We start from the raw sequence: 288358 nt of genomic DNA on the forward strand, positions 1-288358 counted from the left end.
TTGTCAAGATTTATTTTTGAAGTTAATCTGTCGTCATAAAATAGACCAAGAAGTGGTCCTTTTAATATTTATGGCAAGAATTTGTGTACATTTTTAAAATTAAGCTTGAGGATAATTGTAAAATTACAGGGAGTTATGAGAAATAATGCAGAGAGATTCTATGTGTCCTTTGCGAGTTTACCTCCATGGTAGCATCTTGTAAAACTATATAATATGACAATCAGGATATTGATATGAACACTATAAAGACACAGAACAATTCCCTCAGTAAAATAATGCACTGTGTTGTTTTTCTATGCCCACACCACATCCTTTCTAACCCTTACCTTCATTCCTGACTTCTGAATTACACTAATTTGTTCTTTATTTCTATAATTTCATCTTTTAAAAATGTTATATAAATGGAATAATAAAATATGTAGTTGCCTTTTTTGTTCTTTAAGAGAAGGAAAGAGAGATGGGGGGTGGGCAGGGGCGAGGGCTCCACACCCAGGGAGGAGCCCAACACAGGGCTCTATCTTACAACCTTGAGATCATGACCTGAGCTAAAATCAAGAATCAGATGCCTAACCCGCTGAGCCACCCTGGCACCCGTGTAGTTGGCTTTTTCAATCAGCATGATTCTGTGGAGACTTATCCAGGTTTTTACAGCTGTTAATAGTTATTTCTTTTTATTACTGGGTAATGCCCTGTGGTGTAGATGTACTGCAGTTTATTCAGCCATTCACCCACAGAAGAACATTAGATAGTTTTTACTTTGGAGCTGTTACGAATAAAGCCATTGTGAATATTTGTGTGTAGGATTTCTGTGAACACAATATTTTCCTTTCTCTAGGGTTGAGCATCTAGGAGGGCAATTTCCACGTCATATAGTTTGCCCTTTCTCCTTTTTGTTTTTATTGAGATAGAATTTGCATAACATAAAATTAACCATGTTAAAATGTACAGTTCAGTAGCATCAGTGCGTTCACAATATTATGCAAACACTATCTAGTTCCAAAACATGTCATCACCCTCAAAGGAGACCTCATACCTATTAAACAATTACTCTTCACCTCTCCTTACCACAAGTACGAACAAACACTAGTCTACTTTCTGTCCCTATGAGTTTAACCATTTTCGGTATTTTATATGCAAGGAATCATGTCATATGTGATTTTTTGTGTGTCTGGCTCCTTTTACTTAGCATAATATTTTTGAGGTTCATCCATACCATAATACATATCAGTACTTCACCCTTTTAGGGCTAAATAATTTCATTGTACAGATATACTACATATTATTTGTACATCGATTTGATGATGTATTTTTTGCTACTGTGATTAGTGCTACTACTAATATTTGTGCACATATATTAGTTTAAATACCTGTTCTTGTTGTATTTCAAGAGTGGAATTGCTGAATCATATGGAAGTTCTGTTTTGAGTTTGTTGAGGAACAACCAAATTGAGACAGCATCTGTGAGGGTCTGTGGTGAGGGAAAATTTATATTTACTCCTTAGGTACACTTTTGATGGGTCCTAATCCAAGATAAGGATTTTTAATAGAGCTCATCCATAACTTATAAGTCCCTAGATTTCAATTTCTGATGCTTTTAGCCTCAAAAGCTGCCAAAAGTGTTAATCAGCTTCTTAGATTCTATTAGTCTGTTCACATTTCAGCTGATTCCTACTGAACCTGCAAAAAGCTCCCAGGGAAACAAGAGTTCCTATGGCCTGAATAATCCAGAAGGTCTCCAACCTCCCCCAGATCCTGGTCCAGCAAATTTCGCTATCCTATTAATTAAACAATAATTTGAAGCAGAATTTTAAAATATTTTACCTGATTTTTTGCTATTTTAAGTAAGATACTCTATGCAAATAATTAGCCTGCCATTAATGAAAGTGAAATATATAGATACACTATTATTTCATTATTTAATTGTTGTAAGCAATGGAGATTTATTCCAAATGAGTGCAAACATCAATTATCTACTATCTGCTCTGAAAGGAAGACTTTTCTATTACACTGTTTCAAGACATTCCCCTGTGCAAAATAAATCATTCATCCCTTCCTTTGAGGTTTATACTATGCCAGTAACACTTTCCAAACAGTTATCTGCCTCTCTCAGATATCATTTAGCCAAGGACTTATATTTCCTCATAATCAATTAACAAAGATGTCTTTCTTGTTCTTTTGGGAACTCTTGAAATTTTTTCCAACATAGTTTTGAACATGTGATTCTCAGAAGTGAAATAATGCTTTCTGCATTCAATACAGAAGCCTAAATGGGTTGAGTATTAGGGACATGAGGGCGTTTTACAATAATGGAACTCTTCAACATCTTGGTTTTGTTGATGGTTACACAGCTGTGTGTTTGTCAAAACTCACAGAACCTTACAACAAAAAAGGTGTATTTTACTGTGTATAAATTGCAAAAAGTGAACAAAAATATAATTTGAAGGGGAAAAGGAGCCCATGGAATGTTCTTTTGGAGAAAATACAGGCATAGATTGGCATCCATACTAGCTGTACTCATAGTTAATTCATAGCAAAGTTCAAGGAATATGTTTTATGTCACATATGTTGTCCTGGAAGACTCATTCAATGCCCCCTAAGACAATCATCCTGACTTTCTAAATCTGCTCTGTATTGTTCAATCTGCATTATTCAATCAATATGTAATTGTGTAAATTTAAATTCATTAAAATTAAATTAGAATTTTAGTTTCTCAGTTACACTAGCCACATTTCAGGTGCTTAATAGGCAAAATACAATAAACTCTAACATACTGGATGGTACAGATACAGAATATTGCTATTATCATTGGTGCAGTTCTATTAGCTGTGTTCTAGATAGTTACCTAATTATCCTTACGAGATAACCCAAAGAATTGTATTTTTCCAGCCTTCAACTATTGGAAATGCTTATTTGAAGTACATATACTATATCAAATATGCTATAAATTTGATACTAAATGTGTGGTTTTTTTTTAAGCAATGTGTTATAAGCCAAGCATTAGCTATAATTCAAGATATTAATGTGTTCCTTAAAAAGTTTAAGATAATATGATGACAGTTAGGTATATACAAATACATGTGCACAGCTCAAGGTAGTTTTCAATGCGAAAAATGTAATCAAGCAAGACACAAACCTGGTATCATAAGGATACAGAAGTCTAGGGTTTTTCATCATAAGAATATAGATGAATCAGTTTTTAGGTCAAACAAGTAGGGGCATTATGCAAGAACTTTGAGCCATAGAGAATGTATGCAATTTCATAAGTAGATTAAATTGAATCCATAAAAAAATATGAAATGTTATAGAGTAAAAAATTCTGGGTAAAGATTCAGCTCAGGTGTCACAGTGTTTTAGCACCGCCTTCAGCCCAGGGCCTGGTCCTGGAGTCCCGGGATCGAGTCTCACGATGGGGCTCCCTGCACGGAGCCTGCTGCATGCTCCCTCTGCCTGTGTCTCTGCCTCTCTCTCTCTCTCTCTCATTCTCTCTCTCTTTCTCTGTGTGTCTCTCATGAATAAATAAATAAAATCTTTAAAAAAATCTGGGTAGATAGGAGATGTGGAGACTCAGGAAATTGTGTACTTTTCAGATTGACTAATACATTGATCTAATCAAAACCATAGATTCCAAATAGGGGAAAAGTAAGATAACAGTAGAAAGATAGATATAATTATATTTGTGAGTCTTTGATAACCAAATAAGTTCTTTCATGTAATATAATCAGTTTGCAAGAGTGTTTAAATGGTGTTAGTGTGCTAAAAATCTTTAAGCAAGAGTGTTTAAATGGTGTTAGTGTGCTAAAAATAAGAATACAATAGCCTGAATGTGGTATGTTAAGGTGGAGTGTAGATATAGAGTGAGTATTACAAAATTGGGACTGGGGCGATGAGGCACAAAACTAATGGCCTGGCAAAAGGCATGGAATGTCATGGATAATTGAAGAGACAGCAAAAACAATTTCACATATGTTTTGTGCCTCCAAAGGACGTAAAAAGGAAGGATGTGTTTAGTAGTGAATGAATATTCATCTTAAATAGACAAATGCTCAAATGAGGAAATAAGTATTATTATAAATGATATTGATCTTTGTGATTTATTGCACCTACATTTCCATCTATAATGGAAAAAGTTTTAAAATTCTTAATTGAAAGTAGAAGAAAATTAGATCCCACATAATAATGAGTAATATTTATAAATCAAACGTTTTAGACTTACCTGTGTTTTTAGTTCATTATCATAGGTAAACCTTTAGGTGAGATCAATTGCTATTTGCTACTCAATTTTTTAAAGATAAGGACATTTAGATTCAGATAGGATCGATTATTTTTAAAAATATAGCAACCAAATATCAGAGTTTATTGGAAATAGGTTTGGTGTCTAATCTGAAGTTCTATGCTGCTGCATTTTTATGCTTCCCATAACATCCCATAAGATCACTTTAGATCTTTCAGATTATTCTGACCCCATATAGGTTTCTTTACTGAATACAGAAAATATTATTTCACTTCTGATCATCATATATTCAAATATATGTTGGAAAAAAATTAAGAGTTTATTAGAGGACATTAAAAGATTATTTATTTATAAAAATGATGTATAGTTTTGTAAGTTAGAATAAGAGATTTAGAAAATTAAGTACAATGAACAAACTAATGCAATTTATTATTTATGAGAAAGGATCTGACATATGTTTTCTAATAAGAAGAAGTGCTCTGTAAACTATGATTTATGATGGAAAAGAAATGTGATTGAGGTGATCAATTCTAAAACTATTGGAGAGACCAAGGGAGAACTGGTTTTAGAGTTGGAAATGCTCAAAAATAGGAATATCAAAATAGCAAAAATGGATTGCAGGTAATAGTTTGGTAAAGACCAGATTGAAATGTACTTGCTGATAGGTTGGAAGTAGGAGTGAAAAAACAAAACAAAACACAGTGAAATCAAAGGCAATGCAATGCCTTTAATTGAAATATATGTGCAAATATAATTATATTACATTATAAATACAATTTTAATATTATATATCTGTTATATGCTATATTTTATTATAAAATATTTAAACATTTTTTACAAAATTATTAAAAAATAATAACATTTACCATAGTTTTTGACATGTGACATTGAGTTATTTCCAATTGTGTCACTAAATTTTCATAAATGAAATGTTTCAGTTGATTATACCAATGGATGTTATAGTTTGGGACCCAGAAAAATATCTTTTTCCATAAATTCCAACTCATTAATAAAATACTAATTGTTCTTTAGGATCAACAAGAGTGAAATTCTCTTTAACATCTCCCATTTGCATCTACTGTCACACATGTATTAGTATCTTTAAACAGTTTGTCTTTTCTAATTCTTCAGTTCAGACAATGTAAATCAACTCGTATTGTTTTCTAGAATTCACCTTGATTTTTGATGTTCTTATTAGGTGAGGAAACTAGCAACATTAAATTTATTCTCATGCTTTGCCTAATGTATGTTTACCGCACATTTTTATAGATATCAAAATTTATAATTCCTTAAAACTTTGTCTATATGTAGTGATTAATTTATGTTTAATGGTCCAAAGTTTTAAGCAAGTATATCAAAAATAATTTTAGTAGCAGCAAAATATTTTAAGTGGATATGTTTCCTCTATTTCTGAAAAACTATATATTTGTCTTTATGAAAAGATTCTGTGATATAAAAATTCAGCCAATATCAGCAGTTTTATGAAACTGAGGATAAAAAAAATAAACATTCTACTTCTTATTAAAAATATCTGTTCATTAAAGAAACATTAAAATATGATTTTATATTTTCTTTTACCTCAAAAATCTCTTTTGCTTATGTAGGCAGTGTTGGATTAAATTACTCTAAATATGCACAAACATTCACAGCTTTTCTATCTGTGCTTTTGGATAATGAATATGAAAACTTACTCTCTAAACTGCAAAGTGCTATTTAAATGTAAGATCTTATTATAAAAATGTCATTTTACAAGTGACAAGGAAGCTGCTGTGTGTATTTACTCACAGATAAATATTACAGTTTTCTTTTTTTTTTCCTTTCAGATCATGGTATTAACCTGGATTATCAATTTTTCAGCTTAACTGCAAGGAGTTTATTAAGTAAATTAGTAAATTTTGTATTACTGTTATATGGATGTCATGTGACCTAGTTATTTAAATGTGCTTGGCTCTGTTCTATCCCAGATTTAAAGAAGTTCAATAGATTAATGCTTTTTAAAGCTAATTAACATTTTCTACTTATTTTCTCTATATTTTCATTAAGAAGCTTAAACTAAGGGATAACATTTTTATTTCTTTTCCTCTCTCTTTCTTCTTTGGTATTTCCTGAATTTTTCATTAGAGATACTTTAACAATCACTCAAGTAGGGATGCCTGGGGGACTCAGCTGTTGGGCGCCTGCCTTCCCCTCGGGTAACGGTCCCAGAATTCTGGGATCGAATCCTGGAGCCCGCTTCTCCCTCTGCCTGTGCCTCTGCCTCTCTCTCAGTCTGTATCTCTCATGAATAAATAAATACATCTTTAAAAAAAAGTAATTACTTAAGTAGTGGAATGCCACTGTTTGCACTATCATTATTTGATACAGCCAAAATCAACTTAGATATGAATATGCAGAAATAAAAAGTACAAATGAAAGTTTCTCAATATGGCATTTTCAATGTATTATGCAGAAACCTGATTAAACATATTCTAAAATCTATATATTTTATAAACATCTATAATTAAATACCAACGTTGACATCTATAATAAAAAATGTAAATACACATGTAATTCAACCTATTCAAGACAATCTGAACTCATTAATCCATAACTGTTCAATGAATTTCTATATTGCAGGCACTGCTCTGAGTAGTAGAGATAGAGGAAAGAAGGACTAATGCCAGCCTTTTAGAAGTTCACCCACTGTGGAGGACTCATATATATAGAAGACATATACTCACACTATAAAGGAACATAGACTGAAAAATCTCACCAACGAGTCACATATGAGGTCTCTTCCTAGAGGAAGGAATGCCTAAGTTAATTGCTGAAGTCTGAACTGGGACTTCATCAGGAGAAGAGTTAGCAGAGGAAAATTCTAGCCAGGAGAAAGAGTGTTTTCTAATACTATTGACCAGTGGCCAAAGGGTAGTAGGAAAACACAAGGTGTTCCAAACGTCTGGAGTGTATGTTACAAGGGAAAGAGCCATGAAATAAGGCTGTAAGTTATAAGAAGTGAGGTTAGGCAGGCTGTGGTAAAGCATCTGGGTTTGACCCTGGGTGAATGGAAGACAATGGAGATCTTTATAAGATGGGCATACATGCTCAGATGAGTGTGAACAATGCAATCTAGGTTTCTGAATTAGGGGTCAAGAAGATCAAGTGTGAGGCATCCTTAATCTTATAAGATATGGTGGCCTTGACTTGAGTAATGATGTGAGATAAGAAGCAATCCAAATAGATATTTGGCAAAGAGCAATATTGATAAGACCAGGAAGACTTCATTGGCTAAGAAGTAAGTGTTATTTTAATAAATATGGTGCCAGGAAGTTTGCTAATGAGGATTTCCCTTTTAACACTTTGAGCTATGTAATCTTATAGAAATATGTAGTTTTCAATCTGTAAAGGAATAAAGTAGGTTTTTTTCATCATGTATAAGCTCATATTTACAGAATTTACAGATGTGCACTATCTCCACTTTCCTGAGAAAATTTCTTTATTATTTACCACAAAATAATCTTCATCTTTGTAAACTATTGTGGAAATCAAGAAAACACTCATGTATTTTAAAAAAATTTATGAGCATTCTGGGCAGCCCCAGTGGCTCAGCAGTTTAGTGCCGCCTTTGGCCCAGGGTGGGATCCTGGAGACCCGGGATCGAGTCCCATGTCGGGCTCCCTGCATGAAGCCTGCTTCTCCCTCTGCCTGTGTCTCTGCCTCTCTCTCTCTCTCTATGTCTCTCATGCATAAATACATAAAGTCTTTAAAAAATAATTTATGAGCATTCTAAGTTCATGTACATATTTTGACCTTATTTTAATGATATAATCATGTTAAAAAAAAGAATGTTTATAGACTTCTTTGAAATCATTTCCTAAAGTCCACCTTTACCACAATCACATGCCTCTTTTTTATAATGGATTTTGTTGGTATAAATAGACAAGCGAAGATTGAGCTCCAGTCAGTGATAATAAACTAACCATACTTTGTATGGCCAATTTTTGTTACTAAGCAAAATGAATGAGGTATTATTTTATTCTTGCTTAAGACTGAAAGCTTTTAGATTACATGTATATATTAGTGAACCATTATAGTCTGAAAAATTATTGGCTATTCTTTTAAAAGAGGCTACAACATTGACTACATTTTATTAACTGTCTTTTTTTTAAAGAAATGAATCATGCATCACCAGTACTATTTTTAAGAGAGTTCTATCTAACTCTGTGCTTAAATGAAAAATAAGTCTCAAGTTAATTGCAGTAACCTATCACTTTCTTTTGCAGAATCCAACATAAGTCCTACAGGGTCATTCGACATTCATGCAGATAAGTATTTTCTGTGCACTTTACATACCAAATTAATTAGCAAGGGGGAAGAGTTAAGTTAGAAAAAATCCACCCCTACCTCCAAGCTTTCCTCTATACCTGACCCTCCACATCCTTCTGTGTGGCATTTTAACCTCGTGATTTCTCTGCAATCATATTTTACATTCCTGTGACATAAGTATAATCTTTGAATTTGGAAAATATCTTACCTAAAAATTATGTCACACAATTCAAAAACAAACCTACAATTTCCATTTATTAGAAAGTATTAGAGAATATGTCTTTATTGTTTTTTAGCCTTGTGTTGTCATAGGTATATCACCAAAGCAGGTATAAGGAGTTTGCATTTGGGGTCATTAGGTAATAAAAATTATGTAAATATTAGTTGTAAGATGATTGAATTGTTGAAATAAAAGAATTTCTAAAAAAAAAGAATTTATATGTAAAATTATTCTTTTTCTAGTGACTTGGTGATTGGTTCAGCCATCGACTTCTCATACATCACTAAAGAAAGATTGAACTCAGTTGTGTATATTTATTTGAATTTGGACAATCATTTATTAAAAAAAAACAAAAAACAAAAAACAGCCTCTGTAAAAGACCTGGTCCCTAACTCATGAGTTTTCTCTAATGAGAAAAGAAGTCAGGTAAGTAAACAAGCAGGCCCTTGACAATTCATTAAATAGTTGTACTTTCTCATTTAGTGCCAGTGGTAGCAACATTCTCCAGGAATAATGAAAATTGGAGCAAAAATATTTGCAATTTGGGGCAGCTGGTCACTAGGACTATTTTCAATACTAAGACAGATGCTGTCCTATTACTTCCTCACTTTCTCAACTACATGATTTACTCTCATGGTATGCTCAATGCACCATTCTGACTGAAAATAGGAAGCTATTGACCAGTAGCAAGATCATCCATATTTTGCAGAAATGAGATCCCATTAGCCTGAACAGAGTAGTAGTGCAATGCTAAATGTGTTGTAGAGTTCATTGGTGTCTTCAACCTCAGAAATTGAGGCTTATTTACAGCATGGAAAGAAGTGTCATTATCTGTTCTCATGTACTGATAATTCCATGTTTGTGAGGGGAGTGAACCATGAAACTGTATCATCTTTTTCAAGATTGCCAGAAATGTTTCCCCCACTGACAACTGCTGTGTCCTTTGGACAAGAACATTCAAGACAACTTCAGTGTCCTGACTATAATCTGTGTACAACTAATATCCAAAATAAAGTAGATGGCCATTCTGGCAGACTGTGATTTGATGGCTGTTGTGTGACCCAGAACATTATCACAGACCATTCCATGACACTGCCAAATCTTTAGGCAAATGAGAAGTTCACGGACATGGCTTCTGTGTACCAATTCCAAACATATTTTTTGAAGAGCTGTTCTTTCATTTTTAAAATGTTTCCAAAGCACTTTTATGTCTGTAATGTGCAGAGGCAAACGCTGGATGGACTACAGAGGTATAGCCTGGGTTACACTGAGATGAGGTTACCTCCTGTGAATAAATAGTGAGATCCTCCACTATTTCTGGTGTGAAAATCATTGGAGCTACAGTAATAGTGAGGGTAAACCTTTTTGTCCACCTTATCAGTCTGGAAAAAGTTTTTGAAGGGAAAAGTGGCACTCAAAGTGCTGAAGAAACACTGTTTCAACTTTCTTCCATGACTCTGAAACGTTTTCATCTTCCACTGATTCCCAAATTGAATCCTATTATGTGATAGACAATGAAAATCCTTCCCCTTATATACTCCATATAGAGGATATTGACAGTACTGTATATAGTGGGGGAAATATGTGTGCATATGCAAACACACATACAATAAAGATATAACTATAGTGTATAATCACTTCAAAGGGAAACTATATGTGTGGGAAATATCAGAAAGGGAGACAGAATGTAAAGACTGCTAACTCTGGGAAACGAACTAGGGGTGGTAGAAGGGGAGGAGGGCGGGGGGTGGGCGTGAATGGGTGACGGGCACTGGGGGTTATTCTGTATGTTGGTAAATTGAACACCAATAAAAAATAAATTTTTAAAAAAAGGAACTTAAAAAACAAAACAAAACAAAGGGAAACTATAGATAGAACAAAAAGAAGAAAAAAACATGGATGGAATATGTTTTGTGGATGGTCTCCCAGGGAAGGGATATTTACTCTGATCTCAACAAGGTAAGTCAGGTGAGATCTAGGCTATTTGTATAAAAACACTGGGGTAGGGGCGCCTGGGCAGCTTAGTCAGTTGAACATCTAACTCTTGATTTTGGCTCGAATCTTGATCTCAGGGTCGTGGGATGGAAACCCCAGTTGGGCTCTGCCCTCAGTGGAGAGTCTGCTTGGATTCTCCCTCTCCCTCTGCCCCTCTCCCCACTCATATGGACAGGTGCACTCTCTCTAAAATAAATAAATAAATGTTAAAAAAAAACCCACTGGGGTAGCTAATAACTTGGTAGGTATAAATAATTCAAAGACTGCTGTAGTAAGAAGGAAAAAAATATATAAATACATGTAAAATAGAGAAAAAAAGTGGTTAGAAAAAAAGGAAGAGTTAGAGAAAATAATTAATCCCTTAGGCAAGGCACTATAGGCCATGATAAAGAATGGTTAGAATTATTTCATCCTAAGAAATTGCAGAGCCATTGTATAGTCTGGTTAGAATTGCATATATATGTGTATATATATATATGCATATATATATATATGTTCGTATATTCATATATCTGCATGTGCATGTAAATGCTTACATAAAACATTGCTATATGGAGCCTATATTGGAGAGACATGAAATTGGGGGTATTAGTCTGCCAGGGACACTATAACAAAATACCACAGACTGGGTGACTGAAAAAAACCAGAAATTTATTTTCTCACAGTTCTGGGTGCTGAAGTACAAAATCAAGTAAGTTCATAACTCTTGATGCAGGGTTGGTTTCTCTTGTGGCCTCTCCTAAGCTTGCAGACAGCTGCCTTTTTCCTTTGCCCTCCCGTGGCCTTTTCCTTTGTGTGAATGCATTCCTGATGTCTCTTCCTTTTCTTATAAGAGTATCAGTGCCATTGGCTTACAGCTCCTACCCTTATAATCTCACTTAACCTTAAATACCTACTTAATGGCCCTGTCTCCGAGTACAGTCACATTGGGAGTTAGCCCTTTCACATATGAATTTTTGGGAAGGTACGATTCAGTCCATCACAGGAGAGAAGGGAGACCAATCACAAGGCTTTTAGAAAATCCCAAATAGTGCTGGAATTAGATGTTGTCAGTAAAATGGAGAGAAGGAAGTAAGGAAGTAAACCTAAGATACATGTTGGAGATGGATTGGGCAAGCTAATGGTAGGTGATGCCTCCATCGTCTGTACTCTGATTGGAGTCATAGGTAGATGAAGGCAAAAATTATTGCTATGAATCAGACTAGAACAGAAGAATTCTGAGACTAAGGAAGGAGATACAAGTTCATTTGAGAGATATTCAGTGATACTCTGATTATGAATTGCCCAGTGAAGAACTTCTAGAAAACAATATATCTAAACAGATTTTCATGTATGAAGTGAAATTTATGTAAGGATTTAGAAGGAATGAAAGCCTAGGGAATAAGTTCATTTCATGAACTGAGAATAGCATTTGTAATGGCTCTTCAATGACAAGAACTTTGAAGAGATTTACAGGGCAGTGAATCAGGGACAAATCTTGTTAGGTCTAATTCACCTTATGAGAGAAATTGGCTTAATTGTAAACTCAGAGATAGAGGTTCTTTGGGAATTTGCCTAAGATGTGTAACTACAAGAAGAAATATAAGAAACAGTTGACTTGGTACTTCCAAATACCCCTCTTTATAAGTAATATACTTTCATTTGGATAGGACCAAAACAAACAAACAAACAAACAAAACCACTTAAATGATTGTCAAACATATAATCCAGACAGTAAATGATATACAGTAAAACTTTTAGTATTGTTTCCAGGGTTTGGGGTAGAATTTATCATATTGAATTTCCTTTCTGTACAAAGAGCTGGATTATGCATAATACCAATATTACGTATACTTGATTTAGTCAGAGTACCTTGATTTTTCAGACTCTGTGTCAAAGATTAATTACTGAGACCATCATCAAAGCCCAAATGACAACTTATACATTTGTAACAACTTAGTATTGTTATAACCAAAAATGATACTGTATTATTAAATAATGCATTTTCACTTATATTAACCTAGCCCTCCTCTATTCATTTCTAAATGTGTGATAATCGGCTTTGGAAGTTAAATCAGGCTTTCTTATACAAGCAATGGTTGAATTAGTTGCTAACAATAGTGCACTTAATCAGAGCCACATTTTGGGAGTACAACAATGCAAATCTCAATTGTAACTAGAATATTTAGACAGGGAACAAAGGGAAAAAGTTAACATTGAGCATTATTACAGGTAACTGTGAACTTCATCACTTCAGATAACAACAATAACACATTTAAAAATTAAGCTGGTTTTCTTAAAAATCTCAACCACGAATTATATTATCCTTGACAATATAATAAGCAGTTTTGCTCTTTAACTAAATAGACCCTCTGAGAAGAAAAGAAGTTAGGGAGCTGTTGAATTAGAAATGATAAAAAAAAAAAAAACCAAAGGGTGAGATCAAGTACCATTATACTCTAATGGAAGATGCGTAACTATGCATCACTTTTCTTCAAAAAAAGGTCTTCAAAAAAAAATAATGTTGGAAATGTTAGGCGAGATTTGGTTATGGTCTCCCATTTCCATCCACAGGTTTCCCTCATATATTTTTATCTTTTCTCTTTATTATTTTGAATAAGGGTAAGCTTACTTCTTTTCCAATGAAGTATTTGGCTTTGTCAAATAAATAGCATAGCTGCTAGCTTGTAAAGAAAAATAATTTGATCCAACTAAATGTGAATTTGTTTATCATGTATTTTTGTTCAATTTAGCACAGTTTAATACTTATGAGCACCAAATGTCAGTTACAGTAAAAGCACTCAAGTTTAGATGTTATTTGATAAGGCTCTAGCATTGCACTTGAATAGTAAAATAAAATAACTGTTACAAATAACCAAGCATGTGCATCAAAAATCAATGGTCAGATAATATTGTCTGATTAAGAAGCCATCAAGGGTTTATTGAAATTTGAGATGAAAGTAAGTTTTTGTAGACACAGTGAACCACATTTGGAAGAAGAAAAATTTTATATCAGAGGTTATATAAACTAAGAAAAAGACCTTTAAGAGCAATAGACAGCTAACTAAAAAGAGTGTTCACCTCACAGTCATATATATTCCTCTACTTACTTACACTTAAAAAAAAAGAGAGATCTCAATTTAACAATACGAAAAATAGCTTATAATCATACAACCTTAGATCTGGAAGTTTCCTTCACTTAGATATCAATTAGTATCAGCTGCCTTCCAAAATAGGGATTCATCCACTTTTATTTTTGACAATTACTTCTTCAATTACTATTAATAAGAAAAAACACCTTGAATATGAGAGGGCACTGCAATAGAATGTCTTACATTTATTTTCTTCCTCCCAAATTAAGTATGCATCTTCTGAATTAGTCTCACTAGTAATAGTAGGCACGATCCTGGTAATCTTATCTACTGTAGTTCTAGAAATGCATGTGACCAAAATGTGGACAATAAGACATAAAGAGATACATGTTTTAAATACCTAGCCCCAATTACTAACTGTTCATGAGAAGGAAGTTTAGAATGAAGTAGAATGGACCAAAGAAAAATTAAAAATAAATAAAATTAAAAAGCAGAGTTGCAAAAACCAAAATTGGATCTTTGAAGACATAAGTGGGTAACTCTATCCCAATTTATGTCTATATGGGCAGTTATGTGAGTGAATACATTTGCTTACAGTGTAAGACAATTTGAGTTGAATTCTGTTTCAGTAACTGCAGCAGAAAAAAATGTCAAATTATAAGGAAAGCATTCTCCATTTTGATGAGTCTTCTTTATGTGCTTGCCAGAGTGATTTTCCTCTGAATAGTGGCACCTATAACCAATTATAATATATAAGAAGTGGTGATATTATGCTAGAACATGGGGATTATTTTTGTCACTTGATTAGGAAACAAACATTAGTGGGCAAGACACAGAAATGTGACTTCTAGATCCCCAACAGGGAAGGATATGCTGTCCACTGCAGGGAGTGTGGTCAGCAGGCACCTTAAGCGATCAGTGCTGTTTCAGCGATCAGAGCCATTTCATCCAATGTAACACCCTTCCCAAGATGGCCTAAACCTGTTGACTGACCAACATGGGCTTGTCATTTCAGTCTAACAGAGTGTCTGACAGGTTATATTTGCTTGAGTATGCCACACTGGATTTCCTGAAGTTTTTGTTGGGCTTTTGTCACAGTTAAATTTCTATCTCAGATCAGAATATCTGTCAACTGTACAAATCAAATAATTATTGAATAAGATGAAAATAGTGGTAAAGTTAAAAATCAGATATGGCAGGAATTTTTTTTTCCATTTAATTGAAGGGAGGCATCCTCTGATTAAGGATGGATATTTCAAAAGAGAGAATGTGGCATGAAATTAAAAGACTATTCAGAGCTTATACCATTGAATAATGCCATTAGCTAAAATTTTCCAAAACAGTTAAGAGAATAGAATTTTCTAGTAGATAAATATAAGGCATACAAAGTAGATAGGTTACAATTAGATAGGTTAATAATCTACAATTAGATAGGTTATGGTCATACTTTGAGCATTTAAGCTGACTCTTCAACTAAATTATTCAAAACTGGGGAAAATAAGTACATTTTTCAAATATACCAACAAGGAAATTCATAAATAAATTGCTAGTAATGATCCTCAAAAAGTGAACTTGGAAGTTATAAACTTCAGTAGTAAAAAAAGGCAAGGATGAATGGTCAAAGAAATGGGTATAATTGTGAGTACAAACTCACACTATTATCAAAGAACAATATCTAATTCACAGGATTAAAGTAATAGTTCAAAATAGAGCTATAATAGTTCAATAAATAGCAATAGGGTCATGTGAAGTGTAAATAATGTGTGAAGTGATTAGAAGTAGAATTATCTAGTGTCATATTGTTCAGAGAAATGGAAGCAACATTCATTAGTTGGGGAAGTTTTATGGTAAGCATACATGAAAAATTTCAAGGCATCCACTAAAAGAATAAAACTACTAAAATGTTACTTTAAAAAAAAATTTACCCATTTATTCATGAGAGATACACAGAGAGAGGCAGAGACACAGGCAGAGGGAGAAGCAGGCTCCACGCAGGGAACCCAATGCGGGACTCGATCCTGGGTCTCCAGGATCACGCCCGGGCCAAAGGCAGGTGCCAAACTGCTGAGCCACCCAGGGATCCCCTAAAATATGTTACAGCAGCAGAAAAATATATTGAAAAAGAAAAAAAATCAAAAAGGATTTTAAATACTATGGAAAAGGGATGCCTGAGTGACTCAGTGGTTGAGTCTGCCTTCAGCTCAGGGCGTGATCCCAGCCGGGATGGAGTCCCATATCGGGCTCCTTGCATGGAGCATGCTTCTCCTCTCTCTGTGTCTCTCATGAATAAGTAAATAAAATCTTAAAAAACAAAACAAAACAAACAAACAAACAAAAACTATGGAAAATATAAAGTAGAGATACTATGTTAAAAACAAGTGAAAATATTGCAATAATTAAAATAAATTTCCAGTTAACGGAGTTTGTCAGATTGGACTGAAACTGTATCTACATACTGTTTGTAGAAGAAAAAAAAATTAAAATTAAACAGGATACAAAGAAAAAGAATAAGATCAGGAAAATACCAAGCATGGGCAGCCAGGGTGGCTCAGAGGTTTAGCGCTGCCTTCAGCCCAGGGAGTGACCCTGGAGACCCGGGATCGAGTCCCACATGGGGCTCCCTGCACGGAGCCTGCTCCTCCTTCTGCCTGTGTCTCTGCCTCGATCTCTCTCTCTCTCTCTCTCTCTGTGTGTGTCTCATGAATAAATAAATAAAATCTTAAAAAAAAAAAAAGGAAAATACAAAGTAAAAGAAAAATGGGGCAGCTATGTTAATATCAGACAAAAAATGAGTCTTACCGGTAATAACCAACAACTTTAAACTTGACACACCTTCTAAATCAGTCTTAAAATATGTAAAACCAGTCCACATCATTCTATAAGGATGAAGCAGATCTCTCCCAATTATGAATAGCTCAAGAAGAAAAATTGTAGGACTAATATATGACATTTGAACAATTTAAGTGACCAGTTTAATACACAAATGCATAAATACATACTTTTCTCAAGTATACATGGATCTTTTATAAAAAAAATGGATATACATAAGGCCATAAAACAGTTTCCAATGAATTCTTAGGATTGGATGGAAATTATTGTTTCCAATTAAGTAGTAAGGAAAATAATACCAGAATACCTCAAAAAGATGCTAAGAACAGAAATAAATGCCCCTCTCCACAAAAGAGTCAAAAAACAATGTGGTGAAGATGGCTGCCCAGATATATTGAGAAAGCTAGTAGCCTCGTGGCTGCTGAGCCAATTCTGGAACTGCCCTGATTTTGTCCTTCTTATATAAGATCATAAAGGCCTTTCTTATTTTACAATCTTTGTAGGTAATTAGATTTTCAGCTGTAAATAACCTGTCTACATTGTCTACCTATAAGCCATTATTTGATAATACATAATCTCAAATATTGACAACATTGAGGAGAAAGGGCATTTTCTTTCATACTGATTGGCACATATATTTATACAGACATTCAGAGAAACAAGCTAGATAATTAAAATATGAAGTTAAGTATCCTTATATATATTTATTTATACTTGTGTAAAGTATATTTACTGTCATTGTCTATTCCTGGTTGTCATAAGGAAAATATTTTCCTAAATTCTTTTTTACTCTATACCCTATTCTGCCTCAGAAAAATGAGCAAACAAACCCAGTTGGTGAATTAAGGAAGAAAAACTAGGCACATAGAGTTCGGCACCTTCCTTTTTCCTCTCTTGGGTTCCAGGCAGTCCTGTGGGCTTAGAATTCTCTTCTACTTGTCTATCACATCAGTTTTACAAGGGAAGACCAGGGATGGCAGATGGTTTACAGTTTTGAATAGGAAGTTAAATTTAGCAAGTGTTCAGATCTTTTGTTTGAGCAAAGAATTATTCAAAGAAAATATAAGTTATGGAATTTGGGGCTGTGAATTTTAAGCAGAGTGTGAAACACTTGGCATGACGAGGGTGAGCAGGTTTATACCCTGATGATGGTTTAAAAATGAACATTAACAACGTTTTGAATTTGGTGACTTGCTGTGTCTTCTGTTGTGTAGCAGGACTGCCTTTATAGTTTTTGGCTATTATGGCAAAGACCTGTGTGATGCTGATAGATAATTATTCATGGATCTCTTGCTTGTCTGCACATCTTTTGACACTGTTTGTTCCAGACAAGTTGTTCAAAGAAGTATATATAACATCAAATAACCTTCGAATGGAAAAATAGTTTCTCCCTTCAGGAGAGGGCAGGTTCATTTGTTTTTCAGAATACTAAAGACAATGCCTCCCTCTGGGGTAAAAATGGAGCACATTTACTACTAGTCTGCTCATAAGATTGAGGATACTCTAAACTTGGGGTTCCTCAGCTGTGACACAAATCTACTTTGTGTGCAGCACCCACCAGGGCCACTTCTCATATTCTCATGGGTGAGGAAGCAATGTAAACATGAAGCTTATACTGTACATGCTATAAGTAATAAAGTCTTTGTCTCTGACCCAGGAAATTTATTTTTTCTGCCAGCTTCTTTGAAAGTGGCAGGTTAATTTGCAGGTCAGGTAAAATCTTAGACCCTTCTCACTTCTTGAGGAAAAAGGTATTAAGTCTTAGGTCATATGCTATTTTGATATGATGATTGCTGTTGACATTTTGGTGTTTATTTTTACAACTTAAAACAAAATTTAATAGGAAAGCCACACTTTAACAAAGCCCTATGGGTTTCAGCAAGAGAAAGTCCTCAGAAAGTTCTTTAAAAAGGTCATGGGCCTCCAAAAGCGTAAGGCCCTCAAGAAAAGAAGGAACCACACAGGACTCTAGGCTGCAGGAAAAAGGCAGGGGCTTTAGGTTGCAAGTGGCTGTAGATTGCAGTTTGCGTCTGGTTGACTTTTGCTACACAGAATTCCTGGCCTGATTTGCAAATGAGGCTGGGACAGGATTAAAAATCTTCAGCGTCTGGTGAGGAAAACCAATGCTCTTTATAATCTTCAAGGCAGCTGAACTCCATTGGAGCTATGGAGCTCTAATGAAGTTCTAACTTTAAAATCATTATTCTTAGACATATAGACAGTGATAAATCTGCTGTTCCAAATTCTCCTTAAAAGCCTTTGTATATAAAGAGAAAATTCTGAGGTGCTGCCCTTGAATTTGTGTATTTTGTACCAGTTGACTCTCTATTTGTTCATTATAAGACCTATAAACATAGCTTTAGATTTCTGAGAAGCAAATGATGAATTTACCCAGAGAAGGGGGGATATATTTTATTATTCAACATGTACAAAACTAGAAGACCTATTGTTTAGGGAAAATGATCATCTTCTTAGGTTGAAGGAAATGGACACCACCAGGGAGCCCAAAAGTTTTTCTAAACTTTGCTATTCAAAGTGTGATTCACAAACCAGCAGCATTGGCATCAACCAGTATGGATCTTATACCTTAATACATTTCTCATACTCCAATCCATGAATTGGAACTTGCATGTTCTGAGAACTTTGGGTGATTTTCTTTGTGTGGAAGTTTAAAAATGATAGCCTTAAGTGACCTAAAGATTGTCCCAGGGGAATTAGGCATGCTCTGGAAATTAAAGATAAACCAAAGAGATATGGGAAAAAAAATGCTTCTTTTTATCAGCACAAGAGCACTGGAAGCCTGGAAAATAAAAATGAAGGAAAACAGGCTGCTTAAGCTAGGAGAAAAAGAAGTTTCCAAAGGAGAAAGCCTGAGCTCTCAAATGGCAGAGTCTGCAAATAAAAGGGGGGGGGGAGGATGGAATCTTAAAAAATAAAAACAAAAACCAGAGTAATTGATATAAAGAGGAAAAAGAAATGTTCCTGCTTGAATGAAAAGAGATTGTTATCCTCACTAGGTCAGAAACACTGACTGGGGCTCACAGAAATACAGCAGAAGACAAAAATCAGTTCTCAGATTGAAAACTGGAAGGGCATTCTCAGGGAGGTCCCAGCCCCAGAAAACTATGAAGTAAAGGCTTTTTCAAACTACAGATGGAGAATGCAAAATAAGACACAGAAGCATTTCTATAAAACTTGGGCCGTTTTGAGTGGACTAGATCAGAGATATACTGTAAAATATTTACAGAATTACTAGGAGAATTTCATGATGACAATTTTTGCTTTGTGAATCCCCATGATTGAGAGTCCTTGAGGCAATACAAGAAACAGGTGGAATTTGTAGGGGTGCCTCCTACCTACTTTAGGTTTTCAGCTAGGACTCATTAAGTAAAAGATGGATTAACAAGAGGAAAGAAATTTTATTAATGTGGAAGAAACCTAAAATAAAGAATGTTCAAAACGGTGGCTTAGAACTGCAACTTATACAGCATCTGCAATAAAGACCAATGAGTTTTAGAAATGACAGGACAAAAGAAAGGAGTTTCAGGCTTCAAGGGCCACAGGCTGTGGGAATGCAAATATGTGGAAGGGACCTAATAGAGTGAAATCTGTTTGCAGGTTCCTCTGGTACCATCTCTGGGCTGATAGGAGTCTGTCTCCAGTATATGAAGAATTTATATCCTGCCTTTAGGCAGAAAAGGGGAAGACAGAGCTTTTCCTGCATTTGCTGCTTCTTAATTGCTTCCTACACAAAATAATTTTTATGTCAAAGAGGCATATTTTGGGATGTCATATTCTTGTTTCTTTGAAATTAAAGCTCTAAGAGAAGACAAAAGATAAAAGATGTTAAGAAGGAACCAAATGGAGCAATAATGGATGGAGACTAGGCTGCAGTTATTCTACTGAGAGAACACCTCATAGGGTATCTCCTGGATAGAATGTAGACTTTTGTTGACTAGCACGTGATTTTAGTAGATATAGAGGTCATTAATTATAAAATGTTATTTGAATTGTGGAAGACCCCACAATTAAAAACCTAAAATATTAGCAAAATATCTGAGATGGAAGGCATATATAAATTGGAAAGATTTTGATTCCAATAAAATGTACTAATATTACATTGGATAGGAGAGAAAAGAATAAAAAATGCAAGTGATTTAGACTGTTATAATTTCAGCTAAACCTTCCAACAGGAAAATAAAAACATTAGAAGCATATTCCAGTACAGAAAAATTCCCACCGAGGAAGAATATATAGCATTAAAGAAACACTATCAAAGTTCTACAGGATTCCAAAGGAAAGACAGTGTGATAAGAAGCATATGGCAGATGCACCAATAGTGACTATAGTTCTGAAACCCCTCGTGGATACATTTCCAGCTGAAACAAATGGAGAATTGAGAGGAACTTGCCTAGGAGAAGGGATTGATAGGCTTAAGCTGCCATTATGGCACAGGATGGCGAGGTCTGCTCACCAGAGATAGTAAAGGCCGTGGTGCCTACAGAGACTACCTCCATATAGTGTTATCCTGCCAGAAATGTGAGACTCCAAGGGAATTGTAAATTGGGAGTTTGAATATGCTCAATGAGAAAGAAAGGCTTGTCAAATAAGATATGGTGACTGAGACTGTCACCATTGCAAATATCTAAACTTTGCCAGAAGGCAGGAATATCTCAAACGCTGTTCTACGAGAGGGAACATTTGCATAATGGAATTTCCTTCCAGATATCCTAAACATAGTGGCATAATTTACCTCTTTCTGTAAGATTTTTCCTAATCCAGTCTATATTCACAAACCATGGGCTCTGGACACCTGGCATAAATTGACTGCTACATTGGCAAAGCTGAGACCCAGATGTTCCCCCTACGCCCCTTCACTCAGACACCATTGAGTTTGTGCTATGGTCTGGCAGGACTGAGTCTGGGCTTCTGAAAACAGAGTTTTGCCACGTTTAAGTGCTCTAAGCACCCAAGATTTGACATGTTTTCTACATTTATTGGAAGAGGTACCAGTGCTGAAATGTTTCATATCTTGCTAACTCTGGATTTTTTTAAAAAGTGAGGCATATCAGAGACTTGCCTAATATTTCTGAAGGAATTAACCCATGCTAGTTACTCATTTAGATGTTGATTCTTATAGTTTTAAATACCCTCTATATATCAGTAACTCTCTAATTTTTATCTTAAACCCTGGCATTTATACAAACATCAGACTTCGGTATTATAATACCTACTCAAACTCAACATGATAACCCATAGAAATCTCAAGCTTAACATATTTGAAACCAAACTTCTGATTTTATCATACTCATTGTTCCCACAACCTTCCTCATCTCAGTAAATTGTTATTTCAGTCCAAAACAAACTCGGGCCAAAACAAAACAAAACAACAAAACAGCAGCAACAACAAAAAACAAAAATGTGATGTCATGTTTCATCCTTGCTTACTTTTTCCCTTACCCTACATGTTCTATGTTTGTAAATACTCCTGGCCTTGCTGTCAAAAGTTACACAGAATTTGTCTATAACTCAACCTGAATTGTTGTAATAATTTTCCAACAAACATCCCTGATTCTGTCCTTGAGGCTCTAAAATCTATTTTCAAGACAAAAAGCAGAAGAATCTTTAAAAAAAAAAAAAGTAAATCATATTATGTCATATCTCTGCTTCAAAATTTTAAAACCTTCTGAATATAGGAATGAACTTGGAGATTTACACATTGTATATATGTGTAAATGGATGTATGCGTATGTATGTATAAATCCCAGACACACGACCTTATAGGATCGATTCCTCCCCTCACAGCCTCATTTATCTGATTTTGTTTCCTATTTCCCTCCTTATTCATTCTATTCCAGCTGTATTGGCTTTATTACTCTTGCTCCAACAATCCACACACTCACTTGCTTCCAAGACTTTCTTCCCTTTGCCTAGAATATCCTCCTTCCTTGTAAATACAGCTTTTTTCTCTTCCTTGCCTCCCTCGGTGTTATTGTCCTCAGAGTCCTTCTCACCATGCTCTCCTGATCTCTCCGTGCCACTTAGTGCATCATTACTCTGATATACCCTGTATTTCATTTGTTAATGTTTTTAATTTCTTCCCACTCTTGAATAACTATGAAGAGAGAGAGTTTTGTTGTTGCTGATGCTGTTGTTTTAACTCAAAGTATCAATTGTACACAATTTTGTGTTTTTTTCTTTATGAAGTAATTGTTCGTTTTTTTGCACATTTTTATTAGATTTTTTATTATCAAATACTTTATGTATTTTGAATGTAAGTCATTCATCAGAACATGTATATGAATATTGATAATGTTGTCTTTGAAACTACTGCTTGCCTACTCATTTTCTTAGCAATATTATTCGAAAAGCAAGATTTAAAAATGATTATTTTGTGGTCAGATTAGTCTTTCTTTTTCTTTTATAGATATCATAATCATTCTTTTAATGATTAATAAATCATTGCCTATTCTAAAGTTGCAAAATTATTCTCCCTCAATTTCTTTCAAAAGCATTATATTTTAGCTTTTGTGTTTAGGATTGTTATATATTGCAAATTAATTATTTTGTACCATGGGAGGTATGGATTGACTTTCATTTTTTTCACCTTATGGACAATTTTTCTATTTTTTTAATTGTTTTTAATAGACTTTCTTTTTTTCCACAGATTTACTTTGGCAATTTTTTTGAAAACTAAATCACTATATAAATATATTTCTGGACTCTCATCAGTTCTATTTTGTTGATTTCTTTGGCTATCCTTGGATTTATACCATAGTCTCTTAATTAATGTAGCTTTATAGTTGTCTTTTGAATATGGTAGTGTTGTTACTAAATTTCTCTTTTTCAAACTGATTCTACTATTTAAATTTGATTTTTCATTCATTTGAATTTTTAAATTAACTTATTTTTACAAAAGGGAAATTGGCTAAGACTTTCATTAAAATTGTATTACATTTATAAAACAACTTGCAGAGAATTGGCATCTTAAACCATTGAGTTTTTCATTCCATAAACATAGTATGCATCTCTATTTATGTGTGTTTTCTATAATATCTCAAGATGATTTGTAGCTGTCAAATGTTTAGCTTTTGCTTACTCTGTGTCACCTGTTTTTCAGTGCATGAAAACAGTATTTCATGCATTTTTCCAATTAAGAGACCTCATCTAGTACTAGTGATTCCATGATGTGTGAAATCAGATACCTCTCTTTCCAGATTTTCAAGTTAAATTTGGCCTTTCATCCACTTTTCTTTGTTTCATTTATATCTATACTTATTGTACCTGTCAGGCTCCACCTTCTTATCTTTCATGTATTACTTAATATATTAGATACAAACCTTGTTCACATCTCAGTTTTTTTTATAGCATACCCTATGTAAAATTAGTGCCCAGCTTCAAAACAGTGCCATTGATAATTTGCTAGTACTCTTATGAAGTTTACAGAACTAGCAGAAATTTGAGTCAAAGCCCTGAGACTTAAATGGACTTCAAATCCCATATGCCATAAACAAGTCTCATAAAAAAATTACACACTATGGAGCTCAGGATCTAATCCCACAGAGCTTCAAGCACCTTGATACAACTATAGTACTATTTTCGGACATGTTATAGCTTCCTATTTTCTAAAGTCACAAACACAATTTGAAGTTGATTTGCATTTAATCCACAGATAAATATTTGATATATATTTGTTGAGTTAATTAATATATATTTTCTCAATATAAATTATTAATTGAATGAAAACTCTACAATTACCAAATTTCTTCTAATATTGTAAATGAAAACCACTAAATATAGTGATTTACTTGTCATTTTAACATTATTTCCTATAAATTATCAAAATGAAGTATCAATCAGTAAGTTTCACAAGTATTGACATTTTTCTTCTAAGAAGATAAAAATACTTTCAAAATGTCTATATCAGTTGCACCTACAGATCTTCCTTTTCTCTTCATCAATAGGACTCACTAAATCAATGTGACAAGGGATAGATTTGTGCATAATTGGCTTTATCTTGAATAGTTTTCTATCAACTTAATTCTATGTACAGCAACCCAAACAGTAAATTCTATGCTATATTCATGACTCCTTCCTCTGAGCATAACCCTGAAGTTGCCATAGCAACAATTTAGTAGATCATAAAATGTATAGAAGGATCAAGATAGAGTCTGAAAAATTCAGGCAACACGTGTTGCCTCCCCTATTTCTTGAAATCTTGCTAAATTCTAGCTGTATACCAGTTTGTATCAATTGGAACAGATTATTCAAACAACATAAAGTGATTGCTTCTCATTTGGAAAATATTATAATATTGAATTGATAGGGACATTGTTTATATTTGTCAAAAGTTGAAAATATAAAGGTCTTTATTATAAATTTAGAGCAACAGCAATGAAAGCAATGAGCAACACAACAAAATTTATCTTAACTTTTTTTTTTAAGATTTTGTTTATTTATTCATGAGAGACACAGAGAGAAAGAGAGGCAGAAGGAGAAGCAGGCTCTATGCAGGGAGCCAGATGCGAGACTCATTCCCGGGACACCAGATTACGCCTGGGCCAAAGGCAGGCGCCAAACCGCTGAGCCACCCAGGGATCCCTGAATTTATCTTAACTTTTAAAGAATTTTACTGTTACCTGAAAAATCCAAGAACCTAAATACTAGCTGAGAGAGAAATTTTAAAAGAAATTCAGGGCTTTTTTACAACAAAATAAAGGCCACTAAATGGAAACAACTCATCTTAAAAAATGGCATAGAAAAGAGTCATCTGAGTGGCTCAGTCAGTTGAACATCCGACTCTTGGTTTTGGCTCTGGTCATGATCTCAGGATCCTGGGATCAAGGTTTGTATGGGGCTCTGTGCTCAGTGGGAAATCTGATTCTCTTTCTCTCTGTTCCTGTCCCTCAGTCCCTCCCCCTGCTCTCTTTCTAAAATAAATAAAATCTTTTTCAAAATGGTGCTGAGAAAAATTACTGGTATAACAAATTTCAGGAACCAGATATGTTCAGATAATGTCTGACCTTCAGGAATGATGCTGCCTTTTCTTGGTCAAGAGACAATCACTTAAGTGGGACTTATGGGCAATAGAAAATGAAATATTCATTTTCTTGACTTCTTTAGTGGCATTAGAAAAATGTCAGGAAATATGGGATCATGAACAATTAAATAGGGGAGAATTAACATTAGATCTTTTAAAAAATGTAACACATGTCTATCTCTCTCTCTTTTTCTTTTTCTTTTTCTTTTCTTTTCTTTTTTTTCTATCTCTTTCTTGCTTCCTTGCTCTCTCATACTTGTTTCTGACTCAATTCTCTTGTTCTTCTTTTATATTTTTTCTAATGCTTGACAAATATCCAAGCAGGGATAAAAAATTAATTTCCATACCAGTGTCCCTTAACTGTGAATCGATGGTGCTAAGTCTCTGGTCATTTGAATTTTGTTATGCTATTTATTCTATGATTGTCTCTTTGCATGTAAATTCATGTTTTGGATGCTGCTCTGAAATTTGTATTTTTAGTATTCTGCATTTGAAAACCTATTTGTTTCTCATATTTATGTCTAGGTCCTGGTTTTATATACATATGTATATGAGTATATATTTACATTGGAATATATTCATACAAGCATTTAGCACTGAAAAACTTAGAGTACATTTTTGCCTGTCAAATTTGATTTTATTTTCATTGAATCGTGGAAGTTGTCACCATTATATTTGGTGCCACCTTGAGAGAGTAACCAAAGATTTCTGGACTATAGGGGTTAGAGACTCCATACAAATCCAAACAAATCTCTACCCCATGTTTAATATTTAAAGCTGTCAGCACAGAGGTTCTTAACTTATCTTTGGATCACTAAGGTGTCCATGGAAAGTCTTCATTTTGAATGAACCCTTCGAAATCTAATATTTTTTTTCTGAAGAAAATGTTTCATCAGATTTGCAAAAGCCTATGCCAAAATATCTAAGATTCACTATTATAGTCATGTCTTCCACTATGTCTTCTGAATCAATTACTGAGCTCTTTAGAAATAATTTTAAATTATTCTTGTCATAAGAAAAATGTCTAAATATTGTTAAATGCTGCTGCAACTTTTGCAGGGTCTCTGTTTATGATAATTTGTCCCATTTTCTCAGCTAAAAGGCAAAAAACGGGTCCATCTGACCAAATTACATGTGAGCTAGAACTTGGAGCAGATTTAATTCACTGCCATCGACAAGAGTAGAGATGAAGACAGACCAAGAGTAGAATGCATAGCTGGCTATATCTAGAATCATAGAATGTTTGAAAAACTAAGAAACAGGGGATCCCTAGGTGGCTCAGTGATTCAGCACCTGCCTTTCACCCAGGGTATGATCCTGGAGTCACGGGATCGAGTCCCACATCAGGCTCCCTGTATGGAGCCTGCTTCTCCCTCTGCCTGTGTCTCTGTCTCTGTCTCTCTCTCTCTCTGTGTGTCTCTCATGAATAAATAAATAAAATCTAAAAAAAGAAAAGAAAAAAAAAACTAAGAAACTAAATTTGAAAGCTTATCCATGTCTGGTTTTAAGTGTAAATACAAAAGGTATATAACTGAAACCACAAAATTTTGTAGAATATCAATTCTAGAATATGATATGGTTGTGAAGCTGGTGGACTCAATTATCAAAAGTGATTAAACTGTAAGGGACAGGAAAATAAGGGAGTGAGGAATGAGAAGAGCACTCCTGAAGAGAGTCCTCAATTACAGAAAAGTTTTTTTTCTTAATCTCGTTAATCTTGTCCTTATGGCTTAATATAGGACTGTGTCAATAGCACTCAAATAGCAGGTGAAAAAAACTACTTTTTAACAATAGTTGGAACACAATATAGTAATAGGATATTCAACAGAGAGTTGAAATGGAAAGGTAGTTGGGGGGGGCAGAGAAATATAAATAAATCTTGAGAAAAGGACCTAATGAGAATTGGCAGAGGCTCTCTAGCCCGCATAGGAAAAGTTATTTTTTTAAAAACTGAGAGCAGGACAGTTGTGAATTCTCAGGGGGAAAAAATGCATTCCCTTTGCTTGGCAGGATTAGAAGGATTATTTGATGCAAAGCCACAAGTTGAGAGCTGGCTAAGGAGCCCGTGATGACTTCATGGCCCATAAATTCTCAGAAGGCAGCAACTACAGGAGATCACAGTACAAGCACTAGGCCAGCAGGTGGGTGTCAGTGGAAAGATAGCTGGTCTTCCCGGAAGTAATGGAGAGGATTTTCAGCCCATTTCTAAGATCCATTGCCTGCTGTGTGGGCAGGAAAAGTAGAGGGGCTATGTGCTGATGAAAAACTGTCCAGTACCAGCCTTAGAAAAGCCCAGAGTCAGTCTAGTTACTGGAATACTGAACAGTAAGGAATTTTCAAATCTGAATTAAAAGCAGCACATACCTCAAAGTTCCACAGGTGAGTGAAAGAAGGAGGCATTGCAAATACTGTGATGGCTCCCAAAACTACTGTATCTTTTCATGCAGGTATAGTTAGTGTCTACTCTGGGTGAAAAATGGTGTTTTACAGCTTATTAAGTTTTTTTTTTCCAGTTTTATTGAGAAATAATTGACATACATCACTGTAAGTTTAAGGCATACAGCACAGTGGTTTGATTTACATATATTGTGAAATGAGTACCACAATAGTTTCAGGCCAACATCCATCATCTCTTATAGATATAATAAAATAAAAGAAAGAAGAAAAAAGGAAAAAAATTCTTCTTGTGATGAGATCTCTCAGGATTTATACTCCTAACAACTTTCCTGTCTATCATACAGCAGTGTTAGTTAGTGTCCTCGTGTTGCACATTTCATCCCTAGTACGTATTTATCGTACTGTAAGTTTGCACCTTTGACTATGTTCCTCCACACTCACCCATTTATTAATTATTAATTTTTAATAAAAATTTGTAGTGCCTTGGTATCCTATATTTCAAATATGACAATATTCACTGTGAAAGAAACTGTCATGCAGCAACATTTCAGTTTGAATTTCCTAAAGAAACTCATGAAATAGAATTTAAAGTCTTTCTTAAGAGATATACCCTTCTATAGTGTATAGTTTAAATATTCATTCAATTGGAAATGGAGATTTAGAGGAATGACACTATGACACTATAGTATTCCATTTTGGTCTGCAATCTTGTGAAAAGCTAAGATTTAAGTTTCTGCACTGAGGAATAAAAATAAAATAAAATAAAATAAAATAAAATAAGATAAGATAAGATAAAATTAAAATAAAATAAAATAAAATAAAATAAAATAAAATAAAATAAAATAAAATAAAATAAAATAAGACTGGGTATAGTTTGAAGCAATGTAAGATGAGAAGGGATATCCCTGACTCTACTGCAGGTGTAGTATTGCTAGTATAGGAGTAACTTAATCTATAAGTTTATCCATGTATAAACTTAGTCACAAATGCAAAAGGTGTATAACTGAAACCTCAGAACTTGATGGAAGGGCATCAGTTATAGAACATGAGATAATTGTGTAACTGAATTTGGCAGATATATATGGACACAGGAAGCTGGAAGAAGAAAATTCCAAAATTACAGAGCAAAATGATTCTGCTTACTTTCTGCCACACATCTAAGTAGCAGTTGAAGTTTCCTAAAAACTTTCATCCTAGAAAAGTCATTCTGATATTATGACTTCTAAATAAAGAACTACAACACGGGAATCCCTGGGTGGCGCAGCGGTTTGGCGCCTGCCTTTGGCCCGGGGCGCAATCCTGGAGACCCGGGATCGAATCCCATGTCAGGCTCCCGGTGCATGGAGCCTGCTTCTCCCTCTGCCTGTGTCTCTGCCTCTTTCTCTCTCTCTCTGTGACTATCATAAATAAATAAAAATTAAAAAAATTAAAAAAAATTTAAAAAAGAACTACAACAGATTTAGAAATTGAGTTTCTCAGTTTCAGGACTGTTGACATTTTGGCCAAGATTATTCTTTGTTGTAGAGTCTTCGTGCATTGTAGGATGTTTAGCAGCATTCCTGACTACTATGCACTAGATGCTCATAGTTCCTTCTCCTCCAGTTGTTAGAAACTTTCTCTGCAGAACAAAAATGTCCCTACTTAAGAAGCACTGCTTTAGGCAAGAGACATTTGACAATGTCTGCAGAATTTTGGTTTTTCTAGTTGGGGTTTGGGAGTGTGTGCTACAAATATCTGGTTAATATAGACCAAGGGTGCTACTACACATCCTATAATGCACAGACCAACCCCCTAAAGAAAGAATTATCCAGGTCAGAATGTCAATAGTGCTGAGGTTGAGAAACTCTACTTTAGAGTAATCAAATTAAAATCTATTTTATTGGGAATGAGTCTCTGTGAGCAGACCCATTTTTTTTTAAATATAAAACAAACAAGCATAATTTGAGATCTAGAGGACTGAAATGCTAAGGAATCAAAGTTAGATCCTAGAATTATCATCACAACAAAACCAACCCCTGAGAACATCAAACATAAAAAAAACAAGTATTAGAAGATCAAAGTATCTGAGATAATACTGAGTTTTTCTGAGGTCCCATCTTAATTAAACAAGACACACAAAACTTTTCAATAAGATGAATGAGAAGATTTGATTAGATTTCCCAACAAGTATAAAGCAACCAAGGTGCGATCAATATTAGCTCTCATAGTCTTAGCGAACAGCTATAGGAAATGTAGAGGGAGAAAATGTGAAAATGCAAATTATTTTTAAAAACTTGGAATGGAAGGGTGTAGCTTCCTCCTCATCAGTCTCGATGGCTCCAGAGTGTGTCTCTCGTACACTGTTCATTGTTAACAAAGGACATTACAGAGGATAAGTTTCCAGAAATGGAAATTCTACCGAATGGTAAATGATTATTTTCCTTCCCACATAGAATGCCCTGTGAAACCTCTGGCTCTTGCACAAGTTACTTTAAAATTCCAGATGTTCTGTTGACTGTTACCAGATAGCACAGTCTTCTCCAACACAATGTAGGGGCTTCCTGTCTCACATGCTCTGCCGTTAGAGAAGCACATGCCACGAGAACTGTTCCTTCATTTCTTAGCCATGCTCACAATTGTCAAAATCATCTCTTAAAATAAACAATTTATAGTACTAGGACCTTGTATCGTATAATTTTAAGTCATTAATAAATTTTCTACCCATGTGCTAGCCATAGAAAGCATTTTAACCAAACAGCCAGACTAGGGCTATAAGAATCAAAAAATTCTAAACATTTGGCAAAAAACATTTCATATTACCATGCAAACCAGAAGGGCAAAGCACTAAAGAAGGTGTGAAATCAAAAGGAATACAAGTAGCTGATCTTCGACTCTGAAGCTTTGGTCGGTGACCTGATGAAAGCCACTGATTTTTATACATGATGTTGTAAGATCACTTCTGAGGAAATCAGATGACCAGAGTTTTTAACCCAACCTTCTGATATCCTGTACCTACATGTCTCAAGCATATTAATTACCTTGTCTGAATCTCAGTTCTCAGATCTGTATAACAATGATATCAAAACATGCCTCGTCTACTCACAGCTATTGTTAATGAAATCCTTAAGGTATATACCCTTTAGAAACTATCAAGTAGAGTGAAATATTTGGAACATATTCACTTTCAACCTAGGAGGAACACAAAGTATCTTTTTAAAAATGTTATTCAACATTTTACTAATGTTTTAAATTAATATATATATACATAAAACATGTAGTATGTAAAATCTAAATAGCCAAACACCTTCTGAGTTTTCTTGAGGTCTTTCTTAATTTACTTAAGCAAAGACCACACAATAATTTTTAACAAATAATGTATATAGAGAAGATTAGATTGAATTTCCAATCCCTATAAAACAAGTATTAGTATCCATGCTTATTGAAAAATAAGACACAAAGTCATTATTTCTAGATTATACATTTGCAGGCCTATATAACCACAGGCAAAAAAAACAAAACAAAACAAAACAAAACAAAACAAAAAACCCACAATGGAAGTTCAATACAAAATAACACAGACACACTCACAAAAACAGCAGCTTACTACTCTAAAAAGAAATCGACCAGAAATTATAATAAAAATTTATTCTGTTAACTATAACGAAATATTTTGTAAAAGAAAGATATTTTAAAATACTAGGGATAAATTTTTAGGAAATTTCAGCCCAGATGATGGGTCAGATTAATTAAATGTATAAATAGGCTACCATAATATGTTCCTGGATGTAACATAATTGAAATATCAATTTACATGCTCCCTTTTTCTGTTAAAATTTGACAGGCTATTTTTGTATGAAGAAAATATTTCACTTTTTGTCAAACACCATTTTGGACTCTGGTGACCTCAAATTGTGGGATGGTTTCACCTACATTTTTTCGAGAGTCCAAGATTAGCTTATATTATCATTTATCTTCATGTGGTATTCAAAATAGAATTCTTTATGTAACATCTAATATTTTAAAAAATTCAGCTTTTGTATACGGAACCCATTGGAAGGGATTGCAAGGGATTGCAATTTACATTTTGTCTAAATCAAATTTCACTTGCAACTCTATCCTTCAACCAATTCTATACTATCTTCACTTTACCCACTGTTTCCATGTATATTGCCTTGTATCCAAAACTAATAGATGCTGATGGATTGATTTCATAATCCCATGAAAACAGTCTACTAATATGCCGGCTTGATCATCAGCTATAATATAGTCCTAAAGTTAGTCTTACAAAGGAAAGTTGCCCACTGACTACAACCAACCTAGCCCTAAATAAATAGAAGTGAGCAGGGCAAAGCTAATGTTACTAAAGATTTGCTATTGGTCAGAAACTAATGCAAGGTCTCAAAGGATCCCAGAGTCTCAAATCACGATATAGGTCCCATATTCTAGAAGTTTAAGAAACAGAAAAGTGTTAAATGGAATATGTATGACTTTACAAAAAAAAAAAAAAACAAAACAAAACAAAAAAAAACACAAGAGAACAACTGCATAATTGTAGGCAGTCTCTTTTCATAGTCTCTGAATGCATCTCCTTAAAAGGTTTTATTTATACAAATGGATTCATAATACAAAAGAGCTTAAAATACTGTAGAGGTCAAATAATCCATCTCTTTATTTGAAATGAGACGTAGCTAGTTCCAAATCAAGGGTTAAGCATATTTTCTTCTAAGTTTGTCTATGGTATTCTTTTCTATTCTGTCATCCTTTGTCTTTTTTGGCAATATGTTAATCGATCCCTTTTTACAAAGCTTATGACTGAAAACTATGTTGAAAAGAGTTTAATTGATAGTACCACAGGTAAGTTCAAGGATAATGTTTTATGAAATGGCAACCATGATTTTATGTGATTTGAATCTCTAAGGATTCTTACCACTTTCCTAAAGCTGCTTTTTCTCTTCACACCCGTCCACTTATTAAAGCAGATTTTATGGACAACCATGTTGGGTGTTGCAGTTTCCTTCTCTTCTCCCTGACTTTGATGTGCTTATTTTACATAATGCAATCTTGTGCCACGTGTAAGTACATGAAAAGCAAATTTTAAAATAAATGTAAATAAATTTCCTTACAGAACCAAGGAGATTCTTTGTAGAAAAACAACCTGCTTTCTTCTGAGTAAAAGTAGGCAGAAATGAATAGAGTTCGTGTTAACAGAGGGAGAGGCAATGACCCTCAGTCACAGCTGGGCAGGAGGGCAATGGAGAAAAGAGGAACTTGTCACTCGGACAAATTAGTTACTAAACTCCAAGTCTCCTGTTTTCCATGTGACAGGCGATAAGAAACTCCAACTAGATAATGGCCAGGCATTATGACACACACAAAGAGCAGAATAATTTATAAGGGGAGAACCCCTGGCCCAATAGAGCAGTTTGAAAGACTCCAGTGTGAAAAACATCAAATGATTCAAATTTTTAGTCAATCTGAAATAAAATAAAGCCTAAGAATATTGGGGCAGGAGTAATGATCTCATGTTCAAAAATCCACAGAGTGTACATTATAATCCTTTGTATTAAAACTATTTGCCAAGAGCCAAAGAAGAGCAGTCACAATCGGATAAAGCAGCAGTTTATCTAATAGGTTGTAGCCTCTGGGTAAAGAATTGGTGCCCCAAAAATAGCCTGGGAAATATTATCTTTGGCAGAAGCTTAAAATAATTGAAAATTGGAGAGCCTTACTGATTTTAGATTTTCTTTTCTAAGAAAAGAGTAATGTGGAAGGTGGGAAATTACTCATAATTTGGTTTGGGGTTCTAGGAATGTTATGATCATGGTTTATAATGGACAGCTTTGGGCTGGGGGGGTGCATAATCCTACTCCCCTGGCATTCACATTCTTGTATACTACTCCTTTTTAGTTTGGATAGGATCTGTGAACTACTCCTAATCAATAAAACTCAGCAAAGGTAATAAAAACTCAAAATATAAATCCTAATGCCACAGTTTATAAGATTTCGTTTTGGAAGGCTCTTTCTTTGAAGAGGCCATGTTGTGAGAGAGCTGTGTAGAGATCCTCATGGCAAGAACATATGGGTGGTCTCCATAAACAGAATGGCCTGGTAGCCAGCAAGCAGCGAGGGTCTTCAGTCAGATAGCCACAAGAAAATGAATTCTGCTAACGAGCTCAGCGAATGTGGTGTAGTAGATTCATTGCTAGTAGAGTTTCTAGGTAACTGAGCCCTTGTCAACATCTTGATTCCGACCTCGCCTAGGACCCAATTAAGCCACGTCCAGAGTGCTGACTCAGTCAAACTATGAGGTAATAGGTGCAAGATGCTCAACTCGTGGTAATTTGTCACATAGCATAAAATACTAATTAAAGAACAGTGGCAAAAAAGGACAATGTATATCTGCAAAATGGGAATTATACACTGAACTGCATCAAGCTTTTCCTTATCATGTAATACTGCAAAACACTCCTGTAAGATAAATTATTTCTCATTTTATAAATGAGAATTTTTTTCATTTTGCAAATAAGAATACATTTTTCATTTTATGCACAGAGATATTAATAAACCTATCTACTATATCTAACATAGACAAAGAAAAAAGCCACATCATATTTATCTCGTCTGTGTGCCAGATTCTGGTTCTTCTCCAACATGGACCTTTGTAACTGGAAAGTCTGTCCCTCATCTCCTGTACTGGCTGATATTTGTGTATCCTCAAGGCTCAGTTCAAGAATCATCTGTGGCAAGAAGCCTTCTCTGGATTCCCTTAGTCTGGGTTAGGTACATCTCCTATTTTATTTTGTATTCATTTATTTATTTATTCATTATTTTAACCAATGTCAGGTCAAGCATGAATTATCTGCCTTATATCTTTAGTATGATAATAGTGAATAAAACATGCAAGGTTCTTGATTTAATGAAATTTCTATTCTAATGTGGTATATAGAAGGTAATATATAAATAAAATAAGTTAACCTTTAGAAATCATGCACACTATGCAAAAAAAATTGGAATAAAAATGATTGATAGAAATTGACCATGTGGCTGTTTCATTTTAAGCAGTTAGGGAAGATTTAAATGAGGTGACCTTTAGTTTTGCTCTGAATGACAAAAGGGGTCATCCATGTGAATTTCGGAAGAGAAGTCCACACAGCAGAGGCTGCCTATGCAAAGGCCCTAGGCTGAGGAGTTGAAGAATTTGTAAGAAGGTCAGCATTGTTGGATCACAGAGGTTGAACAGAAAGGTGGTAGTAAAAGAAATTGGAGAGTAAGATAGTAACAACATCCTCAAGGACTTTTGAACCGGTGCTCACATACTTGAATGCTGCCAAAATGTCACGCACACTAAGAGGAATGTGCAGGAGATTGCCAAACTTGACAAGAAAACACTCAGTGGAGTCACAGAAGTGAAAGACAATTTGAGTGGACTGAGGAATGATAAGGAGATGCACACTATTATTGTCAACATTGCTCTTATTAGATATTCTATGAAAAAAAGGAGAAAGATATGGCAGACAGGATTCTGGGCTAAGATCACACGTATACTGATGGCGATAATGGAGTAAAGGGTGACAAAAAATGATACGTATGATGCAGCAGGGAGAGGACATATGGCAGTAGGAAGGCTCTGGAGGAGAACAGAAGGAATGAAAGCCAAGTGCAAGAGGGGTGATCACTGACAAAAAATTAGATTGGGAGGGTGGAAACTGAGCGGACGATATTGGCCTTGCATTTACCTCAGTCCTCATGTTTATCACTTTATTGTTAATTTTGGTTTTATTTTTTATTGTAAGCATCAAAAGTTAAGCTTTATGAGAATAGAATTTACTTTGTCTACTAATTCACAAAGCCTAATACAATGTGTAGCACATTGTAGTAGCTTGATTTTTAAATAAATGAATAAATCTAGAAACTTGTTCTTTTCACTGGGATAAATAGACTCTGAAAAAGTACGATGGAACTTTGAACCCTGCTCACTGCTTGTTTGTTTCATTTAATCTTCTTTATTTTGTTTTTATTGAAAAGAAATAAGACTATTGGGAGAAAAAAAATGACTTGCAGAATTATCACAAATAAATTATTCTGAGTTTTGTTATTTCCACATAGAAAGCAGTGGGGAAAAAAACAGAACAAAACAAAACAGAAATATGCTACTTTTCTATTATGTTATTAAAAATTCTTTGATTTACTCTAAGATTGCCTTTTCTATGACTTCTCTAAACTGAACATAATGAAAAAAAATAAAATAAAATAAACTGAACATAATGCTTTCAGATAACATATGTCATTTGTTTTTCATTACACACAGAAGGAGCTCGTGCAATAATTTTTATCACCTATTGTTATATGAATGCATTTGAAAGCCCCAGGTATGTGTGTGTGTGTGTGTGTGTGTATGTGTGTGTATAATCCTAGGGCATATATCTACACACACACACATAGACCGCTATGTCTATGGGACCGCTGGCCATATATGTATATATATATAGTAAATGGTATATATATAAATATACATATATATATTTATACATATACATATATGATATATCTATATATCCCAAGAGATAAACTGCTGAACAGAATTTCTGTTAATGAATTTAATTCTATTTCTACTAGACCCATGATCTAATTTGCATGTGTGTCTATATGTCCATTTATTTCTTTGTATGTAGGTAAGATAAAGAGGGAGTCAAGTCATAGGTTTTTAAATGTTGGAGATTACTTCTTAGTTACTATAAAATATGCGTACATGGCTATAATGTATTTTAATCAGTATACTCTAAAAGTCAATATATTGGCAATATATTTTTAAATTTTGTATTTAAATTTCAGTTAGTTAGCATACAGTGCAAGATTAGTTTCAGGTGTACAGCATAGTGATTCAAAACTTCCATACATCACTTGGTGCTCGTCATGGTAAGTGCCCTCTTAATCCTTATCACCAATTTGATCCATTCTCCCCCACCACCTCTCTTCTGGTAACCATCAGTTTGTTCTCCATAGTTAAGAGTCCGTTTCTTGCTTTGCTTGTCTCTTTTATTTTTCCTTTGCTTGTTTGTTTCTTAAATTCCACATATGAATGAAATCAGATGATATTTGTCTCTGACTTTTTTACTTAGCATAATACACTCTAGCTCCATCCGTGTTGTTGCAAACGGCAAGATTGCATTCTTTTTTATGTCTGAATAATATTCTATTATACACACACGCACATATACACACACACATATACACATATATACACACTTGGACTATTTTCATAATTTGGCTATTATAGCTAATGCTGCTATAAACATCGGGGTGCATGTATCCCTTTGAATTAGTATTTTTGTATTATTTGGGCAAACTTTGGGTAAATACCTAGTAGTGCATTTGCTGGATCCAAGGGCATTTTTATTCAATGTTTATAGGTTGTTAAATTTCTATCCCAAAATTATTTAGAAACTTCTCAATAACTTCTCAAGTTGTGTTGAACTTAATTTCTACTCTCTAACTTAGTTTCTTTAATCTCCTATTCTTATATAACATTATGAAACAAGGCAGACAACAACTTATGACAATGATGAAAATATTCAAGATTCAATATTAAGAAAAGTTTAGAGGGGTTTTGTGAGTGAATTTTTTCTATTTTTTAAAAGCAATCATGTTCTCCTCCCACTAGCAGACTCCTCTCACTCCAACTTCTCCATTCCTTGATTTGAGCAACCTCCAGTCTTTCTTTTTCTTTTTTATTTGGTTTTACTTAAGTTCAATTTCCCAACATACAGTATAACACCCAGTGCTCATCCCATCAAGCGACCTCTATTCTTATTAATAGATTTTATACATTATTAGGAAGGTGGAATCCATGTGACAGAAACGTTTTTACCTTATAATAAGAAATTATATGCCTATATATATCCATATTTCTTTTTCCATCCTGTTAACATTCAATGCTGTGCTTCTAATATCAAAATCCATTTCTTTAAGCCATGACTGAGTAACTGCTACTCATCAAGTCCTTAATCTATAAAAATCTATGAAACTGGTAAAAAAAAATACATGTGAAATTACTGTTTTCAAACACTGAGTAACATAGATTCTGCAGAAATATCATCACCAAAGTAAGGGAAAAGCATAAAAAAAGCAAGATTATACTGGATTTCTGCTCAAAATCATTCCAGATGACAGCACTGGGATGCAGGGTATACGCAGACAGATGAGCTGTGTGGGTAGAGATCAAAGTTCTGAAGCAACTAAAATTTCTGGACAGAATTTAAGGAAGGAGGAAGCTATGAAGAGAAGATTCTAGAGTTTACATGGACTCTTTGTAAGTCAGTAACTGATAATAAAGTTAAACCAAGCAAGACTCCAAAAAGCCTGGCAGAAAAAGTATAGAAGAACTCTATCAGAACAGAGATTCCAGAAGTTGCATAGAAGACATAGGTTTTCTAATTAGGCAGAGTGTACAGACCTCATTAAACAACAGAGAAACTCAGCTGACACACCAGAAAAACTTAAAAAAAAAAAAAGAAGAGTAGGGCTAACCTAGACAAACAGTAGATGCAAGTCTACATCTGCCCTTATAAACCTTAAAACATGCCTCAAGAAGGTCAATCTGAGCTAACATTAAAAACTGCCAGGAAAACAAAACCGAAAACCAAAAACAACAAAGCCTTTCTAAGGCAGGATAACAAATGTCCAGAGTAGAATACATGATCATCAGCATTTAACTTTAAATCACTAAGTTTTAGAAGAAGGAAAATATACAAGGGAATTTATTATTATTTTTTTTAATAAAGGAGCCTGTGGAAACTGATTCAAGATGTTTAAGATTTGTGATGAACAGATATGGATGGTTAGGTAGCGATTTTAAAAATGCTTAAAGATATGACATGAAATGTGCTTAATGAAACGAAAAGAAATCATAGCAAATATTAAAGCTATAAAAATAGAAAATTTAGTACTCAAAATGCAATATCTGATATGAAAATATGCTGAAAAGGATCATGATCATATGGGATAAGGCAGATGAAAGGATCACTGAACTCGAATGCAATCTGAAGAAGACAGAATTTTAAAAATTTTGACCCCAGTATCATTACTGTACAGTGTTATATTAGTTTCAGGTGTATAATATTCAACAATACTATGCATTATTCAGTGTTTATCACAATAAGTGTATTCAATCCCCTTCACCTATTTCACTCATCCTTCCACCAACCTCCCTTCTGGTAACTGTCAGTTTGTTCTCTGTAGTAGAGTCTGTTTTTTGGTTTGTCTCTCTTTTTTAATTCATTTGCTTTATTTCTTAAATTCCACATATGAGTGAAATCATATGGTATTTATTTGTCTTTCTCGGACTAACTTATTTCACTTAGCATTTTACTGTCTAGATCCATCCATGTTGTTGCAAATGGCAAGATTTCATTATTCTTTATGGCTGAGAAATATTCCACTTTATATGTACCACCTCTTCTTTATCCATTCATCTATCTATGGATACTTGGTCTACTTGCATATTTTGGGTATTGTAAATAATTCTGCAATAAACATAAGGGTACATATATCTTTTAAATAGTGTTTCATATTCTTTGGGTAAAAGCCCAGTTCCAGAATTACTAGATCATTTTTGATAATTCTATTTTTTTAAATTTTTTTTGAGATCCTTCAAACTGTTTTCTATAGTGGGTGTGCTAATTTGCATTCTCACCAACAGTACATGAGGGTTCCTTTTTCTCCACATCCTGACGTACACTTGTTGTTTCTTGTGTGTGGGTTTTTTTTTTCTTTTTTTCTTTTTTTTTTTTAGCCTTTCTGATAGGTAGGAGGTGATATCTCATTGTAGTTTTGATTTGCATTTCATTGATGATCATGGTGATGATGAACATCTTTTCAGGTGTCTGCTGGCCAACCATATGCCTTTGGAGAAATGCCTGTTCATGTCTTCTGCTCATTTTTTCAATTGGATAATTTATAGTTTAGTGTTCAGTTGTATGAGTTTGTCATACATTTTGGATACTAACCCTTTACTGGATATGTGATTTGCAAATATCTTCTCCCACTCAGTAGGTGGTCTTTCAGTTTTGTTGATTATTTCTTTTGCTGTGCAGAAACTTTATTTTCATATAGTTCCAATAGTTTATTTTTGCTATTGTTTCCCTTGATTTAGGAAACATATCTAGAAAAGGGTTGCTATGGCTGATTTCAGAGCAATTACTACCTGTGTTCTTTTCCAGGGTTTTTGTGGTTTCAGGTAACATTCTTATTTCCTTAATCCATTTCGAGTTTAATTTTGTGGATGTGAAAGAAACTGGTCCAGTTTCATCTTTTGCATAGAGCTGTCCAGTTTTGCCAACATCATTTGTTGAAGAGATTGTCTTTTCCCCATTGCATATAATTGCTTACTTTGTCAAAGATTAATTGACCATATAACTGTCAGTTTATTTAGGGGTCTTTATTCTTTCATTGATATATGTGTCTATTTTTGTGCCAGGACCATACTGTTTTAATTGCTACAGATTGGCTTGTCGTGGACTTTTGTTTGTTGGGAGATTTTTTATTACTGATTTCATTGCATTACTGGTAATTTGTCTGTTCAAATTTTCTATTTCTTCCTAGTCAGTTTGGGATATTAATATGTCTCTAGAAATTTATTCATTTTTCAAGATTGTTCAGTTTTTTGGTATATATTTTTTATAATATTTTCTTATAACCCTTTGTATTTCTGTGGTGTGTGTCAGTTATTTCTCCTCTTTCATTTCTGATTTTGAATTCTCTCTCTCTCTTGCGCCCTCTCTCTTATATCATTTCTTTAATAAATTTGGCTACAGGTTTATCAATTTTGTTGATCTTTTTAAAGACCAACTCCTGGTTTCATTAGTTTATTCCACTGTGTTTTTGTTCTTGTTTCTCTTTTATTTGTCTTCTAATCTTTGTTATTTCTTTTCTTCTACTGGTTTTGGAGTTTGTTCTTTATCTGGCTCTTTTAGGTGTAAGATTAGTTTGTTTATTTGATATTTCTTGCTTCTGAGGTAGATCTGTGCTGCATCCCAACAATTTTGAACCATTGTGTTTTCTTTTTTATTTTTCTCTATGTATTTTTTTAATTTCCTCTTTGATTTCCTTTTTTTTAAGAATTTATTTATTTATTCATGAGAGACACAGAGAGAGAGTCAGAGACGCAGGCAGAGGGAGAAGCAGGCTCCATGCACGGAGCCCGATGTGGGACTCGATCCTAGATCCCCAGGATCACGCCCTGGACTGAAGGCGGCGCTAAACTGCTGCGCCACCCGGACTGCCCCTCCTCTTGATTTCTTGGTTGATTCATTCATTGTTTAGTAGCATGTAATTTAATCTTCTTTTATTTGAAGAACTTAGAAAATTTTAAAAATTAAAAATAGTTTCAATGAGTAATGAAGCAATATCAAATAGTCTAGCACACTTGCATATGGAGTTACAAGGAGAGAGGCATGAGGACTGGACAGAAAGAAAAAAATGAATAAAATTATCTCTAAAAGACCAAATATTTTAAAATTTGTTGAAATATAAAATTTAAAGATCCAGGAAGCTCAGTAAACCTTAAGTAGGACTAACACAAGATACCACAATGAGGCACAAAGTAGTTATACTACTGAAATAATGAAATGTTGATAATGAAAACAAAGGAAGATCTTGAAAGTAGTTAATGGAGAGAAATTACAATAATATGACTAACAGTTGACTTCTACTGCAAAGAAGGCCAGAAGGCAATGGAATAATATATTGAAAAGCCTAAGAGAAAAATGTAAAGCTATCAATACAAAATGCTACATCCAGAAAATATACACAAATATATTTCTACTTTTAAAATGTAAAACATAGATATAGATATATAGATATAGATACAGATATAGATAAAGCTGAAAGGATGCTTTATGACAAAATCTGCTTCTATAATTAATGCTAAGGAAGTTCTTCAGTCTGAAGGAATTAATAACAAATGGAAAATAGTATCTAAAGAAAGAAATAAATGACAAAAGCAATGGTAGATATACAGGTGAATATATAAAATATTTCTTTTAAAATACAGATGATAATATAAGACAAATACTTCTGCAGTATATCATCATATTTGCTATTAGCACAAAGGTCAAGAGAGTTAAATTGAAATATAAAGTTTAATTTTTTAGTATTTTACATGAAATGGAAAACATTATCTCTAAAATAATGCAAAATACATAGTTAAATATCTAAATAGAATAATTAATATAAAACAATAAAGAAGTAAAAAATCTAAAAAAAAAATGGGAAAAGAACAGATTTAAACATCAGTTACTCAAAATTGATAAAAATAGGACATTTCTAATCAAATGATAAAGTAAGCACAATCATGTTGAAATTGTACTAAATGGGGGATCCCTGGGTGGCTCAGCGGTTTAGCACCTGCCTTCGGCCGGCCCGGGACATGATCCTGAGGTCCCTGCATGGGTGCAGGGATATTAATATTAAGAGGGGACCACTGAGCCACCCGGGCTTCCCAATAAACAATTTCTTTGAAAAAAAAAAAAAAAACAGCTTACTAAAACATACACAGAAAATTGTAGTACATTTTAATAGCCCTTCATTTTTAAATAATTAAATTAATAATTTAAAATTTTATCAAAAAGGAAAATTCAAGAACTAGACGATTTTGCTGGGTAACTGTGAATTGTATCATACATTTAAATAGAAAATATCAAAATTCTTACACAAAACTGATGGGAACATGTCCCAACTTCTTTTATGAGACCAGCATACCTCTGACACCAACAACTGACAAGGATATTATAAGAAAGTCGTAGTGTTCCCTCGTAATTAGACACAGCTAACTTTTTAGAACATCTTAATCAATTATAGAACTATATTTTGAGGACAATACATCATAATAACTGAGGCTTACCTCAGAAGTTCAATATTAGTTTAACATTTAAAAAATCAATATAGCTTATCATGTTAACAGTATAGAGCAGGACAATATTTGGATCATCCTGATAGATAAATAGAAAGCATTTGTAAAAGGACCTTCAAAATTGCCCCCAGTTAGGTAAAAGGGTTTTGGGTATTTGTACCTTCACATAGAACACTCATTAGAAGTAGTTTGCTTCAGGGAAAGGATATGATTTTAAATAAAGTTCCTGACAGAGCTTATAACCAACAGTTTCAGCGGATGCTGGAATTAAGGCCTGAGGGAGCATCTGGGTGTCTCAGCAGAGTATCCGTTATAATCTTCTACTTGCACTGCAGAGATTCACTTGCTTAGCATAAGTTCTAGGAGCAGCTGGTCTTGAGGCCACAACTAATATTTATTCTATCCTCCCTCTATTACCCATTCTAGACTCCCTTTACCCTTAGCTAATACATTTGTTGGGACAGAGGTTTCCCTGGTGGAGTTCCTCACAGATTTGTCCTTAAGAGGTCCAAATCCCTGGACATCATACTTTGATCAGAATTTGGGGGATCCCTGAGTGGCTCAACGGTTTAGCGCCGCCTTCAGCCCAGGGTGTGATCCTGGAGACCGGGGATCAAGCCCCACATCGGGCTCCCTGCGTGGAGCCTGCTTCTCCCTCTGCCTGTGTCTCTGCCCCTCTGTCTCTCTGTGTCTCTCATGAATAAATAAATAAAATCTTAAAAAAAAAAAAAAGAAAGAAAGAAAGAAAGAAAGATGATGCTGCACTTAACCATTACCATCAAATCTGGGAAAGTAATACAATGATATTTTAGTGATATTTTCAATTAAATTACCTGGATGGCAAATATATTCCTTTCTTAACCTCACTGTATGCAACAGATCTACTTCCTTTACATGAACAGGATCATTTACATCTGCCAGAATGGTCACCTCTTTACTGCTTGACCCTTGGCAGGCGGAGCCCATTAAGTCCAGGCAGAAAGTTTCCTTTAAAAGGTCAGTAGAATTCTTGTTTCTCTTGATGGAAGCATATTCTATCTAAGAATTAGGACACATCAACCCACCGAGCTCAGATGTGTGAGAATAGAAAGCAAAGAAAAACTCCAAGTAGGTCACTGGGAGCCGTGACAAACAGAACCACTTTTCTTTCCATCCCTTAGCTTCTGGCTCCAAATATTTAATGTAATGCAGCATGATATAATAGTTGTTGATTTAAGGCTGTGCAATAAATGCTTGCAGGGCACGGTTTCTTAGCTAGCATCTCCGCTGCATCCTCAAGTTTCTTCCGTTGCTCTGTTAGGAATGCAGCTTTTGTCTTGTGCTGGATGTGATAGGATCCCAGGCTTGTGTCCATTATCACACCTCCTTTTCTACTAATTTGGTTTATTGGTCCAATGCAAAATGTGGAATTTTATGTCTACGTATTGAAAGCTATATACCTAAAGAAGGCTGGGGGGTCTGGAGTGTCAGGGTCTATATGCATCTGCTTATTGGACAAATCCATTTCATTGTCTAAAAAGCAATTCAAAATTAAAGTTTAAAAGTAAAAGGGACAAACTTTGATTTCATTAGTTATTCCAATCCAAACCTAGGTGTCTGCTAGTTTTCTAATTGTCAGCAAATGTCATTACTCTCCAGCATGATGTTCATACCAGAAATCTTAGAGTCATAGTTGGTAACTCCCTTTGTCCTCATTCTATATCCAGCTCATAATCAAAGACCATCACCTTTATCTGTTGCCCTTATTTTTAGGCCCCATATTTCTTTTTCTTTTTTAATACAAGGCCAGACAGATGATTCAAACGATTATCTTTTTTTATTTTTTAAAAGATTATTTATTTATGAGAGAGAGAGGCGGAGACACAGGTAGAGGGAGAAGCAGGCTCCATGCAGGGATCCCAATATGGGACTCAGTCCCAGGTCTCCAGGATCACGCCCTGAGCTGAAGACAGCGCTAAACTGCTGAGCCACCCGGGATGCTCCCCATATTTCTATTCTAGACAGTGGCAATACTCTCCTCGCTGGTCTTTTGATTCTATCCTTGCCTCCTCATCCTTTTCCTCTACTTGGCAGTGCAAGTAACCTTTTTGTATCATAAATCAGATCATATCATTCCCACCTTTAACATGAAATAATGGCTTTTCATAACTATGCATAAATTACCAACTCCTTATTTGGTGCACTAAATTCATCATGATGTGTTATCTCCTTCATCTGGTCTCCCTCATACTATTGCTGTATGTTTCCAATCTAGCTGCTTTTTTTCATTGCCTCAAACACATCAGGTCCTTTCACATATCAGGACCTCCTGCCATAATTTTTCCCTTTTCTGTCCAATCCTTCTATAATTCTCTGTATGGCTGGTCCCTGTCTTTCTTCAAACCTTAGCTGGTTAAGCTAATTCAGAGAATTCCTCCCTGCCCACTTTTCCTGGGCAATACCCACATCTGAACCTGTCACCATATATGACTGCACTGTGATAATTCATGTGGTTTGCCATGCTATACTTTTTAGTTCCTATGGTCTCTCTACTCTAACAGACTTGGAGTTTTATGCAAACTTGGACTATAACTGCTAAGTTGTTTATGTGTGTGTGTTTGTTTTTATCAGGATTTCCCCAAAACACAGAAGACTTTTATTGTATATTTTATAAAAATTTCTTAAACATCACTTTAATAAATGTCATCAAAAATAAATCATAGAAAGACTTTGCCCTCGTAGAAATGTCTACATTAAACATGCCATCCATCCTGAAGACAAGCACATATGCTTTTTTGTAAAATTCATTTTTAGACATATGAGCGGTATCCTACCAGTGAAAGTTTCTATACTCTGTCAGTTTAGGGCCAGAGTGTAGCCATCAAAAGTGACGTAAAGATTTAACAAAATCAACATTTCAAGCATGACACACTTAGCATTTTAGCAACTGAAACCTTGACATCCTTATCTGACAGTACGTCATAGAAAGACTGTAAGAGGACTTCTGTTATCTAGGATTCTCAGAAGAGAGCATCATTCATGCCAACTTCAATCAGAAGGGGAGCAAATGAAATTACTTACATGATGCTTTACTCTTTTCTTTATAATTTTCAGAAATTTAAGTATTTTACAGTGAAATACATAATATTTTGACAAACTAGCCATCCTGTTGTTAATTAATGTTCTACTGTATCCTTACACTTTTTATTGACCGAGGCCATATATTTCCTTGAACGCCTTTGGTGTATCTTCCTTTTCAGCCATTTATTTAACCTTATACTCAAGCACAGTCATATGTAACTATGTTTAAGCCAAACTCAAAGGTATTCATATATTATTTTTGTTCATTCGACTTTGACTCAGTTCCATTTATTCTTTCTATGCTATGAGAATGTCTCACCCAGGATCATTTATAATATTTCTTTTTTTAAAAAAAAGATATTATTTATTTACTCATGAGAGACACAGAGAGAGAGAGGCAGAGACACAGGCAGAGGGAGAAGCAGGCTCCATGCAGGGGGCCCGACGTGGGACTCGATCCCGAGTCTCTGGGATCACAACCTGGGTGGAAGGTGATGCCAAACTGCTGAGCCACCCAAGCTGCCCCATTTATAATAGTTCCTAAGAGATCCACTCATGCTCTTCTCTGTGGGTCTGCATTAACTACCTTTTATTACTTCTTATTCATAGATTTGGGCTATTTGAAAATTTCCCAATTACTATCATTTGGTTCTTTACACAACTGATTTTTGTGGAGTACCTACTATATTCCAATTACCATTCTAGACATTGAGGTTATTTTAGCTAAAGAGAACAGATACAAATCCCACATTTAAGAAGTATTGTAGTAAGAGAACACGGACACTAAAACATAATAAGTGAAACAACAACTTCTATTTAAACAAACAAAGAGAGAAAAGAACAGGTAAAATGAATTGTGGGGGCACCTGGCTGACTCAGTTGGTGGATCATGCAACTCTTGTTCTTGGGGTTCTGAGTTCGAGCCCCACATGGGGTATAGAGATTACTTAAATAAATAAAAACTTAAAAAAAAAAGTATTGTTAGTGTCAGGGTAGTGAGGAAGGGGAATGTTGTTATTTTAACTAGTTGTTATTTAGCCATTTCAAATGAGGGAAAGTGTTCTGAGAAAGTTATCATTGAACAGACCTGTACTTAGTGCAGGAGCTATATGGAAGGATATCTTCATAGAGGAAGAGCATTCTAACGAGATGGAACAGTTAGGGAGAAGAGTCCAAGGAGCACCCCTGGCATTGCTAGGGATAACAGGAGACAGCAATGTTGAAAGGACACGGCAAAATGGGTCAGCAATGGGATGGTTAGGATGGGGCTAGAAGCGGGAGTTGTGCAGAACTCTTAATGTCTTAACGCTATAGGAAGGACTTTTGTTTTTATTAGAAGTCAATTTGGGAACCCTCAGGGGCCTCTGACTAAAGTCATGAGTGTGATTTGACATTTAAACTCACACTTTGGCTTCTGGATAAGAAACCACTCTGAAGATTTAGCCAAGGGAAGATGGTGGCTTTGACCAGGAGGAAGGTTGTGGAAGATAGATTCTGCATATGTTTGTTTGTTTGTTTAATAATTTTAAAAAAGATTTTATTTATTTATTTATTCATGAGAGACACAGAGACAGAGAGAGAGGCAGAGACACAGGCAGAGGGAGAAGCAGGCTCGGTGCAGGGAGCCCGACGAGGGACTCCATCCAGGGGCTCCAGGATCACACCCTGGGCCCAGGGCGGTGCTAAACCACTGACCCACCAGGGGATCCCCAGATTCTGCATATGTTTTGAAGCCAGAACCTGAGAATTTCCTTTGGGAAATGATATCAGTCAGTGAACAAAAGATATTTTAGATTTTTTAATTCTAAAATGTATTTTGGGTTCTTCTATTCCATACCCATAAGATAACTATCACAGGAGCATCCCCCACTTTACAGAACAACTAAAGATAAAATACACACATTAGCAATTACATCACAAAATGACAGAAGCTTGTGTGATTCTACTGTCAAAGCCAGTATTTTAATAGGATATATGTAGGATGCCCACATAGACATGCATTGTCTTTCCTGCAAGAGCGGACTTAAAATTCTTAGTTGGGTTGAAGTTGATAAGTTATTTGGGGTATCTAAAAATGAAAAACTCAGAGATCTTTTATAGAAATACATGGATCTAAATAAAGCAATTAAGGAAATATATAGCATTCAGGTTTGTCGCAGCAGAAGGGAAAAGAAAGGTACGTTAAGTTTTTGCTGAGGGGTATGCAATGGTAATAGGCATCCGCTCCTTGTGGTAAGAACAGTTGTGCTCATTCAAGATTTTCAAAAAATGATATTTGTTGAAGATAAGTTGTTTGACTGCTAATCACCTCTATCTTTCAAACAGATAATGTTTTCTTTCCAGTTAAATTATATCATTAGATATTCCTATCAGCAATGCAGAGCAGTAGCTGCTATTATTTCTCAAGTGAGAAAAATCAATATCCCAAATATCCTTTAAAATATTATTTCAATGTGTTTATAGTTTCAAAATAAAATAATATGTTCACATATCCCCAGAGGATAGATGAAAATGACCTCAATACATGTAAATAACTAACTTGACTACAGAAATTACCTTTAGTGCACAGAAACACACAAATGCATACACATACATACACATCTTCCATTTAGCATTTCAGTTTCAATGTTTTGTTTATAGACAGCTAGGACACTTATTTCCTTTATCCTCATTTCCTCTTTCTGTCAATGTCTGTCTGTATGTCTCTGTCTCTCCTACTTGTTTGATTTTTATTTGGATTATCCACTCTTCTAAAAATTTGAAGTGAATCAGGAAATTATCTAAGATTTTTAAGTGAGTCAGCAAATGAAACAAAAGTATATCTCATGTAGTCATTTTCATTAAGATCAATTTTCATTAAGATTAATTTTGATTGGTTTTGAAATATAGTGATTCTCTTAATAATAGAATTAAAATATCTATTAAGCAATCACACAATTTCAAATGTAGTTTTCATAACGTAAAAATACATAAAAATCAATCATGTTTGATATAGCCTTTAAGTGTACAATCCCAGATAGTTATCAAAATAATATGTAGGAACTATAAAAAATTAAACAATGTTTATCATGAGAAAATATAAAATAATATATGGAATATTATTTTCCTATATTGTTTTATTTATATTTATTTATTTACTTATATTTTAAAGTACAGCTAATTTTTTCTTCTTCCTGTTAATAAGAAAGACAAGCAGAAGTGAAAAGTGAATTTTTTGATAGTAGCAATACCTCATAGGATAGAGTGAATTATTGACTTTGGTTCTTTGACCTATCTTGTAGCTATGACCTTTTCTATGTAACATTTCCATTCCTCCCACAGGGGTAGAGTACACATCTCTTACCTTGATTTTGACTTTAGCCATGTGATTTACTTTGCTGGTTGGGGTGTTAGTGGATGTGACATAGCAAAGGCTTAAGATGCGCTTGTGCAATTGGACTTTCCCATTTGCATTTCTGCCATAGCCATGAGAAGAACTTTCCCCAAGCACCATCTGTGCATGTCTTTAGCCTAAGCCTGAATTTTCTCCCATGGAGCATAGCCAGCCTACCTGAACTGTAGACAAACAGCATGGAATACAGCTGCCTCAGCTATGATGGCTTAAAGCAGAGCAGCTCCCAACAAACATACCTTACAGAGCAAAATAAGTAATTTTTGTTTTTGTTTTTGTTTTTGTTTTGAGTGTGTATGTCTGTTAAGGGCTGAATTGTGTATTCCAAAAATATGTTGGAAGTCCTGCCTCCTGGTACCTATAAATGTGAGCTTAGTTGGAAAGAGTGTCTCTGGAAATGTTCGAGTCAAAATAAGGTCATTAGGGTGGGGCCTAACCTACTAATCCCTAAAGAGGGGAGATTTGGACACAAAAATCAACATGGGGGAACAACATGTGAAGATAAAAACAGAGATGATGGTATGCTTCTACATGTCAAGATATGCCAAAGATTGCTGGCAAACCACCAGAAGGTAGGAGAGAGGCATGGAACACATTCTCACATCTCTCAGAAAAAAACAAAAACAAACAATCAAAAAAACAGCCTTGTCTTGATCTCAGACTTCCAGCCTCCAGAACTGTGACAATAATTTTCTGTTGCTTTAAGCTATACTCAGTTTGTGGCACTTTGTTATTATTGAATGTGACTGTGATTTGTACCACAGCAATGACTGATTTTTTTGTCATTTCTGTTTATGCCAGTAGCTTTAGAAAAGATAAAGAACAGTGAAAAAAAATCTTCCACAATGCTTCTAATCAGAGCCCTTTTCCAGCCTATTTCTAGTTAATTTATAATTTTAAATCATGGCTGTATCTATCCATCTACCTATGTATCTACTAGGTGTTTTTTTTACATCTCTTAATTATGTAATTTATCCACTTTTTGTGTTGTATTAGAACAAACTTTATATTAGAAAGTCTTCATAAATGATATTTAAATAATACCTCACACTTACTTTGTACAGAACTGTTCTAGTCATCACCAATACCAATTTTCTTAATCAAAATTACTAAAAATATAAATGAATATAAATGTTGGTAGTGATGGTCAAAATTCAGGCAACAGAGAAACAAATATCCAAAATAAAAAAAAATTGAAGAAAATGAAACTACATGTTTCTTTTTTTTTTTAACTACATGTTTCATAACAAACTCCTGTTACATAGATTAAACCATATTTAATAATTGAATTATGATAATTATGTCTATATATTAGATAGCAAGAAAAATTTTAGTTTGAATAGCCAACTCAGAAAGTCTGGAAAAATTAAGCAGACTACTTTGCACTACTTTCTGGAAATCTCACTGAGATTAATAGCAGATCACCAGTAGCTGAAGGGCCTGGACCTAGTACAACACTACTTTACTTAAATTCTGGGTAAAAATGCCTGGATTAGGATTGCTGTCACATGCAAGTAACAAAACTGAATAAGTAGTTAGAGTTTTATTTTTCCCATAAATAGAAGTCTGGGGATAGTTGATTTCAGACACTGATTCATAGCTAACATCTTTGCAATTCTCTTGGCATTTCCTTCGTGATCCACATTTTATTGTTATAAGATGATCTGTAGCTTCAAATATCTGATGAAGATAATAGTAAGATAGAAAAGATGGCAAATGCCTCATTTATCACTTTTATTCCAGAAAAGAAAACGCTTTCCCCAAAATACTTGGCAGATGTAAGCTTTTCTTTCATATACTGAAAGTTAGCACATGGTCAACTCTAAAAACAGAAACTGAGTCAGAATTTAGCCTATAGAGAAAGGAGTTTGTCAAATAAGCAGAAATTACTACAATGAATAAATATCCAAGAAAATTGGGGTAGCTTTTGCCAAATTATTTGAGAGAGGAGACTGTAAGATTTGAAGAAACTGAATATTTTTGTGTAATGTAATGCTAGTGTTGTAATAGCATCAAGATAGAAAATCCATGTGAAAGCAGCAAGGTTAATATTTGCATCTTCTGTGACAGTAGTAACAAAAGTTTAACAAGGTAGCTTTTAGGGTGCCTGGGTGGTTCAGTCAGTTGAGTGTCCGACTCTTGGTTTTGTCTCAGGTCATGATCTTAGGGTTGTGAGATTGAGCCCCAAGCTGGATTCTGTACTCAGCTCAGAGTCTGCTTGAGAATCTTTCCCTCTCCCTCTGCCCCTCATCATGCTTGTGCACTCTCACTCTCTAACTCTCTAAAATAAAATAATAAACAAAAATTTTTTAAGGGTAGTCTTAGAACAGAGATTGGATTCCAGTAAAGGCATAGGTGATTTCCATGATTGATGATGTGGGATAAACCAATAGGGAGTATTAAGGAAAAAAAAGATAACCAGGTGGGTTTTGGATACTGTGACTGTACTAATCAACACTCAAAATTAATGAAAAAATAATATTGAAAAATATTAATAAAAAATAATAATGAAAAAAATATTTTCAAAATACATACAGATAGAAGTATACAGACTTATTTACAGAATGCTTAAAACTCGAAAAAAATATTCAATTAAAATATGGGCATAAGAGATTAACAGACACATCACCAAAGAAAACATGTGTATGGCAGTGCTCAGAAGGAAATTTATAGCTGTAGACATCTACATTAAAAAGGAAAAAAAAATCTCAAGTCAATAATCTTACTTTAACTTTAAAGAATTAGAAAAAGAAGAACAAACTAAACTTAAAGCAACCAGAGTAGAAGTAACAAAGATGAAAGTGGAAATAAACAAAATAGGAAATAGAAAAACAGCAGAGAAAATGAGCAAAACCAAAGTGTGTTGGGGTTCCTGAGTGGCTCAGTCCGTTAAGCATCTGCTTTGAGCTCAGGTCATGATCCCAGGGTCCTGGGACTGAGCCCCATATCAGACTCCCTGCTCAGGAGGAAGCTTGCTTCTCCCTCTCCTGCTCTTCCTGCTTGTGCTCTCTCTCTCTCTCTCTTTCTCTCTCTCTCTGTCAAATAAATAAATAAATAAGCAAGCAAGAAAGAAAGAAAGAAAGAAAGAAAGAAGAAAGAAAGAAAGAAAGAAAATCTTTAAATGTTTTTAAAACTCAAAACTGTGTGTGTTTTTTTTAAGAGATAACATAATTGGCAAACCAATTTTGTTAGCTTCATTGGCCAAAAACAAAAGAGAGAAGACACCAATTGCTAAAGTCAGAAATAAAAGTAGATCCATTACTACGGAGCTTAGGAAAAAGAAAAAGAATTATAATAAAACAATTATATATGAACACTTTTATACCAACAAGTTAGATATCCAAAACAGGCTAAAAAAATAAAATAAAATCCAACTCAAAACTATACAAAATCAACAAGGTTGAATCAACAATAAAAATCATCTCAACAAATAAGTTCCAGAACCAGATGGTTTCACTGGTGAATTCTGCCAAACTTTTAAAGAATTAATATCAATCCATTTGAAATTATTCCAAAACATAGAAGAGGAGGAAGAACTTCGTAACTCATTCTGTGGCCAGGAATACAAGGATATCCAGGTTAGATACTTGTTTTTAATACTTCTAACCAACATGGGGCTCTAACTTCTGGCTAGTGCATCACAAGAAAAAGAAATAAATAGCATCCCAAATACAATACAAAAAAGTAACACTATCTCTATTTGTAGATATTGTTATTTTATGCACAGAAAACATTAAATAAGCCACACAAATAAACCATTAGCACTAATAAAATAATTCAGCAGAGTTGTGAGATACAAGAACAACACTCAAAAATCAGTTGTGTTTTGGTACAGTTGCAGTGAACAATCCAAAAAAGGATATTCAGAAAACAATGCCATGTACAATAGTATCACAAATAATAAAACACTAGAAATCCATTTAACTAAGTGAATGTAAGACTCTATACTGAAAACTATACTACAGTGCCAAAAGGAATTAAAGACATAAACAGATGAAAAGACAATCCACAATTATGGGTTGGAAGACAATCTTTTTAAGATGGAAATAGTCTCAAAGTCTTCTACATATTCAAGGCGATTTCAGTCAAATTCCAACTGCCATTTTTGCAGAAATGGAAAAACCAATCCTAAAATTCCCATGGAATTACAAAGAACCCAGAATAGACTACCCAGTCTTGAAGAGAACAGAATTGGAGGACTCATACTTCCCAATTTTTAAACTTTTACTGCAAAGCTATAATAATTAAATCAATATAGTACTGGCATAAAGTTAAATATAGGGATTAATAGACAGAATTCGAGAATCCAGAAATTAATCCATACATCTATGGTCAGTTGACTTTTGGCACAGTTACCAAAATCAGCAACACAACGATCTTTTCAACAAATTGTGCTAGGACAACTGGATATCTACATGCAAAACAATGAGTTTGGATTTTACCTCACACAACATAGCAAACATTAACTCAAAATTGATCAAAGGTCTAACTATGAACCAATACCATAAAACTCTGAGAAGACATTGAAGTACCTCCTTAGGACCTTAGTTTTGGCAAGACATTTTTAGTTATGAAATAAAACGTTCAAGCACAAAAGAAAAATATATAAATTGTACCTCATCAAAATTTAAAATTATGTGTATCAAAAAATACCTTTAAGAAAGTAAAGGCAACCCTCAAAGTGGAGAAAATATTTACAAATCATATATGATAAAAGTCTGATAACTCTAGAATTTAACAATAGCAATAAGTTAAACAATCCAATGAAACAATGAGCAAAGGCCTTGAACAGGTATTTCTCTAAATATATATGTGTGTTATATATTTACATTGTTTTTATATGCTATATATTTATATATTATATATTTTACATATTATATATTATTGTTATATACAGTTTATTATATACATTATATATATATATATACACACACACTCATGGCCAACAAGCATAGGAAAATATGTATAATGGCGTTAGTCATGGGCGAAACACAGATCAAAACTGCAATAAGTTACCACTTCAACAGATTAGCTCTAAAAAAACAGAAAGGAAAATAAGTGCTGGAAAAATGTGGAAAATTTGGAACTCTTATATGTTGCTGGTGAGAACAGAATGGTACACATTTTGTAGAAAACACTTTGGCAGTTCTCCACAAAATCAAACATAGAACTACCATTTGAATCTGCCAAATCCTGTCCTAGATATATACTGAAAAGAATTAAAAAGAGATACTCAAACAAAAACTTGTATGCAAATGTTTCTAGCAGTACTATTCAAATAATCAAAAAATGGAAACAACTTGAATGCCTATCAGTGGATTGATGGATTAACAAAATGTGGTATATCCATACATAAAAGTATTATTTAGCCATAAAAGGGAATGGAATGCTATTACATTCTACACCATAGATGAACCACAAAAATATTACTTTGAATGGAAGAAGCAGACACAAATGCCACATATTTTATAATTATATTTGTATGATATATCCAAAATAGTTAAATCTATAGAGACAGAAATGAGTCATGTTTGCCATAGACTGTGGGGAAGGCAAATAGGGGGTGGGTATTCAACTGGTACAAGACTTCTGTTTGGGATGACAAAAATTTCTGGAACTAGATAGTGGTAATAGTTACTCAACATTGTGAGTATAGTTATTGCTATTGGATTGTACATTTTAAAATGATTAAAATGGAAAATTTTATGTCATACATATTTTACCAAATTTCCTTTGTGCTTGAATCAAGTTTATTCTTAAAATCAAATGTTTAGAAGCCTCCAGAGAGGTCAGAAAGGAGAAGAGAAAATTTAGTTGGGAATAATTGCAAGCCATATAAAAATATTAGATAAATCCTGCTCTGTTACTTCCTAAAAGGGTTATGTGATATGGGTTTTGTTGAAGAACTTAGGTTAGTTTTATATGTAACCAAGATTCCCTGCGCCTCGATGTAGGCAAAAATTTCAAAGCATCATTCACCTTCTTTCTCATTCCACCTTTCCCTTGACATTACTTTGCATTATGCTAATACAGCTTCCAGATTATTAAAGACATCTACTGAATTCTCGGCTTGCTAAAATACCCCAAGAGGGTTTTTTTCCTTCCTCATCAAAATTATTTTGCCTTATATTATATTCCCTGAGGATTTTGTCCTTTGGAGTAAATTTTATAAGCCAACTAATGGAAATATATTACTGACTAAAAAATTCAATTGACTTAAGTCAGTTCAATTCAATAAACACTTATTGGGTAGCTTCTCTGATCAAGCTGCAATTCACATTAGTGGAACATAAAATAAAAATAAAACAAATACTGTAATAAAAAATAATCATCTAATGGATGGGAAGAACATTATACCAAGCAAAATAAAATGATTCATCCTAAATAATAATAACAATGACAGTAATAGTAGAGTATATTTATTGGATACTCACTTTGTTCCAAGTTTAATATTTTAATCTATTATCTCATATTTTCAAAATGACCTAATGAATCAGATTTTAATATTATCTTATTGCTGCAGACGAGGAAACTTAAAATCAAGGATTTTACATGATTCGTTCAAGGTGACTTATTTTGGTATGTGAAAAAAATGGAATTTGAACCCAGAAATATCTAGTCTTATAGTGTACTCTCCATTGAACCTACTATATATTGTCTACTGTGCCTAATTCACTGGGTGTACATGTAGAAAATGCAGATATTTATTATGTAATTTTTAAAATAATTCAGTCCTACTTATATTTTAAACCTTCATTCTCATTTAGGGAATATAATATTCAAGATGTTGTCTCTCTTTACTAGAACTGTTTCTGAATTCAGGTGTGTTCAAAGAGCTGCATGTGTGTGTGAAACAGAATATTTCAGGCATTTTTTTTAAATTTTCTTTTATTTATTTATGATAGTCACACAGAGAGAGAGAGGCAGAGACACAGGCAGAGGGAGAAGCAGGCTCCATGCACCGGGAGCCCGACGTGGGATTCGATCCCAGGTCTCCAGGATCGCGCCCTGGGCCAAAGGCAGGCGCCAAACCGCTGCGCCACCCAGGGATCCCTATTTCAGGCATTTAATCAGAGATTTTGTCCCTTTAGTCTGCCATTGAATTTGATGTCATTATTCTTTTCCAAAGTTTAATGTATGGCCTGCACAGATCCCTAGTGTGTTGTCTCTTTATCCTATCCAGAAGTTTCCTTAGATCTAGCTCTTCTCTCTCAAATTCTGAATCCAGTCTTTCGGCCAGGAGAACTTCATATACCTATTTAGCAAAATTCCTCACTTAATTAAAAAAAATAGTATCCCACCAGAAAGTAAATACATGTTATTATCTGTTCAGCAACGTTGTTCTTTTTGTACCTTAATCATGTTAAGGAATAGAACAAGTAATCTTACATCCATCTTACAGATGAGAAAATTGAAGTTTTCTATATTATGTAACTTTCTGAATGTTATGTGACTAAAACCTGGTAGAATTAACAAAATGATCCAAGTTCTTCTGCATTTCCAGTGTAGAGCTTTGAAAGTATAATAAAAACGGTGTGGAAATGTATCAAAGGAAGAGATTACATGTGGTCAGGATGGTGAAGTGGGTAGAGAATGGGATCATTAAAATAAGATCAGAAGAGGCTCTGTGACAGAAGTATTATTTAAAGTAGATAGTGAAGGAAAAAAATTTCAGCCTTTAAAATATTGGGTTGAGTGGGTGCAGGAGAAAGAAGAAAGTGTCTATTAAAAAAAAAAAAAGAAGAAGAAGAAGAAGGATAGAAGAGAATAGTACTAACTTTTCCAGGTTTTTGCAGCTAACAGGGATTTGTATCAGAGCACTGACTCTGGGTGCAAGTATCCTAATAAAACAGAAAAAAAAAAAAAAAACGTAAGTTCTGCTCCTTGTATCCAACTAGTTTACACTCTAGTTCATCATGAATTCATGTTTTGTTTATGCCCCATAATACATATTTATGTTTACAGGACCCTTCAATATTTAATTTAAAACCATGAATGATGACAAAGCTCTATCACATGTAGCAGTGGAAAGCATATTTGGATACAAGCAAGTCTTTCTGAAATACCTAAATAGACATCCTGCAGACTACTTATGCAAGAAGAGATAATGTTATTCATATTCTGTGGTGGTGAGGCATCACTGACAAAGTGAATTAAGGAGCTGAAAATTTTTACAGAAAATTTAGTGGACCATGTCTTAGGCATCCATTATATTAGAGGTCCTTTACACACGTTGATTAATGTAATCTGCAGAACCCTACTAGTTTGGCGTTGTTTTCTTTACTTTAACAGTAGGGAAAATATGGTTTAAGCATGAGAACTTTTTAATAAGTTGGCTGGGAATTGAATGCAAGTGTTTTGGACTCCAAAGCCCTATAGTTCTCATTTATTTTTACATAGCAGATTTTCAAACATAGGGAATGATTGAAAGAATGGAACAATGAGCATACATCTGCACAACACTTTACATATTCATCAACATTTTGCCCTATTTGCTCCATCTATCTAGAGAGATAAAATATACATTAAAAATCCAGTTTATTAAAGGAAGAGTTTAATGAATTTTGACAGATGTATATAATAATGTAAACACTATTACAATAAAGATATGAGATTTTTCATAGCCCTGAAAATTTACCATCAGTCCCCTTGTTGTTCATCTCTTTGCCTCATCTCCGTCCCTGGCAAATACTTATCTGCTTTCTTTCCCTCTTATCTTACCATTTCTCAAAGGTCATATAAATTAATTCAGATCATATGTAATCTTTTGTACCTGGTTTCCTTCACTTAACATGTTTTTGAGTGTCAACTATTTTCTTGCATATATCAGTAGTTCATTATATTTTATTGCTAAGTAGTATACCATGAAATGATGACATGCTAAATTTTTTAATCCACTCTAAATTTGTTGGACACTGGAATTTTTCTAGAATTTACCTATTATGAATAAAACTACTATAAATAATTATTTGTAGATCTCTGCGTAGTCATATTTTCATATCTCCTGAGTAAAACCTAGGAGTGATGTCACAAGTTAATAGGTAATTGTATAAATAACTTTATGAGAAATTACCAAGCTGTTTTCCAAAATATCTGTACTATTTTCCACTCTCACTAGCAAAGTATGAGAGTACTACTTAATCTGAAACTTCACCAAGACTTAAAACTATCAGTCTTTTTAAATTTTAGCTGTTCTAAACTGAGGGTTGCTGGAGGGGAGGTTGGGCAGTGGAATAGGTTAAGTGGATGATGGGTATTAAAGAAGGCACTTGTGATGAGCACTGTATGTAAGTGAGGAATCACTAAATTCTAGTCTTGAAACCAATATTACAATATATGTTAACTAACTAGAATTTAAATAAAAACCAGAAACCTTAAAAATAAAATAAAATAATAAAATAAAATAAACTTTAGCTGTTCTAGTTGTTATGTGAAGATATTGCATTTCTCTGATGCATGATGATGTTGAACATCTTACCATGTGCTTGTCATTGGTATATCTTTGTTGATACGCCATTTCAAACATTGTTTATATTTTTATTTTATTATTTTTCTTACTATAATTCATGTGTAAGAGCACTTTAAAAAATGTTTTGAACACCCTTCTGTGCTAAGTGTATGTTTTTCTGAAAAGTATTTGTTGAAGAATTAAAGATTCTAATTTTGATGAAACTTGTAAACTATAATAGAATCTGGTTACATTTTTAATGTTTTTTGACAGCTCTTATGTTCCACTTTATCTTTCTACCTTCTCCCGCATATCTGGGAAAGGTGATAAGAAATTACAGGTGCTTCCTCATTTGGTACTGACTGGAAGTTCAAACAACAAAGCAAGCCCTGAGACGTACACAAGTACCCAAGCCCTAACTCCACCTCCTAACCACAGTAAAACCCCAAAACCAGTCTCCCTCTTTGTTTTATCAATTTTTGAAGCTACTTGAGAGCCTACCCCCAATCTCCCCAGAAAGCCTTATTATGTTATTAATAAATATTTTCCTCCCCTCTTGGTGCATATATGATGTCATCAGTCTTGATATCTGCATTAATTGTCTATTGTGGCTGTAACAAATTACCACACCGTGGCTTAAAACAACACAAATCTTATAGCTCTGCATAATAGAAGCTTCATTGGACTAAAATTAATGTATTGGCATGGCTTTATTCCTTTATACAGAGTCTAAAAGAAAATTTATTGCCTTAGCCTTTTCTAGCTTCTAGACATCACCTGCAATCCTTAGCTGATGGTTCATTTCTGTCTTCAAGCCAGCAGCACAGCATCTTCAAATCTCTCTTTACTCTGATCCCTCTGCCTTCCTATTTCAGTTTTGAGAACTGCTAATTTTACATTGTGCTTACCCAGATAATCTCCCTATTTTAAGGTCAGCTACTTAACATAATTAATCCTATTTGCATCTCAACTTGCCTTTGCCATATAGCATAACATATTCACAAGTCACAGGAATTGGGATGTGGACATCCTTGAGTGGCCGTCATTCTGTGTACCACAACATCTGGAACAAATAACTTCCTCCATTGGGTGAACACAACAAAATGCAAAACTACAAAAATTTATTTTTACTATTTTCTTACAGAAATGTTAAAGTTTTAGGTTTTATTCTTAAAAAGGTCTCTTTTCCATTTTTGATTAATTTATTTGAATATGGTTTAAGATACAGATGTAGATTTAATTTTATATATGTATATTTCCAAAATAATTAGATATATATTTATTAATATAATTATTTAGTTATTTTGTGAGTATTTGTTGGAAAGACTATCCTTTCTCTACTGAATTATATTGGCATCTTTCTCAAAAAAATCTATTGACCATATATATGAGGATCTACTTATATGCTAATGTATTTGATCTATATCGTGATAACCCCACAATGTTATTATTATAAAATTTTGGTCAGTCTTAAAGTCAATTAATGTACATCCTCAAATGATGCTGGTCATTCAAATTATTTTGGCTTCCATTAGTCATTTCGAGTTTTCATTAATAGAATAGAATCAACTTGTCAAATTCTGAAAAATAAACAAAAGTAGTGAGAGGTTAAGATCTTATTGACTCAATGAAGTAACTTGGGAAGAGCTGGCATCCTAACAATACTGAGACTTCTGATCCACTTCACATTACAATTACTTCTAAATATTTCTTGTTAGTTTTTCACTTTATTATATAAAGATTTTTAAATTCATTTCCCAGTTGTTTTGTTACTAGTATACAGAAAATTGATTTTGGCTTAATGATCTTTTACATGTGATCACATTTGTAAGTTGTAAGTTGATGTTTTTGTTCATCCCCTAGGATTCTCTATGACTACTTCTTGTTGGCCCCCAAGTGAAGCCTTTAATTCTTCCATACAAGTTGTAGGACTTTTATATCTTATTCTTACTTTATTATACTTACTGTATTCATTGCATCCTGTACAGTGCTGAATAAAACAAGTAAGAGTATATATCCTTGATTTGTTCCCAGTCTTCACAGAGACATGCTCAGTTTTCATCATTAATTATATCGGTTGTGCATTTCTTTCAGATATGTTTTTTTTTTTCCTTTTCAGATTGTGGAAGATCTTTTATTTTTTGCTTTTTGAACACTCATTTTTTTTCATTTAATGAGTCATTTCCACCTTTGTATTTAAGATGATAAGATTTTGTTTTGACTTTTGTTTCATGATATGGGGTAATTCCAATGACAAGTATTTTTAATTTTGCTACAATCTTGAATTCCTGCCATAAATTCCCTACTCCACCCTGGCCTCCTTCATGATATATTTTAATTTTTCTATGCAGACGGTCCCAAATTTACAATGACACTACTTAGAATTTTTCAACTTTTCAAAGGTGTGAAAGTGATACACATTGAGTAGAAACTGTACTTTGAATTTTGATTTTTCATTCACTAAGGAAATACAGTACAACACTGTCTCATGATGCTGGGCAGCAGTGGGGAGCTGCAACTCCTAGTTAGCCAGGGGATCACAACGGTGAATAACTGATACACTTAAATCATTCTGTACCATATAACCTTTCTGTTTTTTTACTTTCAGTATAATGTTAAATAAATTACATGAGATATTCAGCAATTTATTGTAAAATAAGCTTGTGTTTGATGATTTTTGCCCAACTGTAGGCTAATGTAAGTGTTCCGAGCACATATAAGGTAGAGCACACTAAGTCATGATGTTCCGTGAGGTGTATTATAGGGATTTTTGATGTATGGTATTTTCCACTTATGATGGTTTTATCAGGAAATAATTGATTACTGATCTAATTTGCTAACGTTTTGCTAAGGGTTTTTTGGGGGAGTCTATCGAATTATATTCTCTTTACTATAATTATTTTGTCTAGCTTTAGTATTAGGGTAATGTGAACTTCATAAAATGATGGGGAATGTATCTCTTCTTCTGTTCTCTGGAAAAAAGTGGTGTAGAAATGATATTTGTATATTTAATGCATAGTAGAATTTACCAGTGAGGCCTATTGCACTGGGAGTTTTCTTTATGGGACTATGTAACTACAAATTCAAGATACATACTTTTCAGCTCTTTATTTCTTACTGAGTAAGCTTTGTAGATTTCAAGGTATTCTGCAATTCATCTACCTTTTTTAGCTTTTATAGGTATAGAATTTTTATTACATTTTTATACTATCCATTTAAATTCTGTAGAATTTGAAATGATGTCCCCTTTCTCATTTCAGATATTGATAATTTGTGATTTCTCTATTTCTTAATAAAGTCTGATGAGAAATTTATCACTTGTGTTGATTATTTCCAAATATATATTTTGCCTTCTCTTTTTTCTCTTATTTTTGTTTCTGATTTCACTAACTTTTACTTTTACCTCAGAAAGTTTCCCTTTTTCTGACTTTGTATTTTCCTTGCTCATCTTTTTCTAGTTTCTCAGGTCAAAATTTCGATCACTAATTAGAGATCTTTCTTTTTTCTAAAACAAGCATTTATACTGCATATTTCTGTCTATTGATTTTGTGCAATCTACATAATTTGGTATGTCTTTATTTTTATTTGGAAAATATATTTTCTATTTTCCTTAGTGATTTCACTCCAATGGTGACTTACAGTTTATCTACAAATGAGCTCTCTAATTTCCAAATATTTTAGCATTTTCAATATGTCTTTCTATTACTGATTTGTAGTATAATTCTACTGTGGTCAGAATATGTGATTTATAGTACTTGATTCTTTCAAATTTAATAAGGTGTTAGTTTCACATCTTCAGTGAATATCTTATCTGATTAGAAAAGAACATGTGTTTTAAAAGAAACACATTTTCTGCTGTTGTTGATTGGAATTTTCTATAATGCCAATTAGGTCAAGTTGGGTATAGTGTTATTTCAATCTTCTATATACTTCTGTTTTTTGGTCTACTTATTCTATCAGTTACAAAGAGAGAAGTGTCAAAATTTCAAGCCATAATTGTGTATTTATCTATTTCTTCTTTTGGTTCTATAGGTTTTTATTTTTTCATTCATTTTGAAACTCTGTTATTAAGCACATACCCAGTTAGTATTGTTGTATCTTCTTGGTGAGTTGATTTATTATCTTTCTCTAATGATCACCTTTATCCTTAGTAAAATTCCTTCTTCCAAAGTCTCCTTTGTGTGACACTAATATTTTCTGTTGATTAGTATTATTTGGTAATAACTTTTCGTGCGCTTTTATGTCTTTCATTTCTTTACAGTTGAAATGAGTTTCTTATAGATGTCATTCTATTAGGTCTTAGTTTTTAAAAATCAAATCTTATAATCTCTACCTCTAATTGAAGCATTTATATCATTGATATTCAATGTAATTATTGATATAGCTGGGTTTTAAATCTATCATCTACCTATATATTTTATTTATCTTTTCTTTTTGTTTGGGACTCTTTTAAATTTATTGAGCTTTTTCTTATGTTTCTATTTTATCTCCATTATTGACAAGTTAATTTTAATATTATTTTAGGGTTATTTAAAATTACAGCATGAATCTGTAACGTATACAAATCTACCTTCAATTATTATTATATCTTTCCATATATAAAGTACTAATCTACAGGAGCATAATTTTATTTCCTCTCTTTCATGCATTGTGGTATTTTTGCCACATATTTTATTCTATGTATACTGTAAAATCACAGTACATAGTTACTTTTTTTGTTGAGAGTTGTCACTTAAAGAGATGAAAAAGTAAAGAAAATTCAGTTTACATTTACTCAAATTTTGTTACCATTTTCTACACTCTTCATTTTTTCCATAAACTCAAATTTCAATCTGCCATTTCATTATTTCTATGAAAAGAACTCTCATTAGTATTTGTTTTAGTCTAAGAGTACTGGCAATGAATTCTTGCACCCCTTTTAAATGCCTTTATTTTTACTTCATTTGTGAAAATTAGTTTTGTAGGCTATGAGAATCCTAAAATAATATTTTGAGTAACTTTATGTCTCTCCACTGATATCTGACAAAGTTTTTGACAAGAAATTTCATCTTACTGGATGAAATAATTACTTTTTCTTTGATTTCATTCAAGATTTTTCTCATTGTTTGTTTTACAGCAGTTGAATAAATTATGGGGCTATTATTTGGTTCATGGTTTGATCTTTTTTATTATTACTTTTCTTACTTAGGATTTTCAGATCTTCAATCTGTGGTTTTTTAAACTTTTCATTAACGTTGGAAAATTTTTATTTCTTATTACTCCTTCATTCTTCTCTTTCAGTGGCAGCAATTATAACATTTTAGACTGTTTGGTAATGAGCCAATGTTGTGTTCTGGGCTTTATTTCCCAGTATTTTTTCCTCACTATTCTGCTGGATTATTTCTATTTATATACATTCAAAACCATTGAATTTTTGTGCTATGTAGATTATAAAAATAACCCATCAAAATAGTGTTCATTTCTCATATTATAGTTTCATTTCTGCCATTTTGGATTTGTTTCATATATATATGTCTACTGAAATTTTCTCTTTATCCATTCATGTCTAGTTTTTCACTGTATTTTTAAACATATTAATTATAGTTCTTTTAAAGCTCCCTACTGATAGTTTTGTCATCTAGATCATTTCTAAATTTGTCTTAACAATTTTCTCTCATAATAATGCATAATTTTTCTTTTTCCCACGTGTTTTATATTTTTTTATTAATTAGCAATCATTGCTTATAAAGGAAAAGTAGTGGCCTACACAAAGAACATCTACGTCCAGAAATGGACCCTTTCCTACTTCTGTTACACCATTTTTGTGGTGAGCTGAACCACTATGCTCAAGTTAGGATTGACTTTTTTGGTGACTTCAGACCTTTTTAGTTTGGACCACTGCTATTTCCTTAGGCCATAGTGGGAGGCCTAATGTAATGCAGGGTTTTTCAACAGGCTCTGAACACCTAAAAAAACAACACAGAGTCTTTTTCTAAGCTCTTCTCCATCCCAAGCAATAGGCTGTAGTGATGTTACCTCATTGAAAGTTTCTTGTGGAAATGGGGTGGGAATGAGGACTTTTCTGATCTATTCCAGCTTCAGTTATAGTCAATTCTTAGGCACCTGAGCTGCGGTGGTAGGATTTCCCAATGTACCTTCACTTCTGTCAGTGACAGACAAGCTCTTCCCAACTCAAAGTAGACTCTAGAACACACGTAGGTGTCTCTGCCTTCCTTCAGTGACAGTAGACCTCTGCATTGCATTAGTGAAGAGTCCTGGACAAAGACAGTTGTCCTGTTATCCTCCAGCAGCAGATAACTTTGGCTCAACGTTAATGATGTGGAAAGTAGGGGCAGGAGCTAAATTTATTACCTGTCTCTCAGCAGGAGTTGGCGTTTCCTTGGAGCATGGATTAGAGGTTTTCTGCTTTATCCCCAGTAGTAGACAGAGTTTACTACATATTAGAGAACTTGGTGCATGGGTAAGGTTGTTCCTGTCATTTAATGGCAGACATTTGTCACTTTGGATTCAAACATGGCCCAGAGTGGGAATGGGGTTCTCCAGAAACTCTAAATCCAGCCTCAAACATTGGCATTCTTGAATGCATGTGACACTAAAGGAAGAATATAACAAATTTACTATATCTTTAGTATTTCTAATGACTTGTAGAAAAGAATTGTACGTGAGTTAGATATTCCTTTTTGTTTGAGTCTCCCAAGGATTTTAAACTGTCACAATAGCCTACACTAAGCTTTTAATAATTTAATAAAACTTCAGGGTTTTTCTGTTTAGAGTGTGTAGGTTTTCTTCTATCTGCTTTTATATTTCCACTTTTTTCTTATTCCCTGCCAAAGTTGAGACATTATGTGTGTCTCTATCTTTCCTCAGAGGGGTTTGGTACACTCAGAAATTCAGTACATTTGGTTGCTTTGAAACCTTAGCTCCCAGATAGGCTCAAAATGTATCATTTTGTAATTTATTCATTTTTTTCTTTTTTCTTTTTTCCTTTTTTCTCTTGTATGGCATTCAGTTGCAGATTTGTTCATTTTAAGTGGAAATACAACCTGACAAATTACTGTTTAAACAGAGTTCTATGGCCTCACTGTATAACTAAAACCATGTTTTCTTCTCCAGTAATAATGCATACACTTTTTGGAAAATTAGAAATGTTGAGCCCAGTTCTAATTGCTTTTCATGCATTTTTCTTATTTAATCATCAAACCAACCCCTTAAGGAAGTAATATTATGATCCTAATTTATATAAGGAAATTGTGAAATGCCTACTGGTACACAGTTGAAATGTGGCAGAAAAGGGGGTCCAAGTTATTTGATTTCAGACCTGTGCCCTTAATCACTAATTAATAAGGAGTTCCCATTTAGTAATCCATTATTTTCTTGTGGAAAAGTCACCAACTTTTGCTTCTTTTTGTAGGTCATGACAGAGCCCAGAGCACAGATTTCTGAAATATGTAATCACACTAGATCTTTCAACCAAGCCCCTGTAAATGTGTGAACCCGGTCTAAATCTTCAGTTATGAAAATAACCCTTGCTCATGTTTTTGTATTCCTTCTCTTAATGGGACTCCTGCCACAAGTTTCAGGTTTGTGCCAGATGGTTGTAAATTGAAAAACAAATAAAAAGAGAAATAAAATATCCTTATCCTTCTGCTCCCTGGCCACATGTATCCAATAAAAACAATAGAAAGCAGATTAGTTCTGATAATTAATAGACTATTTACCAGCTAGCATGTTAGCTTAAGAAAAATCTGATAAAAATGTTTTATGCAACATAGGGAATGCATGTCTTTTTTACAAAATAAGAGAACAAGAACTCCAAACAGAGTTATAATTTTTAAAATATATTTCTAGGAATGAAATCGTTTAGGTCAATTATGTTCTACACAACTCATTGGTCATGGAGGTTGGCTGAAGATGATGATAGTGGAAGAGGGATTTTACTGAACCATAAAAAGTATGTCAAATGGTTGAACTCTTTTTTTGACCTGTTCTTCAGACTTGTCAGCTTACTATTTTCATTACATTTAAGAATTTAGCAGAGAAGAGGCAGAGTCATTCTCCAAAAATGTCAGCGGAAAATGCATGTGTCTTTATTCCTTTTGCAAATATTCTCCCCTGTTATGGGGAAGAAAAACCATTCTGACAGGATAAGTGAAGATTTTGCTTGCTGAATCCCCTTTTTTTCTTTATTCAATCCCATCTCTTTTTCTCTGTCTACCTTGTCATATTTCATAGTCATTTCTTTACCTTTTCTCATCAAGATTTTTACCTTTTTCAGATCTTTCTTGTTCTTATCAATCTCTTTTCTTCATCTACCTTCACAAGAGATACCATATTTCATTTTTACCCAGTATGTGCTTTCTTGTTACTTCACTGTGACACTAATTCCTTACTTCTAAATTGAGTAATAGGAAATTGAATCGCTACCTATTTCCTTCTGGTCTAAGTGAAATAGCCAAAAATCAATAACTGGAGACAGGTCAACCGAAGTCCTTGTAGGAGACTATTAATCAGTGAAATAACAGCTTGTCTGTGTGTATGTGTGACTATGTGTGGTACAGATTAGTTTTAATGTGTCTATGTGTATATGGTGTTTGCATATACATATGTCTAGTTGTGCTGTGAGTACATGAATGAAAAAATATCCAATACATAGGCAGTTCATGTCAGACCTTGCGAAAAATGGTAACTGACTCAGTCTTGAGCATATTTTAAGTAGATTCGGGGTGAAATCAGAAAGCATGTTTGTCTTAAATTTAAGCCTGATGTGGTTAAAAAATGTACAAAAAAAAAAGACTTGGAAAAATAATTCTCTAATAAAGGATATAGGAATAGATTATTTATTTTGTTTATATATCATAATTAATAACCCCAATTGTCCTGTATATCTTGTATATCCACTGTATACAGAAAAGGTCAATCTCTATTCACAGCAATAGATAATTTTAGGTTCATTCTCTTCTATCTCATGGTCATTGTAAGATCAATGCAACTTTTACATGCTCCATCCAATTAATCATTAATATAGTTATGATAAAACATTTCTGATAATAATAATGACCTTACAGGATTGACTATGCTGCAGTTCCATTGAAGGGATCTGAAAGTTATTATAGTCAAGACTGAAATACTTGCCAAGATGCTAGAATCAGTCAGGAATATGGACATGGACATGGCTTCAGTGAATGCTCTTAAAACTATATTTTATATTTTTTATTTTTTAAAGATTTTATTTATTTATTCATGAGAGACAAAGAGAGAGACGCAGAGACACAGACAAAGGGAGAAGCAGGCTCCATGCAGGGAGCCTGATGTGGGACTTGATCCCAGGACTCCAGGACCACACCCTAGGATGAAGGCAGGTGCTAAACCACTGAGCCACCCAGGGATCCCTAAAATTATATTTTAAATGTCATTTCTGGAGACTATTGATTTGTAAGCAGCAATTTAAAAAGTGCAATTTTCAAAAAAAAAAAGAAAAAAAAATAAAAAGTGCAATTTTCTAGGCTAAAGATGAAAAAGTATTTGAACATTTGTTCATTCCAATAAATATTGCAATAAAACTAATAAATGCTGTATTCTTTGGAAACTGAAAATAGATATCAAGCAACGTGTTTCTCTTAATACAAAATTCTTGGTTGGTGTTTCTAGTCTATCAGCCTTATTTTAAAATATCCTTTGCACATTTGTTTATTTCAGGAAAAGAAAGAATAAGAGAAGTACAATTGAAGAGGTGAGGCTGTTCTTTGATATTTTCCTTGGCAGAAATTATGAAGAATCTAGTAGGTGAACTAAGTAAGCCCTTTGTAAATTAAAGGAAGTCACATCCCTTATTTGATTCCTCACAAATGTTCTACATAAAAAAAAACTATCATAAAATTGTAAATAATTATTCTGGTCGAGAGAAACTGAAGGAAATCTGGTATAATAACACAAATAATATGAAAAAAACATGTAGAACTGAAATACTTAGTACAGTGAGCTTCTTTTATTTCATCATGGTAATTTTTAGGTAAAACTCAATACTAGAATTTGTCTTTATGTTCCAAGGTGTACATAAATCTGGTAACTAACTAGAAGAGCCAAGATACTCAATTAGAAAATTAATCACACCGTGTTCTGTCTTAATAGCCTCTTTGTAGATAACTTGGTGCTAAATATAAGAGAAAGACAAGTATAGATATCAAGTTACCCAGAAAGTTTTAAGAAAGTAATTTCTTTTTTCTTCAATAACTCAGATTAGAAACGTACAGATTTACAGATTGCATTGTCTACAATAGATGGTAAAGTGAGAAAAATATATGGATTCTCTGTGTTTATAATTGCTTATATGTGATCTGAATGTGACAAATTCTATTATTTTGCAATCTCTGTCTTTTAAATATTTGAGACAAGACTCTCAAAATATGATTTTATTATATTCCTGTAAAATACTCTTCAAATATGTGTTGACTGACAATCAGTTCTGACAACTGTCATAAAAGTGGTAGAGAAGAACTCTACCGATCAATGCTTGATCTAAGAAATTTTTGGCTTGTCCTCAAGATATCCATCATCTTTCCGTATTTTTTCTCCTACATAACGTATCTTGGTGAATGACAGCAAAATTACATTTAATAGTTAACAGGACAGACATTGTTGAGAGCAATAAATCTGGAAACAGAAATTAAGAATCTTGAAATATTCAGTGAAGAGAAGGAGCAATTCTGGAAATATTTTGAAGTTAGAATTAGCTGGGCTTGGTCAACAACTGAAAGTGAGAAGGTAAGGAAAAAAATTGAATAAAATGATTTCTCTCTTCATTCACCAAATGGAGCATAATTATAATAAGAATGTACATTTATTTTAAAACTGAACTAAAGTTTAATATGAAAAGAACCACTTCTGATTTATTTTCAGAAAAAAAAACTACTATCATTTTTATATTCTTTTTTATTCCAATATGTTTGTGTGTATATGTTGTACGTATAATGGGATAAATTTATGTTATGGATCACATATTATAGACACTCAGTATTAGTTAATGAATTGATATATAAGCTAATTTTTATAAGCATCAATAACTATAATATACAAAGTACTTTTGTAGATTTAAAAAATTTTAGCAGTATTATAGCTTGTGCATCTTTATATGTCATTAATTTTTTCTCTAACATTACCTAAATAGGTATATATTAGTCAAATATTAGAATGTATCATAAATTATTTAAATCATGCACTATTTTTAGAAATGTGAATGGTTTGTATTCACTGTTATCAACAATGCTGTGGTATACATCTTAGTGATAATTTAGGATAGATTTCCAGAAATGGAATTGATTGGTGAGCATGTTCTATACAATTTAGTTCATTTTTCTAAATCTTGTCCTTTCAAAATGAATAAAATTAATAATAGAATTATAAATTTGCTCTTAGATAATACATCAGAAATCAATCTGACCTTGGCAAAGTATTCTTTCTCTGGTGTTTGCCTCCAAATATCGATAATTTGAGGTACATAAATTGTATTTAAAGTTAAAAGGAGGGCAGCCCAGGTGGCTCAGTGGTTTAGCACCACCTTCAGCCTAGGGCCTGATCCTGGGGACCCGGGATCGAGTCCCACCTCAGGCTCCCTGCATGGAGTCTGCTTCTCCCTCTGCTTGTGTCTCTGCCTCTCTCTCTCTCTCTCTCTCTCTCTCTCTCTCTGTGTGTCCCTCATGAATAAATAAATAAACTCAACCAGTTTATATGTGGGAATATTCATTGGTACACTCCCTAGTATGCCATTCCAAGCTGGGAAATTCTCTCATCATGTTTTTCTTTAAATATATATTATTTTTGTCTGGTCCTTGCCTATTGCTTTAGGGACCAACAAAACAAATTTATCTTCTATATGACACATAAATGTAGTTAATGAAGGTGTAGTTCTCTGTACTTTTCCTTTCTGTTTATTTTTTTTAAGATTTTATTTATTTATTTATTTATGAGAGAGAGAGAGAGAGGCAGAGACACAGGCAGAGGGAGAAGCAGGCTCCCTGCAGGGAGCCCGACGCGGGACTCAATCCCAGGCCCTGGGCCAAAGGCAGGTGCTAAACCGCTGAGCCACCCAGGGATCCCTTTGTTTTGTTTTGTTTTGCTTTATTTGCCTACTTCATGTAACTTGATTTTAAATATTACCAAAGCCTGGTATATTTCCCTTTACACCCTGATTTGTTAATGCTATGAATAAAAGCAATACTCCATGTATAAATTTGTATTCCATTTGTTGATATAAATATCTCTTTATTAAATCAAACTAAGGTTTATTTCACTAAATCCCTTCTATTTTAACATGATTTTTAAAATCCATATATTTCTTTTTGTAATCTAGGAATAAGGATGTAAGAGTGGGGAGTTCAGTATAGGATATCTCACTTTTTAAAAAATGTCATTCTTTTCTTGGCCATTATGAGATATGGAACTATATTTTCTGTACTATTTTCCACATGATAGAGAAGAGGTTTTATGTGTGATTTAAAAAAAAAGAAATATTAAATTATGTAACAGGCTAACTAATCATATGATTTTAAGTATAGCAAAAAATAATACATGTGAAATGAAAATTTTATCTATAAATTCACCTAGACATTTTCCCCCTGTGGAAAACCTCTGATTGACTATGTTCTATGCTACCTCATTTCTCTTCTGCGATTTGTGGTTTTTCCACCTTGTTTGTTAATTCAGTAAATGTTTACCTCAGTAAACCAATTTTGTGACAGGAAGTTTTCTAGGTACTGGGAATAAGTCAGTAAACAAAATGACTCAACATCCCTATGCTTATGGAGCATGCAACCTCATAGGGAGAAACAGACAATAAACAATTGAAATTTCTAGTCTGTCATATGGTGAGAAGGACTAGGGAAAAACTGAGCAAGGAAGAACATTAGCAAAGGCCAGAGTACAACTGTTAATAAGGTATGCAAACAAGAGGGATCTCTGGGTGGCGCAGCGGATTAGCGCCTGCCTTTGGCCCAGGGCGCGATCTTGGAGCCCCAGGATCGAGTCCCACGTCGGGCTCCCGGTGCATGGAGCCTGCTTCTCCCTCTGCCTGTGTCTCTGCCTCTCTCTCTCTCTCTCTCTGTGACTATCATAAATAAATAAAAATTAAAAAAAAAAAAAGGTATGCAAACAAGAGCTCACTGTCAAGGTGTCATTTGTGTAAAAGCCTGGAGAGGGGATGGAAATGAGCCATGCTGAGATCAGATGAAGAGCATTTGAGGCTTGGGAAAGTACAGGTGCAGAATCCATCCAGTGGGTGCTTGCCTGGGGAGAATCCAGTAGGATTTGGGAAAGAATCGCTTGTGTGTTTAGAGAGGTAAGAGACGGCTGAAATAACTAGTGGATATTTCTGAAGGGAGTTCCTGTAGGTCTTTGGCTTTATTCGCAATGAGATGGGAAAGTCCTGAGAGTTTGAGAAGCAAAATGATGTTATTAATCATATTTTTTTTCAGCTTTATTGAGATAATTGACAAACTTGTAAGACATTTTAAAGTACACAGTGTGATGATCTGATCTACTGTACCTTGTCAAAGGATTTCCTCTCATCAATTTAATTGACACATCCATTGCCTCACATAGTTACTTTTTTTTTCATGGTGAGAAGTTGTATATTTTTAAAGGAGCACTCTGCACTCTGACACTTGAGAATAAGCTCTAGGTAGGCAAGGGTAGAAGCTGACACGGTGATGAAGTCTGGTGTTATTTTTTTTTTTTTTGCAACATTTCTATACTTGGAATTTTATCCTGCCAAGCATCGCCTTATGTTGCTACTTATTTATGGCTGCATAAAAGCCTTTTCCACAATTACATGACTTGGTGTTCTGTGGTTTTCTTCTATATTACAACTGATAAAAAACATGGTCCCCTCGAGGGATGTTATATGACAAAGGTGAGTGTCAAGGTAATTACAAAGAGTCTCTTCGTTTTATAAGCTTTAATTAAGTCCTACAATGTCCTTCTATAATGCACAAATACTATTAAACCTATTTAGCAGAGGGTGAAAATGAGGCGAGCTGAAAAGTAACCAATCAAAAAAATTCCAAGATCAGAATTATTTTTTTCCTATAAAAAATGTGCTCATACTTTTTCACAGATGAAAAGCTGTTTTATCCACATCATTTATTGCTTCCTGTTTTACCAATGTTCTGTTTTTGGTTTGTAGACTTTCTCCTCCAGGAGAGAATTAGGACATAGAGTCATGTGAGGTGCTGAATTGAGCTCCGAAGTTCATAGATGGTAGGTGAACTGTTGGAGATTAATTGCTTACTGATGCTGTCACTGCTGAGCATTCAGGATCTTTTAGCTTTGCTGGTTTCATTAAGCCTGTAGTAAGAAAAGCATTTGGGCTATTGGAAAATTATTCATGCAGCTGAAGAGAAAGGTAAGGATGTGAAGAAGCAAAAAAAGTACCAAAACCCCAAGATTAGAAGGTATTTTATTTTAAGAGGTGGTTGAAATTATACAAAAGACACTTCCAGTTACCACATATTATTTCAAAATTTTCTATCCATTTTACTGAAAATATTTTGAACATATCCCTTAATATTGAGATCTGTGCTCTGCACAAAGGAAATAAGATGAAGATAGTTCTAGCTAAAAGCTCAGGCACAAAAGTCACACAACTTGTTTTTAAATAGAGCCTCTGCCATTCAATAGCCATATTCCCTTGAAACATTAATAACCTCTCCGTGATTCATTTCTTCAGCTACAAAAGTGGTAAAAAGAATAATAACATTTGCTTCATTGGGTTTTGCAAGGCATAAAATGTTGTTGTTACTGTCGTTACTATCTTCATATAGGGCATGTCCCTGCCTCAAGGGTTTACAGTCTACCCTGAATTTAAAACTAAGACTTTCAAAGGTAGTGTGACATATGTGGTAAAACCGTTAGTTCTGCAGAAGTTTCCTATAGGAAAGGATGAGTAATGGGTACAATGAGGAGAGCAAGATATGAAAGACTTTAAATCTGAACTAAGTCTTGAAGAATGAATTGTATTAGAACTGAGGTAGAAAATATTCAGTTCAAGGAAAATGGCAACTGAAAGAAGGAGTATGTGTAAAATTGAAAAAGCTGCAATGAGTTTGCACATTTTATATGAGAAGAAGAAAATAGGATGATATGTTAGAGTATGATTAGACTATGAAGAACAGCAAAGACCATATAGATGATTTTGAGCATGATAGAAAATATAAAGAAGGCATTGGATACTTTTGAGCAGAAAACTCACATAATGAAAGAATAGGATAATATGGCAACAGAGCTGTGGAGTGATGGATAATTTCAATTTGAGTGAGCTGCTCTGAGGCTGATTTAATAAAAAAAGTTGCTAGGTATAAGGACTCAAAGCTACGATCAAGGCAGAGGTAAAGATTAGAAATATTTCCAAATATTTCTTTACAGCCACAGTAACTAATCAGGTAGAGATGAGAAAAACCAAGGAGGACTGGGATGAGTGGGAGTAGCTCCAAAATTTTGAACAAAGATTCCCTGAAAAATATTGATAGAGACTGGGAAATATAAGAAGTAATCAGAAAAAAAGAAAGGGGAAGATACGGTGTGAGTTCAAATTTGGAAAAAGTTCACTATGACATTTACCTTATCTCTATTTGGCTTTAGAGAGTAAAATTACAAGGGCAAGGTCATGTTTATCTGTCTTATTTCTAACAGTCTCCCAAAACTACACTTAGGTTACAGCACATATTAAATATTCAGTAAATAAATATTAAATAAGTCACTGAAGAAATGATAAATGTAATTTACATTTTAAAATGATAGTGAAAAACAACATGTATATTGAACATATACATTAATTGGGAGAAGAATGTTGGCATTAGATAACCTGTAAAGTCCCAATGAATTCTAAATGAACCAATGATTTTTGTAATAAATGAAAAGTATCTTAAAAAAATCATCTTAATAAAGTATATAAGGTTTATTGTTTACTAAAACTAGTCTTTTGTCTCTTAAAACTCTAAGTAGAAACAATTCTATTAGGAAGTTTGGACTGAAAAAAGTATAATAATCCATTTGGAGAATTAACATGGAAAATCATAGCTTCACACTGATTATTTCATCACATTCATTGGTTCCTATATCCATGGATGACTGAAATAATATTTCTTTCTGAAAATTTGTTCTGCCCCATGGGGCTTCTAAATGAAGGTGCAGATGGATGGAGCAGATATAGTGCTTTACAGTAAATGGATGCAGCCAGTTATGTTTTTCAAGTTCTTGAGCTTACTCTTTACAGTTTGCCATAAAATGGCTCTATTGGCTATGAGAAGGTAATGTCATTAGTCACATTTATTAGATCTGTATATAATTAAAGCTAATAGTCTTCAGAGCTCTTCAATGAGGAAAGGGCATGAGATTTTAAAGCTTAGACTTGATACAATTTCTTTGATTGCTCAAACACAGTTTGTACTTTTTGTCCCATGTTAAATTTGAGGATATTTTACTAAATAAAGTGTTACTGTAAATAAACCTTTACATTTCTTTTTTTACTGCCATGATATATGCCTTGTTAAAATTTCTTTTTAAATCCTCAAGTTATAGCTAATGCGTGTAGAGAATATGGGATTTTATTATGCAAATTAATATTTAATTCATTAAGAATGATAAATTTAATATTGAGTAATATTATGAATTGAAATACCTAAAATTTTAAAGCATAGTTTAAGACATACACTTTTAGGACATGTACTCCTGAGGTATTCAAAATTTGCTAAAATTAGGAGTGCTTGGGTGGCTCAGTTGGCTGAGTGGCTGACTCTTGATCTCGGCTTGGGTATTGATCTCAGGGTCCTGGGATCCAGCCTCATGTCAGCCTTCCTGCTCAGCAGGGAGTCTGCTATAGGATTCTTTCCATCTCCCTCTGCCCCTACCCCTGTTCATATGCTCTGTTTCTCTAAAATAAATAATCTTTTTAAAAAATTGCTAAAATTATATTCACCCCATTTTTAAAAATTAAGAATAAATGAATACTGACTATTTTATACCAATAAGAATAGATGGGATTTCTCATGCAAGAGTGGTTCCTCACTTTATAAACTACATTGAGAAATTTCAAACTCCATCCTGTGAGGTTGCCAGGAAGCATTAACTTCAGACTTTTCAGCCCTATCCCATGCATGTATCTTCATCACATATGGGGCTAAATTCTGGGAGATGCATATAGTACCAGTTAATTATTTGAAAGTGTCTCTGGTATTAGATTACTAGGTTATAGCAATATTAAGATAGAATTCCCCTGCTTCCGAGCCATGCTTGAGCCAGGGAATGATATATATATATAGCCCTTCACCACGTTCTGGGGACCATAGACATTCCCACTTCATTCCCATACCTGTGGTATGGGAAATTCTATGAGACTGTCAATAGCAATATCTGTCTAAATGCATTATTTAAGATTTGACTATTAGAAAAACTTTTAGAAAAAAATGACTAATTTAATATTTCACTATTAGAAAATTCTGCATGGGGCAATGATGACAGATATTGTTCTACCATTTCTCACACCACACTCTTATCTCTTCTGCTTTTCATCCTCCTCTCTGACCAGCAAATCTTTATGATGAGATTTGAGGTAGAGTGGCAAAGCTATCACTTTCTCTTGCTTCTTCCAAATATTTTTGTTTTCCAGAAATAGAATCCTCTTAGTTCCAATAAAAACTTATGAAAACAAAGTCATAGAAATCAACTTTATTTGTTTGATTTTTTCCATACGGTATGCCTTCCCATTGGCAAGAACAAAACACCCGTTCTAATTATCTACCTGTATCAGAATAGGAAAAGGAGACACCATGGGGAAGGAGACTGTAGACCATGAAGGTGACACATTGAAAGTAAGAGAGAGCAGAATAAATCGATACTCAGAAATGTTTTGTCAAAATAAAAGTGGGCTTAAATATATGTTTAGGTGGAGCATGTACTTTCTGATTCAACACAACCCTCTAAACCCTTATTTTCTTAAACAGAATTTCTTCTATTTATTTCACATGTTTGTTCTTGTGTTTTTGTAGGTATTTGGGTTCAAAATATTATACTGTGACATAACTATCACCAGAGAAAATAATATGTAGGAAACTCAGCATGTATAAGGATTGTTATGATCATATTTGGCTCCATTCGTTTAGAAGCAGAATCTCTAAATCAGCGATTCTCATTTGGTGGAGTTTCACCCCACCATAGTATATCAGAATTGCCAGAGTTCATGTTCAGAAAAGTATGCAGTAATAAAACATCATTGGGCTTCATGGAGGTACTTTTACCATCACAGCATTATTTTTCATTTCCTTAAACTCCTCTTTTGAGAATTCCGTAGGATCAAATGTAATAATTAGAAATGACCTCTGCTTATATATCTCCCTGCCTATCTTTAAAAAGAAAGCATTAGATGACCTGAGATAATCTGTGATTTTAATAGGTAGAAAGTTACTGAACAACAGCTGTAAGGTAAAGTGGTTCTAAAAGATGAGAGAGCAGAAATGGCTGGTCTTACCGTGATGGAAAGAGTGATACTAACAAAAATTCCCCAGACCTAGATGTAAAAAAAAAAATCCTGCTTATTCATTCTCATTCCTCTTTCAAATCACCTTCTGAAACTAAAGAGGGAAAACCACCAGCTATAATAGTTTACTCATTAGCAATAGAGCCAGTTTGGCTTCTGATTGAATTCAAATTAATAAATTCTCCCTAGGCAGGTTCCCTGCACACACACACTCATTTATATTAAATATTTGAAATTAAGGTCTGTGAGACCTTTATTTACTAGTTTACTGATCTCCAAAGCCCAAAATGGTGTGTGGCACATAGTATGCATTCAGTAAATATTTATTGAATAAATATATACATGCATTCTGTTGTGAACATATGGAATACTGTGACACTGTAGGTAGGGATGCAGATGTATTTTAAAAATGTAGTTCATGTATGTATGTGTAGACATGCACATGTGTGCATGTGTGTCTATGAAGGGGTGCAGAGTTGATTTAAAGTTTTTGTGTTTTAATTATACAAGTAAAATATGAAAGCACTATTTCTTCTGTAAACATTAAAACATTATATTATATAAGTGATTGGCTCTAATTCCTTTTTAAGTGGTCATGATATCATTTTGGTATCATTACTTTCAGTTTTTATTCATTTAGAAACTTTGAGATGTTTATTTTTTTATTTTTTTTTAAACTTTGAGATGTTTAAATAGCACATGTATCATATACAGATCATATACCATACATACACTTTTGTAGGAATGTGGGAGGTATTTGTTTTACACTAACGTGTCAGAATATTTTTTTATCAAACTGCAGCTTCCTTCTGCTCTCAACAACATATTTCAGAGATCCGTCAATGATGCTACATATATCTACCTTATTTTTAAATCCCACATGACATGCATATGCTGCTCTTTGTATAGTCCTTCTGTAATATAGATGCACATTGATATTATATCTAACATGTCATTGCAAACAGAATAATGAATCCAAATTTCTATTGACTGATGAATGGATAAAGAGGTGATATGGTCATATACAATGAAATATTCCTCAGCCATTCAAAAGAATGAAATCTTACCATTTGCAACAACATGGATAGAGCTAAAGTATATTACAGTAAGTGAGATAAGTCAGTCAGAGAAAACCAAATACCACATGATTTCACTCACATGTGGAATTTAAAGAACAAAATAGATGAACATATGGGAAGGGGAAAAAGAAAGAGAGAGAGAGGGAAGCAAATCCTAAGAGAGTCTTAGTGATACAGAACAAACTAAAGGTTAATAGAGGGAAGTGTGTGGGGGTTGGACTAGATGGGTGATGGCTACTGATGAGGGCACTTGTGATAAGCACTGGGTGTTGTATGGAAGTGATGAATCACTGAATTCTACTCCTGAAACCAATATTGTACTACATGTTAACTAGAATTTAACTAAAAAGCTAAAAAAGAAGAAAAAAAAAATTAGGCCAAAAATATTTTTAAAATAAAGTCTAATTTAGCCACTTTAAAAAAATAATGGATCCAGTTTTATACAACTTCATGTGCATAGTTTTTTTCTAGGAAAAGTCCAGAAAATTATTATTCTTAGAGTCTATGTATTTTCATTTGTAGTTATACAAATTGTTCTCCAAAATGTTTGCACCACTTTACTTTCTTACTCTGTAAGAGTAATACTTGCCCCACCCTTGCTAACTATTACTTTATTTATTTATTTATTTTTAATTTTTTTTTATTTATGATAATCACAGAGAGAGAGAGAGAGAGAGAGAGGCAGAGACACAGGCAGAGGGAGAAGCAGGCTCCATGCACTGGGAGCCCGACGTGGGATTCGATCCCGGGTCTCCAGGATCGCGCCCTGGGCCAAAGGCAGGCGCCAAACCGCTGCGCCACCCAGGGATCCCTACTTTATTTATTTTTTAAAGATTTATTTATTTATTTTAGAAAGGTAGGGGGGCAGAGGGAGAGAAAGTCCCAAGTGCTGAGTGCAGAACCTGATGCAGAGCTCTATCCCACAATCCTTAGATCACGACCTGAGATGAAACCAAGAGTCAGATTTTCAACCAACTGTGACAGCCAGGCACACCCCTTGCAAACCGTTATTTTAAGTGAAAATTTAGATTCATTAAACTTGTACCAATATAACAGGTTATCTCATTTTAATTCCTTAATTACCAATAAAGTTAAAGATTTGCTTAAATTATTTAAAATGCATATTGACTGTTCTTAAGCTATTAATAATCTATATTATATGTCTATTTCTTTCTTGTGGATTTGTAGTGTGTTGCACATTAAAGATGTTCTTTCTCTAACCATTATCTGTCAAAATTATTTTCAAACAGTCTGCTTCTTTTTCTTTTAAACTTACTTATGGTGACTTTAAAATTTAAAGGTTAAAAAATAAAAAAATAAAAAAATAAAATAAAATAAAATTTAAAGGTTAACTTAAATTTTATAAATTTTTCATGTCTTTTTTTTATCTTGTTGAATATGAACTCTCTTGTTCCAAAGTTAAAAACATAACCTCTCAGTACTATGCTAATATATGATATCTGTGCATAAAATATAACATACATACATTCATATATACATACATAATTTAGAATTAAATTCAATAAAATATTTTTATATTTATTTTATTATTTTGTCCTTTGATATATTCGATTTGATCATACTGTATTCATGGTTCTTGCATTATAAGTGAAATGGCTCTATTTTTATTTTCCTAAAAAAAAATTCTTATCTAATTTAGATACTAAGAAAACACTAGCCATGTAAAATTAATTGAGTCACCTCCATTAATTCTAATAACAAATTGTATAACGTGGAATTGATCTGCCCCTGGTGATGTGAAATTTGACTTTAAAACTGTTTGTGCCATGTCTTATTTGCTCAATTTATAAATGTTTGGCTCAGGAACAGGCAATTTTACATTTTGATTTAATTTCTTCAAATAACTTTATAAAATCTTCTACTTATTCTGGTAATTTGAAGATTTATAACATTTACTGAGTTTTCATATACATTATTCTAACTTATTCTATGAATAAGTTTGTTGAGAGAGAGAGAGAAAGAGAGAGAGAGTGCACACAAGCAGGAGCAAAGGGCAGAGGGAAAGAGAGAAAGAATCTTTAAGCAGTCTCCATGCCCAGGCAGAGGTCATGACTCTGACATCATGACCTAAGCCAAAATTGAGTCAGAAGCTTTTTTTTTTTTTTTAGGATTTTATTTATTTATTCATGAGAGACACAGAGAGAGGCAGAGACTCAGGCACAGAGAGAAGCAGGCTCCATGCAGGGAGCCTGATGCGGGACTCGATCCTGGGATTCCGGGACCATGCCTTGGGTGGAAGGCAGGCTCTAAACCATTGAGCTACTGAGGTGTCCCTAGGTTTCCCTACTGATGTGTCCCTAGTCAGAAGCTTAATTGACTGAGCCATCCAGGTTCCCTCAATTGTAATTTTTAAATCAACAGTGTATTTACAGTTATGTTCCTTTTTTAAAATTATAATGCCCCACCCTCTGCTTCATTATGGACTTTAAGCAGTATTTCTGAAGGTTTAAATTATAAAACTTTTCAAGGAACCAACTGTTAGTTTTATTTGTAATAACTAGGCTTTTTATTTTTCAATATTTTGTTAAATATGTTACAGTAAAGTACATGTATAATAATTTTGCAATATAATTAATATGAATATAAATATGTCAATGTCATCTTGTCATTTAGTCTGATTTTACTTGCTGTAGTCAGAAGTGTATTGGTAGCTGAATTTTCTATCTAAAAAATGTGGCTGAGTTTATTGTAATGTTTTCCTTTCTTATTAAATTTAAGATCATTGAAGGCAGGTATTAAATATTTATATGCCTGGTGTTTAGCACAGTACCTGAATGTCTTAATTAATATGTTTCTTGAATGATGTGAATGAATTACCTTAATTAAAAATTGTGTAAATTTTATGCAAAAACACTTTTTCTTTGAAATTTTAAACAAATTAGCTTGCATCTCTATCTCACATGTAGTGGGTATTCCAAAACCTTCCTCCAGATATCTTTAAATTATGAAAAGTTTAGATTAGCATAGTCCATTCCAGCTCTGGAGTTTTTGACTAATGAATTGTTCCTATTCAAGTTTCAGTGTTTCTGTCCTATTTTGTCTGACAGATAGCCAGTCAAGTCATGTTACATAGCTCCTCTTTTGGTTCCCTACTTCCACCTCAATTATTCGCACAATTCGCGTTTGTGGCAGATTTTACCAAAAGGTTAGGGGTAATATATGGCTTTTACCTGCAGCAATAGCCAACAGTTTTAAATAAATAAAAGCAAACAAACAAAAATAGTAAACCCAACTCATAGGATGTCTACTATGCATCAGCTCAAGTGATTCATACATTTTAGTTCATTTGAGTCTCACAACAATTGCATCAGGTAAAAAAAAAAAATACTTTTTTTTTTTTCATGTGAAGAATTGAGCACACAGGAGTTAAAGCAGGAGTTGTACAGCTAACAGTTGTCCTAAGATATAATGATGATAATAATAATAACTATAACAATAAATAATAATACATGCTTTTCATTAAAAAGCTCTTTGAATCCACTCCTGGATTTTGCCACCATTTAGAATTTTTCACCAGTTGACTTTTCTGTGGCAGCCTCCTGCTATGTTTTATTATCTACTCTCTCCATTATTCTCCAACTACCTGCCTACTCTCTTCTCTCCACATCCCTATACAGTTCTATTAACTAATAGAGAACTTAGCCATCTCTTTTTTTTCTAACTCTTTCATACATCAGAGGTTAAGTCCACAGACTCAACACTGCTTAAAAATTTATTTCCTATACAAAGATAGTTCCAAACCTATGAAGAAGTCAAGCGTTAGCTGTTGAATAGCAATATTTTTTTCTTCCACCTACAATATGTGGATGTAATTACATTGTTTTATTCAATATACAGTTAACTATACTGCTTTGCATTAGCACAATATAGCTGTCTGAAAAACTCCTTTTTAAAAAAAAAAAAATTCCTGGGAACTTGGGATATATGGTTGGCCATGCAATAAGACAGGTCTTTTGTTTCTTAGATGTCCAATATCACACAAAACATTGAAATTAGTTAAGGTATTATCCAAGTCCATTCATATTGAATAGCCCTAATGAATATGAGCATCCTTTGCATTTCAGCTGGAAGTATCCTTATAATTTTTATCCACAAATTCTAAGGCATATATTGCCTAGCAATTTCCAATAAAATGAAGCAAGAAAAACAGCTCTATGTGGGAATAAAAGAATTGGAGTTTATGATACTGACACAAATTTGTAGTTTATTGACCTGTGTGAAAGAAATTTTAGGTTTTTATCTCTGTGAAGGGATATATAGTTAGGATTTATGAAAAACACTGATGAGATTCCACACGGAGGCAAAAAAATAAACCAAGTTTGTTTACAGAATATTTCACAGTAAATAGCCCTAAGCCATATGTGGTTGTTTCTAGATGCTAAGTAGAAATTAACTTCATTTGATCAAGAAATGAAAACAAAACAAAACAAAAAAAGGTGAAAATAAAACAAGGGCAGTGATCAAAAATCAGAGAATAATATGAAACTGAGCAAAACTTGGATATGTACTTAATATTTCACACTGCTACTCTGTGATATGCACTTGACATAAATGTTGGCATTATCCTCAAAATGACTAGATAAGACTATATGAAACGATGGCTAACCTGACACTCTCTTCACCTGAATGATAATAATCTCAACTCCCCCAGACAACCCAGGTTAATAACTTAGTGAGTTTCCTCTTTTAGTTTCCCCCATGTCCATTAAATACAGATTAAAAATAAATACAGATAATATAGATATAGAACTTTGAGTCACAATTTTTTTTTCAAAATAGTTATTTTATACATACTTTTCTACATTTGATTTTTTCTTTTCAAAATTTTTGTTTATTTTTTATTGAGGTATAATTGACATATCACATTGTATGAATTCAGGTATACAACATTTCAATATTGTATATTGAATATTCAATATTTCTGTGTTTTGCAAAATGATCATCACAGTAAGTCTCGTTAACATCCTTCACCACACATAGTTACACATTTTTTTGTGATAAGGACTTTTAAGATCTATTCCCATAGCAATTTTCAAATATGCAGTATTATTAACTATAGTCACCATGCTGTACATTATGTCCCCATGACTTAACTATTTTATAACTGGAAGTTTGTCCTTTTTGACCCTATATACCCATTTCTGCCAAACCCTAGCCCCCACCTCCTTGCACCATTAGGTTCTCTGTATCTATGAGGTCATATTTTTTCTTTGCTGTTGTTTTTGTTGTTGTTATCATAATTCTACATATGAGTGAGTCATACAGTGTTTGTCTTTCTCTGGCTGACTACTTTCTCACTTAGCATAATACCCTCAAGTTCCATCCGTGTTGTTACACATGGCAAGATTTCATTATTTTTATTGCTGAATAGTATTACAGTGAATGTGTAGATCACATCTTCTTTATCCTTTCATCCATCCATGAACACTAAGGTTGCAAATATCTTTTTAAATTAGTGTTTTATTTTCTTCAGATAAATACCCAGAAGTTGAATTGCTGGGACCTATGATAGTTCTATTTTTTTTATTTTTTTGAGAAATCTCCATACTATTTTCCATTGTGGCTGCTCCAACTTATGTTCCTGCCAACAGTGCATGAGAGTCCCCTATTCTCCACATCCTCACCGACACTTGTTTTTTGTTCTTTTTGATACTACCATTCTGACAGGTGTGAGCTAGTATCTCATTTGGTTTTTATTTACCTTTTCCTGATTATTTGTGATGTAGAGCATCTTTTCATGAACCTGTTGGCTGTCTTTATGGCTTTGGGAAAACCTGTGCTTAGATTCTCTGCCCATTTCTTTTAATCACATCGTTTTATTTGTTTGTTTTTGCTGTTGAGTGTATGAATTCTTTATACATATTGAGCACATAGTGTGCGAGCACTTTATACATATTATCTCTTTATCAGATATATGATTTACAAATATTTTCTCCCATTCAGTAGGTTGCCCTTTCATTTTGTGGATGAACATTTTGTTTTTCTTAATAAGTTCCTACAAAATCTAACCCACCTCCAGTCCCTGGTAATAACCACCACACTACTCCCTGCTTCTAGAAGTTCAGTATTTTAGATTCTGCATATAAGTGAGATCATGCAATATTTGGCTTTTCCTCTCTGACATATTTCATGTAGTGAAATGTCTTCAAGGTCCATCACTATCCAGGTTGTCACAAATCACAAATGGCATTATTTCCTTTTCTTTTAGGCTGAATAACGCTTAAAAGCATACAATTTATATATGTACAAATATATAATATACAAATAGATAAAATATATAAAAATAAATATACATATATATATATACATATATACATAAAATCCCGGGGTCAAATTAATAATAAAAGAGGAAAAATGTTGGTTATTTAAAAAACTTTTTTCTATGTGATGCCTATGAAGTACATATATGTATATTCTTTTATTTTTATGTCATTTTAGGAACCTCTGTGGGTTATTTTCCTATTTTAGGAACAACTAAAGGCGTACTTCAGTAGTGTGAGATTAGTTTTTAATTTGTGCCATAAAAATATAACAAAGTTTATATGGTGAAGAATTCCATGGGTCCATGGACACTGTTAACCATTGTGATTTTAATAAAATGAAAGTATTTAATTGCAAAAAAATAATTTTATATATATAAATATATATATATAATTTTATATATATGTGTGTATATATATATATAAAATCTTCTTTATATGTTCATCTGTAGATGACCACATAGGTTGTTTCCCCATCTTGGCTAGTGTATATATAATGCTGCGATGAACATGAGAGTGCATACATCTCTTTGATATATTGTTTTCATTTGCTTTGCATAATATACCCAGAAGTGAGATTGCTGGATCATATGATAATTCTATTTATGGAGTCTGTGTCTTGATTTTTCTCTCTCTTATTTGGTTTCCTTTGCTTGTTTTCTTAAATTCCACATATGATTGAAATCTTGTGTTATTTTGATCTCTCTTACAGACTTATTTTGCTTAGCATTATACTTCTAACTCCATCCATGTTGTTAGAAATGGCAAGATTTCATTTTATTTAAGATTTCATTTATTTATATATGAGAGACTCAGAGAGAGAGGCAGAGACATAGGTAGAGGGAAAAGTGGGCCCCTTGTAGGGACCCCAATGTGGGACTCGAACCCGGGACCCCAGGATCATGCTCTGAGCTGAAGGCAGACACTCAGCCACTGAGCCACCCAGGTGCCCTGATTTCATTCTTTTTTATGCTGGAACCATATTTCATATATATGTGTATTTATGCCGTATCTTTTTCCATTCATCAACTGATGGACACTTGGGCTGCCTCCATAGCTTGGTTATAATAAATAATGCAGCTATAAACGAGGGGAGGAGTGTGTGCACAAACCCCTTTAGACTAGTGTTCTTGCATTCTTTGGGTAAATACCTAGTAGTGCAATTGCTGGATCATAAGGTAGTTTTCTTTTAACTTTTTTGAGGAAACTCCATATTGTTTTCCACAGTGGAAGCACAAGTTTGCATTCCCACCAACACTGCATGACTGTTCCTTTTTCTTCATATCCTTGCCAACACCTACTGTTACTTGTATTGTTGATTTTAGCCATTTTGACAGGTGTGAAGTGACATCTTATTGTAGTTTTAATTTGAATTTCCCTGATGAGAAGTGATGATAAGCATCTTTTCATGTGTCTATTGTCCATCTGGATGTCTTCTTTGGAGAAATGTCTGTTTATGTCTTCCGCCCATTTTTAAATTGGATTATTTGTTTTTTGAGTGTTGAGTATTTAGTTCCTTATATATTTTAGACAGCAATCCCTTATCAGCTAGATAATTTGCAAATATTTTAACTCACTCCATTGGTTTTCATTTTGTTGATTGTTTCTTTAGCTGTACAGAAACTTTCTAGTTTGATATAGACCGACTTATTTATTTTTTGTTTTGTTGTTTGTCCTTTTGAGATCATATTCAAAAACAATTGTTGGCAAGACCTATGTCAAGGCAATTTTCCTGATGTTTTCTCAGAGAGTTTTGCAATTTCAGGTCTATGTTTATTTTTTAATACACTTCAAGTCCATTTTTATGAATAGTGGAAAGTAGGAGTCCAATTTTATTTTTTTGCACCTGAATATGCAATTTTCCCAACACCATTTATTGAAGAGACTATTTTTTCCCCATTGAGTATTTTGGCTGCCTTGTCAAATATTAGTTGAGCTTATTTCTGAGCTCTCAGTTCAATTCCATTGACCTATTTGTTTGCTTTTATGGCAATACCATACTGTTGTGATTATTATATCTTTATAGTATAGTTTGATATAAGGAAGTGGGATGCCTCACATTGTGCTCTTCATTCTCATGATTGTTTTGGTTATTTGTTTTTTTGTGTGTTTTTTTTTGGGGGGGAGGTTCCATATATATATTTTAGGATTGTTTTCTTTCTATTTCTGTGAAAAATGTCATTGGACTTTTGTTATCTATAGACTTTTGTTGAGGTACCATTTTTTTTTTTGGTACCATTCTTTTGTACTCAGTTTGCTGAGAATTTTTATCAGGAAAGGATGTTGAATTTGGCCAATGTTTTTTATGCATCTATTGAGATGATGATATGATTTTTGTCTTTCATTCTATTAATGAGGTATGATGCATTTACTGATTTGCATCAGTTGAACTATCCTTGCTTCCTAGGATAAATGCCACTTGATCATGATGTATGATGCTGTTAATATGCTTTTGAATTTGATTTGCTAATGTTTTCTTGAGAATTTTTGCATCTATATTCATCAGGAATTTTGGTCCATAGTTTTCTTTTCTTGTAGTGTCTTTATCTGGCTTTGGTATCAGGGTAATGCTGGTCTTGTAAGATCAGTTTGGGAGTTTTCCCTCCTCTTCGATTTTTTAAAGAGTTTCAGGAGAATTGTTATTAATTCTTCTTTAATATCTTGCAGAGTTCACCAGTGAAACCATTTGTCCTGGCTTTTTGTTGTTGGTAGGATTTTTATTAATGATTCAATCTACCTTTTTGCAACTAGTCTGTTCAGATTTTCTATTTCTTTATTATTCAGTCTCAGTAGATTATACATTTCTAGGAATTTATCTATTTCTTCTAGGCTGTCTAATTTGTTAGCATATAATTTTTCATTATAGACTGTTATTATCCTTTTTATTTTTGTGATATCGATCATAATATTTCCTCTTTTGTTTCTGATTTTGAGTCTTCTCTCTGTTTTTCTTAGTCTAGCCAAAGTTTTGCAATTTTGTTTATCCTTTACAAAAACTAGCTTCTAGTTTGTTGATTGTTTCCATTGTTTTTCTGGTCTCTATTTCATTATTTCTGTTCTGATCTTTATTTGGTTTCTTCTGCTAACTTTGAGCTTAGTTTGTTCTTTTTCTAGTTACTTGAGGAATAAGCTAGTTTATTTCAGACTATTCCTTTGTCTTCTGTAGGTGTTTATTACTTTAAACTTCCCTGTTAGAACCATTTTTTCTTCATCCCAGTAGTTTTGATGTGCTGTGTTTCCATTTTTGTTTCTTTCAAAATATTTTAATTTTTTTTATTTCTTCCTTGACCCATTGGTTGTTCAGGAGAACATTCTAAACTCCTCTAATAGATCACCGTTATTTAATTGTGGTGTATTTCACCTCATAAATATTAAATAGTGTGACAATACTGGACACATGTACCTTGATAGCAGGGAAACTCATATTTTTTTCTATCAAATACAAGGTCTACTTTTGACATTATATGAATTTTTTAATTAAAAAACTACTCATTGATTATAATTAATGATGTATGTTGAATTTCTTCAATGTTTTTTTAACATTCCTTAGATCAGGTATATATTTTTTCTCCATAAATTAACATGACATTTGGCAGATTTCTTAACATCAGATCATGCTTATTTTTCTGGAGGAATGTCACATGATCACAATACATTATTTTAAAGGAGATATTTGATTGTATTTGAAATTGTTGCAATAATATTTATAAGTGGGAGTATAATCTTTTGTGAATATTTACCCATTTTCTGCATTAATGTTTTACTTGTCTCATAGGAAAAAAAAAATGTGGTTTTCTTTCTTACTCTATGTTCTGGGGGATTTTTTTGTTCGTTTTGTTTTGTTTTGTTTTGTTTTGTATTTTGGGGGGATCCCTGGGTGGCTCAGCGGTTTGGAGCCTGCCTTTGGCCTAGGGTATGATCCTGGAGTCCGGGGATCAAGTCCACATCAGGCTCCCTGAATGGAGCCTGCTTCTCTCTCTGCCTGTGTCTCTGCCTCTCTCTGTGTCTCTCATGAATAAATAAATAAAATCTTTAAAAAAAAAAAAAAGTACTGATTAAATGTTCTGGGTTTTTTTTAAGAATATTGGGTTTATCTTTTTATAATTTTGGTCAAATTTAACTCTGAAACTACCAAGGTCTAATACTGATAAAACTCTATTTCTTGACAATTTTGTTTTGACTTTCTATCTCCACTAGGTCCATATAGCAAACTATTTTTTCCTAGAAAAGTTCCCATTTTATCTAAAGTTCAACTATATTCACATAGCAATGCAGAAATATTTTTTGTTTGTTTTTAATTTTTTTTCATGTTGGAGGTTTACTTCTCCCTTGCATTTTTCATTTTCCGTATTTGTGCTTTCTCCTTCTCTTTAATTAGGCTGAAATAGTTTTTTGTTGTTGTTGATTTTAATTTTGTCAATACCATAGGTTTTCAAAGTATTTATTAGTTTTATAATTTTCATTTGTTTTCTAACACAAGACTATCTACTTTCTTAATTCCTTACTTTGGTTTTGCCCCCATCCAAGAGAGGAAACTGTTGTGTGTTTTTTTTGTTTGTTTGTTTTGTTTTGCTTTCTCTTTCTCTCTCTCTCTCTCTCTCTCTTTCTTTCACTTGCTTTTTCTTTCTTTCCTTTTTAAAAATTTTAATAATTTCCAATTTTGTCATGGGGCAGGGAATCATAGATACATATCACTGCTAACAATACAGATGGAGACTAAGGCATATTGGGAGAAAACATACAAGCAAAGAAGTAGCAGAGCACACTGTGAACTCTCACTTCAGAGCATACACTAAGCATAGCTGTACTGAATGCACTGTGAACAAGGATGCATCCACCTGGGCACCTGACTCAGAGGCTGCTGAAATCAAATATGAGCTCGATTCAACATTATGTTTGTGGCTTAACATAAAAAGGACTGGGGGACCCCTAGTTTCTCTAAGTAACAAAGACAAGATCAAGGAATCTTCAGACTCAAAAGTGATACTAGTGATTCTACTTTCTAAAGACTGTGGTCTTCATTCTAAGGTTCTAGGGAAATAAACTTGCATGCTAGAAATGATGACAAAACCTGATGGTGTTATCTTTGTATAAGTATCTTCAGTCAAATTGACCAACTGTCTCCTAAGCCACTAAAAGGAGGAAGGAAATAAGTTTCTGATGTCATTCAGTTATGTCTCTTATTAGTTGCACTGCAGTCACAGAAAGCTTTTTGTAATATTCACACGTTTTGCAATTTATTGAAGTTTTCTTGGTCCCCTAACGTGTGGTCAAATATGTTCATGATGAGATTTATTCCTCATATTGATGTAAAAAGCGTGATACATACCTACAATATCTACCTAATTATTTATATCTACTTGTAAAAGAAGTGCATTAAAATTTGTCTTTTGTCTATATACCTACTTTTATTTCCTTATTTTTTCATAAAGTATATTGTTAGTTTAGCTGATACACTAATACTAATAATTGTTATACTTCATTGGGAATTACAGACTTTAGTAGTACTTTGACTTGTCTTATTTAATACTTTTGTTCCAATTAATGCTTTTTAATCTTGTGCGGGTATGGTTCTCTAGTAAGAGAACCACTAGGGGGGATCCCTGGGTGGTGCAGCGGTTTAGCGCCTGCCTTTGGCCCAGGGCGCGATCCTGGAGACCCGGGATCGAATCCCACGTCGGGCTCCTGGTGCCTGGGGCCTGCTTCTCCCTCTGCCTATGTCTCTGCCTCTCTCTCTCTCTCTCTCTCTCACTGTGTGCCTATCATTAAAAAAAAAAAAAAAAAAAAAAAAGAGAGAGAGAGAACCACTAGGGGAGGATGCCTGTGCAGAGGTGGGAGTACAGAGAAGATTTTACAACTTTCCAGATTTACATCTTCTCTGAGATTGTCACAGATAGGAAAACAAAACATTAAATCTTTTTGTGACCTTTTTGTTTCACAGTTAAGTCACATCAGGAATGTTTCCCTGCCTCCAGATTGGTGATTCTCAGAGTCATTCAGGCCTTGTTTTCAAATCAGTTCTCCTACTTTCAAATATTTTATTTTGCTGTTAGAATAATTTCTGGACTTTCACTCTCCTGGACTCCTCATCCCTTCAAGTCTGAATCCACTCTCTCTCCTAAGTATAGTGTTTTTGCTCCGCCCAACTTGGTTCTTCTTTTAATTCTCCCTCCACATTAATCTCTGTCCTTATGGGATGGATTATTTTTTGGAATATTTTTGGAAACCACAGCACTATTTGATCTTCCTATGTTAAATAGTTAAGTTATTTAGTTTGTTTGTTTGTCTTTACTTACAACTTGCAGTTTATGACAAGATAACCCAGATTTACCTAATTGCCCTTGCACTCCATCAGATTTCTACTCAAGTTGATTTTTTTTTTCCATTGGGGGTTTTATTTTATTTTTGGCAATTAAAATTCCACAGTTCAGAGTGCAGATCATCTCCCCTTTCATTCCTACTACTCCTTACAACAGATTGCTTATTTTGCGCTTGTCTTGCTATTGGTGGTTTGTTCAAACAGCCTCCCTCTCCACATCCTGAGGTTCATGGAGATATGTTGTTTCATAGATATCATCTGTGGAATCTTTCTTTTGCTAGCTGGATTGAACTCTTTGGTCTTTAGGAGTTTTGGCGAGATTCCAGAATAATGTTGCCATTGTGATCCCACCACCCATGATACCATTTTGTTTTGTTTTTGTTTTTGTAACTATTAAAGACTTAGAACTCAAAAAATTAGATTATTTTATCCATACAATAGTGAAAGTTTTTGGCTTCTGTCTCGTGTAGTAATTCATAAACTACTTTTCTCATCTTCTTTAAGTTGTTCAATATCATTAAAAGGAGCCATGGTCCTCACATTTTTTATGGCATTCATAGTGTTCCATATTCAGAGTCTCATCCCTTAATACTAACTAGCTATTTACTTTCTATCTCCAACCAAGTGGAAATTCCCTCAATCCCTGATGATTAGTTGTTGTAATCACCACCAGTAGCAATTTTTGAATCAGTGAGGTTTTTTCATGTAAAAGCAAATGAAAGCAACCCAGTTGTAAGCAAGATTTTTGGTTATTAAAATGATAGTGAGAAAGCCACTTAATTTCTTAAAAGACTGGAAAACCAGGCTTGGAAGCCATGTAGCCAGGAGCTATGCCCAAAATCATTCAAACTTGTTCAGTGAGGATCTTTCTGCCAATGCACCTGGGGAGAGTTATTATAGCTTGCCCTGGTAATATCACTAACATTGGCACTAGAAGCTGCTCCTAGAAACAATGTCACTGGTGCCTCTGAAAACTAATTATATATGGAAGTACTGCTGCTACCCGTTGCCTAAATGGATCTTCATGGTCTTCTGATCCAGTTTCTGGGGTAGGCAATCAGATTGAGGAGCTTATTACATATACTGACTTTCTAGCTACAAAACTAAAAATAAATGAATAAATAAAATCTTACATTTTTAGCCTTAGTGGGAGTTAGTAACTGCCTTTTAAGTTAGGGATTATCTCAATATTATCAGCGTATTCACTTGCTAAGCAGAGAGGAATGAAGAATGCCACTACAATTACAACACTAATTTGCTTTCTCATTTTCTGATTCATTAAAAGAAACATGCACTCTATATGGTCATTCTCTTTAGCGTGGTTTTGAAAGAAAACTATATGTGTCTATATATGTGTATATACATATGTATGTGCGTATACACATTTATTAATCAGATTTATGATAAAAGGATGTTAAAAAGAATGTAATAAGATTACAAGTAAATAAATTTAAAATTGCTTTGGAATACAAAGCAGTAGTAACTCAAAGTACTGTAAAAAATTTAAATGTGTAAGATTTAACTGTAACCCAAAATGTAACTATTCATATTTTCATTTTGGCATTTAGTTAGCACCACAAATAATGGAAATAAAATGACAAAACATAAAATGCTATGCCTGTGAAATGTAAAGAATATTAGCAGACAAGATAGTTATAAAATTTAATACTAGCATGCTATAAGTACACTCCTTTCTAAAACATAAAGTAGATATTTTCAAAGTCAATTTATTTCTAGAAATTTTCTTTCTAAATAGGATAACACCCTTTTATTGTAAAAGGCTCAATATTTTTTAGTAGTGAAATATATTTCAAAATATATTGTCCTAACTGTAATCAATTTGAGCTCAAAATAAAATAAGGCAGCATTCATTGTGTTTGTGGTTGTGATTGTTTAGATAATATTTGGCTTCAGTAGTCCAATTATTACATAGTCTCTCTTTGCTGATGTTATGTTTAATTATGCACACTAAGATACACAGTGTCACCTTCAAAAAATCAGTCATAGTTTATTCCTTTTGCCATTATCTTTTTCTTGATTTAAATTCAATTAACCAACATATAGTACATTATTAGTTTCAGATCTAGAGTTCAGTGATGCAGCAGTTGCATAACACCCAGTGCTCTTCACATCCTGTGACCCCCTTAATGCCTATCACCCTGTTATCCCATCCCCCAACCCACCTCCCCTCCAGCAACCTTCAGTTTGTTTCCTGTAGTTAAGAGTCTCTCATGGTTTGTCTGCCTCTCTCATTTCTTCCCAGTTTTCCCTCTCTCTATCCCTATGATCCTCTGCTCTGTTTCTTATATTTCTCATATGAGTGAAACCATATGAAAATTGTCTTTCTCTGATAGACTTATTTCACTGAGCATAATACCCCCGGTTCCATCCACATCAATGTAAATGGTAAGATTTCATCCTTTCTGATGGCTGAGTAACATTCCATTGTATGTATATGCCACATCTTCTTTATCTATTTATCTGTCAAAGATATCTTGGCTTTTTCCACAGTTTGGCTATTGTGGACACTGCTGCTATAAACATTGGGGTGCAGGTGCTCCATTGCAGCACTACATTTGTATCTTTGGGATAAATACCTAGTAGTGCAATTGCTGGGTCATAGAGTAGCTCTATTTTTAACTTCTTGAGGGACCTCCATACTGTTTTCCAGAGTGGCTATACCAGCTTGCTTTCCCAGTGTAAGCAGTGTAAGTGCTGCATTCAACAGTGTAAGAGGGTTCCCCTTTCTCTGCATTCTTACCAACATTTGTATTTCCTGACTTGTTAATTTTAGCCATTCTGATTAGTGTGAGGTGATATCTCACTGTGGTTTTGATTTGTATTTCCCTGATGCAAAAATGTCTGTTCATGTCTTCTGCCCATTTCTTGACTGGATTATTTTGTTTTTGGGTGTTGAGTTTGATAAGTTCTTTAATGATCTTGGATACTAGCCCTTTATGTGATTAGCCATTTGCAAATATCTTCTCCCATTCCATAGGCTGCCTTATAATTGTATTGACTGTTTCCTTTTCTGTGCAGAAGCTTTTTATCTTGATGAAGCCTCAGTTGTAGTGTTTTTGTTTGTTTGTTTTGTTTTGTTTTGTTTTTGCTTGCCTTTGAGGATGTTTCTAGGAGGATGTCGCTGCGGCTGAGGTTGAAGTGGCTGCTGCCTCTGTTCTCCTTTAGCATTTTGATTGATTCTTGTCTCACATTTAGATATTTCATCCATTTTGAACTTATCTTTGTGTATAGTGTAAGAAAATGGCCCAGTTTCAATCTTCTTTGTGTGGCTATCCAATTTTGCCAGCGCCATTTATTGAAGAGACTGTCCTTTTTCCATTGGATATTCTTTCCTGTTCTATTGAAGATTTGTTGGCCATAGAGTTGAGAGTCCATTTCTGGATTTTCCATTCTATTCCACTGATCTATGTTTCTGTTTTTGTGCCAGTACTATACCATCTTAATGATTACAGCTTTGTACTATAGCCTGAAGTCAGGCATTGTGATGCCACCAGCTTTGATTTCCCTTTTGATATTCCCCTGGCTATTCCGAGCTTTTTCTGGTTCCATACAAATTTTAGAATTATTTTTTCCAGGTCTGTGAAAAAATGTCAATAGTATTTTGATAGGGATTGCATTGAATGCATAGATTGCCCTGAATAGCCTAGATATTGTAACAATATTCATTCTTCCAATCCAAGAGCATGGAATGTTTTTCCATTTCTTTCGGTCTCCCTAATACTTTCATAAATGTTCTGTAGTTTTAGAGTACAGATCCTCTACCTCTTTGGTTAGATTTATTCCTAGGTATCTTGTGGGTTTTGGTGCAATTATAAATGGGATCAATTCCTTAATTTCTCTTTCTTCTGTCTCATTATTAGTGTAGAGAAAACCAACTGATTTCTGTGTGTTGATTTTATATCCTGCCATGTTGCTGAATTCCTGTATGAGTTCCAGCAATTTTGAAGTGGAGTCTTTTGGGTTTTCCACATAAAGTATCATGTCATCTATGAAGAGTGAGAGTTTGATGTCTTTGTCAATTTGAATCTCTTTGATTTCCTCTTGTTGTCTGACTGCTGAGGCTAGGACTTCTATTACTATGTTGAACAAGAGTAATGAGCGTGAGCAGCGTGAGCAGCGTGTCCCTGACTTTAGGGGAAAATCTTTCATTGCCTTAATGGGGTCATCCTCACTCTCATGCCAACTCAGGAAAAGACGGAAATAGAGGCTCATCAGGGGTTTCACTTAAAACATGAGTGTGGGGCAGCCCCGTTGGCTCAGCAGTTTAGCGCCACCTTCAGCCCAGGGATCAAGTCCTGGGATCAAGTCCCACGTCAGGCTCGCTGCATGGAGCCTGCTTCTCCCTCTGCCTCTCATTCTCTCTCTCTCTCTCTCTCTCTGTGTGTGTGTGTGTGTGTGTGTGTGTGTGTCTCATGAATAAATAAATAAAATCTTAAAAAAATAAATAAAATAAAACACGAGTGTCATAAACTGATTGTTATTAAATACCATTTCCTTCATTCATTTCTTTCACTTTCTTTTTTAAAATATTTTATTTATTTATTTGAGAGAGAGAGAGATTGTGCACATGAATGGGGGTAAGGAGGGTGCAGAGGGAAAGGGAGAAGCAAATTCTCTACTGTGCAGGGAGCCCCCTCTGTGGCCTTGATCCCAGGACCAGGGGATCATGACTTGAGCCAAAGGCAGACACTTAATTGACTGAGTCACTCAGGCACCCCTTTCACTTTGTTTCTGTTGTAGTAGAGATTATGGAACAAATTGCCCTTGGATCAGAACCAGGCAAAGGGAAATGAAATGGGTCACTGGGTTAAGAAAACTTATCAAAATCTGATTGCTTTTATTATACATGAAGACATAATTTATTCTCAGTAAGCAAAATGAGACTAAATGACAATTTAGAGTTTGTAAGATCTGGTTAGGCACGTGTGTGTATGTGTGTGTGTGTGCACATACATGTTATTTCCAGCACTAGAAATGGCACTCTTGTCTTCAGAAAGGTTGCCCTTAGTAATGTCACAGTACCACAGGCCTTATACACTAGGTTTAAATGTTTGTGTGTGAGTGCGTAAATTACATACCAAAATTCGAATGCATTATTAGATAATGGTATTTTTAATCCACATTTTATCTCCTAGCCATAAATTGTGTATTTATACAATTCCCAGTAGATTTTGGAAAGACAGCTTACAATAAATCTCAAAGTATTTAATATGGAGGAAATTTATCTACAATGTGTTATACTTTATTGTGCTTTGTTGTACATTTTCAACATTGAAGTGAAAACATTACTTATTCCCGTAACTAATAAGATATGTAACCTTATAATAAAATGCATTTATTAATTATTATTTTGTATGCATATGATCCTGATTGTAGATGCATGTGCTTAAATTCAAATACATATAAATTTATGAATGAATTATATTTTACGATTTCACAAATCATTAGCCATTAAACACAATTTATATAAAATGATCTCTATGAGCACATCTTTAAAGTCAAAAAGGCATCAGTAACTAAATATCAACTTATTTTACTTACTAGAATATAAGAAACTTTCTCATTTTGGGATGCATACAATCAGTACTGATGCCAAACATCATTTCACTTGCCTTAATAAATGGCTTCACTTTACAGTCATCCCTACGATATAAAACCAACAGGACATACCAGCTTGGATGTTTTAATATCCACTATGAATGCATATATTGGATATAACTATAAATATACATATGTAGACATAGAAATATGCATCAAAAATCACCAGGTCAGAGAACAATCTCTTCTCACTCTCTTAATAGCTATGGGAAGATCTTGGTTGCAGGCAAATGTAAAAACTAATATTTTATTGTTATGATATAACCAGATGACTCTACTGAGTGATAACGTGTAGTTATATATAATATTTTTTATGTGTAGGAAAATTCAGAAGCTTTTTTCAATAACAATTTACCTCTTAGTGTTGCTGCTGACAGGACTTACTTGCTACTTGACAGCATGTGAGCTGGGTGAAAGATATCAGAAATCCTCTTTGGTATCCCAATTTTATTTCCCAACACAGGTTAGCATGCTATACTTTACCCTTTATCAAATGACAGAATGATAAAGTGAAAATAAACACCTGAGTTATTCTTAGATCTCTATTTCAAAAGAAGTTTACAAAAAAGTAAAATAGAAGCAGCTATGGGTTGTTTCATTTTTACTATATTTTTTTTTCCTGGGCAATGCCACACACAGCTAAAAGCTTGAGAGAAAACCATCCTGGCGTGATCTGTGCTCCTTGGACACCAGAGATGCCTACCATGTTTATGAAATTAATGCTTCAAGTATTAAAAGTACACTAATAGGAACTAAAGAATTAGCAAGATCTAACCTCAGGGCTGACTTCATCGGCATGTGATATGTTCAATCACATGGGGCCACTTGCTTAGAAGGGCCCCACATTTAGTCAATGCTCTGGTATTGCCATCCTGAAATCATGAAATTCCTGAAAAAATGGTTACCGTTTTTATTACAATTCCCTTGCAGATCATGTAGCTGGTCCTATCAAACTATGTAGAAAATCAGCAACCTTTACAGAGAGCCATTTATGTTAGATTGTTCTAACGGCCAACTGATGAAATTGTCACTTGATCTGTTCTTATTCGTCATTTTCTCTGTGAGCCTTTTTTTTCATCCAAAGATTTTGAGGCTTTTCTTTAGGCTGGAACATAGAAAGGAGAGTATGTCTTGTTATATCTATAACCTTAGTGCCTGACACACACATAGAAAGAAAGTGTTGATTAAATGTTTGCTTAAGTGAATTTAATTGACTTGCTGTAATGTTATAGGGCATTTATTAGAAATGATAATGTTCTTTTACAGATTTACTTTCATCACATTGAATTATGGCGTTGAAGTTTGTACAAAATACACATATTTAATGAATAGATAGCAATTTCAGTACTAACATTTACAAAATATGCATGACAAAATAACAAATATCATTTCTGCTTTTGAAAACATTTAAACTAAATGAAAGCAAAAGAATGAGAAAAATAAAATTTAAAAACAAGTGGATATGACTTCTCCCATGTGGAGACTAAGAATATATATACACATCTACAAAACAATTTTGTAGAATTTACAATTTGAGGAAATTATCCCCATTCAAAATTATTGGATTGTTTCCTGTGAGTTTAAACAAGCAAAACAAATATGCATATTCCTTACAATAGTCCCATTACAACCGCCTACTTTCCGGTATTTTTGAATCCCAAATTTTTATGAGCTTCCTTCAATACATTTCTTCATAAGCAAGTAGCTTAATACTGACATCAAAAATTAGCTAATTTTGAAACAAGTTTAAATTTGATTTTGCTGGTTCCTCAAGTTTTTTACATATTTCAGAAAAATTCCTCATTTGAAGAATGCTTTATCTAATGGAAAATTTTCTTCAAATTGATCAGTAGTATTTTTTTTCAGTTTTATTGAAGTATAATGGACAATACAGTTGTCAGATATTTAAAGTATACATTGTAACAATTATATATGTGTATACACTGTGAAAAGATTTCCCCTTCAAGGTATTAACACATCCATTACTTCACATATTTATCAGGATTTTTGTTTTTGCTTTGTGGTGCTTTGTGGAGAATTTTTGGGGAAGTGATTGGTGAAAACTCTCAGCAAAGTTCAATGATACAACACAGTGTTATCAACTATAGTCACTACGTTATACATTAGTTCCTAAGATTTTATTCATTTTATAGCTGAAAGTTTGTACCTTTTAACCAGACTCTCCCTATTTAACCTACTCTAGCCCCTGCTAACCATTTTTCCTACTCTCTGTCTTTATGACGTTGACTTTTTTTTTAATTACACATATAAGTGATACATGTAGTACTTGTCTTTCTCTGTCTGACTTACTTCTCTTAATGCGATGCCTTCATGTTGTCAACACGCTATCCATGTTGTCACAAATGCAGGATTTCCTTCTTTCTCATGGCTGAATAATGTCTCATGCCTGAATAATTTTATATATATATAAACACATATTTATATATGTGTATATATACACACACATACCACTCCTTTTTATCCATTCATCCATAGATGAGTACAGGTTGTTTCCAAATCTTGGCTATTGTGAAAAATGTTGCAATTATCAGGGGTTAAAAATATCTCTTCAAGACTTGATTCATTTCCCTTGGATATATACTCAGAAGTGGGGTTGCTAGATCATATGATAGTCCTATTTTTAATTTTTGAGGCACCTCCCCATGGTTTCCAAGTGGCTGTATCAATTTACATTCTCACCAACAGTGCACAGGATTCCCTTTCTCCACCTCCCCATCAGCATTTGTTCTGTCTTGCCTTTGGATATTAACAATTCTGACACGTGTGAGGTGATATCTCATTGTGGCTTTGATTAGCATTTCTCTGATGAGTAGTGAGGTTGAGCATCTTTTCATGTACCTGTGGGCCATTTGTACATCTTCTTAGAAAAATATGTCTGCTCATTTTATAATCAGGATTGTTTTTTATTTATTTATTTATTTATTGGCTATTGAGTTGTGTGAGTTCTTCATACATGTTGGATATTAAGCTATCAAGTAGATTATTTCAAATATTTTCTCCCATTCTATAATTTGCTCTTTCATTTTAATGGGTTCCTTTACTGTGCAGAAGCTTTTGAATTTGATGTAGTCCTACTGCTTCATTTTTTAATATGTTGTCTTTACTTTTGATGTTAAATTCAAAAAATTATTGCCAAGACCGACATCAAGGAATTTTTTCCCTGTGTTTCCCTTTAGGATTTTTATGATTTCAGGTTTCATGCATGGAGCCATTACTTTTTTGGCATGTTTAGTTCAGTTAATTTAAAGTTTTAATACTGTATATTAATGGGATTTAGAAGAAATCTCATGATGAAATGGGAAATATCTTCATGTAGTTTCCTAAGGATTCCTTTTATGGTTATGATTGTATGTAACAGTACTTAAAAAAATAATAATGAGGAGAGGAAGGAAGGAAGGAAGGAAGGAAGGAAGGAAGGAAGGAAGGAAGGAAATGACCAAAATCTCCACTAATTGTTATATACAAGAGTCAGAATATCATTACAGTGTTATTTATTATCTGCATGTTAACTATTAATTTTCACTTCCTTTAAGTGCATTTTTTCCCTAAAATTGGTCATTATTAGTTAGGTTATAAAATATGCTTTCTGAATGTTCCTTTATGTGAACTGATTTAGAGGGAATTATTCTGAGACAAGCTATATCCTTTAATTATAATTTGTTGAATTACAAAAAGGTTTCATCATAAGCATTAATTTTAATGTGAAGTACACACATATATAATTTTATGATTTGCATATTTCTATAAAAATATTCATCTTTAAGGCTTTTCATAGATCATTTGCTGAAATCAGAAGGAAGACTAAACTGATCCTGGGCATAACCATGTTTGTCTGAGGAGCCATCTGGAACCATTCTAGTTAGGAAAATAATGGACAAATCATCTGTTTATGTCTTCTTCATTCCCTGGTAAGTCTGATACATATGAGCCATAGGATATTTTCTGGATTCTGCATTTCTAGACACCAGTTTGGTTCTTGAAAAAGCATCAAAATCACTACTGACAGGAAGTAGACCTCCTTGCATTCGTGAAGAAAGAAAGATAATAGGAATGCAGATAATTATAGATTCAATTAATACATACTCTACACCCAACCATCATAAAAAATAAATGCAGATGAATTTGGAATAACACAAGCTATACACATAACTCCTGCTTCATAGAACAATCAGTTGCCAGAAGTATTACCTTAAGAAATCTATATTAGACTCCCAAATATATTTCTGACTATAATTCATGAGTGAAATGTTGAATCTTCACCTCCTTATCAAAAGCCTCTAAAATTCCTAAAACCAAACAGATCTCCATTCCCCTTAGTTACAAAAAAATGATAATTTCAAATTTCTTATCACTGAACCTCAGTGTGGGTAATGCCATTTATTCTGTATAAATCACAAAGATACGAGATATGCTACAACAAAAAGAAATATTCATATGTGTATATACATAAACAAACATATGTACATGCATATACTTACATGTGTGTAGATGGATATATAAGTAGATAGGTAGATAGATATAATTTTGTCATTTCAGACTTAAACATACTTAGCTTATCCCAATCTTAGCTCAATTCTTTCCTCTACGGTGTTAAAAAATTTCATTCATTATGTATTTTTACAGCAACTGGAGTATTTTGTATTTTTACCCTAGAAGTTAAAGCTTTGATTAGAGATACAAATATATCTTCATTCATACCCTATATCTTTTCATTTTGCTTCAGTTTTGATTTTGGTTTTTAATACCAAGTCCTTGGTGGCTTTATTTTGTTAAGCTACTCAAAAAGAAATAGAGATGAATGCATCATTAAAAGTACCAGTAAAGGGCAGCCCGGGTGACTCAGCGGTTTAGCGCCGCCTTCAGCCCAGGGTGTGATCCTGGAGACCTGAGATGGAGTCCCGCCTCGGGCTCCCTGCATGGAGCCTGCTTCTCCCTCTGCCTGTGTCTCTGCATCTCTGTGTATGTGTGTCTCTCATGAATAAATAAATAAAATCTTTAACAAAAAAAAATAATTAAAAGCACTAGTAAAATAATATCAGACAAAAGTGTTTAATGTATTATCAAGGAAAAAATAGTGAAGCAATACCTACAATCCAACGCTGTCATCCAAGAGACTGGAAGAATTTTCGGGAAACTTACCACAGGAAGATGTATAAATCCCTAGAATATAGATGGCAGTAATTGCAGCAAAGGAAGGTACCAAATTCTATATATGGCTTGGTAACATATGTTGTCCAAAAGTCTGTTTACAATTAGTAGCAAAGCATGGTTATCAATATCAAATAACATTGTCTACAAAGAGCCTTTACTTAGAAACAAGCATTTATTTCAGAATAAGTGAATATATTTCTCATAACATTAAAATTAACCAATTAAAACATGATATATATGGAACCAGTTGCTGCCATATATATTCATGAAGGAATCATACCTATTGAACAGAACATGTTATTAATGTTGTGAAGATGATCAATTAATTAACAACCTGCCCTGCCCTCTGAATACTGATTTATTTCTATCCCTTTTGATTAAAAAATTTCCCGAAAGAATTACATTTGATTCTAAATTCTGAATATTGAATAAAGCTGCAGTTTGAAAACATTGAAAAATATGAAAAGCTTTACTCCTTGATTGAAAAGGTTAAGATATATTTTAGTCATCTGTCACAGTCAGCTTTCTGCCCCTCACTTTGTAAAAGATTAGATATGTACAACACCTTTATTTTCCCTTAACTTATTCATATTAGAGTGATGGGATGAGGAAGGACACATAAGACTGAGAGAAAATGTAAAAACTTTATCCAAAATGCAAGTGATGAATCACTAAATTATACTCCTTAAACCAATATAACCTTATCTGTTAACTAGAATTTAAATAAAAACCTGAAACAACAACAAATGCATAATACATCCAGTGTTCTACATAGACATATGTAAAGTCCCATGTGGTTTTCTAAGGTATGGAGTAGTGCAAAGTTAATGGAGTAGACTCAGGCCACACAGAATTCAAAACAGATGAAAAGGGGCACCTCCCAATGTCTAGTCTTCAGGAGTACTCTCACATTGGATCATATGGTTTCCCTAAAACAGGGTATAGAAAGAGGTTTGTCCAACCACTCTCATTATCACAAAGGACTCATCGAAAAACCCATGGGACAAATTCTATGTCAAAAATAAATAAAAGATTCAGTTAAAAAAGAAAATAGTATTTGCAATACCCTGTAACCCAATACTACATTTTCAACTATGGAACCTCTAAAAATTTAAAAAATGAAATCATAATTCCTATATTAAAGGAGCTTAAGTCTAGATAGATCAAATAAAATAAATATAATGAGCTTAAGTAAATTAGAGGCTTAACTAATTCAGAAAATAATTTCAGAGAGGTGAATTAATGTCAATATTGAATTTGGCATCAGTTCATGATAATTATCTTTCTTAATGACAGCATTTCAAATACTTCCAAGCAAATATGACAAGTGACAAAACTTCTGAGGTTTATATTATATTATATGCTATAAGAGGGTCTGCTTTTCTTTATACATTTAAGTATGCTTGTGCCTTAGTACGTATTGATTGACAACGAGGCAGGTAAGAAAGTTGTTGTTTTCACTAACCACTTAATAAAATTAATACTAATATTAATTTATTCACAAATTTTAGTTCAGTGCTTACCATGATCTTATGTTGAAGTCGTCAGTGGAAAGATAATAATGAAAAAAGACAGGTGCAGTGTCTGTTTTATAAGGCACACAGACAAATATCTTTTAAAGGACAATGTTTATTAAAAGGCAATAAGTACATTAACTTATATATTTATTGAAAATAATCATTTGTGTCGAGAGTTTAACTCTGAGTTACCATAAAGATGTACCTAAGAACTTGGAAATAAAGAGATTAAATCTGTCTTCTGAGCTAAAAATAAATTCAATATATTCTGGATTAGAGAAAAGATCAGCAAAGTCATCTTAAAAATAATGATTCCCACACTTTCAAGATAGACTATAATTTAGTTGAAGATATTAACGTATTAAAGAAAAGAGTCATTCAAAAGGAGATTGTCAGTCTTGGAAGCAAGGAAAAGAAAGACATTTGGAAAAGCTTTGGCAGACCTCATCCAAGTAGTCTTCTGATACAGAAGAGAGTATGTTCTTAAGCAATGCATGCTTTCTCAAAACCAGAATTAAGATATAATAGTATTAAAAGCCTGTAACTTAATAATGTGCACACCAAACAAATTTCCGCATATAATTTGCTTTCCAATGGGATCTACATTCAAGGAAAGATATGGGTCATGTGGATGAAAGTATTATACAGTCTGTGTGATGGTTTGAATTCTTATAAAACAGGACATTGGCATTCTGATTTTATGCCTCAGTCTCTGTGACTTTGGTGAATGTGAGTCTAACTCTGCAAGCAACCCATGCTCAGTATGCAGAAGAAATGAGGATTCAAAATCTGAAAACTTAAAAGTTGGATCATGAAAAATTCATTAAGAAAATAAAGGCACTCTATCAAAACACATTATTTGGCTTTCAATTTCAACTCAGTTTAATGGTGACTGGCTGGCCGTACATGACATTACAACCTTGAATTTCTACATTGTCTAATGTCTTAAGTTTCTGGGTGAAAAATAGAACCATAGCTATTAGTATTATGTGGCATTTGAGATGTATACACCTAACTAACTGAAGCCCATAGGTTATATTTCACAAATCCTACCTGAAGCTGTGAGCTGACAGTCACAATAGCAGACTAGGCAATATTTTATAAACTACAGTAGGGATCCCTGGGTGGCGCAGCGGTTTGGCGCCTGCCTTTGGCCCAGGGCGCGATCCTGGAGACCCGGGATGGAGTCCCACGTCGGGCTCCAGGTGCATGGAGCCTGCTTCTCCCTCTGCCTGTGTCTCTGCCTCTCTCTCTCTCTCTGTGACTATCATAAATAAATAAAAATTTTAAAAAATTATAAACTACAGTATATTGGCAGAAATAAACATGGGTGGAGGACTCTGGAAAGATGACTTCAGAAAGGGAGCTCTAAATAAATATATTTTCATAGCATATAGTATATCTTAGGACCTAGTGAGTAGAATGATTGCAGTAAACCATCCCAAACAATTGTGTTTAATAACAAGTATTTGAGTGGGAAGACCTTTTTCCTCCCAAGTGAAGCCTTCTAAAAAGCTTATCTCTTATAAAGCTATTTCTCATTTAATTCTTTATTTTTAAATTCTCTGAAAAGAAATTTTACTCTGGCTGTGATTCTCAAAATTAGGTGGCAGAGAGGAAATAATGGTTTTTTAATATATATATATTTATTTATTTATAATATATATTTATGTATATCAAGTGAAAGCAGCAGGAGCAACTTTCAGGGGCTGTCCTTGTTTTTAGTACTTCTTTTAAACATCTGTTTGTCTATTATTTAAATTTTTTTCCAAAACATTTTGAATTACCTTTCTCCCTCTGTCCTTTCTTCCCTCCCCTTCCCTCTCTCTCTTTTAATCTTCCTGATGATATTCCATCAGATTATGATGGCAAGCGCTGGTCTTCCCAGTCTTTAATCGAACATTCTGGGAGGAAGCTGTTGTCAGTGGTCATTGTATTGCTGTTTTAGCCGTGACTGCATTGGCGGAAAGCTAACTAAACCAGCAGTATCAAGCAGCTCTGGCCACAGATTAGCTCCCTCATGGGGGCAAGGGTTGAGGGGAGGGCAGACTAAAGAAGAACAGAGGCTCTAATTAAGTACAGATCCACTGGCTTTCTCCCAGTTATTGCCAGGAGGATTTTAAGGGCAGAAGGTTTTTGTTATATTCTTGGCCCACAGTAGTAGAAGTTGTATTACTAGTCGTACTAACAAATTGTGTATTGATTGAGGGCAAAAAGTGTTTTCCCATGCATTTTTATCAATGAATAAAACCAGGCCATAAAATTTAGTTAATTTGGTAGAATGTATTAGAAGCTGAGGATAATGAAAAAAAAAAAAAAAAGTGTCTCTTTGTTTTTATGCACCCTTTCTAACTCTTCAACTATTAATCATTGAGCAGTCTTTTAATGTGCATCCCTAATGGGCATGAAGAACATCAGTTTCAAAAAGGCTAAGAAATGAGTGAGCCACTGGGGCAGAGCCACCACTCCAGCCAAATGATGATGCATTCCTCAAAGAGAGAACGGAGGTCTGGACAGTGTGTAGAATCTGAGGCTGTTCTGGCTCCTTCTACCAACTGAGAGGCTGGCTAGTGTCTCCAGCCTTGTCAGTTAGCCTGTCAAAGTTAAAATAAACCCCAGGAAGCTTATCTTTTATTCAGATTAATTAGCTAGTGGGTAGCACAATGAAAATTAATTAGGAAAACACTGGATAAGATAATGTGTAATGCTATCATTGAAAACTGCAAAGTCTTAATGTGTTGGACCAATAAAGCAGAACCTGTTTCCACATGTTTGGGATAAGCCTGTGTTTGTGCTTTGGAGTTATTTGCCAGAGGCATTAAGTCAAAGTCACTGATCAGTTCTGGTGATCTCCAATTTCCTATGAATAGTTGTGAGTGTGTCTTGTAAACTGTCCGCAGGCACTTCACAGAAGACATTAGGTGTGTTTGGGGTTTTGTTTTGTTTTGTTTTGTTTTGGTCATCTTTTTATTTTTTGGTGCTTTTTTAGATAATAATTTACTAAAAGCAAAAAGAAATTTAAAATCCCTAATCTCTGGGTAAATGCTTAATGACAATAAAAATTTGGGAGTTGAGGTTCAAATCACTAAAAATGAGACCCTTTCACATTATTTTTTTTTCATAAAAAATATAAGAATGTTTCTCCATAGCCATTTTTAAAGCACACCCTATCATAAAACTTTCTTCATGTATCCCTCACTATTACAATGAAGACTGCAATGGTATATTTAGTTCATAATTATTCATTTTCAACACCTGAAAATTATCTCTGGAAATCTCTATTAGTTCTAAAACTCTCACCTAATTCTGTTTGAACACAGCTCAGTTTAACAGATTCTATTAAGTTTCCAGGATAATTATGGTTCCTAAAATATAACCACACACAGTAAACGCTGCTATACGTGGAGCAGCAGCTCTAAGCCGACTCCCCACAACACTGTTTTAAAGAGCTTCCAGCATTATTTTCCATAAGGCCCACTAGTTCAACGCAGAACCCCTCGAAGCTGCGCAAACAGCAACACATCTGTTCTCTAAGAGGCAAAATGCTGTGTCTCAGTTGAGATGTTTATTCCCTTTACCAGCAGCATTGTGAAAGAGCAAAGCCTGGAGCTGGCTAGAAGAAATTTTCCTTCCTAGGCTTGCATATCCTTATAGGAAGGCAGAAATCTGGCAACGGCAAAGACAGTGAACCCTAGTGCTTTGATGCGTGACACTAAGAACAGTAACCTCTACTTCATATTGGCCAAATCAAAGTGCATCCAGTGTTTTGTGTGTGTGAAGTCCTAAGACTGAAGACAAGCTAAAGTCCACAGCAGGAAAGGAAACTTTTGAAGTTCATTAATTAGCTTGTTTAAACTGTTATTTCCAGAACTGATTATTTGTTTAAATGAGAGGATCTGCCTTGGGTTTTAGTGCCTGTAAGTAAATAAAAAAGTTTTTGCATTTCACAAGCATACTTGAATTTCATGCCTGGTATTTATTATTATTTATTTATTTATTTATTTATTTATTTATTTTAAAGATTTTATTTATTTATTCATGAGAGACACAGAGAGACAGAGAGGCAGAGACACAGGCAGAGGGAGAAGCAGGCTCCTCACAGGGAGCCTGATGTGGGACTCGATCTGGGTCTCCAGTCACGCCCTGGGCCAAAGGTGGTGCTAAACCACTGAGCCACCCCAGCTGCCCTTCATGCCTGGTTTTTAACCAATAAACAAAGTTTAGCCAAGATTTTTGTGTAATTATACCTCTTCTGAGCTATGACTTAATCTGAAGGAATAAATAATCGCCTTTACAATAAAAGATGGGAGCTCTCTTAGAAATTCCATCATTTCAACTTTACAGATATGACCTCCAAATTAGAGACTTTCAAATTTGTCTTAACAACCTTACAATATCCTTGAGCTCTGATACTCCATTTCCAACTCCTTCCTGAATATTTATCTATTTTCCCAGCTATTCAAAAGACAACAGGTTCAAATGCAAATTCTTTTTTTTACTATCCCCCAATAACTATTCCTTTTTTCTTCCTGTCTGCCTTGCTTTTTTTGTTTGTCTGTTTGTTTTCAAAAGTACATATTATTTTAAGAACACCCCCACTCTTGGTCATCCAGGTGAAAACACAGCATTTTCCCATATCTCCCCATCCAGTCAATCCCATTCTCTGTTACTACCTGCTAATTTAGAAGCTTCGTTTCTTATCTTCTTCCAACAAAGAGGAGTCTTCTGCATTGTGTTTCCCCACCAGCATCTGCCTTTCCAATCTACTATGAGCAATACATTCAGATTTCTGACTCCGTACTCGAAAACTCTACTGCATACCATGCAAAGCACAGAGACTTTAACTCGGTTAATCAGGACGCAACCCCCACAAAGAATCAGCCACATTTCATACATCATGTTGTTGAACAAACATGAATGTGGGGCAACTCCTCCGAGCCCCTAGTAGCCATCAGGGACCATGCTGTGCACTTGAACAGAAGGTAAGGTAAACCGAAGTGGCCTTTCTCCTTATGAAGACTACAGCCTATTGGGAAGCTAATCTTGCGTTAGTATTATCGTTCTACTCATTCCTAGCTGGGTGCCTGAGCAATGACTTAACCTTTCTGAATTGTTTTGTGTATTAAATGGTGATTATGGAGGGGAGAATACTTAACCTTACTGAGTTGCCGTAAGAATTAAATGTTCCTGGTCCAGTCCATTTATTAGGAAGTTATTCAATGAAGGTAAATACTTCTTTCCAGTCTCCCCAATTAGCTACATACCAGATTTAGCAACTTCTCCTTTGAAAACTCATGCCAGTCGTTGTCTCAAGGCTTCCTCCAATACTGCTAGTTTCATTTTCTCTGATTTCTAAATCTTCATTTATCATGTGCCTTCCCTTATTATCATAGGCATTATTAGGGTGATCATATTTATTAACACTTCTTTCACCATAATTGCTATTGCCATTTTTAAAAGCCTTACTGTGACCTAGGACTTACGTTCATTTGATCATGATTAAAGAAAATATATTATTCTCATTTTACAGATGAGAAAACTAAAATTTGCTGTTAAATGGGAAGGGGTTAAGTAGCTTACCAGCTGATATGACATTATTTAGCTAGTAAGTCATGAAATCAGGATTCAAATCTATACCTGCTTGACTCTAAAACCCACACTCTTAGCCTCTGCTATGGGTCTTGTTACAGGCTCCTACCCTGTCGTGAGCTTATCTTGGATAGTCTGTTAAAAGACACATTTATTAAATTATCACATCTCTTAATATCTTTATTAAAAGCATAAATTATGTTTTTATGTAACACCTCTGTATCATCCCCTCACCCAGGACCTGCTGTATGGTAAGTGTTGAATACATATATACTGAATGTATGAATGTATAGCTAGAGGAATGAAGTTACATTTGTGGAACAGAAAAATCAGGGGGAATGTGTAGGGAAAGGGATTTATCAGGTTTTCTGTGTGTATCATCCTCTCTAAGCAGGATAGGCAAAAGTGAAATGGAGGAAATAAAGGAGTACAGACCATGATGAAGATGATTAAAGAGAGTACAGAGCAGCTGTCAAAGCAAATATCAAGCAACATTAATAACTTTATAGCTCACCATGAGGCTGTCTCAAATATGTCCAAGAAAACAGGATCCTTGCTGTTGCACAGAGTAAGTGAGACTAATAATCAAGTACAGATTCAAAGAATATTTTTTGTTGGATACCTTAAGCTGCAAATTTAAAAAAAAAAAGACTCTTAAACTAATGGAAAAATACATGACTCAGAGGAAAATATTATTGCATTCTTGGTATTTTAATTTGATGCAGAGTTGATAAGAAACAAGATCTGCAACATTCACCACCTATTGTCTACATTGTTTGAATAGTCAGATAACATCCCCAAACTTCTGACGCTCATCCAAAAATAACTGTGTTGGGAGTCTTACCAGTGAAATGCTTCGGTACTCCCAAGAATTAGTCTTATAAGCATGTCATCCTGTCTGGTAGGTTTGAAAGATGACCTACATGGATAAAAGTGTAAATTTGAGATCAGATGCTACTAAACGTGAAGTTATTTATAATAGTTTGTATTTTTTTATGTGATAGTGACTCTACATATAAGTTTCTTGTGCACTAATAACTTATCGGTGACTCTACATATAAGTATCTTGTGCATTAATAGCCACTTACCCACATGATTTCTTGACTATAACATCTTTATTTGCTCACTGACACATTTTTCACTGAAATAAGCTTTTGTGGATTTTGTGTTATGATATCTGTATGCCCCTGGATGCAAATAATGTGAGCAACAGAAGAAGCAGTAGATTTGGTCTTTGGTCTCATTGAGCTATTTATGGTTTATAGGCATTAGGAGTAAAAAAGCAAGCACTTTAAATTATATGCTGATTTTGGTGATGTGAAACAAATATCATTGCTCGTCTCAGCTTTTGCTGCCCTATTTGATTTTGGATTAAAAAAAAAAAGGTAAGAGAATAGTAGGGGCAAAAACAAAGAGGGGTAAAAAATGGGAAAGAACAAAGGCTAAGCCAGCTGGAAGTAACATGAAAGGTAGAAGGTGTGAAGAGAGCCATGCCATACTGAATGGTGGCTTCTGTGGCTCCTCAATGGTAGTGTAGACTTGTACTATGGGTACCCTTAATCTTTGCTTGAAATACTCTCTTTTATCTGGTTATTCCTTACACTTCAAATCTGGACTTAAGTGTTGCCTTTAGTGGCCCTAACTAAACTTTCTAAAGGGGTCCCAAAACACCCAAAGCAACCATCACACAGTCAATGATTGGGCTGAGTCTTTCCCAGGAAAATATTCGTCTCATGAAGCTAATTACCTTCCTATTGTTATTCATCTCTTTGTCCTTTGGGCCTGGCACATAATAGGTGCTCCATAAATTTTTGTTGTATGAATAAATGAATGAATGAATTAGCATTTTATATACTACTTTTCAAAAGATTATGTCATATGACATCACAAGGTTTTTGTTGGTTTGGTTTGGTTTTTTTCCTCTCGTACAGTGTGGAGCGTATACTTATGTAAGGACCTGATCCTTATTTCTTTAAAACAACTGTCTCCAACAGCCCAGATGTCTTAGGATAGAATTACATATGCAGACCATTATAAGGAAGGGCTCTCAAGTTTTTATCTACTCTCTCTATATATAGCAGAACTGTGTGTCAGTTGCACAACAGTCGCACAGCATAGTAACTTGACCTTGAGTATACTATGTGGAATCCTTTGGTTGACCCACCCCATAGGCCTTTGCTTTTAAAAAGCAATGAAAAATTTTAAAAAGAAAAAAGTCATAAATTTATAGACTAACTGTATGCTCAAAGAGAAAAATCTAGATTAGGTAAGAGAACAATATTTCAGAATTCAACTCTGAATAAAACTAGTCTTGAAAGCAATAATCATCTAAACAAATGGTAGAGCAAGAGCAAACTGTACTTTAAAAAAAAAATTCTGAAAGGGGCATGCTTGTGTGGCTCAGTGGGAGCATCTGCCTTTTGCTCAGGGCTAAGTGATCTCAGGGTCCTGGGATCAAGTCCCTCATGGGCTCCCCTCAGGGAGCCTGCTTCTTCCTCTGCTTGTGTCTCTGCCTCTCTCCTCTGTCTCTCATGAATAAATAAAAAAAATCTTTAAAATTTTTAAAATAAAAATAAATAAATAACTGCAAGCACCCCATAGTTAAGAGACTGATGCAATAACTAAGAGAATTTCTGAGATTGTCAAGTTTAGGGTTCCAAACATTCTGTAGGAAAATAAAGCTCTCAAATCTTTTGCCCGTTAGTTAGGACCAAAGATTTAAGGTAAGCTGTGCCTTGCTCTCACTTAGTGAATCTTCAGGGATGTGTATCTAAAATAAAATGGTAAACTGGAACTTCTATCATAGGTGAAGACTTTTTTTCATATATCAGTAGCATTTCTTTCAAGTTAATAAAGAATATGGTAGGAAAAAAATGTGGTAGGAAATGGTTAATAAAATGATTATTCAATTATCTCTGACTTTATAATAAAATGTTAAAATGCTAATCCCTGGATCCTTAATCCTTCTAGAATTAGATTCCCACTAGGTCAGGTCTGCTATTTATTTCCTTTTTTTTTTTTCAAGGATTGTATAATTCAAACATTTTAAACTTCTATGTATGGCCTCCAAAGCAAGAATGAAGTGAAATGCTCACTTGGTTGAAGAACAAATAGAGATGAAGAAAGTGTCTGTTTGCTAGAAATATAAAAAAGGGAATGGGAACACATTAATTTTTCTTCCCCTTTTCCAGAGACTAGGAAGGATACTTTATTTATACTTATCAGTTAGCTTTGGAATAATGTAAAAAGAGTATAGATCAGAAAGATACATAGTTTGCATGTTTAGCATGTTTCATCCATGAATATAGACCTATCTAATACATTTATGGTATACTTTAGGTAAAATTGATTAGTTGCAAGGAATAAATGGCTTTGGAAACAGTATCTTATATCATAGAGCTTCAGTGAGATTATCCTAAAATGTGTTTATGCACAGACTTGAGAAACCCAGAGATGTAATGATGTCTTGTTTTATGTCTCCATTAGAGAAAATTATGCCAGTTCAGGATGGTCCTAGTATCTCTCTTTAGTCCCAGAATAAAATAAGAATTTAGGGAGTATCCAAACTGGTACTTGGAGACCAAAAAACAAAAAACCTTCCTTTTTACAACCTCTCTGTTATCAGTGAGAACTCTCTTACTTTTATCATTAGTAATCATAAAGACTGATGTTCCTTTTTCCTTCTGATGTCTTCCTCTTGAAATAGCAAAAGATACAACATTAACTTTTGTGGATAATATTTGATTTACCTCTTTCCAGATACCAAAAATTTGGGAGATTTATTTTATAAATCAATTAGAACTGCATGAAAATCCTATTCCTTCTGTTCATGTAGTGAGGGATGCCGAAAGCCACAGGATATGGGGATTATTAGATATGCTTTTCTAAGGAGGAAATAGTAAGACAAAAATGGCCTGCCTGAAGTTACAGTTTATAGATTGGAAAAAGGCACAGACAATTAAAAGATGGAGCTACTTAGGGCAAATTACTTGCAATCAAGCTGCCGCTAAATGAGCTTCTTGATGAGGAAGCCAAATTTATGTTGTTTCAAACCATGGAGAGACATTAAAGAAGTTGAAAGGTGAGCGAAATGTTAGTACAATTGGATCCAGATAGGTTGATAAGAGAAGTTATGGAGGCAGTTTGAACAATGTCTTCTGAAACACGCATATGCGAGCAAGCATACGTGTGTATGTGTGTGTGCGTGTGCGTGCACGTACCTAGGCACACAGACAGAATTGTACACAAAACACCTCAAAATTGAAGATTGTATGATTACATACACTCTCAGTCTTCGTTTACATTTTACATAGATGCCCCTTCTCATCATAAAAGCCCTGTGTCTTAAGAAGCTCAATCACAGAATATAATGATTTTCCCCCAAATCTGCAATTTACTAGAGACATTTTAATTGAAAATGATGTATTGTTTAAACTCCAAACAACTGTGTTTTCACTTTGTTTCTCCCTGCCCTAAATTATCCCTTGGCAGCTCTTTGAGTTGATTTTGAAAGAATATATTTGATAATGAATTCAGAACTTACACAAAGCACAAAAGCCATGTGAAAGCTTCAAATGTGAGATACCACATTTCTTTCTTTGTTACTAGATATAAATTTTTGCATTCAGGGCTGCATGCATCATTTTTGCTGAAACCAGGGTATTGTCTACATATATCTGTCCAAATGGGATGACTTTAAAGATTTTGTAATTTGGGGATCCCTGGGTGGCTCAGCGGTTTGGCACCTGCCTTCAGCCCAGGGCCTGATCTTGGAGACCCAGGATCGAGTCCCGCATTGGGCTCCCTGCGTGGAGCCTGCTTCTCCCTCTGCCTCTCTCTGTGTGTCTCTCATGAATAAACGGGTAAATATTTTTTAAAAAAGTAACATTTTAGTAATTTTATTCTTTTAGTGGATGCCTTGAAATTTTTCATGTGTGCTTACCATAAAACGTCCCCAGCTAATGAATGTTGCTTCCATTTATCTGAACAATATGACACTAGATAATTCTACTTTATGAGCATTCTGGGCAGCCCCAGTGGCTCAGCAGTTTAGTGCCACCTTCAGCCCAGGGCCTGACCCTGGAGACCCGGGATCGAGTCCCATGTCGAGCTCCTGGCATGGAGCCTGCTTCTCCTTCCTCCTGTGTCTCTGCCTCTCTTTCTCTCTATGTCTATCATGAATAAATAAGTAAATAAATAAATTTTAAAAAAAGATTTTGTAATTTGGAAAAGGCATTAAACTAGGCTATCCTTCATCCCATTTCTGTTGCATTGGAATGCTAGGCACAACAAGATAGACAAAAGAAACGTATAATGCCAGTCCTTATTGGCAGTCAGCAAGCACAAGTATATGTAGAAAGAGATGCTTTCCTGCTGGCATTTTCCCTGATCTTGATTTCCTTCTTTTTTCACACATTAAGTTTTACACGAACAGAATCTGAAAAATAAATAAAATAAAATAAAATAAAATAAAATAAAATAACAGTTCTAATCTGAAAAAGACAAAAACAAAACAACACCCTTCTCCTTCAAATGATCCACTTTAGGAAGTGAAACCTCTCCAATATTTAAGAACTGAAAAGGACAAGAAAGAAAATGCCCATATTTAGAGCAATAAATACCATTGCAATTCTGCTGCTGGCAGGGTTTTCTTACAGATGAAGTGTACCATTGTCAGCACTGCCCTCACCAGGTCTGCCTTTGAAAAACAGGAAAATGCCCAGTGGGGCTCCAACGGGGTCCTTTCTCCATCTGACATTGTCCAGCTACATCTCCCATTTAACTAAATGTGAAGAAATAAAATAAAAAATACTCTCTAAGGCACTGAGGAGAGTTTGGTCCTGAACATGTATTTGTATCTTTTGGTTTCTTTCCAGTGAATTATACATTTTCAGTAACATATTTTAAGCACTTTTGAAAGGTGTCTCGTTACATTGAACATTGGCCAAAGGAGCATTCAACCCCTCAAGTCGTATCACTTGAAAGTGATGGGATTTCCAAATTCTCCCTGAATTAGCCTGCTAAGATCTTAAAGGAACTAGGATCATAAATATACAGGATAAAGTTTGTTATTAACTGTCTTATTAACAATTAACTGAGTGACCAACAATGGAGTGACTTTTTTTTATTAACAACATCCTTATGAGCCTAATGAGGTAGATCTGCTTTTAAAGAATATTGGGAATGACTTAATCAAGTACCCCTCAAGTTTGAGGCAGCTAAATGCCGAACTGAAGTAAATCTTGGTAAAACCATGGAACTGGAATCAAGTGACCTAGATACCATTCTGAAGGCCATGATTATCTGGCTAGCAAACTGTACAGATCAGTCTACCCTACTGGAAAATGCATCCCCGTCTACAAAATGAAAGGGTTGAACTAAATAATCACTAAGATTCTTAGAACTTTGTGAGTCTAAAAATACTCTTATAACACTAGTTTGTTAATTTGACTAGAGGAAGAAACAGTAAAAAAGGTGAAAATCTTTTTATCTTTTTTTTTTTTTAAGATTCATTTATTTATTTGAGAGAGAGAGAGAGAGCTTGAGTGGCGGGAAAGGCATAGGGAGAGACTCCTCAAGCAGACTCCCTGCTGAGCGCTCATCTTTATATAGAACTGGGGCTTATATCTACATTAGGAATAGTTGGTTCAGTGACTAATCCCTGAGGTCCTGGGCTACAGGCTGCAAACAAGATAATCTCACAGCACTTTGCTAAATTGCCTCTGTAAAGTTCTTAGAAGTTATGGTAAATTACTTATTTCACTCAGGTCTGCATTACATTATGTCAAACTGTGTCAAATCTAGTCCTCCCACTGTGCTGCTAAAACATGCTTCTTTAGGGAAATGGCTATGCCTTTGACTCGTGTCTCATAGTACACAATAAAACTCCCCTCACAACTTCACTAGCCTTATTTCTTAGCTCTTAGCCATCCAGTCATGTGTGCCTCTTTTCACTTCTTTTGATTTCTCAAATCTGTGACTTCTACTCCAGATTGTTATTTGTCCTGTTTTATTTTTTTTTCTGTTTTAAATGATAAACTACCCTGTTAACCCCCAACTCCAACATGTACACCCTTCACCTTGTTAATTCTTTTTTTTTTTAATTTTATTTATTTATGATAGTCACACAGAGAGAGAGAGAGAGAGAGAGGCAGAGACACAGGCAGAGACACAGGCAGAGAGAGAAACAGACCCCATGCAGGGAGCCCGATGTGGGATTCGATCCCGGGTCTCCAGGATCACGCCCTGGGCCAAAGGCAGGCGCTAAACCGCTGCGCCACCCAGGGATCCCCTTGTTAATTCTTCTTCATCCTTCACAACTCAACTTTGCTATCTCAGATTTTCTTGAATAAGTTCTTAATAATTCTCCTTTGTAAAAAATAAGCAATTTTAATTATCTAATTGATTATGTATATCACTTACCTATTCCTGTATAACAATCCATTACAAATTCATTGGCTTCGAAATATATAAGGAAACAACAGAATATTTTATTTCTCACATTCTATAGGTTGGTCATGTATTTCATGGGCTGGTCTCTCCCAGACTCCCTCAACTACAGGACAAAAATGGCTTTATTCATATGTGTAGAATTTGGTGCTGACTGATGAACTTTCCTTCCCCAATATATTGAACTGGCTTCCCTATATCATGCCTGTTTTGAGACAGGATTGTAAGAGCACAAAAACAGAAATTATAAGTCATCTTAGGTTCTAAGATCCAGAATTCACAGGCTAAACTCTTAGCCAAAGCAACTTACAAGGCTAACACCCATTCAAGGACATGGAGAGAGGTTTCACTTTTTGTTGGAAGGAGCAGAAATATACTGTATAGGTTATGGACCCAAAGGCATGATTTATTGGGGGTCATTTTATAACTCTGTAACATTATATAAAATTATTCATTTAATTTCTATATTCCCCACGGGAATATCAGTATATGTGGACAGGGACAATGATTTTTTTAATTGAAATATAATTGGCATACATTATTTTATTGGCTTCAGGTGATTCAACATTATATATTGTGAAATTGATCACAGTGAGTCATTGCTGCCTGCCTATACAATGTTGATAAATATTATTGACTGTATTTCCCATGCTATACATTATATCCCCATGACATAATTATTTTATAACTAGAAGTTTACACTTCTTTATCCCTTTCCTCCATTTCAGTCCACTCTTCCAACCTTCTGGCAACCACCCAACTGTTCTCTGTATCTATGAAACTGGGTTTTGTTTAGCTTTTTAGATTCCACATATAAGTGAAATCATGTAGTATTTGTCTTTCTCTGTCTGACTTATTCCACTTAGCATTATACCCTCCAGTTTCATCCATGTTTCCATGTTGTTTAAAATGACAAGATTTCATTCTTGTTATGGCTGAATAGTATTCCACTGAGTGTGTGTGTGTGTGTGTGTGAGTGTTTGTGTATGACATCTTTTCTATCCATTCATCCATTGATGGATACAGGTGGTTTCCATATCTTGGCTATTGTAAATAATACTATAATAAATGTGATTGTATATATATTTTTGAATTAGTGTTTTTGTTTTCTTTATATAGATACCCAGAAGTAGAGATTCTGGACCATATTGTAGTTCTATTTTTATTTTTTTGAGGAACCTCCATATTGTTTTCCATAGTGGTTGCACCAGTTTACATTCTCACCAATAGTGCACAAAGCTTCTCTTTTCTACACATCCTCGCCAACACTTGTTATTTCTTGTCTTTTTGATAACTGCCATTCTGACAGGTGTAAGACATCTCATTTTAGTTTTGATTCGCATTTCCCTGATAATTAGTGATGTTGAACATCTTTTTATATGTCAGTTGGCCATCTGTATGTCTTCTTTAGAACAGTATCTGTTTAGATTCTCTGTCCATTTTTTAAATCAGATTGTTTGGGTTTTTTGTTATTATTGATTTGTATGAGTTCTTTATTTTTTATGTTATACTGTTATTAGATAAATAATTTGAAAATAACTTCCCCCATCCAGAGGTTGCCTGTTGGTTTTGTTGATCATCTCCTTCACTGTGCAGAAGCTTTTTATGTTGTCTACATTTATTTATTTTTGCTTTTGTTTCCTTTGCCTTTGGAGTCAGAATTCCCTCTCCCCCAAAAAAACCACTGCCCAGACCGATGCAAGAAGCTTACAGCTTGTGTTTTCTTCTAGGAGTTTTATAGTTTTAGGTCTTACAATCAAGTCTTTAATTTATTTTGAGTTTATTTTCATATAAGGCATAAGATAATGGGACCATGATTTTTTAATCTCTGCCACATTACCAGCATTCAATGTAGTCTTTTGCATGTTCTAAGCATCTATAAATATTTGTTGAATGGATAATTAAATAGATGAATCAATGAATGAATGGCAAATTAATAAAAAAATAACAAACATTTCACAAACTTCTGCCTATAAGAATGAAGCCTAATCCACAAAAAGAGAGGTATTTCTCTTCTTGACCCCAGGAAAGCAAAAACCCCATAGAGCTATCTGAGTTTACTTACATTTTGTTGAATGTCAGGGTACTGCATTAGCTTTATATTGCTATTGTAACAAGAGACCACAAATTAAATTTATTAAATTAAACTAAGGCAACATAAATTTATGAGCTCACAGTCTGTTGGTCAGAAGTATTACATGGCTTCACTGGGTTCTCTGCTCAGATTCTCACAAGACAGAAATCAAAGTATCATCCGGCTGGGCTGTTATCTGTAGGAAGTGGTAAAGAATCAACTTCCAGAATCAGGAAAGTTGATTAGAATCCAGTTCCTTTCAGTTGTAGGACTAAGTCCTCCTTTCTTTCTGGCTGGTAGCTAGGAGTCATCCTCAGCTTTCCCCCCTCCATCTTCAAGTCAGTGACATTCATACAGTCCTCCTCATGTTCAAATCTCTCTGACTTCTGTCCTCAACCGGAAGAATACTTGCTTTTAAGGATTCATGTAATTACATTGGGCATACCTGGATAATCTATGCTAATCTCATTATTTAAAGTCAATTGGTTATTAACCTTAATTACATTTGAAAGATATTTCTGCCATGTAATATAATACATTCACAGGTATGGCACAAGGGAGTAAAGGGCTGGGGGGAAAGGTCTGAGGATCAAAATTCTATCACAAATACTAGATAGCAATAAACTTTAAGTTCTAGGAGGCAAAAGGACGATTTAGGGAATGAATTTGAAAAAAATATGATTTCATAATTTCAAGCCAATCAAGTTGTTTCTCCCTTAAGATCAACTACCAGTTTCATATGTCCTCTGTAATCTATCCTACTTATTGATCCCGTGATTTCTGAAAATATTTATCACACTGAATTTCACCTAAGGTTTTGTCTCTGTTAAGGATATCTGCATTCTAGCACATACAGAACATGTCAGTGATTTGAAAAGACAAAATCAGATCTAGTGCTTATAAATTTGGATTTCAGAACACTGGGGCTGACTTGTATCCCTTAGAATTCATAGGTTGAAACTCTAAGCCCCAGCACCTCAGAATTTTGCAAGTAGAGTCTTTAAAGAGGGGATTAAATTAAAATGAAGCCCTTACAGTGAATCTTTATCCAATCTGATAGGTGTTTTTATAAAAAGAGGACAATAAAATGTCCAAGGATGTGCACACATAGAGGAAAGTCTTTGTGAGAACACACAAGAAGGTGACTATCTGTGAGGCAGGGAGAGAGGCCTCAGGAGAAATCAAATCTGCTGATACCTTGTCTTGGACTTCCACCCTTCAGAATTACGAGAAAATAAATTTCTGTTGTTTAAGACACCCCGACCTCTGACCTTGTGTATTTTGCAATGGCAGCCCTAGCAAGCAAATACACAGATGGAGGGACATTACAAATGGACATCTTATGAATGGTCAGTGGTAAAAATCTTTTAGAAATTTTATTTAAATCATTTTATCTACAATTAGACCTTTAAAAAAAAAAAGAGTTTAATGACCTGGAAGAAAATTTAGATTGATTAGTCATCACCTCATCATTATTTTAAATTTTCTAGTGTCAGAGAAAAGAAAGCTGGATGATTAGACAATTGTGTAATGTGATAATTGTTAAGACCTGAGAAAAGTGAAAGACCAATGTTGCTGCTCATTCATATAACATTGTCCAGAATGATAAAATGATGGGACTTTTATTAATAAAACTACAGACAGATGCTACCTGTGACACTGGTTGTCTATGTATTTAAAGCCTCTAAGTGGAAATGCCTTCATACTTAGGATTCATTCATTCATTTGTTCAAATAAATTGTTAACTATTTAATACGCTAGGCACATGTTTAGGCAACATGTTAAGCATGTAGATTAAGGCCTTCATGTATTCATGATCAAGAAGATAGAAATAAACACACAACAGGCACTCTGATGTTGTTAGTAATGATGAAGGTAAAAGAATAAAAGAATATAGAGAGTAAATGGGTGTTATTTTATATATGGTGGCCAAGGAGGGACTCGGGTTGGTCATACCTGAGCATAGACTTTAATAGTAAAGCAGCAAGTCATTTAAATATTTGGAGAGAAAACTTTTTAGATGCCAGGACCAGCCAGTATGAGAGCCTTAAACCAGAAATATTCTAGATTTGTGTAAGAGAAATAGCCAAGGCAGTGGTTACTTGAGAAAGTAAGTATAGAAGTAATAGATGAAACTGGAAAGAATCTCAGGGACCATTTCTTGTAGGGCCATGAAGCCTGTGGCAAGAACTTCAGATTTTCTGCTTATTATCACCATTGGAAGGCCATTGGAAGTTTATAAGCAGGGAGATAACATGATTTGTCCTATTTTTTAAAAGATTTTCTCCTGTCCACTAGTTTAGAATATATTGGAAAGGAAAAAGATGGTTTAGAACAAAGTAGTGGCAGTGGTTGGACTTGGGATTTATTTTAAGTTGGAGCTATACTTAAATCAATTAGTCTTACTGGTATGGGAAAAGTCAGAAGTCAGGGCTATTATTAATTTATTTGGCCTGAGCAAGTAAGTGACTGGTGATGCCATTTAATGAAATAGGAATCAATAAAAGAAAATAAATTTGGGGAAAAAAGTTAAAAATTTTACTTGGTCATGTTAAAGTTTGAGAAAACTGTAAGATGTTTAACTATTATAAATTTGGCAGTTCAAAATAGTCTGGTGTCCAGAGAAGTGGTTTGGAGCTAAAAACAAAAAAACTGACAGTTTATTGGTATTAAAAATGTACTCATAGCTTGAGAGCTAATGTGATCACCTAGAGGTGAAAAGAAAAAGGAAGAAATGAAGTTTAAGGACAGGTCTCTAAATCTGAGGAAATTTACAATAAACTTGAATTTTTTATTTACTGTTACCCATGTTTTTGTTGGTGGTGGTGTATTTCTCAAGTGAATGTCATGCATCATTTTGGAACAGAATATTTTCATCTTCCATTTATTTAAGTCACTCTTGCTCTCAATATAGTATTTTCCTAAGAAAAGTTGGGTGGATCTGAGGGAGACTATGAAATTTTTGTATGCATGATTTTAAGGAGGAGCATTTATATCTTTCTTTAGTGGTCTCATAAACACTGAGATCATGGTAATTTTTCCCATGAAAGAAACAAAGTTATTTAATGCAATATCACCAAATCCCTAAAATGGAACTGCTGTATTCAGCAAGTGTGTTTGATCATTAACAGTAAATTGCACACACCAGTGTTTACTCTCCACATATTTTACTCTGATACAATTGAATAGGTACTTCATTCAAACAGCAAAACAGTGTATTCTTTCTTTATTCTGAGGGAAAGAAGAAATAATAATAATAAGAAGTGTTTGGGGAAAATAATTTTAATATTTAAATTCATCTTCTCAACTTGATTTGATTCATTGCATATTAAATACATTTTATAAAAAAAACAAACATCTATTTTTCTCCATTAAAAGGAGGTTGTGTAATTGTAATTGTGTATGGAAAATCTGTTATAAATTGAAAGTGAAAGACAAGAGTAAAAAGACAAGAAAATGTATTTTTAAAAGAAAGAGTGGGAGTTGGAGAATTTTTAAAAAATTGGATGGTTAATATATCTTATTGCTAAAAAATAGTTTTAGAATAATATAAAAAATACAATATAGCCGCTGGTACATTAGCATATGAGAAAATGTATTTTAAATTTGATTTAAAAACTGGTCTCTCTTAAAACATGAAGGTGGGAGCTGAATGTTTATATGCATTATGTTCTTACTGCTTATTTTATTCTGCAAAGCTCTGAAAGGAGGTCAAAGTCACCTCTCTGAGGTTGCCCTCCAATGTATTCACTGATTTGCTAAGTGCAATTTTATAACCTAATTTCGCTTATTCCACGTTGTGATTTTTGGGAAAAGGGAGGGGTCTTTTAAACCCATTAATAGCATTTAATAAGATCCTTTAGACATGAACAATGTTTCATAGTCCATAATAATTAAAGTTATCAGTAAATGTATTTGTACTCCAACTGAAAGATGTAAATTTACTTCAACCTTCTTTTGCAATCCCATTGAATTTAGATATTTACAGAATGATATAGGTTTTATAGCTATTATGTTAAAGTAGGCCAAAGACTTATTTTATGACTTCAAAGAGTAGATACTACAACCATCATTTTGGAAGCAAGTGCATTTCTTTAGTCTAAAAATTTCCTTTACATTTGATTGTTTTTGTTTTTGTTTCTTAATGTTTCCTAGAGAAATTACTTCCAAATTATGAAATAAAACTAAGTCTATTTCAAATCTAATTCAGGACACACTCAAATTCTCTAAATCTAATATCAACAATAGTATAATTTGGTCATTATTCCATAAAATTTTGACTCCATAAAAAAAAAAAAAAAAAAAAAAAACCAGAAGGAAAAGGAAGCTTCTTATCTATCAGCAAATACAGTTCCATTAAGGACATAATATTGCAAAAGTTCATGGCAGAAAGATGTAAAATAAAGGCTACTTTACCAATCCTAAAATGATATTACAAGTTCGGAGGCTCCTTTCTATTAATTTTTAAAGTAAATCCAGGTCTATTTAATATCTATATTGGACATTTATATATTAAAAATAAAAGAATTAGAATATATTTCCAACAATATCAAAGACCAAGTTTCTCTTTAAAAGATAAAACTTAATTGTCTTCAGGGCCTTCGGGTTTAGCTGCCATATTGGAGGCTGCCAGTAGGTGGCGATGTAATTTATGAAGACATTGCAAAAAAGAAATCTATGTGAAGAAAAAAAACCTCTCAAAGAAAGGCAACTTATTCTTGGTCAGAGAACCAAGGCCAAACTGCAAGTTTTTGCTTGAAGATCTTCTTAGGAAAACCTTCTTGTGTTACATTCTATTTTTGTTTTTCACTTGGATGGAACAGACTAAAATTTGTGAGCAGATCAAGAGAACATTCTGAAAAGTGCATGACTTTGCCAGCTCAGAGATTTTTAATAACTACCTGCAATTAAATAAACTTAATTGGCTTGATTTATTTCTCTAATTGAATTGATAAATTCAAATAGACTTTGCATAGACTCAACCAATAGCTAGCATTGTATCCCTCTGGTAAACCATAGACGTTGCCCTCAACCTTTACATTATGCTTTATCCTTTAAAGGTGAAAAGCCAACAACTTCATAACTTTCTTGCCCTGACAGACTAGTTATTAATTAGTGGTGCTGTATGTGGTTTAGTATATTTGTTTTTGCTAAAATAAATAGCCATATTGACTTCTTGTAACCATGTAATCTGTTATTTAGAAGTTGTGGTAATGCTTTTAATAGTGTACTCTCACTCCCACTCTAAAAATTGTTTGCTGTTGTACTTATTTAGTAAATTAGGCCAAACTTGAAGCACTAAGTCATACTCTTTTCATTTCTACCACCATTTTTTCCTATCTTGGAGAACTATAGCTTTTCCAAAGCACATTTATATAGAAAAGGAACAGATAGGAAACAAAAATCTTACACCAGCTCTTAGACCAGCTCTGCCTTTTGTTAGTTCTATCACCTGGACGAAGTCATTTAACCTTTCAGAACCTCCCATTTCTGGAAAGTGAAAGGATTGTTGTAAATAATCTCTAAGGCCTCTTCTAGTTCTGCAACATTCTGATTCTTTGTATAGCATTTCAGAGTGAGTCATTAACTTTATATTTCCTGTAATTTCTTTTTTAAATTGTTCTATGAATTGATTTGGAGATATATAGCTTCACAAGAATAGATTGGTAAGCCACTATTTGAGTGAATAACTTGGAAGAATTTTTAAATTGTTATTAAAAAATTTATCTTTAAACTATAATAGAGGGCAGCTTGGGTGGCTCAGCGGTTTGGTGCCGCCTTCATCCCAGCCTGTGATCCTGGAGACAGGGGATAGAGTCCCACGTCGGGCTCTCTGCATGGAGCTTGCTTCTCCCTCTGCCTGTGTTTCTGCCTCTCTCTCTCTCTCTCTCTCTCTGTGTCTCTCATGGATAAATAAATAGAATCTTTAAAAATAAATAAATAAATAAACTATAATAGATGTCAAATGGTTAGTTACAGATATGAAATAATTTTCTTCTTACTATCAATCTTTTTGTTAGGAAAAGTAATCATAGTTTTTGCAATTTAAATACTTAAATATGGGCACCTAGATTTTCATGAATATTACATATTGTTATCCTTTACATTGAGTCCTTATCTGAGTCTGAAGAATTCATCTTTTGTTTTTCTCCTGCCAGTACTCATATCCAGTACTCATATTGGATAATGTTATGTGCAGATTCCTGAGCATCCTGTTTTGTTTCTCATCTGTACACCATCATTATTTCCTCTAGTTTTTAGAATCATTTTCTTCTCTCATGTAAATTTTCTTACTGATCCCTGTATGGACTAGCTTTTCCATCTGAAGCATTAATCATTTTTAATCTACTAACTCCTACAACTCCTACCTCCAACTGTCTATATATAAGGAGAATAAGAAATTATCTTGAAACTAGCATCACTATCCTTAAAAAAAGCAGCCTACCTAAACAAAAATAATGCATTCCATTTGTATGCTATGGTCTTTGGAAGGTACACATTAATTGTTTACAAATAATATGCATGCTACACATTAAGTTAGAGATATGGAATATTATTGGTTATACTTTGTCTTCTACCTACCTCTCTTGATTATGTTACTTAATCCAAAAAAGTTTATTACATTATTGGGAAAAACACTGACTTATATGAATTAAGAGGGCTTTGCTTTCCTTCCTAGTTCTTAGTATCTAGGATCTATGTGTACTTGGCCTAGTCATTTGAGATTTTTATATATAAAACAAAGACCTAAATTATCCTTAAGTTTCTTGCCGGTTATTTCTGTATATAATGAAATATATTTCTGTATATAATGAAATATTACTCTTCCACTCTTCTTTCTTGGTTCAGTTTATACTATAAATCTTCCTCTTGTAGTGAAGAGAGAATCACAGGGACACTCAGAAGGCTATCTCATTTACTCCCCTACTGTGCTTCTTTAGGGATAATTTATTCACTTGCATTTCCTATATTGGATCCAAAGGCAAAGCCAAACAAAAATGTGTGCTAGTATGATTCTTATCTTAGTTAAATTTAAATAGAAATAATTAAGCATTTATAAGACACATTTACTTACCAATCAAAATAATTGTATTTGTATATTCAAGGAAAACGAAAAGCAAAACTAGAGTGAATGAGTAGTTGAATCACCACCTGTGAAGCTGTTGCCAACTTCTGACAGAGAAGAAAGCATGTTCTATAAAGTCCCCAACTAAACCAGCATCCTTAGCATTCTAGTAAACATGGAAATGTACTCAATAAAGATAATGTTTAAGAATGAATCCTTCTAGGGATGGATGGCTCAGTTTGTTAAGCCAACTCTTGGTTTTGGCTCAGGTCATGATCCTTAGTCCTGAGATCAAACCCACGTCAGGCTCTGCCCTCCACATGGAGTCTGCTTCAGATTTTTTTCTCCCTCTCCATCCAGCTCATTCTCTTCACTCTCTCTCTCTCAAGTAAATAAATAAAATCTTTTTAAAAAGAAAAAAAAAGAATGAATCCCTCTTTATGTTCCAAAAGCATTCACATTGAATTTCAAAAGATGCTAAGTGCTTTGTAATTAATCTCAATGTGTTTTTGCAACAAATCAGTAGCTTAAATTCAGAGAAGACATAAAGAAACCCAAGAAAAAAAAATGGACTCAATTGATACCAGGTCTTTAGAATGAAAGCTGGGATTAGAATACAACATTCCTTATTTTTCTAGATAAGAGAAGAGTGATCACATAAAAAAAAAAGTCCCATTAAAAAATAGCAGAAGAATTGAATATACTTGAATATACATTTTTTCCAAGAAGGACATAGTTAGCCAACGGGAACATAAAAAGATGGTCAGCATTTCTGATCATCAGGGAAACAAATGAAAACCACAATGAGATATAACCTTACATCTGTCAGAATGACTAGTATCAAAAAGAAAGAAATAACAAAATGTTGGTGAGGATGTGGAGGAAAAAGGAACCCTGTGTGATGTTGGTAGGGATGTGAATTGGTACAGGTACTGTGGAAAGCAGTACCGAGTTTTCTCAAAAAATTAAAAATGGAAATATAAGATCTAGTAATTCCTTTTTTCTAAGATTTTACTTATTTATTCATCACACACGCACACACACACACACACACACACAGAGGCAGAGACATAGGCAGAGGGAGAAGTAGGCTCAATGCAGGGAGCCTGATGCGGGAGTTGATCCCGGGACTCCAGGATCATGCCCTGAGCCAAAGGAAGACACTCAACCGCTGAGCCACCCAAGTATCCCAAATCTACTAATTCCATTACTGGATATTTATTCAAGGAAAATGAAAACACCAATTCAAAAAGATATATGCACCCCTATGTTTATTACAACATTATTTATAATAATCAATATATGGAAAAAAGAATGAAATCTTGCCATTTTAATAAAAAAGGATGGACCTTGAAAATATTAATGCTAAATGAAAAAAAAATAAGACAGAGAAAGGCAAATACCATATGATTTCACTAAGAACAAATGAACAAACAAAAAGCAAAAAGAGACTCATAAATGCAAAGAACACACTGCTAGTTGCCAGAGGAGAGAGTGTTGGGGAGTAGGCAAGATGGGTAAAGAGGAATGGAAGTATAGACTTCCAGTAAAAACAAAACCCAAACCAAAAAAGCTACAATAACGAAAAAAATCAGAAGAAAGCCCACATACTGAACACCTGAACACATAGCATAACAGCTAACCACACACACACACACACACACACACACACACACACACAGATCACACAGAGATAAAATAAATTATCCAGAAGTCATTTTGAGTTTGACAGAATGATTTTCTTCTTTATTTAGAATAAACAAATAGGAAGAGATGTGTGATCTGTGACCACAAGACAATAAAGAATTTCAGATTTGATTTTATGTGAAATTGAGATTTTGTTAAGGTTTTGTCAACGTTATTTAAAAATGCTTCTTTTGTTTGTTTGTTTGTTTGTTTGTTTTGTTAGATATCTTAAGTTTGTAGAGCCAAAATAAATTAGAAGTATGAAGTAGTGTAACTGATCAATCAGTTTATTTGGCAGTCAATATGTTGGTAAAGAGAAAGCTCTAGATTCAGAGTTACTGGATTCTTAATTTTTAATGAGTTAGGAAAACAATTTGGTTTTTTTGAGCTGTCCCTGTTCTCTCTCCCCATCTGTTCTTTTCAAAGTCCCTACCTCAACCACAAGTTTGACAAAAGGCACAGTGTGATGTTTCTATGAAATGCGTTGTCTAGCAGAAAGCACTGGACACACACAACATAGTATTACTATCCCTGTGCCCTAGATTTTGGCATGCTCCAATGTAAAATCTGAATTCTCCATGAAGACCTATCAGTCATTGCATATGTAGATGCTTATATATAGTTCACAATTCATAAGATGTGGTGCTGATTAAACCTTCAGTTAGGTGCTTTCTAATTTTAGGCTAATGATGACTCTTCTAGCCCTTAGGTCTTTTTGCTTTCTGTTTTTGTTTTCACCAAAATCAGAACTGACTTAAAATTAATTACATGAAAATTGGTGAAATCTTTTTAGTTCATTGGAAATACAGAAGACACTGACACATGAGATTTTTTTTTAGTATAGTTTATTTTTAAGGATATTATTTATTTACTTAAGAGAGTATGTGTACAGTGAGAGAGAGAGAGAGAGAGAGAGACAGAGCTCACATGCAAGATCAGGGATGGGGAGGTAAAGGTGAGAAGGAGAAGCAGGCTCCCATTGAGCAAGGAGCCTGATGCAAAGCTCTATCACAGGACCTTGTGATCATGACCTGAGGCAAGACAGATGCTTAACTGACTGAGCCACCCAGGCACCACTTAATATACAGAAATTACCATTGATTTTATTGTAGCATTTTTTAAAAGTAGTGAATTGATGGATCCCTGGGTGGCTCAGCGATTTAGTGCCTGCCTTTGGCCCAGGGCACAATCCTGGAGTCCCTCATCGGTCTCCTGCCATGGAGCCTGCTTCTCTTTCTGCCTGTGTCTCTGCCTCTCTCTCTCTCTCTCTCTCTCTCTCTCTATCTCTCTCTGTCTATAATAAATAAATAAATAAATAAATAAATAAATAAATAAATATTTAAAAAGAAAAAAGTAGTGAATTGCCAGACTTTTTACTCTGCTTCTTATTATGTCCACAATCAGGAAATGTGCCCCAATTGATTTTGTGAGACATTTATAAGTCTAATAAATGTTAGATATTTATAAGAAATATAAGAGTTTGTCTTGTTCTAACTTTAAAATGATACAGACAACCATTGATGGAAGAGATATGATTTAGTTTTATAAAGTTTGAGAAACACTATTTGAAATATCAGATTTTAAAGAGTAAAAAGAAAAGTTTAGAATACACCAGGAACTTGCATGCTCTTGATCTCCAAGAGTCCGGCTTGGTCCTGTAAATTGTACCTTTAAAGTTTACAATATCATTAATCCGAGTGTTAAGTGATGTGAGCAGTATATTTTTACATTGAGTAAACAAATACTTAGTTTTTATACAGGTCTCAATTTTGTAGTGCAGTTCCCAGAGCTATGAATAAATAAATCCTAACCATTTTATAAATTAATTCATTTCAGCTCATATACCACTCACCTCATTTCTACATCAAAATAGCAACTTAAAAAAAAAAATCTACCAGAATATTGATTACAGAGGAAGGAATCTATTCCAAAAGTTTTTCAGTGTATATATATATACTATACTCACACATATGTATCAGGTGTAAGGATATTCAAAATGGATAAAGACTTTAAAATTTGAAAAAAGAATACAAATTAATATTATTTGTAGGTAGTTGAGTTTTTTTCTAACTCAATATCAGGTAATTAGATTTTTATATTTATAGTATTAAAAAATTATATAGCCACAATTCTACTGTATGAGATGAGAAAAATAAAGTAAATGACAAACCATAGTGACCAGTCTACTGACACTCTTATTCTAAATGCAGAGATTTTAAAACTTTACTTCCAATACTAAAAGATTTTTTTTGGTGCTAAGTGTTAGGAATGTAGATGAAGTGATACTTCTAAAAGTTCTTTTATACTTAGTAGATTTAATTAATACACTTTTAAAAGAGAGGTAATATTATAAGCAACTATTAGCCTTTCTTGTTAATCTTGCCTCAGATTTTCTTAGTGAGTCTTTTATAATGCTTTGGGCTTTATAAGATATAATCTATAGAATGGCAACCACCTCCTGATATTGCTACCCCCAACAGTCTCATCCAAGCTAACTTTTTGCCCTATTTGGATAAGGGGACAGCATTTCCAGATCATTTTCCCATAGAGAAGCTCTCTGTAGCTGCTTATTATCTGTAGCTGCTTATCCTATGGTAATTCTTCACTATTCATGGTTCACAAGAGAGACACTCTCTGTAGTCATGTGCAGTGAAAAGGATAGTTTTATCTGCTCAAGCTGTGGCCTTACAGGACATTGCTAAACCCCAATGTAGTATAGTTCCTGTTGCCATTATAATGGACTCATTCTTCTCCTCATATCTATACAGAAGTAGATATTCTAGCTATGAAATGCATCAGTTTTGTCTGAGGAAACCTCATATAAGCTTTTATAATCATAAGGACCATAAAAGACATGGAAGCTCAAATTAAACATTTAGAAAGTGAAATGATTCATCAAGGAAAATAAAAAATGGAATTCATATCAGAAAAAAAGCTGAAATACACATATGATAAAACATGAGGGAAAACTCATGATTTACAACAAAGCAAAGAAGGGGGGAAATCCTATACATCATAAAGATGAGATATCATAGTAGTTGCAGTAAAAATTTGGCTTGCTGAGATTTACCGTCTGCCTTTTTCTGCCTTTGATTGGGTATATCAAATGCTAGAGAAAAAAGAAATCTAAAACCTACTATGTAATATCTCACAAAGACTGTCTCTATGAACCATATACTGCCTGTTAAAACTCAGTATGTTCTGAAGCTAGCTGGTAGAATTATAGTCATATTGCTAGGAAAACTCTTGTGTTTTTTTTTTCAATAGGTAATGGAAATATCAATGAAGTCACTAGCTAATTCCCTTAAAATTTAAAAATGTGAGATGATAGTGTTCTGTGATCAGAACACCGAATTTACTAGTTTAGTGAAAGAAAACTCAATGTTACCTTAGTTCTAAATAACTATGATAAGGTTACCTATGCTTTCAAGGACACACAGCCTAAAGGTAACATGGGATTATGAAATCATTACTTCTCTAGCTCTGCTTGTTTTTCGTAAGAAGCTCCAAAGCCCTTCAAAATTCTCCTAAAATTTAAGGGAACTCTCATGGTATCTCCTTCTCAGCTAAACAATAGTGCTAAACTATGGCATTGAACATTTTTAACTTCCTTGATTTCGATCCCATTGTGATAATATCCCCTCTTGCTACTATTACTCATGTTGTAGAGACAACACAGCTGTCAAAACCTCTGAATGAAGTTGATGCAAACTGAATTTAAAAAACTAACTTAAATAAGTTTTTTGCATATGATAAATCCATGAGCCAGGGCTAAATGTGTATGGTTAATTGCTGCAAGGAGTTTAAGGCCTATTGGAGAAAATTAATCTGAAGTAATTCTGTGAGAAGCATTAGGAAAATGAAGGAACACTACACAAAGATAATTAACCTAACCTGAGAGTGAGGAGAGACCTCTCAAAAAGGAAGATTTAACTTAAGACAAGGAGAATAAGTAATCGTGGGCTTCTACTCCAGAAGTATGGCAAAACAAATATTTTGAATGAATCCACTTCAAAGTACAAGAATATCATATGCTACCAAAATAATTACTTTTAAAAGCTTATTGAATTTGCAAGAAAAAAATAATTAACATTTAGCTGATCCCAGAAAATTGATGTCTTCCTAGAGCCAATAACTGATATCTGGGAACAGCAACCAGGCAAACTTTAAATATAATGAATAGGGGATCCCTGAGTGGCTCAGTGGTTTAGCACCTGCCTTCGGCCCAAGGTGCAATCCTGGAGTCCTGGGATTGACTCCCACATTGGGCTCCTTGCATGGAGCCTGATTCTCCCTCTGCCTGTGTCTCTGCCTCTGTGTGTGTGTGTGTGTGTGTGTCTATGCATCTCTCATGAATAAATAAATTAAATAAATAAATAAATAAATAAATAAATAAATAAATAAATACAAGCAAATAGAATTCTCGGGAAGCATAAAAGTATTGAAATTGAAAACCCCATATCAGGTTCTGTTTAAATAAAATTTTTTTCTGCCACTGGAAAATTATATATGAATCTAAAAAAAATATTACCTAAGCATCAGAGAAAGATAAAAATATTGATAAATAACATATATGTGTGCAAATATGTATAATAGAATGAGAAAAATTATAACATATGTCTAATAGGCATCTTATAAAGAGATATTAGAAGAAATGGAGGAGAGATAACATTCATGCTACTTAAAAATATACCAAAACCAAAAAAAAAAAAAAAAAAAAAAAACCCAAAACCAATGAAAGGCATGAATCCACAGATACTGAAGCAGGTAACTATAAAAAATGATAATGAGAAGAAAAAAAAAAGCATTGTAAAAGGAGAGAAGATCAAAACATGAATATATTAAATATCCAATATAAGACATAAGTAAAAATACAAAGGAATGTTTTCAAAATGGTAGAAGGAAAGACAAAATAAAGAGAAGACTACTATCAAGATTTTTACAAAGTTAGGAGAAAATCTAAACAGATATGAATATGAAATAATTCAAATTTATAATGGAATTCCTAAATAAATACATAAAGGATGAATATCCTAACAGAAAACAAAAATCATTTCATGGAAGAAAAATAAGAATGGCCATTTAGTGTGGGAAAAACTGTTTAATTTCATTAGCATTCAGAGAACCGTAAATTAAAACATATTAAGATATTTTATACCCATCAGATTGGCAAAAATTAAGAATTCTGCAAATACTGTGTGTTGATATGGATGTCAAAAAGGGGAAACATTAGACACAGCTGGTGGGAATTTAATTGGTACAATCACTGGAAAACTAGTAAATTAGGTATTATCTTGTAAAACTAAATATTCCCATTTCCTGTAAGTCAAAAATGCCCTATCTACATATACTATTTAAAGAGGGAATCTTGCATAAACATCTGCAGACATACAAATTAATATCAGAATAGCATTATTTATAATAACAACTATAACAACAGGGGAGAATAACAAAATATTCATCAATATTATAAGGCTAAATGACTTGTAGACTTACCTATAGAATATTGTGTATCAGTGAAAATATGTGAATTAGAGGCAAAAGCCACAACATGGATACACCTTAGAAAGCAAGTTGCAGCATAATAACATTTATAAAATTAGGCATAAATAAAATCAAACCACACATTATTTAGGGATACCATTGCAAAAAGTAATTTAAAAAGCAAGAAATTAATAAACACAAAGTTCAGAATAGTAGTTTTCATTAATGAAGAAGGTAATGAGATATGAGAGGAACATGGCCACCATATGGGTGATATTCTATTCTATGGTGCATGATAGGCTCAGGAAAGCACTTTATTATTACATTTTATTTTTATTTTATTATATCTTATTATTCTTCCCTGCATATTTTCTTTTTCTGGATCAAATTTCATTATATAAAAAAATTGTTTGAAACTATGCATATGAAGGGAGAAAGGAATTTCATAGCAAGACAAAGAGCATTATAACAGATTAATGGTTATAAATTCAGGGCCAATATGAGGAAATACTTGATGGTGCTATGATGTCGTTGCTCATCGTAGGAACTTTTACTTTCTGAACTGCATGCAAGGCTTTCTAATATCAAGAGCAAATATATCTGAGTTAAAAGTCCTGACCACTTTTACTGCCATTGCCAATATTACTGTCATGCCTGGAGTATGCCAAATAAAATTCAATGCCCCATTAAATGTGAATTTCAGATGAAAAACAAATTTTTAAATAAGTATGCCCTAAATATTTCATGGAAATTACTTATACTGAAAAAAAGTACTCCTTATCTGAAAATCAAATTTAACAGAGCATCCTTTGTTTTTACTTGCTCAATCTGACAACTTTAGAAATGCACCTTCCTTTCATAGCTGAAAGTACTATCTCCTGTCACTGAAGAACCCACTAACTTGAATGTTGCTGACGCTTTGTCTCTCAATGTCTATATTCTTTTATTCTTCACTATATTTTGTTACAGCCTTTTTTTAAAATCATCCAGGCATTAATTCATCAGCATGATGCCAAAGAACAATGAAAATGACTGCAAGCATATTGTACATCACTTTATCCACATGATTCTCTCTGAACTAAAAACACGTGCTCCACTCTCCTGTTTGGGTGAATTCTTTCCCAGGAAGCTCCCAGCACTCCCATGTAAATAGAACCATTGAAAGACTTGGGATAGCATTTTTCAGACATACCCACACATACCTAAATCCTTGAATAAATAAAGCATGAGTTCAGTGTAGGGCCCAAGTGAAACTGAACATTCAGTTGATAAAGAGCTGCAATTATCAACAGGAGTTTTGCTGAGTAGCCTCATCTTTAAGACTTTCAGATTTGTTCTTTGTCAGGATTAAGTTATCATTCCAAGTTTTTGGTCATTTTCCTTAGTTTATCATTTATATACATAGTAAATTAGACAAAAGAACAATAAACATTTTATCATTTAAAGCTAAGTATACATTCTTATTCTACTTTGATTTTTTCTATATGTGCATAAGATTTGCTCTTCTGTAGGCCATTTACATTTTTTTCTGAAGTGTTCTAAAATCAAGATTTAAAACAAACAAACAACACCAATAAACGCCTTTGAGTAAAATTAATAGCCCAGAAAATACTGAATTAAAAGACAAGATGGGGGATCCCTGGGTGATGCAGCGGTTTAGCGCCTGCCTTTGGCCCAGGGCGCGATCCTGGAGACCCGGGATCGAATCCCACGTCGGGCTCCCGGTGCATGGAGCCTGTTTCTCCCTCTGCCTGTGTCTCTGCCTCTCTCTCTCTCTCACTGTGTGCCTATCATAAATAAATAAAAATTTAAAAAAAAAGACAAGATGTTCTTCTTCTATGGAATTCTGTTTTCAGCTTTACCATGTCGATTTTGTGTTACGTATCTATTCAAACTTCAATATATTTATTTCTCATGTCCTTTACCTAGTTATATTTGTGTCCTTCTGGTAATAATTAGTATTGCTAGGTAAAAATTCATCAAGCAAAATAGAATAGCCTCCATGTCTAGACAATGAAAGAAGCACTTTGATGGACCTGAGATTGAAAATGGTAAATTTTTTGTATAATTTAAAATATATTTCTAAAATCTGTTCATATTGTTAAGTTTCTGTGCTGTGCTTGAGAATGGGACTATTGGATAATCTCAAAAGATCTTATGACTGCTGTATCTTTCCAGGAAATGGCTATGATTTTAGGGATACCTATTTATTAAAGAATGACAAATTATTTTATATTGGACTTGTGGTTTGGGCTCAGGAAGGAGAAAAGAAAAAAATTTCAAAAATATCAACACTGCATTTATCATAGAACTTATATGAGAACTAAGCAAGGGAACTAAACCATGTTTTTCACTTTGGGTAACCACGAAAACAGATGTAAAGTGTGATCATATGGACTACTGAGAAATACAGAATTCATCTAAATCAAAACCTGAGTTGAAATTATCAGAATCTATGAACCTGATCTATTTTATTTACCCTAGTAGGAAGGCTTATAAAATGTGGGTTGAAAGAATTATTAGACTGGCTGATAAGGGAAATGCATTAAACATATTGGCATTTGACAAGCTGTTTTTATGAGATTAGAGCTCAAGGAGGGTTGGATGATATTTCAATTAGGTGGATTACAAACTGAATGATGGTGTTCAAAGAATGCTGGGTAGGAGATGAATGTCAGTCTGTAATGGAGTTTCACAGAATTCTGACCTTGAATATATTCTGTTCGCTGTCAATAACATGGACAGAGAATGGCATCAATCAAGAGAAGAATGATTGAATATATAATAGGATAAAAATCAGTCTCCAAAAGCATCTTGATAAGTAAGAATGGTGGGCCAAATTTTGCAAGTTTACATACAATATGTCCTCATACCTAAATGCAATAGAATAGTACACTATAGATAAAAAGTAAAGAAGTTCCATATGTGTTAATTTTTACAATGTTAATATAATCACATATTTCATTACATTATAATACTATAATCTCTTGATTGAAGGAGATAGATCTTCTGTTAGTTGCTCAAACACCTCCCAGATTGATGTGTTCAATTTTGGTAAGAACATAAAGGAACATATATCTAGGCAACCAGAAATGTGCTAAAAAGGATATGACAAGGATCGTGAAATTATATTAAAAAACTCTATCTGAGGAAAAGTTCATTATAAGAACTGGATATATGCAGTCAGGATTAAAAATTTTCAAGTTGAAGGATGGAGATAAAATTGTCTGTTTTTCAAATGTTTGAAACACTATAATGCAAAGAACTAGATTTTTTTTCTCTCTCTTTAACGTGTGATGTTAGTAGAATTCGGGCTCAAATGCAAATCTACATTAAGACAGATTTTCATTCAATGTAAGGAAAAGACTAAAATCTGATCAGCTAATCTGTATTTGATTACCCTTGTTTAAATAATTATTTGTTTAGGATGTGGAAATTTGATACTGAATGACAAATGGGCTAAATGACATTTAAAAGCACTCTGAATCTTGACAATTTGAGAGTCATTAGTTAACTAGATTTTAAATCCATCTTGATCTTAACTCTCAGCAATATATTTTGAGTATTTTACTTTAACATTCAATCCAACATAATAGCTATTCCAAGATATTCCTAAATCTTTGCATGGATGCAAGATCCTTAGTTGTATACGATTCTACTCTAATAAATATGTTGATAAAAGAGAAACATAATTTCTTGTCACATAAATGGTACTTTCTTTGAGGACCATGCTATATGTATATAACACAGATAATGACGGAATATTCCAGGAAACAAGAGACCCAAGACTGAAAACAGAAGACCTTCAATGGAACAGGTCATGAAAGCAAAGTAAAAAGACCAACAATGAGCCTGAAGAAGTGATAAAAGTAAAAAAATCACAGAAAATTTCATCAACAATAAAAGAAAGCCATTAAAGAAAACATTCTTGTACAGGAAAGGAAGATTGACATTGGAAAAGGAAGGAACCATCAAAAGAGGGAAGAAAATATGGCACCAAAGGTAAATTCAGCTCACATAAGGTGACTGGAGCATGTCCACAAACAACTAAAAATGAGAGAGTGCTGAGAGGCAGTATGTACAGTGAAATTTGCATAAAAGTTAAACAGATCACCATAGAAGGAAAGAATTTTAGCAGGGAAAAGTAGCCCAGACAAAGGGCAGCCTCAGTGGGAACAGACAACAAGAGCTCCAAAGATGTGATACAGATAATGTGTCCCATATACAAAGGGAAGCTGCACAAAACATGAAAAGGAAAGGCCAGTCCACAGGCAAAGAGGAGAAACAGGATTTGGTACAAAAAGGACACTGTGAGAACAGTGATAATAAGGAAAAGAGGAAGATTAAGTTGGAAAGGAATTGAAGGAATTGATGAGATTGAAAGTGTTCATAAAGAATTCAAAGAAAAATATCTGAGTCAGTGAATCTCCTCCCCACCCCCCACTCCCCTGCACCACACACACACACACACACACACACACAGCCCATTTAAACTGCATTCTACATTCTGGTTCCCTAACCTATAGACAGACAAAACCATATTCTCATCATCACCAAGTCAAGTTCTACTATGGAAACTTAGACTTGGGAAGTGATTCCAACTCCCCACATAAGTTTAATGCTATAAATGAATATAACCTATGCATTAATTATTAGAACAAATATAAAATGACTATTCCGTTTCTGTTAATACAAGCTTCTACAGAAATACTGAAACACAGGCAAGGGTTTAGAAAATTTGTGATGAAATAATAAAAAATTTAAAAAAAATAGAAAATTTGTGATGGAGTTTTCCTTTATGAGTTTTTACAATATATAATTAATGGTATTTTCTGCTTAGAACTCTGTCAGTGTTCTACATAGAATACACCATAGAATACACAGTCTAAAAACTTAACACCGATCCTTTAATACTTAATTTCCCTATGAGCTAGCACACATATAAACATCAACAAGCAAAACTGTAACATACCTTAGTCATAAACTTAATAATACTGGTGAGAATGTGGGGAAAGAGGCATTTGCTCACAGTGTTGGCAGGAAGATAATTGGTATAAATATTCTAGAGGACAATTTAGCAATATGAATTTAAAGAATTAGGAATGGTTAAATTGTCCAACTCAACAATCCCCCTTTCATGGATTTACGCATAAAAAATTAAGTGTCCTGGGACACATGTAAGAGATATTCATTATAGAGCAGTTTATATTAGCAACACAATGGAAACAATCTAAATGTCAGCCAAAGGGGAATGAGTTAAATAAATCATGATAGACTTGTAAATGAAATAGCATGCAGCCTTTCAAAATGATGGAATTGAAGCAAAGTACTTGCAGTAGAGTGATGTCTGTGATAACATATTGGGAGAAAAATGCATGCTCTACAAGAGTTTTTTTACATTAGTCTTATTTTTGTGATTAAAGAGATTATACTTTATGTAAATGCAAAGGAAACATTTGAAAGACAATTCACTCAGGCTAACAGCATCCCTTTAGCTATTTTCTGAATTCTTTAAAATGATTGTCATGCTTTTGTGATCAGAAAACTTTTTTTGTCATATATACCTTATAAAATATGAAAATGCCATCGTAGTTTGGTGAGTTTTGACAAAAGGAAGTAAATAATTCGAAGAGGGATATAGGATATTTTAGATGAATTCTAAAATGTAAATTTAGGACTAACATGTGTTTTTAACTTTATGATGAGGGCTGGGAGTTGGAGTTAAAATAGGACACATTCTGAAAGCAATAATGAGACCCTATCCTCAGTAGCTTACATAAAACTGTGTTTTATAGAATGTAGCAAGGATGAACTGGGTACACATGGAGACTATTTTAACTGTGTTTCAATAAATGCTTAGAAGTAAAGCGGGGAAAACTCTGTCAGAATCTATTACTGGTTTTACTAACACAAATGTTGAAAACTTATTCCAGATGTTAGGACAGGTTTAATATATTATCAGGTTCCTTTACCCAAATTGTTGAGATATTTACTTTTTGGATTCCAATGTCCATCATCCTCCATTAGCCCATGTTCTAACGGCTATTCTTCTTATTAACTTTTCAAATTATAATTCACTTTTAAATGCAATTCAAATAATTGCAACTATAATATTTGATTGTAGCTACATATATATGTAGCTATATATATATTTATACATATATATGTAGCTATATATATGTAGCTATAATATAATTTATATATGTAGCTATATATCTATATAAATATATAAATATATACAATATATATATATTTAGCTATACATAGCTATATATATGTATTTATATAATATATAGATGTAGATTTGATGTAGTGCCATATGTAGTTAGATTAACTTTGAGTTAGCTTGTGATTTATAAATGATCTCTGAAGTTTGGACTGTCATATTTTCTTTTACTCAAACTTTAGAATAGAAGATCCTCACTTAGTTGAGGTTATTGGCAAAGTAAAGGAAATGTCCTAGAGCACCTATGAAAGATTTATTTTGATTTAACTAAAATGAACCTTGTTAAATTATGAAATGATTTTCCCTTTATTGAAAATCTCTTAAAAGTTTTTATTTCAATTTCAAAAAGAAGAACTATATAATACATAATTATATTATATATTACATAATTATATTAAAAAGAGAGTGCAGATTATTTTTAAGTGAATGCATATTAGCACACAATGGAAGAATTTATGTTTTTCCTGCTTTGATAAAGATGTACTTTTCTTAAACATAGAAGTGGAAGAAATATCATGATCTTTCATTTAAGTGGCTATAAATAAACATTGAAAGTCTAGCACCAAAAATAATTGATCTTAGGCTATATGGTCCTTGGAAAATGGGATCTATAAGAAAGTGAAAATATTAGAGATTACATAACACATTAACAAATGAGTGAAAGGGTCAGAAGTAGGAAAAGAAGAGTAATTTGTTAAGACAAATAAGAAGACAGACCAGAGGAATAAGAAATAACAAGAGCATGAGAAGTCCTAATACTTGCTGAGCAGAATGAAAAGAGCCTTTCTAGAACTCCCTTCATAAGAGCTAAGGACCTGAGCCAAATCCACTCTGACTTAATATTTTTCCCCTTTAGTCTCTTTAAACAGGATGGAGCCATATAAACAAGTATTCTTTGTGATCATTAGTTCTGATACTTTCTTTACTTAACATGGAGGCTCTGTGTGGTCTCAATCTTCATCTTATTTTGCAGAGGAGGAACACTAACATCACCCTTAATACCAAAATAAAAGTTATACATAGCTCCATCTAAGCTTTCAATGTTCACTTACAGGCACTGGGCATACTGAGAAGCTGAGTCATCATAGACAAAATATAAGCCCAGGGGGCACCTGGGTGGCTCCGCAGTTGAGCATCTGCCTTTGACTTGAGGCGTGATCCTGGAGACCCAGGATGGAGTCCCACATCCAGCTCCCTGCAGGGAGCCTGCTTCTTCCTCTGCCCATGTCTCTGCCTCTCTCTCTCTCTCTCTCTCTCTACAATGAATAAATAAATAGAAATCTTAAATATATATATATATATACCCAAGCTTCAAGTTCTGAACTGGAACCTAGGTACAAGTCTGTGCCAATGGGTGTGTAAGGGTGTTTGTGTCAGTGTGGTTTCCTGTGATTTGAGTTTTCACAGTACGAAAGAGGGTTGTCACAGGGAAATAGTTATAATGTATTGAAATAAAAAACTTTTTCTTTCCTCATGACTTTATTATATTGTTTAAAATATTTCCTTTTACCTGAGTTTGGGCTGTTCACAAAGTTGCCCCATATTATTGGCTCTAACTTATATAAACAAACTCTCATACAATCTGTCATTCATACATCATCTTAGAACCCCAAATACCTGTGACTGCCAAAAAGAGAGGCTTTGGTGCTGTTGAAATGCCTTTTGAGCTGCGTCACTCATCTGAGGGGAAGTGTTCTCATCTCCTCTTGTCTAGCTGGGAGGATTGGAGAGATCAAGTTGTTGCCTGAAGGAACACTCACCTGGCAAGTGGCAGAACCAGGGTGAGTGGTAGCAGAAATGGTGGGAGTTTGTGAGGATAGTCAGTATCAATTAGCCAAATTAAAAAAAAAAATAGTGCCCTGTGTACCACTATGGCCAAAGTGAATAAAGAGCCTATGGTCTGGATTTCTTAATTCTGATTAAATCAGAATCGTGTGGAAATTATTGAAGATCATCAGCTCAAGCCATTTCTTTTACTCAGAATGAATCTCTAGCCCAGAAATCTTCCATCACTCTTTAAGAAGTGATTACTTTGGCCAAAAAGTGGCAAAGATAAAAGTTTAAGTCAGACTCTCCAGGGTTTAGGCTCCCTGTGCACTTCGTGATGCCTGCTTGCCTTTCTAAACCAAAGCGATGTGATTTTTAGTCATCCAGTAGGTGGAGTCACGTCACTTAATCTCCACAAGTCACAGAGAAAATGCTGAGAGGATACTGTTCAAGTGTAACATCCAGCTGGCCTGCACAGACAGAAATGTCAATGTTTCTATATTAGGAAAATTTAAATTGTTCTGTTTCTTCTTTCATATGCTGATTGAAGATCTATAACTTTGACCATTAGCACTACATTTTTTTTTTTTTTTTTTTTGGAGTCTCTAAATCAGTCCATCTCTGGCTGAGAAAGAGGGGAATTTCTTGTCTGTGGTAAGTCCTGAGCCTTTCCTTTCTTTTCTTCTTATTTTTTTTTCTTTTTTCCTGAGAATCTATGGTGTATCAGCTTAGAAAATGATGTCATCATAGTTGCAGGGATATATGACTGTGAGTGGAATCATATAGCTCGTAAGACAGAACCAAATCCAAACCCTGTCACTAGTCAACATGTAGCTTCCACATTAAGTACTTAGGTTTCTATGACCAATCAGCATAAATGCCCATGCCGTGAGGGGTGTATGCCAGATGGGACAGAGGGGTAGGCACACAGTGGTACTGGTGGCTGGAGGAAACATGTTTGAAGACACAGAAGATACTGGAACCTATGTGCATTATGGAGTAAATGAGATATAGACTTCTGATAAGAGTCATGGGTCCAATTTTATAAATAAGTCTTGGATAAAAACGATAGCTCCCTAATATTCCTTAAGGAGGAAATAATAAAATCCTCATGGATTAAAGGTTTCTAATTACTGCCTCTGCTCATCTTGAGGATACTGTATAGGATGATGTATAAACTATTCATGGGACCTAAGGAGTCATCTGGTACAGGCCTGGAGAAAAAAAGAAAGAAAGAAAGAAAGAAAAGGGATTTAATTACAGAAGACAGATAATCTCAGTTTTAATGCCTCTAGCTGCATTCTTAGCAGCTGCTTTGTACGTAATAATGGCTTATCCTGTTTTTCCCACTGGGGAGGGGGAAATAAAGTTAATGTATCATCCTCCCACCAGGCACATTAAATCAAATCCTTTTATCCTGAACTCTTATTTCTCAAATGTACGGAACTGAGGGTTAGATGTAGAACAGGAGAAAGGAAACAATTGATACTGCATTATAAAAGGAATTTTTCTCACACATGTACATTTCTGTATACATCTTGTGTACTGTATGTTTGGCAAAAAAATTTATTTTTCCAACCTCATTCATTTTTCAGTCTTAAGCATTTCATCTGCCTAGTGGGAAGCCAAAGTTTCCCCCGGTTCACTAGACCAGGAGCTGGTGTCCCAGCCAGCACTCACATGAAGAAATTCAGGGATGGGCACTAATATGACTGACTGGACAGTAACATCATCTGTGAGAAAGCTAAGTTACAGACACAACCTCAGTAGTGTGTTTTCATCCAGAAAAAAAAAAAAAATCATGTAAGATCTAAAACCTAATCTTTGGCAGGGTTTAGGAGGAAGAGACAAAATTCACATGCAATACTGTCAAAGACATGAGCGATGATTTGATTGTGTTCTTTTCTATCTTTATCTTTGTACATAGGTAACCCTTACACGGTTTCATATTTATAAGCAATTCAAAGAAAGGAAGAAAACAGAATGAACATAAAGAATTGAACAGAAATAGGGGAGGTATTCACATATAGGTCAATAGTTTAAATAGAATTTAAACAAGAGTTACCAAAAAAATAAATAAAATAAAATAAAATAAAATAAAATAAAATAAAATAAAATAAAATAAAATAAAATAAAATAAAATAAAATAAACAAGAGTTACCCATAAATGTTCTTGTCGGCAGACAGCTCTGAAACCTCTTGGCACAGATTTTCCTCTTTCTCTTCCTGTTCTCACCTACTGGATAGCTTCTTTTTGTTTTTTTTTTTTTTGTTGTTGTTGTTGTTTTGTTTTGTTTTTTTGTTTTTTTTTTTGTTTTTTTGTTTTGTTTTGTTTTGTTTTTTGATTTACTTTTTTTTTTGTTTTTATCCAGACAGGTATTCCCTACAGCCTCTTTCTTTCTTCTATTGCATATTGGATGGTGAGATATCTTTCCTATCCCAAGAGACTCCCTGGAAACCTTACTTTATTCACCTTCTAGGCCCAGGACATGACTTCGACCTTTAGCAGACTCTCATAATGCTTTTAGCTGTGGAAAGCCACACTCAGCAAACTAATTTATGTCTAGGAAGCAAATGGATTAACTAAGTGTCCTGCAAAGGACACTGAAGGACATTCAATGGCATTCTTCAGCAACATTAGGATGAAAATGAAAAATGCATCTTTCCATTCCAGGCAAGGTTATGATCTTAAATGAAATTTGGTACATTCTGTATCCAATAGAAGACTCCAGGATTTGGAACTGCATGGTTAGTATTAACCTTTGTTTAATGAAAATCAGCCATTGTGGAAAGTGGGAAAATAGGGGTGGCATTTTACACAATTTCATCTGTTGTGTTAGATGGTAATGTTTTCAATCAACAGGTGTGGTCTTCTTGGTCTGTTCTTACAAGAACCCCTGGCTGCTGTCCAGGTTACTCATAAGCTGCACCTGTCAGACACCAAAGCCTCCCATCTACCCCCTCAGAGAGAGAGAATAAGTAAGAATGTTTTGACTCTTTTATTCTTTATGAGTTTCAATTTAAAATGTTTGTTTTATCCACATAGAGGCCCAGACTTCTTTCAGAGAACAAACTCATTGCCAGTGTTGGAACTCGCAAAACCTGCTGCTAGGTCTGGAACACACACAAGCTTACCTATCAGCTTCCACCCCCTCCCTCCACCCACCCACTTTCAACCTGTTTCCAATGTTCACCCAACTCTCTCACAGAGATTTGGCAGGGGCTAGCTTTATATATTGCTGCAGTTCAAACAGAGCAGAACAACAAACAACTTCTTGTTTCTACAAATAACTGTCAGTAAGGAAAATCATCTCCCTCATCAATGCACACCAAAACTGTAGGTAAAAGAAAAAAAAAATGTGGAACAAGGAGAAGAGATTATTGCTTGAAAGACCACACTCTCTACCTCATTTAAACTTTTCTTTTTCTTCCTTCCTACTCTGGGCCTCTGTTCTAACTGTGATCTGTGCCTGTAATATCCCATGACCCTGTCAAGACTTCTCAGACTCCTGCAGTCTGAATTTACCCATTCCAGACAGAATGCAGAGCCTCTGCTGTGCTGGTCCCTATCAGAGTCCCAGACCTCCAGAAAATCTGATCCGGTCCATCATCTCATCTTTGCTTTCTCAAACAATTGCCTCCGATTCATTTTAAACATTTAAACATATGAAGAGTCCTGTCATTTTTTTTTTCAAGAAGGATCATAGGCTCTATGGTAAATTTTATAACCAAAGGCTTTTGGTTTTTTTTTTAAAGATGTATTTATTTATTTGACAGAGAGAGAGAGAGAGAGAGAGCATGCACAAGCAGGGGGAGGGGCAGCAAGGAGAGAGAGAGAGTCTCAAGCAGACTCCCAGCTGAGTGTGGAACCTGACACAGGGCTCAATCTCATGACCCTGAGATCATGACCTGAGCCGAAACCAAAAGTCCGACGTTTAACCTGACTGAGCCGCCCCGGGTACCCCGCAAAGATTGTTTTGAATAATATTGACCCTACTTGAATAGAGGATAGCCCCTCAAGTTATTGCTTTTCTGAAACTAACAACCATCTTACTGCAAAAGTTCTCCCTGCTTATTTAAGAACAGAACAAGTGATTGCACCTGTGAAATACAATAAATAAAATGAGTAAAACTACTTTGTATATTAAAAAATAAATAAATAAATAAATAAATAAATAAATAAATAAATAAACTTTTCCTTTTCTTACTGAGTAGCTTACTGAGTACATTGAAGCCTTTTCTTTCATCAGTAAGCTTTCCCATGGCATTCCAAAGAAGTCACAATCAGACATTGAAGAGGTGATGCGATAAGGCATAAAAAAAATATAATAATAAGAGGATAATAAAAATGCATTTCTATGAGTCAAAAATCCTTAAGTCTGCCTTTGATGCATGATATCAAAGAAACCATCCACGGTTTCATAGAGAACAGATGTCCAACATATTATATAGTTCATTTTCAAATCCCAAACAGATCAGTAGGAGTGGGATTTATTCTCATGGCTCTTGAGCAGAGTTGCTCAGTACATTTTTTTCCTTCCAGAGATCCCATCTTATAAAAATTCCCTACCTTCTGACAAGTGTTCCGAATTCAACTGGAGAGCACCTTCAGGCGAATTCATCTGTCATGGGCACTGAAAGACATTTTTGGCTCTGTCTTCAGTAAAATATGATGCCAGGGTGGTGGCACCATGTCAAGTTTTCTGGCTTTTGCCTTCCAGTCCCTACCTTTGGTCATACTCTAATCTGAGCATGTGAGTGATTTAGCAAGATTTAGGGCTACCATTTTCTTGTTGTGAGTAGATCAGGCAATAAGCCATGCAATTATCTTCCTAGCAAACAAACTTAGTAATTATAACCAAGCACTCTAAAGGATTTAGATAACACCTTTCATCTAGAGAAGGAAAAGTCCCAAGGACTTTTTAGATGATGTCAGACCTTATATTTACCTATCTTATTAAATGAATTAAAAGCTGTAATTACAGTTGTTGCTTGTTATGAAATTAATCTGCTTCACCTAGTCTCACTCTGAAATGGCGGTACACAAGTGACCTTTATGTTGGAGATTTAGATACATTGTGTTCATTGTGTTCCTCACCTTAGAAACAAAGCTTTTGTTAAATTCCAGGCATTGAAGCTTTTCTATATGTTGCTTGGGCATTTCAAGTCTGTGGGGTCATTGTAGACAATACCAAGTCTTTTCTGAACAGATATAGTTTCATATAAGTAAAGTGACACGAATCAAAAAGAAAAGGTAGCTGTCTGTATCTTTGAAAATATCAAAGAAAAAAACTAATCAGTTATTACTTCTGATTGGTTTAGAAGAGGGATGATCATATCATGGCCACTAAGAAATGCCTTCTAGAAACTAAAATATACCCATTTAAAGAATGAATCTGTACTTAACTAAATATGAATAGCAAAGTTACACTGAGCACATTTTTGTAATAGAATTTTAATGATCAATCTGGGGAAACATGGGAAGGTCAGGGTGCTCTGGAGAGAAAAAGGAAAGCCAGGAGGGGTGGATGGACAAGAAGCTAATAAATGCATGCACAGCAACATCTCCTCTATAATATATTTATAAAATTATAATCAGCAACTTTTACGCTTTTCTGTGTTTTCATTGCACTTATTTTAAAAACATTTCATGTCTAATGAGTTACCTTTTCCAAACATAGTTCTCTATCAACAAGAAGAGATTATAGTTATGATGACATATCATCTGTGTACATTATTGTACTCTGCTTCAAATAATAAATTGGCAATAGAATGAAAACTTTTCCTGGTTTTAAAATATTGATGGTACCCAACACATTAGGCCTAATATTTTCTCTTTCAAAAGGGTGAAAAGTTTTCATCTGCTTTTCCAAACATACAAAAATATAACATTAGACAACAAGAGTCATTCATGGTATAAGGAAAAAGGAAAACTTCAATATTATAGATTATCTTTATAATTATAATTGCCTAGTGTCACCTTTCTTTTCATTGCTGAGCCTGTCAGATCATGCTCATTTGTGTAGCTGAATTATAATACATAGTCTCTTACCGTTCAACATTCTTGTCTGGCTCAGAGAGTCCTTACCTCCCTAGTGGCTCAATAAAATCTTATTTGTCTCATCTAATGAAAGGATTTCAAGACAAAACCCTTGAGCCACGAAATGTGGATGTCTGAGCTCTGGATATTTCAGTACAATAATTCCTTTAGTAAGAATAGAAAGAAAAGGAAGCATTTTTTTCCCTATTCCTGTTTTTTTTCTTTACTGCTAATCAAAGATAGAAGTTGTGCGTATAGGAATGCCTTGGTAAGCTGGATTGGTCATGAGGACTTTATTATCTTTTTTGGTTATGGGATTTGGAATTTGAAGTCTATAGAAGCAGCAGCAGCATATTTTACATATCATCAGTGCATAGATATATAATATGTAATATGAGATATAATCTTAAATTTTCTGGTTGAATTTGTATAAAGGTGCAAGATGGCAAATTTATCAACTTATAACCAAATGCCTTATCTCTACATTTCCCAGCATTTTCTTTAAGGCGTAACAGAATAATGTTATAGAAAGAAAGAAAACAGGGGAAAGAAAAAGAACATTTCTTCTCAGACATAATTTTAGTCCTCTTGGATTGCTTGTCACTTGTAAAATTATATAAAAAAATATATTTGTTACCAGTTGGGGGTCTGAAATACATACACTCTGTTTAATCTGGGTTTACTTCACATTAAAAATTCCTACTGAGTTCACCACTAAGGATTTTGGCCTAGATATGCTGCATGATACCAGTGAGGAGGCCAAGCACCAAAAATGGCAAAATGCTACCCATTTTTCTCCAAGAGACTGAAAGAAAAAAAGACTGACCTGGGATAACCTTTTAATCCCATCAATTTATTCTCTGAGTTTCCTTCTTTCCAAGCATAAGCCAAATCCCTTCAAGGTGAGAAGTTCTTTGAGGGAAGAAGAAAGGGAATACTCCTTTTGTCCCACTCTTGCATTATTTGATGAAACCCTTTGCTGTTTCATATATGGGGAGTCTTGGAAACATTTCATCTAACCTAGCAGTGGTTGTTACTAGTTCTCATGTATCTATGTGACTGTGTTGGATGTCATCAGACCTGATCTTCCTTTCTTTTATTGCCATATATTCATCATGGCCGTGACAGTGAAAATTTGAACAAAACAAGACTCCTTAACCAAGCAGGTTACTAGGTTTTAAACTATATTAGTAAATTAAAGGATTGCCTATGTCATTATTCCATTAGATTAGCATTAAAGATAAATAACACTGTGAGATTAGATAAGTGGTAGATGATATACAGATAGGTAGATAGATTAGCTCTTGTGTAATATGCACACTTACTCATCTAGGTCTGTTAGATGCTGGAGATATAAAAATATGATGAGGAGAAGGACCGCATCTTGAAGGACTTAAGTCAACTCAATGAATGATATCTTTGAACTCTTCAGGATACTGTAATTGTATCACTGACAATGCAGATGTTTTCTCAACCTTCATATTATAATAGAGCAGAAGTCAAATCAAGTTTTACATCAAATTTCCTTGCTTTTTATTTTCTATAAAAATGTTCTTTCAGTAAGACTTTCATTTGATAATTTGGCAAAGTTATGGAATCTATAAACATTGAAACAGTACTTCTCTGGCAAAAACTTGGTATTATGTAACTAGCTTTGTTTGCTGTCTCTTCATCCAGTTCTTCCCTGTGCGTCTAACACTTGTTCCTACTGCCACCTTTTTAAATAGCAGATCTCCACTTTTTTTAAAACTTTCATAATAAGTCTCACCCCACTTATTCCTTGAAACACTATGAAGGAAAACTATATCTTCAGCTTTTTCTAAAATAATTTGTTAAAAGAGTCACAATTTCCTCATGAAATAGTGAGGAAGCTGAAGTCATTTATCTATATCCTTACTACCGGTAAAAATAATTACAATTAATCAAATAATTTACTTTGTAAAGCTTCTAATACTTCAATTTTGTTCCATCTGCCCGATGAGTTTATGAATTGTCTAATAAGAATGAAAATATAGGGGACCCTGAGTAGCTCAGTGGTTGAGTATCTGCCTTTGGCTCAGGTCTTGATCCCTGCATCCTGGGATGGATTCCCACATCAGGCTCCCCGCAAGGAGCCTGCTTCTCCCTCTGCCTGGATCTCTGCCTCTCCATCTGTGTCTCTCATTAATAAATAAAGAAAATCTTTAAAAAAGAAAAAGAATTGAAAATATAAAGAAGAAACAATAATCAGAAAACATTAGACACCCATAATTTTTCTCCTTTATTCTTTCTATTTGATGTTTTAGAATGCTGTAGGGGATGTCTTTGATAATTGAACAGTAAGTAGATCAAAAACATTACATTTGGGTAATTCCACTAATTAGTCACCTTTTGAAAATAGTGCTGGCTACTTCTCTGAGTAAGCTTCTAAGCTTCTTTCCTGGACTTTGGGAAAAGATGGACAGAGCTCTAGAAGACCATAGATATACTCTGAAATTTAAAATCTGATGCTCAGAGCAAGGTAGTAGCTTGAAACAAGATGAGTGAATTTGACACATAACAAAAGAAAGCAGGAAATCAAAGTGTGTGTAAAGTTTACTACTGACACAAGTGACCACAGTCATCATCCATGAGAATACAAGCCCGTTAAGCCAAAAATAAACAAAATTTAGAAAGGAGGGACTCAGAACTTGGGCAGAATCTATACTAACTTGTTTCTATTTTGTCTCTGTATTTGCCTAATCTTTGAAGCTCTACCTTGCTTAACCTCTAGCTTAATGAGAAAGAATCTAATAGTACAATGTTCACCGTAAGATCGATTGTTGCTAGTTGTGGCTCGACCATTTACCTTAGATCTCAAAGCTGAGTTTTCACTGTCATGAATCTTATTACAAGTATGAACTTTGATGTCAGTTAAGTCAGAGACTTGCATCTGTCCATATTTTGCAACCTAGACAATTTAGTCAATCTTTTGAAATCTTGGTTTCATTGTCTGTGATAGAGAAATGATAATTATAGCACCTGCCTCACAGGACTATCATAAGACCTACATCTGATAATCACTCATTTTTACATTCAATAAATACTTGTTGAGAGCCAACTTTATACAAGCCATTGTTCTAAGCACTATGCACACGGCAAGCAAAACAGGATCCTTATAATTTTTCAGTTACATTTCAGTAGGTGAAAAAGAACATGGAAGAGTAAATACAAGGAAATATAGTAAGCATAATATCAAGTCTGATAACCATAAAAAGACAAAGATTTTGATGCAAGTAGTACATTTAGGAGGCAATACCAGAGAGGATTCTTAAGCAAGTAAAGAAATGAGACTGCAAGGGTAATTAGCCAATAAAGTGTGTGTTGTCAAGAAAGTTACCACTGTGGGGAACTACAGCTTAATCCCTCTGGAAAGAACATTATGTCTCAAGTGCGACCCTTCATGGGACTCAGAGAAGCTGACCATCAATCACTGGTTGGGTGATGCTGAGGGTGGGCTAGGGAGTGAGTTAATTTTTTTTTTTTACCTTTTTATTGCAAAATCAAACACAAGGTACAGAAAACCACAGAAAGCAAATACATAATTTCATAAATTATAAGATAAATTAATTTTCCAGGGAGTGAGTTAACTTTGTCCATAATTTTGACCTGAGGTACCCATGAATAATTCAAAAGGACAGAGAAAGGTGATCAAGAGAAATGGGGATAACATAGGGATAGAATATTTTCAATAGGAAGAGCAGGAAAGGACTGTATAAAGAAGTAGTGGTGGAGTTAAGTGGCCTGAATAGATAACTCAGGTAAAGATCTCAAAAGAACCAGGCATAGAAAGCAAAAAATTCTAAGGCCTTGAGGTAAGATCATACTTTTTTTTAAAGATTTTATTTATGTATATCAGAGAGAGAAAGAGAGGCAGAGACACAGGCAGAAGGAGAAGCAAGCTCCATGCTGGGAGCCTGATGTGGGTCTCCATCCCCAGACTCCAGGATCAGGCCCTGGGCCAAAGGCAGGTGCCAAATTGCTGAGCCACCCAAGGATCCCTGAGGTAAGATCATACTTGATATATTTGTGACACAGTAATAATGTCGTATGGCTGGAACATAGCTGTTAGTAAAGATAAGATTGAGCAGGTAATAGGCAGTGGGACATGTAGGGTATTATAGGTTATGATGAGAGCTATTGGATTTGATCTAACTCATAGAGAGATTTTTAAATAGGAAAGTGATATAATCTGGCTAATATTTTTTTTAAATTGTTCTGATTAATAATGGAAGGTAGACCATTAGGAAGTTAGGTAGACCATTAGGAAGTTAGAATAAAAACATCAAAACCAGTTAAAAGATTCTTTTTTACAGTCGAAGAAGGGTGATCAAACTTCAAAAATTTAAACTCTTGACAATCATTTAGAACTTCAGACTGTTGTTGATATGGGCTTTGCCTTTTTACCATATTAGAAATCCCAACTAAAGAAAAATTTAAACCTTTATTCAAAATAATCTTTATTGAGATTTACTGTACATAACATAAAATGTATTCATTTAAAATACAGTCGGGTGGTTTTTGAATATTCAGAGTTGTATAATGACTACACCTAATTTTGAAATATTTTAAACACCCCCAAAATAAATTTGCATCCATTATCAGTCACTTCTTATCACTCCCACCCAACGTTAGGCAACTATCAATCTGATTTTTGTCTTTACAATTTTGGCTTTTCTAGATATCTGGATATATTATATAAACTGAATTATGTAATATATGATCTTTTGTGATTGGCTTCTTAGAATGTTTTAAGGTTCATCTATTTGTACCATGTATTAGTATCAATACTGCGTTCTTTTTATTGCTAAATAGTATTCCATTATATGGATATACCTCATTTTGTGTATCCATCTGTCATGAACATTTGAGTTTTCTCTACTTTTGACTGTCATGAATAATGCTGCTAGAACATTCATGTTCCTGCTTTTGTATTTACATATGTTTTCATTTATCTTGGGTATGAAACTGGAAATGAAGTTTCTGGATCCTATTATAACTCTATTTTTAAATTTTGAAGAAATTATCTGGCTTTTTCTACTTATTATTCAAAACTGAAATGACAAGTAGGGCATTATTATTTATTATATATTATTTAATATATTATTAAAGTATAATAATATGCAAGCACATATTCCATTAACTGTAAAAGCAATGCTATTATATTTTCCACATAGCCTCTGGAAAAGTGTACCACACAACTGCGAGAGAAAAAACACGAATAAGATAACTATCTTAGCATAATTGTGAAAATAATGTGTAGAGAGGATAGCAACTTTCTTACATGTGGAATACTGGGAACGAAATAGGATTGTAGTCAATTTAAAGGTGGAAATATTACATTCGTGATGCCTATTATATAATTAAGAAAAATGATAAGAAGAAGATGGGACTCCAGAGATGTTAAGGAAGCAGATGGATTGCAGGATTAGGAGGGTGCTTGATATGTAAATTTGGAATGTATTAGCATACATATGCAATGTAAACTATGGGGAAAAACATAATATTACCTAGGGAGTGAGTATAGATTGAGAAGATAAGAGACTGAACCTTGTAAAATTCCAAGAGGTTTGGAAATGATGAGGCTCTAACTTCTGCGAATTAAAAGCAGTAACCAATAAAATGAGAAAAAGCCGATGAAGGGGTGGAGTCCTAGAAGCCAGCTGAACAAAGAGTTTTAGTATTACCCATTATATTAAATGTAATTGAAAGTTTAACTAAGAGAATTAACTGATGATAGGTTTTTTGTTTTGGGGTTATTTTTTGTTGGTTTGGGTTTTGTTTTTGGTTTTTTATTTATTTATTTATTTATTGATTTATTGATTTATTGATTTATTTATTGCTGCACAGAGATCATGTGTGACCTTGGGTGGTTTCAAGGAGTGGTGATGAAAGCCAGATTGATGTGGTTTAAAGAGAAAATGGAATTTTATAGATTGGACACACCTTCCATAAGTTTTGCTCCGAAAGGAAGCAGAGAAATGGAGCATAAACTAGTAGGGAATGATCAGAAGAGTGTTTTGTTTGGGTTTTGTTGTTGTTGTTGTTTGATTAAAAAGATTAATTCATGGTTTTATAATGAAGGACATGGTAGAATAGAGTAGCAATACTTGAAAGAAATAAAACAAAGGATGATGACTAGAGCAAGTCCTGGAAAAAATACAAGGGGAAGGGATCCAGGGCCTAAGTACCAAGGTTAATGTTAAATAAGCATGTACAGACAAGTCACCTGTGGTAAAAATGAGGAAGGTATAGTGTGGACATAAGTGGAAGGAAGTAGATCTGAAGGTACACGTAAGTGGGATTTTACTTATGTTTGCTTCCCTTTTCTTAGTTTAAGGAACAAGATCTTCAGTTAAAAGTCACGGAGGAAAATATATATTAAAACTCTGTGGTCTGAGGTCTGAGGAGATGTGAAATGCTCAGAGAAGGAGAGGAAATAAAATGGTGGCGGGGTGAGCACTGGGTGTTATGCCATATGTTGGCAAAAAAAAATTTAAAAAAAGGAAATAAAATGGGTTTGCAGTCAAACAAAGTGCATGGTTATACCCAATAAATGCATGGTAGATTGCATAGACTCAGTATTTATGAATAATTTATTATTACTTATGTTCACATTTTTTGTAGCCACTTCTGGTATATAACTCTCATTTATATTAGATATCTAGATCACCACGTGCTTCTTTGGCTTTGCTTACTCATTTCTTCAAATTTGAATGGCCTTTTCTCTATTTCATTTACCTACTTAACCCTTACACTTTCTTCAAGTTGCAACTCAAATCCCTCTGCAGGGAAATGGTTTTTGTTCCCTTTTAGCAACAACTAAGTTTTATTTTATTTTCATTCTTCATTGCAGGCAAAGTGAAATTCATTAGCATAAATTGTTTCATAGCATTGGTTTGCTTAAAATCCAAAGGCTCTCTATGGAATATAAAATGAGGAACCACCTTCCTCACTGGTTATTTTTCTGTCCTCTGGACAGACAGAACTTGTTCCTGCCTTAGAATTTTTGTATTTTGTATTTTCCTTTACATGGAACACCCTCTCCCCAGGTCTTTGCGTTTGTAACACCTTCTTACTATTAAGGCTCCAGTTCAAATGTCTCTTTTTCCACCTTTTTTTGAGACACTGCCCTTGACTATGCTATCAAAAGTTGCCCAGTAAGTCACTTGCTATGAAGTTACTTGTTATTTTGTAATAATTATTTGTTTATGGTCTATGCACCCTCTTAGTATATAAGTTTCATTAGGGTAGAGACCATATCTGTCTTGTTCACAGCAGTACACAACAGGAATAGAACTGTGCCTGGGACGAAAATAGGTTCTCAATAAATACTTGTTTAAAAAATGACTATTGCATGAACCTCTAATGTATTTAATTTGATTTATATACCTATATACTATAAGGAAGTTTTTGCTAGTAATAATGGGCATGATAAATCTTTATTCCTCTGTAATAGGTGTGCATTTAGCCCAATCTCTAGCAGACCAGAAGGAACATCAGGACTGAGGTTCTTTTGAAGATAACAATGAAATCTAGACTATAAGAGAAAAATTCCATTGCAAGCTTTTTTAAAAGCTCAGTTTTCAATTTGATTTTAATGTGATCCCAATGTGTATAATACAGTAGTCCTGCTACGAAAAAGCCTCAAAGAGCTCAGCAATTAATTCAAACTCCTTGACATAAACAAACTCTCTGGTAGGGGGGCCACCTTCAGGGATGCTGAGATCCTAAACAGACATCAGGAAACTTGAAACATCTACTGGCATTTTCCATCTATCACCTTCCAGGATCAAGGTTGCCCACAGTTTTCTTTTAGAAATTCCCAGGACTGGATTTGGAAGCTGCTTCTGGTCTGACTGTCTCTGCTGGATACTGTCAACACAATAATCATAATAGGTATAAATACAAATATGCCCAGAGGCCAACCGAGTCTCTCTTAACTCCCTTGTTCCTCTCTGGCTCCATGCCCAAAGAGCTCACAGTGCTGACCTCAAACTCAGTATGTCACCTGACTTCACCTTTTTCTTCTCTGATTATCAAAGGAAAGGTCTATTTGTCTCTAAACATATTTCATTTTCATAGCCAAATCATTTGGAACACATGATTGCCTATTGCAAAATCCACAATGTGAGTTACAAGGGAGTATGTGGCTATGTCTGTTTCTCTTCCTTTCCCTTATTCCCTTTTCCTTCCTTTCTCTATAGTCATTTAGCCCCTACTATGTGTTAAGAATAGCAACAAGCATTTAGGACAGAGAGATGACATGACAGTTTTGCCTTTTAGTTTATGGTTGAAAGACAAGAGGGAAAAAAAAGAAAAGAGAAATATTAACAGACATACCATCTTTTCTCTGATAGCAATATGAATAGGGGATTATGGGAAAACTAACTTCCTTGCAAAAAGCCTGAAAGAGAAGTTTGCATTTGAGCTGGGTGTGAGCATGGTCTGGCTTTGACTTTCTTTCCTAATTGAATAGCAGTACCCATGGAACTGCTTTGAAGGACCCTCAAACTTCGACTGCATCTCAGATAAATTTCTTTTATAGAACTCCAAACAAAGTGCTTGGCACCTCTTTGTTTGAACATTAATAGGAATTGGTTTCTAAGAAATATGGCTAGTCTTTAAGCAAATGATCAAAATCCTGAAAAAGTCTATGTGACTTGAACATAGCCTTTCCTGTGATATATGACTTTGAAAAAGGTAAGGCCCAGATTCTGAGATTCCTTATAAACCATATTGAACAATTTGGAATTTTTCCTCTAAAAAGCATAAAACTAGCAAAGACCCTTAGTTAGGTTTTTTTCAGTTGTTCCTTTGATTGGATTGCAAATGTCAAAATTTATTTTGTCTCTAATTAGTAATATCAGTAGATTCTGGGCAAATACTTGCAACTCAATATGCAAATATTTGTTGAATTAATAAAAAATCGCATGGTATTTATGTATCACCTCTTTGTTAGCCAAATATTTGTAGTGTACTTTGTCTATTTCATATAAATTTGCTTTGTTCACTGCTCTAAATCAAGATTCCTAAAATTCATTTCTTTTAATATCTCCCAGGATGATATGTAATGTGAACCTCATCTTTCAAGCTCAGTAAACATTATTCAATAATACTACTAGTAATAAATATCTTGAGTGTATATTGTGCTTCATTGTTTTCAAAATATTTTGATAGTCTTTATCTCATTTTATCCTTACAATGATCCTATGGAATTACTATTCCCATTTTATCTGAGAGGGATTCTGAGTTTAAAAGTGGTTAAGTCATATAGCTAAGATGGGACTAGAATCACAGTCCCAACTCATAGGAATTTGTTGATTAACTTGTTGATTAAGTTTATTCTTTACCCAAAATACTTACCTTTTGTAGAGACCAAATATGATAGAAAAAGAGAGTTCATTTTGAAACAAAGATTACTTGGCATTCAGAGAGAGCTGGTCTAGGCCAGTGGATCTCAAATTAGTAGTGGCATAACAGGGGATAGAGGGACTTGGGACAGAGACATCAGAATAACTTGGATCCTATTCTAGCCCCATCCAAAGGGAAATCTTTGAATGGACTCTGATATTTCTATTTTTTACATTTTCTTGATGACTCTGGTGATCAGACATGTTTTAGAATCCCTGGGCTTTTCGATGCTTGTGATTATTTAGTTCACTAAAATTCTTAGCTGTGAGTTTCTCTTCTCTTCTTGCATTGTATCGGTTCAATTTATCTGGAGAACTTTGACTAATACACCTATTAAATAAACTTTTCAGACTGGAGTGTGTTAAAACCAAGAATCGGTAATTTTTAAATTTCCCCAGGTGATTCTAATGTGTAATCATATTGGAGTGGCTATGTTCCTTAACTAATCTCAGAACCATTTCACAAATTCTATCTAGGCCCATATTAGTCTCACCATCTGTGACACACATGGAAAGTCATATGACCTTTTCTGGGCCAAAAGCAGTATTGTCAAATTCACAGACATGTGCTCCAACATTCAGGTATTGGGGAATCTATAAGGGGAAATAACCATCGTGCATTTACCTAAGATATTTGAACGTAAGCCAGTTACCCCAGCAATCTGACCTAGGGTCACATGAACAAAAGGGTATTCCAGTGGTGTAATGAGGTAGTACTAAAACACATGTTTTGGTTGTAGAGACAATAAGGGCAAAGCAAATTATTTGTATCAGCCATCCCTGAGTCAACTCCCTCCTTCTGACTTGGACTGTATCAGACTGTCATGCCGCCAAGCACCCTCTCTCATCCCATAGGAGAACTGGAATTTACAGCAGTGAGAGGTTGCAGCTGGATAAGCAGATTGATCAAATATTTCACAGGTGGTCAGCATATCTGACAAAGGTTGGAAGTTACCTCGCAGCCAAACACAAGAGCTGGCTCTGAGTCAGGTGCATTTTCTGTGAATCCAACACCTGGATATTTATTCCTGCCTGCAAGGGAATAACAACTGAACCAACTTATATTCCAAGTCAAATGCCTGTGATAGTAGAAGATAAATGGAAAATTTTAGATTTGGTTTCTAAATTAAAACTACCTTTTCCTCACAGCAAACCATCAGATAAGAGAATGTTGAGAATAAAATACTAATTAACTGCGTTAGCAACATCTAGCACATACTACTTTTATTTATTTTTTTTCTGAGAAACCCGTTCCATCAAGTGTGAGCAGATGTGTCATGAAATAATTAGATGGGAGTTGGATCTAGAGCAGTAGCTCTCAAAATGTAGTCCTTGGTCTAGTAGATAGAATGAGTATTACCTGGGTACAGATTGAAATGCAAATTAATTTCCAGCTCCACCACAGTGTTTCTCAAACATTCACATCCTTCTCAATCACTTGCAGTTTAAGATAAAAGATTACAAACTCCATCTCTAGAGTTTCTGATTTAGTAGTTTCGAAGTAAGATCCTAGAATTTGCATTTCTAACAAATTTCCAGGTGATGTTGAGGCTGGTTCCACACTTTGAGAACCAGCGTTTCAGAATAGTGGATTTCAGCCTTGGCTAAGCATGAAATTTAATAGGGGAGCTTTTATAATTCTTCATGCCTACGGTGCAGTCCAAATTATCAGTGATGGTTAATCTTATATGTTAAATTAACTGGACCATGGAGAACCCAATGTTTACCCAGACTAAACTTTATTTCTGGGTGTGTCCTGAGGATGTTTCTAGATGATATTGGGATTTGAATAGATGCACTCCCCTGTGATGGGTGGGCATTTCCAATCCATTGAGGGCCTGAATAGAAGAAAGCAGAGGAAGGGAGGACACCTTCCCTTCCTGCCTGCTTGGTTGAGTTAGGACATCATTCTTTTCCTGCCCTTGCGTTGGGATTTGCACCATTGGTTCCCCAGGTTCTCTGGCCTTCAGACTCAGAGTGGAATTACACCACCGGGGGCTCCAGCTTGAAAACAGCAGATCATGGGACTTTTCAGTCTCCACAATCATGTGAGCCAATTCCTCATAAATCTGTGTGCGTGCACACACACACACACACACACACACATTACGGATGCATCCTATCGGTTCAATTTATCTGGAGAACTTCGACTAATACACCTATTAAAGTTTTCAGACTGGAGTGTGTTGAAACCAAGAATCGGTAATTTTTAAATCTTCCCAGGTGATTCCAATGTGTAATCATATTTAAGAACTAAACTATAGAAGAAACACAATCATGGAAATGAAAGGTGAAGAATATCAGATCTCATAAGGAGGGAAAAAATCTAGTTTTTATTGAACCAAACATTATTTGACATATATTTTGTCTTCAATTATAACTTTTATTCCTTAGTTACATGTAGCTACAAATTTTATAGTTATTAAATAAAACCCCTTGTGCACCCAAGCCACATGATCATATGCTTTCTCTACCTCCTCCACCCCGCCACACACAAGCTCAACTTCACAAAGGGAAGCATCAAAGAAGTAAATACTCCCATTATAAATGTTTGTATGCTATAGCTAATTACATTATTATCAAAGGAGATAGAGATATCTTTAAATATATGCCACTAGAGCATGTGTTCTATTTTTGTTAACCTTTGTGTACCTCAGAATAAAACATGAAAGATAGTAATCTTTCAGTAAATATTTTTAAACTAAAAAATGAAAAAATCTATTGGAGATGCATTAGACTTGAGTAGATGTTTCCAGACCTTTTATATGATGATTTAATGTTTTTAAAAGCAAGTTTTTGCTAGCTGTATGCTCTCCTACCTCTTCTTAAGATATCAACAATGCTTGGAATGGTACCTTTGCTAATTTATTGCCTTTCAGAAATATCTTCGCTTATATGGAATAAAAATACCCAAAAGGCTCATATTTCTCTTTCCTTTTTTTTTATTCTGGAAAGTCATTCTTTGACTTGCTTTTTAGGCCACTATCTGTGAAAACAAATCAAACATTCATCATCTGCCATCTAACTCAAAGACATGGAACCTAAATTGCTGAAAAGGGCTCTTTATGTTATATATATTTTTTTCCTTTTGCAACAAAAACTACCCCACTCCAAGCCTTAAACACAATGCTAACCTAACATGGCTATTTGAAAACTAAATGGATAGACTACAATAGAGGAACATACTGTTACCACAGGTTCTCCCTTGAGTTAGGAATACACAATTAGAAAAATAATTCTCTAAGAGCAGCTACAGGCATTTTCCCCTACAATTTCCAGAAAGCTTTTATTATGGCACTTGCTGCCTGTTTGGTAATTTCAGTGGAGCCTCACGTTGCCACTAATGTAAAAGATTTGTCAGATTTTCCATTGTGAACTTCATTGTGTTGAGTGTTTAAACATTTCCCACTGTGTCAGCCTAAAATTCTTCCCTGTAAGTTTCCACCTGGCATGCATTTTTCAAAATATCAGAAATGGTCAACAAATCAGTTTAGCATATTTCCCTTTGAAGTTCAAGAAACAATTAAAAAACATAAACCCAGGTAAATTGTCTTATGTTTGCTTCATCCACCAATGCACACATGAATTTGTGCACTCATAGATACATACATTTATCTAAATCCAAGAGGGAAAAAAAGTAGAGAGTTTTCTTGGTAAAGAGAAAAACATTGTATAAATATTTCAGTGAGCTTGGTCATCTCTTAGATCATATGAACCATGAAAATATTTGCTTAGTGACAATAATGTTTTTATTGAGAACATAAGTCATGAAAAAGACCAATGAAATCTACTGCTCTAAATATTTATTAATGATTTGCAGTCAAATACAATGTATTTTTTTATTATTTAGTGTTCTAGCAGAGACCCTCATAGCAAAGCTCTGACAGGGCACTGTTCCTTTTTTTTTTTTTTTTAAGATTTTTTATTTATTTATTCATGGAAGACACAGAGAGAGAGGCAGAGACACAGGCAGAGGGAGAAGCAGGCTCCATTCAGGGAGCCCAATGTGGGACTCGATCCCCGGTCTCCAGGATCACGCCATGGACCGAAGGCAGCACTGAACCGCTGGGCCACCTGGGCTGCCCGGCACTGTTCCTTTAGAATAAACACAATCCTTTTTTAGAATGTTACCTAATCCCATTTTCTTCAAATCCTAACCTCTGTGTAGACCCCCTTCACTTATGGCAGGGTTAGTATTGAGCTTCCTACCTAGATGCAAACTTCATCTAAATATGACAAATTGATGTAATATGTATTGTAATATATTGAAATACATTATAAAGGCAGAAAATAAAGGAGAGATTGTTTTCATGAAAATACTTAAATTTTGTATTCTCAAGAGACAATAAAATGGAAGAGCTCTAAGACCTCCCCTTATCCTTGAGTATATGAATGAGAGCAATTTAATATACTTTCATGTGCAATAGCTTATATTCAGGACTGATTCTCCTTCCCAGGGCTAGCCAATTTATAGAAATGGTAAAGGATGTACCTACGTGTGTCCCTTTCATATACAAACCGACCCTATATCACAAGCAATTCCTTTGTTTGGTTCTCATAGGTTCCCACAATCAAGGCCACTATCCCTCTGTCCTACTCACCCTAAGTCTAGGTACCAGATAAGAAGAAACAGCCTCTATGCCCCAAAGCCTGCTATAATTATTTAAGGTAGCTAATCCTAAATCTCCTTACACTGGCTTGCCTTGCCTTCCTGTTAAAATCACAATGAAGTCTCTTACTGATGGTTTCACCCCATTTGTTCTGCCTTCCAACTGATCCTGGTGCTTTTCCATGTGGCTCCCTCTTCTTGGGAACCATAACAAACTGTCATTTCAATGATATCACCTGATCCATTGGTCTTACTATACCTGACTAATAATGACATCTACATTTAAAAACACGTGGATGGAAGAAGAAGTACAGTTTAGGGTCAGAAACATAACTAATTTTTTCAGGTCAAGTAATCTTGTACATTTACTCCTTCAGCAACCTTGTAAGGCCAAGATGTTCCTATTGGGAATAAAACAATAAATAGAGGAGATATAATCTGAGTCTTTGAAAAAGCTATACTCAATTTAGATATGCATATGAATATTAAGACAATTATAGTGTAGTGCTTAACATAAGCTCCAGTGTTAAAGGAAGTCTTTCTTTCAAAAAGTTGTATTTGATCCCAAAAGATAATGTTTAGGAATTGGTTACCACCAATATTCTTGAATATCAGCTCTTTAGAGATAGTCCTTGAATATCAGTTAATTCCTGAATATCCTCTTCTTCATTTTCAGGACTAGAATACAAATGATAACTCTGGAATGGCTGTAAGGATTGCTGAAATATTATAGTTACAGTGCAAGGGACATGATAGCCATCTACAGTTGTATCCACCAAGCCCATGTCCTTTTCTCCCTGACTTCTTTTCTATTCTTCACTTTTCTATAAGTCTAGCATTTAACAACAATCTAGCCAATATAGAACCTAGCTTCCCTTGTGCTTTTTACTGAGAATTCAATTTGGCTGATGCTATAGCTTCAGTCTGGATACCCTTGGGTTGGAGAACATGTGTTAAGTATTCTTTTAGCAGTCTGCCAAATTGATTCAATTGCATGTTTTGGAACACTAGATTTCTATTTACTTAAAGTAAAACAGATCAGCAAATCATCTCTAATCAACTTGATATGTGTGTAGCAAATACACTTAGAAACTTAACTAGATGACCGAAGTGACAGCCAACATTTATGATCAAATACAACCATTAGGGAAATTGGTAGGTAACACGTTTAGACATTTAGCCCATGCAGCATACTCCTTGAATACCACTCTGTACAAACAAAGTATTTTGCTAGAGTTTAGGAGCTCCATTCTACTGGAGAAAAGGACTTTTTTACAAGTTGGATAAACTGTTTTTCAAGGCAAGACTTCCTGAAAAACACAACCAAGATAATAATCTCCAAGTCCTTTAAATATACTTTACTTTTAAGAAAAAAAAATGATATCTTACAAATGTAATTCATTCACTAATAAATATGCATTAAGTGCCAGGTGTCAAGGACTGTGCTGGACCCCAGAGACTCAGTGGTAAAAAAAATGTCCTTTGTGCCTTAGAGCTTACAATATAGGGGGAAAGATAGCAAATAGCCATGGAAACATGAAATTGTCATCATTCTATGGTTAGTTAATAGGTAAAAAGAGCTCATCATGGAGGGCTGGAAAATTTTCCTTAGGATCAGACAATTGAAGTGAAATATTAAGAATGATTAGAAGTTACATGGGAAAAGAAGAAAATATGTTCTGGCACTAGGAAAGGACATGGCAGAAAGGCCGTGGGTTAGAGACGCTACATCTGGTGTATTTAAGAGCAGAGAGAAAGACAGGATAGCATAAGTGGACCAAATTAAGGAGAATACATTGTGAGCTGTGACATGAAGGGTAAAGCCAAAATACCACAGCTTTAAGCCCTGCTAAATAATTTATTCTCTATCTTATGGGCAATGAAAAACATTGACTAGACTTAAGCAAGCACGTGATTTAATTAGATTAGGATTTTCAAAAGATCCATTGTGTATAGATTTAATAAGAGGGCAAGAAAAGATAAAGGAGGCTATTTTGAAGGCCCAGGATTTATATGGTGGCAGCCTGGACTCAGGCAGTAGTGGGAAGGTGAGAAAGAAATGGACATACTTGAGAGAGATTTAGGAAGTAAAATTAGCACAGTTTCTTTTAGTTTGAATAAAGATTGTGAAAAAGAGGGAAGTTGGAGGGTGACTGTAAGATTTCAAGCGTGTGTAACTATGAATTCACTGAAGTAGAAATTATATTACCTGAAACTGGCAATGTTACAGATGACTAGATTTGAAGGGTGAGACAGATTGATTTGATTTTGAACATGTTGACTTGGGGGAGACTTTGAGTCATTTCAGTGAAGATATCTAGGGGGCATTTAGATCTGATGCTCAGAGGAGGTATCTGGTCTAGAGATATAAACTTGTGAGTCATCTGTACATGAGGTCATTGAAAAATAAACATCAATATGGATGTCAAACAAGAGAGTATAGAATAAGAAGTGAAGTGGGACCAGAGCCAAACCCTGAAGAACTCCAAAATTTGGTGGCTGATAAAGGAACTTAAAAGAGAAAAATGCCCAAAGAAAAAAGAAAATCACTTGGTCAATACTACTTAAAAGCCAATGGTCAAGACAGCATTTCTTTCCAGGAAAGATTATGCAGCCTGTGGGATGCTGCTGACTGAATTAGTCTTACCAGCTCCCAGGTAGATTCTGTGATGCTAATGAACTCTAAGCCTAGGCGCTGCCAACTTGGGATCTATGAATCCAATAAGTTGTATGAAAATTATAACGTGGTCTAGCTTGAGAGAGCAGTCAGGTTAGAGTCCGAGATGATTATCATATGATGCCACTCATATGTGGAAACAAAACAGGATCATTGAGGGAGAGAGAGAAAAATAAAACAAGACAAAATCAGAGAGGGAGACAAATCATAAGAGACTCTTAATCATAGGAAACAAACTGAGGATTGCTGAAGGGGGGGGCATATGGGAGGATGGGGTTACTCAGTGATGGACTGTAAGGAGGGCACGTGATGTAATGAGCATTGGGTGTTATATAAGACTGATGTATCACTGAACCCTACATCTGAAACTAATAATACATCTTATGTGAATTAATTGAATTTAATTAAAAATATATTAAAAAGAAAAGTTTTTAAAAAATGGAGTTTAATTTTAGAGCAGTTTTAGGTTCACACAAAATTGAGCAAAACCTACAGAGATTCTTGGTATACCCCTGCCCTCACCATTTTTTTTTTAATGCAAAAATTTTAGGAAATTTCCTAAAACATTCCCAGAAAAAATAAAGAATCGGAATCTCCAAAGGCCATGTGCTTTGTTGAGATTTCTTTTCAGGGATGCCTGGGTGGCTCAGCAGTTGAGTGTCTGCCTTCTGCTCAGGATGTGATCCTGGAGTCCTGGGATTGAGTCCCACATGTGGCTTCCTGCATGGAGCCTGCTTCTCCCTCTGCCTATGTCTCTGTCTGCCTCTTTCTCTGTGTCTCTCATGAATAAATAAATAAAATCTTCAAAAAAAAAAAGAGAGATTTCTTTTCAAGTAAGCAATGAAGTCTTTAAATTGATTTTTTTCTATTTGGGTTTTTTTCTTAGAAAGGTCTCTGCTCACTTAAATTATATAAGCTTCATGCTAAAACCTAACTCTATGCCTACGTCAGCCCCTTCAAAGTCCCTAATATTTGGCCATGGACACAAGGCTATGCAATAACTAATTCTTTACCTGAGACAACTTCCTCCTAATAACAAATGAGGTTTTATAGAGAGCCCTATAACTCCTTGCTGCCTTGGTTCTACCCTCCTGCCCTAAGTGTTCTGGGTATATAGAAATATTAGAGTGGCATAAAGTGTAAAGATTTTGTTAAAGCCAACCGGAAGCCATTTGCCACAGAAGAGGTACTGAGCAAACAAGTAGACCAATACTCTCAGTCAGTTTATGTAAAGCAGACTTTGTCAAAACTAGCACAATGAGCAGAATGGGTAAGGTGGCAAAAAGGGAGATTATGTATGGGTGCAAGAGCATGGACTTCTACTTACCAAAGCCAATCCAGCTCTGATCCTTTCTGAATATCCAACAAATTGAACAAAGACTGATGTTTGAGCCACCGATATGGCATTATATCTTGAGAAGACCAAATGGCCACTTGGTGGCAATTTGACTGTATTGAGTCATTTTTATTCTACTCCAATGGTCCAATAGTTGTCCTTACAAGGATAGATACTTAACTTTGCTATGTGTTGTATCAGATAGCACCGTATATCCACGTCTTTCAGAATACCTGATCTACAACCATGGAATGCCACACAATACAGCATCCAGTCATGGACCCACTTGATGGCAAGAGAGGTGTGAGATTAGGCCTAAAACAATGGAATCTTAGAAAGGGAGACAGAACGTAAAGACTGCTCACTCTGGGAAACAAACTAGGGGTGGTAGAAGGGGAGGAGGGCGGGGGGTGGGAGAGAATGGGTGACGGGCACTGGGGGTTATTCTGTATGTTGGTAAATTGAACACCAATAAAAAATAAATTAAAAAAAAAGAAAAGAAAAATGGACTCAACAAGCATAAAAAAAAAAAAAAAATGGAATCCACTAGTCATACCACGTACCGTGTCATCTAATGGCAGCCAACCTCAGGAATGCAGGAATAGCCTTCTAAAGGTACAGCTGAAAGACAGCTCAGAGGAAGCTGAAAGGATGGTGTACCATCTGTCAGGATACAATACATTTATCAGGTCAGAAACCTTTATATGCTAGGCCCCAAAAGGGAAAACATACAGTCCAGGATCCAAGATACAGAAGCAAGAATGTCTCCACTTACCAGCACTGCCAGTGACTCACTGAGATATTTTTTTTTTTTTTAATTTTAATCTCCTTACATTTCTGGTTTCTAGAGAGACCCAGCCAAAATCTTAGTTTGGCTACAAGTTAAAGCTCTTTGTGCCCAAAAACCAGGAATCAACATACCTTCAGGGGTAATTGATCACAGTCAGCAGGAGATATGGCTGCTTTTACACAATGGAAACTGGGAGGAATATTTGTGTAACCCAGGTGATTTAATTGGCTGCCTCCTGATTCAACTTTCTTCCGTTGTAATTGTGAACAAACATATGATGCAACCCCAGGCTAAGAAAGTTGTGACCATCGAGTGTTCTGTCCCCTAATTATGAAGGATTGGGTCACAAGCCACCAATACCTGAATGAGTGATAGCTGAAGGCTTGAGGAATTAAGAATGGGTAGTGAGGAAGGAAGAGTGCCGTATTGACTGCAGTGATTGGGGTTGTTTATCCTACTAACTTTTTCCAGTGTTTACTCTCACAAAGAAAGACTCACAGGGACAATGGAATAGCTGTTCCCAAACTGCGTGGGAGGAAATTGAGAATGAGCAGGGGAAGGCTCTGGAGAGATCATCAGACTGGGGTGTAGATTTGATACAAAGTCAAAGAGGAAATGAGAAAACGTTGGACGGAAGTGTCCTGTGTTATAAGGAGGTCTAAGAAAGATGCAGCAGAATTTTGGTGAGTCCTTGAGCTAAAGAAATCTGTCAGAGTAGTCTCAGATATCCAAATAATGAGTTTGCTTTTGTTTTCCTGTGGCACCAAATCATTGGCTGAGAGCAGCCTTTGGGAGGTGTTGCCTTAGAAGCAATAGATTTTAAAACGGAGTCGCTGAAACTATCAGTTAATCTTTGCTTCTTATTGCTGAATATCTGCAAGCACAGTTCCATGGTCATCATAGTCATTATTTACTTAGATCATAATGTTCATTTGAAGCATAAAATTGACCTGACTACAATGTGAGAATTACTAGGAAAAATAAGTAAAGATCATCATCTCCAATAATCTCCCCAGAAACCTTTATATCTCTTTATATATCTACTTCTGGGTTCATTCAAACATCAATTCTATCTGATTGTGGTCTACAAAATACTCTTGATTTTTTCCACTGTTTTTATCAGGTCTTGACTAAACTTCAGGAACAGACTTCTAATAAGTATTCCTAAATCTGGTCTCACCTTTCAACACGTTTGGAAAATAGCTGTTGGTATAATCCCTCTGGGCAAATCCCTCTGGGCAAATCCCTAGCTGTTGGTATAATGAACAGTATGTTCTTTTAACTGGCCTGCCCCAAAATTCCTAGATGTTCCTTAACATACAATGTCTACCATTCCAGCTTCAACTCTTTATACTTTTTGCATACTGAAGTAATGATAGAATTTCCAAAACTCCCCGTACATATTTTCTCTTTCTCCAAGTTTTTTATATATGACATTCCTACTTTCTCCTTCAGAAAAGTAGAGGAGGGATGGCCTATCACATCTATCACTTCCTCTGAGGAGTTTCTCAGGAAGACTTCGCCATTCTACGTATTTGCTCCCATAATAAGTAGGTGTTCCATCCTTTAAGATATTACATTGACATTGTTTGTTTATAGGTATGTTTTGTCTTTGGCAGAAATAGTATAAATAGAGACCTAGGTTTGATTTTCAGCCTTCAGACTTACCATATACGTTTCCTGAAAGTTTTTTTCATCATTTGCCAAATGGGAAAACAATAGCTTTCATGTATGGCTGGTTTAGGATTAAATGATATAATGCCTGGGGTGCCTGGGTGGCTCATTCGATTGAGCATCTGCCTTCAACTCAGATCATGATCCCAGAGTCCTGGGATCCAGCCCCATGCTGGGCTCCCTGCTCTGTGGGGAGCCTGCTTCTCTCTCTCTCTCTCTCCCCTGCTTGTTCTATCTCTCTGTCAAATAAATAAATAGAATCTTTTAAAAAATTAAAATACAATCTTTTAATGCCTAAAGAGATTTGCAAACGATGATTAGATATTATTACTACTAGCTAAACATTATTGAGTGCTTTCTCAGTACCAGGCGGTATTCTAAATATCTTCTCAAGTCTTAAATTCCTAGAGGTTTTACTATCTTTATTTTAGAAATGAGGACCTGAAGCAGAAAGAGATTAAATAAATTGCTCACTTCACATTTATCAATTGTTAGTGTCAGGATTTCAACCCAATCAGTTTGACAGAAGAGCACGTGCTCATCCATTAAACTCTTAAATGTTGGCTGCTTTATATATATTTCCTTTCCTTGATTTCCATACCCTTATTTTTTCCCAATTATATAGTTTTGTTTTGTTTTAAAGACAAGAAGTGACTCTTATTTGTATGGACCATGTCTCTATTCCCAGAAACTAAAGCAATGACTACAAATAGAGCAAGTACTAAATACCTGGAAGTTAAATGAATGAATTCCCACCTGTGGGAAAGCATTGCTTAGGGAAAGCCAGTCTTCGGTGCAACATCTTCAGGCAGGTTTAGGAGGAATCTGCTATGAACTAAGTTGTGTTCCTCTAAAATTTATGCTGAAACCCCAAACTTCAGCATGTAGTATTTGGAAATGGGGCCTTCAACAGGCAGTTAGGGTTAGATGACATGGTAAAGGTGGAGCCCCCATGGTGGGACTACAAGAAGAAGAGTAAGAGTGAGAGTGGGAGAGATGGTTCTCATGCTGCCATGTCATGACACCAGTGAGAAGGTGGCCATCTGCAAGCTTACCAGAAACCAATACCTTGATCTTAGACACCAGGCAGTCTGTAGTATCCTGTTTTAGCAGTCAGAACTATTTAATACAGTGTCTAAGCCCAAGACACACTTGTAAAGCACTAATCTGTGTCAGGGCATGCTTTTAGCGGAAATTCTGTGAGTGTAATTAGACAGGCAGGGTCAGCCAGGATCATGGGCATACCTGATACCGAAGCTTATCAGCAACAAGGTACATGGCACACTGAGATAGAGTCAGAAATAGAAGGTCAAGGTCACATCAATAGAATAGGCAGGTGGATATTTAATAATGAATGAAATCAGAACTAGTTTCTCAAACTAGGACAGCTGTGCAAGCAGGGTCAAGAAACAAACTGTTGGGACACCTGCATGGCTCAGTGGTTGAGCGTCTGCCTTTAGCTCAGAGTGTGATCCCAGGGTCCTGGGATCGAGTCCCATATTGGGCTCCCTTCTGGGAGCCTGCTTCTCCCTCTGCCTGTGTCTCTGTTGTCTCTCTGTGTCTTTCATGAATAAACAAATAAAATCTTAAAAAAAAGAAAAGAAAAGAAACAAACTGTTCCTAAGTCCTTGTGCTCTGACACTTCCTCTAAAGACGGATGTGCCTTTATTTGTGACTCATCATGTTTTCTCTTATCTTCACCTTGACAAGGGTAAAAAAGGGAAGAATAAATTGAGGGCTAGGATTTGGACCACATCTGATGTCATATGTTGGGTTAAGAAGACTGTGCTCTCACCTAGAGACTGTATGACCTCATGGGAAAGCTTTAGAGAACAAACAACACCACAGAGTTCCAATTTGAAGCAAGTTTACTATGTCAGGAAGCCTTGACCTGAAGGCTACCCATAGGATGAAAGTGATGGGGAGCATAACTTCCTGGGCTGAATGGGCCTCATCAGCGTAGAGCAATATACAGAGAAGAGAGGAGGCTTTGAGCAAAGCTGCTAACACTCTGAGACTAAGAGATGCTCCAGCTGGACAAAGGGAACAGGGAGGGGAAAGAGACTGTCGCTAGGGTATTTGCCACATCTAACGTGAGACAACATGCAGTCACGCATTATCTTCCATTAGGCTCCCAAACCCCATCCAAACACATCAATAGTTATTTGTTCCACTATCCTATTCCACCTCCTTAGATTCTTGCATCTCCCTTTGTCTTAATAGCTAATTAAGACAATTAAGACAATAATTGTCTTAATAGCCAACCTTTGGCCAGGACCTAATCCTTCCTATCATGCCCATTGCAATAGGAATACTGTAGACAGAATATTATTCTAAAACACAAGAGATATTCTAGTGCCAGTGACTCTCAAGTATTCCCCATAAATTTCAAGATACTACAGTTCACAATACACATATGTCCTTCATGATTTGGCATCGTTTTTAGCTATTCCATCTCAACCTTCTACTTCACCCCACCTTGCGCTCTATACACCAGCAATACCTGTGACTTTCCAAACAACTTCTTCTCTCCTACCTTTGGACTTCTGGAATTCTCTTTATCCATTTTATGCTTCTAACAGACTCTTCCTTAGATGTCATGTATCATATAGAAACTTACCTAATCTGTGTAGCTTTTTTTTATGTCCTTAGGCAAGTTTAGGAGCTTAGTCTTCTACGGTCCTACTGCATTTCATCTTCAGAACACCTGATAGCACTTAGCATGTGGTGCTGCTATTTTGCTGAGTTGTCCTCTTCACCTTTAGCCTGTGCATGTTTGTGTCTTCCCTGACCTACCAAAACTCAAATGTGAAACTGTAATCCTTAATGCGATAGTATTTGGAAATGATGCCTTTGGGAGGTAATTAGGTCATGAGAGTGGAGTCTCATGATGGGATTAGGACCCTTAGAAGAGAGAACTGAGAGATCTTGCATAATCTCTTTGCTCTCCAGCATGTGAAGATACCACAATAAGACAGTAACCCACAAGTCAGGAAGCAGGCCCTCACCCAGATCTGTTAAGTGTCTTGATTTTGGACTTCTCAGCCTCCAGAACTGTGAGAAATAATGTTTGCTGTATTTTTGTTGTAGCAGCTCACAATGACTAAGACAGACTATAAGCATTTTAGAGCAGGGACAGTGTTCTTTTGGATAAACAATGTTAGATGGTTCCTGTCACTTAAGAACTTTCCATTAACCTGTTGTTTATGAATGAACTAATAAAGGAAAGAATATTGATTTAGAGCCTTTATCACTAATTAATCTGATTCTGTCAGTCTTACTCTTCTCTCTTCATCAGATGAATTTTGTCTAGCATGGAAAGGGAATACGGTGGCATACAATTGAGGAGGTGGCCTACATGGCACCAATGGATACTGGGAGGAAAGATGTTCTGAGACAAAAAAGGGGTAGGGAGGAGTGTGGTATCTCTTAAGTCATACTAAGTAGAGATTTAGAGGGTTTTGTGTTTTTTTTGTGTTGTTTTTGTTTTGTTTTGTTTTCTCTCTTTCCCCATGGATTTCTCTTAGTGGGAGAGATAATCACATAAGCATTGCTCATGAGACATTACAGCTCACTGTGAGGTGGATAATATTCTTAGGCCACTAGGGGGCCACAGGTATTCGTTCAATTTTTGGCACTTTATTTTCTTAGCTACTGCTGCGTATAATAAAAAAGATAGAAAGAAATCACCAAAACACGTAAAAGGAGAAGTTTAACAGATTCTGTTCATCCTAATAAATAACATTTTAAGCTTGAGATTAGAAGCCAAAGGAGTTTAGGAGTTTAGAGCCATGGTCCAGGGACCAAAACAATACAAATACCCTAAGATTACAAAATAGGTTCTCAGTGTGGATTGTTTTCTTTGCCCCATGTGTAAGCTTCTCAAATGATTACAATGATTAGGACCTCTTTCAACCCTGCACAGATAGCAAGGAAAGAAGAAATAAAAACAGCAACCATTCCACAAGCAGTCACAGGGAAACAGAATTCAGAAGAGATGGAGTCGACAGGGGCAGATATAAAAATGGAAAAATGGAAAGAGCAGGTTAAAGCCTGGGGGTTGCTGTAAAAGAGGAAAAGACATTATGGGGAGTCCTGCAGTTCTTGTGAATATGCAACTTATTCTGAGGTCTCACTTCTTCTCTCCATCTTCCAGTAAGTCTTGGAAAACTTTTCTTTCTTTTTTTTTTTTTGAAATTCAGTGCTAGAATGATTCATACCTTAATCACTTCCTGTAGTTGGTTGGTTGGTTTTTCATCCATTCAGTTTTGAGATAGTAATGGAACAACTATTTTGGGGGGCCATATATTGATCCAAGAGATGCATCAAGACCTTTTTAATAAATATTTCATTCCTTCATGCAGTGAATGGCCAGCATACTTCATGATCTGGTACAATGTTAGAGGCTACAGATACACAGCAAAAGAGACAAGTATGGTCCCCACACATATGGAAATCATAACCTTTTAGAAAAGACAAACACTAAATGGAAAAATCTCACAAATAATCAATTATTCATTCTAGTAGGGTTGTGGAGTCAAACGGGAGAGAGCAAGAACTAATTATGAAAGAGAGAAGGTGCCACAGGCATACCTAACCCATTTCACAACTTCACCAACTGCTAATCATTGTCAACTCTAATATAAGACTCTAATTTTACTCTTAAAGCAAATTTCCCAGCATATTTCTGTGATGAACTTAGGGAAAAGACCTTGTTCCAAAAGTGCCTACTGTTGATAAAGTCTCTGGCACTCTGTGGAACAAGTGAACAGTTTTTTACATAAAAATGTGATAGGAAGTCTGTGGAGACTCCCTCCTCAAAAGAAGGGAGGTATTTTCAATTGAAGGAATTCTGAAATGTGAGAGGAGGGTTCAACACTTACCACCTAGTATAATCAGCTTACCATCATGCTCTGGCCCCCAAAGCACAAACATATTGGCGATCTACCTTAAAGTTTGTGGTTTACAAAGAGATTATTCAAGGAGATCTCACAGTAGAGTGGGTAAGACTGTAGGCACTGTTAGTGGACTGCCCGGGATTTGATTATGACTCTACAGTTTACCGACTGTGCAATCTTGGGCAAGTCACTTAAACTTTCTGTGCTCCATTTTGTAAGCACAGTAGGAAAAAAGCAGAACCTACTTCATGAGGTTGTTGTGAGGATTAAATGAAATAATACAAGTAAATACAAAAATATCCCTGTGCACATAGAAAATGCTTTGTAAACATTATGTATTTGTATGTGTGTAGTGTATTTGTATTAAGGGTAGAGAATACTTACACAACTTCCAATATTTAGGAGTATTTTTTTTATTGTGTAAGAACCCTGTAGTAGGTAAGAATTTCTACAAATAAGCTGGGTAGCTCTTCTCAAAAATAAAGATAATGATTATCACAAACATAATAACATCATTTCAGGATATAACTATAAATATTGCATTAAAATATGGGAAAAGTTTAATGATGGCTATTTTTAAAGGGCTAATTCATTAGGAAAAAAAGAAAAACAATATTTGCCCCCCTTGAATCTCATGGTTTTCTGATGACCATGGGATTTTTTAGACTTAAGCAAAGCCTACTTCTAATATGGCTGTCACAAGCCTTTCTTTCTAGAAATGAGAATATTCTGAAATCAGGTAGACACTATACATTTTTTTTTTTGATGGTAGAACAGGTAATTAAGTCAGGTTTCTGAATTCTCTCAATAGTCTTTGTATACTCCATGTTGAAAATTTGAGAATGGATTAAGTACTTTTAAGATAAGCATTGCTTTTTCCTCCTCCTTCAGATAAATGTATAAAGATTAACATTTGTAAGACAACACTGAGTAAAACACATTAACTTCCTTCCATATCCTAGCTCTGTTTTATAATCTCTTATATCTTTATAAATTATTTTTTGTTTACAAAAAGTTAAGCATTTATTATCTGCTTATCTTCCCATGACCCTGTGAGATAGACAAGCCAGATCTTGATATTCCCATTTTTCAGATAAGGAACCTGAGGTTATATAACTTTTCCAAAGTTAATAAAACCAGGGGGTTGCTTCATCACAAGTAGAATTCAGATCTCCTCATATCAACCCATTTTTTTCTTTGCATTGTTTCCTCTTTTTCCTTTCATATCATTCTCTATTATATTTTTTGATATTAACTTATATATTTAGCCCTGTCGGCATCACTCTGAGAGAAATCATAAATATTACATATTTGAGAACACGAAAAAATTTTATTAGCCATAAAATAGAACTCTGATCATAATCTTTTTCAATGTCAACCAGTAAAATCTTACTTAAAATGCCAAGGTACAGAAAGGATGTTTGGAAAACATTCCTAATTAATTGGTATTACTCATTATATATTCCACTAAGTGTCTTTTCTTAACTTCTTATATTTGTAAGCATCTGTGGAGATTTTTCTATATAGAATAACCTAAAATGCTGGTTCTCTGATTTTTATTCAAGGATATGAACTTTGAGTAGTTATATAGAACTGAAGTATACTTTGTATCCATTCATGTCAGAATACAAGATTCTCTTCATTTTACATTAAAAAAATCACAGGTTGCAATTGAGGGGGGAAAATTAGCCTTGTTCTGCCTTATGTTGAATAATATTCATTTAATGGGTCCATAAGCACAGGAGGTAGCAGGCAGGTAATACCCCAGCTGTGAATCTGGCCTCTGGACTTGCTGACTTGTGCAATCATCACCCAAGGGGCCATGTGTTTACACACTGAATCTGAGAGCTGATGATGTATATTCTTGGAAGACACTTGTTCTCTGCTTCTGCACTTATACTGTGGATGAGATTGGAGTAGGTTAAGGCAAGACAAAAGTGAATCCTTGCACTTCATAAGATTTGAGAGGCACTAAATTGAATAATCATGGGAGCCTGGGGATTTAAGAGTTACAGAAAGAAATAAGACTAAATTTAGATACAGAAACCTTCCTTCCCTGATTCTATTTGTTGCTCTTTTCTCCCAATTAATTCTTTGGTATCCTGCTCCAAACCCTAAACCACAGTACTTCCCTCTGTCCATGTTCTTTCAAATTTTCTTATCTTCCGATAATTTGAGAATCCTTTAAATGCTATTTCTTTGCCTTTAGCCAAACAAGCTGCCCACTAGGAAGTGCATAAAGACCACCCAGAGCATTTCAGCAGATCTGCCCAACAGTGAGCTGATGTTGATAACTGCCAATCCCAATTTGCCTGGCTTCAGGGAACATTTGTATTAAAAAGTGCTGTCACATATTTTTAATTTCCCCGGTGAGTCAGCTCCCTCTCCATGCTGCCCCATCAAAGAACTGGATAATATCGAGATATGAAAGAAGACATGCTGTTCCGGAATTTGCAGAGTTTTTTTTTCCTTCTTGATTCAAGAGCAAATTTGTGAACATGGAGCATTGTGTTGCATGAGCAAACGAATTAGATTAACAAAGAATTAAGAACACAATATTATAGTCACAGTTAGACCACTCTCATGTAGCCTGAATTGTACATAACTATTCTAATGTGATTGAATTGGGAAGATTCAAGCACTGAGGCTAAATCTATATAATCCTTTTTGTTCTTGTTGAAGCAGTTACTTTGAATATTTGAGCATTGTCTTTTCCTCACCTACTTGATCCAAATTTATTCAAAGTCAGGGGGATTTTCTACTCCTAAAAAGATACTTTGGCATTTTAAGTTCCTGTTTTGTTTCAGAAAAAAATTAAAGTCAGTCAGCATAGTAAACTAAATATAAGACAAGTCAACCATAAATGTTTCTATGAAGAACAATAAATTAAAATGAATCAATGTTTTCAATATGTTTACACTAGTGTCAGATCAACTTCATGATTAATCCCTTCATTTGAACAGGGCGCAGTTCGTAAAATAGCTAGTTTACTAAAGAAGCAAAATATAATGGTCCATTTAGCTTCCTCTCCTTAGACTTCACCACCCAACCTTTTTAGATCTGCCTTCTCAAGCTCTGCTATAATTGAGCTATTGATCTCTTCACTAGCAAAATCTACTCTGACCCAGTTTTCAAGTCAATGTTGATTTGATGTTAAATCAGAATGAGTATACCCAATCTCATCTGCCTGCATTACCATCAATTCCCTTTCTTCCACATCAACACTAACATGTGCACAACCAGGAGGGCTTAGAATCACTGGGAGTTAATTAAGTTTGATCTTGGGACTTCTGCATTATACTCAAAGATAAAACTCACCTCTGCTTCAACTCCAATGATTGAGTTTCCAAGCACAGGTCTCCTTTATTTTTAAATATCCTGAGTCACTCAAATGGCTATCATTCTGGTTCTTGTTCTGAGTTCCTGTTTTAGAGATTCCCCTAGCTCCCAAATTCCCAGGCAGCTGGGGTACTTCCTTTGTTTTGCCAGTCATTTCCCTGCTTAATTAACTAAGGTCCTTTCTGTGAGCCCTAGTCCATTTTTTATAGTTTTGACCAAGGGTGAACCATCCAGATATTTTGCCCTCTACTTTCTGGACTTTGCCCAATTGGGATTACACAAAGGTGGAGTGATATACAGTCTTAAATGAACTATTAGTAGTCTCTAGAGGTCTACACACCTTGTTTAAATTGAGTATATTAAAAAAAAATAATAAATAAATAAATAAATAAATAAATAAATAAATAAATATGAATAAATAAATTGGGTATATTTTCTCACTCTAATAGCTGAAGATTCTACTCATTTTCAGATATCTTCACAGCTTAGTATTGTAGAAATAGTTTGCAAATCCATGGTACTGAAAATTTTAAGTTGAATGACACTCTGAAGACTAGCATATCTTTTCTTGATCTAAAAATGGGAAGACTATATATTGATTACACTATGATAAATGAATAATAAAAATGGGAGGGTGCCTGGGTGGCTCAATCAGCTAAGTGTCCAACTCTCGATTTCCACTCAGGTCATGATCCTGGATCCTGGGGTCAAGCCCTGGCTGGAGTTCCAAATTTCGTATGGGAGTTTGCCTAAGATTCTCTCCCTCTCCCTCCACGCCTCACACCCACTTGTGTGCACATGAGTGCTCGCTCTCTGTAAAATAAATAAATACAGTTTTTTAAATGGGGAAATGTGAAAATTGTAGCACACAATGAATTATCAAAAGAGATTTTTTTTCAAACATGATGGATGAAAACAAAGAAAAATTATAATAAGCAAATAATTCAAGCCTCTGTTATTTAAAACAATTTCATTTTCCTTTATTCTAAAATTATTTGGCATAATAAAAATATAGTTGTTAGGGATGCCTGGATGACTCAGCGGTTGAGCGTCTGCCTTCAGCTCAGGGCATGATCTCAGGTCCTGGGATTGAATACTGCATTGGGCTCCCTGCAGGGAGCCTGCTTCTCCCTCTGACTACATCTCTGCCTCTCTCTGTGTGTCTTTCATGAAGAAATAAATAAAATCTTAAAAAAAAAAAAAAGAATACAGTTGTCAAATGGTGAAAGGAACATAAAATATTAAACAAATAAGAAATTAATAGTAGGATTACAAGTTTTAAGAATCTTTAAATAACTATTTCAATGATCCCAAAGGCAAATTATGAGAACATATTTACTGAGGTCAAAGTTATAGCTTCTTAAAAATGATCAGCATCAAATGAGCATCAAATGAGAAAAGTAATCAGGGAATTGTGTTACCACATATTATGACTTAGTAAAGGGTATAGGTTTAAAAAAAATACTGTGTTAATATAGGGAATATCCAAATAGATCAATAAAATGACAAAACAGAAGTAGATCTGCATATTTTGGGGATCTTAAAGAATGACAAAGCTGCTATTTCAAATCAGTGGGAAAAGGTGGTTGATTTAATATATGGTTGTGAAATTGTATTAAACCCATCATGATTCTCCCTCTGAGGTTATAAAGGTTGTCTCCTTCCCCTGAAAATTTTGATTTTCTGAAGGAAGGTAGATACCTGACCAAAATCGTCTCCAACAATGCCAGAAAGTGGATTGAGCATGGTGAGGCAGATGTCGATAGGAAAAACTTTGTATGCAGAACAAACTGATTTCTATCAGTAAACTTTGTGACCTTAGCAAGTTACATAATCCTTCCTGGAATACTAACCATTTTGGCTAGACTTCCAAAATTGTTAATATAAATTTGATTATAGTACTCTTTTATACCTTAATATTCTCTTTGCTTAGATTTATTATCTCATCCTCATCCTTTATATGTTTTCTTCATGTGTCCTTAATTTTTTAATTACAAACTTCAAAGCTATACTGTCCTTATAGATCTTTGCAAAAAACCAGATGTTTGTTTTCTTACTCAAATCTAGTTTTGATATGTAATTTATTAATTTCATCTTTTATACATATATTGTGGTTTTAGAGATTATTTATTTATTTATTTATTTTACAGCACAGGGTCAGGGCAGGAGCAAAGGGAGAGAGAGTCTCTCAAACAGACTTGGTGCTGAGCTCAGAGCCTGATGCCAGACTCCATCTCACCACCCTGAGATCATGATCTGAGTGGAAACCAAGAGTCAAACACTTAACCTACTGAGCCACCCAGGCACCCCATAATTGTCTTTTTTATACATAATTCATATTTGCTTCTTTTTACATCATTATAAGATAAAGTCTGATGAATTTTGCCCCCTATATTAATTTTCTCCATCGGAGTTTAAGTCATCTTTGCATTGGTTTGTGTGTGTGTGTGTTTATGTGTGTGTCTTCTTTTTATCTGTTTTTGCCCCTTATGCAGTTGGAGTTCTTAAAATATTTAGAATTTGAACAATCTATAGATATACATATAGATATATAGATATAAATAGATTTGTTATTAGTGATATTAACAGAATATGCACCTGTCACTGGTTCTGCATGCACATGTAGCATTTGATTAATGCATCCCAATGGCAGCTCTGATGAATTTATGCATTGGTGTGTAGTTAGGGATAGAAGGGATTACACATTCACTTCAGACCTGCAGTATGTTTTCCCACATGGGGATGTATTTCCCTCTCCTTTCAATAGTATTTAGTATCACTTGGAACCCATTCCAAAGTCTCGGGTACTCTGACCATTTCCAATGTCAGAACTGTTCATAGCTCTGTTTGTGGCTTTATATCTGAAAATGGCACCGATCAGCTCTCCTCAGCTTTTAAATACTAATGGGATCAACTTTCATTAGCACCTTTATTATCCTTGGCTGTCCTGCAGAGATCTTGGAATTTAGGCTTCACAGTTCTGGAAAAAAAACAAACATTTTTTAAAAATTACTGTTTTAATTATATGTGGTAAAAAATTCTTCCTATCCATTGGGTTTTGGCATCATTTTGATCCTATCTATATCTTCTTTTCCAGAAATAGCTCGCGGATAAATCCAGTTGGTAACTTCCTAGAATGTTGGTATTGCTAAGTATTTATTTCCTAGTTGTTCTGTTTATAATTTTTGCTCTTAAATATTTGTCAGTTTAGTGGGATTTGGGAGAGACAAGTCAACCATTTTGCATTTGATACTTTCTGTTTTTGTTTAACTATAGAACCATATGATGCCTGAGAACACTGGTTCTCAAATTTTAGTCTGTGTTGGAATCGCCTGAGTTTCTGATTTGACTAGTAAGAGCCTGGCAGTCTGCATGTCCAGCATGTTCCTGAATGATGCCAATGCTACTGGTCAGGGAGTCATATTTTGAGCATCTCTCTAAGGAGTATCCCTGCAAGTAGGTCTAGAAATATATTTTTCCTCAAACCTAACTGCTGAAATGAGGGTTTACTCCTTATTAATTATTTGAGTGAAACATTCACTTTCAGGTGAGGAAAATTAGAATCAGTAAAATTAAGGGACTAGCACAAAGCTGATTGATCGGTTGACTCAGGAAAACCTGAATAACACATTTGGTCCAGGAGATAAATGAAGTGGAGCCTGCTTTCTTCTTAAAGTATAGGATTTTGTGTTTGAACTTTCCACTTAGAAAGGCAATCTTGAAATCAGGGCTTTCCTCTAATACCTAAGTGACTGTTCTGTTCGTTGGTACATCTATTTTTTCATTTGGTCTCAGAGCACTGCTGTAAACTTGTCAGTGTTGGCAGAGTTAAACAGTAAGTTTAACATGTATCAACTAATATCAACTTCCTCTTGCTCTTTTGATCCTTTGGCTTCTTTTCCTTTTCCATTTCAGAAAAGATTTCCTTATAATTTCTGTGTGGGTCACAGGACTTGTCCTTTTTCACTGCTGTCACTTAATTGACAGTTTAAACTAAATTATATTTAAATATTACACAGACTACTTATCATTAAGTTATAATTGCAGTGAAATTTAAGCTAGAATCAATATTAAGTGTTCACCCAAACCATTGCATTCGACTTGATTAATGATTGCAATTGATTGATGTGAATTAAGAATGGCAGCGCATTTAAAAGCATTACAATGATCAGCTACATTTAATTTTCACAGCAATGTCCTCTTGGAATGTTTCACATGTTAATGGTCTTGGAGTTCAGAATTCTATACTAGGTTCTAGAAATAGCAATCAGAGATTTAAGACAATACTGTTCTACCCATTGTTTAAAATATCCAAATATAAGAAACTTACATTCCCTAATTTACTATAAATATTTTGACTTTTTTGACTCAATCTCACATCTACATTTAATTGAATCTCACATCTACAAATTTCTCCCTGAAGTTGTCAGGTAATAACACAAGAATATACATAGAAGAAGAGGGGCATCTGGGTGGCTCATTGGTTAAGCATCTGCCTTTGGCTCAGGTCATGATCCTGGGGTCCCGAGATTGAGCCCTGCATTGGGCTCCCTGCTACAGCAGGGCATTTGCTTCTCCCCACCCCACTGCTCGTTCTCTCTTTCTCTCTTTCTCCTATTCACAGCCTTTCTTAAATAAATAAAATCTTAAAAAAGAAGAAAAGAAGGAATACACATGGGGTATGTTAAAACTTCCATATTTCAAATGTTCAGGAGAAAAGTTCATATTTTACTAAACTTGTCCATAAAAAGATCAAAAGACAGTGATTTATAACCATGTTTGAAATTTGGGCAGCACTTAATTTATCTAATAAATAGAGACCAAGGATGAGTGCAAGCACACTGTGCCTCAAGACTTGAAACTGGAGTCACAAACTGCTATACAGATCTGCATATATATGACGTTTGGAATTACATTTGTTCTTCCTTTCTCAAATACTAACAGAAAGGTTGCTTACTTCATTAGCGGAGGTAAATTAAATTGATTTTTGTATTTATAGTGAATTCAACAGCTTCTCAAGGCAAAAAGTAAGGATAATCCGATTTCTATCTTAAAAAGAAATGAGGTTGAAAGATTGATACAGTGAACATATAACCAAAATTTTATCCCTAGGGTCTTATTTTCTATTTCTTTCTCTCTCTTTTTCATTTTCCGCCCCCCACTTTTCCAGAGTTGAAAAGAATTCTGGTTTCTTAGCTAACTTGTTTTGGTTTTCATCATATCAAAAATGGAAAATAGCCAGTTGTGGAGAAAATGTTGATGATTTTGCAAGGTACAGGAATGTAGTTTAAGGCTTAGCTATGTATAAGTCAGCCCTTTTTTCTGCCAAAAGGAATAAACCTCTCAGTGAACCTACGAAGTTCACCTTGAAGTTCATGGTGAAGTCAACAGAACACTTAACACAAAGGGAGAACAGAGTAGAAGTAAACAGATATCTACCAATCACAAGATACAGTGGAACATTATTAATTCTACCCCACTGAATTAAGATCTTGTCATGTCAGTTTAAATGTATTCTTGGTGCAGAAGTGGGGGAGTAGAATATGTTTGCTAGCTGAAAGTACTGCCTGTATATTTAAAATATTTATATAGCACATTTTCTGGCTTGGATCAAAGAAATCAATCTCTTTTCAAATACTTAATATAAAATCAATCTGTGTTTGAGAAGTGAGGGAGTATCATATCTTTTTTTTTTTATATCAACTGCAAACAGTTGAAGATGGTTTCCTATGGATGGCTTCATCAAAGTTCCTCTCTATATTCAGAGCTTTAAAGGGGTCAATATTTTATAATTATTTATCTGTTTTCAAACACATTTTTTCAAAAAATAATTAAATCTAATGTTATTTTAATCAGGAAGCATTTCTGACAAATTATGTGTATTTTGAAATGATATCTTATTTTTATTACTGGCTTGTGTGATAAAAAAATTTGAATTTATTCTGTTCTATATAATAAGATGTATTAAAATTTGAAATGTATTTTATATATGTGAGAAGTATTATAGTAACTTGTTGGTTCTGTTATCATATTACTCCTTTTGCATGTCTACAGTTTTAGGCTGTAGAATTTTAAGAGAGAGTTATCATATAGTAATTTGCCATTAAAAGGACTTTTGTCAAAATGTGCTTATTTCTGCCCGATTAGGGAGTTACCTCAATACAAATCTTACTGACATGAGAATGATATTCTACATTTAATCTTGAATATAGGTTGCAGTATAAATCCACTTTTAAAAAGAAGAGATTATTCATTAATTATAAAAATAAATTCAATGAGGAAAATATAAAGGTGAGAAAAATTCTCCATAATCTATCCAAAAGAGATAATTATTTTTAACAAGATAACTATTTTAACATTATTTATTACTCTCAAAAATATGTATACCCTTCAGTAGACTCTGAGCTTAAAATGGGAGTTTTTAGACATATAAATATGCACTTAATAAAATGTTGAGAAAACTTTAAAAAAATAAAATAAAACTTGACCCATAGTTACTACAACACAGCAGAAAACCTGTAAGGAAGTGAAACACTTCAATTTAAAATTGAAAACCCCAAAAGACTAATTACTGCATTTGCATTTCACACTCGTTTTGGCCAATCACATTGGTATTTCACCTGGCAATAATCTGCAAAAGGCTATAGTACCTGAATCACGTTCTCTTTCCCACAGCTTCAAGAAATGAAGATATTTAGATATAAGTACAGAGTACAGAGTATATGATAATACCACAGAAGCCAAGGGCTGTTGTGTTTGCAAAATAACTAAGCAGGGGATCGCGTGACTGAAGTGTGTACCCTCAACTAGATGTTCTCTAGTGCTTGGCAATCCTGGTGTGGTAACGCTGAACCTGAAGAGGTTGGCCTCCAGAGCCACCATGTGAGGCTTGAAATGCTGTGGGATGCTATGCTTTGCCCCTCTGCAAAGCTGTCAGTGACTGCAGAAAAATTTCACAATTGTGGGCCACATGCTAGGTGTTTCTAATGTAATTTTTTCTGAATATAAATGCCAATAAAGTTTGCAAAAATGGAGCCATTTGCAATTCTTACAATATGCGTGTACACAATTTGCTAAAATTTACTTTATGCAGTAATGTATCTTAATTTGGTAAAAAAAAAATATCTGAACATACCTAAGGTATTAATTATGACTGAAGCTATGTTTGTATTTGAAGATAAAATTCATACACCTATGCTAAACCTAATTTGGGTAACAATATTATAAGAGTCCATTCTTTTTTCAGTAACTCACTACAACTAATATAAGCATTTTAGGAGTTATTTCTTATCATTTGTTATACTCGCATTCTCCATGACAAGCACAGAGATGTTGTGCTTTGCATATAGTCATGATGAAATCTTTTCCGTAGACCAGAATATTATTTGTATGTACACGAGCATTAATTTTTTCCATGATTATTATCATTTAAAATCATTTCCCTGTCTTTACTTATGGACCACAATTACTCTTGTTCATAAAAAAAGAAAATTGCTTTCTAGGACACATTAATATTTCAATGTCTCTATAGCAAGATATCTAATGGTCTCATATGAATAACAACACGTTGTGCTTTCTTTGGTTTAAATAAGAAATACAAATGTGTGGGAAATATCAGAAAGGGAGACAGAACGTAAAGACTGCTAACTCTGGGAAACGAACTAAGGGTGGTAGAAGGGGAGGAGGGCGGGGGTGGGAGTGAATGGGTGACGGGCACTGGGGGTTATTCTGTATGTTAGTAAATTGAACACCAATAAAAAATAAATTTAAAAAAAATTAAAATAAAATAAAAACCCTCGAAAAATAAATAAATAAATAAATAAATAAATAAATAAGAAATACTTCTAGATGCAATATGTTTAGTGACTTTTTTGTTTGTTTAGTAACATGTATTCCTTTTGCATTACTTGGTTTCTGCCGTGGTATTTTACTGACTCAAATTATATTTATAAATAACATTTAAACCTTAAGAATTAGGGGTGCCTGATGGTGCAGTTGGTCAAGCCTCTGATTCTTGGTTTTGGGTCAAGTTGTGATCTTATGGGTCCTGAGATTGAGCCCTGCATCAGGCTCTGCACTCAGTGCAGTCTGCTTAAGACTTTCCTCCCTCTCCTCTTGCCCCTCCCCCATCTCTCTCTCTCTCTCTCTCTCTAAAATAAATAAATCAATCTTCTAAAAACATAAACTTTAAGAATTAGTGAGGGTTAAAAATTAGATTTCTTTGTGATAAGTTTTAGCAAAGTTGGAAATATTTTCCTATTCCATAGAGCAAAAAAGAAAATTTACTAGTCTCAGTAGTATTATAGGCCTCAGAGATTTTCACCCAAAAATTAAGTTTAGTTATATAATTGGCTGTATAACTCTAAATAAATTCAAATACACCAGAATGGTAGCCTAATGACATAAAGTTGTTTATTTTAGCTGCAAAATGACAATCAATAACTGAGAATTCCTTAATTACAGTGATCTGAATTTAAAAAAAAATGTCCTTTTTTCTAAAGTTAGTTGAATCTTTAAAGCATTTTTTCCTGTGAGATAAAAGCATTTTCTACTACAGCTTTTGTTTATATCACCCAAAGGAGCATCAAAATGGAATAAATGGAAATTGAGGCAATGATTGTTAAGAGACAGTAAATCATGTTCAGAAAAAGCAAGGATAGATCTATTGTTTGAGGAAGAGTGTCCTGTTAATAAGGGAAAGAAAGTAAGAAGAACTTTGTAACAAATTTTACTTCCCTTTCCTTCAGTTAAAAAAAAAAGAAAACTAGAAAAAGCAGACTAAATAAAGCAGAGGTATAAATTGAGTGAGGAAAGTATAAGAACACATGTAATTGTTTAAATGAAATTAGGACACTAAACTCAGAAAATTTATCCAACAATGTCAAATGAATTCATAGATGTAATTTCAGAACACCTGTCAGTAATCCTAACAAACTCATAATAAAAGGAAAATATGCCATAAGACTAATGATGGGTAAATGCTTTCTAAATGAAGGAAAGAATAGAAGCCAAAAATGACAGGTAGATTCTGAGAAAATTCTAGAATAGATTATATGTTTCAGAAAGTTTCATTAGCATAACTTTAGAGTTGTGATTTCAGAGGAAGAAAAAAATATGAGAGATATTCAAGATTCAATGGGATGTCATTAAAATGAATATGGAATGGTTGCCTAAAGCTAAAGAAATGCAGACTCCACTGAGAAATCAATGAAGTTTGCTAAATCTGTATGGATGTGAAGATTTTCACCTAACCATATCAGATTAAAGAATACCAAGTGAATAACATGCAGACCTGGGGGACTCTTATTTATTAAAAAAAGAGGGATCGGAAAGTTTATCTATCGCTGGAGAAAACTCAAGAAGATGTATACTGTCCCTCAATCCCTTGCTTTATCTTCAATCTTGGATAATAAACTATGTCAACTCTCTGAGAAGTTGGGATTTTAACAATCACAAATTATCACCTTAATAGCCTCAATTTGCCAGAAATGAGAACATTTCCCCCAGAGTTGGCAAATTATCTTTTCAACCTCCACAATATTTTTAAGTTAAGTACAAAAATGAGGTGAATTCAAAGGACTAATTTAGTAATTTAGAGATTTTTAATTGTCAGAATTAATCCCACTAGGTAATCTTTCTGCTTTTTAATTTGAATTAAAGTATATACTTACTGGATGTGTTATTTTGTCAGCCAAAGTGTATAAGATATTTGAACGAGTTTTAGTTTTTAATTTGTGAAATTTACATGAGTTATTTAAGCATTTAGAAGGATTTTTCTTGTTAGCACGGTAAATGCAAGCACCCAGTCCAGCACTTCCAGTTACTGTTACAATATCGGGTATGTTCAGGTTTAAATGCATTAAACAATGTTTATGGATGTTTGATGAACTAAGTAAATACATTAAACTAAATCTTTTAAAAGAGAGTTTAGTTTGTTCAAAAAGTTACTTTAATATTAATATGAAATAGTAAGAATAATTGTTCCTATTTTGCTATACTTAAACATAAAATAATAAATATATAATTTAAATTTTTTCTACCTTTTGGGGGTTACAATTTACAAATAAAATTGTAAGATATTTAAAGTGTATAATGTGATGATGTGATACACACATGCCTTGTTAAAAGATTCCCCCATGTAGGTAAATAACACATCTACCACCTCACATATTTACGTGTTTTTGTTTGTTTTTGGTCAGACCATATTTTAGAATTATCACATGATCTGGCAATTCTACTTCTGCTATATAAATCCAAAGGAAACTAATCATTATCTCATGAAGAAATCTGTATTTCCATATTATAGTAGCATTATTCATGAAGTAGCCAAAGTATAAAAATGGCATAAGTGTCTATTGATGGATGAATAGGGTAAGAAAATCTGATGTCTATACTGATATAGATAGATGATAAAGATCTAGATATATTTAAACTCAACTTTAAAAAAGAAGGAAATCCTGTTATTTGTGACAACATCAATTAAATTTGAAAGTGAAGTAAGACAAACAGAGAAATGAAAATACCACATGGTATCACTTACAATTACAAAATCTAAAAAAAGAAGAAAAAAAGATAAACTCATAGAACTAGAGAGTAGAAAAGTGGTTACCAAGGTCTAGGCAGTGGGGAAAATAGGAAGAGGTTGGTAAAAGGATACAAACTTTCAGGTATAAGATGAATAAATTTTGAAAATCTGATGTATAATTGGTAACTATAGTTGACAATACTGTTTTGTGTAATTGAAACTTGCCAAGAGAATAAAACTAAATAAAAATATTTTTAATTTTATGATGAATCTCCATACTGTTTTCCTTAGTGGCAGTGCCAATTTATATTCCCACCAGCAGTGCACACGGGTTCCTTTATCTTCACATCTTCACCAGCATTTGCTATCTCTACTTGTTTTGATAATAGCCTTCTTAACACGTGTGAGGTTATATCTCATTATGGTTTAATCTGCATTTCCCTGCAGATCAGTGACATTGAGCACCTTCTCAAGTACCCATTAACTATCATGTGTCTCCTTTGGAAAAATGTCTATTCAGGTCCTTTTCCATTTTCTTGGTTGGGTTATTTATTTATTTATTTATTTATTTTACTTATTGCATTGCATGAGTTCCTTGCATATTTTGGATATTAACCACTTAGTAGACATGTAGCTTGCAATTATTTACTCTTATTCCATAGGTTGCCTTTCCATTTTGTTGATGGTTTCCTCTACTATGCAGAAACTTTTCAGTTTAATGTAATTCCACTTGGTTATTTTTGGATTTGTTGGCTTCCTTTTGATGTCAAATTCAAAAAGTCATTGTCAAGATCAATGTTAAGGAGCTTATCTCCTATATTTTCTTCTAGGAGTTTTATGTTTTATGGTTACAGGTCTTACATTCAAGTCTTTAATCCATTTTGAGTTGATTTTCTGTATGGTTAAGATAAAATATATAATTTGAACTTAAGAATTTAAACCATTAGATTCTGAATTTTTAACTTAATAAATTAATGCTAATTCATGACTTGGGTAGCTAATAATACTATTCTTTACTATTCCATGAAGCCATTTTTAGGCTTGCAGAAGTTCATGCAAAAAGCATACCTTAGAATTCTGCTTCAGAATTGCCCTCGTTTCATAAATAAAATATCTGACAATTGAACAGACAAAATATATGAAATAATCATTCAGACATTGAAAAACAAGTTCCATTGGGCTGTAATCCCTGAGAGAAGATAAATACATGAACTGAGTCTAACAATACCCTGATTACTAGTAGGCAGTTTCCAGGAGAAAGCCTGGTAGTCTCACTGAGTTGAGGATATAGAAATTAGATTTTGGGAAGATCTAAACAGTTAGAATTTATGGAATCGAATTCAAGGGATGGAGGAACTGCACATAGACAGGATATTGAAAATTTAAGATAAATGCCCTTAAGGCATTGGTTGAGTATTGATGTATGCATGTGTTGAAGGAGACTCCCATAGTCCAAGCAAGAACTGGTGTTTAGCAATGTGACTCAAATCTCACACAAGCTGTAAATAGTTTGTGTTGCCACCAGCGAGAGTCGAAAGACCCTGTAATATAAGGAATGTTGGGTAAAGTCTTGATAGATGTCTCACACCTTAGCAGCTGGGGTTACATTAGTCCCTGAGATAAATCTATGTAGAATCTGTCCAAAGAAAGCTTATGTTGGGGTCTCACAAACTCCTTATTTATGTATCAGAACTAAATCCAACATGTTTTAAACAATTCAATTAAATCCGGAAACAAACAACAGAAAATTCAAAACTGTCCAACATTTAATAAAACATTATCAAGCATGTAAAGAAGTAGGGGATATACCAAAGCAGGAGAAAAATCAGTAGTAGAAACAGACCCTCAAAATAATGAAGATGATAAAATTTATAGACAAGGTTGTTAAGACATCTATTATAAAAAACAATGAACAATATCTATAAAGTACAGAAAGAAAGAAAGAAAGAAAGAAAGAAAGAAAGAAAGAAAGAAAGAAAGAAAGAAAGAAAAGATATAGATGGGTCAACTGAAAATTCTATCCCTATCTAAATTATCTTACAAAGATGGAAGTTAAATGGAAAAATTTTTATACCAATAAAAGCAGAGGAAAAACTTAAAATTTAAAGAAAGTTCTTCACATAGAAAAGAAAATGATACCAGAAAGTTGTGTCTACAAAAAGAAATAATCTCAGAGATGAAAAAATATGAGAATCTATATAAAAGAACTCTTTTGCATTTTTAATTTATTTAAAGGCTAATTGACTGTTTAAATACATAATAACAATGTACTGATGAGTTTATGGTATATCCAGAATTTAATTATATGACAACCATGGCTGAAATTATGGGACAAGGAAATTAAGATATCGTTCTTTTAGGCTTATGCCATATAGAGAGCAGTATAGTATTATTTGAAGATAGATAGTGACAAGGTAAACAAGTATGTTATAAATTCTAAATCAATCATTAAAAACTGAATAAAATGAAGAAGTATAGTTGATAAGCTAATAAGGGACATAAATGAAATCGTAACAATGGTTCAATTATTCTGGAAGAAGTAGAGGTTGAAAAAAATGTTGAAGAACAGATGGGACAAATAGAATAGCAAGATATCTATAATTGAGGGACACTTGAGTGGCTCAGTGGTTGAGGTTGACACTTGGGTGGCCTTTGGTTCAGGTTGTGATCCTGGGGTCCTGAGATCCAGTCCCACAACAGGCTCCCTGCAAAGAGCCTGCTTCTCCTTCTGCCTGTGTCTCTGCCTTTTCTCTCTCTCTGTCTCTCTCATGAATAAGTAAAATCTTTAAAAATATATCTATAATTGCAGATACTATCAGATGGAATAAAAAAATAAGGCCTATATATATGTATCCAAAAAAAAAAAAAAAAACACAAAACACGTTGGCTTGGTTATTCTGGCCCAAAACTTGATATGGAGAAGAATACTCAGAGTACTGATGAATGGGATCAATGGCTCAATTTGTTTTCAAGAGATGGAATAGTTTTGGGTCTCATCATGGAATAGTTTTGGGTCTCATTATGTTCAAACTTAAAAAAAAGATTTTATTTATTTATTTGAGAGAGAGAGCACAAATAGGAGCAGGATTGGGGAGGGGGAGGCAGAGGAAGAAGCAAACTTCCCATTGAGCAAGGATCCTGACACAGGCTCTATTCTAGGACCCATGAGATCACAACTCGAGACAAAAGCAGCGGTTAACCAGCTGAGTCACTCAGGCACCTCATGTTCAAACTTGTTATTAATGATTTGGGTGAAGATATAAAAAGCAATCCCCTCTCCCAAAAATGTGTGGTTGGTGCTACAATGCCAAGCTGCTTACCTAAACCCAGTAGGCTATAAATAATTTGTGATCGACCTTACAAAAACCAATATATACTGAATGTAACATGGTAGTTTGAATCAATCTTGGAACAGAAAAAGCATGTCAGTGGAAAATGGTGATATATGAATGGAAATCTGTAGTTTAGTTAATAGTGTTATATCAATGTTAATTTCCAAATTTTGATAAATTAATCATAGTTATGTAAGATGTTAACATTAAAAAAGTGTAGTGTGTAGGGATACCTGGGTAACTCAATTGGTTAAGCGTCTGACTCTTGATTTTTGGCTCATATCATGATTTCATGGGCTGTGACGTTGAGCCCTGTGTCAGGCTTGGTGCTCAGCGGGGACTCTGCCTAAAGATTCTCTCCCTCTACCCCTCCCCCCACTAATGCACATGTGCCTTAGCTCTCTCAAATAAATAAATCGATCTTTTTTTTTAAAAAAAAGTGTAGTGTAGGACATATGAGAACTCTGTATTATGTTTACCACTTGGTCATTCTAAAATTATTTCAAAATAAAAAGTTTTTTTTTAAATTATTATGTTTCAATGAAGTATAGTGACATGTAAAGCATTTATGAGAATAGTTATTTTACAATACAGAAGTAAATTCTTCTTGAAAAAGGAGCAAATAAATGGACAAATTGGTAAAGGTAATTGAGTACTTACTATGCACTGGGTATTTACATGGATTATTACATTTTATTTTCATAATAACCATTACAGTTGACATATTACTCTCATCATTTCACAGAGGAAGTTCAGTCAATTGATCAGAGCCAGTAAATTGCAAATCTGGGATATAAAACTAAGTTCACATAACTATAAAGACTGGGATTTTTCCATAATGCTATAGTAGCCTCCAGTACTAATAATTTAACTTCCTTGTTCACTAACCTTAAGTTATATTTTCATTTTATATTAGCTTCAAGATGGATGTTAAAAAGTAGAGTGTATTAGAATAATCAGAATTATAAGGAAGTCAAGAAACAATAAGGTTTAGCCAAAATTTTTTTAAAGTTGATATATGAATACATGATAACTATTATCAGTAAACAAGGTTTTTATTACTTCAGAAGGTATCCATACAGATTTTATGGGAAGGGTGCATATTTCATTTTAAGGGAAAAATATTTTACCATTAGATTATTTAATTAAAAAAATGAACTTTGTTCTTAAATCTTGCTAGTAGTGCTATGTAAGATGTCTTCTCAGGAGGGGGGATCTATCATTCTAAATAATTCATGCAAAGACAGAGTGATATAAAATGCACTGATTATTTGGAAAATAGAAAATATTAATAGATTGCAGGATTGAATGTCCCAGTAAAATGGAAATTGCTCAGGAATCTTGCTGTTACAATGAAAACCTGAGAAATATATTGACATTGTAACTAAATCCTGTTAGTATGACTTGGGGTGCTGTTAGATCCACTAAGTAGTCATTAAATAGTCATGAAAATAGCAAATCAAAATAATTCTAGCCAGTGACAAAATTTGGTGATAGTTGGAAAATCAAAATAAAGAATATCAGCAATTCTCTTGCAAGAGAAAAAAAAGGATTAAAAAATGCAATTAAAATTAAGGTCTTATTATGTACGAAGTATTATGCTTGATATATTTATGCAACTTATGAGTTCTGTTTAAAAAAGTAAAAATCAAGTCATAAATCTGGGTGAAACACATACATTTACTAAAACAGTTCTATACCTCACAGTTATCTTTCAATTCCATTTCACATTTGGTTCAAAGTCATACTATGATTCATTGTTGAGCCAAAATGGGTACCAAATAAAAACATTTTCTTAGGAAAACCATCCAGACTACAAGGAAGCAACACTATTTAGTTCTCTCAACACTGAATAATTTTTGGTAACTTACTCCTTTAGCTTAAGACTTTGATTTCTCATATCATTAAGGGATGCAATTCTCTAAGTATCATAATTGAACTTAGGTATAAGTGAAGGTTCAGAAGGAATGTTTTGATAAAGGATGCTAAGAAGAAAGTTGATGTTGCTTGGTGGCTGAATGGGAATCCATGGGTGGAAAGGATGGACATGGGATAGAAGAGACCTGAGAGGCATACATGTAAATTACCTTAAATAATGGTCTTGAATATTTCATTTATTACTTTTCAATTACCTGTATGACATCTGAAATTATAATCATGTGTGTTAACATTATTCTTTTTTTTAATTTTATTTTTATCTTATTTATTTATTTTTTTATGCACCTCACTCCTTTATTATACTGATCTGGAAAAAAGATTTAGTACAGTTATGCTCACAATGAGTACGGGGCCCCAGTGGCAGGGCCAAGCAACTGGAACATGATCAGAAATAGATATAATTGAAAGACACACTTGGACATGATCAAGAGGCCTTTCACTGTCATAAAACATTTAGGCAGGAGAGGGATTCTAAAACACACAGCAGGATGAACTCCTGGGCCTCAGAAGTCAAGGAGTTTATCCCACATTGTGTGAGGAATGGCATATTTTGGATGGTCACATGTGGGAATATTTCAACCGCCACTAGAAACCCCAGATGGAGTTTTGTTTTGTATTATGTGTTGCAAAGATTTTATTTATTTATTCATGAGAGACACAGAGAGAGGCAGAGACATAGGCAGAGACAGAAGCAGGCTCCCTGCAAGGAGCCCAATGGGGGACTCGATCCCAGGACCCCAGGATCACGACCTGAGTAAAAGGCAGACGCTTAGCCACTGAGCCACCCAAGGGTCCCAAGTTAACATTATTCTTAAGGAAAATATAAATGTTGTAGCCCCTAATTCTTCCCTGAGATGAATTAGATATGTGATTATAGGGTGTTCATGTAACACACACTATTCCTATAAGAGATCAATTCGGTAACTAGAAGTAATATTTTTTTTTATAGAAGTAATATTTTTAAGTAAAGGTTAATTCTTGGTTAAGTAAAGGTTAATTCTTGACTAGTATTATTTTTAATTACACTGAAAAATGTCACAATTTCCTTCTAAAATGAATATACATATTCAAGTAATCACAGTAGTAGATGAAGATTAATAGAGGCCTAATTGTGGTCTTTATCATACCTGTGATGGTCAATTTTATGTCTCCACTTGGCTAAACTACGGTGTTTAGATGTCTAGTCAAACATCATTTTAGATGTTGCTAATGGTGTTTTTAAAATGGAATAGATGTTTGTACAAGTACACTTTGAGGAAAGCCAACTACCTTTCATAATGTGGATGGGTCTCAAACACTCATCTGAAGGCCTTAAGAAAAAAAGACTGAGAGGGCGGGGAGATGGGCAAAATGGGTAGAAGGGAGTAGGAGACATAGGGTTCCAGTTGTGGAATGAATAAATCACTGGAATAAACAGTCTAGCATAAGGAGTATACTCAGTGCATTGTAAGAGAGTTGTATGGTGACAGATGGTAGCTACACTTGTGGTGATTGTAGCATAATATGTAGATTTGTCTAATCACAATATTGTATACCTTAAGCTAGTGTACCATTGTGTTAGCTAAACTCCAATTAAATGAAGAAGAAGAAGAGGAAAGAAAGAAAGAAAGAAAGAAGAAGAAGAAGAGAAGAAGAAGAAGAAGAAGAAGAAGAAGAAAGAAAGAAAGAAAGAAAGAAAGAAAGACAAAAAGACTAAGGTTCCCCTGAGAAAAAAGAATTCTGCCTTCAGTCTTCCTTTGAACTTGATACTGCAACATCACCTTCTCCCTGAATCTCCAGTCTGCGAGCCTATCCTGCAGATTTCAAGCTTGCCAGTCCCTACAGTTGCACAATCCAATTCCTTAAAATCTGTATCTCAATAGATGATGATGATGATAGATAGATAGATAGATAGATAGATAGATAGATGATAGAAATAGGTCAGATCGATTTGGACAAATTTGACTAATATAATACATCTACTAGAAAATGTATATTGGTCTTGTTGTGCCCATTGCTTTGACCAGCCGCATGCATATTATCATTGTACAAACAGCAGGAGTACAGTGAACCTGAAACATGCCCTGAGTGATCACAGAACACAATCTGTGGGCAACTAAAATCTTTTTATTAAGTGACAAACACAACCACCTTTGGTCTCTGTTTTTTATGGAAATGATTATTTCCAGGCTGTATGATAAAATCCTTTGTGGTTTTTGTTCTGATTCTTAATTTTTACCCTAAGGCACTGAAGCCTAAGAAAACTATTGTTTTGGGTTTATCACTAATACCAGCCTCCATAGCAGAATTTAAACAATTTGTAATCTTGAAATCTATATCTTTTATTTAAGAGACAAAAAAGAACTCCTTCCAGAATTTTAGTTTTCAACTACAAATAAATAAAGGGGCAAAAACAAATGTACCCCAGTCTCTTTCATATATAAAACACACCAACAACATATACACATATGTACAGTTTTAGGCTAAAACATGCCTCAGCATGAGTCTTAGGCAAATAGAAAACTTTTAAAAGTATATATTATTTTAACTGTATTTACTTATATAAAAATGTCAAGAAAATAATAAAAATGTAAGTTTCTTCATAGAGGCCTGAAAGCAAGCATAAAGTCCACTTTGCCATCCAAACCATTTCCTCAGTACTATTCCCTAGAGATATTCCCATTAGAAAATTTTAGTATCTCATTCTAAGAGAATGTATGTATGCAGATGGTCCCAAGCTTATGATGGTTCAAGTTGCAATTTTTCCACTTCCATTTACAATTTAGTGATATGTTGTAGAACACTCATGATGCTGGGCAGCAACAGTGAGCCATGGTTCCCAGGTAGCCAGAAAGAAATAGTAGATGACACAAAGAAATGGAAAAACATCCATTCTCATTGACTGGAAGAAAAAATATTGTTAAAATGTCTACACTACTGAAAGCTATCTACACATGTAATGCAGTCACTATCAAAATACCAACAGCATTTCCACAGAGCTAGGACAAATAATCCTAAAATTTGTAAGGAACCACAAAAGACCTCAAGTAGCCAAAGCTATTTTGGAAAAGAAAAGCAAAGCTGAAGGCATCACAATTCTGGACTTCAAGCTATGTTACAAAACTGTGATCATCAAGATAGTGTGATACTGGCACAGAAAGAGACACATAGATCAATGGATCAGAATAGAGAAGCCAGAAATGGACCCATAACTATATGATCAACTAATATTCAACAAAGTAGGAAAGAATATCCAATGAAAAAAAGTCTCTTCAACAAATGGTGTTGGGAAAACTGGACAGCAACATGCAGAAATATAAAACTGGACCACTTTCTTACACCATGTATAAAAATAAATTCAAAATGGATGAAAGACCTAAATGTGAGACAGGAAACTATCAAAATCCTAGAAGAGAACACAGGCAGCAACCCTTTTGATATTGGTCTTAACAACTTCTTACTAGACACATCTCTGGGCAAAGGGAAACAAAAGCAAAAAATGAACTATTGGGACTTCTGTAAGACAAAAAGCTTCTGCACCATGAATGAAATTTAAATAATAAAAAAAAACAACTAAAAGGTAAACTAGAAAACCGAAAAAGATATTTGCAAGTGACATATCTGATAAAGAGTTAGTATCTAAAATCTATACAGAACTTATCAAGCTCAACACTCCAAAAACAAATAATCCAGTTAAGAAATGGACAGAAGTGGGATGCCTGGGTGGCTCAGCAGTTGAGCATCTGCCTTTGGCTAGGGAGTGATCCTGGGGTCTTGGGATCGAGTCTCACATCAGGCTCCTGCAGGAAGCCTGGTTCTCCCTCTGCCTATGTCTCTGCCTCTCTCTGTGTCTCTCATGAATAAATAAATAAAATCTTTAAAAAAGAGAGAGAGAAAAATGGACAGAGATATGAATAGACATTTTTCCAATGGAAGACATCCAGATGTCCAAGAGACACATGAAAAAATGCTCAACATCACTTCATCAGGAAAAAACAAATCAAAACTCTAATGAGATATCACCTCACACCTGACAGAATGGCTAAACATAATAATACAGGAAATAACAGATATTGGGGAGGATGCAGAGAAAGGGGGAGCCCTTTTACACTACAAACTGGTGCAGCCACTTTGAAAAACAGTATAGAGTTTCCTCAAAAAGTTAAAAAATAGAATTACCGTATAATCAGTAATTACACTACTTGGTATTTACTACCCAAAGGATACAAAAATACTGATTCAAAGGGACACAGGGACCCGATGTTGATAGAAGCATTATCAACAATAGTCAAATTATAGAAAGAGCCCAAAAGTCCATTGACTGATGAATTGATAAAGATATGGTATATATATGCAATGGAATATTACTCAGTGATCAAAAAGAATGAAATCTTGCCATATGCAACAACATGAATGGAGCTAGGGAATATTATGCTAAGTGAAACATGTCAGTCAGAGGAAGATAAATACTATATGATTTCACTCATATGTGGAATTTAAGAAAAGAAACAGATGAACATAGGAGAAGGGAGGAAAAAAGAGAGGGAGGCAAACCATAAAAGACTATTAAATATAGAGAATAAACTGAGGGATGCTAATGAGGAGGTAGGAAGAAGTAGGATAAATGGATGATGGGTATTAAAAGGACACTTGTTGTGATGAGCACTGGGTGTTGTATGTATGTAAAAAATCACTAAATTCTACTTCTGAAACCAATATTACACTATGTGTTAACTAACTAGAATTTGAATAAAAACTTGAAACAACAACAACAAAAAAGTCCATGTGGTTTCAGAGATATTTTTAACGTAAATAATCTTTTCACAAGATATGAAACAAATATTTAGTATTGATGTCAGCATGCCAATGGCAAAGTAGTAGGAATGACATACTCGTCAAGAAATGTATCAAGTTAGCCTTCTAACCTAGTTAAAATCTAACTTCCAATTTAGTTAAATTGTTGAGGTAAGCTCTCTCCATACACTTTATTAAAATAACTAAGCTGAAAAAAATAATAAATAATAAATAAATAAATAAATAAATAAATAAATAAATAAAAATAAAATAACTTAGTTGGACTCGTTTTGTAAAATAGCAAGGTCTGCCTTCAATCTTTCAAGGCACACAGTTGGATGGTGGGTCAGAGCATCCATACTATTGGCTGGTGTTATTATTGTGGTTGTTATGATTGTGGTTATCACAGTCATGTTTTCCAGCCAACATAAAACGGTTATTTCAAATTAATCCCCTTGGCAGCCTGTTATTTCCGTCCAAATGAGATCTTCAGACCCAAATCCTAGCTATGTAGTGAGAATTTATGAGTAAAGCTATTTTAGACATCAGGTTTTCTCTTCACCTGAAGGCTTTAAGGAATGACTATTTTTAGACATTCTGTCAAATACTTCGAAATCAAGTCTCAAAGTTACTCTCTCATCTCTAAAGATACTTACCATACCAATTATCTTTGTTCAGATAAAAAAAAAAAAAACAGTTTACATTCCTTTTCCTCTACAAATGCGAACAAGCCAAAGTCACCTTAAAATTTACATATGGTGAGGAAAATCAAACTTTATGCAAAGTATCATGTGTATAATGATGCATATTGCTGACGCTGAGATAGTTCTCACAAAGCCGAAAGGATTCCCTAGCCTGTCCTTTACTAGATGGAGAGGCCTACAGGCATCTCACACAGGAGCTAAGGAAACAGACCATTTTGCCAATTGCCAGTTTCCATGCTTCATTTAGGTACTGCCAGATTTAATAAAGAATTGTACTTAGTCTCCAAATTGAGATTTAAAAACAGTAATTGTACCTTATATTAAAACCCTTGATAAGTTGAATAATAAATGTATTACCCTTTCTCGGCATTCGCCAATATTTCCTTTCCTAAACACATACTACTTTCCTAATTAGAAACACCCACTACTACAGAAATACTTTGAAGTATTTTTTTTTTTTACTTTGAAATATTTTTTAAGTGATATGCCCCTTGGCTAATAAGTAGTTCTAAGAATTCTTTCTTTGGCCAGGTAAGCAGCTATAGGAATATCTAATGAACAAAAGAATATTTTGATTTTGATAATAGATTTAGTGCACATATTCCATACACATATTTCAAAACTAGAGAAATATATGGTAATTTTGTTTTTATTTCTAAATTTTTTGTTTTTATTTCTAAATTTTATTACTCTAGAAGACTCTAGTTCCTTCTATGGGTATATATATTAACTTGCCTATTTAAGACAGTTGGATATATGTGGGAAAAAAGTAATATTTAAAAAATTTCTTACAGGTTAAGGAAACATTTAAAAAAATTTTTTTAGTAAATTAACACATAAGGCTACATTAGTTCAGGCGTACCACAGAATGATTCCATAAGTCTGTATGTTATGCTATGCTCACTGCACGTTTAAATACCATCTGTCACCATACCACACTATTACAGTATCATTGACCGTATTCCCAATGCTGTATCTTTTATTCCCATGATTTATTCACTCCATAACCGCAAGCCTGTATCTCCTACTGCCCTTCACCCATTTTTTTTGTTTTGTTTTAAAGATTTATTTATTCATGAGAGACACAGAGAGAGCCTTCACCCGTTTTACCCATCCCCGACCCCACTCTCATCTGGCAATCATCAGTTTGTTCTCTGTATTTATGTCTGATTCTGCTTTTTGTTTGTTTATTCATTTGGTTTGGGTTTTAGATTCCATATATAAGTGAAACCATATAGTATTTGTCCTTCTTGGTCTGACTCATTTCACTTAGCATAATACCTTCTAGGTCTATCCATGTTGTCACAAGTGGTATGATCTCATCCTTTTATGGCTGCATAATATCCCATTGTGTATATATATATATATATATATATATATATACCACATCTTCCTTATTTATTTGTCTGTTGATGGGCACGTAGCTGCTTCCATATCTTAGCTATCATAAGCAATACTGCAGTGAACATAAAGGTGCATATATCTTTTTGAATTAGTGTTTTCAAGATTTGTTGTTGTTCTTGTTAAATACCCAATAGTGGAGTTACTAGAGAGGGTGTTATTTCTATTTTTGTTTTTTTGCAGAACCTCCAGATTGTTTTCCACCATGGCTGTACCAATTTGTATTCTCACCAACAATGTACAAGAGTTCCCTTTTCTCCATATGCTCATCGACACTTGTTATATATCAATGTTAGGAATATTGATATTAGTCTTTGTGACTGGTGTGATATCTCATTGTGTTTTTTTTTTTAACTTTTATTTATTTATGATAGTCACACAGAGAGAGAGAGAGGCAGAGACATAGGCAGAGGGAGAAGCAGGCTCCATGCACTGGGAGCCCGATGTGGGATTCGATCCTGGGTCCCCAGGATCGCACCCTGGGCCAAAGGCAGGTGCCAAACCGCTGCGCCACCCAGGGATCCCTCATTGTGGTTTTGATGTACACTTCCCCTGATAATTGGTGATGCTGAGTATCTTTTCAAGTGTCTGTTGGCCCTCTGTAATGTCTTTGGAGAAATATCTATTCAGGTCTTCTGTCCATTTTTAATCCAATTATTATTATTATTTTTGTGTATGTGTTGAATTGTACAAGTTCTTTATATATTTTAGATATTAACCCTTTATAGGATATATTATTTGCAAAAGAAAAAAGGATATATTATTTGCAAATATCTTCTCTCATTCAGTAGGCTGTTTTTTTGTTTTGTTGGTGGATATTCCATACTCATAAACTGGAAGATCAATATTATTAAGATGTCCATACTACCCAAAGCAATCTACAGATTCAATGAAATCCTTATCAAAACACCACCAGCATTTTTTTGTAGAAGTAGAACAAATAATACTGAAATTTGTATAGTTCCACTAAAGGCCCCATAGCCAAAGCAGTCTTGAGAGAGAAAAACAAAACTGTAGCTTTCACAATTCCAGATGTCAAGCTATACTACAAAGCTGTAGTAATCAACACAGTATGGTATTAGCACAAAGACAGACACACAGATCAAGGAGCCAAATGGTAATAGAACACTCTGAAATAAACCCACTTCATGACCAAAGAGGCAAGAATATGCAATGGGGAAAAGACAGTGTCTTTAAACAAAGTACTGGGAAAACCAGATGACTACATGCAAAAGCATAAAACTGGACCATTTTCTAACATCATAAAAAAATAAACTCAATATTATTAGAGACCTAAACATCAGACCTGAAATCATAAAAATCCTGGAAGAAAATATAGGCAGCAATTTCTCTTACATTGACCATAGCAACATTTTTTCTAGATATATCTTCTGAGGCAAAGGAAACAGAAGCATAAATAAACCATTAGGACTATATCAAAACAGAAAGCTTTCTCACAGTGAATGAAATTACTTATCCAATTCTTAGGTGTTCTTGAACTTTCTGAATGCTATACATTTCTGCATAAAATTTAAGATAACAGATAAAATACATATTAATGGTTCACTTTCCCTTTCAAAAGACTTTATATCTGAAAGGGGAATACAAGACTTTCAAAGAAATGACATTTTACCAAAAAGCTTGATCTTTCATGACATGTCATCTAGCTCTCATATTGGGTGTAATTTACAAAATTGGTTTGAAGGCATTTCAGGAAAGTACAGGAGCCACGGTCTGCATTACTGATAGATTCATCCAAGTACTTGATAGTCCATTAGGAGAATTATTCACCTGAAAGCAAGCAGACCAATATCCACACAGTGGTCCTATCACACAACCACTTTGAAAAGCAACCAGACTGCTGCTACTTACCTAGGGTCTGCCTGTGACCACGTAAGTAATGCCTCAGCTTCCCACTTCTAATAAGATTATATTTTCTACTTAAAAAAATATATTTTGTTTTTGTCTTTGAATAGATGAATGCCACATATCCTATAATTAGAAAGCAGCTATGGAATATCCAATTCAGTGAAAAAGGGTATAGAGATGGGGAAGAAGAGCTCTACTGTAAGCAGGAATATCTGAACTAAAAAATCAAAATTGCCCAAAAAGTCTTAGGTGTTACCGCTATGTGTCTTAAATTGCAATATTCTAAAATCTCTATGTCTCCTTGTTTTCTGCTCCCTTATCCTCTGATTTCTCTGGCGATTTCACATAGAGGCTCTGTCATTTGCATAATATCCCATCATTAAACCCCAAGATCAGGAAGTCCTACAAATACATTTAGGGGTTTTTATGACTTATTTCATGTTGAGTGATAAATTTTTTTTTTCACGCTCCATGGTAACTGAATCCTGAAGAAATGATGTAAGTACTTTTAAATTTCATTTTTAGCTTTTGAATTACAATTTTCAAAATAATATATCACTATCCATTTTTATATTGACAATCTAATCAGCATCCTTTGTTTACAGATTAATAATCCCTAGCTCTATGTCCTATAACCTCATGCTACAGGTATTTATTTATTTTTTGTTTTTATTTATTTATTTATTTATTTTTTTTGCTACAGGTATTTATGGATTCACTTCCCACAGTCCCTCCTCAAGTAATTGCAAATAGCTTAACTACTCACTGTCAGAACCCTAGGCTTCTGGGTTGCACTATTCCAATAGATTAATTCACATAAGCTGTGTGAATGATACCCCCTGGAGTTTTGCAAGGCACAGTTGTTACCATGGACCACAATGGGAATATGCCTTCTGGAATTATGTACTGCAGTAACATGACTAGATCCATCACACTTTTTTTATTGTCTGTTCCTTTGTTTCTCCTATATGTTCTGTGCCAGTAAACCCACTCCTAACCTCAAGGCTAAAGAAAAGAGATTAAACCCTCTTTGTATTTCAATGACTGACTTTAAGGTTGTCCTGTGTGTGAACCTACCTGATGAAGTTGAAGTTAGTATGTCCTCCTCTGTGTCTCCATGGATATTTGTTTTTATAAGAGGCCAGCATTACCTCTATTTCCATGTGTGTGTGGGGTGTGGGGGTGTGGGTGTGGGTGGGTGTGTTTGCCTTTCCTGCTTGATGAGATACTTACGGACAGGGATCATGACTTGTTAATCTTTGAATAAGTATGTCATAGTGCCTGCTACATAGACAGGCTAGAAATTGTTTGCTGAAATTATTTCAATAAGCTAGAATGCATACATAACTCAAGGAAGTACTTCAAAAAACCATTTTGGTTTTAGGGTTAAGAAACAAATACCCCAAACTACCTACCTAAAATTTTGTGCTTAAAAATCATTCTAACTCTAGAAAAAGTCACTCCCTTTTATATGTCTTATTGAAGTCATACAATACCGAATACAGACTCACTGGACTCATAAACAGTTTCCCTGAAGGAATGCCTTCCTATTTCCCTGCTTGATTATTCCTCCACTGGTCACAGGGATGCAAAACTAAACCCACAAAATGTACATGTCTCTCTTTTGCAGTAATCCTTCCAAAGCCTAAGCCCGCTCCTTATAATACAAATTAAAACCCATATGTAAGAAATTCAGAGCATTATCTTGAGGACTCAAAAAGTAAAGAAAAAATTTACCTTCCACTGAATACAGGTATTGATTTCTGTTTTACATAGCTATTGTGATCAACTGTTGGGCATGCAGCTACCAGTATCCTACCTTACACAGGAATTTCACCATGATGAGAGCAAATAGATCAGGTAATGGGCCATTTTTTAAATAAATCATATACTGGAATATGCTTAGAGTAGCTCTAAGAAAAAACTATGCCAATACAAATAGCTAATTGATCTTTAATTAATAGACATCCAGGAAAATCTTAGAAGTACCATCTTTTTTTTTTTTTTTTTTAAATTTTTATTTATTTATGATAGTCACAGAGAGAGAGAGAGGCACAGAGACACAGGCAGAGGGAGAAGCAGGCTCCATGCACCGGGAGCCCGACGTGGGATTCGATCCCGGGTCTCCAGGATCGCGCCCTGGGCCAAAGGCAGGCGCCAAACCGCTGCGCCACCCAGGGATCCCTAGAAGTACCATCTAAGTACCCTTTTGGCGGCCGGCTTCATAAAAGTGATGCATGGATTTTTATGTATACAGTAAAGGGAAAGCTGGCCCTGAATGGTAAGTAGACAGGTATTATTTAACAGATATTTACTGAGAATCTATTATACACCAGGCTTCATCACAGAACTACAGTTAAAAGTGAAGAAAATAGACAAAATCTTGTCCTTTGTTGGGCTTACAGTCAAGTAGGAAGAGAAATTAACCCTAGAGAAATAGGTTAGGGCTTGATTATAAGATGAGCTTTAGTTACATGACATTTTGTTCCTTCTAAGCCAACCACGGTCCCATCTTTCTAACAGAAGTTGGCATTTATGTTATTCTAAGGAGCTGTCAACAAGGACTAGTAGAGGTGCCCATGCTTCCTGGCACGACAACTACTATCTGGCTATGCAGTTCCAACTGCAGCCTCCTCATATGACAGCATGTGACGGAGGCGCCAATAGACCCCGATAGTTTGTGTACACTGTGAAAGCCAATTTCAACATTTCAAAGCAGATCTGGCACAAGATCCTTCCCTAAAGACCCCTTCTAACATCTGAACATGCAGTTTTCTAGATGCCTGCACCTTTTCACACCATAAACATAAGCTTTCTGTCAAACACTGGTGTTAAATAATCAGCATCCTTCCCCAGCCAACACTTACTAGTATATCAGAATATGCCAACGAATCTCCCGACACTGATTACTAGCCAAACCATTTCCAAAGAAAACAGGAATGTTAACCCTTAGAAGTCATTAACTGTCTCTTGTGCTGAATAAGCATTAAAGAGGATGAAAGAAATAGGTTACCTTGTGATTCAACTCTAAAGACACCAACACTAACAAGTTCAGAAACCTGAACTTACAACTTAGGTTATGAGTTCAATTTGTAACAAATTTAAGAACCTTCTCAACAAAAACCATATTGAAATTGCTTCAGAGTCTGTTTCTGCATATGCAAAACTAAAGAGAAAAAAAAGATTTGTTTTTCAAGAACGTGTGAGTTAAATTGATTTAACTGTTTCTGAAGACATTGAAAGACTCACTTATATGAGATACAGGAAGCAAAAGTGCTGACAAAGCACCAAACACCTGGCTAATGTCCCATAAGTTTGCATGACTGCTTGAAGTTGCTATGTCTCAGAATCCCTTGTTACCTACCTTTGGAACATAACTAGGACTAGATATATAATTATCTTGAACTTCCTAGAAAATGTTCTTATTATTGCATTTTAATCTCTCAGAGTAACACTATTAGAAATATAATGCGAGCCATAAATGAATTTTTAAATATGTGGATAGCCACAGTAGAAATAGTAACAGATAAAATTAATTTTGAAATAATTAACCCAGTCTATCCAAAATACCACCACTTCAATGACAATTCATCATAAGAAAATCATCAGTAATGAATTTCTTTTTGATATTGCCTTTTCAAACTCTGGGGTCAGTTTTACACTAATAGCACATCTAAATTCAAACTAGCCACATTTTAAGCACTCAGTAGCCACAGGTGACTGGTGGTTACTATATTGGAGAACACAGTGTTATGGAGTGAGGCTATAGCTGTGTCACTGGTTGGCACTATGTACTGGACAAGTTTGTGTGCATCTCAGGGCCTAGAGATAATATATTATTATGGCAAGAGACGTCTGCAAACTAATACATAATTTAGAAGCACGTCATGTGGGAATGTATTACATCATCCCACCGTGTTTAAAAGTATTGATTCACATTCCAACAGTAAGCAATTGACTTCTTGTTTGTTGAGGGAGCCTAATATTCATTAACGCCAAGAGTTGTATAGGAAGAAGACATTTTAAAACATCAATACTTCTCAATTTCCTTTCCTCTTTCATGTAACTTAAAAAGAGCTGAAACAACTCATGTCAGAGTTTCAGAACCTCAATTTAAGAACTAAAAATGAAGTAGAATAACAAAGGATTAGTCAACGTTTTCAGAATTACAGTTCCTTAACATAGCTATGTCAAGTTTGGGGGCTTCCCGCCTAAAATTCAAGATTTATCCTTTCTGAAAACTTCCCTTTGGAAAAATTATCTTTACTCTCTCTTACATGCAACCCAAATGCCCTCAGTCTCATCATCCTGTGGTTCTAAATGATTAGTCATAATTAGATTTCTTGGCTCTTGCCCATGCTTGCTCATGCTAGAGTTCTGGTTTCCTGCAAATTTTCCTTTAAAAATTTATTCATGAATCACAAGATATGTCTCATTGATGCTCAAAACCAGCAAGCAGTCGCTGTTGTGCTCTTCCTCAGGTTCAGCTTCCCTATTGGGTATCTTGCTGTTTTCAGTAGACTTTTTGAAGGTGACTTGCTCCTTCAGTAACCCTTTCTATAGGATACATTTAGTGGTTTAATTTAGCAGCATATTTAGTGGTGTGATTGCTGTATCCTCCAGCTATTCACTAGGGCAAAGTAACTAGGTGAAGAACTCCTCCACCATGGCTGTGTTGGTAACTTATATTGCCAAACTGCTTCTTAATAATTCAGAGAAAATTATCCTCTCCCCCATGGCTGTGGCCCGAGGGTGATGCTGACTATGCCTTGTGTCTAATACAGTTCCTATCAGAATGGCTAATTTAACTTCTCACAGCTTCTCACCAGTGGGTCAGACCACTTTCCTGGGGCCAACCAGTTATCAGAAACTCTCCTGTTTTCCATTTCCCGAGAAACCAATCTATGTCCTACCATGCACTGCTTACTCTGTCAGTGCCAACAGGGGGGCCAAATGTAGAGTAGGCAATTAATATTTTGAGTTGAATGAGTGTTTTGCTTTTCCTAATTCCATCTTTATATGGTCTGTATAATATAATATTTGAGAATTGAAGTATTTTTTAAAAATTATTTCACATAATTGGCTTGAAGATTTTTTTTAATAGAAACAGTTTTATTATTTACTCTGCCTACAAAAGTAATAAAAATTCACTGTAAAAAATAAATCACACTGAGGATTTCTATAAAATTTCTTGCAAACCCTCATGGTAAAAATTTCTGCAGTAGTTTCTTTCAAATCCTTTCAAAATTCTTTGTTCCTTACAATGATCACATGATACATTTTGTGTAGCATGCCTTTCATTTATTTATATATAGGGGTTATAATATTTATGTTGAAGTTTTTATAAGATGCATAATATTCCGTTTCATGCATATACAGTAATTAACCAACTCCAACTGGTGAATAATTTGTTTCTAAGTGTTTTTCATTAAAATCTTATCTTAAGGTTTTATATATAAGTTGGAGTTTGTTGTCAATTATATTCTCTTGAGAATTCTTTCAAAGTGAACTCCTGTGACAAATGTTATCACATTGTATTTCTTTATTCATTCCTTTAAAATATGTTGTTTAATAAACTGTTAAGATAATACATAGATTTTTTTTCATTCAAAATGGCAAGTTTAGAATATGTGTTTATCCCTATTGATATCTTAGAAAACTAAGTCTTAAAAATAACAATAAAAAAGAAGAGTAGGGGTGTCCACAATAAATTTTAAAAATCTAAGCATTTGAATAATATTATATATATATAATATATGTAAAATAATATATATATGTTTTTAATTAATACTATAGGTTGGTCATGTCTCAAAATGGACACATACAGATCTATCTAATTTTTTTCAATGACTTCATAGTATTCCATTCCATACATCTAATCTATCTCCTAAAAATTGACTTTGAAAATATTTCTAGTTTATAGTCTATTAAACACCATAAATATCTTGATTTATACATATTTATTGCTTTGGGTGAATATAGCGATAGGATATACACTTAACAATGCTATTGTTATATCAAAGACACAATGCCTTTTCATTTCTAATGTATATCACAAACATATCTTAAAAAACATAGATACTTGCCAGAAACATGACTGCCTATCTCTATACTCTGAAAATTGAGAAAAATATCATTAAAAAAAAATTTGCCAAATAGCTAAGTGGTAAATCACATCTCATTCTCACTTTGGTAAGCATTTCTGGATATGGGACTGCTATGTTGTATTTTATATTTCTTTCCCCAGTTTTTTTTAAACGATTTTATTTATTTATTATGAGAGACAGAGAGAGGGGCAGAGACACAGGCAGAGGGAGAAGCAGGCTCCCTGCAGGAAGCCCGATGTGGGACTCGATCCCAGAACTCTGGGATCACGCCCTGAGCCAAAGGCAGATGCTCAACCATCGAGCCACCCAGGGATCCCTCTTTCCCCAGTTTTTAAAACATTACATATGCCAATATTTGTATTATATAATTTTGTAAATTCTTGAAGTTCAAAAACTGATGTCACACCAAATTAATTCTTCTGTGATTTACTTTATTTGGTCAATATCTTGTTGGTGAAATTCAAACATGAAATATGCAGCATGGTAGTTTACTAATTTCCCTGTGTCATTCTGTCCCATTGTTGTGTATGCTACATTTGCCTTGATCCATCCAAATGTCTTACATTTGGATTGTTTCTAGTCTTTTAGCTATAAGGAATAACTTTGATGTCAAAATTCTGTTTCCTGGTGCAAGTATGTAAGTATTTTATCAAGTAAATATATACTTTGGAGTAAATAACTGGGTCTTGATATAAGCACATTTTTAACAATTTTTAACTGGTTAAAAAAACACAATTTTAGAGTTGGTTGAAAGGAACACAACTTCTAAACAAATTATTACTTTAATAATAATTGACATACAATGCTATATGAGTTTCAGGGGTCCAACATAGTGATTAGACAATTCCATACATTACAGACACTCGCCAAAGTAAGCACAGCTACTTTTTACCATACATTTTAACATACATTATTACAACATTAATGACTATATTTCCTATGTTGTACTTTTCATCTTTATGATTTATTTGTTTTACAACTGGAAGTTAGTACTTCTTGATACCTTTTACTTATTTCACCCATTTGCCCCCTCCCTTCTGGTAACATCAGTTTGTTCTCTGTATTTATGAGTCTGTCTCTGGTTTGTTTATGGTTGTTATCTATTCATTTGTTCATTTGTTTTGTTTTTTTTAGAATCCACATATAAGTAAATCATATGGTACTTGTTTCTCTGTCAGATTTATTTCAATTAGCATAATATCCTCTAGGTCCATCGATGTTGTTGCAAATGGCAAGATTTCATTCTTTTTTAGGGCTGTGCCATAGTCCATTGGATAATTATACTGCATCTTCTTTATACATTCATCTATCAATGGACATTTAAGTTACATCCATATTTTGGCTATTGTAAATAATGCTGCAATAAACAGAGCGGTGCATGTATCTTTTTGAATTAGTGTTTTCAGGCTTTATTTGGTTAAATACACAATGGTAAAATTACTAAATCGTATGGTATTTCTATTTCTAATATTTTGAGGAAACTCCAGACTGTTTTCTACAGTGACTGTACCAATTTACATTTCCACCAACAATGTACAAGAGCTCCCTTTCCTCCACATCCTCAACAACACTTCTTTTTTTTCTTGTTTTTTTGTTATTAGTCACTCTGACTGGTGTGAGGGATAAGTACATTGTGGTTTTTATGTTCATATCCCTGATGATGAGTGATGTTGAGCATCTTTTCCCGTGTCTGTTAGCCATCTATATGTCTTCCTTGGAAAATGTTTAAGTCCTTTGTCCATTTTTAATCAGATTATTCCCCCCCGCTTTTGGTGTTGAGTTGTATAGATTCTGTACATATTTTGGGTATTAACCCCTCTATTGGATAATCTTTTGCAGATATCTTCTCTTATTCAGTAAATTGCATTTTTGTTTTGTTGATAGTTCTCTTTGTTATGCAAAAGCCTTTTATTTTGTGTAGTCACAATAGTTTATATTTACTTTTGTTCCCCTTGCCTTAGGAGACATATCTATAAATATATTGTTAAGGCTGATGTCCAACACTGCCTGTGTTGTTTTCTTAGGCATTTTAGAGTTTCAGGTCTCGTATTTAGATCTTAATCCATTTTGACTTTTTTTTTTTGTATTGTGTAAGAAAGTGTTCCAGTTTCATTCTTTTGTATGTAGCTGTCCAGTTTTCCAGCACCATTTCTAAAGAAACTATCTTTCCCTCATTGTATATTCCTGCCTCCTTTGTTGTAGATTAATTACACCTATAAGCATAGGTTTATTTCTGAGCTTCCTATCCTGTTCTATTGATCTATGTGTCTATTTTTCTATAAATACCATACTGCAGGGATCCCTGGGTGGCGCAGCAGTTTGGTGCTTGCCTTTGGCCCAGGGCGTGATCCTGGAGACCTGGGATCGAATCCCACGTCGGGCTCCCGGTGCATTGGGCCTGCTTCTCCCTCTGCCTGTGTCTCTGCCTCTCTCTCTCTCTCTCTCTCTGTGACTATCATGAATAAATAAATAAAATCTTTAAAAAAATAAAAAAAGATGCCATACCGCATTGATTACTGTAGCTTTGTAGTATGTCTTGAAATCTAGGAGTGTGATGCTTCCAGCTTTATTTTTCTTTGTTAAGACTGCTTTGGCCATTTAGAAGCTTTTGTGATTGCCTACAAGTTCTAGGATTATTTGTTCTGATTCTGTGAAAAATGCTTTTGGTATTTTGAAAGGGATTGCATTGAATCTGTATATTGCTTTTGGCAGTATGGACATTTTAAAAATATTAATTCTTCCATCCCATGAGCATAGTGTATCTTTCCATTTGTTCATGCCATCTTCAATTTCTCTCATCAAAGTCTTATAATTCTTAGAGCACAAATCTTTCACACACTTGGTTAAATTGATTACTAGGTATTTTATTCTCTCTGGTGCAATTGTAAATGAGATATAATTTATTAATTTCTCTTTCTCCTACCTCATTGTTAGTATATGGAAGTGCAACAGATTTCATATACTTATTTTGTATCCTGCAACTTAGTAATGTATTTATTAATTTTAAGGGTGTTTTGGTGGAGTCTTTAGGGTTTTCTGTATATAGCTTCATGTCACCTACAAATAGTGACAGTTTTACTTTTTCCTTACCAATTCCGTCCCTTTTCTTTCTTTCTTTTTCTTGTCTAATGGCTACATATTTTTGATGGAGGTCAGAGGGCAGCAATCACAACACATCAACTTTCCATGGGCCTTTGCAATGCTTTATTTAATTAAAGAGTTAGATGCCCCTGCTCTGCACCAGTTCTAAGTTGGCTGCTTCTAGGAAATGCCTCTTTTCATGTTTTGTCAAAGTGCCTTGCATTTTTAGATTGACTTTTAAACCTTGTACGTGCTGTATATTAGTTTATTTATACTTAAATGTGGCAAATATCTTCTCCCATTAAATTACTTATCTTTCACTTATTTCTATTTGTGAAAAAAATTAATGTAATCAGTTTTGTTAATGTTTTATTTTTTGTTCTTTACTTCATCTCAAAGTATTATAATATTATTTCTCACAAAGAAGTGTTCACTTCACAAGAAGCATGTTATGTAATAGAAATTCTATTCATTATTGATGTGAGTAAGCCCTGTCCCAGTACCATTGCTGAATAGATCATATTATACTCTGGTTTCTCTTCATATTGCATAAATCTTTCACCTTTTACTAAAGATCATCTTTTGCCACTGATCCCATTGCTGTCACATATTGAGTCTCTTAATGTTTGCACTGATTTGCTGATAAAGTTCTATTTAATTCCATTATTTTTTTTCTGTTTGTTGTCACTTGCCAATACTAACACTAGATTACCTATAAATGACATTTGCCATTTGATTACTTTGTGCCAGTACCATCCCATGTTTATTTAGTTTCATTATGATTTTTATATTTGTTGGGCAATGTCATTTTAATCTTCTGCTTCGAGAATATTTTGGCTCTTATATGGCCTCTGGTAACTCCATAATTACTTTAGAATTAGTGTGTCAAGAGCCATAAAATTATTTTGGAATTTTGATTAGAATTTGATAGAAACTATCAAATTATAAATCAAGTAAAAAAAACTAATATATTTACTGATGCCACATGAACATGGATATATGCCTTCATATTTTTAGCTCTTCTGTAATTTTACTCATAAACAATGTATTATTTCTTGGATTAGAATTTTACAAATTTCTATTTTACATCTGTGATTATTAAACTTTATAGAAAATATTTCCTAATTTCTAAAATTATTGAAGTTTTTATTTATATTTTAATTTAACTAAATTTAATTTTTCAAATTAAATGTAAATATTTTCTTCGTGTAACCATGCATGTTTTCAGTAACCTACCTGATAACATTTGGATCATTTTTTTCTAAAATTAGGTTCTCTGGTATTTTAATGAATATAAGTGAAAAATAATTAATAATTATTGAGCATTTGCTATGTTTTGAAGAATGAATTCATAACTTGATTCATCTTGACTAAAATTCTCCAGAATAAAAGTAATTTATTTATTTAAGCGGAATGACAGGAGACAACAGAAGCAAAGTAAATTAAATAACTAGAAAAGATCAAACTAATAGTTTGTGGAATGGCTAGAATATTAAATCCAGATCAATTTGATTTCAAAATCTGTGCCCTCATCACATGCTATAATGAACATATAGCAAAATAATAACATATAATACTAAAATTCTCTGTTTTACAAGTGATATCACCCAAAATGAATTTGGAGCTCCTTTAAATTTATAAATTCAATATTAAATTTGATGAATCATTGTGAAGTAAGAAATACTAGATAATGGACACATTATATTTTCTTGTCTGATTTCATGAAAAATTGATAATGTACATAAAACATTTCTATGTAAACTTCTAAACTGTGATATACAATGAAGGACAGTTGCTTATAGAATATTTTTGCTAAGTGTTAGAATTAAGAATTTGGAGCCTAAATATTTCATTACAACTAAAGGCTTCTGAATTTAATATAATGGGAAATCCAACTGAGAATAAAATATTATAATGCAATAACAAAGAAAGAAATCATTTTCAGTTAATCATACATGATGAGGGATCCCTGGGTGGCGCAGCGGTTTGGCGCCTGCCTTTGGCCCAGGGCGCGATCCTGGAGACCCGGGATCGAATCCCACGTCGGGGTCCCGGTGCATGGAGCCTGCTTCTCCCTCTGCCTGTGTCTCTGCCTCTCTCTCTCTCTCTCTCTCTCTCTGTGACTATCATCAAAAAAAAAAAATCATACATGATGATAAAAAGCTGAAACAAACTCTCTATTAGATTTAATTTCATCTCATTGATTAAGTTTAAATACACTTAAAATTCTTCCTCATTTGTTAGCAACTCAAGAAAGTCACTATAAATGTTGTTAAATAAGATAAGATATACAGGATATACCACAAAGATGAATCAATGATGTTTTTTGCCATAAACTTTTCTTGGGAACCCAGTTCCTTGTTTGGCTAATGTGATTTATCATCTGTAACACTAACTTACTTGTCCTTGCTAGAGCCTATAGTCAGACATGAAAAATTACTCAAAAGATAAATGGCTGGTAAAATGTCTTATTAGGTAAATCCCAAGGGATACAATTTATTCACTGAAGTAAGTGTTTGACAGTAATAAAAATAATCCCACAAAATTTCATCACAAGTTCAAAAAAACTAGAGTGCTAAAGAATTGCATCTCACACAACAATGGTGAACAATAGAGTACACCACTTAGTACTCCATAAAGGGGGAGTTTTATTCCATTGGCACTAGAAAGCTCTGAAATAAAATGATTCTATGTGCCTTAATAATTTCTTGGCACAGGGCAGTAGTTCTTTGCCAACCAACACTGTATAAATCAAGCATCACGAGTTCAAATGCCTGTGGGTCCTGGCCTAAAACGTAACAATGAGGAAGCATCCAGGTATGACACAAAGAAGGCAACTGAACCTACTCCACACATCAGAATGCCCTGTTTAAAGGGGTGCCTCTGTTCAGCCAGAGCAGATGGTTATCATGCAGAAATGTGGGTCTAGTGCTGTCAGACCTTGTCAATCTTCAGAAGTTGCAAACCTGAAACTTTTAATAAAATATTTAATTTTGAAAATGTTCTGCTCAGCAAATACAGACATCCATAGGCTATATAAGATTTATATATATGCTATATATAGTATATTCACATAGTATAATATATATAATATATACTTTATATACTATAATATGTATGTAGCCTATAAATGGATTATATTTCAAATATAAATTCTTTACATGAGAACAGGGAGTGGAAAACAAAGGATATAGGAAGAGGAGGGAGAAAAAAAATACTTTCTGGTAGAGGAGTTGGCCCCAAGGACTTAATTGTGTGGTGAAAAATGACAAGAAAAAGCAAGAACAGAATTTTTGGTAGAAGACTTAAGTGAGCAGATAAAAATAGGATTCTTGAAATTATATTTTGGTGAATTTCATGATCTAATAATTCTGGCTTACTGGTTAATGTAATAGGATTGTTTTTTTTTCTTAGGCATTAGTTCAACCACTTGAGAATTTTCTTATTTGTAAAATGAGAATGATTACTAGAACTTCATTGGATTTATGAGATTCTTAAAGTGAAATGTTATCAATACCTAAAAGTAACAACAAACATGTCTGCTACATAAGGAGACTTTATGGTTGTTGGTTTATCTTTCTCTTCTTTTTTCTTATTTGCTATTATTTAGAATATGACTGGGATTATGGAAAGTGGTTCAGAAGAGGAAATAATAAACAATTTAGGTTGTATTAAAGAAGAATAAGACTTTAGGAGAGTTAGCAAGCCAATATTCATATTTAATCATACTGTTATTTTTTCCTGAACAGCCATTCAAATAAGAAAGAAGAAACAGACATTCAAATGATAGACTTGTTAGTAATTACCTGAACAATAGCAGTGAGGACAGGAGATAGGAAAATTGAGTGTGAATTTTGTCTATTTCAGAAACTTATTTTGAGCTTATGGTACTATTTTCACTAAGACAAAATAAAATACATTTTAAATAGGTTTCTATTTTTTTTCTACATTCTGGAACATATGTCCTATGTTAACTACCAAAGGTTAAAGGACTATATATGAGATTACATGAGTGTTCATAACAAACATGAAATGGTCAGGACAACAAACTACAGAGTTCTACCTTCTGGCTTTGAGGCTCTTCAACCTCATACAAGATCTCATCCTCTTGCAGGTCATTGGCAGGGCCTCGCAGGATTTAGGTTTAACTTTGTATGTACTTCTATTATAATTCAATTGATGATCCCCCTTCCTTGACTGGGAGGCTCTGTGGACCAAGCGCTGTGCTTAGTTTCATGGTGCTCTTTAATGCTATGTATGGAGTTAGCAAAGTGCAGACTGAACGAATGTTGCTAAATAGATTTATATCCATAAAACCTATGAGAGTTTTATTTTTCATTGCGGAGAGAGAAAAATATGTATTGAGAAATTCAAAAGGCTGCAAATATTGAAAATTGGGTACACTGATCTTGGATTATAGAGTTATTTATTAGAGAATATTGAAGGACAGCTTTCTATATTTATGCATGTCTTGCATACAGATTCTATCATATTTCTGCAAATCTTGTGAAACACCATCTTTGTTCTGATGATATTTTCAAGAATGTTTGTATAACCTAAAAACTTTGGAAGATAGAGATAATAACTCCCTCTGGTCAAAGGGCAAGTTTGTTTACTGCCCTGTATAGTAAAGATACTGCCTCTTCTTGGAGCAAAGGTCATAGAATCTATTGCCCACTATGAAAGATTTGAGTCCACTAACTGTGTCCTTCCCATACTATAACACACCTATTATGTGTTCATGTGTTACCTGGCCCAATTTTCCCTTCATGTATTATTAAAATAAAAAAAAAAAAAGTAGTGACACATGGGTGGCTCAGTGGTTGAGCTTCTGTCTCTGGCTGGGGATGTGATCCCAGTGTCCTGGGATCGAGTCCCACATCAGGCTGCTTGCATGGAGCCTGCTTTTCCTCCCTCAGCCTGTCTTTGCCTCTTTCTGTGTCTCTCATGAATATAAATAAAATCTAAAAAAAAAAAAAAAAAGTAGTAGAAGTGCTCTGTTTTGCTTGGGAAGTTTCTACATGGATCTTTGGCCAGTAGTGCACATTCCAAATATCTCAGAGGAGGGAAATTTTAAACTGTATTTTGACAGATAAGTGAGTTTTTAGGAGGTAGAAATAGAAGCCAGAGTGGGACAAGGTACAGGCTATAGAAATAGACAAGTCATGTGGTAAGAAAAACCATGGCATGCTAAGGGATATGCAATTATTTATTATATCTAGAACACAGTATACATGTGAAAGGATAAAAAATGATTGTGGAAAAATAGGCAGAGTAGATCATGGATGACGCATCTCATTATAAGGATTCAAAATTTGTTCTAAGATACTAGGAACCAACAAGAATTTTTAAGAAAATATATTAATTTGACATTACACTAATATTTACTTGTTCCATGGAGAGGAATGCTGACTCCTTTTTCTCTATATGAATAGCACTTTATCCAGAAACATACATTTTAATAAAAGCCACAGGCAAGTTTTCTTATTCTTAAGATCTAGTCTAGGCAAGTTATAGTGAATTCTGATAACAAAGAAGGAGATTGAGAATTTTGCTTGCTGTTGTCTTTGAAAAGCTAATTCAGGGGCTCCTGGGTGGCTCAGTTGGTTAAGTGTCTGCCTTTGGTCATGATCTTAAGGTTTGGGAATCGAGCCCCCAGATTGGCTCCCTGCTGAGTGGAGAGTCTGCTTCTCCCTCTCACTCACCTTCTGCCCCTCCTCCCTGCTCTCCCTCTCTCTCTCTCAAATAAATAAATAAATACATTCTTAAAAAAAAAAAAAAAGAAACCTGATGCATTCACACATGGGCAGAAAAGGTACAGTTCTTTAGATTTCTGATAAAACAACAGCAATAACACTCTCTTGGGATGAGAGTAGGTGTAAGTCAAACAGTAGAGTCTAATTGTTTCACATGCTTTAAGAATCTACTGGTTAGTTTCTTCTTTCTATAGGGTTATCTGCATGTATTTATGACTCTTATATTGGAGTGGTCAGGGAAGCTAGGGAAGAGCAACTTAATGGTGTCAAGAGTGAAAAGATATTTGGAGCTGCTTTACCCAAGCACATCAATGTAAACATTTGGAGTCTGAGGTTCCTCCAGGAAAGAAAAAGAAAAAAACGAAAGAACCTCACTTTTTCTTTAAAGCACACCCTTAGAAAAATACTATTTACTGTTTTTTTTAGTATATTCAATATTCCATATACTAGTATAGGAGTTTTACATGTATTAAATTTAATTATCAAAAGACTCAGCAAAGTAGGTTTGATTTTTTTTTTACTTCTTTGTTTACAAATGAGGACACTGAGACACAGATACTAACTTCTTCAAGGTCATAAAGGGACAAAGTCAAGATTCACAAAAAGCTAGTCTGCTTCCAGAGGCCATACTCTTAAAAACAATTACATAATTACACAGACGACAATTACCCAATTGGGATTTCAAAAACAGACTTGATAGCTGTACTGCAATCAAGTTGATCAACCACTTTATTTTTAAAGTCTGTAGTCTTAAATTCTCTAGGGCAGAAGATAAGAAAAAACTTCATTTGAAAAAAAATTCATTTGAAAGTGGGTTTTGCTTGAGGATGTATAGATACCTCATTACCAAGATGAATGGGGATATAGTGAGCTACTTGACTTGGGAATGATGTTCCAGCTGTACTCGGAAGAAGGTTTGGTGGGGTAAGCAATTTTAGACACAAAAAGATTAGATGGTGCCAACTGAGTAAAAAGAATGTGTGTTTAAACAAGTCAGTGGTAATAAAAACAGAGAGGGAGGTGCCTGGGTGTCTCTGTAGGTTGAGCTTCCAACTCTTGCTTTTGGCAAAGTTCATGATCTCATGGCTCATGGGATCAGCCTTTCATTGGGCTCCTCATTCATGGGGAGTCTGCTTGCAGATTCTCTCCCTCAGCTCATCCCCCTGCTTTCTCTCTCTCAAATAAATAAATTGTAAAAAGAGAGAGAGAAAGAGAGAGAGAGAAAAAGATTATAATTGGCATTTTGGACCTAAAGCCAGAAGACTTCATGACCCATTAAGTAGTCAACTTACAAAGGGAGTAAGTTGATTGTATGATGACTGGAGTCTTCAATTTAGAGTTTATTCAAAAGACAGAGCAATCTTTAGGGAGGAAGTTTTAGTTATGCTGAATCTTATTGCCCATTGGAATCCAAGTAGAGACGTCCAGTAGGTTAAACATGTGTGGAATTTAGGAGTCAAGTCTAGGACAAGTCTGGAATAGGCAGTTGCAACCCTGTCTTGAATATTAAGAGTCATGTGAATGAAAAGATTAATAGCAAAAGGGGTGTGGCATGAAGCAAAATAGTTTTCAGGAGCCCTGGGAAATATCAAGCCATCAGAGAAAGATGGAGAATAAACATTCAGAAGGAAGGGAATGAGGAGAGCATAGTCTCATTGAGAGTGGAGGAGGTTCCGAGGCAAGATATTCTCAACAAAGTTTGACTCTTTATCAGACAATATTTTCTACAGATTATGTCAAATAAAGGATTTGTGGCAATCTTAGCAAGAGCTATTTTAAAGGAGCAGGAAGAGATGCACTCAGGTTGTATAATTATGATTAGGTGAGTAAGAAGAAATACTATTAATTTTTTTAAGAAATAAAGCTATAATGTGAGCTAGAGAGGTAGACAACTGGTGGAACACAAGGTCAGGGAGGATTTTTTGTTAGTTTTATAGATAAATATGTCTAAAAATATTTCAGAGAGAGGGAAAGGAACTAGTAACTATCAGATGTTAGTTTCAAATAGGAAAGAGGGGGATAATTTCTGAAGCACAAAGAAGTCTGAACTAGAACACTAATACTCCATTTTTTTAAAAAAGATTGTTTACAAATTATTATTTTGGGGGTGCCTGGGTGGCTCAGTCAGTTAAGCATAAGACTCGATCTCAGTTCAGATCTCGATCTCAGAGTCAAATTATTATTTTTAATTTAAAGACAGGAAAATAGAGAAATGAAGCAAAAATTCCTAGCTAAAGAACATACAAAAAAAAAATAAAATAAAGAACATACGAAAAGGAGAGAAAAAGAAACCAAATATGAGCTAAATTAGCAAGCTTTGTTTTTCCATTGTACAATGTGGCTTCATTAAAAAGATAGGATTTCATGAATCAAGACTTCTGTACCGCCATATTGCAGAGGCACAAATCACACTGCCAATATAAAAGTTAATTTCAGGAAAGAGTATTTTGTTCAAACCATACTTCAAGAGGAATCAATTGTTTCTCCCACAACACAACTTTTTTTTAGCCCAGTATGCTTCAAATTTTCAATCAACCATATTCCCTCAAATTCACTCTTTTATATTTAAATATATATAAGTTTGCTTGCATCTGTAGGCTCAAGATAACATGGGTTTTTAAGTGATCACTATTTTAGTTCATTTGCAGTAGAGATATTTGTATTATAGTCATTCACCCAACAACAAAAGTATATGTAGATGTGTATAATACTATGTTAAGGAATGTAAGGGACATAAAGAGTGAAATACACCACCCTCTCCTCAAATGGCTTGCAAACTATTTTGAAAAAAAATATCCAGCATTTGTAGGACATTCTTTTCCTCTGATTTTGCTTGCAAATAAGTTTATCTGGGCGACTTATTCAACGCCAGGTGTAAGCACTGCTGATGGATTTGCATTGATTTATTTAAAGTACCTTTCCTTGTGATCAGATGCAGATGTTTGCAAGAAGCCTAGATGGGTTGAAAAATCTATTTGTAGCCATGGAACAAAGTGAGGGAAGCCCACATCCATGAATTTGACCTTATTAGCATGATTTTCCAAACAACTCCACTAACCAGCCACAGAGAAGATACTGATATTTATGCACATCTATAAAGACAGAGTACTTAATACAATGTGTCTTATTCATACACTCAGATTCTCCTGTGAAGCTATTTGCATTTTCTAAAACACATGAATCTATTCTTTTTTTTTTTTTTTTTTTTTTTTTTTTTTTAGAGTTGGTAGAAAAGCACCTCTCTTAACTCTCTATCAAATTAATTGGAGTGCTAATGTAAAAAAAAGTACAAAATTGAGACTGAATTGTAATCTATGTTCTTTGTTTAGATGAAATTTTACCTGTATTATAAACACAAACACCAGATTTCTAGTGAACTCTTTAAATCAACTGATCAATACAAGGGTCAGAGTTTCAGATTCTATCAAGCCAAAACACCAGAGTAATAAATGACACCAAATGTAAAGGAGCAGAATGACTTGCTGCTTCTTTAGCCTCCCCCATCACTTGGTTTACATCTGCGCTAGCAAAATTTGCATGTTGCGTTATGATTTATCTGCTTACTTTGCTTCATCAGGGCATGAGTCCCTGAAAAGCAGTGTCATATATTTGTCATCTTGATATTTCTGTCATTAAACAATGTTCCTAAAAATAGTGCATTTTCAAATAATATTTATTTTATAAAGTAGTAGATTAAGTTTTTATTCTTTCTCTAACATAGTAAAGATATATTTGTAGTTCCAGTTTCAGTTACCAACCTGGTCTGATTTAGAAATTAATATTTTGGGGGGTTACTCCATTTTATTGTTTTTTATTTTCATTTTAAGATATCTAAGAATAGGTATTCTGTTTGTTTTGCCAGTTCTGATAGAGTTGTTTATTGTTTAGTGCTGTCCCCACAACAATACAAATTGATAGTTGAATATTTATCAGTTCTTTATTTTTCTTTCAACTGAAGGATTAAGATATATTACTAATGTTTCTTTTTTGTTTTTTTTATTTTATTGGAGTTTGATTTGGCAACATGTAGTATAACACCCAGTGCTCATCCCGTCAAGTGCCCCTCAGTGCCCATCACCCAGTCACCCCCACCCCCCACCCACCTCCCCTTCCACTACCCCTTATTCGTCTCCCAGAGTTAGGAGTCTCTCATGGTCTGTTACCCTCTCTGATTTTTCCCACTCATTTTCTCTCCTCTATAATCCCTTTTACTATTTCTTATATCCCACATATGAGTGAAACCATGTGATGATGTCCTTCTCCGATTGACTTACTTCACTCAGCATAATACCCTCCAGTTCCATCCACGTCGAAGAAAATGGTGGTTATTTGTTGTTTCTAATGGCTGAGGAATATTCCATTGTATACATAGACCACATCTTTTTTATCATCTTATCACCCATCTTTCGATGGGCACCGAGGCTCCTTCCACAGTTTGGCTATTGTGGCCATTGCTGCTATAAACATTGGGGTGCAGGTGTCCTGGCGTTTCACTGCATCTGTATCTTTGGGGTAAATCCCCAGTAGTGCAATTGCTGGGTTGTGAGGTATTTCTATTTCTAACTCCTTGTTGAGATTTTTCTAATTGCTCTTTTTGTTTCTTTTTTGCCTAACTCCTTGTTAAGATTTTTCTAATTGCTCTTTTTGTTTCTTTTTTGCCTTTTTTTTTTAGTCTGATGTAGTAACATGAATCAAATACAGAAATACATAAGTATTGACATTCACCTAACTAACTAGCATAAGGAAGATTAGCGACATTAAAAAGAATACAAGTTATTTCATTTACGTTTGGTTAGGACATTAGAATTAATTTTTCATAAAGACCATAAAATCAACTATCATAAGAGGATTGTCATATTGCCCTAAAAACAGCCAGAGTAATTCTTTTCTATGCCACAAATGACAGATTTCTTAGACATATTTTAGTTTATGCACATATGATCCCTGTACTTTTAACACATGAAATACTAAAAATGAGGCATGACACTGAAGGCAAAAGGATAAAAATAAATCAGAACAATTTTTTGCATGTCCATGAAATTCCGATGTTGCTTGGTCTTACAGGGTCCCTGCAATGGACAAAGAAATTAAAGTAATTCTCTAAATAAGCTCACTTGTCAAAGAAGTCAATTTACTCTGCCCCTAGCCCAATTATCTAGCTTTGGCTTTCAAGAGCTGATGATCAGCTAATTAAATTGCCCTTGAAAGATCAACAAGAAAACAGCTTCCACCACATTTACTCACCTCTTTACAGCAGTGCTTTATGACCTAATTGTCAACACCATTGACGTAATGGAAAGATCAAAGAAAATCCCTAAAAAAGATTTCCACTCAAGGTTCATTACTATAGATTTTTTTCTCTTTTTTTACACTCCTGAAGTAAGGATAAGAATCATTTCTTTAGACTCACAAGTTGAGCGTAGGGCCAACAGGAGAAGTCTTACAAGAAAGAACGGAGCTATCCAAATTGAAATCCATTTTTGACTTGTGAGGTGGAAATTTTCACATTTCCTCACTTTAGAAATCAATGGGAAGTGGAAAAAAAGTTATTTTATTCCTTCTATATAGCTAATAATAGTGCACTAATGATGATTTAAGTCCTCTACTTGTATCAAAGATCAAGTAACTAGGGATTTATGAATTTCAACACCATAAGTCCTTTATACTGCTTGCTTTATTTCTGTTCATTTTTAGGTATTGTCATCATCAGAATTATCATCATAATCATCAATCCAGAATATCATATTTATTGAGTACTTACATGCCAAAGTATGCTAAATGATTCAAATGTACTATGACTTTATCCTTACTTTACTATTGTTTTACACCTGAAGAAAGTGACACATCTGAAGAATAAGTCATGGATCTAGAAAATGGTAGAACATGACCTTGAACTCAGATCTGTCCTAGATCTTCCTCTTAATCACCTTGCTATAAAATAGTATAAATGGTTAGGCTATATCATGAGGGGAGAAAGGAAATTGTGATTATATAGCTAGAAATACAATGTCTTCGTAATAAGAGCTTATCAGTAAGAAAAGGCACAAGAACCAAAATCCATTCTGTTTGTCTTTGCGTTAGCCTTTGTAATGGGGCTATGTATCTGTCGCTTTTGACCAATTCTAATGAGGAATTAAAATGATCTGCAATAGTAAGCAGTCACTTGTTAACACAGTTAGATTTCTCTTAACTACAGAAAATAGAACTCTCTAATACTTTACACTATTATAATGTGTATCCATTTGTTATTTTAAAGAGCTTTAAAGGATGAAAACTGATCTGCTAGGGAAAAGTATATAAAGATTGCCAAACAGGACACGCGTGCCTTGACTCTGGAAGAGAGAATTTCCCAAGATATGTTTCTGCTTTTTAGCTAAGTGCTAAATATTCTCTTCTATTCCTCCCCAAAAGGGAGATTTAAAGCAGTAATTAATGCCTATTCTAGATCACATAGTGTGGTCTATAGCTCCCAGGTGAGAGCTAGAAAGTGCAAAATTTATTTCTGCAGACCCAGAACACACTGAAAATACACTGATGACTGCAAATTTGTTTAGAGGAATGTGGCTAGTTGTTTAGACTAGAGTAGGAGTGGAAATGAAGGCATATCTGGGATGATCTTTGTAGTGGAAAAATTAAGTTCTTTCTAGAATAGAGCTGGGATCATTTTCAATAATAACCAGTAAATTTAACGGAAATTGTTAAATCTAACAGACATATGACTATGTAAAACAATGATCATGTAGGATTTTGTTCATTTGCATTTATAATAGTTTAATTCTAATTATTTATGATGCTCTTAATAATATAGTAATAGGCTCATCAGATTGTTATGTGAATTAAACAAACCCTCAAAACTAGAAGTAACTTATTTAATAATTATATGGGGAATTGAGTTAGCATCTGCTAGCAAACAATCAAACCCTTTCACATGCATTTACATGCACTACCTTGCAACAGCTTCCATATATGCACACAAACACACACACATTCTCAAACTCAGTCACATGTGCACACTCACATATTAAGATTAAAAAATGCATCTATAATTCCCATGTTTCAGATTAAGACATTAAAGCAAAGAAATGCAGATAAATAGCTTGTTATTTGGTAAAGAGACAGCACTATGACCCTAGGTATGCCCTGTTCTTTGGTCTATATGATTAAGCTGTATTTCTTTCTTTAATTGGTTTCAACTATTAAATCTTTCTAAAAGACAAGAATAAGTGGATATGTTTAGATGAGAATAATGCTGTTTTGTCTAGAAGAGTGAAGGTAGAGAGGTTTTTCATGCAGAATTAAAATAAGACAGAATTGAAACAGGGAATTAGTGAAGAGCTCTGTTTTAGATAAACTTATACTAAAAGAATGTACAGAAAAGTATTCAGAAGCTTTCTCAATATATGTAGAATATTTTCCTTTTTGTTATTTCCATCTTTGACAATTTCAATTGTTTCTAAAATCTCAAACGTTTCTAAAATCTCAAATCTCAAAAGGGGAGATTTGTAGTTATATAGTGCAGGTCTTAAGAAAAACAGTATCATTTAAAATAAGGGAACATGATAGAAATTTGACAATAAATAAAATATAGCAAATTAAGTACTTCTTAATATAGTAGCATCCACAGTCTGTAAGTCTCCCCAATTTTAGTTTTTCCCCAATGATTTATGTAGTATTAACTGAGTTATACTTGGAAAGTCATTTCCTCCATTTTAATTTTCTTCCAAAAAGTCCAGGGACATATTTGTGCATCTACAATCAGAAACATTATACTTTGCCTACCAGATGTAGCAAATTCTCATTATTTCTATAGTCGCTAGAAAAAAATTAATGAAGAAGAATGATGGCCATTGGCCTAAATATCTGTTAAACTGCAACCCTCAAGAAATGCCCAACTACCCTCTAATAGAGTTGAATTCTTAGTCCAAGGAACATGAAGGAAATCAAGGTGAATGTACAATCAAGCAAAGATTGGAGTCTGCTCTATGACCAAATGTACTCCCACAGGTATTTGTGAATCCCTAATTAGGATAAATCTTGGTTCTGAGTATTTTTCTTTAGAATTATTTGAGTCTCTTATAGACCAAAACCCTAGACAATAAATTAAAATTCACATACAATGCTTCTTATTCATAAATCAGGCTTATAGACTCTCTGACCCAGAGGATCATCAGATAAATCATCTCTCTTTTTTTACTTACTGTCAATTTTCTCTTACTTTTGAAAAATACATTTCCCAAACATCCCTTTCTACCCTTTCCAGTTTCCACTGATTAATTCCAAATTATCTTTCATTCAAAAGTTCTTTTACTTAAATTTATTCTAAAAAAAAAATCACCAGGAGAATGTATAGCAATCTTTCACAGTTAGAAGGTGACCTCGAGGAACTGCTTCTGTGGTTGTACATGAGCAGGGAGAGCTAAGTTTGAACAAGTAAGAGCTGAAGCCCAAAATTTCACTTGTTATTAAAAACTACCCTTCAGGCCACTGTCGTGACATCTTCCCACTTTTCATTTCTTCATAATGTTTCTTCCAGAAAAATCACAGGTGTTCAAAAAACTGTTATACTTCATCTATAATAATTGCCAAATGATTAAAAAAAAAAGAGTGACACACTATTGATTATAGCCTGAATTCTCTACTTTTTATAAGATCCCAAAGTTTACATTTACTCCAAAAATTCCATGCCAAATAAAATGAAGAAAAGAATAGATAAATTTGACATTATTTTCAGGTTGTGGCAAATACAGAACTGGTTATGCCTGGCAAATTGACTAAGCATATTTACTCTAAGATGTTTTCCAGAGACTTTCAATTTAAGACTGTATCTTTTAATTTATATTTCATAAAGTATATCCTATGGTATTTTATTCTTTATAAACACTAGTAAGTATTATATAGCTACTCAAGGATATTCTCATCTGATGACATAATACATACATAAATGGATAAGTAGATATGGGTACCGTAAATTATTTTCGTGTATTCTCTAACACAGTTTATAAGTTATTTTTTTTAACTATAACATCAGGATGGAAATAAGCTAGTTTGATGTTTTCCAACCAAATGCCAGTTTGAAGAGAATTTATGTTCTCCATAATAAAGAAAGAGCTGCAATGGCATTCATTCATAATTTTAAAAGTAAGTCATTAGCTTGTGAAATCAATGAGTTTCTCTCTGAAAACTAAACTGTCCTGAGCTTTAAACTATTTTATTAACAAAATAATAATAATAATAATATTGATTTATTTTACTTTTCATCATGTATTTCAAAGCACTTAGTAAAAGTAAGGATGTCTCCACTATTAATAAAATATATATAAATAAATAAATAAATGTGCTGAATTATTGAGAATAAAAGACTGCCTCTGACAGAAGCAAAGATCGCTAAAATAGATTATTCCTTAACTTGATATTCAAGACTACATATTTACTTATCCATTGACCTGCTGTCTCTATGGCAATGAAAGATGTAGCTAGCATCCTGAGCAAGTATCCATTTAGAAAAATGCTTCTAGCACAAGAAATCACATCTGACACTTATACATGTCCTAATAGAAGAGACCTCAAATATTTCTGAAAATTGACTTGTTTCCACTAAATAAAACCATCCCTAAAGTATGTTTACTGAGTAAATAAGGCAACTTGTATCTCGATATGGTGTTTCTACCTTTTGGAAAGTGTATCTAGGGCTTTGTAAAAATACAGAACCATATGAAGATGTCTCAGTTTTATTTGTTTGGAAAACTAAGATTGAACTTTAATGGAAGTTGCAAAGATAACCAGCAAAAGCTTTCACTGACAGTTTATGCTATCCTAAAGAACATACAATCTTTGAGGGGATGGATCAAATGACTGTAATCAAAACGAACACTTAGGATCAGCTCAGCTACAATCATTAAAAATACATACTCTCAGGCCTTCAAGTAAGAAGATAGCAACATGTCACGTAGAAAAATATAGAAAAGCATAGATTAACCTGTTGCCTACAGAGTAAGCTACACATTACCATAAGCATTTCTCATTATGCTTTAAATTTGAGAGCTTACTATATGGGAATTGTATTTAAAGACTGTCAAGTATTGTGTATTTTTCAAAAATCCAGCAATGTGGGGGCTTCTTGGTGGCTCAGCTGGTTAAGCATCCGATCCGATTTTGGCTCAGGTCACTATCTCAAGGTTGTGAGATGGAGCCCCATGTGAGGATCTGTGCTCCATGGGAGTCTGCTTAAGATTCTCTCCTCTCATTCCTTCTCCTTTTGCCCCTCCCCCTGCAACCCCTCACCCCTGCTCGTATGCTTTCTCTTTCTCTCAAATAAATAAAATCTTTAAAAAATCATCCAGCAACACAGCAAAATTTAATGTCGTATAAATCAAGAAAAATATATTTTGCTATTATTGTGAACTATCTGATAGTGAAACACTGTCTTACCTAAGTATATTCAAACTAATTCTTTTCTTTATTTTCTCTAAATAGTAAATGTTGTTTCAGCCAATGGGTTTAAAAGTAAAGCACACATATAATTTCAGAATTTTCTAGTGATTTTATTTTTAAATGATAATCTCATAAAAGTTAAACATGGCAACTATTAGAGAAAAAAAACTCTTAACATTTTCAAGTACATTCTAAAATTCTTAAAATTTTTATAAAAGCTTACCTAAAAAAAAAAAAAGGCATCAAAGTTGGTTTAAAGCTATTGCAGTGCCTCAGTGGGATAGGATGGATGTATAAGCTTAGTTTTAAATGACCAAGTGTATATTATATATATACACAACTATATATATATATATTACATATATATATATATCTACACACACATATATACGTACACATGACACAATCTACACATATTTGTTTGATACCTAGATCATAAAACTTGTTAGAAAAGGCTATGTGCTGATGATCTTCCATAAATTATTTGACCTATGTAAAGACTAAGCACAAGGATAATATTTTGAAATACTTTTAAAGTGCAATTCTTTGTTATGTAATTCACTTCCATGTGTTCCCACATCAACATGAAAACTGAGACCTAAATTTTTTGTGATTTTTAAAAGATTACAAAAAATTATATTAAATTAGTAAGAAGTAGATAAATAATTTTAAAAACTGGAAGTTGATGAGATATTGCAGAGAGGATAGTAAATATGGTGTACTGGTATGAAATAAGCTAATTGATGGCATTTAAAATCTAAGTATGCTTTCAAATTCTAGTTATTGTTGACAGAAAAAAAAATTGTGCTATAAAAGCCCGAATTTTTTTTTAAACTTTTAAGATTTAAAATGTTGCAAAGTAAACAGCAAGGTCTATATGAAGAGGTGGTATATGCTACCACGTGAAGTCCTACACTCTATCCTCATTCTGCACCCCCACCTCTCTTCAGATATAAATCACTGGGGAAGGGATTATAGAATAAGCAGATGTATTTGAATATCTAAATGTAAAAGATGCAAAATGTGCATCTTGCTTCTTTGGGGAAATCCATGAAATAATAGTATCCAGAATAACGTTCTCCTACAAAAAGTACCCAATAATCTAGTTAATATGCTGTAAGTATAATAGACATAGTGGCACAGAATGCCTAGATAATTAGGTCAAAATAGTCTCCTGTGAATTTAGGGTGCCAGACCAGCATTTAAAATTTTTATACCCTAGACAATGGATGGAAAGCTCGACAGAAATTAATCCCTGATATGAAAAACTAATAAAAACTAGAGTTGTTACCCTCTTCAGCTTGTGACATGAGAAATTTATATGTGTGTGTGTGTAGTGTGTGTATATTTAGAAACCTGGAAAGACAACTAAAAGGCAAACACTGAAATATTAACAGCGGTATTCTCGGGATAGGTAATCCTGTATACTTGTTATTTCTGCTTGTTTATGTATCTGTATCTTCATATATTTTGTCTGTAATAATTATAAATTGATATGAAGCTATAGAGAGAGCTGCAGGGATCAACTCCTTCATGCTCCTTGTTAGCATATATTTGTTTTTGATAAATATAAATTAACAATTAAAATTAAAAGGAAAAGTTGTGACTGACATCAAGGAAAACAGAAGGAATGGCCTTCTCATCTTATAATAATATACCAGAGCCTTGATAAGTTCATTTTTTCCTATCAGGTGGGGGGAAAAATGAAGTAAATTTTTGCAATGTGTCATTAATTAATCAGGAAAAAAGAAATAGAAAGTTCACCCAATGAACCAAGCTTTTCTTTAGAGCAATCTTAAGGAAGTTGTCAATGGATATAAAGTAACAAGTGTGGATGACAATAGGATAATATCTATATTTTAAAGATAAGGACCTAAACAAGCTTATACACTAATGCAAGGTAAAAAAACAATACATTTAACAAACATTAACTTCAGTCTAATAGTAGTGACCTAATGTGTTCCTAATTTTCAGAGTATTAGGCAACTATCTGTACCAGTAATGTCTAGGCTTTATCAAGACACTGAGTACATAAACACAGTTATCAGCATATTTTCATGTATTTTTAAAACATGAGACATTCTTTATTCCTAACCTTTTCTGTTATCAGATGATTACCCATACATCCTTTGCACAGAAAATAAGAAATCATATTTCCTGTGACTTTATAATATTAACGTCTTTATGGTATCTATTATTCTCCTTTAAAGTCAATTATCTTTTTTGGTAATTCTTGATAAGTTCATGCTTTCTCTGAATACAAGGTTAATATTCTTGTACATTAAGCTAGAAAACATCAGAAAATCATGGAGAACACATAGTTCATATAAGGTCACTATAGAACAAAAGTGAAAGCATTAAAAATGCAGAACTCTTCAATACCAAGGTCCTGATCACATAGTACCTCTCTATGTAGTCAAGATCTAAATTTGAGTGTTCATACACCTTTTGGTGGAAATAGTTCAAATGAAATTATGAAGATAAACATGGACATAAAAAATAGAGCAAATAGGATAAGTATGTAATTTAAGGCTTCACAGTTTGTCTTTATGAAAATAATTGAATTTCTGTGTCTCAAATCAGATACAATGTAAGTCATGAAAATATTGGTGACTTTAAAGATCTCCTTGGGTTTAACCCATAGAAGTAAAGATGGATAACATAAAAAGAAATGCACAAATTCTGACTACTAAGTGTTCTTCACTTTGAAATACATAAACCATGTGTGCAGAGACATTGAATGAAACCCTTTGAGAACCAAAAATAGAATCATCATTAGCTCTGTTTTGTTTTTATCATGCTACTCTGTTCTTGTTCTTTGCAGAAAAGACACAGAAAGCTGTTCTTTGACTATCCAAAAGTCATGAGGAAATAAGAACCAGAAATATCACCAGAATGTCTGTTTTATGGTTCTTGGTCCCAATTTTTTTTTTCTCACTTGACAGCTTTGTTGTAGATAAGCTCTAAGTAATCCAACATTTTATTTGGCTGAACTAAACTTAACCCAGTCTGTAGATTGCTATGTGCTACCTGAAGTTTGTTTATCTAGTAGATAAAATTTAAGCAGAGAATATATATAGAAAAATATCAATTAAGAAGCTGGCCAGAATTACTTATCTCAAAGAAGAATGTGCACCATATGGCTGCTTTGTTCTATGCTGATATGTTAGGGTTGAATCATCCCCTTGTCTGCTGAAACAGGAAGTCAGGATGATCCTGTATATATAAAATTTAGTAAGCATTGGGCTTGTGTAGACTATTGTATGGTGGAGTGGGGGGAAAGAATAGTGAGAGTTTAAATTACACTTGTTTTCTTTCAAGAATGATGGTTGAAGCCCAACCTGAGTTTCTAAGATAAATCAATGTGGTGACTTTAATTTCAGCCCCAGGAGCACCTACTCATATTGAAAATAGCCCCCACCCAGGGAGGTGGGCAGGGGGATGGGGTGACTGGGTGACGGGCACTGAGGGGGGCACTTGGCGGGATGAGCACTGGGTGTTATGCTATATGTTGGCAAATCGAACTCCAATAAAAAAATATACAAAAAAAGAGAAAGAAAGAAAATAGCCCCACCCAATGCAAATCATTATCTGTACAAAAGTATATATGTAATTTCAGTAAAGGAACACATGAATTGGAAGGTCAGTGCCAGAATACATGATAAAATTCAGATCAGATATCAGGTCAGATATCATAGAGAAAATTGTAATATGATTAAGTGCATTTATAGATAGTGAATAAATAGCTATCTTAACTAGAGTCATAATGGTGGTTGACATAAATTTTATTTCACAGACTCTGGCTATTGAGTACTATCATTCAAGAGCCATTATGCTTAAGGTGTATTTAAGTGAAATATGCTCTATTTTATCATGCTAAACCTGGTCGACCAATATGGAACTAGGACCATAAGTAACCTATTGTAACTACTGTTTCCTTTTTCTGCCAATTTTGTAAGCAAGACAACAACCACCTGGTAATCTGGACACTTATCTTCAAGTAAGCATACATAAAACTGATATTCCACCCAAATGTACTCATGATGGTTAATTTTATGTGTCAACTTGCCCGGCCATGGGATGCTCAGATTAAACATATTTCTGGGTGAATCTGTGGGAGGTATTTCCAGATAAGATTAGCATTTGAATTGCTTGATTCAGTAGATTATCTTCTCCATTGTTGGTTGGCATCATTCAATCCTTTGAGGGACTAAATAGAATCAAAGCCAGAGGAAGGAGGAATCTACCCTTTATGTGCCTCACTGGTTGACCTGGGACATCCCATCTCATCTTCTCTTGCCCTCAACTGGAATTTATACCTTTGATTCCCGTGGTTCCCTTGGTCCCCATCGTTCTCAGGCCTTTAGACTCGAACTGAATCCTACCACCAGTTTTCCTGAGTTTCCAGCTTGCAGATGGCAGACTGGGATTTCTCAGCCTCCATAATCACTTGAGCCAATCCCTTATAATAAAACTCCTGGGTGTATATATTGTTCCTTTTCTTGGGAGAACTCTGACTTCATATATGCATGGCTTCACTTTAAGCCTTTATCCTTCCAACTTTGTGTTGATAATCATTCCATCCTTTCAGTTGTTGAATTCAAAAAACTTAGGAGTCTTTCTTGATTTATCATTTTATCTCATGTTTTCCATCTAATCTCTCAGGCAATCCTCTTGTCCCTACTTCCAAAATATATAGAGAATCAGTTTGCTTCTAAATACTCCCATTGTTAAGTACACTTTACATGGAATCCACGGTAGCATATCCTAACAGGTCTCTCTGTTTCTATCTTCTCCTTCCAACCTACTCTCTACATAGCAGGGATCATCTAAAAACACAAAACCTATTCCTCTGTTCAAAACTTCCCACTGCTTCTCATTTAATTTAGAATAAAAATAAAGTTTTTAAAATGAACTATAGGGCCCTACATAAACCACATTTCCTACTCTAAATCTCATTTTCTACTATCTGCTCACACTGCTCCAACAATATTGATCTCTTTGCTTTCAGTCCCATGAATTTACATACATTTTTTTCTATTGGTGACACTCACATTCATAATTCAGTAATGGCTTTATCCCTTTGTTCTAGACTCCATACTTGGCTTTTTTTTTTTCTTGCACTAGTACAAGATGTCCTCAAATCTCAAATATCCAAAACAGAATTTTGATTTACTGTCTTTCTAATTTAGCTCTCCTCCCAGGTTTCTCCGTCTTCTCCCAAATTTGTCACAGCATAACACTTGGAGTCATCTTGGTTACTTTCTGTATCTTATTCCTATTGAGTCAATCCTCTTGGCATTTCTGTAACCTGCGTTTCTCCTTCCATTTCCACTATTGTCACACTACCTGGACCTACCATGTCTTCTCACCTGGATAACTGCAAAAGCTTCCTCATGGGTCTTTGCTTTTACCTTTACCTCACATAGCCATGTGACTCAGTCAAAATATGATCAGATCTCTTCTACTTAAAATCCTGAAATGACTTTCTGTTTCCTGAAAATAAAATCTGAGCTCATCTATTGTATATAGGCCTTATACATCCTTATCCTGCTGACTACTCTAATGTCACCTTCGGTCGCACTAGCTATTTAATGAATCAATTAATAAATCAGTGTCTCAAATTAAAAACTCAAACTGTCAAACTTGCTCACATCTCAGGGATAGTGTAGCCATGTTATTTGTATGAATTATACTTCCCCCAGATAATAGTATGCCTAGTTTCATTTGTACCTTAGCTCTCTGATCATTCCTACCATCTCAAAAAGGATTCCTTGACCATATATCATGTAGTTTTCTTTCCTTAATTTTTGACTTTCTTCACTCCTCTTTTCTTAGCAGTTAAACATAACTCTATTTATTTTTTTATTCTTTTCATTATTTTACCTGTCTGCACTTCTAGTTCCAAAAGGACAGGCTAAAAATATTGCTTTCTTGCTCATTGTTGTGTCTCCAACACCTAGAGCAATGCCTAGCACACAGTAGGTGCTTAGCATACGTTGCTGGCATAAAAGGGAAACTTCAAAGGATGAGTTAAATTCCATAATTTCTTAGTTTTAAACACATCTTGTTTTGGAGCAGTAAACATTGAAACAGCAACAACCAGTTGCAAACTTATTACTTGTTCTTGTAAGAAGTATTCCAACTTTGGAAGGCAAGGAATTTACATTAGGGCTGATTTATACTTAAGGGTTAATGCTCTTTTTTTTGTATTCATTTTAGGTTTAGATTAACTGATCTTCATGAATACTAGATGAGACTCCATAAGCATACTCCCCCCAGTGCATGTTTTATTCCTGAAAGCTTGGGGAAGAATGCTCTGTAATTAATGATTATTTTGTCCTTCCAATTATACCATCTGTTGTAATTGATAATACAGTACATAAGAGTATGATATTGTGCAGAACACTCTGTTCATCTGGGCACTGGTTCCTACTTGGGTGAAGAATACCATCCCTTCCAGCTTTTCTCAACAGCCTATATTCCTTATATCACTTCCGTACAATTTCAATCACAGGGTAAAAAAGTAGCATGTGATATCAGCTGCTCCCAATTTATCTACTTATTTTTTAAAAAGTAATTATTTAAATGCAAGAATAAAACCCCTCTTCTGCTCCACTTACATCTTGCTTCAGACAACTGGCAAATGTTAACTTTTATGGCAATCTGATAATGTCAGAAAATTTTTTACAATTAAGAAAAACCACATGTGCAAAGTTAAATATTACCTGTTATAGATTCATAGTTGGATTGATATTGCATGGGTTTGGTAAGAATTAGGGGAAAATGTGTAACATTGCTTTTTATCCCTGTAATATATCCATGTTACAATTCCTCAGTTTTACAACTATCCAAATGAAGCTACACAAATGACATGCTGGAGAAGTAGCTCTATAACAGATACAAGTTGTTTCTGGAACAACATGGGTTTGAACTGCATGGATCTACACATAGACTGATTTTATGTCAATAAATGCAGTACAGTAATGTATTTTCTCTTCCTTATGATTTTCTTAATAACATTTTTCTTCTCTCTAGTTTACTATAACAATACAGTATATAATACATATACAAAACGTGTTAATTAATTGTGTTATCGGTAATGCCATTAGTCAATAGTTGGCTGCTAGTTAAATTTTGAGGGAGTCAAATATTATAAATCGATTGTTTACTGAGTGGAGGGTTAGTTCTCCTAACCCCTTTGTTGTTCAAGGGTCAACAGTACTTATTTTTTTTCGCAAAATATTCATATCCATAAATAGCCAACCTCATTAAAGTATAATCTTTTGGGGGCACCTGACTAATCTCAGTTGGTAAAACATGTGACTATTGATCTCTGGGTCATCAGTTCAAGTCCTACATTGGGGGTAGAGATTACTTAATAAATATAAGTTTTAAAGTATAATCTGTTGATTTTATTATCTATTAACAGCCTCAAGACTCAAAAAGTAGGCATCAGGTTCATATATTCAAGTAAACCTCACAACATGTCATTGAATATTAATATCTATCAAATTCACAGTCCATTAACTCAGAGACCATATTTCACATAGTATTATCAGCCATGTTATAATGATGGTGGTTGTCATTATCATTTTTTTAATTAAAGACTCCATTCTTAAAATTGGCATGCAATTGTGGGCTATTGAGAATAGCAGAAAAGTTGTCTTACTCAGAACTGACACCTTTAGTTTTGAATTATTTGCCCAAGAATAAGAGCTTTGGTAATGTTTTTAAAAGACAGATATTACTGAGATTTGGCTTTCAGATCAGCTCTCCAAGGTCAGAAAAAGAAGTTCTGTGATGAAGACTATCATGATTTATTTCTACATAGACTTATTTTGTAGTATCTGTAACTCTACATTTATTTCACATGCAGGGATATCTGTACCAGAATGTTCAGAACTCCCAAAACTTAAAATACAATGGAAGTAAGTTAAACTGATGATAATTAAACAGTCAGAAACTGATAAATATGTATTTGCATAGGAAGACATTTGCCCTATATTGTTAGGCCAAAGAATGAAAACAAATTGCAAAATTACCTGTAAAAAGGAGCCAATTTATGGGTTTTTTTAATTTATTTTTTTTAAGTTTTTTTTTTTAATTTATTCATGAAAGACAGATAGAGAGAGGCAGAGACATAAGCAGAGGGAGAAGCAGGCTCCATGCAGGAAGCCCAATGTGGGACTCGATCCCAGGACCCCAGCGTTACAACCTGAGCCAAAGGCAGACACTCAACCCTTGAGCCATCCAGGCATCCCCAATTTATGTTTTAAAAATAATATATATGAATATCTATTTGAATAGCATGCTAATAACAATTAGTTCTAAGTGGTGAGATTGCAGTTGTTAGACATGGGTAAAGTATAGATATTTTTCAGTACATCAGAATTTATCCACAATGAATATATACATGTGTGCAAAGTTTTAAAAACCAAAAATTAAAAAAAGAAAACACTTTAGAGACCCAAAGAGCTAATTCCATTCTCTATCTTCATTATCGTGCCTCTAAGAAACAAGATTGTCTTTGATGTAATGCTGAAAGGTTTTTAAAATTTGATCAACAATTTTCCTCAATCACCAGAATCAAGCAGAAGGGATCTAAGCCTAACATCATGATTGAAAGATGACACCAGTAAACCATTGAGTGCTCACTCCTGATTCTAGAAAGGTTCTGCTGTGTCAGCATAAGAATAGCAGGGAAGAATGAAAACAGAACGGGCTTGATTCACTAGTATGATCTCATGTTCTATATAGTCCTTGCCTTTATAAAATTTATTTTGTCATTGAAACTTAATATCATATAGCAAACAGGAAATATAGTGAAATCATTCCATATACTACAGTAGTTCATATATTTTATTCTGTTCATATAGAAACACATTTTTTTTTCTTTGAAGCATAGAAACATTCATTCTTTGAAGCATAGAGCATTCATTCTTTGAAGCATAGAAGCATTCATTCTTTGAAGCATTTTTTTTTCTTTGAAGCATTTGTGAAATTTTGTTTTACTTAGCATGTGTTCTCATTTTTTCTTCAACATTAATATTTTCAGTAAAGACATTTTTAATTTTTAAGAAAAACTATTTATAGATTCTTCCCCTTAAATTATTTCTATAATTGTGCTGGTAAAGGATGAATTTGGAGCATCTGGTTTATAAATGTCTCTTGAAATGACCCTTAGTAGAATATGTTTCAGCACTAAAGTTCTTAGACTTTCTGGAACCACAGTTTCATTTCCTGGCAAAACTGACATAGCTCCCTAACTTTCTGAGCGATAAGGTACATTCCTTGTAGGTCAGCTTATTTGAGTCTTTGGGAAAAAATTATTTCTATTCCCAAAGGTTTGTGTTAACTTTGTAATTAATGAAGAATTCCCCCATTGGATTTTTTTCTTAAGAATTATCTTTTGTAAATTCCTAAATCTCATTAAAGCTGAACAATTAAATTTTTTTTGAAATATTTTAAATGCACAGAGAGATTTAAAATACACACTCTTAGGCACCTACCACTACCAATACAGTAATGTTAATATTTTGTTCTATTGGTCTCAATTATTTTTTCAAAGGCATAAAATACTTAAGATACAGCTTAAATCTCATACCCCTCATCAGCCTACTAAACATAGTGTATACTATTTTCAAATATGGCTTTAACTTTTACCTTATATTTATATTCCTACTCCTCACATTTATATTCCTAAATGAAAATGAAGGGCCTTTTTCTTTTACTTTTTGTTTATATTCATAAACAATGTTTTGTATAGTTTTAAATTTATATGAATGGAGTCAACACTAGCTGTATCCTTTTGTTCCATGTGAAACTCAACAGCATGCTTTTGACATGTATCCATATTGATATTTGCTATGCCCTTTAAACTGTTCCATTGTATGCATGACCTTTTCCCTTATATCCTACTCCATACATTATTGACTATGAAGATTTACTTTATTTCATCATTTCAGTCCTTCATTCATCTCAGTCTTTATGTCTAATTATTTCTCTCCACTTCATTACTCCTATTCTCTCAATTTCCTTATTATAGAAATCTTACTTGACATTTATTAGTAATTTGTTCCTTTATTCCTTTATTCCTCAGGCCTCTTAACCTCACTTCCTTATTTGTCATTATCTTTTTGTTCTGTGGATAATTCTATCCGCTGCTCTATCTATCTTGCTGGTAAATTCATCTCTCTGTTATTATTATATACATACTGATACAATAATGTAATGGTGTGTGTGTGTATATATATATATATATATAAATAATGCATATATAGTACATATATGTGTATTGGTATAATAATGCACTGATATCACATATATGTGCTGATATATACACAATATCAATATATTATGCATTTGTATATTCATGTATCTTTATATATAATATCTAATAAAATAAAGAAATATTATTTTTACTTTTTTCCTTGTTTTTTATATATTTTTAATGATTTTTATTCATTTTTATGCTTTTTAGGCATTTTAAACATTTTACTGTCTCTATCACCTTGAAGCCTCGTTGGTGCTTGTTTATCTCTTTGCTTCTCCAATGGAATTGTAATACTAATGATAGTAAAAAAAAAAAAATACTAATGATAGTAATAATATTGATAAGAGTAGTATTAATTTATTTTTATTGAGCACTTATTCTATGCTAGGCAACTTTCTAAGCACTTTAAATGCATCTCCTCTTTCAATTCTTAGAACTTTATGTGGTAGCTCTTCTTATTATCCAATATTCCAGATAAAGGAACTGAAGAGACCTACACAGCTAATTAATAGATGTGAAATACATCCTCGAAGTTCAAAGTCTTTAATCTTGATCAGTATGCAATTGTCTCTTTTCATAAATGTGTACATGTAGATTTTATTAGTTATTTTAATCGTCCTTTTCTTGACTCTTAAAACTGAATCCATTAATCCAATAACCCAAACCAGATAAAGATTCTCTTTGTTCTCCTTTCTGTCTATATATAAATCATATCATATAAGTATAAAATTATATATATACACATATTCAGAAATTATGTGTAACAAATCATGAAAACATTATGTTCTATTCCTTAGATTCTAAGTTGACTAGAGCCAGAGGAAATATCGTGTACACCAAGGAATAAGGTCTAATTATTTGGTATTTCTATTTAATTTACTTTATAAAATTGTATGTAGACATCAGATACCAGATTTAAACATAATTTGAATTATAGTTCTGATGAAAATGTTCATATGTTTGTGAATGATTCTTCTTTTTTAAAAAAAAAGATTTTATTTATTTATTTATTCATGAAAGACACAGAGAGAGAGAGGCAGAGACAAAGGCAGGGGGAGAAGCAGATTCCCTGTATAGAGCCAGGTGTGGGACTCGATTTCAGGATCCCAGGATCATGCCCCTAGCCAAAGGCAGACACCTAACAACTGAGCTGCATAGGCATCCTGTTTCTTCATTTTTAGACAAAGTATTGGGAATAATCCAATAGAACCAGTTATCAGCCATATATAAATCATTGTTTTTGGTTGCAATGTACTTTCTACTGATGACGTTGGTAAGAATCTTAATTGTAACACACATAATTCACAAAAATTAACCCACAGAATTATATCAGTCTCAAAGAGAAAACCCTCATGAAACTAATTCATTTATTTATATCCATAATTTACTCTTTCTTCCCTCAGTGAGTATAATATAAATAGAAAAATAAATAAAATATATCTTGACCCCAGAAGAAACCAGGAAAGTATCCTTGGATATCTGAATTCATTCTTGAATAAAATCATGGTTGTGTGCTTTAATTTTTTTAGAAAAAGGACTGGAAGCTGTAAACATTAAGACCATTTGTTTTATGAGAAATTTAAAAAATATATGACTATGACTCATTTACCTACCTTTTTATTACTAAGGGAACATCTCTTGGCTGAGGTAGGCTCACAATTTGAAGTTTAAATAACTCTTAAGAAGCTTTACTTTATAGGCAGCAGAGAAGACATATGAATTGAAATCTCAGAGTGCTTTGCGAAATGAACTCAAGTTTGGTCCTATGTGTGCAATAATACAGACCAGCGTCTTTAATAACTAACCATCATGTGTAACTGGACTTAGGCATTTTTCATAGAGATTCACTGATGGCAACTCCAAAACTCACAGGGATGACTTGAGACTAGATGGAAAAATCGGATTCCTTAATGCTCGTGACATTTGTCCAAAGGGGAAGTTGGGAAGTTGAGGCCATGTGCTAGGAATATATATGTTATCACATTTTCATGTCACATAAACAGACTAAGGACGACATTATCACTATTTGGGATAAATTCAGTGGGGCTTTTTATGCAGCTAGGAAATATGAGAGCAGATATCCAAATACTGATCTGAGTATTTTGGAGCTCTTTGGCAGACATTGGTGGATGTCTAGCCCATATACATCCACTAATTTGTCCTTGCTGATGGGGCACCAATGGCATACAGTTGATTATCTCTCAGCCCCTAAGTCAGTGATAGTAATTACATTCTTCAAACTTATGTTTTATTTAGGTATGTTTATGTCACTAAATAGTGTCCAAAGGAAGAGACTCAAAGCGAGTCTGCTGGAGGCTTCTAGGAAGATGATTTTCTGTCTGATAGAAAGAATGTACCCACACACATCAAAAATAAAAATACTTTTCTTCATAACTGAATGTTGTATGGTCTCTACAAATTGAAATAATGAAAATCATCTTGTGACCATGTACAGAGATATCACAGACCAGTTGGGTCCTGAATGATACTATTTTGACACAAAATTATTCATTTTAGGATCCACTTAATCTCAGGTTATGTAAACTAATCCATTAGAGTCAAAGCAGTTTTCAATTGAATATTGTGTTACTAACGGTCTGAAATAGGAATCAGCAAATGTTTTCTATTAAGGACCATATGGTAAGCATTTAAGGTTTTTTGGCCCATGTAGCCTCTCCCACACCTACTACACCCCATTGTAATGAAAAAGCAGCTATAGACAATTTGCAAATGAATGATTATGGCTGTGATCAACAAAGCTTTATTTATTTAAAAAATAGGAGGAGAGCATATTTTGCCTGGAGGCTTTTGTTGAAGTCATGTTGAACATGCTAAATGCTACACAGATTGAAAATATCTCCAAATATCTGGTTTTCCAAATAAGGAAGCTGAATTGGAGTTTAAAAGACTTTTTTCACAGATATACATGTATCTATAAATGATGTAGAAGTTATCTCTTACATTGAAGCTAATCATTGTTACCTGGGCTTGCACACGATGAGGGATTCATACCCAATATCCTTTGGAATGATCAAAAGGCCATGAGTTTTCTAACTAAATATAAACTTTTGTCATTCTCCTATTAAATTGATTGATACATAGGAATATTAAGACTTTGCATGTTTCCTTTTCTGAAGCTGATGAAAATGCCCTCATTGCACATAACAGGAAAAAAAGTATGAAAGCATTATGCATTTTTTGGTTACCAAAGGAGGACAATTTTCACAGACACCATCAACTTTGGTTCAAAAGAAGTTAGTAAGTGGAGCTTTGAATTGCTGTTTTGCCACAAGCATTTTATTGCTCTTCCCCCCATTATAAAAGTGGCAAAGTGTTCTGAAAATGAAAATTTTTCCTCAGGGACAAATTCATAGAGATTTATTATCTTGCCTCAAAGGGATGGGATTGAGCCATTTTTACAGCCAAAAGTTACTTTTATTTTCAGCATTGGAAGTATTTCTCTGTAGAATCTTACAAGGTGCAAAAAGATCATTTTGCTAAGCACTTCTGCCACTTATACAGCCACCAAGAAGCCATCAGTAGCATTAGCCAAGTGCTTCGATAGCATTCCAGTAATTCCCAGCCAGAAATATGCATTTGAAGTTTGCGTGAAATGCTTAAAAATACAGAGTCCTGGGCCTTGCTCCAGTCATACTGAGCTGCACTTTCCAGAGACAGCTTCTGGATAGAGGTACATTTTACACAATCCTTCCAGCACTGAGAAACACCGCTAAAAGAGAGAGAGAGAATAAAAAAACCACAATTTCCTTGATAACATGCAATTTAAAAAGTCAATGTCTAAACAATGGTTATTTATCAGCTCATAAATAATGCTGTGTGTCTAGAAAATATGCAAAAATGCACACCTTTATAACATTCATCAGACTCCCAAAGGCAGCATCTGAAACTGATGGCATTGGTCTTGTCAGACCTCCCATGAGATCTGCCCTTGAATCATTCCCTCACGCTATCTAACCCAGTGCTGATTTCATCCTGTTCTGGGAAGGCTAGTGTCAGAACAGTCTTCTGTTTCCCATGCTGGGTCAGTTAGGGCTACTTTTACGAAGGGGAAATTTGAGCAGTTCCAGAAAGTACCCCCACCACACAAGTGTACACCCTAGCCAACAATAAACAAAATGCCTTGCCAACTGCCTATCATGTCTATGTTATCATTAGAATATTTTTGAATGCTGATGAGAATTTGAGCTGTAAAGATTTTCCTTTAGAAAGCAAGGATGTTCATAATATAACTATTAATGCCCAAGGGATCCCATATAGAAGATGCTTAACTCTGGGGCGAGACTCACATGGAAGGATGTGTTATAGATTTATCAGGCACACCTAAAGTAATAGTTTATGATTAGAAGTATCGTCTACCTTGCTTCACAAATATAAGGGTACTGTGTGAACTGGTAGGCTTCATGCGTTTAACTAGTTGCCTGTTGCCATGGCTATATGACTGAGAGCTGCTGGATGTTTTTCTAACAAATTTAGATAAAGTAGCAATTGAAATTCAAGCTGAAAGTAATCATATTAGTGCCCGTAAAACTATGTCATATACTTAAGAAATGAGGAGAGATTTTCTCTGGAAGAAGTGAATAACTCCACATTACTAACTCCATTGGCTGTCGATCAGTCCTTACATTATTTGCCCTTTCAGCACAGCATTACACGTTGAAAACTATGTTTTTGTAACATAACACTGTCCCTTTAGTTGTCCCATATTTCTCGTTTTCTTTCCTACCTCTTTTCAATTCTCAGTCTCCTTTAAAGGAAACTCTCCTCCAAACAACGCTTCAACTTCCTCTATGCACAGAGCGTTCTTTTCTCCCTATACACTTTATATCCAGAGAAACTTTTCATTTTGTAGTTGTCCAGTTTTTATCAATATACTAATGATCTCCAAATACATATAGAAATCACACATTTGTTGAACCCTAGACTATTATAGGAAACTGCTTCCATTGTATCTTCACTTAGAAGTCTTTTTTTCTTTTAGATTTTATTTATTTATTCATGAGAGACAGAGAGACAGAGACAGAGAGAGAGAGAGGCAGAGACACAGGTAGAGGGAGAAGCAGGCTCCATGCAGGGAGCCTGATGTGGGCCTCGATTCCCTGACCACAGGATCACACCCTGAGCCAAAGACAGACTCAACCGCTGAGCCACCCAGGCATCCCACTTATAAGTTTTTTAGACATCTTGAACACATATCACAAAGTGAACTTATCAACTCTTCCTCAAACTACTCCTCTTTCAGCATCTCTACACTGAATAAACACTATACCGTGGCCCACTTCGCCACTCTAGCCAGAATCCTATGAGTCACTCTCAATCACTTCCTCTTTTCATCTCTAATAATCTATTCATATCTCGTTTAACTTCTGTTGCTTCCTTTAACATTGTGTGATCGTAGTTTGAACCACCATCTTTCCTTCTTGGGCTATTGCAATAACCTAATAACCTTTCTATTCTTGTTCATCTCTAATCTCTATTCAGCAACTGGCATGTAATTGAGTCATGCTCATCCTCACTGAAAAGGTTTCAATGGACTCCCATTCTCAAAGTACTTACCATAGTTTAAAAGCAATGACATCACCTGGTTCCTGGTTTCTTCCAAAGCAGTATGGCTTGCCATTCTCCTCCAGCTGCCCTATATTCTTTCTGTACCTCCTCCACGGACTGCACTCGCTGTATTTTTCTGCCTGTATCATATATAACTGGGAGTCAGAATTTTCTACATGAGTCAAGGGACAGTGAACATTGTTTAGTCAAATATATTTCTGTGATCTCTACCCATATTTATCAATGATACCCATTGAATTCACTCCCATTTCCTCTAGCTACTCCCTGGACAATGAATATAATGATATGTTTTTAATAAATATAGAACTTGTCTTACTAAAGAAGATTTTAAAAATAGGCTAATTGAGAACATATCTGTTATGTGTATTTTAACAGAATTATCTAAGTTTTTACTCTGTTAATTCTAATCAACTTAATTTTAAATCTCTACTTATATCAAATTCTGCATAATTCAGTGGGATAAACTAAAACCTCAAAGCAAAAATTAGAGCAGCTCACAAACACACTGCCATCTAGATGTAAAATATGACTCTCAATAACAAATCTATCTGGAGTAATATTTTTGTGAGATCTTATACAAAAGAACTTTGACTTTTTATTTATCCTTAAAACTTTGGGTAAAAGGCTCATAGCTTTTTTAGCTGTTTTTGAAATGTATAGGTTCTAGATATTTCTACTATCAAATGTATTTTTATTTGGAGGATTTTTAAATATGTCTGTTTATACTACAATTTCTTGTCATCAAAGGACATGGGCTGTCAACACTCTGATGATCAGAACCTTGCTGTGGAAGCATTATGTGGTGCTTCTTCACTTGAGCTAAATAAAAAGATGGATTGGATGCTTTTTTGGGCACCAAGTGTTAATTGCATCCTAATAAAACTATCTAGTTAAACTGTCTGCTTTGTGGTGCAGTGCCATAGAGAAGGGATTTCTAAAGGAAACCTGCTAAGTTGATTGTGCTTCTGGATAATTAATTGAAATGAGAAAAGCAAGCAAAAAATGAGAATTCTATCATGTTGACTTTCACCGATATTCATAAAAAGTGTCTAAGACTAGTTGCAACAGAGAACTCTTCAGCTGAGTGTGGGCCATTTTATTTGACTTAACAGCTATTGCCTTTGCATTTGACAACTTTCAAGGAGTGAGGAATGAGGTTAGAAGTTATTATAACACCTTGAAAAAATTACTAATTGACTTTCACTAATTGATAACATGTCTATAAAAAACTGACTCCTATCAAGTTCAGATTGTGCTTTATTGCATCTATTTCTGTGATTGCTGCATTTTATTTTAGTTGTTGGAATCCCATTTGTATGCATCTTCCAGAGATAATTTAACTTCGTATTTATTTTTTTGGAAACAGATGATCAATGTGCTATTTTCTAAAATCAATGTTAATATGTCATCAGTGTTTTATACCCTAAATTCCTAATATTCTGATATTGATTTCTTTTTTTTTCTTTTGATCCTAGTTAAAAATTGAAATTATACTTTTCTGTCTCTTAAGATTTTTTAAATGATTTGTTCCATCAGCAATGGATCACACTCCAGGATAAGACTTTCTTCAGTCTTATAATATGCCTCTGATTTGTTTTTCTCTGATGTGCTGTAGTCTTTAAAACACTATAGTCTTTACAAACCTTGCTCTGATATGGTGTCTTTAAGGCATATGTTTTTGAAGTTAATAATCTGCTATTAATTATAATTCACCACACTTCTTACCTCACTCTAATTACACTCATCTATATTCACACAGGTATCAGTGTAAATTCAGACCATATACCTGTATATGCTTTTATTTTACAATTCATATTCTATCCCAGGTAAAAAGAGTCCTATGGACTAAACTGTGTCTCTCCAAAACATATTTGTTTATATTTGGAGGTGCTCACCTCCAGTGTAATGGCATTTGGAGATGGGAACTTTGAGAGATAATTAGGTGTAGATGAAGTTATGATGATGAGCCATCATGATGGAATTTATGCTTTAAAAGAAGAAACATCAGAGATCTTGTTCTTTCTCTCCTTCTTTGCCAGGTGAGGACACAGGAGAAAGCCTCCTATATAAACTCTCACTAGAACCCAACCGTGCTAGCACAATGATCTTGAACTTTCATGCTCCAAAACTGTGAAAAAAATAAGTTTCTGACATTTAAGCCACCCAGTCTATAGTGTTTCTTATAGCACCTGAGCTGATTAATATGAAATGCATCACCCTCGATAGAATTGTTTAAACAATGAGAAAGGAAATGATATGTGAATTCCCCTCTTACTTTGCTTCTTACTTGCATCAACTATCCCAATCAGATAGATAGAGACAGGCAGGTACATAGATACATGTATGCATACATACATCCAGTATAGATAAAAATGTGATTTAAATGCTTCTATACCTAAGTGTGAATTTGACATAGGCAGGCATAGAATGCCATTATTCTGGTTGGTTGTCCACCATTTTTTACAACAAATTTTGCTATTTACTTTTGATAAAATTTCCTCTATAATCTTGTACACAGTGTTATTTTAATAGATTTTAGTTTGTTCTTCTTTAGTATGTTCTTAGTATGTTTAATAAATTTTAGTATAATCTTGCTTTATTACCTTAATTTACTTTAAGTTTTACATTATACTTCTCAATAATGCCTGTCTACTTTTTTAAAGATTTTATTTCTTTATTCATGAGAGACACATAGAGAGAGAAAGAGCCAGAGATGTAGGCAGAGGGAGAAGCAGGCTCCATGCAGGGAGCCTGATGTGGGACTTGATCCCAGGACTCCAGGATCACACCCTAGGCCGAGAGCAGACACTCAACCACGAAGCCACCCAGGTGTCACAGTAATGCCTCTCTAAAAGAGTTGTTGACATAAAACATAACCCCAGAGCTTTTAGATTTATATAAGGCAACTTTCTCAGAAACCTAGACTAACAAATATCCAAGTGAGAGGCTTTGCTGGAGAGATAAGACTTACCATTCAAACTGTAACCATTGGAAAAGCATTTATCTTTTTCAGACTGTTCCACATTGCAAAAAGCACATAGATGTACTTCCCTCTCTACCCATCATCTTTCTAAAAGCTCCACATTTAATTCTACACGCAAATCAATCTTGAGAACTCATTTGGCAATCCACATGGCTATACTCCCATTGACAGAGAAGAGTAAATCTTAACTTTTTTGTATCCCCAGTCAGTCCTATAACTGGTACTCAATTACTATGTTAGGAAATACAGTCAATTTGCAATTATCTAATATAGCCTAAAATAGTTGGAGAAATAGCCAAATAAGAACTATTAAATTATGCTCCTCTGGTTCCTATTTCCTTTGTCTAATTTTAGAAAATAAAAGAGGCACATCATTCACTATGATGCCCCCCTTTTTTTTTTTAAAGATTTTATTGATTTATTCATGAGAGACACAGAGAGAGAGAGAGAGGCAGAAACATAGGCAGCGGGAGAAGCAGGCTCCATGCAAGTAGCCTCATGTGGAACTTGATCTCAGGACCCCAGGATCATGCCCTAAGTGAGCCAAAAGCAGACGCTCAACCACTGAGCCACCCAGGTGTTCCTATGATGCCTCTTTAAAGAGTTAATTGAGTTGTAGTGATTATCTATTTTAGGGCCAAGAAAACAAAGCAGTGGTACTTCAGTTTTTTAATTTGAAGATGAGAAGTTAGACATGCAGTAGATAAATTATCTTTATAAAGTTGCATAGTAAATGAACAGGGATAAGGTGGCTTATGCTAGCATGAAATACCATTGTCTTTCCATTAGTAATAATAATCTTCATTCTTGGTTTCAATACTTCTATCACAGATATGTAAGATGTTAAAATTAGGGAAAGTCTCGTGAAGCATGTGTGAGCCGTGCTGAACTATTTTGCAACTTTTCTGAATCTAAACTTATTTCAAAACAAAAAGTTAAAAAATAATAAAATGATAAGAGCAAACATTTAGATAACATTGAACAGGTCTTCAGGTTACTTTTCTAAATGCTATATCTATATTAACTAATCATACAGAGGTAAGTCTCAGATTCAAAGCTTCAGATTTCAAAGCCTAAGATAACTCATTTAAGATATCAACACTATTAAAGCATAAAATTGTGCTTTTAAACGTTCTGATATATAAAGATATCTGTGGTCAATTTGTACCAAAGGAAATGAGAAATACATATATTTACATTTATATATTTATTTTATAATAATTTTATATTTATTTACAATATGTTTATTTATATTTATATATTTATCTCACATTATAATAAAGGAGATAGATATACACGTTTTGTGACTTTCTTAAGTGATATCACAATTATGATAATCTCACAATTATCTCATATGTCTTAATGACTTATGTCATATGTCTCATATGACTTAAGAAAGTCACAAAATTTGAAAAGATGACATATGAGATAATTATGAGATTGACAACTATATAAGGAAAAGATTAAACATCAAAACCAGCAGTTAGCATATGACAATAAAATCCGATTTTTCCTTTCTCAGGATATGAAAGGAACTTCAGGAAACTGATTAGGAGAAAGACACGTTCAATTTAAGAAATTCTTCATTCTCTTAGCATAGTCCTCTAGACAGATACTTCTTTGAATTTGGACCTTCTCCCCTTTCTCCAATTTTTTTACTTTCTTAAAATCATAGTATGGATAGGGAAAGCCTAATGAAATTTAAAGTGCCGTGTACATTTCCTAGATTGATCAAATAACTGATCAAATAATAATTGATCAAATAATCAATAGATAGATTTTGTATATCATCCATGTGAAGCTTATGCAGTTATGTACAACTGTACATTGACACAGGGCACTCTGAAGCATGACTGAATTTTAAAGTATCTATTAAAGTTCTTTTCAGTTTGAGGAGATTGGATTATTGAAAGGGAAGTTGACATGATGCTGAAGCCAAGTTAGCAACTGAAGTTAATGAACGCTTAGTTGCCTAAAGAACAGTAGAGATATTTCATTCAAACAACAAAAGCACTCACCTTGGAAATTAATATTTCTACCACCTCATTGGCATACTATGCACCCACTTATACATAGCACTTTTGAATCTCATTTGACAGAGTCAAGTATGTGAGAAATAGCTATTTCTTTTCAATAATCCAGTTTAATATCTGACCACTGAAACCTTAGTCATTCTTGATTTTAATTGTTTCCTTTTCTTGGGTCATCCCAGAAATTTAGAATCCTAAACAATACGGAGGCAGATGGGAGACATAGACCAGAGGTCTGGGTGGGGCTCTCTGGATGCTGACATTAACTAGCTGTTAACATACATTACTACAAGACATCCACTGTCCCTACACCAGAAGTATTCTAGGCCTTAGTGGCTTTATTATCATGTGTGTAAAAAGAACTATGATCCAGTTTTCTTAGAACAACAATTGTACATCCATCCCTTTTCTCCTAATCTTACGGAACTGCACAACGCTATCTCAAATTGCCCCAGGAGTTCAAGACCTCTCTTGATTCTGCATATCCACAATAGATCTCTTTTTGGCCTTATAGAATCTTTCTCTCAGCATGCTATTTTTTATGCTAAATTTCCTCCACACATCCTACTTCACTTCTACATTCTCAACTTAACTGAAGAAATTCAACTAAGACTTCAGATTTGGGAGACTGTATGTCCAGGTGAAAAAGTATTAAGAACTTCAGGTTTTGACCATTGCTATTGGCCTTGCTTCATGTATTCTTGAGACCCTGCCACGTGTCTTTCCTGAGGAAGGAAAAATGCCAAAATATGGAGAGTAAAAATATGCAAGTTCATATTTTAAAATACTTTGGATAATATCATCCACTTGTGGGCATTTACCAAATATAAGATATTCATTTAAAATAAACTGTGCTCGGGGATCCCTGGGTGGCTCAGCAGTTTAGCGCTTGCCTTTGGCCCAGGGCGTGATCCTGGAGTACTGGGATCAAGTCCCATGTCAGGCTCCCTGCATGGAGCCTGCTTCTCCCTTCTCCTGTGTCTCTGCCTCTCTCTCTCTCTCTCTCTCTATGTCTATCATAAATAAATAAATAAATCTTTAAAAAAATAAAATAAAATAAACTGTGCAAAAATAAATAAATAAAAGTAAATTAAAAATAAACTCCATAAAGAAGGAAGCAAGTTAGCACTAGTATGGTAAGGGTTAACTAAGTACACCAAAGCTTGAATTACCCTTATTGCTAAACTAACTGTATTGCATATGCAGATGCCTAGGTAACTCAAATGGTGCTATTAATAATCCCTTCTTGTTCTGGAATACAACTAAGTCAGCATAGGCATCATTATGTTCTCTTGCTCTGAGCTACTTCAAAGAATTTTCAGGCAGCCTTAGCCTCCTTTTTTTTTCTCTTTTAGTTCTGCATTTTTAAATCATTCAATATACAATGGACACTTTTTCTAAAACAAAGTTATTAAAATGGTGTCAACTGTCCTGATAAAATTACCTGGGCCTGTTCTCCCCCCCTACAATATGCAACTTTATGATCCTTTTGGAATAAAACCTCATGGTTTACAAGCTTGGGGATTTGAAATGTTCAGAATAGAGTGTAAAGTGTACAGACATAACCACTTATGTTTGTGAGAATGTCAGGGTTATTCATTCAGAAAAATTATTTATGAGCCAATGATTATGATTTTGAAAAGCTTAATGGTTAGGTAATCTCTTCCTAAAACAAGATGGCCCCCAAGACTCTGCAAAGAAAGTTAGGTACAATTAGATTACTATCACAAAATATCTGATTTTAAATTTAGGTAGAACTTTCAAGACTTGTAAATTTTGAAATAAGAATAGTCAATATACTGAAGCAAGTTCTCTTAGACTGATTCTAACTCAGAAGAGAGAGAAAGAGACAGAAAGAAAAAGGGAGAGAGATCGAGAAAGAGAGAGGTCCTTTTCCCTCCAACATTTTCTTTTTGTAAGAAAGCTATAGAATTCAGAGGCAAATATTTCTTTGACACCAGTCCTCAGGCTATTCTTTTCACATAAGAAGTTGTGTGTACCAGAATAAAGGTGAAACAGTTTTGAAATATGAATTATAATTTGATTCATGGTTCAGTAGTATCAGGGTTTTTTTAATTAATTAAGGAAATAAATAATTTTTACTGCCAAGCCACTGAAATATCTGGGGACATTCCTCTCTTCCCTCTTGTATGATTATAAAATAAAATCAGTTATCCTTTGAAGCTCCTCTCACAAAAGAGTAACTGCAACAACTGGAAAAAATGCAGCTCTTGACAGACTGTTAGCTAGAGAGATGACAGAACATTGGGAAATGCCAGGACAAATATGGATGATATCAAATAAGTAAAAAATAGTGTAAAATAAGGAAAGAATTGATTGTTTGGTTCTCTTACCAGAAAGCAAAAGAAGTAGAAAAATCTCCTGAGGGCTAAAGACAGCATGTCTGCTTTAGAGAAGGCGAGGTGAAGGATTGTAAGCTATAAGGATTTGTCTGTGTCAGATCAAATAATTTTGACTTACAATGAGATAGTAAATGCTCTGGAAAAGAAAAAAAAAAGTACATGTTATTTTGTAACTGAGAATTGTGTTATAACGATAGATATGTGAATATGTGAAGACCAGGTGAGAAGGAAATCTTTATAGATTAATAATGTTTATTTCTAGACATATGACATGTAAGAACTTTTTCAGCATGTTTTTAAATATAAAAGTAATAGCTAGGATAGCAAAAATATGCAGTTACCTTATTATGAAATTAGCTTCACAGCTCAATCAATTCACACAATTAAGACAGAAAATAAAGATAAGGTAAACATAGCTTTTGAGGAAGCAGATTAGATTTCACTTTCAGCTTGGGAGATAGAAAGTTGTTATTTCCAACCTAACAATGACAATAAGTCAGTTAACTAGAAACTTGGAATTTTTGTTAAAACTCATCAAGGAATTGAGGAAAAAGAAACCTGAATGAAGTAAAATCCAAAAAGTTATAATCCCCCATTAGAAGAAAAAAGTAATAATATCCTTCATCTGTGGTGAAGCAGTGAGAGGAAGAGAAAACTGTCATAGATGAAGGGGAAGAAGAAACTAGAAGTTTTAAAGGCCAAGTGTGATATTTTAAAATTCCAAGAATTCTCATCAACAAAGATAGTCTACATCCCTTTCCAACTCTTTCCCGTGCTATTATTATGTTTTCGTGCAGAAGCCTGAGAGTAGAATGAGAGGGCTGAGAGATATTACCCAGCTGAGGCACAGATGTGCCGGAATGGCTATGAATTAAGAGCATGACAAAAGATTCTAATTGAACTATTTAAAATCTTCCTGGCTCTCAGTGAAAACTAGAGGAGATGACCGAGAGAAAGCCCTGAGACAGAAGTGCACAGAGCTAGAAGGGATCTGTGTTCAGAGCAAGAGATCTAAAAAATATATATGTATTTCTGAGCCATGTGAGGCCTAAACTGACCACCTTGCTTCAGCACCACCACCCCCAACTCTGGGGAAGGGGCAGCAGAGGGGAAATCTTCCGAGATAGAAGAAATGGTGGGACCAGAGAGCAAGATAATCCCCCACAAGCCCCCAAAGCTGGCAGCCTGACTCTAAAGCAGAGTAGGGACTCCTACAGTCCTGAAAGCTTATACTCGGTCTATAAAGCATAAAGAGATTTTTGGAGTCTTCCCAGATTCCAATCTGAAGGGAGATCCCCATCCAGTGCTAAAATTACTTGTAAATGTAATGGTGCATCGTTCTAGTTAAATTAATAACAAAGCCCAGATCCAGATAATTGCAAAACAAGACTCTGTTCCTCACACTAGAGGCCTGACAGAAAAGTGCACCCTTTCCTAGGTGAAAATATAATTTATTTCAATCCCTTTTTTCATTTTACACTGACTATTCACAGCACAAAATTACTGGACACTATTTAAAAATATGACTTAAGAAAGAAAATTGTCAAAAGAATAAAACTTGGACATGAGCCATTTGTATAAATAGCCAGAAAGGGACTTAGAAAATAACTATATGATACCCAGGGGAAAAAATGGACAATATTTATGAGTAGCTGGGAATTTTCAGTAGCAAGAAGAAATCCATTACAAAGGCCCAAATATGGGGCGCCTGGATGGATGAGTTCACTTAAGTGTCAGACTCTTGATTTCAGCTTAGGTCATTATCTCAGGGTCATGAGATTGAACCCTGCATCAGGCTCCATGCTCAGAGCAAGTCTGCTTATCCCTCTCCTTCTTCTCCTCCCACATTCTCCCTCTGCTCCACCCCCACATTCTTTCTCATTCATAAATAAACAAATAAAATCTTCAATAAAAAGACACAAATAAGAATCCTATAAATGAAAAATACAATGAGAGAAGTGAAGAATTCATTTGATGGATTAGATACTAGATATAGAGGAGGAAATAATTTGTGAACTGAAGACAGACAGCTCAATAGAAATGATCCCAGCTGAAACAGATAAAGGGTGAGGGGGGAGAAAAATGAAACAGGGTATTCGAGATCTCTGGGACACTATCAAATAATTGAACATATATTTAATTTTAGTCACAAAAGGGGAGAGTAAAGAGAATGAGGCGGAGGAAATATCTGAAAGCAGAGTTTTAAAAAATTAATGTAAGACATCAACCCACACATCGAAGAACTTAGTGAATCCCAAGCATAGTAACTGCGAAGAAAATCACATTTATGGATAGCATGGTAAAAGTGTTAAAAAACCAAGCATAACAGTCTAAAAGCAGATGGAGAGCAAAAGGTTGGCCAATTAATTACATAATTGTATATAACATTAAGAATAATGTCTGACTTCATAAACAATAGAAGTTGGAAGAAAATATGGAACATCTTTTATCCACTAAACAAAAAAGAAAAATATCAAGAACATTCTATACTGGAAAAATATCTTTCAAAAAATTAAAGATATTTACCAGTGGACAAAAGTATTGTAAACTCATATCCAGTAGATTTGTTCTAAAAGTAGTACCTAAAGAAGTTCTTTAAAACTGAAACAAAATGATCCCTGATACAAATGCAGGTCTGTATGAAAAAATGACAAGACCAGCAACAGTAGTTTGGTGAATATAAAAGCCTTTAAATTTTATTATATATTTGTGTATTAATTTTCTGTTGCTGCTATAACAAATTACCATAAGCTCAGTAGCTTAAAATGATATAAACTTATTATGTCACATTTCTCTAGATTGTAAGGGCAACATTGGTCCTACTGGGCTAAAATCAAGGTCGTGGCAAGGCTGTGTTCATTTCTGAAGGCTCCAGGGCAGAATGCATTTCCTTTCCTTTCCAGCTTCCAAAGCTGGAAAAGCATTCTTTGGTTCATGGCCTTCGCTCTGCATCTTTAAGGCCAGCAACGTTAGGTGGTCTTCCTACATGATGCTGCTTACCTCCTCTCCTGCCTCTGTCTTCCACTTTGCAGGACACTGATGATTACATTGGGCTCATTCATAGAATCCAGGATTATCTCCCTTCTTTAAAGTTGAATGTTAGCTACCTTAATTCCCCCCCTATGCAGGTGACCTAACATATTCCCATGTTCTGTGGATTCATGTGTGACATCTTCTGGGGCTCTTATCCAGCCTATCACAAAAATCACATATTTTATATATATTTATAAGATGTTCATCAGATATTTTATTTGAATTCTTTTAAAGAATATTGACTGCTTAAAATAAAACTGATAAAAAATAATAACATGTCATGGGTTTTTTTTTTCATGTCATGGGTTTATTGAATATGTAGAAGCATAGTAAATGAAAACAATTAGGGATAGATTTTTTACCATTCTGTCATCCTTTATAAGGCAGGTGACAATTTTTTAAGCTAGACTGTTAAAATGTATTCTGTACTCTCTAGAGAAACCATCAGAAAGAGGCGTACCTAAAAAGGTAATAAAAGTGATAAAATAAATTCTTAGATTTACATTTTTTAAAAAGGCAGAAAAAGACACCGGAATAAATGATAGGTTGGACAAATGAAAACAGTTTAGTAAATCAATAGTTACAGAAATGTAAATGGTCTAAACATTCCTAAAAAATTCCTAAAAATTCCTAAAAAGACAAACCAATAAAAAACAAAATTCAAATAGATGCTAGTTCTAAGAACTATACTCTAAACATAAAGACAGATACAGGTAAGTAATAAAAGGAAGCTAAAGATAGTTCATAAAAACACCAAACTTGAAACACCTGTGTGGCTATTTTAATAAATAACAAAGTAGATTCAGATTAAAAAAACAAAAAGCAGAAGCACATTAGGCTACGCATTCTACACTGCACATAATCCATCTTCCAAACAATTATAAACTCTAAATTAATATATATAATAAAAATCTTATATATTTTATATTTTTTTTTCCCTATTCCTACTTGGGTATTTTAAAATCCCAGACTTTGAATAGATAACAAGTCTTTATATCAAGCCCCAAATCACCAGTAAATACACAGTTAAAAAGTAAGAGTGTGGGGCAGCCCAGGTGGCTCAGCGGTTTAGTGCTGCCTTTGGCCCAGGGCCTGATCCTGGAGAACCTGGATCGAGTCCCATGACGGGCTCCCTGCGTGGAGCCTGTTTCTCCCTCTGCCTGTGTCTCTCTGCCTCTCTCTCTCTCTCTGTCTCTTATGAATAAATAAATAAATAAATAAATAAATAAATAAATAAATAAATCTTAAAAAAAAAAGTAAGAGTGTGTTATATAGGTCTTTGTACTATTCAGATAGTAAAATACTTTAGGTATTGATTTGATTATAGCCTGTCTTTCTTTTAAAGAGATCCCTTCAATCATGTTGGTGTTATCTTCAGATTAGCTTCTATTATTCAAAATGTGAAGAAAGGATTCTTCTATCACCAATATTTTTGGCTCTAAGATTTGTTAAAAATACAGTGGCTACTCAAAAATGAAATATGAAACCAGTAATAAATATTCCGTATAATTTAAATCTGTAAGAGAGGCGTATGCAATCAGAATTCTACATGGACTATTGTATTATATAAGATAAAAATATTTTTAGTAATTACTAATTATATGATACACAGGGTACCTAGAGTTCTTCTTTTTAGTTAGAATTCTTGGATGTTGTGATGTGTGTATGGATCAGTGGTGGTACTGGGGTGTGAGTCTGTGTCTGGGTATTTGGGAGCGTGTAAGTAGTTTCAGAAAGAGAGGGTTTCTAGGACTATCTACTGTTCTTTACCACATACATTTTTGCTCCAGTTATGGGATATCCTTCTGTTTTATTACTACTCACATTTGTATGAGACATATAATAAATATGTGATTACAAAGCATATTACATATAGTTTTATTATATTAGTAAACATGTAACCATATGTTTGTAAGAAGTCACAATAGGATCACATTCAAGACCATTTGAAATATAAGGGAAATCCATCACTTTTCCAAGTTTGTAATAATTTTCAATATTTCACAAATCTCAAACTTCCACTGTGATTTTGGAAAGAATCTAGTCATATATTTACTGGCAAAGCAACACTTATATAAATTTAGCAGATTTTCCCCCAGAGGCAAAAACTTAATGAGGTCTGTCAAGACACTTGATATATACCTCTTTTACAACAATCTTCTGTAACTTCCACCACAGGGGATACTATTATAAACTGAAAGAACACCCATTATAGCATAACACAATCTTTTCCTCACCTGTGGGCATGTCCTCCTCAGGGCTAGTTACAATTAATATCTTTTAAAGGAGCACATGTATGTAAATGCACAGGTAAAAGTAAGATGTCTTTGCCCACATTATACATGAACTTGAGTAATCTCAAAAAGTTTTGAAGGAATCATTTCTCTTCTGATCTCTCTTATTTAAAAAAAAGATTATTAAGATAATTTATTTTATTTGTATTCTTCAACATAGCATTGACTTTCTTTTGATGAGTGAGTTACCTCTACTATTTATATAATTATTGATTGGTTATATGTTACCCCATCCCCATAACTGGCAAAATTAATTTTTAAATGGCATTTCTCATTAGGCCACTAAACTTCAATATTGATGTTCATTAAAACTATTATTTAAATTTATAGATTTTTATTGTGGTAAAAATTTCTAATGTTCCCACAAGAATTCTGATTGTCTTCTCCTCCTGGGCACATGCTCTTTAAATTTGCTTTGCACCTGACTTTGAGTAATGATACACAGGCATAAGTTCTAAGTGCTACTTCTATGTGGAAGATTTACAGAACCAATACACAATTCTCCATGGTTCTTCCAGTTTATAGTGAATGGAGCAGCAGGTTTATATGGAGATAAAATCTAGCATCCTAGGATGCTGAGTCAATCACCTAGGATGAAGGTCGTCATCTGTGTGTGTGTGTGTGTGTGTTGTGGAATAGAGGGGTGTGCATGCATACATGTGTATGTTTTATTTACTCAATAAAGATTTATTGAGTCTCTACTGTGTGCTATCACTTTAGGCAAGTGGATAGTGGATAATGCCTCTCACCCTGGAATAATAGTCTTTTTATAAGCAAGAAATAAACATTTTGTGTTTTAAGCCACTGATCTTTCAAGATTATTGTTATTTCAGAATAAACTAAACTAAAATCATGCTAAAGATTTAACCAGTGACTTTTGAGATAATGTGTTCCAATAATGACTCTAGTTTTTCAGGTCTAAATAGACCAAATAGGTTTAAAAAAATAATAATGTCAGACTTTTAACAGAAAAAAAAAAAAAAAAGCAAGAATGGTTTAGGGAAAAAATAGAAATAAAAAGTAACACAAAAAAATTAACTATAATCTCACTATCAGAACAAATTACGATTCAAATTGGCATATAAACATACATATATAATATAAATACTATAGATAACATATATACTATATATAATATATACATACTAGAGATAGAAAAAATATGTATACTGTTAACTCTTCTAAAATCAAAATACAAAACTTGTATATTTGTAAGTAGTATATCATGCAAAGTTATTTTGAAATGATTGTAAGTTCCTTGACTTCCTCTTTTCTGCAAGACACTCCACCAGTTGAACATTTTGTAAAATTTATGTTTAAAAGTATTTTATATCTGCCACTGTGTGGAGCATACCTTTCCCAGAATTTGACTTGAAGTATCTCCTAGATACCAAGTTATCCTACACGGATTTTGACATATGTTTTATTGCTAAAGTAACATCCATTATTCTGTCTTGAAACATGTCTTTGTGAATTGAAACATACCTGTCTACACAATGTCAATTCTATTAGACTTTCTATTCACTCATTTATTTCATCAACTCCACAGTTCTCTTATTTTTTTATTAATTAAAAAAGTCACTTCTATTTTGGTTCCTATAAAAGCAGATGATCTTTGAATAATAATTTTGCATTTAATTAAAATAATCAAAATTTAAGGAGGAAAGAAAAATGTTTCTCTCAGTTTAACAGTCTAATTTACCAATAAATTGAATTATGTCAAGTAAACAAAATCTAATTGTTGGCCGTATTTCTTTCCTCCTCTAAATATGCACAGCACAGTTCTTGTTACCAAAAACTCCATTTTAAAACTACTCTCAGTTTTAAGAACTCAGTTATCAAGTCCTCCTAACTATAAAATATCAGCAAAGTTCTACAAATTTCCATACATGGCATTGAACACTCTTTTGTTCTCCAACGAATAAATAATTTAAGGTCATTGTGACCCACACTGAAGATAAAGATTTCTTCTTTTAAAAGAAAATACTTTGTTTTAAATGTTGAATAAAAAGATAGTTGAAAAAAATTCCAATTAGCTAAAATTAAATTTCCATTTACAAGGATCATGCAGGATATGCTTTGTTTTTATATCTTCACAATGTTAGTTGATGAGAAAAAGATACTTTTTCAATCTTTTTAAACTCTGGTTCAGCATTTTCTACTTCTGTAGTTGGCAAACAGCCATCAGTTGTTTTGTTTATTCTTGTTTGGAAATAGGATTCTTTATATTAACCATAATTTTTAATAATATTATTGCTCCTGAGATATATCTCAACATTTTCTGTAACATCTTCAGAAGAGAATTTTTTTTCTCATAACTTTTCCACTTTGAATATTGGATCTCCTTTTTCCATCTTGTGTTCTTCAAATTTCCTTTGTAACCTGGACAGAGGTATCTTCCTTGTCCCTGTCTAATGTGATGCGTTGCTGCACAGAAACAAATTTTGTATTCCATGCTCAGGCTCTCTATTCCTGAGAAATAAGCCATTAGCTCCTCACACTTTCCTGAATGTTCTTGAATGTATTTTCTTCTGGTAAAGCCTAGTAGCTTGGAGTTCTGTTTTTTTCTAGTGGACTCATTCTCTTGATGGTGACTTTGGGATCTTGCTTTTCTTCGTATCTTTCTTGAGACTTCAGTTTGACTTTGTACTTTTATTCTCTGACTCTGGATGGGTTCTTCACATCCTGGTGTCCAAATTTGTCTCCTCACAACTTGTTGACACAGGCAGCCTATATTCTGTCTAGAAGCCATTAGAAAACACTTTCTTACTTTGTAATTTATTTATGGTTGCTTTTAAAAAAGAGGGCATTATGAGTTATAATGTTTGTCACCTAACTTCCAATCATGAAAATTTCACTTTGGAAAGAATGATGTGTAGTATAAACAGATGACTCAATTTACATACTGTCCACATTAATGTGTGCCCTTGAATCAGGCCTTTACTTGAGCTATTTTGCATCTGTAGCATTCTCTCTGGTCACCATGCTGCCAGAGCAGACTTTATTTGGTGATCCTGCTTATCAAACTATGCCTTTTTGATGCTTGCTCATGTCATGTTTTCCCCTGTCTTTTCATGTTTTCTATTATCTTTCTGCTTTAGGTTCTACTGTCCTGCTGAGTAATCAAACAAATCTCTAGACACTGTGGTCTTGCTGCTCATCTCAGTAAAGAAAAAAAACAAATAACAGCTGCTGAAATTGTGAACTTTCCTTTCTGGCTGTCAAATTTAGTGAAAACAGATGCTTCAAGGAGTTGTTTGTAATTCAAGCAGGCACAGAAGAGAAAAAGAAACCTCTTATTTGCTGAAACTAGAGAAGTACTGCTAGGTCAACTTAGTTTCTAGCTTATACTCTGGAAGAAGCAGCACACGGATAATCTCTTTCAAGTCCCCAGCACTGCTTTTCTAAAATAAGGTCATCACTCCCACTGACAATACATAAAAAAATGCTCATGAAAGGTATGTCCTGGAAGAAAAATGATTAAAACCAATTGTAATGAAATGAATTAAATGCTTGAAAGTGTTAAGCATTCCTTGGTGAGGTAAACTACTTTGATTTCTATATGCCTGGACAAGGGCTGGAATACCTAGGCCTCGGGGAGAAGACAGCATCAGCCACTGGGAAATGTCAGATGGTTAAGTAATCTGTGACAGTCATTTTCACCTATGACCTACCTATGACCCTTGTTTTTCCTCAATAGTTAAATGAATGACATTAATTTAATGACACATATGCATCCTTGTATTATCAAGATTCCATGATTCAGTGAATTGAATGTCACTGCTAATACTTCACTAGTAAATTATTGTCAAATTAAGAGACATTCTAATCAGGCCAAAAGTTTTACTATAAGTATTAATAGAAAATGTTATTCGATTTACCAAAATGTTGCCTGTGCCCAGTTTTTTAGTAACAGATCTTTAGCATAAAGCCTACTAGGTCTATAATTATTCTTCTGACTAACTCATTCTGTCATCCTAAAGAAAAGGGAAAAAAAGCCAAAACCAAAAACCAAAAACTAAAGATATCCACTTTAGTGGTTATCTAGATATCCACTGATTGATCTTTTAAGGATGAGAACAGGAACCCTAAGTGTATTTGTGCCTATTATACAAGTAGAGACTTGTAAGGAACATATGAGACCTTAGCATTTGGGGAAATGGGAAAACAGAGGGGCTGGTTATGATTCCATTGGGATTTCAAGAGGAAGAAAAGGGCTGAGAAATGAAGCAATCTGAAACTGAATGGACCTGGGAGAAAACCAGGTTGGGGGTTGATGGGGAGGGATTAGAATGATGGAAAGGGAAAGAGGGGCAAATGAGAAAAGATTGGGGTTACCTCTGAACTACAGGTAAAAACCATTAGTAAGATTTCCTTAATTCATATGCATTTGTTGAGCACTGTAACCCCCATTCCAGGTCCCAAGAAGTAATAAGATTGAAATGCATAGTCATAACCAAGGACATTTACTGAATTATATTGCTAGAAATTGAAGCTTAAGTGTCATTTTAAAACCTCATGCTCCCATAGAGATGTGCTGGTGAGTGTTTTTTCATAGAATCCAGCCTCTTTGAAATTCTGGACTTTGGGGCTAATATCTTAAGCCTTTTAGCTCCTTAGTGGTTTGATGCAATTGGATGAGGTCTTAAATCGCCTTTCTTCTAGAGGAAACATCCTTCTCCATCCCACTTCCCATAAAAAAAAAAAAACAAAAACAAAAAGAAACCAAACACACCAAAAAACCACCCCCAAAAAAACCACCAAACCCCCCCAAAAAACCCAAAAAACTAATAAAACGTGATAGGAGTCAGGATAGGCAACAGGATAAATAAACTTACATAGACTTCTATGACATAGGGAGAGATTCAATTTTCCACCAATTTTCTTTTCTATGCTTTTCTTAGTATTACCTACTGCCACTGTTTTTATTAAGCCAACTACAAAATAGCAAAAGAGGCTGCTTTCCTTACATTTGTAAAGGATTTGATTTAGCGGAGGCAAGTATTTTGCTTATATCTCCAAGGATCCTTCCTAGATCACCAAAAGATTCCTTTGGAGAGGGAGTCAACAAACAAACAAACAAAAATAAAACACAACATCTGTGGTAATAAACAGGTTTTATTTTTTTTCCTAAAGAATCACATTTGCATATTTCCTTCAGAAACTTGTGGTTGTAATAGGTAGCTATTTGAAAACTACATTCAAAGATCAGAAATGACAGCAAAATGCCATCCCTTTATAACTAACAACTTTCAAAGGAAATAAACATTTTTCACCTCAGTCTCTCCCTTAACTTAGATTTAATCCAACTCCCTGAAGACAAAAAGGCAGGTACAACTATAATCAGACTTTTGCCTACAAAACTTCATTAAAACTACCACTGTGGATCACCTATGACCACTAATTTACTAAATCGACTGGTCAATTTTCACTTCTCATATTTATACCCTATCTGCAATATTTGGCACAGTTGATTACTCTCTACTTCTGGCAACTCATTTTTCACCTGGATTCCAGGACCCCACAATTGCTGGATTTTCCTCCTACCTAACCTTACTAATACCCTTTCCTGCCTTGTTGTCTGGTTCTTACTTTCTTCCCAACCTCTTAACACAGAAGTGCCCCTTGGCTTAGTGCTAGATCTCTTCTGTAATTATACTCACCCTTTTGTTGATATTATTTAAGGCTTATAATGCCCAAATTTGTCTCTATCCCAGACATTCTGATCTCCAGACTTGTATACTCAACTGCCAACTCAGTATCACCACAGGGTATTTAGTGTGTCTCAATTTGAATCTCAGATTTAACATCTCCAAAACTGAACTCCTGATCCTAATTCTCAAACCTGTTCTACCTGTAGATTTTCACATCTCACTTAAAATCAATTCCATCCTTCCCACTGCCCAGCCCAGAAAACCTAAGAGTCATCATTGATTCATATTATTCTCTCACGTACCACATCCAGTCTGTTAAGAATACCTATGGGTTTTACATTCAAAATGCATTCATATAATGATCCTTTGTCAGCACCTCACTCCTATCATTTTGAACCAAACCACATTATCTCTTCCGTGGATTATTGCAGTAGTATCTTTTTTTTTTTTTTTTTTTTTTTTTTTTTTTTTTTTTTTTGCAGTAGTATCTTAAGTGGTCTCTGTGTCTATCCTTCCTCCCATCTGGAATCTATTCTAAACATAGCATTCAAAGTAATCTTTTTAAAACATTTATCATATTCTGCTCTCCTCTGCTCAGAATCCTTCAGTGTTTTTCTTATCTCACTCAAAATGAATGGCAAATCCTTACAACGGCATGTGGGGTACTACACTATTTACTAGGTTAGTATTTCTCTGACCTTATCTCTTCTACCTATTTTCTTAATTTTTCTGTGTGGACTCATCTTCTATACATCTGCATGACAATCTCCTTTGTCTACTTTAAAATCCTGCCTACCTTCTTAGTGAGAACAACCTTGACCAACTTATTTACAGTTGCAGTCCTTTTGATGCACCCTTGGCTTATTCTTCTCCAAAGACCAAATCAAGTCATCTTCTAAATTACATAAATAGTTTACATATTGATTATGTTTATTGTCTGACAGTATGAGGGCAGAGATTATTTAAGGCTGCAGTGCCCGGCACAAAGTAAGCACTCAAAAAATATTTAGGGAATAAATGAATAAAGAAATAAAACAGTTCTACAGAGGAACTAACCAAATATCTGGTACAGCAATACTGCCTTCAGGAATAACTGCAATGGGAGTGGCCCATTAAAATCCCAACGTGTCCCATCAAATTCAAGAAGTGGTAGGATCCATAAAATTATTCTTAGCTAGTTAGTTACTCTGTTTTTCTGGATGCAGTCTGCTTTTCATCATTCACACATTCATCTCACCATTCGTTTTTTTTCCTTGGTATAAATTTGGCTAACATCCATTTCCCTGCATTCCAGTCTATCTTGAACTTGCACTTTGCTGTTTTCCTTAGTTCATTTCCCTAATTGCATCAGTCTCAGCTTGGGATTTCATCCCTTACTTTTCATTTACTTCTGATCACTTTCAGCTTAGAAACCCCTTCTTTAACTTTCCATGGCTCTATTTAGTACATCTAGATCTTAAAACCTCTACAATCTACTGAGGAAGTTATGGAACTGAGAAAAAAACAAAGAGTAATAAACATTGATTTTTAAAGTGACATCTGCACTATGTATGGGTTGGGTAATATTATTGACATATTCTATATAAACAAACTGAGATCCAGTTTTGATTGACTTTCCTAATCTCAGTTAGCTTGTATATAGCGTAGCCAGCCTTCAAATCCAGGTGTGTGTGCCTTCGATATCACCGCTCATTGTTCAGTGTTACATTACCTCTTTAATCCAGATATCCCAACTCACAGTCCAGTGTTTTTCCTGTTACATATGCAATCTTTCCCTCATGTCTTAGAAATATACTGTTTGTTGCCTCTTCACCCTTAGGCATTTAATAATCATTTATTCCTAACACTTCACTTCAAAACTCTATTTCATATACAATGCATTCATTATGCATACTGAAATCACACCCAAAGTGGGAAAACATCCAAATAACTGCCAATAAAAATATATGAATATTTGCTAATGTTAAGAACAGTTGCTCTTCCTTGGAAAACTTTTTTTTAAAATAGTTTACTGATCAACTGAAACATTATTTCATTAATAATGAAAGAGCTTTAGACTCCTCTTAAAACTATTTTTTTGTAATCTTTTTGTAAGTTAAAATAACCATCCGGTTGTCAGTAAATATAACACAGACGCTCAAATCAAGATAATATTTGAGTCCTCTATATTTAGATTATTCCCAAATGAGAAGACATGTATCTTCTTCCTTTGACCTCAAAAGCAAAGGAAGAAAACCTCAAAGCTGAAGATATTCAAACTGTTCTTACAGAAAGTGGATAATCTGAATTGGGACCAAAGCCATAGTTTCCCTTTCATCTAAAATAAGGGAAAGAGGCTCTCTGGATATCTTTTAATCTTGTACTGAAAAAAGTATAGTCAATTGTCACTTTGAATTTTTGCAATGACTAATTGCTTGCTCCTTAGAGCTTCTGATTCTTAAGAAGGTGAAGTAGAGAAGGGCTAAAAACTTGACCTTTTATACCTACTCCTCCACTCCACTGCCACATGATGAATCCAAACTTAAATGATTCGCTTATAGTAAATCTAATTAAATCTAGAACTTTCTGAAATTTTGAAAATTTTTCAGTTTCTCTAAAGGTTTCATTTTAAAGCCAACACTCCTCTATAACTTTTGATTTTCAAATTAGAAATTCTATTATCCTGATTATCCACCTGGCAGCTTAACTAACATAATTAATATGCTGATTTTTAAAAGCAATCAATAAATATATTTTGTTGTCTATATGTTTAGTTTTACTTGACTCTGAAGGGAAACTAAAATAAAATATATGACCCCCCCCTTCACAAAGAAAGCAATCAACATAGATTCACAAGGATGGAGTAGTTAGAAATCATTCTATTAAAGAAATAGATCTCATGAGAGAAATGAGGAAAATTCACATTAGGAATGAGAAAAGCAAAAATTACTGGAAACAAGAATGAGCATAGATTAATTTCATTGTTCTAACCAAACACATAGGATAAAAGTGGTGGTTGAGGCAGGTGAATTAATAATATGATCTAGAGAAAGTGCAATTTGCTGAATCAGAAGAAATTGTCATAGAATGAGAAATTCAAGATTGGAGTTATAGTAATGGGAACAAGATTTAATTTGAAGGAGAAAATCTATAAAACTTGATTAGAAATATAAAGAATAAATGTAAGTCAAAGAGTCTGAAATAGACTTTTACTGAAGAGTCTAGGATCCAGACCCAGGCTAACAGTCCATGAGTTTGGTTTAAGCACAAGAATGGAATAAGATTTATGGTCAGGGTGGATACAAGGAAGATCTGAAAGGGGGCACTGAAGGGCAAAGCCAGAGCACAGAATGGGATGCACAAGACTGGAGCATCCACCAAAAGAATTCAAGCTTCAGATTTACATCACTTTTTCTGAAACTTGATAATGATTGTGATTCTTTTTATTTTATTCTTAAAAGATATATATTTATGTATGTATGTATGTATGTATGTATGAGAGCACCAGCATGGGGAGCAGCAGAGGCAGAGCCACAAGCAGGCTCCCCTGTGAGCAGGGAGCCTTACAGTGGGGCTCCATCCCAGGACCCTGGGATCATGACCTGAGCTGAAGGCAGACACTTATCTGACTGAGCCACTCAGGTGTCCTGTGATTCTTATTTTAAAATGTTCTGTGTGTGCCTAAAAACTATGATCTTAAAATACATGTCAGTAGTTAGAGACAGAACAGAAAATTATTTTTTAAAGTAAAAAGAAGAAAATAACAAAAGAAGAAATTAATAAAAAATAAAATAAAATAAACATTATGGAGCAAATGAAAAAAGCCAAAACTTGTTTTTTATCTGATAAAAAGAAAGAGGAACAAGACACAAAGATCAAGATGAAAAATGGGGCATTTTGATAGACTCTATAAACATTATATAGATAACATAAGGATGCTATAAACAACTTAATGATAATAATTTGAAAAATCAGATAAAATGAACACTTTCTGAAAAAACACAAGAAAAAGTAGAAGATCTGAGTAATAATATATCTATTTAAGAAATTATTCTCATTATAAAAGAGCACTTCATTGGTTAATTCCAAAAAAAAATCATAAAAGAAATATCATCAATCTTATACAAAATGTCTTAGGGTTAGAAAAAGCAGAAAGTGTCTCAAAACATGCTATGAAGCCAGTATATTGGTATTATTGATATCAAAACATGACAAATTATAATAAGAGAAGAATATTACTATGTTCATGAGATGAGAAAAATTCAAAATATCTTATGAATTTAAATCTATCAGAATACAAAAAATATAATTAATCTCAAGTGAGGTGTGTGTATTGTAGGAATGCCAATTTGGCTTAATCGATTAAAAAAAATTCTGTGTAACTCACCACAAGAAAGGTTAAAAAAAATAATATGATCATGTCCTTAGACATATTAAGCACTTGAGAAAATTAAGGCAAAATTCTGAAATGATTCTTATCTTTCTGTAATCTCTTCCTGTAGAATGTGAAGTAAGTCTGTGAATATGATGAGATATTACTCCCATGATTTTGTTACTTTATGGGGCAAGAGGGATTTTGCAGATATTATCAATGTCACAAGTCAGTTGACCCTAAAACGGAGAGATTAACTGTATGGTCCTTGCCAAATCACATGAACCTTTTAAATCTGAGTTTAGAGGTCAGAGACTGGTGAAGTTGGAGTCAAAATACAAGGATGAGACATGCTAGGTGGCTGCCTGCTTACAGATGGAGGGGGCAATGGGGGTAGAAATGCAGGTAGCCTCTCAGGGAGTTGCCTTAGCTGATAGCAGGCAGGCACTGGATTCTACAACCACAAGAGTGGGCTTTGGAGCAGATTTTTTCTAAGAGCTTCCAGATGGGAATTCAGCTCAGGTAACACCTTGATTTTAACTTTGTGATAACCTTAGCAGAAAACTCAGGGACTTCTGACCTATAGAACTGTTAGCTAACAAATCGATGTTATTTTAAGCCACTAAGTTTGTGGTAATTCATTATGCTACAAGAGAAAACTAATACAAATAGCTGGGAATAAGTAAATATTATCTATAAAAAAAAACTACAAACATCCATAATAATGATTAATCAAAGATATTTGTCCTGAAATTGGAAATGAGACAGGGATGCTGTTATCACTGCTCTTCGTCATTTTACTAGAGGCCTAGCCAGTGTAATAAGCAAGAGAAGCAATTAAGATGTGTAAGAAATTGAAAGGAAAAAATCAAACTGGCTTTTTTTTGCAGATGACATAATTGTGCAAATTTGTGTGTAACAAACTTATGTGTGTGTGTGTAAAAATAATTTACAGATAAATTATTAAGGTCAATAAGTGAATTTAAATAGCAGCTGGATTAAGGTCAACACAACACCTACAATTATATATGCCAGCAAAAAAATTAGAAAATGAAAATTCTCACATTATTTCTAAAGCATAAAAACGTTAAACACCTAGGAAGAAATTGAATATATTTTTTTTTCAGAGAATTTAAAGAAGGTAAGTAAATGGGGGCTATAACTTGTTCAAGGATCATTGGAACACAGTATTTTAAAGATATTCTCCCAATTGACCTATGTATTCATTTCAAACACAATAAAAATTTTTAAAGGTTTTTTTTTTTTTTTTCGGGTGGACATTGATGAATTGAATTTGGAACACACATAAGCACACAGGAACAAAAATATCTAAGAAAATACTGAGAAGGAACAAAGTGAGAGGCTTTATGCAAATGAGAAGTTTAAATTGTTAAGACAGACTGCTGTTAGTACAATAGTAGACAAATGTGCCATTGATGTAAGAAACAGTCTCCAGAAACAAACCCAGTCATATACAAACTTTTAACTTATGGATAAGTTGTCAGTGACAAGAAAAACAGTAGAAAAGAAGTCTTAATGGTGAATGGTGTTGGTTTGTCAGATAATCCACAGGGGAAAAAAAAGTAATACCTTACACCATTCACCAAAAGGAAGTGTAGATGGACCTTAAATCTGTTATGAGTTGAATTGTATCCTCTCAAAATTGTTAAAGTCCTAACTCCTAGTACCTTAGAAGAATTTGACCTTGTTTCAAAATAGAGATATTGCAGATGTAATTAGTTCAGATGAGGTCATACCGGAGTAAGGTGGCCCCTAATCCAATACCACTGTTGTCCTTATAAAAAGATGATACTTAGATATGAATCTGCACACAGGAAAAACACCATGTAAAGATGAAGACAAATGTGAGTGAAATGCTTCTACATGCTGAGGAATGTCAAAGATTGCCAGGAAACCATCAGAAGCTATAGAAAAAGGCCTGGAATGGATTTTTCCTAACAGACTTAAGAAGGAACTAACCTTGCAGACATCTTGATCTCTGACTTTTAGCCTCCAGAAATGGAAGACAATAAATTTCTGTGTTTAAGCCATCCAGTTTATGATACTTTGTTATGGCAGCCCCAACAAACTAATATAAAATCCAAACATAAAACATAAACTAATAAAGTGTCTGAAAGTACACAGAAGAAAATTATGGCTTCTACTTTGGAGAAAGAATTCTTAAAAAGGACACAGATAGGGATGCCTGAGTGGCTTAGCAGTTGGGCAATCTGCCTTTGGCTCAGGGAGTGATCTGGGATCGAGTCCCATATCGGGCTCCTTGCATGGAGCCTGCTTCTCCCTCTGCCTGTGTCTCTGCCTCTCTTTCTGTGTCTCTCATGAATGAATAAATACAATCTTAAAAAAAAAAAAAAGGACACAGGTGTCACTAACCACAAAGGAAAAAACGTGTACAAACAACATTAAGAATTCTCAATCGCAGAGGGAAAGTCAAGCTACAATGAGGAAGAAGAGATTTACAATATATAAAAATGAAAAGAAACATATAAAGATTTCCTAAAAATCAGTTAGAGACAGATAAACAGCACAACAGAAAAATAATGGAGTTTAAACTAAAAGAAACTTTAAATGAGTACTTCAAATAAAATAATTTCCTAATGATCAAAGAATATTTTTTAAAGTTCTCAACTTCTGACTCATCACAGAAATTTAAAAATAAAAACATAATGAAGTATCAACACACAGTGACCAAAATGGTTAAAATGAAAAGGAATCCATTATCCATGGCTTGGGTCAATATTTGCAGCAATTGTATCTCTCACGCTACTAGTTGGGGTAACATTCATTAGTTGGGGTAACATTCCATAGAAACATTATCTACTAATTGATTTTACACATTCCCTATGTACAGTAATTCCAGCCCTAGGAATACATCTGCATGTGGTGTGTGCTCTAACAAAACATATACAAGGATGTTTCTACCTGCATGATACAGAATGGCCAAAATTTGGAAACAATTTAAATGCCCACCAATAGTAGCATGAATGAATGCATTGTTATGTATTCATATAAAAAATGCTATGCAGCAATGAAAATGAATAAACTACAAGGGTATTTAACAATATGTGTGACTCTCAGACCAAAATTTTGAGCAAAGGAATCCAGACATGAAATAAACATACTATTGGGTCTCATTTGTAAATATTTCTAAAAAGGATAAAATTAATATGTAGAGAAGTGATTCAGGAAAGCATAGGGTTGAGATGGGTCATAAGAAGATTCTAGGTGCTGGTAATGCTGTCTTCTTGATGAAGCTGGTGATTATACAAGTGTGCTCATTTGAGAAAATTCATTAACCATTCATGCAGTCAATGAGTGTAATTTCTGTATCTCTAATGTGCTTTGGTATAAAAGGTTACTTTAAAAGAGACTCTGGAAAATAATATTAGTTTTTAATAATAGTGCGTAATTAAACCAGATAGGTAGAGTAATAACCAAATAATTATTAATATTTACTAAAATAATACTTTAAAATAATTGCTGATATGATTGTAATTTTAAATATATATTATGAATCTAAAAAAAATCTTAGTGGCAAAAGCTTTGTCGTCACCACTTGCAAATATGATTTGAATTAATACAGCAGAATCGCATTCTACATTCTGAAAAATTTCCTAATTATGTTTATATTCAACAACAAAGTTTTAGCATGTCACTAGGATAATTCCTAACTTGAACTCAGTGAAAATATCATGAGGAGAACTTTCTTAGCTAAGGACGGGAAATTTAACATATGACAGCCAAATGTTCATCTTAGCCCAGATAAAATTTAGTATTTCTTTTTCAAAATGTCATAATTAGGAGCACCTGGGTGGCTCAGTGGTTGAGCGTCTGCCTGCAGCTTCATGATTCTGGGGTCCTGGGATCAAGTCCTACATCGGGCTCCCCACAGGGAGCCTGCTTCTCCCTCTGCCCGTGTCTCTGCCTCTCTTTCTGTGTCTCTCATAAATAAATAAATAAAATCTTTAAAAAAGTGTCATAATTGGGCCTTGGTTGGTCTACAGCTCATTTAAAAGTAACAGAGGAAAGACTAGTGAGCTGATTTTGTATATAATATAAATCTTAATATTTTATATTACATAATATTTATAATGTTTGCATATGTAATATATAATTTTAATGTATACATATGTGTTGTGTATGTATGTATGCATATATATATATACCTGTATATAAAATTTGAAGTGCAAGATTAATTATAAACTTCAAAGAAATCATAATTGAGTCCTAGAATCCAAAAATAATTTTAATGATGATGCATTATCTGTAAAAAGTATGGGAAATTTCTATGCTGTCTCCAAGAAATCCACACTAATCAAAAAACAAACAAAAAACTGGAATAACTATATTAATATCAAGTAAAACATATTTTAGAGCAAAAAAAGAATTACCGAGGATGAAAAGGGCCATCTCATAATGATAGAGGGGTAAATTCATCAAGAAGACATAAAAATTATAACTGTACGCCTAGTAACGACGTCTCAAAATATATGAAGCAAAATCTAATAGCACTTCAGTGAGAAATGGATAATCCATGATTACAGTTGGTGATTTCAACACCCTTCTTGCAATAATTAGCAGAATAAGGAGAAAGAAATAAGAAAGAGTATAAAATACTTTTTCATATTGCTGAGGGCTGAATTGTACACCCCATCATCCAAATTTACATGTTGAGCTCCAAACTCCCAGTACCTCAGAGTGTAACTGTATTAGGAGACCTTGTTAAAGGGATCATTGAGTTAAAATGAGGTCATTAAGTTTGTCCCTAATCCAATATGGCCAGTGTCTTTATAAAAACTGGAGATAAGGACACAGACATGCACAGAAACAGACTTTGTGAGGGCACAGGGAGGAGAGAGCCATCTACAAGAAAAGAAAAGAGTCTTCAGAAGAAAACAATCCTGATGACACCTTGTTCATAATTGTGAGAAAATATATTTTGATTGTTTAAGCACCTGTTGTGTGCTTTGCTTTGCCATCTCTACAAAACTGATACACGGACTATCAATCAGCACTAATCGATAGTCATAGAATACACCACTAAACAACCAGAGACTTTCTACTATTGTCAACTTGTCCATGGGAACATTTACACAGAGAAATCATATCAGAACCATAAAATTAGTCTTAATATTTAAAAGGGATTCAAGTTATACGAAGTGTATTCTCTGGCTAGAGTGGAATTAAATTTGAAGTCAATGATAGAAAAATTTCCAAAATAAGTTGAAAATAAATGCAGTTCTAAATAATCCATATATAAGGGGTGCCCGGGTGGCTCAGCAGTTTAGCTCCTGCCTTCAGCTCACTCAGGGCGTGATCCTGGGGTCGTGGGATGGAGTCCCACATCAGACTCCGTGCATGGAGCCTGCTTCTCCCTATGTCTGTGTCTCTGCCTCTCTCTCTCTATATATATCTCTCATAAATAAATAAATTTAAAAAATAAATAAATAAATAATCCATAAATCAAAGAAGAAATCAACAAGGAAATTATAACTTCTTTTCAATTGAATGAAAATAAAAACAATATCAAAATTGAGGAGACACTGATAAAGCAATATTTAGATAAAATTTTTTACCACAAAATGCTCATACTGGGAAAGAAGAAATGTATCAGATCAATGACCTCAACTTCTACTTTAAGAAACTATAAAGAGAAGAGCAAGTAAAGGGGGCCTAGGTGGTGCAGTTGATTGGGTCTTGGACCCTTGGTTTGGGTCGTGGGATCAAGCCCTGCATCCAGCTCCGCACTCAGTGCAGGGTCTGCTTGTGAGTCTCTCTTCCTCTGCCTTTCTCCCCCCACCTTACACCCACTTTCTCTATATCTCAAATAAATAAATAAATCTTAAAAAGAGAGAGAGAGAGAGAGAGAAGAGCAAATAAAGTTAGGAATAGTAAAAAAAAAAATATGTAGTGATCAGAGAAGAAACCAAAGATAGAGGAAAGAGAAAGACAATAAAATGTTTATATTCATTTAGGTTTATTTGTGGATTTTGTATTTTGTTCAGTTGGCTTCCTCTTATATACCAAAAATGCACTGTATATAGAGACTCATCATAATTTTTAATAACCAGTAGTACAAATCTTGAATTTTCATTATACTTTCCAGGAGATTATTTATTATTTCATGTGAACTTTAATTCAAACCTAATGACATTCTTTTGGGATCACTTTGACTTATATGTTAACTTAGAAAGAACATATATATTCATGATAGTCCATGTTGTGATGCATTTACAATATTCCTTTCCATTCTGCAAGGTCATTTTTGTGTTTTTCTATAGTTTTTTTTTTTTTTAATTTTACTTATATAGGTCTTGCAAATTTCTTGTAAGGTATATATCTAGATATTTTACCTTTTTAAATGTTAGGCTAAATGAAGTCTTATATTTTATTATATGTGATAGCTGTTATGTTTATAACATATAGTAAGGGAAATGATTTCCAATGTTAATTTTACATTTTGAAATCTTTTTATTTGTATGGTTTTAAGACTTCTTCTTCTTTTTCTCATTACTTATATAAAATATCTACACATAGTTTTCTTTTTATGTATCTTATTTAACTTCCGAGCATTGTGTGAATTTGTCAGTATCTTCAAGGAAAACTGGCTCATAGAATATTTGCTCTCATTTTGTGTATCAGGTCCATATAATTTTTCCTGAACTCAGATTTCCTAGAATACCATTTCACATCTATAACTTGCAAAATTAATTTCCATAGATTTGTCTCCCTATTTGACTCTGAAACGAAGAGTGGAATTTAAACATTTTGCATGTCCTACATCGAGTTCTCTGCCTGGATCTCTTCAGGAATTTAGTAATGCATAGAGATGTACAAAAAATAAAGAAACAAAGATAATTGGTTGATGTGCTGATTCAGTGATGCTTGCCCATGCCTTCCCTCACCCCTTCTTGTTATCTGCAGTTGCAAACCTATGCCAGGTTAGCATTTGGAGAGGAAATAATTATTATTTTAGAGGAACAGTAAAATCATCACAGACACATTCCCTTGTTCTTAATGGAGTTGGAACACCCCCCCCCTTTTTTTCTTGCCTAGAAATGGGATCTTTTGCTAAATTTAGAACTGCTTTAGAAAGAGAATAGAAAGAAGGAAGAAGGTGGTAGGTTGGCAGTGTTTCTTCTTCTACCAAAATAAGAAAGAAGCTCACAACTTAGGAACTAAAGGGAATCCTACCCTTGCTTCTTTCCCAGGCTCAGCTTCCTCTGGGAAAATGGCTCTTTGGGAGAAACCCTCAGTGGCAGCTACCCAAGCTCACTGCTCTGTAGACTAAAGGAATGGGCAAAGTGCCCTAGTAGAACTACCCAGAGAAAAAGATGCCTTATAGAAGAAACTCTCCCCCTCCCCATTCGGCAAAAGCACAGGCCCTCAGGGAAATATGCCTGCGAGGGCCAAATGCCAGGGCTAAAGAACTGGAAACTCCTGCTTAAAATTCAACTGAAAGTAATGTTCCATTCAAATATGTCGGCATGTGTAAAAATGGAAAAGGCAAGTGTATTGGAATGTGAAGGAAGGGGAGAAAAACATTGAGGCAGGCAGATAACACAGTGACACACAAGATTTATTAAAACAAGATTTATAAAAACTTTCTGTAATGACTAATAGTATTGTAAGGAGCTGCAGGCAGTTAGAGAATTGTGATTCTTCAGAGAGGGGGAAAAAAGATTTCTATTTTACGGTATTTCCTGTGTATCTGAAAGTATTTTCCCTTTTTCACATTCCAACAAGAAGGTTTTGTTTTTCATTCATATTTTTGTCTTTCAAGTCAGTTATATTTAGAAACTACACTTTAAAACATGATTTATTTATGTAATAGAGCCTTGAGACACTCCTTATTATCAAGGGTTGGTTCTAATTTTCTGAAAGAATCCAGAAATAGATGATTGGAATAGATAAGTGAATGTTCTATGTACTCCAAGCCCCTTCCCCAACACACACAGGAACATACCACACTTCACTCCTCTTGGTGGCCACATTGCAGCCCTTTAAGAAAAAAGAGGCATTTTGTTAGAATGGCCTGAAATGTTTAGTGGGTTGATGATAGGAATTTATTGAGGTGAGTCCCAGAGAAAAGAATCTGAATCTCCAGTTCTTCGAAAAGGCAAAATGTTTATTTTAGTCCCCTTTCTATTCTAATAATGTCCAGTTTGCTTTCAGCTATTGTAGCTTTATTGCAAAATATTCTAACAGCAAAAGAGGGAGGCAAGTAAGAGAGATGAAGCTGGAGTGAATGCCTAGTTACTGATGGGAGCTTATATCATCAAGAAAATCTGCCTGGCCCCTTCACTTAAAAGATAATGGAAAACGTATATTGCATTCAAATTCTCTTGAGTCTGATACTAGGTTATATCCTCTGACTTTAAAAGATCAGTCACACCTTTATCTGACCATACATGGAGTCTCAGAGCCAGATGAGAAATCATCTTATGGAGAAAAGGTAGTTCCCAAGGGATTTATTGCATAAAACGTGTAAAAATAATGTTTGCAATTGTGGGCACCTGAAGAGGCTTAGAACTTGATGCTTGTTTTTCTTCTCAATATTTCAGATTTTTTTTCCTAACCTTAATAATACTGTGGCGTTGCACCTACTTAAAGAGAATAGAAAAGGAATAAATGACAACTTCAGATAAATAAATTGATGGCAGAAGCAGCATATGATCCAGCAAGTGTTAGGCACCAGGCCATCTCATGAATCCAGAATCTGTCCTTTGTTATTATACTCCAATGACCATGTACAGAAATGCTTATGATCGGGTATAAGGTTCTGTTGTAACATCGGAAGGCATTATCTTATTTATTTTTAATTACTTTATGCAATATTATTTCAGCTTTGTGCTCTGATGGCTTCTGCTCAAATGAGATTTTTTTTTTTTTTGGTAAAATCCCCTTGGGAATTATAGCAATAGTGAGGAATGGTACACAGATAACAATACTTAGAGTGATAAGAGTTTCAAGTACAGTAGTTATAATTAGCAATGAGGTTAATGACATTAAAAAAAAATCAGAGGACATGTGAGCATGAATTTACCAGGGTATGCTGTGCCCAAATGTTCTTCCAATAATCACTGTAAAACTATAGCTCTGGAACTTTTGCTTCTGAGATTCAAATCACTTACAATTATGCAAAACCAAGTCACTGGAAAAAGACATTTGCAGGGCAAAAAGATTGTTTGTGTGAGCATCATGCGAAGAGTGGAAAGGTCCACAGAAAGAGCTCTGGGGCTCACAATACCTCCTATTACCCATGCTATTGTTTGCCAGCCCCCTAAATTCTACTTCATTCTTGAAATATTTATACTATCGTAACGATAATGATTCCAGAGTTTCTCCATAGAAGAGGCTTAAGAACTACAAATTGCTTGGAAGGGGGATTGCATATGGTGATGAAAGATGCTGCCTGAAAGGACACTAACTTTTCTTGATTTGTATGATATAAATAAATACCATGTTAGTAAGAATAGGAAGTACAAAAGTGATTTCAAAAAACTGTAAAAATTACTCTTTACCTGTTTGAGTAGCTGATTAAACAAAAGAGGGAAATGATTATTTTTCAAAATTATAATGTATTTACTTAAATGTTCTATTGGTCAAAATCAAAATACAAGAACTTTCCTTCCTAATGATCAACTAATTATTCTAGTGACCAGTTAAGTAGTTCCTTCCTTGCTCACATTAAGCTGTAAAATCTATTAGTCTAAGGACTTTGTATGAACAATTTGGCAGTTCTTAAGTCAATTATTACTGTCATTATTCTCATTATTTTACTTTCATTTGAAATGGCTTGGGTCCTTCACTACATGCAAAATTATCTCCTATAGCTATAAATTATGTTAGTCTTTATTATCAACAAAGGACCATTTCTGATCTGAGTATGTCTATAAAATAGAATGCTGGCCATCCTTGTGGCCAAATGATCAAATCAACTGACTGAAAGAACTGTTTTTGCTCTAATGCTGGAAACATTGGGCTAGAAAGAGGTTCAGCCTTGAGAAAAAGAATCTATAAGTCATCACTAAAAAAAAGAGACTAAAAGAAGATGTGGGATAGTGGGGGAAACTGGTAAGGTCCACTCCTAAGGGAATTAAAGACAAGGGCTACATTGGGTGGCTCAGTGGTTGAGTGTCTGCTTTTGGCTCAGGTCGTGATCCTGGGGTCCTGGGATCAAGTCCCACAGCGGGCTCCCTGCAGGGAGCCTGCTTCTCCCTCTGTCTATGCCTCTGCCTCTCTCTCTGTATCTCTCATGAATGGATGGATAAAATCTTAAAAAAAAAAAAAAAGACAAGGGCTGCAAACTATATCATCTTACCAACTTAAGTCAGAAAGAGAGTCCACAACTATAATAATTTTATAAGTATGTAATGTTGTAATGTTTGTTTTTTATTATTAACATCCATTTTTCTGCAGAAATTCATATTAAAATGCTCAGAATGGAATTGTGATACATTTACTTTTAAAGGAAGCAAGAAAAAATATATTTTCTTACAGATATGCTACATCCATTAAAGAAGGAATCTTAATGCTAGCATAGGAGGAATAGCCATGGAAAAATTGGAAAGTTTGCTCTTTGGTGGTGCAAAAATTGGGGTTTGCTCTTTGATGGTGTTAAGTATGATTTGAGCATTGCTATTGGGGTGGGAGTATAAGTTCTCCCACCCAACAATTTCAAGGCAGTTGTTATGTTTTTATAGAAAATGCAAATAAAAGTTCTTCTTTTTCTTGGCTTATTCTGAAAATCTTCTTTTAAATATCTTGACAGTGGAGTAATTTTTAAAAATATGTTGATATTGAGCATTAGCTGCACGTAGCTAGATGCTTACAATTTTATATTTCATTTTATCTCAGAAAAACATGGAAAAGTCACAATTATCCTCTATATACAAATGAAAAAATAGAAAAGGAGAACTGAGTTATTGCCAAGATTACACAGTATGGTAGAATTTGGATGCACACCTGTGGTCACTGATTGCAAAGTCTTCTCCAAAGCCCCAATAATCATCCTGAATCAAGGGCAAGTGTCATAGGAAAATTAATAAATCCAAGAAGTATAAGATGTAGGGGATGAGATTTGTTTTATTACTTAGCGATTTATTTATTTACTTATTTGCTCATTCAGATATTTATTCATTCATTTATCCATTCATGGCACAAAGGTGTATTGAATTTGAATTAAAAACATAGAAACAAAAACTTTCTAAATTTTTATTTAAATTCCAAGTAGTAAACAAATAGTATAATATTAATTTCAGGTGTACAATACAGTGACTCAACACTTCCATACAATATCCAGTCCAGTGTGTTCATCACAAACACATTCCTTAATCCCCATCACCTATTTCACCCATCCCCACTCACTTCCATTCTGGTAATCATCAATTTTTTCTCTATAGTTTTTAGTCTGTTTTTTGGTTTTCTTTCTCTCTCTCTCTCTCCTTTTCCTTGTTCATTTGTCTTGTTTCTTAAATACCACATCGTATGGTATTTGTCTTTTCTTGACTGACTTATTTCACTAGCATAATACTCCCTAGGCCCATCCACATTGCTGCAAATGGGAAGATTTCATTATTTTTACACTGAGTAATATTCCCCATCTTCCTTATCCATTCATCAGTTGATAAACATTTAGCCTGTTTCCATAGTTTGGCTATTGTAGATAATGATGTTATAAACTCAGGGAGCGTGTATCCTTTAAATTAGTATTTTTGTATTCTTTGGGTAAATACTCAGGAGTGCAATTGCTGAATCATAAGGCAGTTCTGTTTTTAACTTTTTTGAGGAACCTCCATCCTGTTTTCCAGAGTGGCTGCACCATATTGCATACCCACCAACAGTATAAGAGGGTTCCCCTTTCTCTGCACCCTTGCCAACAACTGTTGTTTCTTGTGTTGTTGATTTTACCATTCAGACAGGCATGAGGCTATATCTCATTCTAGTTTTTATTTGCATTTCCTGACGATGAGTGATGTTCAGCATCTTTTCATGTGTCTGTTAGCCATCTGTAAGTCTTCTTTGGGAAATTGTTTCTTCATGTCATCCACCCATCTTTTAATTGGATTGTTCGTTTTTTGAGTGTTGAGTTTTATAAGTCCTTTATAGACTTTAGATACGAACCCTTTATCAGATATGTCATTTGCGAATATCTTCTCCCATTCTGTTGGTTCCCTTTTAATTTCGTTGATTGAGAAACAAAATATTTTAATTGTGTGCTTCCTAGGAGCAAAGTTAAAGTTAAAACTCTCAGTATCGGTCTCCATATGCACTGCTAGTCGAGATTGACATTCTGTAGCTTTATCAATCTGAGAGATGAGCATTTTCTGAATTCTAAGCAACAAGCTGCATAGATCAGAGAAAAAAATATTTTCCAACCTAAAGAATTTGCATGTTTGTGCAAGTACCATTTAAAAAGGGAAAAAATAAATAAAAAGGGAAAGAAAACATAGAATATATATATATCCATTTGACATCCCTATCACAGACTGTATTTTCTTATAATTCCTTGTTTGTTTTACTGACTATAACATACAGTGCTTTAACAAAACAGTTTCTTAACTTATGACGTATAGTAGAATGGGAAGAGAAGAAAGGAGTTTTAAAATCAAGAAGATTCTTGTTTCTTCCACTGAAGGCACATGTTCTGTAGTATACTCAAGAAACTACAAAATCTCTCAAACGTTGTACTTTGTGAAACCCTGTGAGCCTACATTAATGCCACCTTATAATCTATAAATATTTTTTGAAGACAAAAGACCTAAAATTTGATTATTCTATTATTAAGATGAAATATAGCTTTATTTCCTTTAAAGTTGTTTCGTCTTCATGTTTCCTTCACTAGAAACACATGACAAGACTTTCTACGGGCACTACAATGTATATTAGTGGATTGTAGTACTTTATTCATAGACTGCTAATTTCAAAGTCTGAATACGTGGCATGTCCATCATCTTGTGGGTGGTTAAGAGTCACTACACCTACCAGATTCAGTGACATCTCTGCAGCCCAGCCATGGAATACTCCTAACAGGATGTGACATTGGCATCTACCATCAATAGGCATTAGAAGCCCTTTGCAGAAATTTTGTTATGACCATTTCCAAAGAGAAATATCCATGTTTACTATTAGTCTATCACCTTATAAAGCTAATATTTTCTCCCAGATTTTAGAGAACATTTTACTACTTAAAAATTTAATAGAGTATCTCGCCTGATTTGCACAACTCTGTAGGGAAGAAAAATGGTAAGTGTTATCTCCATTTAAAAAATGGGAAAAAATGAGATAATGCACTCAAAGTGATCAAGTGACTTGTCTATAGTCACTGCTGATATGAACCCACAGGCCAGTGCAAAGCTTGGGCATGCTAAGAAGATGGTATATCTGAGCAATGAACCTGCAAAATTGACCTCAGTCAGCCCACAGGAGCATGTTGGGGCAACTTGATGGAGGGAAAGCACCTAAGCAGAATTTCCATAATTGCAGAAAGGAACGGAGAGGAGAAGAAAAATAAAACCTGTGAGGATGTCAAAAATAATTTTTTGACAGACTTTAGTGAAGCAGTTTCAGCAACAGCTAGAACATTTGTGGGGAGCTGAAGTACAGAGAAACTTGCCCCATGTGTACGAAAGGGTGTTCAAATTGTAAGCCAACCATCATTCTCCTCCAAAACAAAGACTGAGACATACATTACAGATTTAGGAAATGTAAGGAGGAGGTAAGGGAAATCAGAGTAAGGATCAGAGTGGAAACAGGTCTATTTGTTTTGTCTTTTTATTTTATGGATGAAGAAAATAAGATATAAGAGCATAAGTAGTAAGCAAAATTGATAAAGCAAGTTCATGGAGGAGCTCTGACTGGAGCTGATTCTCTGAGTGTTAGTCCAGGGCTCTTCCTACCACAAAACCCTAACGTCCTGCTGTCTTCATGAAGGCAGTTAGGACTTCTAGAAATTCCTCTTGTGTCCAAAATCTTACATTTTTAGAGATACTCCGGGGTGGTCTTTTCTTTCTGCCTCTCTCAAGACTATACTGCTTTGGCCTGTTTTATTTTGTTTTATATTTTTAGAAAATGTAGAGAAGGCTTGCATTGATGTGCAAAATAGTCATTATTCCCATATATGTGAGATGATATCAAACTCAGATCTCTGTTTAATTCATGGCTTAGATCAAAAGAATAAAGTTCTTACAAAGCCTCTTCATAAGAGGTAGTACTCGTCCAAAAAAATGATCTCTTCTGCTCACTGGCTAATCAGATAGAGTGTCTCTGAGTACATGCTTCAGGGAGGTGTATTTTCTTTGTGTGCTGGCACAAATGCAGTGGATTTGGCAGCCTTATGGAATTTCAGGGGTTTTCCCAGTACCAAAATGAATGGTTCCTTTCTTAGTAGAAAAAGAGGAATGGCAGGTATTTTTCTGATTTTCCCCTAATTTATTTAGTACTTTTCATGAGAGGATCTAAAAGAAAAACTGAGGTGCCACAAAAATTGCTGTTGGCAATCACTTAGTAAGTGTGCTTTGGTAGCACAGAGACACATAAACATTATAGAAAATATATAGTTTAAATGTTCTATGTTCTTCCTGAGGGGGGGGAAAATGGCAATTTAACTTAATTGATGCCCTGAGAACATAGCTGGAATGTAAAATGAGAGCCAAGGACCCACCACCAACAAAACAACTCAGAAATGTATCTCATAAAAAGAACCTTTGAAATCAGAACTAAAAAAATAATAATCTATGGAGGTAAGTTATGCTACATGATTAGAAAGTAGGTACGATTAGGTGTAAAAGGTATTTTTAACTTGTGACTTGATGCTAAGCACTTGCTGGGTGCTCAGTAAACATTTGTTAAAGAAGCTGAATGAATTTGCTACGATGAAAATACAGTTGACCCTTGAACAAAGCAGTGTTTAGGGGCACCTCTCCCCTGGGTAGCCAAAATCCATGTGTAATTTGTGACTCCTTTAAGTCTTGGCCAGAAGCCTTACCAATAACATAAATAGTCAAATAATACATATTTTTTTATGTTTCTATATTACATTCTGTATTCTTACAGTAAAGTAAGGTAGAAAAAAAGAAAATTTTATTAAGAAAATCATAAAAAAGAGAAAACACATTTGCAATATTATACTGTATCTATAAAAAAAATTCACATGAAAGTGGACCCATGCAGTTCAAATCCTTGCTGTTCAGGAGTTATCTGTATGTATAGATGGATAGATAGGTAAATAGATAGATGGACACATTTGTTACACGTACTGAGTGCTTATTCTGTGCCAGTTACAGTGCTAAATGTTTTAAGTGCACTATTCCATTGTAACTTCATGAGGTAGATACTGATTATTTAACTGATTTTATATCTGAAGAAATGGTTCCGAGGGAGTACATAACTTTGCCAAAGTTTGCCTGAATAGTCAGGCAAATCGTGTTAAAAATGAAAAACAAATTCCGGTCTCCTAATTCCAGAGACCAAAGAAATAACCACTAAACTGTACTGGCTGGCTTCCTTTATTCTCCATACCTAGGTAAACAATATTCAATCAATGCTTTTTGCTTACAAACATCAGAGGAAAGAATTCTTGCCATTTCTCTTTTAATAGCATATGCAGACAATTGTCCTTTGCTTTTACAGCCTATCTTCCGGGCATACTCACATTCAAATTCATCAGGGATAAGGGCTGAAAAAAAATAATCTAAGGGAGAGAAAGCTGTGCACAGTCAAACCATTCTATGGTTTCTCAAATACATAAAACTGTATAATTCATTATGTCTGACTATCCCATTATTAGACATATTAAAAAGATGGATAGTCCAAGTTAAGTGTCTGCTCCAGGGTATGTTGTCTCTTGTTCAGTCTCAAGCTAGCATGTCTATAGTGCACCAAATGATTCATAATGTAGACCTTTAGAGAAGCTGAATGTAAGTAAAACATGAAATAGGTCTGGCATATTAAACTAATCAGCTTTGGTAAATGCCTTTTCTCTAGCCAACAAGCAACCATTCTGCAGGTGCCCTCATGACGTCTTGATGGACTTCCATCACATAGTTTTATCTTCAGCTCCTGCAGGGATCAGTTCCCTCTTGGAATAATGTGCTCTACAGTTATGTAAATCATAGTGAAATACTCTCTGGGTTCCCTAGTGGTTCTGTTTCTGTTGCCAAGGTTTGAACAGAATTGTTCCTTTAGCGCATTATTACATGTTGACAAAAATTTAAAGTAAATTTAAGGAACAAAAATCGGTGTTTTGAATCAGATACAAAGAATAGTACTATAAGAAAACATCTAAAGCTTCTTTGGTTTTGAGAAACATCTGGGAATGTATGTTACATTCATTCATTAAAAAAAATTCTACCCTCGACTTACTGTTTCCAGCTATGTGCAAAACACTAAGCAGGATTTTACAAGTGTTTTCTTCTACTGACCCCTTTGTTGTATTTTTTTTTACCCTTAGGTATCAGAATTAAAATAATTCATTATTAAAATATTTGAACTATATAGAAACATCTAGGAAAATAATTTTAAAATCACCTTTTACCTCATAGTTCAAAATAGCAATATTTATCATTTTGTTGATATTCACCAAGACATTTTTAACACGCACGTTTAAGTGTGGGCATGGTTGTATTTATGCCTAAATTTAGATGATGCTTCACCTCGTTATTATTTAGGTCATGTTTTTTTCTCATTCATTTATATAGCAAGATTATGTTTGCATGTTTATTGGGTTTATCTATTGCTGCATATAAAATTACTCCAGAATTTAGCAATGGGGCTAATCCTGGGATTAGCCCCCATTTATTACCTCGTGACATTTGTGGATCAGAAATCTGGGTATGGCTAGCTGAATTCTCCAGAGCGTGAGGAGAGGCAGAGAGGGAGAGAAACCTTAGCAGACTCCTCACTGATCGGGGAACCCAACTCGGGGCTCCATCTCACCACTCTGAGATCAGGACCTGAGCTGAAACCAAGAGCTGGATTCTTCACCAACTCCACCACCCAGGGGCCCCTGTTTCTTCCATTTCAAATTGCTCTTATTGTTTATATATTTTGCTATTGGGTTGTTTTTTTATTGAAAAAGTTAACTATCTTTAACTTTTGATTTCAAGTTTCTTATTTGCCTTTTATGTAAATGAAAGTCTTATATATTAACGTATATACATATTTTCCTCATTGAACTATAAGCCAGAGAGTTACCCACTAGCATTCGAATGATACTGTTTATTGCAATAACAATAAAACGAACAAACAAAAAACACATTTGGAACTGGAAGCATTCAGTGTTTTTCAAGGGCCCATGGAAACAGAAAGGCTTAACTATATAGAATGTTGTCGCCAAAAACAGGTTAGCCTGAGAGGTAGGAATTTGTGGAAAGAGAAGAGTGGTTTGTACAAGTGCCGCATGATATAAAGTTTTGGGAAGAGAAAGAAAAAAGACAAGTAAAATTGTCTCCAGGACCATCAATCTAAATAAAACCTATAGTAGCCTTCTACATCATTTAGATTTTTGAGACTTCATTGTGATTTCTGAGTTTCTTTTTGATACAAAACTAAATTAAGATGGCCATAAGTGGTACAATGTTTTTCAGTTTAAAGGAGATTTTAAATGAGAACACCAAAATTTGTTTATTATATTTGTGACAAATATTGACTCAATTATACTAGACAATGTTAGAGGATACTATTTACTTTTATAGAAATTAAAGTTCTAAAGTTCTAATTAATTTATTCATTAATTGAATTTCATTAATGGACTACAATAGGAACTGAACAAACTGGCCAACTCTTTTTCCTTTAAATGTTGTAGGGATACCTGGGTGGCTCAGTGGTTGAGCGCCTGCCTTTGGCTCAGGTGGTGATCCCGGGGTCCCGGGATCAAGTCTCACATCAGACTCCCCACAGGGAGCCTGCTTCTCCCTCTGCCTATATCTTTGCCTCTCTCTGTGTGTTTCTTATGAATAAATAAATAAAAATATTTAAAAACTTATTTAAAAAATGTTGTAAACTCATTGTTAAATATGCATCATTCTTCTCATTATTTCCACCGCTTAACGAGAGCCTCCACTCTTTACACATGTTAGTGAAGCAGATTTAAGTACCATCGTACTAGCACAATTGTTCCTATTCTTATACTCCTGGGTCAGAACAGTCTCATATTCAAGACGTTCATTTCTTGTTCATTCTAATTCAGATTAGGTTGTTATTTTTAATAATTTTATTACTGTTTAAAACGATCCTTATTTAGGAATGAAATTATATTTTCAAACTTATTTAATACACTTTGGGAGCCACTGAAGCAAAGAATTGCAACCATTGCTTAAAACAATGTGACACAACCAGTTGAAGATTATAAACTCAATACATGTTTTCACTTTTACTCTCTTCCAAACTGATGGGATCAACTGCTGTATAACCACACAGTGGAGTGCTAACTATCTGTCAAAAGAAAGAAGCAGGAACGCCTGGGTGGCTCGGTGGTTAAGCGCCTCCCTTTGGCCCAGGTCATGATCCTGGGGTCCCAGGATCGAGTCTCACATAGGGCTTCCTGCATGGAGCCTGCTTCTCCCTCTACCTGTGTCTCTGCCTCTCTCTCTGTGTCTCTCATGAACAAATAAATAAAATGTTAAAAAAAAAAAAGGAAGAAGCCAAAGGAAAAAAAAAAGGAAGCCTATTTTATATAAATATAAAGATATCTTATTTCTATGGAACAATTTCTGGGTCTATTAAGTGATAAAAAGCAAAGGAGAAAGAAGTATGAATTGTAAACACCTAAAAACTCAAACATTGAATAAATGGGTCTCCAAATACACTCTTTTTTAGACATCAACTGAAGAAAGTGTCCATCAAAATGATAATATAAAGGTATGAAACGGCAGAGACAATGGTATGGGGACACCAAAACTGACGCATTTTTTTTGTTCTTAACACATAGAAACATTGTTCAGCCTTCTTACAGTTTGCTGTGGCCATGTGACTGAGTTCTGGTCAATGTTTGCAGGCAGAAGTAGAGGGTGGCACTGCCGGGACTGGTGTTCAGTCCTCCTGCAGCTTTCTCTACTCACCTTTTCCTTCAACCATCAAATGCAGAAGATGCTGGGAAAGGAATACAAATGTCTGCAGAGCCACCCAACGCAGGGAGCTGCTTTCTGCAGGACTTTGGACCTGAGTCCCCACCATGATCCAAATCAGACATGGAGTGAGTGTGAAGTAGCCCTTTATTATGTAAAGCCACTAAAAATGTTCAGTGGTTTATTTTAGCAGTTAGCATATCACAGCTGATAGACTTAAGATTCAAATCACAAGATCTGGGGCACCTGGGTGGCTCCATCAGTTAAGCATCTGCCTTCTGCTCAGGTCATGATCCCAGAATCCTGGTATCAAGCCCTGCATCAGGCTCCCTATGCTCTCTTGCTATCTCTCTCTCTCAGATAAATAAATAAATAAAACCTAAAACAAAACAATAATAACAAGATCCTACACAGAGAAAAGCTGAAAGGAAGTCCAAGAATGAATGCAGTTAAATAGGCCTAAAAAGCAACCAATCCACCTAAACAAGCTGGGAGGGGAGGGCTTTGGGTGGAGGGTGAAATGGCTAACTGGTAGGTTTGTGTGGAAATTTGTTTTGAAACGCTGCTGAAGAGACTAGGAAGAAATTCAGAATTCTTTTCTTTTAACGAAGAAGTGACTCCAGGAAAAACATGCAGAAGAGAAAACAAAATCATAGTCTACTACTTGGATTGGCAAAGACTCACATAAATGTAGTCATAAACTTATGATTGAGGGGTTCTTGGGTGGCTCAGTGGTTGAGCATCTGCCTTTGGCTTAGATCGTGATCCCAGGGTCCTGAGACCAAGTCCTGCTTCAGGCTCCCTGTGAGGAGCCTGCTTCTTCCTCTGCCTATGCCTCTGCCTCTCTGTCTGTGTCTCTCATGAATAAATAAACTCTTTAAAACAAAATTACAATTGAGAAGAGGAAGCCCATAGGTGATTTTAGACTATGTAAATAAAAATAATACAGGCATATTAATTGGAAATATGTGTGTAATTAACAAAAGAAACAGTGAAAATAATTCAAAGTGGCTACTGTAAGAGAGCAGGTTAGTGTGATGGACAAGAAAAAGGCAGAGGCAGTGTGTTTCTCTTTACACACTTTAGTATCCCTTAGTCTATGCGTGTGTATGCATACCTTTATATGTATACATATGAATGCACATATACACATATATGCATTTTTATTAAATTATTGAATTATTTTATATCCATAAAATTAATTTTGAAAAGACAGAATAAAGTTTGGAGCAATATTTATTAGATAAAGTAGAGTAAAAGCAGCCACTTTTGTACTCAAAACCCAGTCGAATTTATTGTTCTATCTTCTATCAACTGAGCACATCTGGATGATGCCTCTTATTGTCTTATTAATGTATTTTGCATACTTACCCCTTTATTCACACCGATAAACTTTTCTGGGAATGTCCTCTTTTTCCCTCTCTCCTATTAAATTGTATTTGTTTGTAAAATACATTCCCAACTCCTACAAAAGCAAATTTCCCCATGTCTAAAAGCTGATATAGTTAGTGTCACTTCCTGGAGATTTATTTCATACATTTTGGCATCTGACTATAAAATATTTGGGAAAAAAGTTTATCATGAAATCTTTATTCCTCAATAAGAATTATTTTCCCCAATAAGAATTTAAGCCACATCCCAGCGGGGCATCCAAAAAAAAAAAAAAAAAGAATTTAAGCCACGTAGGATATAGGATACCACGTTGCCACACAATAGACACTCAATGAATGTTGGAATTATATTAAATCAGATGGGGGGGGAGGGAAGGGGCTGAAGGAAAAACAAGAGTATATTTGTGTCACACTTAGCATCCAGCACATTATTAGGCACACACCTCGTTTAAAAATATTGAAAATTAAACATGAACTCAAACGAACTAGGAGCAGAGTATACAGAGACAAAGATGAACAACTCTTAGAAATCTGAAAATCCCCCTATATAGTTAGAATTTAACTGATGTGGAATGGCACTGATGGTTGTCTTTCATGACATTGCCCTGTGATTGCTTTCCTATTTGTCTACTATTTTCAAAGTGGTTAAAAATTTAAACAGATTGTAAAGAAAAAGAGTCAATATGGGTTTAAAAAAATGAAGTAACCTTTCCAGAAGTCAATTTTTTTTGTCTTTGGCAAAATACCCCTAATAACAAACAACTACCAACACGCAGTAATAAGTATTATCACTTTTAACTTATATTAGGAAATTCTGTTTTTCAATGTGTTAACTCTCGCAAAAGTATTCTCGAATGGGGCTTCCATCACCAGTGCACATTGTATCCAATACTGAGGACCAAACAATAAGTTCTCTTTCACTGAAGTTTGTGGTCTTTCACTAATTTCAAACAAAGTTAGATCGCTAATATTAGTGCCAGGAGACAGGCACTTTACCCACTTCAGTGGTGGGGTTGGGGGGATGAGCTGTCAACATCAATTTCAGTTTTAAAATAGGAAGTCTGTTCTGTGTTTGAATACAGATGTTGAGCCTCCAAACACAGAAATACTTTTCTCATAGCTCAGGCTTTATTTTTCCTAAGAAGGACAAGTATGTTAGCAGCTTGTTTATAAGGAAAAAAAGAAAGTGAGTGTAGAAACGCATAAGGGCATGTGGGCTAAATCTGACAGCTACATAAGGGAACAATTACAAAACTTAATAAATGTGCCACATCTCATATAAGAAATGGAAACCATTTCTCAGTTTCTTTTCAGTTATAGCATCCTTAGAGCTATCTACCCAGGGACGGAGGGACTGCAAGTATCTAACTGTTGCAGTACATCCACTCGGTGGATACCAAAGCATGGTTTAAAAGGACATCCCTGCGGCACCTGGGTGGCTCAGTGGGTTAAGCATCTGGATCAGCTCAGGTCACAATCCCAGGGTCCTGCTCAGCAGGGAGCCTGCTTCTGCCTCTCCCTACACTGTTCCCGCTGCTTGTCCTCTCTGGTTCTCTCTCTCTCTCTCATTCACTATCTCTCTCTCTGTCAAATAAATAAATAAAATCTTTAAAAAAAATAAAAAATAAATAAGAGCACATTCCTGTCACTCACAAAAGGTGAGTAGGAAAACAATTAAAATGCTTTTATTAAATGATTAAAGGCTAAAACCCCCAAAATTTAAGAATCAGTTTTATGTCCTTACCCTAAGGCGGAACTCAGTGTGGTATGCTCGTTGGAAATTATTGTATCACTAAGAAACCCAACATTACAAAATCAAGATAAGCTCAGATCAGTCACTAGGGTGCAGGCACATTCCTATTGATTACTCAATCCGTATCTTGATCTATGCTTAGCACTCTACATAAGTTATGACTGCCTGGTAATTAATTTCCAACAAATTTCAAATGTCAACAGCCAAAAATGTTGAAGCAACGAGGCCAGTGATTGCTTGCTCTGTAACCAGAGGAGAGCTCCGAAGTCACAAGTCCGTTTCCATGCAACAAGAGAGAGAGGCCTGGTAAAGGAGCAGTTATATCCTTGGAAAATGAAACAAGGAAATGGAAGTGTAAATGCAGGACCACTGATTATACAGATGTCTTTGGAATGTCACTAAGCAATCATTTTCCTCCTGTGTAGGGATTTTGAGCTTGTTTAAGTGGTTTCAGCAAGTACAGGTGCAGTGCAAGACTCCCCCCCATAACTATTCTACTAGGTAGTATCCAGTTCCCTTATAGACATCTCAGGGAAAATTGTCCACGTGGACAACTGCGGAGTCTACTCTACCTGAGTTGGCCACACAGGACAGACATTGCAGGGTCTGTCATTTCTTCCTTTCAGCTGATAGATAACTCGGAGCATAGGAAAGAGCTCTCCTACATATGACTGAGGAGCCCTTGAGCTGAGACAAGATGCAGGGGTGAGAGGTTCCTGTGTGAGTGAAGCCGGGTGGTCTGGGACACTCCTCCATTTCCCTGCTCCTCCAAGACATTCAAGTCAGGCCTCTCGCAGTGTTTCCTTCTCTGGGTCAAAACACAGAACTCGCTCTGGGAAATAACATTAGTTCCCAGCCTTTGAAAGTGCTTTTGTTTGCTCTTCTTTCCCTACTCATTCCCGCAGTTTCTCACAAAAATGTGTTATTCTTGCACATCCAGCTCTTCCTCGGTGTCCAACAAATACCCCAAACCTTACTTTCCTCAATAGTGTTTCCTTGTTCATTTTCAAATTAAACTTTAGAGCCCATTAAAACAAGAGTAGGTAGGAGATTAGTCTTCAAATAGTCCCAGGAGATAAAATAAGAGTATTTGTTTCATCTCTCAAGCACATCATAGAACACAAAGTGAAACTGAATAGTTGTTTTTTTACTAAAATCGGTTGTCCCTTTATAACCTATCATGATTATAACAGCTTCAATAAGTTCTAGGTTCTTGTATATCTTCTCTGTAATTCTGATGATAATGATGATGATGACCTGTAGACATTATTACCTATAGCCCAGAGATTGGGAAGCAGGGGCTTAGTGGAGTTAACAGGCCAAGGCTCAGGGTCAGAAAAAAAGACCAACTTGACACAATCAGTAGGTTCTAAATTTCTGATCTTTTCACGAAATGTACCGGTCTTGGAATATGAAAAAGAACAGAGGAAATCAAGCCATATAGCTTCAAAAATACAAAGATTCTAATGGCAGAAATAGAGGCAGTCCTCTTTTAGAAAATGATCTTTTTTAGAATGTACCAAAAACTTATATAATTCTTATCAAATACTGAGAAAATGTGGTGCTGGGCTAAAAGCCTCCAAGAAATGAATGAGAACTGCAGAAGCCCTACTCAATCCATGCCTCATCAGAGCCAGAGAGGTTCTGATAGCTTCTATGCAAGAATTGGCCATTTAGAGACACACACATATGCAAATATTGCTTTGTGAAGAAGCTATAACGATTTACTCAGTTACTTTCAATGCTGTCTCCTTAAGCATATGTTATAGTTATTCTCAAGTCCTAAGTTAAAGAATGTACTATTATAGCTTGAATATGGGAAAGCCATAAGAATTTTAACCCTTTAAGCTATACAGAGGATGACTGCTAAGGTGATCACGGTCAAGACACTGTTACACCATCAGCTCATGAGTTGAAGTGATTCTTCAAATGGCATGAAACTGGAATCATCTAGCTTTCCAGAAAAAAAAAGATCAGCACCAGTACAATAATGTCTGAAATGAGTTGTCCTTCACTAGAAACAGCCTCTGATTTAAGGGAATCAACAAAATAATTATTTAAAATTTAAAATAAATACTCAAGTCCACTTTTTACCTCATTGTTATTCCTTAAACTTTAGA

Source organism: Canis lupus, chromosome 33 (assembly GCF_003254725.2).
Source record: "Canis lupus dingo isolate Sandy chromosome 33, ASM325472v2, whole genome shotgun sequence".
NCBI classification, from domain to species: domain Eukaryota; kingdom Metazoa; phylum Chordata; class Mammalia; order Carnivora; family Canidae; genus Canis; species Canis lupus.